Source organism: Lonchura striata, chromosome 1 (assembly GCF_046129695.1).
Source record: "Lonchura striata isolate bLonStr1 chromosome 1, bLonStr1.mat, whole genome shotgun sequence".
Taxonomy (NCBI): Eukaryota; Metazoa; Chordata; class Aves; order Passeriformes; family Estrildidae; genus Lonchura; species Lonchura striata.
The window spans coordinates 39,764,384-40,047,657 of record NC_134603.1 but is presented as its reverse complement, the minus strand read 5'-3'; the positions used below and the strand labels follow the sequence as shown (position 1 = coordinate 40,047,657).

Genomic DNA, 283,274 nt, shown 5'->3' with positions numbered 1-283,274 from the left:
CTCCAGTTGCCAAGGAAACAAAGTTCTCTTGTCTCTCTGCATCCACAAATGTTAGCTCTCTGTGTGAACACAGCTTCTGGGAGATGGTGTGTTCTATGGTCTTCAAAAGACCTGCAAGAGAGGGGAACAGGCAAAAGAGAGATGAGAAAGTATATGCAATGCTACTCAAACAGCTTTTGTACACATTTTTTGCTCACAGCAGACTAAACATTCATCATGAAATTTGTGCTTTGCTTTTACTTGTCAATAACAGAAGTTCATGTTACATATAGAAATAAATTACTGGTACAGACCTCCACTGTGACCTTCAGACACCAGCCCAATAAAGTGCTGAGCACTGGGATAGCTTCTGTCCCAAGGCAAGTCCTCCTTCCACAGAAAAGTCCCTGGGTGGTCATGGAGAGACCAGCCATGCTCAAACCGCCAGCTGCAGGGAGGGACTGGAGCAGGTGTTGAAAGGTTTCTGACTCTAGGACTTTAAAAACAAGGGGAGTTACACATAGAAGAGCTAATTGACAGAGCAGAGCTCAGTGGCTGGGTTTAAGGAGTTCAGAAAACCCCAGCAGGAGATCATCTGCCTTGTTCTGCTGTCACCCTGCCTCCCCCCAGCAGCCCTTCTGTCCACAGCTGGCCATGGCACTCATGCCAGGTCCCTGGAGCAGAGGCAGAATTGTCAAAACAGGTCACCACTTTGCCATCTTCCCTGCATTTCATTTCATCAAGATCCTCAGCTGGAAGTTTTATAACTTCTCACTTTTATGTAACAGGCTAAAGCTCTGACTCCAGAGGAAACAGAAGGATGATTAAAGCCCATAAATTTGAGCTACAGAACAACTTTTAAGACTTCTCTTTAAAGAGAAAATTGTGGTATTCTTCAGATATCTATATAAAGATACATATATCTGATCTACAGGCCACCTCACCTGAGACAGATTTTTTAACAAAAAAAAAAAAAAAAAAAAAAAAAAAAAAAAATCACACAAACCAAGCAATGACAGAACAAAACAATTACATCTCTCTATTATTTACAACTACTTCTGTGGGCATTAACATTCAACCATCTTTCACAGCAAGTTGACTTCCCAACATGTGGAAGCACAGCTCTGCTGGTAAGTGGTTACACAGTTCCAGAGAGGGAAAGGGGATCAGCTAACAAAACCTGAACTTCCCTCCAACTTTGGTTCTGAGACAGGAGATGATAATGAGATTCAAAAATTTATGGGAATAAATAAAATCCACTTTAAGATTAGCCTGGTCGTTTCTTTTTAGGATGATCCCAGTGGATTGTGTGGAAAAAATACCGACTTTTCCCCAAAGAGCTCAAGATCCTGCAGAATCTTTACCTTTTTAACAAGAAAAGGAGGATGATTCATTTCCAGGAAGGGTAAGAACTCTGTTGATTATATGCCAATGATACCTAAATCTTAATCTTCTTTGTTTCATACTTAGAATGGTTTGTTGACTTATTCTAGTGCCTGCTAAAAGAGTGAAAAATGATGTATCTGAAAGAAGAGAAAAGTGAATTTTTCATACAGCCCCTAAACCTTGCCCGTCCCACCTCCTCTACCTCCTGTTTTTGGGACCTTCATTTGTACATAATTAATGGCTTAAAGACAAGTATTGTGATGGAAGATGGGTGAATTTAGCTCTCTGAGTAAGAATTGTGACTGCACCAGCTGACTAGTACATTCTCTGCTGTCTCGGAGACAGAGTGGCTGCTGACTCCAAGATGGAATGGAGAAGGCTAAACCCCACTTAGTCGTTCCCCCTTCCCTTTTTTCAGCTAATCAAGTCCTTTTAGTAACTCACTGAACATTACAGAGAACTTGGAACTGCAGAACAGTGCAGTAACAGTGATGCTAAGAGTGGGGAGTATCAAGTAAAAGATGGTGTGGATGCCACAGTTTTCCTCAGTACAGGAGGACTGATCTTACTTAAACATGTACCAGTAAAGCTTCCAAAAGATGCCCTCAAATTCTTAAATTTGTTTGGGTTTATTTAAGTCACACTGAACAAAGGACTAAAAACTGGCAAGCTCAAACTCTAAGTCAAGGGTTGGGGTGAAGGCCAAAATTTGTCAAACTGCCCAGAAAGCCCATTTAGCCACAGCACACCCACAAAGAATACATGTGGCCTGTACATGATGGGGGATGAGCCCCAGTGAGGCTCCCGGCAGTGGGACTGAGGTGGCTTTGCACAGCCAGCTTCCCCACTACTCTGCCTGGTTATTTTTCATAGAATATATTTCATAGAATTTCACAGAATTTGATTAAGGGTGGGAAAGACCTGTAAGATTATGCATTCCAACAGGTAACTGAGCTTTGCCAAGCCTATCATTAAACTATGTACCCGGGTGCCACATCTACATGCTTTTATAAATACTTCCAGGGATAGTGGCCCCACCACTTCTCTGTGAAGTCTGTTCCAGTGTCTGATAACCCTTTAGAAATTTTTCCTAATATCCAATCTAAACCTCCCCTTGTGCAGCTTGAGGACATTTCCTTGGGTTCTGCATTTGTTACCTGGGAGAAGATACTGACTCCCACCTGGCTACAGCCTTATTTTGGGTAGTAGTAGGGAATGATAAGGTCTCCTGTGAGCCTTCTTTTCTCCAGGCTTAACAACCCCTCAGCTACTTCATCACTTCCACTGCCCTTCTCTGGATATTCTCCAGCCACTCAGAGTCTTTATTTCAGCAAGGGGCCCAAAACTGCATGCAGGATTCCAAGTGTGGCCTTACCAGTGCCAAGTCCAGAGGACAATCCCTGCCCTCGTCCTGCTGGTTCCCATTGCTGATCCAAGCCAAGGATGCCATTGACCTTCTTTTCCACCTGGGCACAGTCTGGCTTGCATTCAGCCAGCTTTCAACCAGCATCCCCAGGTCATTTTCTGCTAGGCAGTTTCCTAGGCACTTGTCCCCAAGCCTTTAGCACTGCCTGAGGTTGTTGCGACTCGAATGCAGAATCCAGCACTTCACTTTTTTGAACCTCAGGCAATTGGCCTCAGCTCATGGATCCAGCCTGTCTGGATCCCTCTGCAGGGCATTCCTACCCTCCAGCAGACCAACCCTCCTGTCCACTTTGGTATCGGCTGCAAACTGACAGAGGGGACTCAATCCCCTCTTCCACATCACTGATAAAGGTATTGAACAGGAATGTTCCCAAAACTATGCCCTGGGGAACACCACTTGTGACTGGGGACCAGGTAGATGTAATTCACCACCACTCTCTGGGGCTGGCCAGATTTTACTTAGCAAGGAGTAGATTCATTCAAGATGAGCAGCCATGTTCACAACTACCTAGTAGGGTCAAGCAAGGTACATAATTTAAGCCTTTTGCAGTTATGCTTCAACATGTTTGATAAAGTAAAAAATAACATTTAAACTGATGTATATATGTCACAAAGAGAACAAATGGCCATTTTATGCTATCTTGTTTGATGTTAATAAACCGTAGATTACAAAGTGTGAAAATGAATCTGAAAACCCTTGCCAACATTGTCAGCATATGGAAGTGCTCCTTTTGAGACATTTGTTTAAATAAGTGATGCAAGCACAAAATCAGCCTGGGATCAATTTGTCAATTGTTTAAATCTGAACTGTGTGTAAAGCTGGAAAACTCAGGCTCCACTTGGAAAGGTACTTAGTGGGATGCATAAAATACTAAGTCAAATTTTATTGTCATTACTTGCTGTGTGTAGCACTATTAAATTCAGTGATACTGCTCATGGAATAAAAATACTAGGCTAAAAATTTAATTTCTAAAAGACAAGGAGGAGGGGAAGGAAAAGAAAATCAATAGAAGTATAAGAGAAAATTACAAAAGCAACACAGGCTGAACAAAACCTACAGGAGAAAGTGTTGACTAGTGCAACCAAGTGGCATCAAGAAGAAATATCAAGTGAGAAATAACAATTTGGAAGAATAAAGAAAATCATCAAAGACTTAATCATTACACTGAAGTATGACCTGTAGCTGGGTTGTCTTGACCTTTTTTGTGATTTCACCTCTTTTATTGATACAAGTGACTATTATTACAAATTTTCAATGTATCCATAAAGTAAATGGCACCGAGGCAGTCCCTTTTTATTTTAATAAACTAGAATCTCATACCAGCTAATTTTCCAAAGTACCGTTCAATTGTGGTGAAAGAGGATTACTAAATGCTTTAGGTTGGTAAATGCTCTATGTGCCAAAGGATATTTTTAGTACATTTTTAGTACAGAAACAAAAAAATTAGTACATCCTTTGAAGTCTCAAAAATAGAAAGTATTTTATTACCCAATGACTTTATTTTCACTGTTTTAATAGTATGACTTAAGTGAAGACACAAGTGTGTCTTAACTGCCTGAGAGTTCATACTTGCTCTGCTGCACAATGACAGAAACTGCTGCTTTCTACCAGTAGAGAGAGATGGGCAGTCAGGCATCGTACACAGATGGCTGTTAAAGAAAGCGAAATAATCTGAGGCTTGTCCATGAACACTATTGAAGGACAATGTATTAAACATACTTAATAAAAATGCTTAAGTCCTATGACAAAAAAGAAAAAAACAGTCACTGATGAGCTTTAGAAGACATGCATGTAGCTAGTCATGCTCCTGGCATGTAACCCATGGCTTTATTTTCATACTACAGACAGAAATGCTCCTAGAAAATACTCACCTTAGCAGAACTGAATCAGGCTGCCAGTTTCTTATGCAATTTTTAAGAAAATCTGCTTCATAATTAAAACCAATGTCATGCCTAAATTTTACCAGAATGTAAACACTTTTTAAAAGGTGCACCTCTCAGTAATTTTGCACAAAAAAAAAAACAGACAAATTCCCTAAGACTGTTCTGTGATCAGCTGGCAAAACTCTGTCTTGTACAGCAGGTTTTCATCAAGCCAGAAAAAACCAGGTTGCCCAGAGAGATGATAAATTCCCCATCCCTGAAAACATTCAAGTTCAGGATGGACAAGGTTCTGAGTACTCTGATCTAGTTCAGAATGTCCTTGCTTATTGCAGGGCTAGATGACCTTTAAAAGTCTCTTGAAATCAAAGTATTCTGTGGTTTTAAGATCTGCAAATAACTCATCCCTGAACAAAATAGCCATTTATTTCAATGGCACCTTTTTGCTACCAAAGATGGAAAATGGATGCATTCGCGTTTACAGGGAGATTGATGAAGAGGGAGCTCCAGCAGCTGAGGCTGGCAAATGGCATTTGTGGGCTTGAGCCTTTTCTCTTGGAGCCAGCCCATTCTAGAAAAGCAAGTATTCAGAGACAGACAGATTGCTGCTGTAGACTATTAAGCAAATCTCTTGCGATACAGGTGGAGAGCCCAGACTCACCTCCTTGCTCCAAACCAGATACTATTACTGCCTTGATCTCCCCCACACTGACCAAATGAGCCTGTTCCACTGTAATGTTTCTAATTTCATCCAGAATATTCATATATAAGTTTCCAATAGTATTTTAAGCTGCAAATTATAGTAATAAAACTTACATATTTCAATGTAAGTGATAAAATCATCTCATTGTATTTTTAGGTGTGAATCTGAGTGTCTTACTTAGCTCGTTCAAATCTGAACTTTCAACTGTTGATTTTGATTTATTTTTACCTTGATTTTACCAAGTGTTTATACAACACTGCATATTTTAAAGTGATGTGGTACTTGTAGAATGTTTGATACACCTCTTAAATTAATGAAGAGTTAGGAAAGTGTCAAAAACTATTCAGACAAGATTTATTTTTTCAGCAAGTCAGCAATAGAGTTAGACAAATGCTGAAACCTTCTCATGATGCCTATCAGTGACCCACAGAGTATTGTTTCATAAACCACAGGGTACATGTCATCTCAGAGGAGTGTTTCAAAGATCACCTTAGACATTTTCAGGGATGAATTCTCATTCCAAGAAATTGAGGCTCTGGCTTATATAGACAGGCCCACTGAGTGCAAAGAATCATGATGAGGTGTTCCTCTTTATATTCTTCATAACAATGAAGGATACCTCTGGCAATTAACTTTCCCTCCATTATCAGGAATGCTTCTAGGTACTGAAGAGAATAAAAGAGACAAAAGCTATTCTACAGGAGAAGCAACACTGAATTTTATATGTAGCCTGGACAACAGAAGAATGAAGCATTTGAGGCTACTGCTCTTGTACCTTTGTTGCCACTGAAACAAAAAATTGAATGATCCTAAGGCTGCTGCAAAGAGTCACATTCCTGGCTTTCTATAGGTGTCATGAGGGGAAAAAGCAGATAATCTCTCCCTATAATTAGATTTTCTCTTCCTTTAATGTCCATGGCAACAAAGTAATGATGTGTCTTTAGAGTTCACGGGCATCCCTGCTGCTGAGCCAAACCCCACAAAAAAAAAATCAGTCCCACTGCTCCTGGAAGCGCTTCATGCAGGCACACCAGGTTTTTATGTGAAGGTCCTCTTTCAGGGATGTTGCCATGGAACCTTCTTAGTAACTCGGCACTGATAAGCCTGTGCTGTGCAATTACCAGCTGGTGGCTTGGCTCAGAGAGCCTCCAGTCCCTTGGCACTGTGATTAATCTGAGACCTGTGATGTGTTTGAGCTGACACTCGTATTGTTAGACCTCCACTCAAACTGCTGGTTTTCCTGGTCACCCATTCTCCCTGCAATTCCTACTCCATAGCTGCTCATTTAATCCATGGTTTAGTATATTTTACCAAATATATATTAGGAAAAAAATCATAAAGAAATAGAGCAAATATTTAATGATCAACTTTTGCAACCCAATTACTATTAAGATGGTGTTAATCATGTGAAATAGTAACCTTGTCTAAATCCTGTGAGCTTTCTACAGGCATCATTTCTGCAGCAACTTATTTCAACAAATTGAACACCAGTTTTATTTATTATTTTGCAGACTATGCTCATGAATATTGTTCTTTTACAGAACACTTGAAAGGGTAAGTAAGACTTCACCATTTCCAGATTAATAATTTTTCCTGGAGAGAAAGTGCACCTGAAAAAGGATCCAGGTTCAACATTTTTGAACCCATGTACCATATATATTCACAGCTACTGCTTTCTTTTTCTCTCTGTGTTTGCCTCATGTTGCTTTAGAGTAATGTACAAATGGATTTTTGGGTACACTACACTTAAACAGTTTGAATTATAATTATGTATCCAGAAGGTAAATGAACTGCACATGATCTTATAATTTCAGTTAGCTTTGTACATCTCTGAGATTTGAAAAAGATCTCTTAAGAAGTATGAATTGATACATGGATCTTCAAAGTGGTGTAGCATTATGATCTTTTAAATACAAATGAGAAATAAGGAAAAGAAAAAATAAGAAAGTATAGAAAGTCATAGAACATAGTATCATTAAAGCTAGAAAAAACTTCTGAGAACTTTAAATCCAACCATTAGCCTAACACTAACCTAACACCAGATCAATCATTAAACCACATCCCTAAGAACCTGATCTACACATTTTTAAAACACTTCCCAAGCTGGTGATTCTACCACTTCCTTGGCAGCCTGTTCCAATGATTTATTTAATTCTGATGCAAATTTATCTATAGGTGCAGCCACCATAGATATGAAATATATCTGCCAAGTTATAATTTTCTCCTCTTGTGGAGGTTTCAATTTTGGGGGCTTTAAAATTCTACTACATTTCAGAAATAGCCCCAAAGTAATTTATTCCACTAAATACTTGACTCCACAGTATTTTTCTACCATAGAATATGAATGTATTTTTGCTTCTAAAATACTATACATGGACATTCGCCTAGAAAAATAATTAAGGTACTAAACCTTTCTCATTATTATTTTTAACAATATTTTTATTGTTATTTTTCAGAATTTTTTTCTTCAACAGGAAAGACATATTTCCTTTACAGTCAAATCTGCTGCAGCTACATTCTGAATACATAACTATTGATCTCTTCACTATGAGATCTAAACTTCATTTTCACTATATACCTATTTGCATTTTGAGACACAGACATATACATGTAAGATAATGCAATGTAAGATAAAATAAGACAGCTTCCCTCATTCAAATTTAGGCTTTTTTATCTTCTGAAGTATCAAATTTGTTCTATCCTGATGAGCTTAGTGATTCTTCCTCAATTTAAAAAAAAATTGTTCTACACCCATCAAGTATTTCATTTAAGCAGCATAAAGACAGTTATATGAAAAGAAAGAAAATCACAGATGGTATTGAACATCTTCTGAGAGTTGTACAGTTTTACCAATACTATCATTCCCCTTTTCATGTAAAGTCAAATTGCCAGTAGTCAAAAATCATCAGACTCTACAAAGACAGGTTATGCCTGACTAACAAGGAAAACAGTTCCAGAATGAATAATATTTGCAAAGCTTGCTTAACCTACCCTGTCCTAAATATATTACCACTGAAAACTGTAAAACCAGAATAAATATTAAGAAAATATGCTTCCTTTGAAAAATGTTCCTAATGGCTTAGATGGCTACAAGTAGTTGGGAGTAAGCCAGTTTGTCAAATCACCAAGTTCAGCAAGATAAGAAAAAGATTGTGGCCCCAACTGCCTTGCCCCACAGCAGCCAAACAGAAAAGCACCACCAGCAATCCCTGGAGAAAAATGAGTGACCTCCACCTACAATAAGCAAAGAAAGTCTTCCCCTGCCCCTTCTCATATTCTCAAGTGAAGGACTATCCCCAGAGGGTTTAAAATCAGCCTTTAAGTTACTGCTGCAGTAGGAGGATGCTCAAATGTTGTCCTCTCTGAGACACAATTTTTCAGTTTTTAGGCACACTTTTAATACTAGATCTGCTTGAATTTTTTTTCTTCATGTTAATTTTCAGCTTTTAGTTTATTGATTTTGAGACAAATTGGTAAAGAAGAAAAGAAAAGGATACACAGAGGGAAAGGACAAAGAAGAATATTATAAGGCTGGGAGGCCGGACAAAGAAAGAGGCAGAGACAAACAAAAGCAGATGGCTGTTTGCCTTCTGCCTTTAGACAAAAACATAATAACTGTAGAAACTACATAGAAAAAAAAAATCATAAGGTAGAGAGAGTCCAGTCTAAGAAAATAGTCTGTGATTATTTTTTAGCTTCTGAACTGAGACAGTAAACATAATTCTGAGCACTTGAATAGTTTTTTTCTACCTGTTCCACTTTAACATTTTTTTCCATAACATTTCCCATCAGCACACAAATCTTTGAATGACATAGAATAAAAGAAGCTGAAAATACAAAGGTTTGAGTGATATCTCTGCATGTTTTTCCACAATAGAGCTACAGAGCAGTAACATTCAGAAGCTTTGATTTTTCTGGCCTGCAGCAAACACAAAACTTAAGGCTCTCCAAGTCAGATTAAGGGGAATTACTAGTGCAGGGGGAATTACTACTGTTACCATTTTACAGTTTATTTTACTGCTCATCCTTTTCTTTGACAAGCCATGTTCAGCAGAGCATCTTCCAAGCTTCCAACATTCAGTCACTATGTTCATGCATTCCTCCATGTTGCCTTTTTACTCCAGAAGTCCCTAGGAAATACCATAAAATTACTTATTTTCCATGGAATTGAAAGGTGGATGTGAAAATTAACCTCCTTTGCAATCACATTCTTTAAGCTTGTTTTTTAAAAATGCTTTGAAGTTAATCACCCAAATAAATTGAAGCTAGACTTGGGAAAAAAAAAAAACAGATTGTCTGAAGTTCTATGATTTCACTGCTTGATGTCTGCAGGTACTCAGCACTGCAGGTGGTGAGGTCATTCTTTTTTAGACTCTTTTATTACCTGCTGTTCTGTAGTCTGATATAGAGAACCTTCTAGAGCCACGAGAGCAGACTCAGGCAGGCCCATCAGCTGATAAATATTTGTTGCCTTCACCTCCACCACTGTGAAATTAACTTCTATTTTTGGAATCCAAAAAACAAAAGATGTGTTCAAAACAGCAGGAAATCTACCCTGGGTTGAAGTCTTATTCCCCATTTCTCTGCCTTTGCATTCTAGTCTTTCCCCTTCAAAATCCTGTAGTCTTTGATCCAAGAATGTATTTACAGAAAAAAAGGAGACACTATCTCACAAACCACTTTGATACTTCCGATAGGACTAGTTGTAAATCTGAGGAAATAAAAGCTAAACTAAAAATAGAGGGAAAATCCTGAGCATTTTCCAGAATAATTACAGAATAACAATCACTGATTTCTTCATCATTATGACTGCATCTGACATTTACAGTGTTTATGGCTTTTAGAAAACATAGTAAAGTAAATTTTGGGTGCAGGAAAGATGGAATTTTTGTACACTGAATTCTTCCTAGCTGCAGATTTCTGTTTAGTTCTTATGTGGAAAACTTCGCATGTGCTTTTGTAAGAAAAATTTGTTGAGCTGCCTCTTTGCTGTTAAATAATTTAAAAAGCCTACTTGAAAGAACAGTTATGTTTTCATGTGAGTGCTTCTAATTAAACCTACATAAAACTACCACAAATAAGTGTCTAAGAAAAATAATAGTAATTTAGTATGAAAGCAGTTTTTCAAACTGGTTTTGATTATGAACATAATTAAATAAAGTATTTAATATTTGAAAGGGTCATGAAGGAGGGATATCAAGAGGCATATTTAATTTTAGAGAAAATATACAAGTAACAAATACTGGTTTTGCTATGACACCAACACAATCTTCATGGCTACTCTGGAATGCAAAGCTATAATCTAACATAATTGTCTACATAGTTTACATACAGTCTATCTAGTTTGTATACATTTTATCTAGTTTAAATATGTTTTGCAGAGATTACATTCTTTCAGTCTAGAGAAAAATGTAGAAGAATATGTTGTTTCTGAAGTTAATCAGTGTGCTATTCCCAGAGAACCACTCAATCCAGACTTAGAGACACTAAAAGATTGTCAAAAATGCACTGTTCCTAGTGGACAAGTGGTGCTCAAACTGGCATTTGGAAAACACAAATTTATGAAACACTTCATCGTATAGTACATTTCTAAGTGTACTTGGTTAGAAGAAATTATGTGTACATCAATTCTGTTGGTTTCTACTTTCCTGATATAAATAATAAAATAGTGCACTGTGCCCCAGTGCTAACCTAAAGCAAGCCAGGTCAGTGATCATCATGGAGACTTTTAAGAACCATAAATGCTTAAAAAATAAAGTCAGCTGTCCTAGAAGTACTTGAATAATTCCTGTGCTTTTTTAAACCCTCTTCTTTAGCCTCTGCCTCTTATGGGGCTCCTCATGTTCCCTCTCTTTGCCATCCAACCACTCAACTTTACCAAATGTAACTCATTAATTAAGTACTTTTGATAAATCCTTTAACAAACTGGGTTAAAATTGGTCAATAACTTTAAAAGCCATTAAAAGAAACAGAAAGAAAGATACAGGTGACATTTAGTTTTCTTAATTTTGTCAAAAAACTAGTGATGCAGTTTGATACCTACTGAACTGTAGGCACTCTGTACATAGCACAAGATCACTAAAACTGACCAGGTTCCTAAGGCTGGAAGATCAAAAGATAGGATTCTGAAAACATTGTTATCTCACCCTCCAGTCCCATGAAGCTGAGGTTTTTTATAAGTAGGGACCAGCCTCAGTGAAATTAAAGATGCATAGAAATTTCTCCTCTTTCAGGACAAAATTTTGTGCATAAAAATGAGTACCTATAGTGGAATGCATTGGAGATCTGGGTTGTAACAACAGCAGAAGGAAGGAATGATGTTCCATGAATGACTGTGTAGTCTATTTTACATATATAAATGTGAAAAAAAAATAAAAAAAATAAAACCAACAAACAGAATAAAAACTTTGAACTCCTTACAAGGAAAAATGCTGACAAAAAATAAGTCTATGTGACAACAAGTCCATAAAGAATTTTTTTGCAAGATATGTACCTGTTAGGGCAGGGTCAAAGGAGAATCAATAAAATTATCAGAGGACTGGAACATTGAATTTATGAAGAAAGTCTGAGAGGGTTGGAGTATTTCAGTCTGGAGAAGAAAAGGCTCTAAGGAGATTTCACTGTGGCATTTCCATGCTTGAAGGAGGCTTATAAGAAAGGCAGAGAAAGACTTTACAGCAGAGCCTATAAAGACAATATAAAGGCAAACAGTTTTAAACTGAGAGTAGGTTTAAACTGGAAGGAATTTCTTACGGTAGGAGTGGTAAGACCCTGGAACAAGTTGCCCAGAGAAGCTGTGGATGACCCATTGCTGGAAGTGTTCAAGGCCAGGTTGGACAGGGCTTTGAGCAATCTAGTCTAGCAAAGGGTGTCCCTGCCACACACAGTAAGAGGTTTTGACTAGGTGATCTTTAGAGATGCCTTCCAACACAAACCATTCTATAATTCTAAAATCCTATAATTGTTATCCTTTCTAAGTGTAGTTTAATAATGAAACCTAGTTGTTCAATAAAAATCAAAAATATTATCCAAGTTTTATAAGATTAAAACTTGTAATCAGGAAAGATCAGTGTAAAGAACAACTCATTTAGAAAAATCAATTTCCAGAAGAAAGGAAGAAAACCACAAGTATTATTCATAAAAATTGAAGTATTTATCAAGAAGAGAGGTGTTTCCGTACCCAAGCCCCATTTGTGGTTACTACAGAAAGAGCTCTTCTCCTCAGCTATTGCACCTACATTGAAATAAGGCAAGGGCATTGAAGAACAACCAATACACACTTCACGAAGAAACAGAGATGTTGACTCAGGGTAGAAAGGTCAACATTAGGCAGAAAACAAGCATTAAGTACAGAAAATACCAGAGGTTTAGAAATAAATGCATTATTTTCTTCCAGAAGAAGATTGCTTAACAGGAGCAGGAAGTACAGTGATAGTGATAAGAATACTTTTGGTCTCTGCAGTACAGGAATAAGTGATGGTTTAGGACACATAGCTGAGTGATTTGAAATAGATGAGAAAGCAGAATGAGAAGCCTTTCCTCCATTTTAAACACAGGAAATTATCACACAAACATTTCTAGGGACAAAACTTTCATTTAAGTAAAAGCAACTACTAGGATATATATCTGCTTGAACATCTATCAACTAATTTCCCTGTCAGTTTCTTATTTGGACTAACATTTAAGCTACCAATGAAAGAAGTTGAATTTGAAGAGGCTACCACCCTTCGAAAAGCATGTTGCATTACTAATTATCTACTAGCTGGATTAACACTTACAAAGTTCGTGGTTTGCTTAAAAGCTGCATGTGGAAACCAAGGAGGTAGATTAAAAAATTTATTTTGGCTACAGATTAAAATTACTTACATTGACAAAGCCTGAATAAATGAGTCAAAAGTGTCACTGCTCACGTACAAGGATACATTGTCCATTTGTGACACTCAACAATTCACAGAGAAACAAAATATGTGAAATGCTGCTCCATTTATTGATGGAGCAGAAAATGTGGTTTTTTACTAACAAGCTAACACGGCACAATTTTGGGGAGGGTCAGGAAGTATCTCCTGTTCTTCACCTGGACTTACTGCTTTAGGAAGAGCAAATTTTCTGCAATTTGGTCATACACATGTCTGGACCAAAAAAACCCAAGAGGCTCCTGCACCTTCTTTACCTTATTGCTTGTTCCCTCTCTGCATCCACTGGGATTATAGTGTTTGGGATGGGGATGAGAAGACAATGACTGAGAGAAGTGTGAATTCATTTTTTCATGTAGCTTTTTGCCATCAGTGTTGGAGGATTGTGCTGTTGCACTGGAATCCCAGAGGATGCAAAGTTGTTTCATCCTAAGTAAAGGCTGATGAGGAAGGGTTAAAGCAGGTAGCCATTCTGCTGTCATGAAAGTAGCTGAAATTCATAACCAAAATATGATATGTCTTTGGCACCCACTTAGCATACAGCAACCATTTGCATTTGCATCCATTTTATCCAGTCACAGCCCATTTAAAATCCCAATTTTGGCTATGTTAAAAATTATGCAGTTATCACACCATTTGCTTTACCTGGATTTGAAACTAAAATTTTAAAAGGGGTGTAAACTATTGGAAACATTACCCATCCTAAGGAGAGGACATGCCTTTGTCATATTTTCATAAACCAGCATGATATTGATGGTTTTCAATTCCACAATTATTTTTTATTTGCCTCCTCTTTTATACTTTAAGTAATCAACATCATGGATTTGTTTTCTAAAATGTAAGTTGAAGTTCTTTCCTTCCTACTAAATTTGTTTTGCATCTTTGTACTTCTACAATCAATAGGATTGGAAGTACTTGGACTAAGCTTACATATTACTTTTTACTTTAGGTATATTTATCATACATTATATTTACTAGATCTCTGAAAATCTTCCAAAAGATTCTTTATAACAAATAATAAATATTTTCTTTGTAAAATTAATATTTGTTTCAAGATCAATAGGAAACTGGAAGTGAGGATTTGAAACAGAAATAATTTTGGCAAAAGAAGATTACTGTTTTTTCCTTGTCCAGCACTGATAAAAATGTAATTAGTAACATAATAGATTAGCTAGAGAATTTTCCTAGTTATGGAAATGAGCATAAATTGGAGGTTTTTTATAAAACTCATTTCAAAAGCCAGCAGAAATCTTGGCGTATTCTTGAATCACAGGGGAAAGGGAATAATCCTCAACAATGATGACTGATTTGCACCCCTTTTTTTGTAAAGGGTAATGCATGCAAAAGAAAACAGAGTAAATAAAACTTATGCAATATTCTGAAAAATAAATTATCAGACATATCCTATCCTGAAGCAAAAAATCTACTTGGTTCCAGGCAGCTGGATTGAAATAGCCAAGTAGTTGGATTGAAGAGCCTGTAAATTTCTCACAGCTCTAGCAGATGTAGTCACCTGGGGCTCCCAGGAAGCTGGGGACCCCAGAGAGAGCCCTTTGCTGTGACCAGTGCTGGTCAGGATCCTGCCCACTTGCCCACAGGTGGAGCAGGAGTACAGTTCAGGAGATTCCAAACAGGGATTCCCATGCAATACCAATGAGTTGGGTGGCAGGAAAGTTCAGTCCAGTCTAGCAGCCTAAAGATAGCTCTGGTGTGGGGAATAATGCTTACTTAAAGCAGGTAGAACAAAACTGATAGTAAGATGTGCAGATGTGACCTTTTGGCATCTGATACACCATGGCCCTAATTACTGGATCAGAAACAGGAAAATGAAGAATACCCATCTCTACCCACAAATTCCTTTTGCTGCACTTAGTGGTAGCAAACACACTAGAGCCAAGCAGATAAATGACAGGAGCATTCATTCTGCCTTACCCACCTTTCCACTATATCATTTCCAGCTAGTGTGAATTCATCCTACTGTTTGTTTTTTTATTATTTTTTTTAATCAAGGTCTCTCTGATGCTTGAAATCTTTTTGCTAACGTTTATGTGACAGAAACATCCAAAATTACTTTTTGCTAACCTGTCATCCATATTGTAAATTTTTGATTAAAACAGAAATGCAATGAGAAACATTTAATATTTACAGTCCATATTGCTGCCCTTACACAAACAGCAAGGAAACTCATTATGTTATCTCACCATACTCTGTTTCTGTACAGCATAGAATCACAAAGTTACTGAGACAGTGCCTCCCAGACATAGGGGAATTAAGTCATGAGGAATTTTAGCTCTAAATTTTAGCTCCAAATGAGTCATAAATGCTGATACCTGTCTCCTAAAAGGCAGGAGTGCCATAGGAGTCTCAGGACAGGTAGCAGCTCATGGTCATTCCTGTTTTCAGCACCCACAGCTGTGACAGCCACTGCAGTGAGTGACCAGTTGCATTCATGGGAGCATTCTGAGCATCACCAGGTTCCCATTCCATATCCATTGCATCCATTAGTGCTTGTTAGCAGCATGCTTAGCACAACCCAGAATTAAGATCCTTTGTACAGTGGTAGGCCATGTCTGCTGCAAATTTCTTATTCTCCAAAGAGAGAATAAGAGAATTTCTTGTTCTCCAAAGGCAGCCCATCTACAGGGCTGGGGCTCTTCCAGGTCACTGGGCACTTGCTGTCCACTCCGAGTTAGTTCTCCAACTTCCCCCTGTAGTCTGAGAGACTCACCACCTCAGGTGTGGGCACCAAGAAGGCTGGGCTGGCCTCTTGCTGAGAGTGGCCACTAGATCAGGGGGTTATTTTACTTCAATCTGAAACAGCAAACTACGAGTGTCTCCAATCATGCAGTTCACCTTGAGGACAGTCTTTAGAGATTAATTCAGTCCAAACTCTAAATCTCTTTGGAGAAAAGCACAAATCATACTCATGGCTATAAACAGAGAAAGTGACATAAACTCATCTAAGAGAATGTATTTTTGCTAAATCCAAATGTCCAGTACACTGTTCTCCGAAGAATGTTTGACTAACCCACACTTCACTAGCTTGGAGGTCAATAATACTCTCCATAACTATTGGGACTGCTATTAGGTCTTGCTAAATAAATTAGTCTGGGGCCATGTTAGCATGCTTTATTTCTTGTTTCCTTTAAAATGTTAATAGCCAATTTTAACAACCACAGGGTTCAAGTGGTTTGTGCCATTAGACAAGTACCTCATGCCTGCAGACTCTCCTAATGCCATTCTTTAGAATTATATTCAAGTTATTCTTAAATACAATGGAGAAAATTATTAAAATTATTGAAACCTGAAATCTTCCCCCTGAGAAATCCATCATCGATTCCGTATATGTTAAACTCCAGTATTACATACAAAAGGCTCAGAACATTTTCACTGCTCTAAGGAGATTATAGTCCTACTGAGATATAAAAAATTTATTGGAGTTTCACATGCAGCTATTTTTTATCCTGTTCTGATTGGATTATATTCTGTCTGGAGAGAATTGAGAAAGGTCTCTTTGCCTTCTAGAGGTAACTGAGATTACTGGGTTAAATTCCACTCTTATGCTTATTCAACAGCATGGAGTTTTCTTTCTTGTTTCATTTTCCCTAAAATTTCATCTTTATATCTAAAATTTACTTTTAAATTGTTGTAACACTTTACATGTCTATTGTGTCAGTGCATAGCTCCACTCCCATGTAAAAAAAGCTAAAATTTTAATGAAAATTATTTTTGTCCCTAGAAGATAACAAATATAAAATATCTCCATAGTTGTTTACTTTCACTGTATTTGAAATATTCCTGTAATTCACAGGGTACTGCAACGGTGGCATCATTTATTTTCATGTTTACTATATCTCAACAGAGTACACATTAATTTCAAAATAAAAAGGCAGTTTTCTAACCACCTGCACCTTGAACACTCAACACCACCTATAATAATAAGAGGGTTTTATGGGGGTTTTAAATTTTTTTTTTCCATTCTGATTAGAAATAAACATTTTGTTAGGCGAAATCTTAGCCCTGACTGTATTTCAGTAATTCTAAAGTCTTTGCCACCTGCTTTTGGAGACAGCTGCAACACCATCATACTTTGTACAGTGAGATTCATCAGCCCGTGATTTCCTTCAGCAGTGGGTACACATAATTTCTTCAGTTTAGCCAGTTTTTCTTTGATGGGACACTAACTGTGGCTTTGTTGAATCAGAACAGTCATGCTTTCAAACATCATAAAAAGGTTATTTCATCAATCAAGATTTATCCTACAAGCTCCTGGGTTTTCTACCACAGTAAATTTCTGAGGAAAACAAAAGGGATAATTATAAACAGTTAATTTGTTTCCATACCACTGCCATTATCTAGGGCAAAGACAAGGCACTTTTTAATATGCTTAAATAAAATGTTTTATCTAACTGATGTTGTCTTCCTTTTAAGAAGGAAGAGATCCTGGCCTCACTAAATTCAATCTGATTGTATCCAAAATTGTCAGTCATAGCCTGCCACTTCTGTGACTCCCTCAGCATGTTAAGAATGAAAGGGCCAGGCTGTGGTTTCTCAAGCAGCCACAAGAGCTTCAGGGAAGTGTTCTTTGGAGAGACTTCATAAATGTTTTCCCTTTGATATTCCCCATCTGTGTTTTTTAACCTTGTAAGCAACATGTCTGCAGCACTAACAAGCCTCATGTTGTTCTTCAGCACTGAGCTGGTTGTACACCTGCCTCAAAATAAAGGTTTTGCACTTGCATTGAAAAAGTAATGGATAGATGCATTCAGACACACAAGGGCTGTAAAATCCTGACCACTTTACTGTGCAGTGCCAACAAGAGCTTTCATTCCCCTGCAGTCAGTGTGCTGAGACATTCATGTGCTGGAGCAGGTTTTCCCTTACTGTGGTCAGCAAGAGCCGGGCCAGCACAGACCAGGATTAGGCACTGCCTCCACCCTGTGCTACTTCAGGGAACACAAGTGTGCCTTTTGCTTTCATTTGCCACACCGACCAAGATACAGAAACCACCAGAGTGGCAAAGCTTGGCAGACATCAAAAAAGAAAATCCATAGAGTGAGGACAAGACTTTTAAAAGAGTTTAGATATTTTTTCAATGCTTTTACACCTTACCACCCATGATGCCAGTTATGATCTTCTGATTTACAATAAAAAACCAGAACTCCATCAACCACAACTTCTTCACATAAAACAGGTATGACATAGGTCCAGTACTGGTCCAATTTATGCCAGTGTATTTTCATTATATAGATGTTTGCATTTTGTTTATTCTTGAAATTTCAAAAATAAAGCCCAGATTTAATATTAACTTGTCCTTTAAACTGTATAAAAATTTCCACTTTGTATAGTATTTGTATACTATACAAATCAGTTTCAGTTTGAACAAATGCCTGATGTTACATTTGTCACAGAACCTTACCACAGGACTCATTCAACCCAAATAGCAGAAAAAAACCCCATAGATCATGAAGGACATCATACATATTGTAAAGTCCATCCATATTTGTAATGAAAACAAAAAAAAGTTTTATCTCAGAGATCCTTAATTCTCATTTAATTATTATGAATTTTTTATAGAGATTTTAATCTTGATTCTGGTATCAAAATGCTATTTTAAATGTTATCAGTGAACAGATACTATTTTTAGAATGTATTTATTGAAAGACAAACATTTGATAAAGTATTTTTTTATCTGAAATAGTCTCACATAACTTCTAAAAACACATAATATTTTCTATGTATATACGTGTGCATGTCTGTGTCTATGTATATATAAACATAAACAGAAATATGCAAATGTAAACCTATAATAATTGATTAAAAATTTTTAAAGCTATTTTGAAAAGCTATTTTGTGCTGTGTTTAATTCCAGCAGCGTTTTTCAAATAACTGAGGAGCTATTATTTATCTTTAATTACCATGGTTGAAATTCACTTTTTTAAATGCAAAATTTTCAATGTGGGAAGATCCCCAGGCTAGACACAGAAGAACCAAAAAAGACAGAGGGAAGATTGCTTGGTTTTGACTTGGCTTTATCTGTGCAACTCTGTGCATATGCATTACCATGGAGATTTTGAAGGTGATTAACTGTTTTGTTATTACCTTCAGGATTTCTGCTTCATGCAGGGAACACATTCAGGAGAGAGACCTAGTAAAAATATCAGTATAGCTTTATTCATTATGATTGACGTGAGCTGGTGCCAAGAGCAGCCCAACATCATCATTGCATCTGTGGGATCCTGCAGAGGTTTAATCCTTCTCCAGTTTAATCTCAGAGACAAATTTCTTTGTAATGTTAAACAAGTCCTGCAGGGCATCACATTTGCTAAGGGGAAGGCAGCAATATTCTGCAACCTCACAATGACAGGTAAAGGTTGAATTAAATAACTTCTTGCTACAGACATGCATTTGCTCACAACTGGACAATTGTAAAATAAATCCAGGTCTTAATTCAGTGCTGAGTGAAAACAAATTGCATGGGCTGTGTTTCAACACCTCTCTTTGCTCTGATCTTGGGGTACTTCTAAACCTACAAAGCCTGTGGCCTCTCATTGCAGGCTCTAATTCACCAACTATCACAACTTCCTATTTCCACAGTTAGGAAGAAAGGTGTACAAATCATAATTAGGTTCATCATCTATACAACATCCACTCTGGCTCAGATCAGGAATTCCTCATTTCAGAACCCTGTTAAAATTAGGTTTATTATCTAAATATTTTGCCTATTCTTTACCCAACTGATTGATAAACAGCATCTTTATATCATGTATCTCTGTGGCGGGTTGATCTTCACTGAATGCCAGGTCCTCACCCAGCTGCTCTCTCACTCCCCATCCTCAACAGCACAGGGGGAGAAAATAACATGGAAAAGCTAGTGGGTTGAGGTAAGAGCAAGGAGATTGCTTATGAAGTGGTCCCAACTGCAGTTACTGCCAGAAAACCTGCTCCTGTGTGGAGCTGCAGTTCCTACAAGGAGCCTGGTTCTGCATGGGTTCTCCATGGTCTGCAGGGGACACATCCACCTGCTGCAGTACAGGATCCTCCACAGACTGCAGTGAGGACATCTGCTCTGCTGTTCTCCTCCATGGGCTGCAGGGGGACATCCTGCCTCACTGTGGTCTTCACCATGGGCTGCAGGGGAATGTCTGCTCCAGCACCCGCAGCATCTCCTATTCCCCCCTACCCTGGCCTCGGTGTCTGCAGAGCTCCATCTCGCACATTCTTTCACTTCTCTCTCAGTTGCTGCACAACATTTTGTACCCTTACTTCGATATCTTTTTCAATAACAGCAGTAGCTGATGGTTGCAGCTCTAGGTGGTGATGGATCCATGGTGGATCTCACTGGAACTGGCTTTTATTGACATGGGAGCAGCTCCTGAGCTCTTCTCAGAGACACTATCCCTGCTGCCCCCACTCTATTTGAATATCAGTTCACATTAGGCCCAAACTATGGGACACATCAGACTCAAGTGCGTACATGAGAAACACGAGAAAAGAAGATGAAGATTCATTAAAAGGTACTGAAGAATTCTTTTTATATTTTGTAGAAAAGAGAGAAACATTTCATCAATCTTCTTGCAAAGTATTTGCCTCAGTATCTTTGACATTTACTAAAGGCAATATTTTTCATTTTCCTCCATAACACTTTGTCGCTCTCCCTCAGTACCTCTTGAATGACAAGACACTTTTTATAAACCCACTGTGAAGTCTGTAAATCAGTTTAGTGCTTAGAACACATGAAATTCATTATTCAAGCACCAGTGCTATTGACAGTATATCAAAAAGGTTAAATGAGTAGATTAAAACCTTGCAGTATGAATTAAACATATCAGTTGATCTTTATGGCATCGAATACATTTCACACAGTCAAAAAAGAATCATACATTTCCAGTTAACAAATTTGGGCACATTTTTTGCACTTGCTGCATGAGAAAATGCGAAATATGTTTGGAGAAAGCCAGATGACAGGGAGGCAATAAGAATGTAAAATTTTTCCCGTCATTTTAAAGGGAAATGTCAACTGAGAGTTGTAATAAAAAGAGCATAAATGTTAATCCTCCTAAACCAAGGGAAAAAAAAAAATCTGACAAAAGAGATGGTGCAACTTTTACGTATGTGAATACCATATGTACAAAAAATTTCTTTTTTTTAAAGCATCCTATAAATGGTTTACAAAAGTCAGATTTGTTTTGTAGGCTGTTTGCTAATCTTGGAAGCCTAATTCTGGACATAGCATGCAAATCAGAGTCCATTAGACTAGAAAACCCAGACATTGGAAAAAATATCCAGATGTACAGAGTAATGCATATGTCTAATAATTATCCTAAGGAATCCAGTTTGAGCAGCATTAAAAATAAATAAAATAAAATAAAATAAAATAAAATAAAATAAAATAAATAAAGGTGAACTGAAGTATATACAAATACTCTGTGTTGGGCTTTTCTCCCAGTCTCTGAAAGCAGAAAGCTCCCAAGAAAGTAGGTGTGACTTGTTTTTCTCACTGACATTTTTCACATAAGAGGTGCCATCTGCTCATCTGATGAGTGTGCAATCATCCTCCAGGTGAAAGATAAAGGTGTAAAGGTCTCAGGACAGGCCCCTCTGATGCTCTGCTTCTCACCAGCCTCCAGGTGGAATACATCCCATTAACCACCAACCTCTGAATCCAGCTATCCCACCAGTCTGTAAGGTTTGGCAGTGCCAGAGAAACTGCCTGATAAACAACGAATTAGCACAGGGCTGTTGTCCATCCTAGGCCTTTCCTGGGGGAGAGATTTTTCCTAACTGAGTTTGCTCATCTGAGTATCTACACTACCCAGATGTCATGAAAAGAGAAAAATCAAACTAAACAGGCTTGTATTTTCACATGAGACTATTTACATTGTGCCAGGCCACATAAGTTTCATGGCTCTAAAACAATAAAATGCACATTCAGACAAAAAAGAGAGACAAGTGACCAATAATCCATGGTAGACCACTATTAAAAATCAGCAGTCATAAAAGACTACTGAGAAACAGCATAGAAAGAAATATCACTCTGAACCCTATGGAGTAGTTGGGCTGTTTCTACTGCTGGTGTTTTAGTCTTTAAATTACCATTTTTCCACAGCAAATTAAAGGAAAAAGAAAATAGTTTTGGTCTGTGGAGTACAACAGCAGAACAAACAGCACTACAAGAATAAGAGTTATGTTTGGCCAAAAGGAATTCATCACAGGAAAAAACAGATCACTAGTTAAAGAGGGCAGTGACTGTTTCAGTCAATTGCTGTTGAAACACATGGCTACCTCCTGATTTCACAACAGAGCAGCCCCGACTTTCTGCTCCTAGTAAGTTTTGAAAGGACTTTACAGTGATGAGAGGTGTGCTCCCAAAATAGTGCATACATGTGGTTTATACATTCTATAATTTGAGCAAACGCTGTAAACATGAGCAATCAAAGTTTCTCTGTGTCAGTGGTGATTAGGCATCATTAGGTATTCCAGTCCTCCAAGCGAACACCTACCACAGATCTAGAGAATACTGCTGTTCATGTCCAGACCTTTTCTTCAGAAAAAGCCCTTAGGTCCATGATCTTATCAGTCCCCAAGCTTCAGAAATGAGAGTGCCACACCCACACCCCGTTTAAATGTCCCTGTCAACCTGGGGAGAAGAAACCTGATAAAACTGATACCTGGATACTGGACTAAAGCAGAGAAGCTATGCCCACACATAGCTTCAATTCCTCTTAAAATATGTATGCCAAATTCAGGGCTTTATAAATTAGTAGCTCTGGTTGTGCATGTCAAAATTTCATGTCAAGCAGAGTTCTCATTCCAAATACTCAGTCACTTTCCTTCTCTCAGGTAAAAGAGCAAATTGGTATTATGGTTCTATAAGCATGATGACTTCCTTGGGATATTCTATGCTACTGATCTCTCACTCAGCATCACTCTTGCTATGTAATTTGTATATCCAAGCATCTCAAATGACTTTCTCTTATAATAAAACTATGCAGTTTCTGATTTGGACTGGTTTATTTCAGTATCATTCAAGTTTTTCCTTTTTAGTGTAGAACCTGGATTTAATCTGAAAAATTACCCTTTTAGTTACAAAATTGATCAAGCAGTAATTCATCCACCCAACAAAGTTCTTCAGGCAGGAAAATTGTCTGTAATATTTCACCACTCTGATTTTAGAAGCCTGAACAGTGCAATTTCCACCATATGCAGCTCTGTTGAAATTGAACGTACATTTTTTCTTTTAGTGGTAGACAGTCTACCACTCTTATTTACACCCACATATAATAGTGAAACCAAAGGTTTTGAGTCTGGAACTGCTCTGTGGCTTTCCTTGGTGCTTGGAGAAATGTCCTCCCACAGACTCAAGACATCCCAAGGGCCAAACTGATGAGCATAGCATCTCTGGCCTAATTCCTGTTTACTGGAAATGTTGCTTCCCAAGAGCCAAAATATCAATTAACTGCTCTTTGCCCGGGCACCCCAGGTTGCTGAGACTCAGGAGAAAATATCTATAAAGACAGGATACATTCTTTCTGAAGCAGGCATTTCATATCTCCAATTGTACATCTGTGCTGCCATAACAGGCATCTGAGACTCAGGGAAAGCTAAAAACATGCTGTAGCCTAAATTAAAATAATCATCAAACGCTATTCCAAATAATGCAGTGCATAAGCAGCCAAGCTACAGTTGGCATTTGCATTTTTACCTTCAGAAGAATCAATCCAATTGTAACTGATATAAAGCTAATATCATACAGTTTTAGAATAATTGAATTATAGAATTTGGAGAGTTAGAAGGGACTTCTCAGGATCATTGAGCCCAACTGCTGGTCTAGCTGAACAAGTAATAATGCAGATGGTTTGTACTTGCAAATTACTCCTTTGTTCCTTCCTGTTTCCTAAAAGCATTCTTTTTAAACTATCAAGTATGATAGCATTTGAGCATCTGTCAAGTAGAAAAAAACACCTATGTCCTCTGATAGTATTTTACTGTACCTTTAGACCAGCAAAAATCTGTCTGGTTTTCCTCTGCATTTATATGATTTGTCATAATCAAATATCACAGGATTACAAAGGGTTAATATCACCATCCATAGTTAAACTGCTACCACTGTCACACTGAGATTTTTAGACATTATGTTTTTCAAGGTTTGTGCTTCATATGGAACTTTCCAACATCCCTTCCACTCCAATTTGCATTTTTTCAATTTAAATGCAATTTTAGAGTGTTTTGTCTCCAACTCTAATCTGTCTAGGTAGCACTGAGTTATTCTTCTGATTTAAACTTTTTTGCATATTGTCACTCCTGTGGACATTATTTTGCTAGCAGAGTATTTCCCAAATATCTGTATGTTCCAGCCCTGACTTAAGTTCATATAGAAATAGATATATAGATATATAGACACAGATAAAAATAAAAAAGGAAGCTTGGCTGGCTTTTTCCTGCACATTTTTTAAATTAGTAGACTCCACAATCTAGGACTGTCATTCTGTCATCTTCCATAAACCTTGAATGTAAAGTACTCCCATAACACATCTAATGCATCAGTTCAGATAGCAAAGGGGTTTTAAATTAACCATGTTTAGAGACTATGGAATTGTCATATAAACTGCAGGTGTCACTGCAGCTGTGTCACTTCAGCTCACAGTTACATAAAGTAGGTGCTTAGACCTTGTGTCAGTGTGAATTCATTTTTAATTTCTGCTGCATCTTTCTGCCTTCTCCTCAGAAACTAGATGAAGTTAATGCTTTTAACTGACCACAAAAACCAGATTTTCCCCATGTCCTGCACAGGGGCTTGTAGCAGAGTCCAATAGCCTGCACAGAGGTAAGACAGGCTGCAGGCAGCCACAGTGCCAATCCAGGTTCCTGAATCCAGAGCGAGTCCATCTGCAGGGGGACAAGCAGAGCTTTTTGCAGCATCAGCCCTTAACACCTTCAGATGGCACCTCTCAAACAGCACCCCCCTGAACAGCCTGATCACAGGGTATTGGGGCATCTTTTTGGGCTGTGACTATTTAAATGGGCTTCTGGAAGAGAAAGAAAATTAGATTAATTCATTTATACATGTCCAAGTTATTGCACCTCTGTCAATGTAAATTAAATAGTCTCATTCTGATAGGCAGAACATGCCACTTAGAACTCATTATGAATATTTGATAAGGTGTTGTTTATTTGTGGCAAGCTGATTGTTTATTTCTCACCCACAGATACAACTTCAAGCAGTTACACAACCAAGATATATTCACATATATCTATATATAAATACACAATTAGGTTCAGTCCGTGTTCTTAAGCCACAGAGTCAGATTTAAGTAACAGCAGAGTTCCTTGAGTGATAAGGAGGACACGTAGAAAGGGTTCTTGAAAACAAAATGTTTCAAAACTGTTCACCCACCTTCTTTATAAAGCATGCATTTTTGGAGTTCAGAGGTGCCTTTAACTAATAGGTGAAGAGCCTCCTGGACAGAAGTGCAGTAGAAAGGCTCAACAAAAAAAAGACTTTGGCTGAAAAGCTAAAAAAATATGTTCTGAATTTAATAGTCCTTGAGAGATTTTGATATCCAAAAACTGGAATAGAGGTGCAAACATAAATACCAAGTTTAAATTTCCCTTATCACATTGTAGTTTCAGCTGAAGCTCTTGAGTGAATAAAGAAGTGATAATGGATAACCTTCCAAACATTAAATATATTGGTCTATAAATTCCCAGGAGAAAGGTTCCTCTTGCTAAAATAGGTTTTATCTGTTTCTAAGAGTTTCCTTCTGAAACTCCACATCCACACACAGAGTAGAATTAATTATAATCCATTGCTTTCACCTTTATTATTACTGAACACCACATTCAATTTGAGACATAGGTCTATCACTTCTGCAGAATTATTTCTGCTTTCTTCTAGTCAGCAGAAATAATGTAATTAAAGAAAGGGGAGAAATAAGATAATTAAGATCATTCTCCTGGCTAATAAGAGCATGCACAACATTCAACTAAATTGATATAAATATCATTGAGATAGTAACTTGTAGCTTCTTAGGACAGTTTGAGAGTTGAGTGTAAATTGAAGTTGCTCATTTGAAGGAAAGTGAACCTTTAGCATAGGTAGCTCCTTAGAAGTGGCAGTGATTTATTCTATCTGAGAATCTAAGCTGAAATCTGGACAAATCAATGTTACTGTAAAAACATCACCTTATATAGAACTTGCTCAATAAATAAACTGCCTTTTTCTTAGGACAAACAATTTTTCAGTGCTTTTTTACAGAAATACCTATTCTGCACTGGGCAAAGCATCAAATTCTGAATATCAAATGATCAACGGGGCTTACTGCAGTCTTCTTCCTGTACAATGGTGTTCTTGCTCAGCCTCCACTTGGAGTGGAAGTGTCCTCTTGTCCTTGGCCAGCTCCAAGCCATTCTGCACTGCAGTGGCATTCTCTAAGGAGCACTGGGGCAACACTGAAGAAGCACAAGGATCAAATTTGCCACACAATGGGGCCCAGCTCTTGGCCATGCTGGGCATCAGCTTCCTGGTCAAGCACACAATCTGGTGTGTCACTAGAGGTTATCAGTGAGCTTGTCCCCTTTTACTGCTGTAAAAACATTCCCTTTAAGCTGTGGGAAAGCACAAAATGCCACCCAAATTTCATAAATGCATTATTCATCCCACATGCATGTTTTTCAGTCTCCTTCCTATGAAGGGACAGACTGCACAGGGGAGTTTGGAGTACACAAAGGGGATGTCTTTAGCCACACAAACAATTCTGTGACCTAATGCAAAAATGGCACATACAGCCATCAAAACACCAAGTGCAGTCACCAACATACCTGCTGGCACACAGCCACCACCTTTCCTGCCACCATCAGCTCCATGGGGCAGCTGGGACCTGGGAAGACCTGCTTGGGCCAACCACCCTGGTGGTGGCTGCAGAATGTACCCATGGCACTGATGGTGGATGACTGACTCAGGACAACTTTGCTTTTCAGGGTCAGTGTCTGCTGCTTCTCTCCCTTGGGCATGAAGGAACCTTCCCAGCATTGATCCACCACGACTTGGGCTTTTCTGGGTGATCACTGGTCTGGCATTTGGTTAATATTTCCTCAACCATCTTGTCATGATTTTATCTAATCATCACTGGTCTCCAGCAGACTTCATATCTAATGTTAGTTTGGAAAATGGCCATTTTAGGTCAACAGTTCCCTTGTGAGTAGTACTGAGTACAGCACACCAGTTAGTCTTGTAGCTGTCTGGCAGGCCCCGGGTTTCAAGGGAAGGCTGAGTGGTCTTCTCCACACAGGCCAGCTTCTTAAACAGCAATCCTCTTCTGGAGGAAGCTCAATATTTGCATTTTCTTCCATATTTTATCATAAATCTGTTCTTTCCCATCTTGAATAAGACTATACAAAAGCCGCATGAAATTGAAAGCAGCACTGAGAGAGATTGAAGAGGATCTTTCTTTGAAGGCCTTCCCCCACCCCCCCACCCAAGGATGAGTACATATTTATAGGTTTTAGGTAATTAGCTTAATTGATAAAAAGCACCAATTAGGAGGACAAGCACTGATGCAATTCCCCCCCAGGTCAAGCCTCTTCTCTGGAGCCCCTCGTTCAGCACTAGCTGTACTTTGTCCATGAGAAGGTATCTCCAAGACTTGTTCTCAGCCTTGCTTCCCAGGAAGAACCAAGATAGCACAGAGCCTTGAACCTCCTGAGGCTTGGAGTTCTGGAGTTTGTTTTGTCTTTCAGCCTAGGGAAAGCCATGGAAAAGTACTGGGGAAAAAATTCACTAATACAATAGGCTAGTCATTTTCCCCAAACAAAATTTTTCTCAAATAAGATCAAATATAGTGAATCAATTCTTTAGCCCAGATGGGGTTAGTGGCTTCCAGAGAAACCTTTCTGGAGGAAGGTACACATTTCCTATAAATACAATTGGCATTTCAAGATACTATAGTTAAAGGCAGATGTAGCTCTGTTTAATTTAATTTTAATTTTGTTAACATGGTTTGGGAGAGGGGGAAGGAGAAGAAGGGGAAGAGGAAAGGGAAGGAAATGCTTTCAGTCCTGACATGCTAGAACACAGACTAGGCTGGAAAATGCTGCTGTTTCCCTAGAATTATTGTATCTGTGGGTACAATAAACCCAGGAGGTTAGTGAGCAATAAACAGAAGTATGTTTGTTATTCGCTTGTGTTCTTGCTTTTATCGAGTCTCATGTTTCTTTGCCAGAAGGAATATCATTAGCTTTCCTGCTTTACCTCCAAAATTTATTCAAGCTGTAGGAACTGAGGAGGTTACTCCTCAATTACACTTTCATGCATTTAAATAGAAAAACATGTGTATACAGAGACACACAGAGTGTGATATAATTTTGATATAAGTAATATGTGTAAACAATATATTAATAATAGTTTATTGTCTATTTAGGGGGTTTATAGATAAGTACATATGTACATCTACAAACTTTTCTTCTGTAGAAAGATGCATGGGATCAGCATTTAAAGTTGCTGCATATCTTAAAGTTTCACTGTAATCAAATAACTTTTTACTGAGTTCACTCTTTCATTTGCCTTCACTTCCAATGCTATGTGTAAGTAAAACTATAGCAATTTCCCGTGTAAAATTTTTCCAGAGGTCTCCAGTATAGTAACACAGTACAAGTGCTCACTCATTAGTATTATGGGTATACAAGTCCCCTCCAGGTTTTGTTATATGGAACTGGTGAAGATTTCCTGGCCAGAGAAAGAACAAATTTCTTATAAACTGCCACTTTATGGACTCCTCCCTACAAACAGTTAATTCAAAGAGCTCAGTTCATCAAGAAATTTTATTTTTCATTATTATGTGTTATCTGTTCTTCTCCTTATCCACCTGCTCTTCTGCTGACCACTCACATTCATCTTTGCAAACAAGGTTTTACACAGGAATTTTAAAATTTGAGCCTCTATGTAAATAGGTCCTCTGAAATTCATTCTCAGCATGCCACTCACATACAGTTTTAATGGTATAAAATACACATATTTGAAAAAATAGCAATGAACTTTTTCAATCTATTTAGCTCATTTTATTAAATGTGGGAAGCAGCAGTGTAGCAGCCTCTAGCAAATAAAAAGGAGCAGATGTTGCACTGAGGAAGGGAGATTATTTTCCTTTTTATATTCAGCATCTGCTTTACTCTCCTTTGACCTGTTGAAAGATTAAGCTTCAGTGAGACTGTTTGCACTTAGATCTTCCTGAAGCCTCCTCTTACCAGGAAGGATTCTGCGACTATTAAGAAGGATTTGATGACCTACCTATTCAATATTAAAAAAATATAATAGATAATTCTGCTGCTTCTTTGTTTCAAAAATAGCATGTTCCCTTCCAGTCACCTGGTCACTGCTATGTGTAGAAAAAGCACTGCACTGAGCATTAAGACATTTTCCCTTTGTATAGCTTTTGCATGTAAACGTGGGTCAATAATAAAAGCAGTCATAAATATACAAGGCAAAGTACAAAGACTAGATAATGTGTCTGTTACTACTGTGCAGGAAAAGTTTGTCATCTTGAAAATGCTAATATTTGAATACTAATGGCAGAAAAGTGACCTCCTGTGAACTCTTCTGGTTGCCTGCATCAGTTTTGTCCAGACTGTGCTTCGACTGCAAATGCTAGAAGTAATTATTGATGGATGCAGGTTTTAATGACTGAAATAGAGACATACAGAAGATTTAGCTAAACCCTTGGCACAGAAAGCATATTAATGACATATTAAACATAGCCAAGCAAATCATTTTTTCAGTGCATCTTATTTCATTTGCAAGTATATGGAACATTTCCTTCCAATAAATTTATAAAAAGACAGAATATAAAACTATTCTTTATAGCTGCTTCTCTGATGCTACAAACAGACGAGCTGACTATTTCTAGTTCAACAATTTCACAGAAACATCCTCTATGTCACAAATTCATCATTTTAAAAGTATGGACTTTTTGGTACCATTTAGATGACTCTAGGTTAATGGTGTGAAAGGAGGAACTGAAGGGAAACCATCCCCTCTAGTGCTGAATATCATCCATTTCCACCAAGCTTTACCACCTTTACTGGGGTAACAGTCTAGATCCTTGAAAACATCAATGTTAATAGAAGACTGCTACAAATCCTATGTTACAGTGGAAATCTTACATTTTAATTTGAAGAAATTTATATGCTACTCTTCTTTCTGTCCCATAAGAAAACATCAAATTTATATATTTTGTAAAAACAATGACAACAAAGCAAAGAAAAACTGGAAAGACAGACTCCATACTCAAGAACCTTGACTCTCGCCAGAAATATTTTGGGGTTTTTTGTGATGAAAGGAAAATATATTGTCATGCTCTCACAGACCTCATTCATTATTTCTGTGATAACTCTTGAACTAATAGGGTCCTATCTGTTTAAGAGAACCTGAGCAGGCAGATGAGTAAAGACAGACCAGAGGAAGAATACCCAGCAAAACATCTCTCTCGGGATCATTTTTACACTGCTCTCTTATTTTAAATATCTTTTCCTGATCCTCTCTAATTTTCTGATAAACATCAGAATTTTCTAATAAGCATCAGAATTTCTGTAATTCCACACCTGCCAGTTTGATGAGCTCCTTGGAAGAGGAGACAATAGGGTGTATTACAGCACTACCCAGATATGGGCTGGCAGCTCCTATTCACAGCCATTCAGCACCAAGCTGAACAGCTCTGTGCATCAGAATAGGACTCAAGGCAGCCACATGATGCAGCAATTGTTGTTAGGAATTCTCATTTTAATTACCATCCTAGTGGCCTTCCAGAATTCACTTCCCTTACACTTGTTTGGAACAGTAGTCCTCGCACAATTACTGTGTGATAGTAATGATTATGAAAATAATGATAATTATTATAATAATGATTATTATAATAATAATTTCATCTGGTCATTGCAAGGACTGAGTGTTCTTGTATGACTGGAACACATTACAAATCCCAAAGATACAGGCTTTCCCAACAGACTACTCTGTATTTAAGTGTATAAGTAGCATGTACTACCATAAGGCCTTAATACAAAAAAGCTGTAATTAGGAGCAAGATGCTTGTGCTGTTGATATCTGAAATTAAATTAGATATTGCTTTCATATTCACACATGTATGGACTTCATTTCTATTGCATTTTTTCAAGAGGGCAACTATAACTTTTCCCTAAAAATATCACATTATTTCCTTAAGTTTCAATCACTCAGCAATTTCAGCCCTCTAAAATAACAGACAGAAGTTGTCTTGAGTACCTTACAGTGTCAGAATATTATTTAAGTTTTAAGAATTCAATAATTATGCCCTCCTAAAACAACAGTTGGAGGAATTTTCACTTAGTTACTATGAGAGACTGAGCATGTAGCTTTCATTAAACCTCAGTTTCAATGATGAAAAAACGTGTTACAACAAATTTTCAGACTGTACACCTGAACGCTGAGAGAATCCACACTTTGAGAGACTTTGCTCTCCTTTGAAAATGGGAAAAACTGCCTTGTGCATCATCAGTTATCATCCGAGAAATTAGATCAGAGCAACCAGCTTACTATAAATTATTACAGTCTTGCTAAATGCAAAATAACTTTCTCCAGGAAACAAGAGCTCTGAGAAAAAAACATACCTGGTTGTGGAGAGTTGCTCCCTTTACATAACACTGTTGGAGAGGTACCATCACAGATTTTAAAAATAGATTTCAATTATTTTTTCTGAGGACTGCAGCCAGAGGTGAGAAATTTATCCTGAAATTTAAGGCCTCACATAAATGTTTTTAAATATATGACAAAAGACATATTGATGGCAAAAGAATTTTTGGAACAATTCTTGATATGTAGAGCAAGCTAAAGATTCTGAATACAAAGACTTCAGTAGCTAGTAAAAATTAATTACTCCTGCTTCAGCATCCACCTCAACTGAACCTGGAGGACAGGGAGTGTCTTCACAAGTGGATTCAGTATCTGGTGTGCCTCTTGCCAGTGAAGTTCTATTATACAGAGAAAATGTGGCTTTCTAAATAGGAAAGGAAACATTGTTAAACATTTGTTTCTCCCTGGATTAATTATTTATACTGTGCCACCTCGTCTAGAAAATTTAACAGATGCATTACAGACTTTATGAGGATTGCACTGGAACGTCATGCACAAAAGAGGAAGGAAAGATTATTGCTAATCTTAGAAACAGCTGTCAGAACTGCAATTATAAACCCCTTGAAATACCACTCAATAAAAGCTGTATGAAGAATTTTGCATTTTAGCTGTTTCCAATATCACTTTTAGAGCCTCTACCAAGCAGTTTAGTCATAGTGTGTGTTGCAACCCTTAGAAATAATTTGATTGGGATTTTAGATCACACCAAGATCTCCCAATGCATTGGTTATCCTTAGCACATACAAGAGAAAATTAATTTGGATCATGTCAATGACAAAACCCCTCAGGCTGCAGCCACTGTCCAGAAAGACAACAAACAGGAAAGCACAGCCAAAGCCTGCATGAGTTATAGTGGTCAGTGGGAATTATCCAACTATAGTGCAGATTCAGGAATTCACATGATTGGCCATTTTATTTAACAGGTACGTTCATAGAAAAGATATCCAACCCCTACCAATGTCTGTAGGATGAAAACAATAACCATGCTTGGGTGCTTTCCGGTATTAGTCTTAGGCACTCTGAATGTCTTTGAAAATTTAATAATCTCCAGTATAATTTTTGGTGAAAGTCTCTGTTTTCAAGCTTGATGTCTGCTTAACATAAAGAAAATAAGATAGATTTTATAGATGCATATATGTGTCTGTGTGTGCTTGTGTATGTGTACACTTAAATTTATATATCTATAATTGGGAATCACTCTGGCAATAAGGAAGATAAAATCTAAATTAAAATCTGCAACTCCAAGACCGCTCTCTCAACCCTCCTTTATTCAAGATGGGAGGGATTGGGAATGGGGATACGGCCAGATAAGCCCCAGCAAGCTGGGAGCTCAGCTTCTGAATTAGATCCTCATCAGTCCTGTGGAGCTGCAGCACAGGGAGCAGAGAGGCTCTAGACAGTGCACAGCTGCAGGATGGTTCCCTGTCTGTCAAATTCAAGCCCCAGCTTGATCAGCTGAAGCTGGTGTTAATAAGCCAGGTGTGAAACATGGCAAATGCCTGACTGGTACAAGACCCACCCCTCTCCTACACCTCTTTATGGGTCTGGTAGGCACAATGGTCTCTCACAGAGCTGACAAACTGGGATAGCAATCTTGCTGTCAGATTAAGAGTTTGAAACAAATAGGCAAAATAAACCATAATTTCAAGTATCTTAGTGAAATTTCTGCTTTCTTTGATTGCTTCTAGGTGGACAAGGAGGTCATTCCCCAAGGTGGAGTTTGGCTGTGGGACAGGAAACCAGCAACACAAACTCCATATTCCTCCAGAAAATATAGTCTGCTGTAACAGCCCTTCACACACCCATCTCCTGGGTGAAGCTACCAATCTTCTGTCCATGAAAGGTGAGCAGAAACCCAAAAAAAGGGATAAAAACCCATACTCTGTGTGTGTGTAAAATAAATAAATTCTTGGCTTACTTTTACATAGATGCCATCCTTCTTTGCCAGCAGTCAGGATTTTGAGCATGGCAGCACCAAAATGTGAGACATGCCACTTCAATACAGCCTTCAAAGCACTATGACAGGCTGCCAATGCTTCCCAGCTGAGTTCCTCCTGCTTGAATGCTAAGCAGAGAGATGGTGGGAATGGTCTGATGGTGGAAACCTTTCCTCTGGAAAACATAAAGCAGCATGTCTTCCAGATTTAGGTTATAGAGAGAAGTAGGATTTTAAATATCTCTCTACACTCAAAACTACCCTGTGTAGGAAAGCCACTAGTTAGTTTCTGGTTATAAGCTTTGCAGTTCCTGTCCATGTACAATTCATTTTCTCAGTTGGATACCTGTTCAGCACCAGACAGTTCTGGGCTAAGAAATTCCTTTATTAATGTGGTATTATGTAATTTTCCTTCATTAACTTCACTTAACTCACTTGCAATTTTCAGATGAAGGCCACATAATTTTTTATTCAAGCTAACAGTAAAGTAACTCCCTTATTCATATGATCATTATTAGAATTTACAAGGGCATGAGTGTATGTACAAAGACAATACAAAAAATTGACAGAAAGAGAAGAGAAAACATGAATAAGCTTAACTTTTCATCAAGATGCATTTTTTTCCATGTCTTTCAAATAAAAATGAAAAATGTTAATAACACCATATTTAGAGTAAGGTATTATTAGATTCTTGGTAAATCACATGCATCTATCTTAAGCCTTAATCAGAGCCTTCCCTGCCTGCTAGCCAAAATTGCACATATCAGATCCATCTTTTGACTGCTGTCCATCTCATCAATGTAAATCACTGCCAAATCCCAGTAATTCATAAGCTGGTAAATTTAACAAGAAAAAAATGAAGACTGATGCAATGCATGAAATCTCTTGCTATAGGATTGTATGTAAAGGAGGATAGATTCTACTGTTGAGATTCAAGGCCATGCCAAAGTTTAGGATCCAAAAACCAAGACTAGATAAAATCCTATAAACCACCTTCAGGGTATTCAAAGAGAGTTCAATACCTAAAACCCATGCCAACAGATACCAATGCCATTTTTAATGGAAAACCAGATATAAAAGATGGGATAGGGACAACAAAGAGTGGAGATGAAAATCCTGCTCTGATTCTTCATTTCTTGTTACCTTGTTCAAGACTGGGTTTGTCAGTTTATATTGATGTTTTTACATTAATATGAGCTATAATTAAGGAAAACTAAGTCCTAGGAAAATTCTCTGCATGGTCCAAATCTAATTTTGTACCCTATTTCTGCACCAAACCAGCAGCTTGGAGTGTACTGAGATGTTATCCCTGCCTATTGCATAGACACCACAATGTTATCCTGCAGTTGTAGGTATTCTGACACAATTGAAAATCAGCACTGGGAGGGAATGCTGGTGCATAACAGAATTAAGTGGGCTGAGAAAACAAGAGGAAATCAATAACACATCTTTAATTTCAGATTTTTTTGGTCTAAAAATCAAGCTAAGTTCAGCTGATAGAACAAATTCACAAAATTTGAGATGCTCTAATGTAGCCTAATGATTTTACACACATTTTGTTTGAAGAGGCTCCAAGCCACCAGAGAATGTGACCCTGTACCACACTATAGCAGTGTAACAGGGAGGGAAGGCATATGCAGATAAATCCTTTGCTGTTTGTTTAAATTCAAGAACTTTTTTTGGACTAAGTTTTATATCACCCAAAGAGCAAAGATTTATTCCATTATAAAATCACTTACCAATAACAAACTACTTACCCTTCGACCACATTGACTTGATGGTTTCCTGGTGCAAACAGCTCCATTCTCAAGCAAGTTTTACCTTGGAGGCTCTAGAGCTACTGAAGGCAACAACATCACTCACCACAGGGGCCAGGGACAGAGCCTGGAGTCCTTCACAGCCTGCAGATCTCCTCCTGTTGTGCCCAAAAAAGTACCCAGCTCTTTTTGGACACCTGCCTGCAACATCAGGCAGCTCATTTAAAGTAGCCTTTTAGGTTAATGTAACAAAATAGATCAACTTGACAGCATGCTGCCAACAGATTGATTTTCTCTGCTACTCAAAACACAGATCCCAAAATGCAAACGGTTTGTAAATCAATTAATAAAATAATTGCTATGCAGGAGCACTCTTAGAAGTAATAGGAGTACCAGACACACAGGCTGATCTTGCACATTATTACAAATTCACACAGTCAGTGTTTAGAGGAAGGGAAAAACTCTCACGTCATCCTAACTTCCAAAATCTTTCTAGAAGAAGGTCAAAGATTATTCTGCCTCCCATTCCTGGAGACACTCAAGGCCAGGCTGGATGGACCTCTGAGTGACAAAACTAGTATGGTGGAAGGTGTTCTTGCCCATGTCAGGTGTTTGGGAACAGATGATCATTGCCTTTAAGGTCCCTGACAACTCGAACTATTGTATGATTCTAATAGGGAATTTTGGTTGTTTAAGCTACATTTGTCACACAAACAAATCAAGTCTGATACCTTTTTTCAAAACCTGTTTCAACATTTTGAATTAAAACAATTATCCTGGAAGACTTTAAACACTGATTTTGGCCTGAATTCATTCACATTACTTGGCTTTTTCTACCAGCAAGAAAAAGGCCAATTTGGTAAGAAAATATAATTGAGCCAGTCTGAATTCCTCAAGAAGGATGTGTGTTTTCCATCAGTTGTATGGAGAACACAAAATTAAACTAACATTTACTTTTGCTTTGGGTTGATTTGTCTTTAGTTAAAGTGCCCAAGGTTTCCCTAGAGTTTTGAAAAAAGTTTTTCCCCACAAAATAAATGCTGGGAAAATAGAGGATTTTTGTCTATTTTATTTCCATTGTCATATAAGAAAGAGTAGGAGAAAAAGCACATCTTTCTTGTTTTCAAACAACTAGAACTATAAACAGAGTTGTCCAGAATGCCAAGCACCTGCACAGCTACAGCTGTGATATACCTAAGTCAGGAGTCATTTTCTGTGCATGTGATTCTCAGCCTGATGGAGAAGAGTGGTGGAAACCAAATCCTTCAGTGGATACACTTCAGTATCCAGTTTCCTCAGTTGAAGATATCAGATGGAGAAGAAATTTTGTCAGCTTGCCCCTACTTGAAAGCCTTGGAAAATGTCAGAGTAGTCCCTCTGTCATCCCTATCACATTTTGACACTTACTTGAGAGCCAGAGTTATTTGACAGAACAGAGGAACAAGCTAACCTTGGGGGAGTTTGAATGAAAATTAAAGATAATAAAAGCAACAGTAACCACTCCACACAAAGTAGTTCAGACAAAAATATTCTGGTTTTCAGATCCAATAATTCAACGTCAAAAATGCCAAAACTGAGATGATCTACATAGTCTCCAGGCAGGTCTTCTGGGAACCATAATTATGTGTTTCAGTAAAATGATACAGTTCTCCTGAGGATGCCTGCTTTATTTGTTGAACAGGATGACAAAATCATTTTGAGGGCAGGAAATGTGCTACAGAAGTTTGGCTGGCTGAAACTAAGCTGCAGATATATTTTCACATAGGTAGTATTTTTACCACAAGGTCTGTTGTGCAAAGTTTGTGTAGAAAAGGTTTTATTTATCTTTAAAATAAGCAAAGTCAGATACAAGTGCTCTAACTAAACAGTCTAATTTAACTTCCAGACAGAGAGATAAATTTCTTCTGAAACAATCTATTCAAGACTACACAAACCAAACCCCCAACTCTGCAGTTGTTTGTAAGTTCCTATAAATGTTTTTAGAAAAATGAATAGTAATAATAACTTGGAAGACAGATCACTATCATTTTTCTTGCCAGAAGGTCTGCTCACTTCCTTTAAGTTAAAAAAAAAAAAAAAATTATTTGGTCCTTCAATATCCCTGTACACCTGTATGCAATGATACCAATCAAAGTTCAGAACCATATCTAGGTCAGTGTTATTCTTAAAAGTGATGAGAAAACTTCTACTAAAATATGAAGAATAAGACCTAATCAAAGCAGTAAAAAACAATCCAGTTGAAAAATATTTTATGAGCAATTTGTACTTTGCAATCTGAAGGACTAACATTCTTTTTTATAAAAGTTGGACATTCGGGTAGAGTGGTGTACTTTGCACATGAACAGCCAATGCTTTATCTGCAGACAGGAAAACACATTAGTGAAAAAAATATTTCAATTGACTAAAAGCATTATTTGCATAAACTGTTCTTGCCACATTCTAAAGGCAATGAACAGAAAGTTGACATAATTTCTGCAAGTTGTCCCCTACTGCACAGGAGCTTAAGTGTAACTTATGGCTTGGCTGTTGAAGTAATTCAGCCCCAGATCCTTTTGGCCATAAAGTGCAACCAATATAGTGAAATGAAAAGCAAAAGGAAAGGGAAAAGCATGATTAACAGGAACATCAAAAACACAGGAATATCCATTCTTATTGCCTCCTCACATGTAGATTCTTTACAGAACACCATTTAATGCTTTCTGATACTTCAGGTTTTCAATTTTTTAATAAACAAAATATTTCCCTTGCTATTAAATTAAACTTCTGATTATGTAGGTGTTTTTTAATGTTATATTCCCTTTAATTATAACTGCATGAAATTTCTTTTACCCTTCTCTTTGAGCACTCATTAATTAAGAACTGCCTCGGATAATTAAAACAGAATTTTTCTGTGTTCTGAGACACACTGCAACCTCTCATTACTGTCTGAGGCATGTCTTTAAAAACATACTTAAGTAAACAGCAAAGTTTTCTAAGGACACAGTTTTAGTGGTATTTGTTCTATGAAGTTTTGCCTGTGTGTTGTAAGAGAGAGGCAGAGGATCAACAGTAAATTTTAGATGGGCTTGTAGCATTTCAAAGAACCACAGAATTGTCTGGGTTGGAAGGAAACTTAGGGATCCTCTTGTTCCACCCTACCTGCCATGGGCTGGGACACTTTCTATTAGACCCTGTTGCTCAAAGCCCCATCCAACCTGGCCTTGAACATTTCCAGGAATGGGGAAATGCCCACTTTCACTGGGCAACCTGTTTCAGTGTCTTACCACACTCATAGTGCTTCATGTCTTATCTAAACCCACCCTCTTTTAGTAAGTATCTATTGTCCTTTGTATTTCAAGTATGGCATTCTGTGCATCCCAAGCTTCCAAAAGTGTAATGGTGTTCAATTCTGGATTTATTAAAATCTTATTCTTTACATGGGTTTTCTGTTGTCTTCCTTCAAAGAAATAAAAACAATAAACCAGTTTCTAAAAATTGCACATGGCAGTCCTAACCAGCAGGTCTTTACACCCATGGCATTCAAGAGAAACTGAAAGGAAAAAGGATGCAGAAATAAAAGATGTCTTTTGCACCAGTCCAGGGAGATGTTTCAACACTTTGAGCTATACATTGGCTGCTCTCAGTTCAGCAGAGAAAGCAACCCCACTGTAGAGTGACTGCTCAGTATTAGGGAGGTTTCAACACTTCATTTCTGAGCTGCATTCCTGCTGCACTTCCCTCCAGCCTTTCTTCCATGTGAGTGCAGTCACAAACATGATTCACCCCCAATGGGAAAAGCTTCTCCCCAGCCACTGCCCCTCAGTGTGTGCAAGTAACCAGCACCACCCCAACATCAGCCTGACAATTGTTTACCAATGGGGAGAAAAGAAAATAAATTAGGCAGTGAAACATCTGAAACACTTGAATGGGAAATTGTTGACTGAGGAAATAAGCAGAGAGAATTTTGCCAAAATGGAATCGACTTCATTCATACCATGGAACTGAATGATTTGGGGCAGCTCTGTGGGATCTAGGAGTCTTATTACTGAGCTTGCAACTGGCACAAAACAGCATAAATGCACCTGCAGCAAGGCCTGACCTCTGCAAGGTGTGCAGACTACTGACATGTGTCACTTTGCAACTGTAGGGATGGACAGGCCACCTGCCTGGGGGTATTCTCCTCATGCAGTGCCACAGCTGCTTCTCAGGTTGATGCACTCAACCTGAGACTGTAAAGGCTGGTGTTGTCATGGAGCCAGAATTATCTCTCTGAATGTCGTTGTCATGGTTTATCCCCAGCTGGCAGCTAAATACCATGCAGCCACTCATTCTCTCTCCACCCCAGCCCTGGTGGGATGGGGAGGAGAACTGGAAAGAGGAAGAAACCATGGGCCAAGATAAGAGTGGTTTAGTGGAGGAGAAAAAGACAGAGACAGAGACAGAGACAGAGAAGGAGGAGGAGGAGGAGGAAGAGGAAGAGGAGGAGGATAATAATGAAAAGGGTGACTACAAGGAGAGACAGCAGGATAAAGCCTAAGATAGACAAGTGATCCCCAAAACCATCACTCAGCATCCTGAGCAGGGATTGTCTTCTCCTGGTCAATTCTCCCCAGTTTATACACTGAGCATGACTCTCTGGTATGGAATACCCATCTGGCCAGTTCAGGTTATCTGTCCAAGCCATTCTGCTTCCTGGATTTCTGTGCACTTGCTTACCAGCAGAGTGTGGGAAACTGGAAAGTGCTTGACTTGTGGTAAGCTTTGCTTAGCAACCATTAAACCATCAGTGTTATCAGCATATTCTCTTACAAAATCCAAAACATAGCAGTGTATCAGCTGCTAGGAAGAAAACTAACTCTATCCCAGCTGAAAACAAGATACTAATATATCAAAAGCCTAGAGAAACTCTCAACTTTACACTGTAGGGAGGGATGGAACTCAGTATGACTTAGGAGAATATTGTTAAAATGAGATTTTGTTTAGAGTGTGACTAAAGGAATGGGTGAGAAGGGGAAGCACCACACTGCTGTATGAGAACAGACCCACAGCAGACATCCAGGCAGGAAATCAAAAGTGACTAAGAGTCACTTACCTGTATTAGGAAGTGCTAAAAGCATCACCCCAGATCAGAGCAGGTTGGGTCCATGTACTGCCTTTCGGAGCAAACAGGCATCATCAGCCCAAGTGGACAGTCCTGAAACAGGATCTAACCCAGCATTGCCTCCATCAGCATTGCAAGTTGAAAATAAAATATCCAGGTCAAAATAATACCCACACCCAGCCCTCTCTTCTGCCCCAAAAGCTCAAGGCACTGGCTGCCAGTACAGCAAATGCACCAACTCAGTCTTATTTGTTATTCTGGGGTAAGTACATTTTCTTATGAATTTAACTATGATTTCAAGGTTGAACTTTAGAGGCCTTTAGAGGCAAGTGTAATAAATATTATTCTATTCTACAGAGACATGGACACAAGCCCTTTGAAAGACATTTTCTGACAAAACTGAGGGGGAAAAAAGGTTCAAAAAATCTTAAGTTCAGTTTCCTCTAAAAATTAAAACCTTCGTAAACTTTTGTTAACATTAAACAGCCAGTCATGTCAGGATCAAGGGTGTACTGATGAAACTTTAGGACTGCCTCCCTCAGTGTGCTTGAACACTTTTTTGGAGCAAGGAAAGAAGGCTTTATGATTTACTTTTTTTAGACTTTGATATAGAAGACTGGAGAGTTGCCTTTACAGCCTGTCAATATAGAGACAAAACAGGAATTTTAATGAAAGCTTTCAAAGCAAGCCCCTTCACAATTTTGAGATGAAAGATCATTTCTATCTTTTATTCCAGATTCATTTTAGAGGAACAAGTTGGGGGTTTTGTTGGTGTTGTGAGGACAGAGGATGTGATAGGGAAAAAACAGAACTTTATTAATCAGTTGCCTTGTTGTCCTGCATGGCTCAAAGACTTTAAAAACAAGCTTTCTTCTGCTTTCAGGCCCTTGTAGAGTTTGTGACTGTACTGAGAACCTGGACTATGCTTTTATGTTAAGATGATCACAGTGCAATTCAGGGAAGCTCAGTTTGCTACAAGATTGCAATGACTTTCTTTGGAAGACACAAAATTGAAGTCAGAGGCTCGTCAGGAGATCTGAGTACAACCGGATTTTCAGTTACTGTTTCACATCTCGTTTTTCAGCAACAATAAAATAGCTGCAAAAGAAAGGGACTGTAATGATACTAATGATGGTCAAGATAGAAGAGCTTCAGTCAATACACAACATGGTGATATCCATTAGGATAAGATGCACCAGTCACAAGGTAAGGCAGAAGTACTTCTGACAATGAACAGAAAGTACAAAATCTCACCTACTTGAAGTGAAACACAAGCATTTTTCACCCTCAAAAAATAAAAAAAAAAAATCCAATAAGATGAAAGGATGGAAGAGTTCCCACAGCAGGCCCAGGAGAGAGGAATTTCTGGGTTCAGCGTTATGTCAGAGTCTTGGGAAGAAGGGAAGAATGGGAAGAGGCAAAGTTTGCAGGCACAGAAAACACTTTTCAGAGACAGTTGAAATACTCAAAAAATTTAACACCCATGCAGAAGAAGCTCTTTATTATTTCCATTCCCAGTTCTCATCAGTAAGATGAGTCCAGACCTCCTAAAGATGCTCAGGCCAGCCACATCTGTGGCAGGGAATGAGGGCTTGCCTACCCAGGAAAGCCATTGTTATAAGGGAAGACAAACCCCTCAGGGAGGAAAAATAAGTGCTTTAAGCAATCAGTACCAGCCCCCCTGCCCATGCTCCATCTTTGAAACACTAATGGCTCCTTTGTTCAATTTCATTGAAGAAGGTCAACTCATCAAAAGTTATTGACAAGAATGACTGCAGACCATTGCCATGCAGTCACATCCTTCCATAGCAACCAGACAATGACTTACAGAAGGAAATCCTGCAGTCATGCATGGCCTAGCACATCTGGCAAAGTTTCTGCTTTCCAGCTGTCATCAAGGACATGGAAAAAGTGTGCCCAAAACCCACCATTTCTCTGTTTTCTGAAAGCTGAAGAGCCATCTGATTTCTCTAAGAAATAACCCAGCTGCTGTCCCATGCTCTGATACCATAATGGAGAAAAAGAAAACAAGGATGAATTTTGAACCTTCATTAGGATTAACCTTATATGTTTATTTTCTCTACTTACCCATTCAGGTATATCTACATGAGACTACCAGGATGCTTCAGCTTTTTAGGTTGGGGTTGGTTTTTTTAAAGTTTTGCAGTCTTTTCAGAGGAATTTTCCAAGTTGTCTGGACTTGTAGCCTCAGGCTATAAGAAATCACTATTCTAAAATTCACTCTGGCTACAAGGGCCTGAGCAGAAAACCATGCTTAACTGCCAACCCCTGATGCAACTGAGACTGAAATAGATTGCAAGTATTTTGGCAGAAGATTGCTGACTCTTATTCTTAAACCTGAAAAGCTTTAACAGACTACCTGCCACAAAAAAATTTGAACACTCTTGAAAAATGAGAATTCTCCCAGTATGTTTTTAATGCTCACTAGTATGTCCACAAGCTGCTTAAGGGTGATTCCTCATACAAAAGAATGCTTTAAGCAAGAAACAGCATGGCAGAAGTAGATGCAAAATGAAACTGAACAAACCAAGGATGCATGGAAGTGTTACCCATTAAAATGCAGAAATTAGATCTCTTCTCCTTCAAAAAAATCTTTATAGTTTGTTAGTCCTTTGGAAATTTATCAGTGTTTTAGCTTTGCAAAAGATAAACTTGTTCTGGGCTCATTCATTTTCCAGTTTCACACTTAAAGGCAACTGAAAATATTATTTTCAATACCACAGTGGCTGCTTTATTTATTGTAGTGAAATTAATGTTTGATCAACTTTCTGAAGGAAGAATAAACTGAGAAATGCAGGAGTATGTTAATTCATGATGCTCTAAGAAAGCATTTTTCATTTCATAGTAAAGAACACTTAGAGGTTTCAGGAAACTGAGCTATCAGTGCTAGGAGTGGGATCAAGTCGTGTTAGTTCCAATATTATGTTTGTTTTTCAGAAACAAGAATATCCTCAGAGCTTCTTAGTTAAACACTTACACTCTGGTGCTTGGCTCTCACCACCTGGGTCACTCACATTTTGGAGATTTTCCTTGGCCATGACACACTTTGTAAGCACAATCCCTTCAGGAAAGATTTTAACAGTACAGAATAACAGCTCACACACAGTCTTGAATATTTCACCAAGTTCTGGATATCTCAGGATGCAATTGCATACTCTGAGAAAAATATTTTGACTCTTTGGAATGTCTGCTTGATGAAGAATTCTATACCACAAAAGGAGATCTCAAGAACCAGCACAAAGAGCAAGGCCAGCAAAACAAAGCACTTCATATAAGGTCAAATAAAAGGTGTTATTCTACCAAAAATAGAAAATTCTGGGGGAAAGGATGAAGGTGGACAATAAAGAGCAAGCAATCAAGTTTTCCACAATGTTCTCTTTGATACCATCAAAGTCTGATTGGCAGGCTGCTTACTTCTCAGGCTGGAAAAGTTAGAGAATGTTCAAAAAGGAAAACACCTGATGTCAGCATGGTGTCAAGTGGCAACCACAAGGCAGCTGCTCTGAGGCAGAATCCTAGCTGTAAACAGACTTGGAAAATTGAGCAAGCCAAATGCTATCATTTGCACCATTAGAATTGCAGGCTAAACATGCATGTTCTTTGTGAAGCCATGCAAAATGTCTCTGCAATTTTTTCTCCCCGCACAGCTAATCCATCTGGTGCCCAGCAAACCCCAAAAGTTGCAATAACATTAACTTGGTGCCTTTGCTCTGAGCCAGTAGAGCAGAAAGAATTATAGTAGGTGAATATTAGATTATAAAATAGAGGGAAGGCTTAAAACAAAAACACCGTGCTGCTCTTCCCTAGAGGATTTTGCAGCAGGCTCCAGTTTACTGCAAACTCAATAGAAAATAACCTGAAAAGTTGCATATAGCTCTTCTGCTTGAAATGGCTGCCCAGAGCAAATCCCAGGCCAAAGAAAATCACAGCCAAAACATTAAGTTTTGATAAAACAATCCCATTTTAAATAGCAATATTTATTTTGTATTTAAAAGCACTATAAATACGAGGCATGTGGCAAAGCATTTTCACACAGATGACTTTGTATTACATTCCTCTACCTTAAGTATTCTAGTGTGACAAAAATCATCTTGTGAATAATTAAATTTTAGGCATAGCTTGCAAGAAGTTTTATGAATCTATAAATGCCTGAGAAATTTAAAATTATATTTCCCTTACTGCTCTGAAACAGCAACCATTTAAAAAGCTGCAACCTTTTCCCACATCATACCTTAAAGTATGTAACAGACTCTTGCATTTTCCCACCGGTGCCTGCGTGATTCAGGGGACAAACAGCTGAGGGTACCTTTAAAAACAATTCAGGATGTAGAAGTCATGAACAAGAAGAAGAAAAATGTGGAAAGAACATTTCAAATAGCCTCTGAATTCCTTGTTACCCTCTTTTGATTTAGTCTTTTCATAGAGGGAAAAAGAAAGGATCATCAGCTACAAGAGAGGGTCATCAGCTACAAGAGAAAATCACTGATCACATCTGGATGCAAGTTCACTGTGCCACTTCTCTTGAGCCTGCTAGAGTTTGTTCCCTCATGACACTGAAATCAGAAGCCATTTACTCATGGATAATAAATTAGTAGAAGGGGGGGGGGGGGGGGGGGGGGTTGAAGTTTCTTGGGGGGTGGGTCATTTCCAAGTTTTCTGAAAAAGTATAGAATCCAAAAATTCAGCAGTAATATAAAACCAAAGACCTGATTTTTATGGAATTTATTCCAGGCCCTAAGTACTATCAAAATTTCTAGTATTTTCACTAAAGGAATTCAGAAAAAGTACAAGAAAAATTGCCCACTCTTCATGCAAGATAAGCACAGAGCATCTGCAATAAAGACAAGAAATACATCAACACAAATAATTCCAAACAGCAGCTTCCAATTAATGCAAGGAAATTAAGATACCAAAGAGAAGTCATAAATCCACTTTCCAGTTAAATTTCTAACAAAAATAGTTTTTCAGGCAAAAAAAGGAGGTTCAGTGTAGTGAAACTGTCATATGGCATTATCTTCTTTATGGGATCTCCTGTATGAAACAAGTACAGAGAGGTACTGAGTATTCCTCATTCTACCTCTTGCATTAGAAGTCCCATTTTCTCTGTCTTTTTGTCTGCCTTAGGGTTACACTTTTAGAAATCCAAGATGTCCTTCACATACAGAAGCTCTAGCTCTTGTACAAGAGCACCCAGAGGAGGTCCTGGAGTTCAGAGTGAATTGAGCATCGCAGTAAGTGGCAGGGCAGGAAGCACACTCCAAGCACATCCAACAGGCACGATCTGTGGCAAAGTCTCACAGCTGCAAGACAAAGGAAATTGTCAAACCTACATATTCTCTCAACTCTTCTGCCTCATATGAGTGCAGCTTGGAATAGCCAGGGTGAAATTCAATAACCTCCTTACAGATCTCATTCCACTGTATAATGAACCTGCTGGCATGAGTAAGAAACAGACTCATGAGGAAAGTTTATGTGCTTTCAAGAGGCCAAGGGAACACAGGCATATTGGATTTTTCCAAACTTAGGAAGCAGAACTATACAAGACTTGGGTACTAAAACATTTGCTGTGAATATCAAGCAAGGTTTTCTTGAAGCACAAAATTGGCTGATTCATATCTGGCATAATGCAAAAATTCAAAACACTTTCACTTTATACTAGACAATAAAGCTGTCACTTCCATGAGGAAAAGGTACTATCCGTATAGAAAATCCAGCATCTATTCTTGATGAAGAGGAGAATAAAAATATGTATATATGTATATATTTGCCTCATGGCCTCTGTTCTTCACCAGCAGACTTTAGTCTGTGTCTGCAACTAGCAGAATGGATATCATCAATCTCTTTGGTAAAAAAAGGCTGTTGTGAAGAAACCATTTCATATGACTGATGGCACTTCCTCTAATGGGGGTACCATTTTCCAGCAGGCTTTTTGTAGGCCATTCAACACCAAAATCCACATCTGGTTATATTTGTTCATCTCCAGGCTCATGCTCTTCAGTTTGTTTCCCCTTTGATCTCCTCTTTGAGTTCCAACAAGATGCTATTTGCAAGCCTTGATTTTAAGGGGTTGGTGCCACCACTTTTGGCAAGATATTTGCTGAGATCACATAATCTTTTCCTACTTGAGCAGGCTATTTACTCATAGTTTTAGACATATTTGTTTCTCCTTCCTGTTGGTTTTTTTTTCAGGGACTGAAGTACAGTGATTCAGTAATCTCAAACTCAAGCTTACATTTCCCTCAATGATTCTTCTCTAACAATATAGTTCCATATGTTTTGGTTTCCTGATTTTCTTTATCTCATATAAAGATATTTTTATCTGCATTATCATCTATGTTAGTTATACTGAAGTTTATAATTTGCAGTAAGGGCTTCAAAAGCTTCTATGTCTGTAACTATCAGAGTTTCTAGCTCCTGAATTCTACCACAATAAAAGCATACACACTTTATGACAAGACTTTATCTCTTGAGCTTACCTTCATTTACATCATAAATAGGCTAAAAATTATTTATTAGTACACAAGAAAGATCTCAGGTTTTGTACAGCAAAACCAGACTCGATCACTCCAGTATTGCCAGTTGCCAATCGCTTTTAAAGCTATTCCTTCCCACTCTTCCCCACCTTTGAATTTCTATCCAGCAGTTTAAACCTATTTAGAACTCTGTGGAAGAAGGTTTTTTGAGAAATCTTCCTAAGAATGGTTGACGTGCTGTCAAAATAAAATGTTTGCAAGCCAGCTTTCCAGATAGATCTCCAAAATGATAGCCAGACATCAGACAGAACCACCTTGATGGAGGGAAGAAACAAGCTCTAATGAGAATGGCTGCATGGCTTCAGAGCTGGGCAGCTCTCACATCACTTAATTTTGATTAACTAACCCTTCAGCAGAACAGCTAAATTAATTGTATTTCTAATTCCTCTCAGAATGCTAACAAAATTTATAAAACACCACTGAAATATTAACTACTGTCAAATTTCCTCAGCAGTCATTAATTTGTATGCAAGAGATGTTCACAAGCATAACTCCCTGTGGTCATTGGACTTGCTGAACTCTGAATGCTTCAGTCGGTATGAAAAACATTTAGAAGCCTTTTCTGCTTATTAACAAAGTAAACATCTGAAAAGCCATTGAGTTTGGCTTCCTCTAACTTAGAAACCCACAATGTAATTTAGAATTACATTTTTAATTCTACTTTGTTGTCTACAAAATATTATCTTTTCAATATTCCATGGAAGTGGTCAATAGTTCAGAACATACAGAGCTATTATTGGAATATTCAAATACTGTAATATTAATTCTTCTCATTTTAATCCAGAAGCTATTAAAGACAAGACAAATATTTCATATTTCATATTAAATATCCCCTCGTCTTTTATAAATTAGAGCATCTCTTCCCCTGTTGCCATGAAATATTTCAAGGATGAAAATGATCCGCTCAAAAGCCTGACGCACTCACCTTGGAAGAGGCAGATTTGTGTTCACATCCCTGTTGCAGTGTGTGGGGCTGCTGCAGAAGACACTGAGGCTCATTGCAGCATACTCAGGAGTTTTGTGGTTGGCACATTTCCATAAGAGACAGATCTGAAATCAGTTCCTTGCTCAAAATCAAGCAGGAGAAAGGTTTTCCTTCAGTCTAAGAAGAAGCTTATCCATTGGTTTGGGTAACTAAACAGTGCATGCAATCTTTTAGTCCTGGAAGTACATTCTAGAATGACTTTTTGCAAGTGGAAACGTAATGTATTCTTTGCTTCTTTTCTGCCAAGGTTAGGATTAAATCACCAGAGGGTATTTCTTGTTCGGAATCAGATGTTTATTAGTTCTTATATTACAGTCTCAAAGGCTGTGAGTTGTACAGTACTCTAACAAGAAAAAAATGGAGATGTATCTCTCTCTCTCTACAAGGTCTGTTATGGATAAGCTGTCCAATTGAGAAATGACACCTAAATTATTTTTTACTTTTAACACAATAACCAACCACCCGTGCCCCCAATGCAGACTTTTTATCCAATTACACAATACCACCCAAACCCATGAAGAAGAAGGTGAAAAAGAAGTTAAAGAAGAAGAACCAACCTCCACTCTAAAACCTCCATCTTGCCTCATATATATTACTATATTCTAAAACCTTAAACTCTTAAGTTTTCCACCATGTTGTATTACACACTTCTATTCAAACTACACGCCCATAATCCCAGTTCCATCATTCAATTTTGTAAGCCTTTTCCATGGCCTCAGGTCAAATGCAGTGTTCTCCTGGGAGTTAGTGTCTGACAACACAGAAAGTCTAAAATTCTCAGCATCCAGGGTTCCAACAAAAAAGAACATTTGCTTTTACATGAAATTGGGCTGCACAAGCAAAGCAGACCTGGTTTAACAATCACACTGGCTGTGCCTTGACTGGTCTGCAGTCACAGCACAAATGCAAGAGCAGCATCTAAATGTTGGCCACAAGGCCCCTGCTACTACAGCTACATCTGTTAAATCCCCTTTTGGACTTGGGTAACTGTTCCCAAATGAGGTGAAGGTAGGGAGAGGAAAAATACAACAGTGCTATAGAAGTAAGGACAAAACTTCTCTGTTTTCTGCAGAAAAGTTCTGCATTGCTCCCCAGGTAATTTCTGCACAGGGTAAAACAACGAGTAGGGTCCAAACCTGGGAAATCAGCAACCTGAGCTGATTATCAGGGAGCTGACCAAAATTGTGCTCCTGTTGCTTGAACAAGATCTGGAGAAAGACCCCATGATTAAAGCATTAACCAGGGCTGTGAAAAATATTTTACATACCTGATTTATAGGAATGCCTTTAACAGATATCCACACCCCAAGCAAGCTCTGGGTTACCACCCCCACCATTTTTTTAGGAGGGGGAAGCAGTCATTCCTGTGAAGAATGAGAACAGATTCCATTTCTAGAAAGTAAAGAAGCTTTTTTACACAACAGTATAAATGGAATCAGTCAGTGATATGGAATGGTGTGTACATACACATAAGTGTTCATGGTGAGTGGTCATTCTGACAGCACACAGATCATATCTAACGTTTTATTAACACTGGAAACAACCTAAAACAGGTGTCAAAAAGTTCATAATCATGTAAATATATTAAGAAAATTATAGGTACAATTATAAACTTATCTATCTTATTAGTTTTACAGACACTTTAGAATAATCTTAAAATTATCCTGAAATCCTGTTTAACTTAGAATTAATAATTTATCTATAAATTGCTTATTGTCAAATCATTGAATACAGTTTTAAATGCATGTAAGTAACTTTAAAGCCTATGTACCACTGATTTTCAGTGAAACCTCACCTTTTTTTTAGGATCTAGAGAATTATTCATAGGAGGAACAGCTGAGGGAACTGGGCTTGTTTAGCCTGGGGAAGAGGAGGCTCAAGGGAGACCTTATCACTCTCTACAACCACCTAAAAGGAGGTTTTAGCAAGGTGAGGATTGGCCTCTTCTCCCAAGCAATCAGCACCAGGGGGTGTTCAGGTAGGAAATCAGGAGGAATTTACTCACGGAAAGGGTTGTTAAGGATTAGAATGGACTGCCCAGGGAGGTGGTGGAATTACCAGATGTGCTCAAGGAACAACTGGATGTGGCACTGAGTGTCGTGGCTTAGTTGACAATGTGGTGTTTGCTCAAATGTTGGACTGGATGATTTTGGAGGTACTTTCCAAGCCTAATGATTCTATCATTCTAATACTTAAGTCACTAGAGAAGTAAATTTAGATCCAAAAATCACTTAGGCTTTTTTTTTTTTAAAAACAAAACCTATCCATCATAACTCACACACATGTGATTAAATGATTACACTCTTTTCTACTCCCAAAACTCTTGCAATATGCCAGGAAAATATAGTGATGCTTCTATACAATACATAGGCATTATAGCTTGTTCTGTTAACAAAATAACATTTATTTTGACAGAAGCTGCTGTGAGCCTTGTGAATACCCTAATCTTACTCCTACCCATTCCTCTGCTGGAGATCTTAGCAAGTGTGACAAAACATGCAGCTCCAAGAACACTGAGGTGTTTTCAAAGATCAGTAAAATCCCTTTCCTGCAATTTAAACCTGTGTTTATCTATTTATCCTCCTCCATGAGAGAAGGCTTGAGAGGTGTGGTCTGTGGGTTCTTGGGTGCATGTCAGGTGAGGACTTCTCCATGTCACAATTTTAACATTGGAGACTGGATGTTAAAAAGGTGAACATCACACTCTCCTGTGCAGGGTTAACTTCTGCTTCTCCCTGCCTCTGCCCTGGGGTCTCTGGGGAGGCAGGCTGAGTGCCCAGCCCACACCAGCACCCTGGCAGCTGGATGAGGTCAGAAACATGTGGGTGAGCACAGGCACAGCACACCCAGCTGAGCTGTGCTGAGGGGCAGGACCTGCACCTTGTTCAACCAGAAATGGCTCCTGAGGGATTAAGGCACATCCCAACTCCCCTCCCAGTGCTCCTCTTTAGGCATGGTGCCAAGGAGATAAAATATCATCAAGGCTAATCAAGACTGTGGTGTGTGTGTGCATTATCTCCTGAGAAGGAGGGTATACCACAGCCTTAATAAAGGTCTCCAAATTGTCTGCTAACATTCTGCAATTGCATTACTCCCCTTTCACCATCAGCACCACCCCATTTACTCTTCTCTCCAAGCTATAATCATGAATAAAATGCTACATGAAGCCCTCATTTTTCTAAAACCTCCTATGCTTCCTTCACAAAAGAAGTGCTTTGGCTTCATCCACAGCAGCTGTGGTTTGCACTATTCAGCTTTTCAGGATGGTTTGGCTCAGCAAAACCTACTCTGAAAAAGAAAGCAAGAAATAACTTCCTCATTTAACTAATATATGTTCATAGCAAAAGGCAAGATGTTCCCCTGCCACCAAGAGAAACCACGTGCTCTCAGCAACACTCTAATAGTACACACAAATTTTCATCTGGAGCTAACTGAATTGAAATATTTTGCATGGTGCAAATCACCCCATATGTTTTCGCAGTGAATGGGTTTAAAATGTCTATTCATTACCCTGAGATTCTGTTACAGAGCCACTGGGCATGAGGAGAGTCCAGACCCCACCACACTGCCCTGCACTGCAGGGTTCAGTTCCTTTACAATACCTCAAGGAAAACTGCTAATCCACAGTCACACACCACAAGGTCTGGTTTTCAGATGACCTCCCCCTTTCACTGCTTACAGCAGAGCAATTGTGCAGAAACCAGGGCAGGGGGAAAGGTATTTCACATGGCTCATTTTGCTGCCCCATCAAACACAAGGTGGTCAGCAGCAAGAGGCTGTGGATCTCCACTCACATATTTTGGTGGAGAATTGTTGCACTTTGGGCAATCCTTTTGACTTTATGTAACTTTAAGTTATTGCATAAAACATATTTGGGGGGAGGTTCAGTCACAGTGGACATTCACAGGAGCTGGAGGGTCTCAGCCACTAGGAGAAGAGAATAAAAATGCAAAAACATTGGCAAACCAGAGGCTCGGTTTTTCCCGTCTGATTACATCACAGAAATGCTAATTACAATAATTTGATGTTTTCCCGATTGAAACACTCCACCAAGTTAATGAATTTTAGCATGGTGACAAATGGCTTTTGTTTCTAAGTCTGCTGTACAATATTCTCCTTTAAGTGAAATTATTTAAATCATTAAAATGTCAATAAATTTCAGAAAGAATTTTGCATGTAAAGCATATGAGTATTTTGCAAAAGCTTTCCCAAAGTTTCAGCTCTCTATTTAAAAACACATGCAGTTAATTTCTGTTAACTGCTCCTGCCATTCACAGTTACATTAAAAACATGCAAATCACATGTCATTCTACATCCATACATCATCCATAGCATCAGCTTGTGCAGAACACTCTGTTTAAGAGTCAGAGAGGCACTCAGATTTAAAAGCAATCATTTTTGTGTTTTCAGAGAATGAAAATGTGCTGATGACTGAGCAACCTCACAGCTGCAGAAACAAATGGTATTTTTACTTCTGACTGCCTCCACCAGCATCCTCACAGATGACTTTTGCATCCTTTTTCCTCAGTTACTGAAACACTCTTCATGTAAAGCCATGTGCATATTGATGTTCTGCTATTAACAAAGGCTTGCACTGCAGAACAGACTTGGGCCCTTGTCTAGATAGTAGTCTGTCAAATTAATAAACTATAACTCTGTCATTTATGGTACCACCTGTGTGTGGCTTACACATGGGGCTTTTTTTTATTATTTTGATCAAGAGCATAAGGGTGTTGTGGACATAGATGCAAAAAGTAATATGGGTTCAGAAAAAGACTTATGGGATGGCATAGTCAGGGGCTAATATAAAAACATGTGCCTTCTTTTAGGTATGGGTCAAGATTTGTTCTTCTATATCATATAAACCTCATGTCTGCTTCAAGTAGAGATAACCAATACAAAGAAGGCAAATGAGTAAATGACTTGTGAGGTGGAGATCCAAGCCCTTAATTATAAACTATTTGATCAAGGTCCATCAGGTGCTGAGCTCTTCTTGCAATGGGAGTGAAGAAGAAAGAGAGGACATCTGGCACTTTCCAGGACTCAACTCTGATGTACAGTTTGTGTTAAACTGAGTAACCTTTGAGAGGGAATGATGCTATACCACAGTAGGCTGAATTCAGCCTTCTAAGAAAAAAAATTAATGCTTTTCAAATCTTAATCTACATTGAATTGCATTTTTTTGTCCTTTTTTGTTGTTGTTATTGTAATGTAAACTTATGCAAATTAGAATCATCCTCTCCCTCCTGAGTACAGGAAAGATTAGATCTTTAATTTCATCCGCAGCAGTTGAAAAAATTAATAAGTGCTTCTTATGAAATTAAGTTTTAAAATAATTACCTTGACAGAAATAATTACACCATCACCTCTGCCTTATATTAGCAAATAAGACAAAAGAAGAAGAAAAAAAATTCCATGTGATATAATGTGCACAGAATGGATGAATGGAGGAAATCAGTCTTAAAATTAATGAGGGAGAAGATAACAGACATTGAATAGAATAAATAATCATTCCTGTTTCTTATGTGATGAACTATGAACTGTGGTGAACCTATGAACCAAAACTCTAAGGACTCCTGGACTCCAGCAGGGAGAAGTAGCTTCAATGCCTCCATGCTGAAAGGCTGAATGCCTGTCTAAGCAGCCGAGATAAAGCTTTAACTTCTCTGGTCCTCTCTCAGGCTTTGTGTCTGTCACCTGGAGCAGCAATACTTAGGACACTTGCACCTCTGATGTTATTACTGAGTCATTTTTTACTTTTGAGTGTGCAATTCTCTATCCTGAATGCACAAGAACAAGGTATATCCAAAAGCACCTGTGCCAAATCCCATGCAATTCTACTGGCTTGCTGTTACTTAGAACTTTTGTAAATATTCCAAACATTTACACCTACAACCAGAAGAGAAACTATGGCCAGGCATCCAGATATAACTAAAACAGAATAATCCTAGTAAAGTATCATAAAATATCACAGAATATCATAGAATATTCTGATTTGGAAAGGACTCACAAGGTTCATCACAGTCCAATTCCCAGATAATAAAGCATGTCTGCAGAACATTCCTCCTTGTCTAACATGGTATGTTTAGTAAGCTTTACTGCTGTAGCAGGCAGAGTATTTCTTTTTGAGCCTCATGAGCAGCAATCCCTCAGCTGTGTCGGCAGCAGCTGCGTCATTCAGCTCTGGTTGCAGAATTGCAGTTCCCAAACCTCATCTTTCATTTAAACCACTGAAGCACTTGACCCAGACATACTCCTGGAACCTCGGAGTGATGAAGAAAATACTGAAAAATGTGAATTATTAATTGTCTTGGACTTTCCGTAAGGAAATATTGTTAAAATTTTTCAAGTTTTCTTCTTAATCATCTATGAATTGTAAATAGAAGATGCAGACATCATCACACTTATTAATTCCTGTAAGACAAAATTATAGTTTTCCTTACAAATTTTACACGCAGCATTGTGTATACACTGCAAGATTCCATTTAAATTTACCAAAAAAAAAAAAAAAAGAAGAAAAAAAAAAAGATAAAAAAGCAGTTAAAAGAGGTGTATGCATTGTGTATTTTGCTTCAGTAACTCTGACCTTTAGAAATTATCAAGCTGCTGTTTGATTTAACATTTCATCAGCAAATACATTGTAATGCACAGAGGACTATTCTCAAAGTTCACAAAACTGTTTTCATAGATGAAAAAAAGACTAAAAGGTTGCAACAGGAAAAAAAATAACTGTAGGTTCCTTCCAAGTGTAGAACAATCTGATACCAACAGGCTTGCTTATACACAGGCTGGCATCACAGACTTCTAATCACTCCCAGCTTCAGAGCAGCATTTCACAAACAGCTTGGTTCAAAGTTGACCAGGAAAATTTCCGCTATATCAGGAGATTATTTCTCTGGATTAAATCCTTTGTGCTTTATTAGGCATTTTCCTGCAACAATGTCACCAAGCAGAATCAAAAATTATGCTGATAGGACATAATTTCTACATAATTTCTGATTCTGCTGTGTAATAGAGTATGAGGAGAGAAGACACCAGAACAGAGTGAGGTTACATCATCATCACCCCCCGGCTCCTGTCCTGGTTAGGGATCACACACCAGTCCACTTGTTTGGCATAGCAAGATCCCCAAGGCAGATCACTCTCACTTCAGCCAAACTGGCTTTTTTGTTCCCTTTTCCTAGGTTTAGTGGCATAATACAACTTTAACCCCTCCAACTGGGTAACTGCTCTTTTTATGGCCATTGCTTTTCTTTTTCTCTATTGCATTATTTAAACATTCTTTCACAGAGAGTGGCATTCAGGCTAAATATTTTCAAAATCAGTTTAAAAAACCCCTTCAAAGTATTACTTGTGTGGAGATAAATTTTAGCATGACTGTACTGGTTTTCATTTTTATAGGGGTCAGTGTTACTCTGTTCATGCTTGTAGATATTTGCAGCTAAAAATTAGCTCCAGAAAAAATACGAAGGAAATACTGCCAAGTATACTGAAAATTATGCATTGAATTATTCATCACATTATTCAGCTCATGACCCTTCCGAAAACATATTTTGTAAAATCCAGGAGTAACAACACAGTGTAAGAATAAAATGACGCCAAGAATCCAACTCATCCTTGGACTTATGCTTTGTTATCCTGTTCTCTAAGAGGACAGAGAGTTCAAGACCATGTTTTGTTGAAGAGCCCAAAAAAGCTTTCCTTGACTTCAATAGATAAAACTCTGCCTTTACTGAGGATGAATTTGAGTTACTACTTTACCTCAAAACCTTCACAGCTGAAAAGAGACACCAGAAATATCTTTGCATTGCTGCACTTGCTCCCAAAAAGGGCAGCAAGAGTAAGTGTGCAATTGCTTTCTGACTAGATCCTAACAGGCTGAAGGTAAAGCAGAGAAAACAGACCTCTAGCAAATTAATTTGAATGTCTGTAGAGCTTCTTGCTCCCAAGAATAATTTTGTCTCCTTGACATGCTTTACTGGGTTGCGTGGAGGCAACCTGCCTGTGTCCCTCCCACACACTGATGTAGAGATGGCTCCAGGAAGTCTGAACATACAGGGATTGGGAGGAAACTAAACAGAGTTTTTTCACCCAAGAGGTTGTTATACTGCAGGACTTCATCATAGAACTTTGTGATTATGAAGACTTGTGTTTCAAAATGGCTCTGGGCAAATTTATGCAAAACCAATTTAAACCTGAAGATAATTAAAACCAGATTTTGGTGCAAACAGAAATAAACCCCCTCCAGAAGTTCCTGAATGCAGGGATGCTGGACTCCAGGATGGTTTGGATGAATGGAGACGAGAGCTCTCTGAAGGCTGCTCTCAGGATATAAGGTTTATTAGGGATGGTGAAAGGTCTTGTTTGAGCTGCCAGACACAGCACGTGGCAAGGCCTGAGGGGAGAGACAAGGGGTAGAGGGAGACAAGAGGGTGCTCCAGGAGAGGGTGGAAGTTCCTAGAGGGGGGGACTTCCAAGAGAGTGTCTGGATCCTCAGGGACTCCTTATCAGGGGGCTTCAAGGTGGGCTGGAACAAGACTTGGGCCAATGGGGTCACAGACACCTGATGTTTCAGGGGAGGGTTACAGGTGTGGGATGAACCATACATTTTGGGGGGTGAGATAGAACAGTCCATTTGACTTTTGGACCTATCTGTAGGTAAGGGCATTGTCCAACCAGTAGGGGGGATTGTTTTCATCCTGGCTGTGCTATTGTGAGTCTTTTGCCAGGCAATTATATTTATTCATCCTCCCCAACACCTGAACTTTACTGGATACTGGCAAAGTGCTCCAGGATATTAGCAAGTTTACCCTTCTTCCCTGGCTTTCTGAGATTGCCTGGTTGTCCAAATGGACCTTAAGGTTCATCAAGAACAGCCTTCCTCACAGTCCCATGCTCTTCCTCTCTGCACTACTCCTGCAGCCAGCCAGGAATGTGCTGGAAAGGCATCCCAGCCTGATGGGAATAAAACAAGTCACTAAAGGAGCCGTAAAGTCACATTTTACTTATGACACCAGAACTTCTCCAAGCAGGCTGATCCTACAAGAGATTAAAATTCACTGACAAAAATATTTGCTTCCCAGAAAAAAAAAACACAAGACAACTCTCACAACATAAGATTCTAAGTCCTGCCAGGAGCCCTTAGATAAATAATGTCCCAAGTCAGTTATAGCACAGTCATCTTCCCAGAGCAATTTATCTGAAGAACAGGCTTAAAGTACCCACAGAGCTGTTCAGTGTTTGGGCAGTGAGTTACAAATATTTATTGATTTAGCTTTCCAACAGACTCAAGTGTTCAGCCTGCTATCTAGCATGAAGGTATGTATTTCCCTCTTGAGTCCTTCCAGGAAAGCAGAGGATTTCTGCCAAACTAGTTTATTGCTCTTCTCCTTCTCCCATGGCTGTTAATACCACCGAGACCTTTATGCCAACCTTCTACACAAGGATTAATTTTACCCTCTGGCTACAAACACGGTGAGGTTGGCTGGTGCCTTCCTAATGGACCTGCTTATTCCTCAGAGTAGCACTAAGACAGGAGCACCCTCCCTACCATAACCCAACTAAATATTTATAACCAATATCCTTCCTGAAAACTGCACACATACATATTTTATGTGACAGAAGAACCATGACAGGGAGAGATTCAATCCAGCCACCACATGATTTCCCATATAGTTTGTTTTATTAACTCCAGCTTTGTTCTATGCCACACATGAGACCTTGAGAACTGGTTTCCTAAATACCCACTTTACTTTACAAAACCAGACTCAAAAATCTCAAAGATGGTAATTTTTTTTCCTCATTTTAAAAACAGGTCTAAGATGAACAAATTATCAGAAATCTTCCTTTGAAACAATTGTGTTTTCTCTGATTCAGTCTCACAAGCTCCCTGTTCATTGTACCCTGGCAGACACTCTGCACAGTGCATGCTTGTAAAGCTATTATCTAAATCTGATGGTTTACAATCCCTGAGGATTTGTCCACATAAATTTGGCATAATGCTGTAAGTGCCATAGGGATAGGTGTTTTAAATTACTCCCAGCCACCTGTAACTAAATTTCTAAGCCTTTATGTTCATCATACCCAAAATTTTAGTGCTGTTATCTGCAAAAAGGATCTGAGGCTGCTTTGCTTGCATCCACTTATTAAGCAAAAGAACCATGATCCTGTTGTTCCTGCACCTGTATCAGCGTACAAAGCCCAACCAATCAGCAATACGTTATTGAACAGAGAAAGCCAAAATCTCTTTAAATCTCAATTCCCCTGTTGTCTTTTTTCCAAGTTTCAGTTTTATTAATATGCCTGCTTTTCATCTTTTAAATAATTGGCAGTTGCCCAATTGCAAACACACCTTTCATAATTTAAAAAGCCCATTATGCCGTCTCCTCCTGCATCCATGGAGAGCAACCCAGTAGGCATTTGTTAAGCCCCTCCTTTGAAGTACTATTGTTTGTATGTCATGGATGTTTCTTCCAACCTGAGCTTATGAAAGAGACAATACACTTTCCACTCTCTCATTTAGAGACCATGTAAGGCAAGGAAATGAGGAATTATGCCTCTGAATAAATTTGAAAAAAAAAAAAAAAAACCACAGATCTGGATTGTGATCCCATCTGTGATACCAGCTTCTTCTGTCCCTGCTTCTCACAGCGCTCAGGGAACCCTGGAGTTCAGCCTCCAGGCAGAGAATAGCCCAGGGAACCTGGATTTATCCCCTCAGAGACACTGACCCCAGAGGCAGGCACAGGCAGCACAGAGCTGTGACACTTGTGCAGCTGCCTGGCACCTGCATCTGCTCTGCTGCAGCTGGGAGACAACAACACTCACCCTCCAGCACTCCTTTGCCACAGCCTCCCTCCAAACACACAGGCAGCAAACACAGCTTCCAGCACCCACAGGCTCTGGTACAGAGGCAAAAAAAGACCCAAATAATTGATGTGTCACTAAATGATACATTGCAAATTCACACACATTATGCATCTAGCACCAGCCCTGTGCACACACAGCTGTGTCAGGGGCTTCTCCTGGAGAGGAACCACACCCCCTGATCCACTTCAGCAGGCAGCTCCACGAGCAGGTGGGGATGTGCTCTGCAAAGACTTTTGGCACCCTCGTTTGTCAGTTCAGCCACAAAAGCCACATCCACATGTTCCCAGCAGGCTCACCCTTGGCCATGGCCCAAGGTCTAAAGGCTGGCCATGCCACCAGCCACAGCTTCCTATGCTTGCACAGGAAGAGCTTGAATTGTAAATACAACATCTCCCAGGCACTATAAAAGGGTTGCAGCTTCCTACAGTATCCTGTCTGTACCCTTTTGGAGTTCTGTATTCCTGGATTTTTGCTGTGCCTTATTTGTTACAGCCTTTATGCTCATGTCTCATTTATTTGGTTTTATACCAACAAAATTCTTTTGTTTGCTTCAGTCTCCATGGTCATTTGTTCAGTGCCAAAGTACATCTGAATATATATGTATATATTTGTATGCACCCATATATATGTATCTATCAAAAACACATGAGCCTTTCATACAGAGCAGTCAGCTAGAAAGTGAAGAATATCTTCTCTCAGGTATTTGGAGCAGAGAAACTGTTGAGGGAACATTAGAGACATGTTTTGGGGAACTGCATTTTAAAGAGAAGTTTGAAGACAGAAACGAAGACCTAACAAAGAAGTGATAACCCTTGCTCTAGTGTTAAATAGGCTGTAAATACCACTGGAAAAGTATGGCATAAAACAGAGGAAACAGAATTTTTATTTTCCAAACAATGATCAAACATAACAAGATCCTTTAGCTTGAATTCCATGGTCCATGTTGCTTATTTCACTCTGAAATTTAGATCATAAATTATCTTTCAAAATGTATATGGTGAGCATATGTTTAAATGTTCCATTAAATAGTTCTTTTAGGTTTTTTTCCTCTCCTTTTTTCCTACCATTCAATAGGAAAAAAACCCCAAACTAACTTCTTTACATAAACTTATTATTCTAAATTTTCAGGTGGTCCATTAATCACTGTTCTGCATTTTCAGAAGAATTAAATTAAGAAAAAATAAATTACTTTTTATTCTTCTTCTCTCATTCAACTGAACAGAGTATATGAGACCTGACCAGGTAAAATACATGTGCCAGCATGTTTTTCCTCTGTATTTGAAAATGAGTAACAAAGTGGTAGTGTTTCAGTAAACCTTGGCCAGCTAGATTTTTCAGAGCACTTTCAGCTTTCAGAGAACAAAGTTGAAGCTTTAGAGTGTTCATTTGTAATAGCAAGTGATCATAAAAAAACCCAAAATATAAATCACAAAAGCACTAGAAACTCAGCAAAATAAATATTATTCTGTAACACTGGACTCCCCATCATACAAAACATAAGGAAATGTAATTCTGTTAAGAGCTATATGGAACTTTGAAATTTTTTCATTACAAACATCTCAATTTAATAGGTGGATGAATAAACTGAAGAACCAGAACTTTCTTTTTTAGAACAGAAAATCAGTGATGAATTTTGGAGACTAAATAAGAATCATATTGCTCACACTCCATGGAAAGCCATTCAGTTCACCTTTGCTATTAGTGATTTTCTATATGTCAAGAGATATTCAGAATGAATATAGCTTCAGCCTTAAAAAAAAAAAAAAAAAAAAAAAATCCCAAACTGAAATTGAAACCATTCCCCAGTAAAAAGCAGATTATCCAGCCCATTGTACAAATGCAAATTAATCCACCACTAAAGAGCTGTGCAGAGAATTCAATTCTCCTTCTGACCTTAGCTCTTATGCAATTACCTGCCTTGTTTTAAATAGTTGTTCCCCAGCCTGTGAAAAAACACCTGCTGTTTCCATAGATGTTAATCTCTCTGCAGCTGAACCAGAGTTCTGCCTCAACTGCCCTTTCAGAGAACACAAGGATTTAGGATGCTGCAGACACCCATTTTCTTGGGCAGCCAGAGCTTACTCCCTTCCTAAATCATATATCATATATCATATAGATATACCCCCAGAAGGTTGGGATAAGCCAGACATGGCAAAGACACTGCAGAACCCTGGCAAAACCCTTATTCCCCTACTTTGTACAGTTCAAGTCACTAAATATGACAGAAATTCTGAAATCAAAAACGCCAAAGGCTCCAGGGAGAATTTACTGACATTCTGTAATTATTTGTGGACATTTTACAGACATTTTACAGACATTTTAAAGGGGTTTTCTGTATACTAAGGGACTGATATCTGTGTGCTGTAGCAAGGATGGGAAGGGATGGTGGTGGTAATGAGGATGTATTAGCTTAGTGGGGCACCTGAATGGGATGTTTGCCAGAGAAGTTGTGAATGCCCCATATTTGGAAGTATTCACAATATTTTGAGAACCTGATCTAATGGAAAGCGTCCCTGCTATCCATAGCAGGGGCTTCAACCAGATGATCTTTTGGAGGTCCCTTCCAACCCAAACCATTCTGTGATTCACTCTGTTTGCTTTGCTCAGTTCATGAAGGCTCACAATAAAACTCAGGAACTGAACATCCAAGTCCATCTGTTAGGACTCAAATCACAGTGAAGTACCACAAAATAAAGGAGAAACTGCTGCTTTGCATTCTAAAAGGTAAAACAGCTTGCAAATTTGCAAGAAAGCACAGAGAGGATTTCTGCTTATGAATTATTGTAACCTTGTGGCCGTAAATGCAGAGCTCATGCCTTTGCCACATATAAGGAAAAGTATGCAGTAACCAAAAATTATCTGAATGGGTCTTTTCCCCTTCTAACTCTGAGATCTTTCCCCCACCAAACTAATTCAACAAATTAACATTTACCACTGTCCATGACCACTGGTAATCCATCCTCTGCTGTATTCTATGCACCTAAAGAAAGAGGCTGAGTAGTAAACTACTGTCTTAAATGTTATCACAATTTTTTTATGGCTAAACAGCCCACTGCACATGCTCAAGTTCTAATTATAAATAATAGTGCTCAACTTCTAAACACCCAGGTGCTGCAGCTAGTACAGCACATGAGGGATGAGGGGCCCTGCCCCAGGCAAACACAGGAGATGCTGTCAGAGAGCTCAAGGCCAAGGAAAAAGGGCAACAGCCCCATTGGGGCAGGGAGAAACTGCTGCAATATAAGTCATTTGCAAAAGGAGATTTCATTTCACACCTGAACTCACAACAGATATAAAACCAGGTTATTGTGTCTGGGACTGGCATTTTAGGTACCACTTAGGTCAAGAAAAGTTTCCTGATCCTGTTCATTTACTGTTGCTTCCTAAACATAAAATCCTTCTTCTTATCCCATGGCCTCTACTTTTTCTCTTAATAACAAAGCTCTTCTCCTGCAGTCAAGATATATAAAGTGATAGATTTTGAGTTATGTAATTACAGCAGCTCATTTAGATCAAACTGATTGCATCAGTTAATCACTTAACTGCTGGCAACAATAACAAAATTCAGTTCTAAACAGAAAATTGAGTCAAATAAATTAAAGAACAAATCACCCTGATGGAATAACAACCTGCTCATAAGGCATTTTATGAGAAAACTTCATCTAAATAAATCAAATAAATTCAGTAGTTATCCACTCAATACAGCTTTTATCCAAGTGGATGATATTTTACATTGAGTTTTAGAGAGAAACAATAAACTGCTACATTAAAAATCAAGACAGTATTATATCAGCTCCTCTGAGTTCATGAAAGCCATTTTCAATCCAGGTGTTAAGTAGGTTAACTTATATTGCCATATAAGAAGAAATCAAGTTTATCTGGCTGGATTTAATTTCCATTCCATTTAGGGAGACTTCCCATTAAATCAGAAAAGAATTTAAGCTATTTATGAGCTCAAATTTAAATGAAAAAATCTCCAAGCCTCAAAACAGTGGTTTGACTTATTCAGGCTGCAAATGCCCACATTCAAATACCTCATCTGCCTAATTTGAACTATCAGTTTTAAACCAGGTAACTCTCTCCAGCTGGGTGTTATGACCACCAGTATGGAGTTCTTTGGAAAGTGTCTACATTTGCTCTGCTGGAGCAGATCCATTCTGTGTAGTTGATTCACTGACTCAGATTTGACTATTTCCTGTGTCTAAGGCAAGTGCTCAGACTATTTTGTCCCATTCTTTGTCCCAGTATTTAATTTCCAATGTGAGACACCATCACGCATCAAGAGACAGCCTGTTTGCAGCATCAGCTCCACTGTCCACTTGGAGCTGGATACAAAGATATTGATTTCAAACTGGGGACCCTCCAGTCTCCATTCTCATGGAGAGCCTTATGTTTGCAACATTTATTCAACAGCTAATCATTATCTCTTTTTGAGGTAAATGTGCAGGATGGATGGTAACATGGTCAGAGTAGTTATTAACACAATTATTAAAAAATTTCTTTTAGGTGAACAAATCACTAACGGCTCATCACCTAAACAAAAATTTTAAAGACTACAAAAATAAGAAAAAATCCTGCTACATTAACAATCACCCTGTTAAACTTCAGAAACACCTCAAAGTAAATCAACCCAGATTATGTAGATACACACACATGCAAAACCAGTCCTGCATTCCAGGAAAACATGTTAGAAGACTTCTAAGTTTTGCAAGCAAAGCCAGGAGTTAACTTCTCCTTAGCTCCACAGGCTTTTGTAGAATCATACTAGTTACATTCCTCAGCAATGCAGATGGGCTCATTCAGAGCAGCCAATATTTAGGTTATGTTGGTGATATTTTGGGTTATCAGCCAGTGAACGATGAAGAGAATGAGTGACACAAATAGGGGAGGACAGGTAGACCCAAAATACTGATGTGAAATGGGTCAGCACAGGAAAGGCAGTAACTCTTTCTTCAAGAACCATCAGATGAATAAAGTATAACAGAGTTATCTCTGATTGAATACCTACTTAATGCTACATCTCTTCCCCTCAGATCTTCGTCTTGCTATGCATGAAATAAATTATGAGGTCACTGTGATGACACTGATGAAACAAGAGCATCTGTGTGATGTGAACAGAACATCCTTGCACTTAAATCAAAAAGAAACTGTTCAAAGAGAGAAAACAGCTTTAGGGGAATGGAGTTTGAGACAACAGAAGTGACTTCCCTATTATCTTCAAAAGAACATTGCTGTGGGAATGGGCTATAGCAATAGTATGTAATACCCAAATGATTCAGGATGGTTAAGAGGGAAGTGAAGATTGACATATTTGACCACTGAGTTCTTCAGATGCAAGAGTAAAAAAAACAAATTCAGGTAATGGTACTCAAGTGTATTGTAATATGACAGGATGGTTCTTTTTTTATGAAATAAAGACAAGCCAGCAGACTCAGTCACTAGATAATGAAGTACCACATTAACAAAAGCCGCTACAGAAGTAAACAAAAAATAGTTGTGTGAGTAAACAACTTAAAAAATTAAGGCAGTTTTAAATGTAGATCTAATACTGCAACCTTTCCCAGACAGCCATGAGTCTGACCTGGCAAAGACAATAAAAACACAGCATACCCATGTGCTAATTGAGGCTCCACACCACCTTATGAGTTCTGCCTGTGCCCCCACACTTAAGATTTTTATTTTTGGTAGGAGGCATCAGCTCCATTTTAGATAACAGACATACAGTCTTGTCTCATAAGCTAGTTCTTTCTAACATGGATGTGAGGTTTGTGTCAGGACTTTCTGACACCTCTAGCACATCAAATCAATGGTGCTCTTCATTTTTGCATTCTGGCTCTAGGAGGAAAGCAGAGTTTGTAATATTATCAGGACCCATCAGAAACAGAGGTAACATTGTTTCTAAGTGATTTCCTCTCTAATTTACTAGAGGAAGTATCTAGGGGAGAGCTCCTGTCACCAGTTTTCAGCAGCTGTAGGACAATACCAGCACAAGAATGAGTAACTAAAAATACACAGGATGAGGGCACAAACTGAAATGCAGAAAGTTTCATTTGAATATGAGGAAAAGCTTCCTTGTGTGGAGTGGGACAGAGCTGCCCAGAGAAGTTTTGGAGACTCCTCTGGTGATACTCAAAAGCCACTTGGATGTGTTCCTGTGTACCATGCTGGGGGAGAACCTGCTTTAGCAGGGGACTTGGACTTCATGGTTTTCAGAGGTCCCTTCCAACGTCTGCCAACCTGTGATCCTTACCACAGCTTCAGTAGACCTGGAAGCAGGAAGGTTTAAAGCCACCTGAGGAATGGATTTCTAGTCCCATCTCCCAACAGGAAAAACAGGAGAAAGCATCAACACTTAAACCAAAGGCAGTTGATATTGCATTCTCAAGGAGTGGGGACCCAGAACCAACAAGTCAGACCTTTGCTATCTTTCATTAACCTCTCTTACAATCACAAGACAATGCTCTGCTTCCACATATTCCAGGATCCAGTCCTTCAGGGATAGTTGTTAAGATCTAGGAAATACTGGCAGGGAAGCAGGGGAGTGCTTTTGCTTCAGAGCCCTCCCATCTCCCAGTGCAAACCTTCCTCATTCCCTGCTGCACAGACACTTGAACATGCCTGAATCCTCTGGTTCAGGAGAGAGAGGCCTCTGCAAGGATCTGTCCAGGGAAATCTGATCACTGAATTAGCCTTTAAAAGGGATGAAATCAGGAATCACTTGTACAGTAGGGCAGTGCACCAGAGCAGCTAAACAGAGCAGATTCCTCACTGGTGCCCTTCTCAAGCTGCCACAGTGGTCTGGGGGGAATGGGGTGACCAAGCAATGCCCTGCACTGCTCATGATGTCTGCCAAAAGAGCTGGGTTCTTCTCCTGAAAACCTTATTGTTTTGTACAAACCAGTGACCTCCTGATGCCATGCCTGGGGAGGGAGGCTGCGCAGCAAGTTAGCTGTGGAGCCTGCTCATTTTCTCTGGCATAAACCCAGATGTTTTCATAAAAAATTGCATCGAGAAACAGATTGCTTTGGTTTAACTTCTTTGGCTTATTACACATCCCAGGCTAAAACAGTGATGATTAAACAGTATTCCCAAGCACCGCTTTAATTAAGCAGCATCACTGTTATTTATGCTACACAGGAGCTCCTGATAATGTTCAACCTTTATTTTAATTCCTTTAATTCAAAGTTGTGCTGAAAATGGCACTTTCCTCTACTTTGGTCACCACTTTAATGACTCAGCAGATACTCATTTTCAAAAATGCTAAGAAAAGGGCTAAAGTAATGTTTATTGGAAGCATTTCAGCTAAAGTAATGTTTATTAGAAGCAAATTCCCAAACATTTAGAGAAGCTTCATAGAGACCCCATTGTAAGGGCCTTTCATGGCAATTATTGCATTCAAAAGACAATAGCCAAAAGGTACTTTAAATGGACATGTGACCTGATCTGGCAGTAGAGGTTCTTAAAGCTCAGAAAAGTCAATAAAACCATTTAGGGTCTTTGCCTTTTGTCATCACTGAGGAGGCTCTCCAAAAGCAAACCAGAAATTATTACATACTTCAGGAATATAAGGCATCACTTTAATTTGTCCAAGTCCAATACCAGGAATAAAACCAGGATGTTGGTACATGGGAAAAGTGAACTTATCAAAACAAGAATCCAGGTAAAACCTAGAGGAAGCTGCCCATTTCCCCCTAGTACCTCCTCAGAGAGCCCAAACCTCCCCATCACCTGGACCTGGGTTATTACTAAGGATCCTCCAGGCCATCTCCCTGTCACAACGCCCCAGCCGGCTACAGAGACACAACAGAATCCTTTAGCTGCACAGACTCATTGCTGCCAAGTATTTTTAGCTGCACAACCCACCCAGCTCCTCCCATCTGGCAAATGATGACCTCTCAGGCATGGCACACACATCAACCTAAAGGCAGAAAGCCACTATGATTGGCCCTTTGAGTAAGTCTCAGAAGCATCATCTGATCAGGTCTGACTCTATTTCCCTCACTTCACAGGCATTTCACTAGGTAATAGTTTACCTGCCACTTCACAAAATGATGAGTTTTATCTGCTATTTATAACAGTGTCACATAATAGAAAAAGAATATCATCAAGATTGAAAAATAGTAGCTTTAAAGGAAGTACTAACAATTCTCACCCCTGGAAAAGCTGCGTGGAGCTTTTTAGCCATAATTGCACCAGGAAAAAAATACCACCTCTCCTGGCTTACTTGCTGTTTGTTCCCAGGGGGATCATGTTTTCCTGAAGCCTCAGAACACTGTCCTCTAGGGCTTGAGATTGTTGGATTGTTTCCTTAAGGCAAGCCAGGTGGTAGCTGTCTGTCTACAGAGAGAGGGGAGAAAAGTCAACAGCATCAATTATTGTACACCTCTTGCAAGGCCATACCAGCTTTTGACAGCTGAAGGGCAGCCTGAGATCCTCCACTCTTTTGACATCCCTTTACCTGACAAAAATCCTCAGTTGGGGACAAGGGAAAAGCAAACAGCTAGAGATGTTGCATCACAGATATTTCAAATTAAATATGGCTCGACACACTTACCAGTGGGAGAGTTAGATGGCACGGAGCAGTCTACCTTGACAAAGACTAAGATTTTACTTCCTTTTGAGGAAGTCATTAGCATAGTCTACACAAACTGCAATGTAGTTCCTTTCAGTGTTTCTCAAAATGTGGTTTACACTTCCCTGCTAATAATTTATGGTAATTAGGAAACTAATTAGAAAAAAGTTTTTTAAAAGTTATTTTTGTTACTATTTATTTATTTCAGAATTTTATTTTATATTGGTAATACATTACCTGATTCTGTCAGGCTACTGAGTTCAGGGCACGCAGATTAAATTTCAAGTATCATGCTGCTGATATTGCAGAGACTGAATCTTGTGAGGTATGACCAGAATGAAAGCAAAATACATCTATTACAAGCACAGCATGAAAATGGCCTTTATGAACTGGCTTTTAAAACGTTTTTTAAAACTGTGATTTGCCATATCTGACAACAAAAGTTTAAACAGTAGTCTCATGGCCAGCAAGAGATATGTGTTTGCATCCCCATTGCTCCAGAAAGAAACATCGCTGTCTCCTCAAAATACAAACTTAGAATCCAAAATTTTCATAAAACATGCCAGAGATTATGTAGCAGAAAGGAAGGCCAGAGTAGACCAGGGATCATCCCAGTACAAGAGATGAAAGTCCTCAGTTGTGTACAGTTGTTTTCATGCAATGAACCAGCTATCAGGAAATTCAGACTGTGCATTGAGAGCAGGGACACAGGATGGAGAACAGAAGATGAAAAAATATGCCCGTGGTTTGATGGAATGATGGACAACATCACCTCTTCTCCATGCTGACTTACCACAAGAGTCCATGGAAATTATCAATTACTACAATGCCCTTTTTTCTCCAGAAAGGGCATAGAGGCATGACAGAACAAACAGACTAAAAGAAGTTACAGAGCCTAGTCCCTGCAGGGCAGTCAAAGTCATGAAATTTGGTGCAGGTTAAAGCCTATTTAGATAAGAAAGCTGGAACTTCAATAGCCACAAAATCTAAGAGGCTTAATGTATTCTCTTTAAGCAAAAATTTCATCCCATTCCAGATTTCTTAGAAGACAAAAATCAGCACTGTGCATATGAAGTCAGAGGTGATAGAATTCAGAACATTCAATGTCTCTAAGTGAGAAACATACAAAGAAAGCCTGCCAGATAAAGACTAAAATTATAAAAACCTTGACTATTTCTTTAGAAATAGTGTTTGATAGAGTGAACTAGAATATATAAGAAAAACAGGTAAAATAAAACAAGATAGAAGAGGCATAAATAGTCTTTTCTTATCAGAGGAAAGCAACTATTTTTTCTAAAACATTTCCCTTACTTTAGGTCTCATCCATCATCTGCCTGACATAGCAATAAAATATATTTAAATTGTGAAATTCTACCAATTCTAAGATAAATTAGAATATAATGAAGAAAGAACTAGATGACACCTAAGAACTGAAATTTTGAGGTGTGACATTCAGGCACACAACAGAAGGAACAATTTATGCACTTCCTGTAAAAGGACCTCACCAAAGACATGCCAGATGGATTTGAGTATTTCATCAGTGCTCTCTTGCCCAGACAGTTGGACAGGAAAGGACCAGCTCCTTTCAAGTGCACCAGCTGGGGAAGCCAGATAAAGTGATTCTTTGTAAATGCATTGTAATCTTTGCAAATCTCCAAAGATGGAGATAGCCTGTGATCTTCTAGCAGAAAAAAAAAGAAAAAAACAAAAAAGCTGTTGCCATGATCCCCACACTGACAGACTCATAATCTGAAGCTGCATTTTAGCCACCTACACTTGACAGAACAGACTTGTTTTGCACCCTTCTTTACCACATGAAAATTGCCTAGAGAATGATGACCTTTAAGTCCACAATTTATCACGATTTCTTCCTATTAAATAATCTGATATTGTAGCAGTTCTGTGATTTCCAAATCAATAGGTTTTAACTGCCATTGCTGCAACCAGCTGTCCAGTTTCTTTGCCCATTCTTGGCAGAGCTGGATACATGCAGTCTTTTTAAATTCTTAATGAATGACTCTGAAAAAGTTATTTTCACCTTGACAGTTTGTCTCTGCACAGAATACAGACATGACAAACTGAACAGCCTTGGAAAAATTATGTTATGAGTATGCTCAGAAAGGCATCAAAGATGGCTCTTGAAAATCTTAATTTTTCCCTTTTGTAGATTTAGTTTTCACACAGAGGGAAAAATTTGTGCTCCTTTGGGAAAATCTGTGATATTATCAAGTATGTATATATATATAGCCTTTCTGTCTACTTTTATATGAAGAGGGATTATTTTTTTTTCTTTTTCCAGTTTTGCCTCAAATTAAAATTACTTTCCCATAGTACAGAAATTATCTTGGACATAACCAAGAAAGATAAAGAAAACACTGCAAAACAATCAGTTATTATTCCTTTTTTATTATTATTGATTACTCTCCTTACTATACAGTAATTTAGATTAAAAGCAGCAGTTAGGCCAAGGGGCAGGCCATGAAAAATATTCTTAAACAAAGGATACTGGCAGTTTTTAGCACAACTTACATTCAGCAATGTCTCATGCATCTCAGAACCAGTTGTGCCAATGAAATGTGCACACCACAAGGTAAAGAGTTGTGGGAACTCAAAATGTCTCTCAGACATTTTTAGAGGTTCCAGGCCTTGGTCAGAAGCATTCTAGACCCTGGCAGACAGCTGAAAAACAGCTGTCATTTTGAGTTTGAGCCATGGAATGAATTGCCAACTTTGGAGGTGGAACAAGCAATCACAAAAGGTTAGATAGTATAGTAAAAGTAATTACAAAGTAGAGGGGAAATTTTTTTAGTATTGTACAGGGGGGTTTTAGCACATGTACAGGGGGGTTTTCACTTTGTACATGGGGGTCAGAAGTTCTAAGATGGAGGAAAGTGGGCTGATCCTGTTCTTCCTCCTTCTTCTTCCTTACCTCCATGTTCTTGGTGATGTTGGCACTCACAGATTGGTTTAGAGTAGAAAAACACTTGGCAACGTAGGTAGTAGGTATTGGGGAATAATTGTAAACATGTTATATGTAATATATCTTATAAAAGATAGCAGCAGCCCAGGGCGGGGAGAGACTAAGAAGACAGCAGATAGAGAGGATGTCAGGGGGTGTGTGTGCCTCTACCCAGGCCACTGATCAAATAGCTGCAGTCCAAGAACATAATCTGTTAGATAACTAGCAATAAACTGCCTTGAGACTGAACAGCTAAAGCCTGCGGAGTTTTTCTTTGGAAGCATGGGTTGGAGGAGGAATTTCACCACCATATGAGACCCCAGAGCAAGGCTGGGGTTCTCACAAAGAGTTCTGAGGTAACTCCCTAAATACAGCACCTAACATTTCCAAGACAGTTTGTTGCTTTCTGTGGTGTACAAACAATGATCCCCTTGGCCATTTGTAAATCTTAACAGCAGTTCAGACTTTTTTAATAATCATTTTGGAGTCTAAGGAGGAAGTAAATACAATTAATAACATACCTGGCCATCACAAGCTTTCTCAGCTCTGACAACAAGTGGTTCTAAGAAGACAACTCCCAACTATTCTGCAGAAGCTGCCAAAGGGAGAAGCAAAAACTTTTGTATAGAGATGTGTCAACTAATTTCCCTCTGAATCCTTGTCACTTACTGCATAAAACCAGCGTGTCATATTCCTGAAAAGGTATAGACCCAGCAGCTCCGAGTGTTAGAAATTAGTGACCTTCTTCATTTGTTTGTTCCCACAGGTGCACAAAGGTATTTTTGAAGCTCAGATGAGATACTGAAAAGAAGTGTGAGGTAGCATGGTACACCCAGGGCCTGGGAAATCTTGCTCAGCCCTGATTTGTTTCCAGCAGAGTTTCTCACTTGCCAAGACCAAAATCTGACCTCCTCTTCACCTGACTGCAGGCCTTAAGATCTCAACCAGCTTGTGGGAATAATAAACATTCAGTAAGCACATGATTAAAGGCATTTTCCTGCCTTAGTTCTAGGTGTCAGTACTTCATCATGCATCCCTCCTACATAGAATTGTTACAGGTTTAAATTCTTTTCACAGTTGCTGTGTCTTGAAAACTTACTCAAATTTATTTCCCCCTCAGATTTCAGACCAAAACCAAAGTTCAAAGAAAATCATTTAACCATAAAAGTAAAAGAAATCTCAAATGCAAAACTTAAAAGTCAGTTTATCTAAAGATTTCAAAGGTTCTGTTACTTTAATTAAATTCCAGGAAAATTAAAGGAAAATTAAACTCAATTTTGTTGGATGACATATAAGAGTGAAATCAAAAATTAAGAAAACAGAGAATTTCACCCAGAGAAAATGGATTACCTTAATTTGGAGGATGATGAGTTCTTTTCCTTGCTTTAGGAGCAAGTTAGTCATCTGGTCCATGGCAGTTCATCTCCAGCCATCTCTAAATCTTCATGTCACCAGAGGGAACAAAGGAAGCTGCTGGCACACATTTCTCTGGCATCACACAGCCTTGAAGCACCCAACACATCACCATGGCATCTGCCTGCCTGCACTATGCCAGATTTCAGGAGAAAGAGGCTGAGCAAGTAAAGTGAATAATGCAAACAGGTGAATGGTAAAAACTCAGTAGCAAAAGCTAGCACTAGGCTTGTGAAACAAAAAGACAGACTAAGTAGAAAGTTTTATTAATTACTTAAAATTCAACAAAAACTTTTGGTTGATTTTCATGATTCCAAAGGTTAAAAGCTCAACAGCTCTGTCCTTCTTTCTCTCTTGGGACTACAGATGAAGGCCTTTCACTGCCAACAAGTGGGATGGGAGATGAAGAACCCACACTCAGAAATTGCTCTGCAGCTCCCTGCTCTGCTAAGATTCCCCTGGACCTGTAGGACACCATGAGCAGTCTGACTCCTGCAGACATCTCAGCTCTGGCAACTTCAGTCCAAATAACTGGCTGCACAACAAAGTCCTCTGTAACACCCTCCCCTGCAGGTTTTCAGGCTTCTTAAGGTACAACTATTGGCAGGAACTCACTCAGATCCAACCTTTGAGCCACCTGAATGTTACCACTGGCAGCTGGAAAACTCAGAGCTTGCAGGCTTTTAGGGTTCACAGGCACCAGGACATCAATAGCATACAGGGATATAAGGGAAACTTCAGAACCATTGCTTTAATTAGAGAGCTGTTGGACACAAGGTGGTAACTAAATGCCAGAGAATGCCAGGTATCACACAGCTTACAAACACACCACATGATGAAGAATTAAATTATGCACAAGATAATACTAGCAAAGCAGGAGAAGAGAATTTATATGTATAATACATGAAAAAAGTAGTCAGATGTTTAGGTCAACCTCTGTAAGCAATTTTGTTCACATTATTAATAACTTGGTTATTTCTAGCTCCTCCAGAAAGTGAAGAGGTTTCCAGTGGTAGTATTCATCATGTTTACTTCTATGATTCAATCCCAGATCTCCTTACCCAGCAGTGCTTTAGTGTTCCCTTTGGAAAAGGAAACAACATACTTGGTTTTGAAGGTGGGGAGATATTCCTTTTTCATTAATGCCACGTCACAGTTCTTGGACTCAACATCTGTAACCATAGGACCAATCTTTTATAGCAGTCTTAGGCCTTGCTTACATTGACAAGTGTTACATGAAAAGCTGATTTGTAGAGCAAGACACTTGGTGCTAATTCAGCATTCACCCCACATGCATTTCTATAGGCCATGCTTCAAACAAAATTCTATATGGTCCAGTAGACTGAACATTCGCCACATAGCCAAGACACACAGGATGCACAGCGTGACATACATCAAGTAAGTTGTACATCCTGAGACTCAGCTTGGTTGGAGAAGAACCCCATTCATGGGCTGACACCACCAGGCAATGGTAACTGAAGTGTGAAATGCAGGAAGGACTCAGAGATTCATTTCAAGAGCATTCAAATGACTCAAGGTAAGAATGGCAGTGTAGGTGCACCCTTGCTCTCCCAACTGCTTCCCACACCACCTGTATCCCCCACCACTGCGGGAATACGCAGTGCTAAGATTTATTCACATAAACTGACTGTAGTTGGAGTGAGGGTTAGCTTTTTCCAGGCTTTAGCATGTATCATTGTGATACTGACTGCAATATCAAAGCCTTTGCCTTCTATATGCAAAAGTAAGGAACAGTCATTAAGATACACAATCTAATTTTAATTAAGCAGACTAAGACATCATCAACCCATAGTCCTCTAACTCTCTTCTCTCTCCATTGCAACAGTGGTCAAATTTTAATTATATATTATGAAAATCCAGGCTAGATAAGGAAAGTTTTCACAATTAGGCTTTCACTTGATGATAAAGTACCCTGAGCTTCCTCAGAGACTTGTACTTCAAATGACTACTGACAAGATTAAGAATTATGTTCACTTTTTTTTTTTTTATTCTAATAATGAATCACAAGAATATTAACTGCTTGGTGTTGCAAGTGCCTGGAGCCAGGCTTCTATCTATGCAACAAAACTGTTCTCATGTGCCAAGCCAAGATCAGCTTAAATTTATTGATTACATATTTTATACTGTCAGAAGCTACAAAACACAGAAAATATTGATAGCCAAATTATATGGCTTAATATAAAATAAATACAATGGATTTTGGAATGAAACCAGAACCCTAACATATACAAGTATTTTCAATTACCAAAAACTCCATGAAACTACAATTTCAGCAGTTAGTAGTGCACATTTGAAAAAAAAAAAAAATAAAGACACCCTCAACTTGATCTCTGATCTACAGCCTTAACCACTGGTGTTATACCGCTGGTATGTTTTCACTGATGGAGGAATGCTCATTTTCTTTTCCTCTTCTCATTTCCAGATTTTTTAATGTAGTTTCTAACAAGAGAACTATCCCACCCCCCCAAAAAACTCCACCCGTACATTTGCTTTTATATACAATTAACACTCTTTTGAGACTTGGTATATATTTTAGTATTGATAATCTTTCTTAGTGTTTTATAGAAAGTGCAATATCCTAAGTCAAAGCTTTATTAATTCGTCTGAGACATAGGGGGACAACTTACTTTTCTTGGAAAGTGACAACACTGCTAACCCACTAAAAGAAGAGAACAATTTTTCTAGGCTAATTATAATATCCATTATGGAATGGATATCTTTTAATAATAGTCTTTATTATGAGAATAAATACATAAAACAAATTGAATATATTAGCCACATTTCTTCATATACATTCAGAATAGAACAAGAAGCTAATAGGCATAATCAGCAGAACTAGTTGAACAAACAAATTTTTAGGAAGCCAACAACACTAGAGGAAAGCTGGAATGTTTATGCACCCATAGCAGACAAAGAGCGTGTGATTTCAGAATTTCTTTTGTATTCATTTCAAGACAAACACACTGTAATTGTAAGCATGAACTGCATGAACTGATGGAAGTGTTTAGCTCCGTGCTGTGGCCGTCTGAGGTTGTTCTGACTGCAACTGCTTCCCAAGGTATTCCCTGAAATACAATAAAAAATTAGATTGAGAAATGTTCTGGAGAGTGGGGAGTGCAACAGTGGTGAGAATTACAAAGTGGATAAAGAAGAAAAAGCTTTAATTTCAGAATTCATCCCTCAAATAATGTAAACTGGAGCAACAATGAGAGCATCCAAGTTTTAGATATCCATCATCTGCCCTATGAAAATAAAATACAAATCAAACATCAACAAAGCTGTCTAGAAAAGGAAGGAACCCAATGGGAACACTTAGAAGCCCTGAAAACTGACACAGAACACCCATGAGGCAGATATATTTTGCTTGTTGAATACATATTTTAGAAGCTGTGGCAAAACATTTAAAATTATCTCTTTCCACAACCCAGCTGCAGGTGCATGAGTAACACAAAGGACATACTGGCAATACAATAGGCAAGCAAAACAGACAGACTCAATAATTACATATTCAAGTTGAGAAAAATAAAAGACAACCAATCCAGGCCCACTGTATACCAACATCTTCTTTAAAGTGTTTTCCTCACCTGCACTTTGACATGCACTAAGCCACTTACTTTCTATTTGTCCTCTCAACACTGGAACATCTCCCAGATTACCGGCACTTGCCCTGAGCAACAGTGTCTAAATCCCATGGAAAAACACTGCACAGTTCTGAATGCTACAATCCTTCACTCTCTCTTGTGAAAGCAGATCAACACTTCACAAAAAAGAACAAAAAAGCTGAAAGGGGTCTTTAATAATAGTACCTGGGTTGCTGCTTGTCACAGAAAATACAGTAATTGTACCACTGTATCAAGTGGAAGAGAGGTTTCAGGACTCGTGAAATGTAGGCGTTCTTTTTCTACTGCTGATCATACACTTAGTACTGTGCTTTCTCACTACACAGATATTTCAGCCTACACAGGTTAAGCACTAGAAGCATATCAGAGGGATAATGTTCAGAAAGAAGTCTAAAGAAAACCCCACATAACTCAAGAGTATGTGCTTTTGCTTTATTAAAAAATTAATTTAAAAGATCAGGTTTTATGCACATTTCAAAAACTAGTTTTCTGCTTAGTGTCCTGTTGAACAGTTATTCCTTATGGATTAAACTTCCTATTGCACAATGAAGTTCAGCACCTCAACTGCTGAACCCAACACCACTTTTCATAGTTTTAACATTAAGCATCCAGAAAAGCAAAAGTTCAAACATCTCTAGCAAAGAAAATAACACACAATTCGTATGCTGAAGCATATGTTATGGTTTAGCATCTTCATTTAGAGCTTCATCATGTGTTGCTGTAAAACCATAGTATTTTAATGCTTGGGCTCCACTTAACAGATACAACTCCTGCTCATAACAGACAGTTATCACCCTCAAAGTAGAGGCTCCTGCTGGCAAAGAAGGAAATGAGCTGCTGTCTTGTGCTTTTTCAGGACTTAAAACTGTACCAGCATAACAAAATTTGACAGTCTTCCAAAAACACAGACAGCAACAATGGAAGAGCTTCCACACTCACCAAACCCCTTTCTGCTCCCTCTGCTTTTTGTTGTCTTTTTTTTTTCCATTTGTTTCATGCCTATATGCATGTACTGATTCTAGTATTTCTTCTCTGACATCCAGCCTTAAAAGCAACTGACACTTGCTGCATACAGGGCTCTGCTCATCATATTACAAGCTCACAACATTATTTATTCTTAAAGCACAGATGAACCATATTGAATGTAAAATTCCCACACTATTACTTTGAAGTAGGAAAATCAATCAAGTTAATAATCCATACCACCACAACTATTACAGAGCTTACACTGTTTCAGATGCACGGCCACAGCCAAGGCTTTCTAAAAACCCCACTAGAGTGCAGTGCAGTCAGCAAAAATCTCCAAGACAGCAGAGCAGTAGCATATTGTGTAGGTATTTAGTGCCTTCACAGACATATTCAACTTCTACAGCAAGTAGAACAGTATCTTCTCTACAAAATCTTTTGTAGGTGTATGGTTTAAATCTAGGGTCAAGGAAAAGCTCTCATCCCATTTCCCCATACAGAATGAGTACCTGCAGTTACAGTTCTACATAGTCATGCTGCAAACCCAAGTAAAAATCCCATAGTGTTTCTACCCCATCACCTCTTTAGCTACCACCAATGGGCACTGAAATGCAAAAACCTTGCATTACAAGCTGTTAGAAGGATCACTTAATTTTCTGTTTGGTTATCACTTCCATTTGAGGTGTCTGGTTAAGCCAGGACACAAATTATTGCACAGTCTAGATTAGATGAACATGGAATCATAGAATGGTTTGGGTTGGAACCTTAAAGATCATCTGATTCCAAAGCCTCTGCCATGGGCAGGGACACCTTCCACTATACCAGGTTGCTGAGAGACCACTCCAACCTGGCCTTGAATACTCCACAGGATGGGGCATCCACTGATTCTGCAGGAAACCTCTTCCAGTGTCTCACCACCCTCACAGGAAATAATTCTTTCTGATATCTAATCTAAATCAGCCCTGTTTTATTTCACAGCCATCACCCCTTGGCCTTATGAGAAGGCCCTCTTCAGCCTTCCTGTAGGGCTCCTTCAGGTACTGTAAAGGTGCTCTAACATCTCCCCAGAGCCTTCTCTTGTCCAGGCTTAACAACCCCAACTCAGAGCTTTTCCTCACAGGACAGGTGTTCCATGCCTCTAAATCATCTTCATGGCTCACCTTTGGACCTGCTCCAAAATGTTAAGTAGGACCCTGTTCTGCCTCTGCTAAAACATATATTAGAAGACTAAGAAGATTTAAATATACTTTATAAATACTGGTATTTTATCCCATTAGGAGGTTAAGAAGCACTGTAAGCTCCAAACTTCACTCATAAATTGGACATAAGTGTCCATCCCCACGGTATTGCAAATTAAGGGTCTAAGAGTTTATCCTGCACTGATACTTCATTAAATCTTAAGAGAAAAACTGGGATTTTAAAATTACTATTTACCTCACAAAATTAAAGTCACCTGTAAGAATGCAAGCCTTCAATGCATTGAACTATAAGAACATGTATGATAAAAGGATGGATCTTGTCACATGATAACAGATCAGTTAATAAAATATTTAAAATAGCATCTGAGATTTGTGATGCACACTACAACAGACAGTAATGACATAGGTATTAGACTGACTTTTTTTTTAATTGCAAGCTATAAACCCAAGAACTGGACCACTACAAGATATTTTAAACCATTCTCCTCACATTCTAACAGAAAGGCCTTTATAAAAAGGGCAGGTTTAGCCATCTTCTCACTTCCTTCAACATAAACCCATCCTTATAAAAAGCAGACAAAGCCAGTGCAAACAAATTTGCATTTACAGATAACAGCATTCAAACATTAAACAACTGATTTAGTATAAATTTACAAGAACAAAAAATATTACCTCTGCACTGCAAAAAAGCTTCAAACGTGTAACTGTAGCACATCACTTTTGAGGCTAACTATAAAATCTTCCATTTCTCAGTTAAAGCTCAGATCAACAACCACACACTTTCACTTCCCTGGTCACCCCAAGGTCTAAAGTAAGCATAAGTAATTTCCACTTGCAAGTTAATCTTTTCATTCTTACTAGAACAACCAAGAGAAATTACTTTCACTCTAGAAATTCCCCCTTTTTTGGGCCTCTTGTTTACACACATTTTCTGCTGTTTCCAAAGTGTTTTTTCCAAAGAGAAAAGGAAGCTTAGAGGTGAATACATTAATTCATTTTACCTCAAATTGTTATTCTAATTTGTTTCTTCCTTTTGTTTAATCAATTTTTGCTTCTCATGTGAGCCACTGACACCTTGAAGTAGAGATATACTTAAATGTCATAATTGAAATAAATGCTTAAAGTTTATTTAGGAAAAGGCACACAGAACTGATCCAACATGTAAACTCAGTGAATATGGAATTAGAAGATAATTGCAAACTGGCACAAGATCCCACCTAGAAATTTTATACTAATATATCCCATATATTAAAAGATCACTCTCAACAAACAATCTATGAGAGAAGGAAAAGTTATAAGATACATATAACAGATCCCTAGGGATCATGTGTTTAAAAAAATAAACCTTGAAGTTTAAGTAGTACTACCTGTCCTTTAAAGGATGCTGAAAATTAATGGGCAAAGGAAGAAAAGTAGATGAAGCACAGAATAAAGGATGAAATTTTCATATTTTTCTATTCTTACATTTAACTCTTGCATCCTGATTATTAAAGATACCAAAAAATATTTGCTAGTCCTGAATATCTGCAATCTCTAACTTGGTTTAGCAGACTGAGGTTCCCAAGAGACAGAATGCCTTTCTTTGACAAAAACGAAAAATGAAAATATTGATTTTTTTCTCTATCTAAACATAAGCCTAGAGCCCCATGCTTTTTAAAATTAAATTGAAAATCTAGTTTTAAAGAAATCCTTCCAAAAGTCTGCCACTTGACTCAATACACTCAAAAGACAGTGCCAACATACACTGTTTACAGACAAATCATGAAGATATGGCAACAGTTAAATAAATTCACAGGACAGGTAGCAGATAGAATAGTCTGAACAAACTGAACAGTTTTGCCAGCCTTATGTTGCATTTCTGCTAGGTCTAGCAACCTGGAGAGAAGTTATTAGACTAGAAAGAGTTGGACCAGTTCTACTAATTTATTGTGGTATTACAAGTAGGTATTTGGATTACACAATTGATGTACTCCCAGTTCTAGGCACACTAAACTAAACCCTTGAAAACATTGTCTTGTAACTGTTACACTCCACAAATTAACCATCCCTGGAACCTCTGAGCAGTACACATGAAGTGGCAACACCACACAAGGTTGCAACCATCTGTCTAGTCTCCCTCTAATCCAACGTGAGACAAAACTGTAACACCCACCCTTTAACCCATTCCAGCTGTGTACGCCTGGCTCTCTCACAAGGCATCCAGGGTATTCTGGTGAGACAGCACTTTTTGTTCATGTAACTCTCAAGTGAATTGTAGTGCATTGCTTTCTACAGATAAGCTCCCTTGAAGGTGGCTACTGCAGTGTCACATTAACACTGGTGGTGGCTGGGAAAAGGCAAGTGGGGCTCCACAGGGGCCAGCACAGGTGCATTTGCCTCCCCACAGAGCCACAGTCACAGAAGCCAGGAAAGAAAAATAAAACTAGGCTCAAATCAAACCTGGAGTGATGTTAATATTTGGTTCCTGAAATGCAATATTAACATGTCTTACTGCTGATCCAAAGTTATAATGCTGCACATTTTTATACATCTTTTCTGCATATAGTATAGAAAAATACATATATACATTGCATGCTCCTCATTATTATGTTCTTTACAGAAGTAAACAGGAAGAGAACAGTTATGAAAGTAGTAAAGCAAAAAACAGTGACATCTTCCTAGAGAGCTGGACTGGGAAGACTGCCAAAGCTGGAGTGCTACCACTGGAAAACTGATGCTCTCTTTTGTCATTTGTTTACTGAAAACAACTTTCTTCTTTGACTCAGTGTATTTATGCAATATGAAATATTCCAATTTAAAATTCTAAGAAAGAATATAAAATATGTGTCTATTATACCACTGCCTACCATGAGTAGATTTGAAGGTAAGGAATCACAAACCAACAACAAAAACAAAGAAACAAACCTACACAGCAGAATCAAAGCCACTTTGACCAAGTGGGCCTCCAACACATCAAACTGAAGATTTTTATAAATTATCTTTTTCAGTGAAACCATGGTGATTTTCACCATGTATCTCCTTGACTTATAAATGTAGCTGTGGATATCAAGAGAGAAAAGATACTGCAAACATCTCTGCAATTTTCAATACTTAGTTTAACATATTCCACTTCATACAAAGAAATAAAACAAAAGTCAACTGTTAAGATAAACAATATCTAGGGCATTGTTTCTGTTTAATTATTCACAGTAAAGAGATGCTCAACATTCTGATGTGCACATAAAACTAAACAGTCTGAATGGTTGCACAGAAGGATTATGAACATTATATGAGAAGTGCTTTGTGTTTCCAAATGGAGCCCTTTCTTCAGCTAAATGCAGCAGTATTAAATAGACAATCTACAGATTGCAGTAATATTAATAGACTATCTACAGATTATCATGATTATTGAAAACATTACTCATGGCATGGTTCAAAGGCCTCCTTGTGACATGAAATGCAGCATTAATATGAGTCTTCGAAGTGATTCACTACAAGAAACTCCTCTCCTCTCAGCAGTTTCCCTGGTTTTGTACAATCTTTGAAAGAGTTATTCTAGACTTCCAGTTCACAACTTCACATACAAGCTAAGAAGAAACAGTAGATCAATGAGCTCTTATAACAAAGCTTTAAGTTAAGCATTTGATTTTGAAAGAAAATAAATTGAAATCCAATTTAATATGTGTCTTTATATTAGGGAGACAAAGCATGCGCTATTTTTTCCTTACAAGACATGCTATGAACTAACACACAGAGCCATTTTGTGAATTCAAAAAACCCACCTGACTAAACCTTGCAATGTGGTTTGAAAACAGTTTTATATTTAAACAGAAGATTTAGTTACCACAATGAATGTTTTTGCTTACAACACTTAAGAGCTTTTTATGTAAGAATGACCAACATCAATAGTGTGTAACTAAATTTTCCAATCAGGAAATCAAATTTTTAAAGAACAATAATCAGAAGTTCTTTGGTGATTTGTTGTGATTTGTTTTTCAGCATAGTTCATGAAAACTTGCAATTTCTTTGAAAAAAAGAAAATGCAAACTGAGCAGAATGTCTCGTATCTTCCACACTAACATGAGCTCTAGAAATATTAAAAAGTGTTTCTGCAAAGAGTAGAGATCTCATGACAGAAAGCACAAACCTAGTGTGAATCCCAGAGAGCATATGCCAAATAAAAAACACAGCCTCTACACCTACATGGAATGAAGTTTTACAAGAATACACATTTTTGTGCAAATAAAAAGATGGAACACTTCAAGAGATATCAAGTGTGCCTGTAATTGATTGGATTTTTGCCTAACTTGTCTCATTCTAGCTAGGAACTGTTCTCTTAAAAAAGATTAATTTTTATCAGCGACACTATCTTCTCAAACTTTTCGTTTAGTTAACTTCTGTTAACTACTGAAAGGGAATTGTAGCGATAATGAAGGCTAAGAACCAGGAGAAATATAGTGGAAGTTATTTTCCTGTAAATTTAAGCCTACTATTCTATTAAGCATTCCACACCTCAGTGTTGGGATGAGGGAACAATAAGGGGTGAGGGTGGTTGCAAACTTTGTGGCTGCCAGTTAACAATCACTACACCCTGCACTTCTCATTCCCAAATGTAGTCATTGTACACAAGCTATCTGCAGAGTAACAGCTTCTAAATATAGCATCTTTCAGATTTTTTACTGTCTCCCCGCAGAATTCCTCATTTTAAAAGACAGAGAGCAAGTAATTTTGTCCGGGCTGTGCATTTAGAAAATCATATATGAACCTGTTGCGTATTCAAAGCTTGTCCAATTTGTTGCTTCATTCAGAATGCCCTTTACAAATTCCACTTCCATACCATACTTGATCATGCTGAAGTGACACATCCTAACTCCCACGGTTTAGCACCTGCCAGCACACTCATACTCTTCATGTCAGTATCAAGGAGAAGGTCAGGAGCCCCATGCCCAAGCAGGTAAATGTCTGAGAGGAGCCTGTGCTGGAGCAGGGTCCTGACAAGGATCTGCAGATCCCTGGAGAAAGAAGCCCCTGCTGAAGCAGGTTTCCTGGTAGGACTTGTGACCCTGTGGAGGGACACATGCTGGAGCACCCTGTTCTTGAAGGACTGCACCCTGCAGAAGAGTGACCCACGCTGCAGTAGTTTAGGGAGGGCTGTTGCTCATGGGATGGACTCATGTTGGAGAAATACATGGAGAACTATCTCCCATGGCCAGGACCCCATAATGGAGCAGGGACAGTATTTCTCTCCCTAACTAGTGGGAGAAAATGTGTGATGAACTGGCCATTACCCCCATTCCAACTACCTGCAGCCCTATGGGAGGAGGTAGAACTTGGAAGGAGGGAAGGGTGGAGAGAAGGTGCTTTTAAGGTCATATTTACTTCTCACTATCTTGCTCTGGTTTTGTTAGTAATCAATTCAATTAATTATCTCTAATTTGAGGCTGTTTTGCCTGTGACAGTACTTTGAGTGATATCTCTTGGTCCTTATCTCACCTCAGGAATCCTTCATTGTATTTTCTCGCCCCTATCCAGCCATGGAGGAGAGCGATACAGCAGCTTTGGTGGGTGCAGGATCAACCCACTGCACAGGTTCATACTATCAGCATGGGGTGCCATGACTAACACAATTCAAGGCAGATTGAAACTCAGGATTAATTCTCATGTATAGGCAGAAAGTGATGCTAAAAAGATAATTTTGCTCCTTGCTTCATCAAGTGCATGATCATTTAACATGCAAATGTAACTGGAATATTTCACTTGAACTTCTCATCTGAAAAGATGACAGCAGTTACTGCTTTTGCCAACATAGCTTCACCATTTAAGAAAATGCCTGACAGTCTGATTTCCCCCCATTAATCCCTGACTTAAAAACCCCTACGGGAAAGCCAGTTGAGCAGCCTGTAATGAACTATTCAAATTACTTTGGAGTTAATTATCTCTAAGTTGAGCTAACAGTCAAATGATACTGTGTTTTAGGCAGAATGCTACTTCAGCTGCCCCATGACACTCCCTCAATTCAAGCATCCCAAGTTTTCCTTACTCTGCTGGCTCCAGGCACAGCACTTGCCTCATTGTGGCAGAGCAAATCTTTGTCTCAGTTAACCTTCAGGAAAAGACTGACTACCTCTGTCACACGTGTCACAGACAGTAATGCCAAATTGTTCTGTGTGGGAACCCAGTACATCCCTCTGGCTGCCCTGGCTGTCTTGGGACCCTGGCAGGGGGCTCAGAGACCTTGGCACAAAGTCAAAAACACCTGTAGCTTCAATTTTAGCCCGTGGAAAAAACTGACAACTTTGTGTGAAGGTCACAAGATGTCACAAGAGTTTGAGTTAATGTAACAAAGGGTGAAAATGTAGAATTGTTGGGTTTTTTAGAATGGGGTTCAGGAGGCAAGATGGAGGAATTTGGGCATGTCTCGTCCTTCTTCTTGTCCTCCATCTTTCACTGTGATGGTGACACTTTTTCTTGGTTTAGAGTAGAGACACGCTGTCTAACATAAGTGATAGGTATTGGGAATTACTCATAAATAAAGAACATGTAGTTCATACTGTAAAATGTAAACACTGCCCTAGAGGGCAGACAGAATGCCACGATACAACTTGCTAGACAGAGCTTAGCAGGTCAAGGAAAGAATGATATAGGTAAGAGAAAATAAGTGACCTTGAGAAGCAAAACTGATGCATCTGGACTTCTTTGGCTACAGGGCTGGGAGAAAAAGACTTTACAATCTCGGGGTCGTCTTGACCACAGAACCCTGAGAGTTCTGTGCCAGTTAAACTTGAGGGGAAAAAACACAATTGCTTTGAGTGAAATAGCTGTAATTCTAGAATAAGTGGAAGCAAGAGAAAATATGTTTATTGTTTCCCCAGCTCTGAAGAGCAAGAGAAACAAAACCTTGAAGTTGCTGAATAACATATCTTATGACAATGCAAAGCTTAGTAAGTAGGCACTTAAATCACAGTGTGTGGCAGTCAGGGGACTCAGCTTATGTGGTGAGAAGAGACTGCAATGAAACAGAAGAGCTCCCAACACTTATCAAAAGCCAGATCTACACAAAGACAGATCTAGCTTCCCACATACAAACAGTGTGTCATTTCCTTCACTTAAGCTATAAGTCCATGCCAGGGGGAACACTACTTTGGCAAATAAGAGCCAAGGACAATGTGTCCCAGAGGCTTGTTCTGCTATGAATTAAACAAGAAAACATTCCCTACAGAGATGATGATGTGAATCTGGAAGGGACACTTAACTCACACAGATTATTTTTACTGACACCTCTGAAGAGCTGAAACTAGGTACTTTTGCCATCTCCCCCTCAGTCTCAAATCTAAAGGTTCACAGACTGTGAAAAGCAGGCACAGAAATGTTCATACCATTAAAAAACTAAAACAAATCTAGAAGACCAGACATGATGTTTTTACAAGTAGTCGTCTCTCATTGAAAGTAAGAAAAAGCCAGGCTTGGCATTCAGGAAAACTTTTCCTACCAGTGAGGTTTGTGCTGGAGAAAGACCAAAGGTCTTCCTACCAGATTTTCGAGACATCAGAACACACATGAAATAAACCCCATCCCTACTGCAGAGGACAGTATCAGTAACTAAACTTTCCATGCTGTAATCTCTATTTAATAGCAGCTGGTTTGTAATACTCAGAATGTTTCAAATGTATAAGAACAGCATAGTGAGAAAAGAAATGTATTAAATTGAGAAGCAGGGTAGAGCATAATATACAATAATGACCAAAAATTAGATTGAACAGGACCATGTGTTCAGACTCCATCTCCACACTCAAGAATTCCATGTGATCTTCAAAGTACCCCTTACAGGTGGAGTGTATTACCTGGAATTTTCATAGTAGGGTATTTAAACACGTTTCTCTTTTATAGAAGGTTCCCACAATATGTAAGAGAGGGAGTAGGATAAAACGTATATAACATGCATGAGAGTTAAAACCTTAAAACCTATATTCTTCAGAAGGAAAGGGAGAAAATTAACTTTATTTTACCAATGATACACTGCAGAGAGAGACAATGGGAGCTTTTTGTCAACTTAGCCAACCTGTCACAGCAAGGAGGTGACTTAACCTGTCAGAAGGTGTTTAGTAGTCCACATTCCCCTACCACTTTCACACTCCTAGCATCAGCCCTACTCTGCCTTTCAAAAAGTTCACATTCTGTCATAGGGGAGAAAACTGGCAGATGTTATAGATATGTCCAAGCACTAAGCCTTTCAGAAATAAAAGGTTGTTTAAATCCATAATTAAATTAGTTTTTTGTATCTCAACACTTATGTTCCAATATACTCAGATGTATTGCTGTATTTTATCTAGCTTTAAGGCAATTCCAGACTGAAAATATGAGCTCTGGTGCACTCATAATTAATAACCAGATTAAAAACTTCTAATTAGTGTTTTTAACTCTCCATGCTTTATGCTTAGCATACATTATTAGTTTGGCAACTTATACAAAGTTGCTTCATGAACACTGTTTTTCAGAGCTTCAGCCCTTCAGTGCTTCCCTATAAAGGTCCTGTGTGCTGCCGGAAAGGCAGCATCACATACCAGCAAGTTCTGTGACAGAACTTGCCAAGACCTCAGCATTATTAGAGACTACTCAATCAGCCCATAAACCTCTTCTATTCCACAAGGAGTTCAAATAAATTTATAGATTCATTACAGAATATCCTGAGTTGGAAAGGAACCACAAGAACCATCGAGTCCAGCTCCTGACCCTGCACAGGGCCAGCCCAAGAGTCACACTGTGTGTCTGAGAGTATTGTCCAAATACTCTTTGAACTCTGTCAGACTGGCACCGTGACCACTTCCCTTGTGAGCCTGTTCCAGTGCCCAATCACCCTCTGGATGAAGAGTCTTTTCCCAATACCCAACCTAAGCTAAAATATACTGTTCAAGAGAATTACATGTGACATTCAACCATGTAAGGAAGCTACTAAAATCAACTGCTTCCAAAATACACAGAACTAAGTAATGTTATAAGCATAACATTAATCTGCTGTTTAAAAACTGCTGTCTTAACACATAAAAATGTTGTTTCTCCCCTAAAAGAAATCTACTGTCCTGAATCCTCTCTCCACAACAACGATTTCTCATGGTTAGTAGTATGTTAATAATCTTCACATACCAATTGTGAACCATCAGCTTCTGCACAGCCAGTAGTGCATTATAACGAACTTGCTGGTCTTCGTGATGCATGTGGTTCATGACCAGCTGTTTACCACCAAGCTGTTCAATCACTCTGAAAAACAGGACAGAAAGTTTTTTGACATTACTTTCAATTCTGGGTAGCTATCCTATCCAACCACTTTACATTCAAGGCATTAAGAGGTTATGTTTAAATTATGTAATATTTATTTATTTGCCAAGATAAATATCTCACCTCACATGTTACAGATGCAGAATATTTTCTGTAATAACTACTGATTTTTTTTTAATCATTTTTAAGAATTCACAACAGAGTGTTTCTATTGGACTCCTGTTTGCTACTTTGGAATAAATAATCAAGAAAAGAACCCTTTTCAGAAAGGGTTATTTACTTTACAGAGCCTTCTAAAAGGGTTTGCAGGGTAAAGCATTATCAATTATTAGGTAGGAGATATCAATTATTAGGTAGGAGAGGTAGTGCCCTCCACCCCATAAATGGATGACAACCAGGTCACTCCATTTTTTGCAAGAATAAAACCTCAATCTCTTCTGGCACTGTCTAATACAGAAGAATGCTTGTAATCACACCAATACCTATTAAATCCTTTTTGAGATTCAAACTGTACTAGAGCTACAGCAACTCCTGCACAAGATGCAGAACTGGCTGTTAAGGTACCATTCCCAGAAAAAGGGCTTCAGCTGCATCCTTCACTACAAACATCACCACCACAGTCAGCCTTAGCTTTTTAACAGCTATACCAAATCCCTTATGAAATACTGATGGAACCTTGTACCACATGCCATGAATATATTATTTCTTAATAAAACCAGTGGAAGGCAGCAATTTTAAAACCTGAAACAGTATCACTATCCAGATGACTTCACATGCAGCATTTCAGTCTGTCATAACAAGAAGTTTGGAGAGAATTGGCAAGGAATATATAAGTGGATTTACTCACTGACTTTCAAGGTTTTTTACATCAGTTCTCCCATAGGTCACTTAGTAGTTAAACGTGCTATCCTGTGAAGACACTATCATTTGCTTTAGAGGCTTAACCTGATGTTGTCCTGCTATTCTAAGCTGGCATTAGCTATCTGCATGTCGTACTGCTCTTCTGATGGCCAGATTAATGCATTACTGCTGCACAACACAATGTATTTTTGCAAACTACAGACCAGGTATGAAGACAGCATGGAGATGAAAAAGAGAATTTTCAATTTCATTTTATAACTCAGTCAAAACTATCCTTAAGACCACAGGGAATATTATTTCCCAATAATATTCAAACACTTGTTTTATAAAGCAGGAGTGGATTCAGAAAAGTGCAATTGTTTCAAGCTGAAAAATCCTTGCCAAGAATTCAAGAAGTTATTAGCAATATAACAGATTCAAAAAAACCTTTATGCCTCCCTTATGCAGCCTCACCTTTTTAATGAGTTAAATATAAAACCATTGCACACAAAGGCAAGAGTATAAAACACAAATAATATTTTTTTTTTATTAAAGGACTGACTTAAGCCATTGGATTTTCAGGAAGTGAAAGGATGTGAAAAAGGCATTAAACTCAAAAGCTCCCTTATACTAGAAGAATTCAAGAACCAAAATTAAAGGTTAAAAGCCTATAATCACAAATGGTAATAGGCTCTTTCAGATGACAATACATCACCGAAATTATGGCTGAGAACATGAGGAGTTGAAGAATAGTATTATCATTCTTGCATAATGCTGCCTACAGGTACAAATCACTTACCAGCCATAGGTTTAACCCAAAGGTCTAAACAGTGAAGAAGGTTCACAGAGAATCATGTTCCTTCAAGGTCCAAACTTGTCCAAAACACTATATTTAGTTTCCCCTCTCCTCAATTGCTGCTTATTTTACAGAAGTAATAGAGCCCAGTGGAACAGTTATATGTGCACATCTTTTGCAATGACTGCTCCCCATAATATCACTGTACTAAGCCAAAATAGTGTCATTTCAAAAAAGTCTCTGGATGCCGAAGATTCAGGTTTTAATGTGACCCATTTAGAGGGAGGAAGAAGACACAACAAGTAAAGACAAATGAATACAATTTAGAGTGTTACAGAAGAAAACAAACATAAAATCCACACTACTTATCTGAAAGCCAGGATGAAAACAGGAATGCAAGTTTTTTTCTGAGTCCTGAGCTAAGGAAGAGAAGGGCTCTAGGTGTCCATCTGATACATGTAAAACACAAAGCCCTCGTTCATGGAATTCAAGAAATTCTACATGTTGATCATACATAACAATAAACCGTGGGCCATATAGAAGCTGTGCTGGTGGAAGCACCAGTGCTGTACTTCAGGTCTGCTGTTACAATCTCAGAAAATGCATCTTTTGTGAGCCTTGTGAGAAGCCCACAGTGCTACTGTCACTACAATTTCATCCACAGTGTGTAATTTTAAAAGTAACTTAAAATTATTTATGCATTGGAGAACAGCCATGGAGAAACACAGTATTTTGTTAACAAACATTTCTTTTGTCAGACAAAGGGAAAGGTTAGCCAGTAATGTAGCTTAGGTCTCCACTGTGCCCAGCAGGTGAAGTCAAGCAGTTTAGCATCCAATTCATCCCTGCAACCTTCAATGGCTAAAGTCTGATCCAGTTAGGAGTTCACAATAAACACTTAACAGAAACAAAAGTATTTAGGACACCTGAATTCTTCTGTTCTTCTAAACCAAGGATGTACTCTTCTAAACTTCAAGAATGTATCCATTCTTGAAGAGAGTCATGCAATGATCGTGAAATACCAATCACACATGGGAGCAGTACACAACTATGTATCAAAAAACCATAAGAAATAGATTATTATGCTGGAATAAACATATAATCCAAAGGTATTTTAGGCTTTTAGTTAGTTCCAAAACTGCTGAAGTCATATTTGGTAAGACTACATCCTTTTGACAGTTGGCACACTGCTGAATAGGCTTAACAGCCTGGGAGTTAAGTGGAGCTGTAGTCCTAACAGCTATACATTTTCCCAACTACAGGCAGAAGGATACAGGTCCTGTTTATCCACTCTAATTTCATAGCTTTGGTCCAGCAACTGCATGGCCATACTAGCCCACACATTCAGGTAAATGCACGCAAACTGTTTAAAGATTGTGGCAAACATGTAATAAAATAGGTTCATACAAAAGCAGCTCAAAGCAAGAACAACCAGCATTAGCCAGTCCTACAGCTTTGCCACTTGCAGCATTATTAGTTTCCACCTTACTGAAGGATATCTTACCTCTCTTTCAAATACCATTTCAGTTCTTACAAGACTACAAGGGTTGGAGTTGACAAATCTTCCTAGCATACATATAGCCTGAAAGTTCAGTCTGTTGTCCATGATTCTACTTCTATTCAAGAGAGCAGTGCACAAGAAGTGTTCATGAAATTCCCAACAAGGCTAGAAGGCAGTTCTCCTCTTACCTATTGAGCTGGTTTTAGCTGAGGTGGGTAATTTTCCTTTGTACTAAAAGCAGTGTTGATTTCATTATTGCTGAGCAGCATTTGCACTGCATCAAGGCCTTCTCTGCTCCTCACCCCACCAGCAAGGGGAGCTGGCGGCGCACAAGATCTTGGGACAGGACACAGCCATAGTAGCTAACTCCAAGAGACCAAAGGGATATTCTATATGATATAGCAACACACTCAGCACATCAAACTGGGAGGAGGAGGAGGAGGAAGAGGGAAACCATTCAAAGTCATGGCGTTTGTCTTTCCAAGTACTCGTTAGGCATGATGAAGACCTACCAAAAATTCCCTGTTTTGCTTTACCCATTAAATTGTCTTTATCTCAACCCATTATTTTTCTCACTTTTACTTTTGTTTCTCTTCCCAATCCTGCTGTAGAGAGAGAGCAAGTGGCTGTATGCACCCCAAGTTGCCAGCTGGGGTTAAACAATGACATCCATTAAACCCTGTGCAGAAACCAGGTACAGACCACTTCTTTGCTACAAAAATTAAGTCATATGTCCCTCTGTGTGAGTGATGAGCCAGATTCCTGCAAAAATCAAAGTCCCTTTTGGTTCTTTCTGCTTCAATAGTCTCTACCTTAGAGGAGCAATTACTCAGTAAACATCTTTGCTCACAGGTTTTTAAAGCAGGAAAATATAGCAATGTCCATGTGTACTTCAAGAGGAATTTGAGTTTATAATGAACTTGAAGCTTTCACAAAAATGAGTATTTGTCTAGCTAAAACATGCTTAAATGGAAGAGTGATAACTGAATCTGTGCATCACTGAAATTACACTAGCAATTTCGTGTGGAAAAATCTTCTCTGTAGTCTTAAGTCACAAAACAGTCTTTAGCATTGTTGGAACAGTCCATGTCTACTCCAAGTCCAATACTTATAGTCCAATTAGTCATAGAGAGGAAAAACTATATGTTGAGTAAACTCTTGATAGTTCTTCCAATTTCTTCTAGTGCCTGAATTCTGCTTTAGTCTAAACATTGTATTCAATACTTACTTTAATCATTGGTTCCCTTCACGGTTAAGAGACATTTAAATCTATTAAGTCAAAGATCCAGTTTGCAGTTTCTCATCTGATCTAGTTTGTGCTTCCTCATCTTCCCAATAAATAAAACTTAAGCATAACCTGCAATCCCTCTGTAGCACATTTTAATATAAATAAGCAGAAAATGCCACAGGCACAATACACACTCCAGCTATTTTCTAGGATAACAACATATTGGCATTTTCCTACCGTTTCCCACGGGGATAGTGTCGTACATATTCTCCCACGTCATGAGCAGCTACAGCCAGCACCTGTGGATCATCAGAAACCTCCAGAAGTTTTGTCAGGATTCTAGGAAAGAATTTGGAACAATGAAGTCCCAGGTTTTGGGTTGGTTTTTGGTTTTTTTTGTTTGTTTGTTTGCTTTGGTTTTGTTATTTGTTGACGGGTTTTTAATCAGTGATAACTTAAAATAACAAAGCCCATATACATGAAAATGTTTTACAAGTCACCCAAACAGTAAAAGTAGAACTTTTTCCAAACATGCAGTTGTACTTAACAAAACTGGGAACCTGCCCTAATTAACAGAATTATACAAAGTCTTCACTAGAGTCAGTTTAGTGAGCTACATATACAAATACCTATAACCAAAGATTACAAAATCTCTCCTTTTTTTATACTTTGGCTTCAAGACCAACAGTTCTGAGTTCTAGATAAGCTTCATTAAAAAGCAGTTCTGTCCTAACTCAAAGACTGAGTTGAAAGGTATACTTGTAAATTGCTCCCAGTGCCGCATTATTTTCGTAGCATGCATAGAAACACAGAGCTGCAAGCAGCACAAAAAAGCTTATAGACTCTTAACACTGTCTGAATTTGTTAATTAAGTAGTTCAACCACCTTTAGTGGAAAATATCTATAAATAACACTGTTTTCTAGGCAGTAATGAGAAGGCGGGTAAATTACACAGATTATGAAGGTTAGGCACAGCTGAAAAGGTTACACATACAGATCACTGGAAAATTAGAGTGTTCTAAGCTTAGTGAGATGACAAATGTGTTCTAATCAGAGAAAGAAACAAGCTGAAATAGGCAGGTTAAAAATTCAACCAGAATTTAAAAAAAAAAAAGGAATATCCTGGTAAAATTAAATTACCACAGCCACTGCCTCCTTAGAGGCCAGAAAGTGACAGAAAAACAACTTCTCAAATGAAAAGAACTCCTACTTTTGACAAGAAGAGGAAGCAGAACCTTGAAGCATAACACTAAGCACAACACACCAAAGATCCATATAATGATGTTGAACAAAACACAAGTCCAACATCAAAGTAGACAGCAAGGGCAGAAGGTATGAAAATAATTATGTTTAACAGTAGTGTGAGAATATTTGATTTTAAAAACTAATAAGCAGGCAGATGAAGAAAAATAAAATTATATGGCTCAAAGTAAATAAGGATTGTCTATCAAATGCCTTACAAGGCAAAAAATGAAGTTCTGAGGTGCAAGTTGTGGCAGAGGGTGGGTGGCTGGGTTTTTTGTGGATTGGTTTGTTTGGTTTGGTGTTGTGGCATTGAGTTTTTGGGGGATTTTTTTGAGAGTTGGGGGTGTGTTAAAGGAACTACTGAAGATCGGTGTCTTTGTAGCAGCAGAAGTACAAGAAATTAAGTCCTAGAATCAGGAGAAATAAATACAACAAAACATTGTAATCACTACAGGAAATACTAAGCCTCAACACCAACTTCATGCTGCAGTTGTCAGCATCTAAAATTTTTAAGTCTATAAAACGACATATTCAACTTCAATCCTACAATATGCACTCAGGGAAGAATTTATCAGAATTTTTCTAAGGTGTCAGGCCAGCCAAAATACACAAAGTTCAGGATCACCTTGCTCTTGCCATGTCTTCTAACATCTCACATGCTCCATTTGACCTCCTGATTTCTGTTAGATCTGGCACTTATTAGCAAGCCCTGAACTGAAAGAACACCATGTGCTATCAGTTAATGGCAAGAGCCAGGCATCATTTCAGGACACAGTTTCATATGCCAGACAGCCAGTCCTTGACTGCAAATAAATACGAGTTCAGGTTCAGTTTATCTAATAATCTACATACTCCAAACACAGTCCCAACAGAAAATAAGACACACTGCAACATAATGCAGAGTCAAATTTTTCATGGAACAGTACCACAACTTTCAGCTCCCAAATATCCAAGACAGGAGTTCATTACTCAGATCAACATCACCACACAACACAAATCTAAGATTAAGATACAGTAAAAACATTTTTTAATCAAATCAAACCTGCATGCAAGTTAAAGATATTCCCTCTATCATAAATACATTTTAACAAGTAAAAGCAAATACACAGTTCTGGTTTTGAACACAGCAAAATATACATTCTAAAATAAGCAGGATTTTTTTACTTGGTTTCATTATTGACTTTGTGTTAAAATGTAAAACTTTTATTAGATTATGGTTCATTTAAACACAGAAAATACTACAGGATCACATTATTCAAGACTTGAAAACTTACTTGAGTAGTTCATAATTCTTCTCATTTAGTCTTACAGCATTCTCCCGCCAAAACTTCTCAGATTTGTGCACAGGACTCCATTCCAGTCTTCCTGACTTGAGCTCAGAGCTGTATTCATCAAAGGAGCTGCAACACGAGACCTAAATGAGATATTGGCCAAGCTTCTACAAACACTTTGAACCATATGCCCAAGCCTGTCCCTAACAAAATTGGAGCTGAAATTGCCATGACAAATTTGGAAGTCAGTGGTCTGCAGCATATGAGAATTGTTCACTGTCTCACCCCAAAACACTATTCCCAGGACATAAATAAAAAAATAATAATAAAAAACCACCAAGCCACGCAAATGCAACATTTTGGAATTTAATTCTGTTTTTCTGTGATTTTATGCTTTAACTTCCCCAATCAAGGATATCAGTCTACCTTCCATCCACTTAAACCTTTGACATTACCTACAATACACACTTCAATTTAGGTACAAGACCAAGAACTAGGTAAACACCAGCAAAAACCTGAGTTAATCTGGACAGTAGAAATTATTCTAATCAAGCAGACTTCAGTTTTGACTGGAAATAATTTAAGATCACTTTTGAGTCCTTTAACAATTTCTCAGTTACAAAGATAACATATACAAGTGAAGATTTATTTTATATTCAACCTCTAAATACTGACATACAATAGGAAACTAACAACCAACATATCTCTGTATGCTCTTACTAAATAGCATTTACATATCATAATTTTGTAGATATTTTAGTCTTACAAAATAAAGATTCTACCAGCATTCACATAACTGCATTTCTTAAAGTGCACACTACAAAGCATACCTAAGGTCCTGCACGCTCTCACCAAGCTTGTCCAGTAGAAATTTGATATCTTCACTTATGTCTTCATCATCATATTTCTGCTGATCCAAATTCTCTAGCTGCTTTAAAACCTTGCACTGAATCATGGCAAGAGCATATTCTTGGCGAGTTTCTCTCTCAGTAGACTTCTCTAACAAATTCTAGGGAAGTAAAAATGTATTTATTTTGTTTAAGAACAGACTACTTTTAAACAAAGCAGTATTTTACAGAAATACTCTTACTGGGATTTTTAAAATTTCTAAATCACAAAATTGACCACTCCCTGAAATAGTGTCTTTCTTCAATAAAAGAAAGTACTAATTCACCTGTTTTGAATATTTTCCACATGAAACTGAGGTGACACAAATACTGTTCAGAGAAAAAGGGCAGGCTTATATCCCAAATACCAGAATCTCCACCATAAATAACCACTTTTATCTTGGATTACCATTTTAGTTTTCTGTGCAGCAATAGCATAAGGCTAAGAGCCTTTAAAAAAATAACATGAAGTCTTATTTCCAATTCAAAGTTAGCATCTGGCTCTTTTCAAGTTTGGGAATATTCTAATTAGACATTTTTATTTAAACAGAAGCTTGTTGGTAAGATTGCAAGTATAAGCACAGAAGCAGTAGTCAATTTCCAATATCATCGAGTCATTCCATTTCTACTCAATTTAATAAGCTCTCAATTATATTTTTCAATCAGAGCTGGGCACCTGCACTTTTTGATAAAGCTGAAAACATGAATTTCATATAAAAGACAAAGTCCTTAATAAACAGGTGTTCATATAAATAGAATTTAGCATCTGCTAGAAATAAGCAGCAAAACTATATAGAAGGAATTCTACTGAATCACTCTTGTCACGGAACTATTACACTTGAGGTTTCTTTTACATCAGACATCCTATTAGTTACTGAGGCAGAACACTGCAAGTCAATTTTAAAACTTGCAAACTAAATATAAGTCATATTACTGCTTTTTAATGGCCATATACAATTAGTTTTAATGGGCAAAAAAAGGCAACCCAGTTTCTACTTCAAGTAAGAGAACTAAAAGGTAATTCACAGAAGTAATGCTAATTTACTTAGAGTTAAAAGTGCTAATGAGAGCAAATGAAAAATTAATGAACCTCAAATAAGACAATTCAACAGGTTCAAAGAGCAGGTGGATAAAAGTTCCAAAGAACTCCTAGTTAAGATAATTGCAAGCAGATGTGGAAGCTATTCTAAATATTATTACCTATCTCATACCATAGTAACATACTCAAGCTTTTCATAGTGAATTTGAAAGGATATGCTAACAAAGTAAAAACACAAACATATGACTATACAGAATGCATCAGTAAACTACTCAGTAATAAAACCCAAAATCTTAAGGTATAAGACTAGTTATAGGCAGGAAAGAGATGCAGAAGGGAATAAAAGTATGAAAAATTAGGGGATAAAATAATAGGTAGAGAAAACAGTAGATTCAAAGAGAGAGGATTGCCCAATACTTGTTGCTTTATAGAAAAAAATTATTACATTTGCAGTTATATACTTCAGGCAATAAACTTGACAAAAAAGTGAAATATCTCAAATTAGGAGTAGTAGAAAGGACATCCAAGTTGCCAGGATTCATGAAGCACTTTCCATAATGCACACACAGGGTAATCACCAAGCCTAGTCTTTTATTCACTTCCCTCCCCCCTCGTAACTGTGGCATCTCATATAGGAAAAGGACTACTTTTCCTCTTCTACCTATAGTAATTTTGCTTCAGAACTCACAGCTCTGATGTCTAATTTCTAATCTATTATGTTCCTAGCTGCCAGTTAACAACTCATCTTCACGCCAACACGAGTCCTTAATGCTGGAGAAAGGAAACAGATAAGTTACACTCCCCCAAGCCTGTAACAGAAACAACTTATTCTTTCTTAGCCTTTATTTTTAAAAAATGTAGCTTCATTTTTGTCTCCTCTTGCAAAACACAGTAGATCTAAGAACTAGTGATTTCTCCTACTTCTTATGACCTCAGAATAGGAAGAAACTGGATATTAACTGCTGAACTTCTCAGCTTCTTTTTCTCTTTTAATTTTTTTTCCAATTTGTCTTGCTATATGTTCCCACTTAACCATCACATTAAGATCTTTAAGAACATTACAACATCTAGAGAGTAAGAATAGTAAGAATATATAGTAAGAATAGCTTCTACTGAACACCTAATACCACTGTACTCCTTCAACAAGACAAACAGCAGACTCTTATGATCTGCCTTAACCAGAAATATTTCAGTGGCAAATGCTTTCAGATAGAGAGACAGTAAGCATTTTCACACAGCTTATCATTGCTAATCAGCAAGTCAGTAAGCAATAACTTCCCTCTCCCCAGTCTAATGCACTTGCCACACTTACTATTGGAACACAATCCACATCCAGGACAACAAACAGCTTCCAAAACCTACATTTCCTACTCAGGATACCAAGTGCTGCTTGAAAACAGCGTTACAAGTTGTTTCAGCTTTCCTGTATTACTCACGAGACACTTGGCAAGCACGCACATAAAACTAGTAGCATCCATAAACATAAAATGGCACTCTCACAGTAAAAACATCAAGCCTAGGTACTCAGTTCTTCCTAATTATCTTAAATAGCACCAGGAATTTTCAGGTAATGCAGACACAGTAAGTCAACTAATCAGTCTTGAGATGGTCATTCTCCTCTGCTTTCACAGAGCCACCAAGAAAAGACTTTTGGACTAGTTAATAAATTATCAGTTGGACAAAGATATGCATTCAAAATAATACTTTGTTAATTAAAGCTTCATACGATAAAATTTATCAGCTGTTAAGAACTGCAGGGTTTTACAGTAGTACCAGAAAAAACTAGAAGTACTAAAAAAAAATCCTTGAATTAAAAAAAGAAAAATGTGTTAACACTGGTCTTTTTAGTCAATCTTATTTTAAGAAGCCATTGAATAGCAGATATCTATTACTAGTAATAGCCTGTATATTACCTCTAGCAAAAACTCAAATTCACAAAAAAGAAAAAAAATACCAAAAAAACCCAAACAAAAAATTCCAGAAAGTTAAGCTTTCAATCAGCTTATTGATATGGTCCAGCAGAAAAAACTGTCCATCAGCAGCACTTGAGACCCAGGAATTTGTGAGAGAAGCACAGCACAACTGCAGTTGACAGATACTCACCCGAAACGCTGCGAGGATGATCCTGGTTACTTTCTCTTTGACAGATTCCTGAAGAATATCCGACAGCACGGGGACAATATTGTACCGACGAAGATATTCACACATTTGAGGGCTAAATGCCAGCAGCCACACACAGAAAATCATCTGATACTGGAGCTGAAAACCGCACTTGTTGCTCAAGACACCCATGATGCTAAAAAATTGACATAGCACACATTTAGTTTTTTAATAATGACAACATAGGTTGCATTGCTCCAATCTGAAATGTTAAAAGAAACAGCAACATAAACTTATTGGAAAGAGCTGCTGAGGATGAGCATACAGCACACACTTCACAGTAACCTGCATCATTATTAATCATTGTATAACCAGCTTGTTCAGAAAGCCATCTTTTAAAGAGATTGTTTTCTTCACATTAGCCTTAGAGCCATAAAGCAGCTTTTCCCATTTGAACTGATGTGGTACTGTATTCATCTTCTGGTTCACAAAACCAGTTTTTTTACTGCTATGTTTAAAGCATTATTTGTCATTCTGGAAGAAACAGAGAAATCTCAGCTACTCCTTCAGACTTAAGAAGAAATAAACAGATCAAAATCTACACAAACTGAACTTCGTTCCTTAATTGTACTTGTCCACAGGAGTGTCTGAAATGAGCTGAAGTATTCATTATTTAACAGCAAGTTCTCAGAAAATGGCTCATAGATACAAATATACAAAATACTGCTAGAAAAATAATAGCACCACAAGATCTTCAATAAGACATCATGCAGAAGATTTTCTCAGATAAAGTTTTGAAAATTTAATAAGTAATTTTGAAATAGATATCTCAATTTAAATTTTAAAAAAGAATCTACATTCATTCTTATCAAGTTTAAGACAAGTTCAAACATGGTGAAACACAGGCTTATTGTAATACTTTAATACTTGATTAAAAAGCTTTGGTTTCAGTAGTGTCATCTTGACACACAGGAACATCACTTGAAATTTTACTTCACTAGGAATTTTGACTTTTCTCTATTTCAGTGTAAAGGGATATTTTTCATTAAAGTTCAAATTATGTACCAACCATTCCCAGTAGAGGCCTAGATGGCAGAAAAAGAATTTATAGGCAAGTATTTTTAAAATAAGATTAGTGCTGAAATGCTAGCCTAATGCAAAGCTATTTATTAGGAGAATTGGATAAAAGAGTGACCTATTTGAAGCCATATGTAGAAAAAAAAATGGTCTTAGCTCTAGAAAATGTTTCTCCTTTCACTAATAAATTCAGACAGAACAATTCCAAACTCAAAGACTAGGATGATTAGCAGAAACTCATTTCATTAGTCCTTGTTCTACTAAAAAATAAACAGAACATCTTCAGCTGAAGACAAATGGTTATATTCCTGTTCAGATACATACTTAAGCAGTTCTTCTTGAAAAGGGAAGTTGCATCAAAGCTTCAACAGTGCAAACTTCATTTGTCTATTTGACTCCGTTAATGTTTAAAAACAAATCTCTTTTGTAGGCAAATAGGACAGCTGTCTATTACAAGAGAATTCTATTCCAATCAACGGTCACTGGGGAATGTACTACTGTAAATGCATCTATATCCATATAAATTGAATAGGTGCTCACCAATTTACTCCATCTGCTTCTACCCACGCAAAGCGGTATTCATTGACCCTGAGCATCAGCTGCAGACATCCAGCAACACATTGCACATACTGGGAACTCTGGGTGAAAAGAAGAACACATCACTTCTTACCAGAACAGTCAGGTAGTGAGTGCTGAAGTACATTTTCCCTAATTAGGCTTTACTGGAATAAAAGGAGAGAGTTCTGAATATTAAAGAAGTGTTATGCAAGTGATACTAATTTACATTATTAGAACATTTGAACATGCCTTCCTTCAGTATCTATGAATGAATGCTGTCTTCTGATTGAATAAAATTGCCAGAGCATGTTTTTCTCTCTTTTTACTCAATTGTCAGCATTGCCTTCACTAATACTAACCATACATTAATCAGATATGCTGCTGATAAAATGTTGTTTGCTTTTTTCCTCCCTATAAGCCTTTTCCTTGAAAGTCTCATGGTACCTCACTCACATAATATAAGATCAAACCTTTCAAACATTTAATGAAGTAAAGAAGTTAGGCAATCCCATATGAAAAGAAGGGAGGCAATAAACAGAATTGAAAATAAAGAGTAACTCATTCTGTGTCTCTCACGAGAGATTTAAGTCCTTTATGTAAAAACTAAGTCTGTGCATCTGGGCTCAAATCATCTAGACCATCAATTTCCCTGTCAAAGTATTCGTTTTCACACCCCATGCAAATAAAACAGCTATAAACACACAGATGGCTCTCCCATTCCAAATACTGCATTAATCTATCTGGATCACCAACCCACTGGACTTGGAGTTTTCTTTTTAAAAGAGTCTGTCATGAAAGCATTGTCTTCCAACACCATTACACTTGAAATTTCATAATAGATTCCAGCTCTCATTTCCTGTATAAAATGCTACAACTGCATCTCTAATTAACTCTGAAATTAGCTAGGACCTGCTTGAAAATCCTGCATAAGCTAGATCTGAAATCTGAACACTAACGAAGTTAAGACAATACTTACCCACTGTAATTATCCTAAAACATATTTGCACTCTGCTGTTCTGGGACCCTGCCATGGCACAGTATATCCATGCAGCGCCACAGCGTAATGAATCCCAATTCCTGAGCAAGTCAGGAGTTCATGGCTTCATAATAAGTGATGCTGTGTGCTGTAGAACTATTTACTCTTTTATGGCTGTATGACAGAGGGCTGTCAGTCTAACAAAATCTAACACTATGGAACACAGATCTGCACATGTAATATTGAAATACTTCAATTTTTATGCTCAGGCCATTGTTCTATGTCCTACCCATAGTCATGAACAACAGTCTTGCATCTTTTCTACTTTAAACCCCAGACAAGGTAATTTAAGAGTTTTCTCCTCTAGAGGAAGCTGTAGAAGCTAACACTTTAAAGCCATGACTACACTTTGAAGAGCAGCAAATCCCAAGTCTTCTGAGAAATGGTGACCACTTTCAGGCTGCAAAACGAACAAAAGACCAAACTGAATTCTACTCCACATTCAAGAACTACAATAAACTGCCTCATCATGCCACAACACCACAGAAAATCCAGTCAAGATGATCATTTGCATTTGTTATACTGCCACAGTTCATCTCCAAGCTCAGCAGCTTTTACAGCTACATGAAATTCAGTATTTAAAAAAATGTTGATGCAAAAAGGACAATCTGTTTTCCTCTGAATTCAAGCTATTCAGATATGAAAAGCTGACATCTTTGAAAGCACTCCTGCAATTTCATGCCACAGTAGTTTATGTGCAATATCAGCTTTAATATCTGATGTGCCCTTTTCTGAGTTCTGCACAGCACAACACCCAAAAGCTTCTAGGTTTCAGGTTTCTTCTACAAGTCCAACAGCTCAATGGTAAACAGACAGTACTGAATCACAGAATCATTTGAGCTGGAAAAGACCTCTAAGATCACCAAGTCAGGGACTTAAAATGGTTTGAATATTAATTTTGCATAATTTTTTCAAGTTTTAACAAAGAGAATCCTAGATACATCAACAGCTTTAACAAGACAAACTAACTTGTAAAATGTACACTTCCACTGCCAATATTCTATGTGAAATTAGTGTTTAAAAATACTTTTGTTTCTTGGCGCCATCACCTGGCACTCTGCTGTACAGTTCTGGTTCCAAGTACTTCTTATCACTGGCACCAGAAGAGATCTGCACCTTAATCCAAGGAGTGAATATCACCTGCCCAAAATAGCAGATTGACAGATTTCAAAGATATACTCACATCACTTGTGGAGACTGCTCCTGTATCCACAGAACCCCCTGTACCACGTAGCTTCTAGGAAAAGAAAAAATAAATATTTAAAATCAGAGTTGTTCTTCACCCTTAAGGAACAGCTGTTACCAAGTTTCTTTCAGTTCTCCAACCTTTCTAGTCATAAAAAAAACCCAGAAACTATTAAATATTTTTCCTGCTTAATATATTACCATAATATATTGTACTTATTTCCCACACACACTTCATGTCTAGAAGAATGTGCTTGGAACTGATCTAGTACATCAACATTTTTAACTATTTTAAGTGTGGATTTATTCAAGACATTTATTTATCTTAGAATTTGCAAGCTGTACTCTTGCATCTTTCCAAAGGAAATTCCAATTTTAAGATTCTCCTCCCAGAGGAAAAAAACAAAATTCCTTTTTAATAAGCCCAGTTTAGAAAACCATGAAAAATATACCATTAATAAATCTAATGAATGTTTCTCGCCTCTCCAGAATCCACTTCTACTACAACACTAAGAATCCACTTCTACTACAACACTCTGTTATGAAGGAAAAATGTTCAAAAACGAATACAAAAAAGAATGATTCATCTTTGAAGGACAAGCCAGAAGTTAGCAGTTCAAACAGAACTAATACCATAAAAACACTGTCCAAATAAGTCAGAATTTATTCAGTTTCACAACACAGGACTAAAAGTAAAGGCTTTGTACTACAGTAAACTGGAAAAAAGTTTTTATATTCTGCCATGTTACTTTTCTTCCGAGCAAAAAACTCTGATAATCCAAATAACAGAAGCAAGACATAAAAATAAACCTTCACCTCATATTTTTTCAGTGTCCAAAAGAAAAAAACAGTGTTAACCAACAGAAAAGGCAAAAAGCTTTATCATTAATTTACATTTCAAGACTGGAGCATAATACTTAAAATACTAAGTAAAAAATTAAGTGCTTGAATTAAGAACATTTAGCTTTAAAAACTACGAAGTAAAATTTCATGCTTTAAAAAAAAAAACAAAACTAAAAATATACCTCTTGTTTGCACGTTTATACATTCATATTCTTGAAAAGTTTCCAAAGTTACTGTAAAGTTTAAACAAAAGTAGCTTTTTACCTGTGAACTAAGCTGAGTTTTAATCCAGTTGAAATAGTAATTCAAATCACTGCCTTCCATAAGCTCCCTCCCCCAAGCAGCCAGTTTGGCAATAATTCTTGCTGCCTGAAAAAGAATGCAATAAACAGATTTTTCAAACACAGCAATTTCGGAATTCAGTGACAAGTTCTGTAAACTTCGGAAACCAATTTTAGATAAAAGATAGTCCATTACAGAAATCTACCAGTTTTCTATGTAGGGACTCTTCCTGTCTGTTATCAGTTACCTGTAGCTGATGAAGTTCACAAGGCACCAATAAAGAAGGAGTTAGAGGGAAGCTGTCAGTGGGATACTGCTGTAGGATACCATTAAAGTCAAAAATCAATCAAAAGCAAGACACTTGATGGCCCAACACATGCAAATTTGATTTAAGCAACTATGGCATATGCCAATACAAATAGTAACATAGTATTGAAGTTTTTTGTATTTAAACTGAAGGAAGTCATCTTCAAAAAAGGAGAAGTTTCAAGCCCAGAAAAAGAAGAGTAGAAAAGTAAAATGGAAGGTACAATTTAAGAATGAAGTTGGGGAGTAAAAATGTTGTCAGTTTAAGAATTTTCATGGTGCCTATGGCTTTAAGAATACTTAAACAAGAGTATATTTCTACATCAGACTTTCCAAATTATATTTGAAGTAAATCTACACTGCAGCCTGCAGTTATTTGCAAAAGCATTTGAGCCAGCTTACATATAAAGAGGCAGTGTAACCAAGAAATTGCTGAAGCAGGGGTTCATTTCCATGCACACAGTTCCATGATGCAGTGAGGACACTATTCCAGCCACCTTTCCACCTTACTGCATTCACTTGTGCAGCAGCACCACCACTGATTCTAAAGGGATTGCAGGTGTGAGTCTGGAACAATAATCGCTACACTGTGTGTAAAATGTGTCAAATCTCCTTCTAAATGTAAGTAAGTCACCGTAAAAAAATCCCTCCAGCTTTAAAACACTACATTAGCTCTCTAGTCAACAATTCTTCTGAATTAAAACTGCTACCTGGCCCCTGAATGAGAGACCATTTACACTTAGCAGAATTTGAGCCTACACAGAGGATGAGTATTTTTATCTGCCTCATCAGATGTAACAATGTGACATCAAAAATCTTCCAGTGTGCATGGTAAGGAGAAAAATAAAATAAACCCAACAAAAATCACACAATCCCAAAACTTGGGTTTGAAAACATTCATATGCTTTAAAAAAAACATGCACTGTACTAAAAGGTATAACAAAGCAGTAAACTTAGTGGATCCACTTTAAGTGGATTCACTTCATGTATGATTCTGTGTTGTGTTAAATTATTTAAATTATTAAAGAAAACATTATCTGAGTAACACAAATCTGAGTAGAGAAATGCTGACCATCAAAATTTCTATACCATATGTTTAAAAAACATCATTCCATGGAGACAAAATAGTTTGCACTAGAAGAGTCTAAAAATTATGCTTTACCTGCATATTTGGGCAGTCAGCATTGTCTGACTGCTCAAACTGCAGTTTTGCAGGATGGGTCTTCAGTAGCACTACCACCAAAAAAAAAAAAAAAATCACAAAACTAATTGCATTGGCCAATAAAAACCCCAGCCACCTCCTACCTCAGCTACATCAAGAAAACTGATTCACATCCATGCAGTCAACCAGATTAAATAAATAAATAAATAAAGCCAAATACTTTTCTTGAGAACATGCCAGCTAACTGTTGAAGTTGCAGTACAGCCCCAAACACAGTTGCACTGGCCACACCCCAGGCAAACAGTATGGCTTGCTCGGCACCCTGGAATGCTTGTACCAGCTCTGCACCCACAAAGTGATGCAGACCAGGTAGTGGGTTTATAGTTTGAGTCTTTGATTGGACTCTACCGTATCATTCCAGCACAAATATATTAATTCAGAAAAATTCATAGCTGTGCAGTTTTCTCTTCCTCAAGCCATAATACAAGTTTCACTTTTGGAAACTGTGGTCTCCACTAGGAATTTACAGTAATGCAAACATATTTTTGCCCCACAAGAAAAAAAACCTGCTGAGATGAAATGTTCAGTTTTCACCACTGACAACAGAAGAATATTAAGATTCCAGAAAAGCTACTCCATATACAGGAGCAGCAAACAGTAGTCAAAGCATAGCAGAAACCATACACTGCACACAGCTGTACTGGGTTTGGCTGAGATGGACCTAATTCTCTTCACAGCAGTCTATATGATGCTTTGGTTTAGACTGGTGTCCAAAACAGTGCTGGTAATGTATCACTGTTTTAGCTGCTGCTGAGCAGCACTTGAACAACATCAAGCACTTCTCTGTTTCTCACTCTACACTTCCAGTGAGTCAGCTGATAAACTGAGCATATGAGAAAATCAGGTTCATCGAGGTAAAGATATTTCCTTTGCACAAGATGAGAACTTAAATTCTAGTATTTGTACAGCATTGACTGGCAGTTGTGATAAGAGATTTTCAGGTATGTTTTACTGTACTTGTTCTAAAATCCCTGCTTTTCTGAATTTTTAAAACCTACCCTAATCTCCGGGAAATAAACCAATGCCAATTAACAATGTAACTTTGCTTTTTAAAATGTGGTTAGGTGAAGTTTGTATTAAGAATGACTTGTCTAGACTGCAAGAAGAAAACTTTCCAGTCCAGGCAGAAGTTTAGTTTCAAATTCCAAAATCTCCTGAGGAAAAATAGAACCAGGATTTTTCTCTACCATATTCAGAGACAGGTTCATTTAAAACTTACCATATGCACAGTGAAGAGATCTTGTCGATTCAACATTGGCAGAAAATAGGACCATGCAGTGTTTTTGCCACGTTTTGCATAATCAAAGAAGATGCAAACACGCTGATGATTTTCCTGTAAAAATTGAGAGAGAGGAAAAGATGACTTGTAAAACCATTCAACATAAAGCAGTTATTTGCTCCTCAGTATGTTGGCATAGATTATCAGAGTGTATCTTGGCTTGTAAGAGCCCACAGAAATTTTTCAGTTAGACTGAAAAATTACTTGTGGATACAGCTCATTTCAACACTCTAACATTAAGACTGGAGATTTGGGGTGGAAGAAACAAACCTTGAAGCCTTAGCTGTATCCCAGTACTGCAACACCTGCTTGAGCAAAAACACATATATTCTTCTGAACATGCAAGTGGAGTAAGGCAAATGAGAAACAAGGTAAATACTGTTATTTTTTTAAGAATGACACTACTGTTCATCTAACCAATTCTGCTTGATTAAAGTCCATACAAAGTTTGCAATGTACTGCTACTTCCAAGAGTCTGTTGTACAACTTCTTCTCCAAGTGAGGTATAAACAAGCCTTTCCATGCCCCCTCAATTGGAAATGAGCTCTTCTCTCCTGATTCAGCAGTTATCTCAGGCAACCTGTCTGTTCTCCAGGGCTCCTACCCTGAGCCATAAGAGACCACAACTACCTGAACCTGGGCACTGGGGACAGCCTCTTTAAGTATTTCCCCTAATAATCACTATGCAAAGCAGCTATTATAGTTCTCTTTACAGCAGGCCAGAGAACAGATTATACAATCATGAAGGAGGAAGAAAAGCTCTGCTCTTTCCTAATAGTCTAGAATATAGACAGACAGTCCCAAAAAAATCTCACACTTAGAATTCTTGCTTTTCCTCAAGCATTTCCATATGCTTTCCAGCCAGGCTTCCTGGTGGATTGGAAGCTGTCCTTCTGAAGAGATGTCTCCCCACTGAAGTCAAACTACCACCATCAAGTACACAACTCCTATCAGGGAAGGCAAATGAGAAACTCACAAAAGGACAGTATCTCCGTCTCCACTATTCCAACATTTTAATTTTCAAACTCCCTTAGCTAGAAAGGCTTTTCTCTGTCAATTCTGCACCCTGTTGTTAACTCTAGGGACAAAGAACCAGCTAGGCAAGCCTCCTTTTTGGAACATGATCCATTATGCACAAGATGACCTGAATGTATCCATGATTCAAATAGTGGCATCTTGCAGCCCTAGAGCTGCAACCAACCCTTCCTTGAAAGCAACAATCCTTACCTGAAAACACAAGCTTTCTCACTTCTACTCTTCCAATTCTCTTCCCCATCCCCCTGCTGCAGAAGTGAGTGAGTAGCTGTGTGGTACTTAGCTGCTAGCTGGGGTTGAACCACAACAGTATTGCACCACATGGGATGCAAACTATTGCCCTGATCACAGACTGGGGAAGCTCAGATGTCCCCAGTTATAATCCTGACAGTGATCCATTCTCTACATAGCATGCATAAAAAAGCACCCAGAAATGTTCTCCAATTTGTTGTACAAACTATGAAATAAATAAAAGTAAGATGTCAGGAACACAGCGCCTTTGGTGGAGAGTTTTTACTCTGTTTGGGCTTGCTTGATGAGAAATGGCAATTCAATCAAATAAATCACTGTTACCATCTGAATGTGCTAAACAGGCTAGCTAAGACAGACCAAAACTTAGCAGATCAGTGAGTTCAGCTTACAACATAAGGAGGAGACAGACAAGTCTGGAAACAGAAATGCTGAAATAATTTCAATATGCTGTCAGTCAGAAGATTTGTCTCGTTTGCTATTAAGGTGCAGGATCAAGATGGAAGAGAAGGAGTGGAAAACTCCCTGCAGCCCTGAAATATGTAGTGTTGCACCTTCCTAGGAAGCTACTGACTACACTGATGAAAAGAAAATTCTGAAGCTCTCACATTAACAGCTGAATAATTTAGTAGCTGTCATTTCTGAAGAAGCATAATGAAGTTTGGGTAATACTGTTACCTGCACCAACTAGAGTGTAGGTTCTTAAAGATTTCATAAGTAACAGACTGTGCGGTGTGACGAGGTCACTAATGCAAAGAATTTTCAGGAATTTATCAGATGAAGACAGTAAGAAATGTTTCCTCAAGGATGGCAGTATGCTAACACTCTCCACCTTCAGAAGTAAGCAGAATGGAGATAATCTTACATGGTAAACACCTCACTAAATTCACATTTGCCAGTGTTCAAAAGAAATCTTTCTTAGAAAGGTCATCAAATCAGTAACAATTGTGCTGGAACAATCCTAGACACCCAAGTAAGCTTTTGGTGAGCTCAAAACACTGTTGAAATAATTTTTACCACTTCACAAGCAAAGCATGGAAAGATAATAGAAGAACCACAGTCAGTCATTATCATACAAAAGCTGGATACTGTGATAGTTTCTAAAACTCCAGCTGTCAAAAGCAGCTCAAAATATTATTTGTTCATCTCATGATACTACAGCAAACATACTTTCTCAAGGCAAATTTTACTCAGAGTCAATGGCACCATGACAGGCCATGTCCTTGGATAATTTCTTGCTTAAAATCTTTGCATGTACTGAATTAAGATGAGTCCACAAAGACTGGAAACTTCATATCCACAAGAAAAATGTGGCAAGACTATTTACATGAGCATGTACTGACAGGACAAGGTGGAATGGCTTCAAACTGGGAGTAGGTTTAGTTATTAGGGAAAGATTGTGAGGCATTGGAACAGGTTGCAGAGGGAAGCTGGGTTTTAAGCAACCTGGTCTAGCTGAAGGTGCCCCTACCCATAGCAAGGGGGCTGGAACTAGGTATCTTCAAGGTACCCTTCTAACCCAAACCATTCTATGATTCTATGATACTGTGGGTTCTTGTGTCTAGACAGTCTGCAGAGACCCTGCCCTAAACTCACAGTCACACCCTTATTGGCCAATATGCTGCTTTCTGACAAGAGTCCTACACCTTGAAAACATGCCATAAAGTACCACAGGCTGTATGTTCCAGCCCTGAACATGACCAAAGAAAAACAGAAGTCCTGTTTCACCCTTGCAGAGTGGAGATGTCATAGGTTAGGAAACTCTGAGACAACTCCATGTGGATACCTTCACACAAGCCTTCTATGCCATCATCCCTGAATCCCTGAATAATGCAAAAGCAAAAGTCAGAATTGCAAAAGTCAGTACAGCCTTTTGGATACTGAAGCAGAATTTATGAATTGAAAAAGGCATTCAATTCCAAAAAAAAAGCAAAAATGTAGTGTGCACCAATATCTCTATTCTGCTCTATCACTATAAAGCCTGAATAATTTAAAGCCATTACATTTAACATTAAGAATTTTATACATGCCACTTCTGGGATGGGTAAGACCCAAAATACAGCCATGTCATAAGGTCAAGAAAACACATACATCCAACCACTCATGCCAGAAACAATAGAGCAAAAGAGAGATTAGTCAAAACTACTTTCTGTGACTACCCAGAACTATTCCATCTGTTCAAAAATGGGCCAGTAAAAGCATTACCTGTGAGGTATTAATTCCACAGCAGAGGAGCTATCATCAGCTATCATCTACTGTAGCTGCAGGCTATGTGCTAATGCCAAAGCACATTAGCAAAACAAGACCTACAAACACTCACAAGTTCTGGAAAAGGGCAAGTGAAATGATGATTTCTCTGCCCACTGATGCACAGAAAGCAAGACCCACTCCTCACAAAAATAGCCATAATAAACAGAGTTCTCACACACTGAGCCAAATTTTGTCAACTGATGGGTAAACCAAAACAAGGTATTCCCAACCCAGAGTCCTAATCAAAGAATGATACTGAGGACACATCTTCTCTGCTTCTCAATGTTTGTGTCACACTTGAATAAAAGTTAAACTTAATGAGAAAAAGTGACCAAGCTACAGATAAGTGAATTGCTGCCACTTAACCTATCAGCCCAGATGTCAGGCTACTCACTTAGGGCTCTATTGCACAGACAGACACATGAAAGAACACCATTGTCCCCATTTTATACAAACTATGGAAAGGTTCACGCTTTTCAACTTGCCTGTTGAAATACTGAATACTCACAGCAGGAACTAGAACTCACATGGTTCACTTCCTAGGGCAATACCCTAAACCAATAGCACTAAAGACATTTCACAGAGACCTGGGATCAAATATATCGAAAACAGTTTATGTGTATACTAGGAAAAAACCTCATGTAACTCAACCCATCTTGTTACATCACTCCAAATGCTTTCTCTTAGCTAACTTCAGAGCAAGGAAACATAAAAGCAGGATTATCTGACTGAGTAGTCTTTCTTGAGTTATCCCAGTCAGCTCAGCAGTCTGAGACCAAGTTTAATATCCTACTCTTATAAGGCGCTGTTGTCCACAGCTACAAAGAGCTGTATGTTACACTGAATTAAAAGTTCCTCATTTATAATTAAACCATGCAGAATTTCAGAACATGTTGTCCCAAACAACTTAACTTATGTTGGAAACCTGAAGCTGCAGAAACTACACCTACTTGCTGAGAGCAGCCATATTAACACCTTCAGAGGAAAAGCTTCAACAGCTTCATATCCTCCCTATACCACAGGAAAAGGCTGAGGTCACAAGTCACAGAATTTTTGAATTGTTTAGGCTGGGAAAGACCTTTAATGGTTGGATTTGTTGATCTCAATCTAACACTGTCAAGTCTACTACAACATAAGCCGATGTATCAAATATAAAAAGTATTTAGGATAAAATTCTGCAAATTAAGAGCACATAAAATGAAACTACTATACAACATTAGCCTTAACAACCAGGTTTTGAATTAAACATAGTTGAGAACCAACAGACAAGCATAAAAGTTTGTTTTATTTCCAGAATTTGAACATATTACAAGCTAAATTACCCTTGTAACATTAAGTCTAACATTTAATCTCTGAAGACAGGATCTGAAAATTTAACAGAATATTTTTAACACAGTATGACAAACATCTGAAAATACATTAATTACACTAAGGAAACATTCAAGCATGCATTTAAAGACTTAAAAATAATACAGATTATTGACCTACTTGCAGCATATCATCAACCATAGTCAGAATGTACTGAACAGTCTGTTCCTTGGAGATATGAGTCATCAAGTTTATAAATGTTTTAGCACACTAGAAAAATAAAAGAGACATTAAAATTAATATTAGCAATTGTCTTTGTTCCTTTTGATAATATAAAACAGGATCTTATTAATTCACAGTTAAGTCTTACATAAGCATTGAGCATCCCAACATCTTATTCAATTGCAGTAAGAGATGAATACATTTGACATTATTTCACAAAGAAAATTTTCTGTCATATTGGTTGTTATCCTTTACAAATTGTTTTATGGCTTTCAAATTAAATAAGTACTTGCTAATTAAAGTCACCAACATGCTTAGTTGCAAGTCAGATTAGAAAAGTCTCCCTCACTTTTTTTTGTGGTAGTGAGATCAAGTAGCAGTACAAAATAAGTTTCAGCACTTTGAATGAAGGGAGGAAGACAGGTAACTACTCTGTTCACCTACAATATACCTTGTAGAAAAATCTTTGTTCATCTTTGAAGAATGTTACAATTTCAGCAACAGGCTGAAATAGTTACAACATTACTTTTTACACTTCCTCCGCCCCCTTCACCAAATTCAGCTAAAAGAGAAAGAAAACTGAATGATGAACTGCTACATTGTAATTATGCAGTGACATATAAGTTACACCACATATGTTTTTGTTACTATGCAAACCATGATCCATTAGGTAACAGTAACACACTACAATTTGGAGACAAGAGAAACACAAAACCAAAACAAACTGCCTAAAACTAAAGTAGAAAAAACCGCCATAAATGTTTGCGTGTTGAAAGCATCAACTCTTCACCTTCCTCCCTGCCTCTCCCAATCCTTTGATGTCTGACATCTGTGCTAGAACCTCAGGCCAAGATTCTACTGATTCAAATGTTATTAAAGTGTCTTTGAGCATCCTGACTGGTCTCCATAAGGGCAAAGAGCCAATTCAGTCCTGAATCAGCTCTATCCAATGCAAAGTCCTCATATTTTACCATGTCTAAAAAGACATAAGACACCCATGTCTAACTGAATCCACCTTAGCAGTCAATGGACTTCATGCTGTAGCTAAATTATAATTGCTTAGCTAACTAAGCAGTAATCTAACTGGTAGCAGCTGTCATCAATAAACTATAAAGAAAAAAACTCAAGTGTACATGATTAAATAAACTGGGATGAGGGAAGACCTGAGGTAGTTTGTCCCACAACAAAGTCAAAGGCAGATGACATTTAACAATTACTTAGTAGGTTTTAAAAATAATTAAATAACATCCATCCCATATCTAAGGAAAAATAAAAGAATCATGATAGCAAGCTTTAGACTTATTCCAGAACATCTTAACTGTATGCATATTAACAATAATAAAATAAGAGTAGACAGGAAAATTTCATTCCTCCCCAAAAGAGACTTCATTAAAAGGAAGTTACTTGATTGCCTTCTGTTTGCAGTAACTCCTGTTTTTCTTCTGGATTTCTTTTCTGTTCAAATCTTTGAATAAATTCACAGTCTTCACCTGAAATCATCTGACCTCTGAAAAACAAAACATTAAACTGTAAGTAACATGAATAGTAAGTTGGAAATAACTGTACTGGGTTCACATGGCAAGGTTTTGTTAGTAGGGGACTGCTTGGGTGGCTCCTATGAGAAGACACCAGAAGTGGGCCCCATGTCAGAGAGCCAGTTCCAGCCAGCTCCAGGACAGACCCACCACAGCAGTACCTCTGTGATAACTTATTTAAGGAGTAAAAGCTGCTGTGCAACAGCAGCCATGAGACAGGACTGAGAACATGTAAAAGAAACAACTCTGTTGACTGTCAGATCACTGCACAAGGAGGGAGAGGAGGTGATCCACGTGCCAAAGCACAGATTCCCCCACAGCCTGTGGTGAAGACCATGGTGAGGCAGCTCTGCCCCTGCAGCCCATGGAGGTCCTAGGTGGAGCAAAGATCCACCTGCAGTCCATGGAGGACACCCATGCTGGAGCAGGCAGATGTGCCTAACAGGAAACTGCAGTCCACGCAGGACTGCATGGCCTCAAGGGCCTGGAGCAGTACAACCCTGGAAGACTGGAATCTGCAGAAAGGATCCGTGCTAGGTGAGTTTGTGAATGACCATAACCCATGAGTGGGACACCTCAGGATGGAGCAGGGGAAGAGTGTAAGAAGGAAGGAGCAGCACAGATTGTTACGAAATTACCACAGCCTCCATACCTCATTCCCCTACACCACTCAAAGCAAGAAGGCCGAGAAGCTGAAGCCAAGTTGATCCTGAGGAGAAGGGAGGGGGTAGGAGGTTGTTCTTAGATTTTTTCCTACTTTTCATTAACCTACTCCATTTAATCAGTAATTTCCCCAGGTAGAGCCTGTTTTGCCCATGACAGTAAGTGGTCAGTGATCTCCCTGTCCTCACACCTCAACCCCAGAATTTTTTGTCATTTTTTTTTCCCTTGTTATTTTGAAGGAGCAAGTGTATCCTGTCCTGATAGACACCTAGTGACCTGTCAATGTCAACCCACCATACAAACCTTGTTTCCTTCATCTTGAGCTATCATACAATCATAAAATAATTTGGTTTGGAAGTAACCTTGAAGAGCCAAATCCAACCTGGCCTTGAACACTTCTAAGGACAAAGCAGCCACAACTCTCTGGGGCAACCTGCTTCACTGCCTCACCAACCTTACAGTTAAGAATTTCTTCTTAACATCTACTCTAAATCTGCCTTGTTTCAGTTTAAAACCATTGCCCACTGTTCTGTACAGCCATACTATATGCCTGTACAAAAAGTCTCTCTCCTTCCTTTTCATAAGCCCTGTTAAGATACTGGAAGGTCTCCCCAAAGCCTTCTCTTCTCCAAGCTATCAGCCTGTTTTTGCAGTAGATGTGCTCCAGCTCTCTGACCGTCTTGGTGGTCCTGCTCCAACAGGTCCATGTCTTTGTTGTGCTGAAGACCCAGAGCTGTATGCAGCATTTCAGGCAGGGTCTGGCAAGGGCAGAGTAGAGGGCATACAGTATCAATCACATCACTTTACCAGCGCTGTAGCCCACAAAAAATGTAACGAGCTCCTTCCTGCAAAGGGTCTCATGTAAAACATTTAATGGTGCAATAATCTCTCAAAAGTTTTCCCTATGCATCACCTCTGAACAGCATTCTCTAAAAGATTTTTAAACTTCCAGGGGCTGAATTACATGTCAGTGATAAGAACTAAATTACACACAGCTAGCATGTTATGCCAAAATGATAATACATAACATGAATAACAGTCTAATCCAACCAAGAAATAAGTGCTGAAAAACAAAATTACTTGTTACTATAAGTTTGCTGTAAGCACTGAAGAAAACTGTAAGGAGAACAGAGATCATGGTTCCTAATTTATTTTTAGCTTTCACTGATCACATCTTGAGTTTTAAAACTGCATGCAAGTTCATCCAAACAAATAGCAAGAAGGCTTGATACATTGAACTATTGTGGACACCTATAAGAGAACAGATGTCTACTTAATCTTCTCTTCAACTTCATATTCAAGTGGTTACTGCCATCATCAGTGCTATTTCAGAAAGCTGTAGACTCGGCTGAAGAGTCAGACAGACTTGCAGAACACTAGTGAGTTTTTTTAGTAATACAAAACTTCACAAGAAATAAAAAAACTTGTCAAAATAGTACAGTCAGGTACTCTTCAGGTAAGAAAAGTAATTTTAAATCAAGTAATCCTAAAAATATTCAAGATTTTAATTGGTGACTAGCTTTAATAGGTAATACCAGGAGGGCATCAGGAAAAAAGAAAATCATGCACAGTCACAGGGGATGAAAGCATTAGACATTCCTGCTTCAGTTATTTCCAAGACTCGTCTCTTCTTAATATTTCCACTGAATTAAATGCCTCTTCCACTTTGCAAAACTATGTAGCATGACTCTTCACCCATCTTTTCCATATTCAAGGTCAGTTTCCAGATGTTCCATGACTAGAGATTACATCAAAATCATTGCAAACTTTGCAGAAGTGTTCACTTTTTTTTTTTCCCAACTGGCTCACCTGGATTTTTGAAATAGCAAAGTAAGACCTACAATGTGTTCTTTTCTTTCCTCTTACTTAAATGATTATGGCTTGAGTATGGCCTCATCACAGAGCCATCTTTTATCTATTTACTATTCAAGCAAAGAACATAAGTAGTCCAGTGCCATATGTGCTCCTCCTGTATTCCAGCTGCTTTGTTACAGATATCTTCATATGCACTGAGGAAGGGCAATCAAGATTTAGTAGAAGGAAGATTCCTAAAGCCAGTGGTAGGGTAGTCCTTGCCCAACTTCTGCAAAAACTTAAATAGATGATCAATTAATCATATGTGATTGGCCAATGATGACCATGATGCTACCATGCCTTTTAGACTGACCTACGTTCTTTCTTGCCTATTAAAGGTGGATTTAAATAGTTACAGAAAGAGGTGGACAATTAATCTGCCACAAATGCTGAATTTAAAGACCCATAACTAGAAGCCTCTTTTGTTTCAAATAATGCTGACCAAGCCAGGGATTCACGGATCATACTGATAAAAAAGTAACCAGATAAGCTGCTTGTTTACAAGAATATTGCCATTTACAAAACACTGAAAAAATGACCTAAGATGACCCTTAATTTTCAGCTTTAATGTTGGAAAAAGCCTCAGTCCATGAAGAGAGATACTTCTTTACAGTCAAGCTATTAGAAGAGGCCTGCCAACTGCAAAGGAAAAAAAAGCTTTCAAGCTTTTGCTTTCATCCTACATTAGACCACAGGAAAAAAAGAAAAAAAAAAGTGTGGGGATTGATATTGCTGTGAGGACAAAAAAGACATTAAGGTTTATTCTTTATCGCTTTGTTAGTACCATTCAAAAATGTATCTTCCAACCGATAGAAAACATTACAAGGGATCTGACAGCTTTTTAAACAAGCTGTTAATATTTTATCAAGGAACTCATACATCTGATAAATAGTTTTAGTAATTTCAAATGCATCTATTTCCATTCATCTAATTTTAAAACTGAAATTACTGATTAAACAGTGGAGGGAGGGGTAAGAAAAACTAACTAAAAATCATGAGAAAGTGCAGAACAGCCTCAGACAGCTGATACTGAGTCCCATGATGCTATTACACATTTTCCTCACCCCCTCTACAAAGCAACAGAAATGTCCCAGCACCTTTCAGCAAACAAGCAACCAAAACCTCCATCTCTCTTTTTAGCAGCCATTTAACTTGTTGTTTTCCAGGATGTGTCTACAGTCTTTTGCCAAGATAGAAGTCACTTTGAGCTTCTGTGTCCTGGTTTCAGCTGGGATAGTTAATATTCTTTCAAGTAGCTGATACAGTTCTGTGTTGCAGATCTAGTAAGAATTCTTTTTTTTTTTCTCTCTTCCTTTTCCATCCTATTAAAGTCTCTTTATCTCAACATGTGAATTTCCTCCCTTTTTCTCCCTCCGGCCAGAGTACATCGGGTTTAGGACAGGAGCCCTGTAAGCACCTTTCAAAGCTCTGTTCCCGGGATACCAAGAGCTGCCTTTGAGAGCACTTCCAAGAGGAGACAAAACTGAAACTCAAGGATTCAGAAAACATGAATTTGCAAGACCACCATTTTTAAATCCGCCTGATTGCTCAATATGACTCAGAAGCTTGTGATTCCTTCTTTGTGCATTTCCTCCATCAACTCTTGTTCCTTTTTTGTTTGTTTGAATGATTTAACAAAAGACACTCTGGAGGTTAGTGTATTTTTTTTGGTTTTTACTTTGTTTTGGGTTTTTAATATAAAAAATTTAACTATCTATGCAGCAAATATGAAGCTCATATAAAACTATCATATCAAGGCATAATTTATTTTATCCACATATCTGCAGTACTTTGTATGTACCTAAAGACACTAAATTTATCCAACTGCTCAACAGTTTTAACACTACAAAATTAAAACAGTAAAACAGAATGAATGTACTCTACAAGACTCAATCAGATTTGAGGAAAAAAACCCAAAACAAAACAGAAGAAAACCCCCACATACTACAAATTAGGAAACCTCTATATTTCCTCTAAGACAAGACTGACTTTTAAAGTCTGAGATATTTAACCTGCTTTAGAAGATTCTTCCACTACCAGGAAAATAGAACAGATGTTTTAGCATCAGAATTCACAAACACGCATGTGAAATATTTGAAAACACAAAGGAAACTATGTACAAATTAGCCATCAAGTATCTCATCTGATTAAATATACAGTATTGTCAAATGCCGTGTATCTAGAAACCTACAGTGCAGTAAGGTACAAGTTAAATGCTGAAGCAAGTTCAATTTCTCACAGAACTCATTTACAACCCAAAGAAAGCAAACCCAAACCTGCTTCAAGCAAGCCAACACACCCTCCCCTGGCATTCTGACACCCGGAGGCAAATGCTGAAAGCAACCACACAGAGCAAAACAGCAAATGCCTTTTTAACTCAAGGAGGGCACCCCCACCTCTGAACTGCAATAAGTCTCATGATCCAAAGGCATTAAAGTCCATACAGAACTAATGGCTTCCACAGACAGACCTACACATCACTTTCCACTGCTACAAGCTTTGTTACTTTCTTCTCCCTCAGACATGGACCTCAGCTGGAATCCAACACAAAGAAAGGATAAATTTTAGCACCAGGAAGCAAATAATCTTTTTCCACAGCCTGATTTGGTAAGGAGCAGTGAACACACAAGCAAGCTGGCAATACAGACAATTGTCATATCTAACAGTATATAGAAAAAACCATCAAAAGTCAGCAGTTATGTGTTAGTGTAGCTTGATACTTAGTTTACAGTTACAACCTTCAGAGATGGAATAAACACTGTGTCAGTTAATCTTTAGCTTGAACTGACTCTACAAGAAAAGTCAGGCTACTGAAGTCTGACCAGCTACAAGTAAGCCATTTTCCTTTTGCACTGAAGAACAGAGAGAGGAAAAAAGAACTTCAGAATGCCCTTAGGTGTGACCCGGAGCCCAATGCTGTTGCAAGTGATGCAATCTTTAAAGTACCTTTATACACATACAACTGCCACAGGCAGAGGAGAAAAACACTTCATCAGAATTTCTTATTAAGTTCTCCAACTTCAACTATCTAAGTATTACAGTTTCTTCAACTACACAAATACTGCCTCTAGTTGAAGAAGCATAAATCATGATAAGAAGCAAAAATCATGTCACACCTGAGTTGATGCGTTAAGTTAGGGAAAACAAAAATATTTCCTTTAATTTAAAAACATCTGATGAGCTGAAGCAATCCTTTCATATATATATATGCACAAGTTTACCACAGTAAGTGCACAGACAATCAGAATATGGAGCTCAAAAGAAAGAGAACTGTCCTTTCAAGCACCCCATTTTCCTTCTCCATAAACCAGACCAAAACAAACCACTCTGACCTGCCTCTAACAGGTGCATCAAAGAAAGTACTTTCCACTCATTTAATAATGTGCTTCATTCCAGAAATGAATCAGTATAACTGCACTGATTGACTTTCCAAGAAATCCCTTAAAGCTCAGCTTCAAAGACACCAACACATCCAAACCTGTCCATTATAAAAAATGACATGTCCAAATCAAGGTATGAATTTATTTCCTTTGGAAGCACCAAAAGTTCTGCTGATGTTTTCCAATAGCTCACTATAAGGAAACTCCTCAGCCAAAGAAGTAGTTATCTTCAAGAAGCTCCACAATCCCTCTGGCACCATTTAAGTCAATCCTTGAAGCCAGCTTAGCCAGATATCCAGGCTGTTATCAGTAAATATGAGATACAAAACTTGAATTTATTTCAGAGCAATAATAAAGAGGACACACTGTTATTGACACACAAAGGACACCGAGGATCAAAAAGCCTTACTCATCCTCTCATAGATCACAAACAATAGCCAGATGCACTACAATAGCCTCCAAAACCTAGCAAATTCCAAGAAAGGAAATGACTAGTTACTTGCTCCTTCATAGATTCCAGACCAAAACCAAGTCAAATTCTACAGGTAAAATCCAAAAAAGGGCCCTGCCCTCTGATCAAAAGAAGTTACATAAAAATTTGCTGCCAGATTTACAAACAAAACCCCCCATTTCATATACTGCACCAGAGAAAGAGAATCCCAAGAACTAATGAAAATTATTAACAGCAGACCACATAAAAAAAAAAAAAATACTACATAAATTCAACTCCATGTCAAACAGAACCATCCCCTATACCAACAAAAGTAATAGACTTTTCTCACCAGCCCTATAGAGACACCAGAGAAGCAGTGAAATAATCTCATATTCATTTCCATGAAAATTGAACAAGTGTACTCCCACTTTCATCCCAAGTAACTACAAACCAGCTATTCACTCCCACTAGGTCAGAAAAGGAACAGCTGTCCAGGTATCCTTGGGACACACATCCTACCTCACAGATAGAAAGGGCACACAGTTACAGCAAACACCACTTAAGATTGTTTGAGAAGTGCTTGGGAGCTGTCAATGTCAGTTTACCAACCCAACCTTTCTCTTTCACCTGCAAAGACACTGAGTGCCAAACCCAGCCAGGAATTCATCCAGTGTCAGAATCTATGGTATTGATGATTCCGAGATTGTAAAAAGTCTCTTTTTGCCCCGTTGCCAAAGAAGAAGTTATAATTCGTCTGTGCTGGTTTCAAGGTTGTTTATTCTTGCTTATCTCTAACATGTTCTGCTGCCCTTCTGCAGGTCTGTCCTGCAGGGCAGCGTGTGGGGCTCTGCCCTCAGTGGGATGTTACAAACATTATATACCAGAAACTACGTGTGCTATATTTACAATAATGTGCCAATATCTATCTCCTATGTTGAACAGTGTGTCCCCAGCCTAAACCAATAGAAAAATGCCAACACTACAGTGAAACATGGAGGGCATGAAGAAGGAGAAAAAGGACAAGACACACCCAATTTCCTCCATCTTGTCCCCTTTGAACCCCTAATCTAGAATCCTAAAATTTTACTTTTGCACCCATGCCACACCTAATTATTACTTATATCAAACACTCAGAGCTTGTAATTCATCCTGTAAGATTGAAAACTCTTTTCCATGGACAGAGATCAGGGACAGTGTCTCTCGGGGCTCTGTACAGGGGGGTTCCTGACACCCTGCCAGGATCCTAGGCCTTCCAGGGCAGCCAGAGAGAAGCTCTGGATTCTCACAATCCAGTTTAAGAATAGCCTAGCAAAAAAGTTTTCTCAGAAGATCAGTTCCTTCATGCAGATTTATCCTCCAGATATACAGTCATATTGAAAAGAATAATGGATTCTTGGGAATTTAATGAATGGAATAAGCAAGTCTGAAATACACAGGACAGGACAAAGCAGGTAGTCATTAGTAAGATTCCACCAGGTTAGCATTTCTCAGCTCACGAGTACAGTTTTGCAAGGTTATATAATATATGATATATAAATATGTACCACACCAATCAGAAAAAAACCCTATTTTTTATGACTTGGTTGATAATGTTATAATGTTATAACGTTGATAATCAGAAAGCATCATCAGTATGGTTTGTACCTCTACAATCATGAAGATTTCTGCCACTTTAGTTACAAAGCAATTAACTATAAAGTAATTTGCTGTTATAAATAGTAATTTACACTTTGTCAATGTTTCTTATACCTACCTGTCACAAGGAACAGGCTGCAAGAATGTTTCATTTCACTTCAGAGTACAAGTTTCTTCTCCCCATTTCCTACCTCACCCACAAAACTTTTCCTCAGGCTTGTCTCTACATCCTCTCAGGACAGTACTTCTCTTGCTTCTTCTAGTGCCATCACATCCATGCAAAAGGAAACACTAAACTTGCCTGGAACCACAGCACAGCTCTCCCCAGACTGAAGTATTTGTTTCAGCCTATTCCCTGATTTACTTGCTTAAGTTGTCCTCCAGAATTCATGTTCCTTTACTTAAGGTACAGCTTCTTCTCCTGGATTACCACTCCAGTTTTGCTAGTACAATTTGTATTCCCACAAAAAGCCCTTCAGGAAGAGACATACCATACCTACACATAAGACAATTATTACTGTAAACTCTTCTTAATTCAGCAGTCATTCCCTAAGGCTGAAATTGAGACTGGTGTTTGAATTATCAGGAAAAAAAAAACAAAACAGTTTTACCACACATTTGTGCAAACCTGTACTGTTTGGTATTACAGCATTCAGTTGACACAAGTAGAGTTCCCCTTCTGGTAATAAGTCACAAGGAAATTTTCCACAGCCACTTCCATTTAATGTAGACTTTTTCCAACTACTTCCATGCAGACAAAACACTTCACTGCAACATAATGCACCACTGTAGCCTAAAATCTCAAGAAGTCTAACACTTAGAAGAGAAAAAGCATGTGGAAATTTTTTACTTACTGGAGATATGACTGCCAGTTTACTTTGTTTGCCCGAACTTCAGCAGCTTTGGCAGCAATGATGTTTGTTGGGACAGCAGCATCTACAGCCCCTCGGATATCCATCTTGACTGATAATTAAAATGTACCTAGAAATGCAAATCAGATTTGAGACCTCTTATTAAACAGCAGAGTATATGTCCAATATATTAAAGAAATTAAAAGAAAAATCTGTTTCCAGGTTTCCCATTCCTTAACACTGTACTAGTTAGTTTCTGAAAAAATCCAAGTTTCATGAAGTATTTAAAAGGTGGCTTATTGGAAACAAAAATAAGCCATACCTATACACTCATCTGTAGCCAATAATAAGCTAAAAATAAGACACAGACCATTACTAAAAAACTCCCAGTCTTGTGAATCCTTAATGAAATTAAGTTACTTGAATTGAGGTGACTCTTCTGCATCATCCAAGTAGCCCTACAGATAAGAGAACCTGTCTTCTTTCCAGAGTTAAAATTCAGTGCATATCCTCCCCACCCAACATATTAGGACTGATTTACTTCAGGTCCAAGAATATTTAGACATTAGAAACATGCAAACTACAACTTCAGGGAGGAAAAAAAACCCATAAGTATATAAATGAAAACCATGCTACACAGACTTAACAAGAAAATGAAGATCATTAATGTACAGGAAGCAAACTGGAAAATAAATATGAACAGAAGCTCTTTATCAGGATATAGCACATTACCACAGATAGTGACCTTCACCACTTCTTTCCCATTCCTTTATGGTTTAAATCTCCACCTGACTTTGATGCCAAAACAAGAAGTGTGTTGCCAGAGACTCCAGATCCAGCTAGAGCTAGAATTCCTTACAACCTGAACTGTACCCAGCCTCTCCACATAGCCTGTTTCTGGACTGTTCTGGCCCCCTTACAGACCAAGCAAGAACAATCTGGCACATTCAGGCCAACTCCTCGCAAGCACACCCTGCTTTTATGACTGAATGAAAACGCAGTTCTAACAGAAGCAAGCCAAAATTAGGAACTATCCTGAGCAAACGGAGGAGGACAAATGCCCTCCCTCTGAAACCACTTCTATGGTCACACAGGGGGCACCACTACGTCCTTCAATGACCACTGAAGGTTCGCAGGCTCTGACCCACCCAGAGCCATTTAAACACCACCCGAGGGCAGAGTCGGTACCAGCGGTTTCAGGAGCCGCAGTTAAGCGGCAGAAGCAGAGAGGCGCCTGGGGCAGACCAGGCACGGCCCTGCCGTTCCCTGCATCGCTCGGGGCCCACAGAGCCCCCGCCGGAGCCGTGAGGCGGCAGGGCCCGGGGCAGCTCGCACTCACCGCAGGGACGTGCCGGCGGCGGAGGCCGCGCAGGGCTGAGGGAAGGAAGCAGAGGCAGCGATGGAGGGAGGAAGAGCGAGGGGAGCCGCGGGCGGCCCGGCCAGCACCGCCCGCCGCGCGCTGCCGCCGTCATGTGACGCCGCTCACGTGAGCGCGACGGCGGCCGGCGAGGGACACTCCGCGCCTGCGCGCAGCCAGCCGTCGGGCTGCGGAAACCTATTTAGGGCGCATAAACATTCACGTTTGTAGATACCTTCACGTGTCATAGAGACGTAGGATGGTTTGGGTTGGAAGGGACCTTCAAGATCATCTGATTCCAACGCCCCTGCCATGGATGCAGCCCAGGAAAGGGCTGGCATTCCGGGCTGAGGGTACATTGCCAGGTCATGGCGAGCTTCTTGTCGGCCAACACCCTCAAGTCTTCTCCTCAGAGCTGCTCTCAATCCATCCTCTGCCCAGCCCGTGTTTGTGTCTGGGGTTGCCCTGACCCACAGGCAAGTCCTGTGTGTACGTGTATGATTTTACACAGGAGATCTGATCCCGTAGATCTGGGCAGACAAAGCGTGTGCCCACAGGTGCCCGCCTGTGCTGCTCGCAGAAATGGCTCCGCTTTTCCACAGGGACAGCACAAGGCTGGCTGGGAAGGAAACTCGACACTAAAGGCCCAAGTGTTTCAGAAGCTATGGGCTTGAAGTTTTTACGTTTCTAAGAAAAAAAATCTCCGTGCATTCATTTGCTGAGTGAGATTTTCCAGTCATACCGTGCTGAAGCGCACAGACGTACCACTCCTCGTCAGAAATTATCCCGAAAAGAATTTCTGCTAACATATAAGGAGAAAACAAAAATAATCAGGGTTTTTCTGTGTGAGCAGATCAAGGCAGCCAATGCAGAGCTCCCTTAGAGCTGGTCTACTTCTAACTTAATTTTTCTAGGGTCTCTATATTTTCCATTTAGAGGATACACTGTTCTTTAAATTATGCCTGGCCAGTATCTCAACAGGTGGAGGAGTTTTTAACTCCAGGACAGTTGTCACTGTGCCACTGATTTATACTTCCTTCATAGAATTATAGAATTTTTCTTTTAGAATGGGTCTTCCTTCATACCACAAAAAAACCTGGTTGGTTTCTTCATAGCAGAAGTGTAAATCCCAGGTACAGTCCAAGTAACATTTGCATGTCTTTGTGCTTCATCAGAAGAAAGCTCCCTAAGCCCTGTGCACACTCTGTGTCATTTAGTCTGTAATAAATACATCCATGAATGTGATTCCATGGATTACCAAACGTGTGGGATTTGGAGGTTCAATCTAAAAATTTTGTGTTCTTGCACATTGCTACCTCACAGTGTTTAGAAATGCTGGCACAGCTCCCAATCTGTAGCATAGAAATCTCCAGACAATTTTGAAAAATCTGTTTCTTTGAAAGTTTATTTGAATCTGATTTTCACTTCCTAGATGAGAATTAGAATTTGGCCTTATTTTAACCAGTTCGTCTTTTAAAAGAGTGTTTGTAACTTCAGTCCTGTGGCATTCAGTATTTCCTGCGTCTGCTCTGCCTGTTTATGGCATGTCTCACTTGCCACTCCTTTTGTGTCTAGCATCGGGCCTCTGGAATAAATATTTACCTTTTCCACAGTCGTTTCAAATCACATTACCAATGATGGCTCTGCCCATTTTATAAAGAAACAGAAGCCAAAGGTCTTGCAAGATAAACAGAACAAGGCTTGAAACTTTTGAAATGCAACTTGCTAAATGAGGGCTTGTGCTGGTTTTGACTGGGATTGAATTAGTTTTCTTTATAGTGACTAGCACGAGGCTATGTTTTGATTTGTGCTGAAAACAGGGATGTTTTCATTACTGCTGTGCGGGGCTTGCACAGCACCAAGGCTTCTTCTGCTCCTCCCTCCATCCCACCAGTGAGAAGGCTGGGGGTGCACAAAGAGTCTGGACAAGACACAGCCAGGACAGGTGACCCCAACTGACCAAGGGGATGATCCCACACCATATGGCATCATGCTCAGCATATAGAGCTGGAGGGAGAAAATGAAATAAGGGGAGATATTTGGAATTATGCTATTTGTCTTCCCAAGAACCTGTTATGCATGATGGAGCCTGACTTTCCTGGCGATGGCTGAGCACCTGCGTGCCAAAGGGAAATGGTGAATTAATCCCTTGTTTTGCTTTGCTTGCATGAGTAGCTTTTGCTTTCCCTATTAAACTGTCTTTACCTCAAACAACAAGTTTTCTCACTTTTACTCTTCCATTTCTCTCCATTCCATGGGAGAAAGTGAGCGAGCAGCAGTGTGGTGCCTGTTTGCCAGCTGGGGTTAAACCACAAGGCTTCAGAGGCCTGCACAGTGATCCTAAAGCAGTCAGCACATCAGGCTCTGCTTCCATGAAACTTCCTCATTGTCCACAATGATGCTTCTGTCCAAACCCCAAACTGTCCTAGCACTGAAAACACTGATGACTGTGCATTCTCTTACCTAGGCCAAGTATGGTATTCTTCCCATCTTCACCCTTCCAAGCTCAGTTCAATAGTTTAAGTAAACCCTTGAAAGCTGGATCAGCACCTCTTAATGCGCATTTCCAGCTAGCAGTTTTAAGACACAGACAGAGTTGCTCCTCACCATGTGCCTCTATGTCTAGCAGGGTAATATCCTGAATTCTTGTTTAGAACATGCAAAGCCATTTCTTCTGCCAGAGATCACTTATTTCAAGGAAATAATCAAAATGCTGTGATCTTCTTTGCCCAGCATATTTCTCCCAGCCCTTTAGCACACTTCTGGCTCAACCCAAGAGTACTACAGTACATTGTCTGAACCTGAGTACAGGCATGCACAGGATCATGGTTCTCTCACTTCTAGTTCCTGCTTCCAATATTGTTTCAGTACCTTACTGTAAGCAGAAAATAATAATTCATGGCTTCAGTTTGGTGCCCAATGTGATCTCTTGTTCAGAATATGCATCAGGTAATCAGTGGCCTTTTTTTTAATAGCAGACTATTTTTTGCTGAATTCCACCACCTGCAAGAGTTTATCAACATCCATTCAGCCTGGAGTCTGGCTAAAATAAGATGGATTGCTATTTGAAGTCAAAATTTTGATACTACAGCAACATAGTCATTTGTCTGTAGAAAAGAAGTTTCAAAAGGTGTGATTTAGCATTTGACTTCATAAATTTCATACTCTGGCTTTACTTTTCATGTCCCAGGCTGTTTAGAGGCTACAGTAAAAAATATTTCCCTGTAACATTTCTGTAACCTTGGAGTAAGGCATGGTTGAAAGTATGCATCTATGCAGAATGCAAAGCAGAAATGCAAAGAGAGGAGAAATAATTGTAATAGTGGTTACTTTTTTTTTTTTTTTTTACAGATTCTAGGAGGTATTTAAGGAACTATGAGGGTAAGCATGACATCTGTACGAGGCAACGTAATAGAATATCTAGCAGAGGAATCAAAGTAGTGAACCCAATGTGCCAAGTTAAAGATTGCAAACAATTAATTGTTCCTGACTATACCTGCATTGAGATATATTTAATTTACATGCTCTTCTATGCCATGCAATGGAATAAAGGCAAAATATTAACACAAAGTTACTGCAGCTCTGTCATGTCTCACACCTCTGCAGGGTTCTTCATGCGTACAGACAAGGTGTGTAAGGTGTGGAACTCCATCCAGCTCTCCTAGGTTAAGAGGGAGAGTGCAGGCATTGATTCATAAATGAGAATTGTTTTGCACATTCTCTTGAATGAGACTCATACAGAAGAGGGTAGGAAGAAATTAGCAGGTTTCATACTACAGAAGAGTCTTCAACAGAGTGCAAAAAACATCTGATTAGAGTCTATTCTGTTCAGCACACTCAGAAGTGTTTGAGAAAGGACATATACAATAGTGTCATATACAATTATACATATACTACACAATAGTGTAGTGGAAACTTTGCTGGTGACAGTGTTACTCCTTTGACAAATGCACAGAGGAATTGTGGACCACCTTGTCAGAGGGTGGTGAGTAAGCTACCAAGATGTGCTCTTATCCTCCATTTTCAAATACTTGGGCACATCTGAAAATTTTCACCAGTGTGAGTCCCATCAGGCACTCTTTGTGTGAAGGAACTTCATTGCATTGCAAGGGAAAGCTTTGAGAAAGGAAAGAACTGTACAAATTTTACAGGAGCCTGTCTTGTGTGCCTGTCACCACTATGACAGCAAAAGGCAATTCTCAGCAACCAGTACAAACCCATCCTGTGTCATCAGCTTGGAGCATCCCATGGTGCCTTATTTATGCTGGTTGATACTCTGGATCTTGCTGAAGGTAATGACTGTAAAAGTGTCGTGTGTCTATATTTTGGCAAGCATCTATCCTTTAGGAGTCAGGTGTGCAAAACAATTCTCATTTAGCTATTTTTGGTCACATCACTGCTTGTCCATTAACTTCTGGCAATGCAGCTTCATTTGAAATTGCTATGTTTAGATAACTTTATTGATGTGTGAAACAGAGTGAAAAGTGAAAAACACATCAGCATGCAGGAATAAAAGTCATCAATTTCCTGGATCACAAAGAATAAGAATGCTCAGTAGTTTAATACTAGAAAATTAATGCAGATGAGTCATCCTCACACTAAAACTACAGACAGCTGGATTGTGAGACTGTTTTCTCTCTTCTCCTTTCTTTCTTGTAATAAGAGCAATGTATCGTCTGTCACTTATTTTCCAAATTACAGAAGTGTTGTGCACACCTGCCACTTAACCTTTCAGCATTCTGTACATCACCTGGCTCCTGCATATCTGCACAAGTATTTACCATGTGTAGAAGAAAATGCTTTGAAATTTTATCAAAGCAAAACATGCTTAGAAGGTTAGGAAAGTGAGCACACTTCTCTAATTCACAAAATGATCAAGTAAATTTTTTTTCCCTGTCTAATTGTGGAGGGTTGAAGGGGCCTCACTGAAGAGGCCTCCTTGCATGGAAACAGAAGTGTTTTTTCAATGTGAGATGTGGAGTACTTCATTAGATGTTTGTCCTAAGGAATTGGCAAGATTGTCCCATTGTGAACTGGATTTTTACTGCTTCCTGGGTTTTTTTACAGCCAGCAAGCTGTAAGGCTGGATTTTTACAGCCTTGTTTTCTCCTCTTTTTTTATCTTCATTTTATTTTGTGTGTCATGGTGGAAAAACATTATTTTGTGAGTATCCTTTTTAACAAGTAACACCTGCTTCCTGCAGCCTATATAGACTTATCTGACTTTTAGGTCATAGGTCATTTGATAGATCATGGATCACTTGGATCATTTTTCTTTTAAATTAATCAGATTCTGGCCCAAAGGATCTGGCAAAGCTAATATGCCACAGTTGTGCATATGTTATAACAGGCAACCTTCTGGTTGTTCCACCTTTGAAAATAGGTTTTACGAGCTCAGTGAAGGAAGCACACGTCACTTATATGCAATAGGAGTGGTCTTTTTTGGCAGAAATATAAACTAACATGTTATTGTAATAAATGCATCTTCTATTTTTTCCCCCTAGTATAATGGAACAATGCTGTAATGCCAGAAAATTGGAAGTGAAGTGCTATGCAAAAACAGGAACAGAAAGGCCAGTGCAGTACTGTTTGTAGCCTTGACAAATAATGCATCTGGAGTTAAAATAGTATTACTTTAGGGAGTAGGGACACATGTCTCTGTCTCATGTATATTCCATTCTCTGTTGAAAGCTGAAGAGTCTCTAGCCACTTTGAGCCTACAGCATCTCCTTCTTTCAACTCTTGCTCTGTGACAACAGGTTTTGTCTGTGCAAGGTCTATATACCTGGAAGTGTAGAAGGAGTGCTCTTCTCCTTCATCCTCTCAGAAAAAGGTAAAGTCAGAACAGTAGCTTTTTGGAGAAAAAAGGAAATGCTGAACTACCCAGTACTGCTGATGGTAAGCCTGGCTAGAGGACAGAAAAAAAAAAAAAAAAAAGTTGTTTTCCTAATTGTCAGCAGCAACTCTGACAAAGTCAACTTATTACTCGAGCTTATGCTGTAACAGAGTTTACTGTACAATGACTTCTAGTGCAATTTACCTTGTCAAGCCTCATTATTCTTAATTTTTCTCCTTAGCATTTACTGGATTTCTCTGAAAAGAGAATAGAAATGTGACCAAGGTAGCTCTTCTCACAAGAAATGCTATGTAGGCAGATGTGTTATATCTACCTTGTATCTACAATGCTGAATTGTCAAAATTTTAGACTCTTGGTGGAAAAAAAATTGTTGGGTTAGACATATTTTTTAGCTTGAAAAAAAGATGTAAACAATAACAAGTGAATGTTGGCAAAAACCTGGATGCCCTCTATACAGCTGGGAGAAATAACCTATTAATGATCTACCTGGAGCTATAGTCCTTATATTTAGTGTGTCTCTATCCTGAGACACGGCTGCAGCTCATGTGCTGTTTTCACTGGCACTGTAAGGATTAGCAGCAGGCCATCTGTTCAGCCAATGAGGAAAAACATGTGATTGGCAGGTACCACTGACCTAAGACAGACTTCTCCATTTGGTGCTGCCTGCAGAGTGTAACTGTGTGCTGAATTCCTTCTTCTTTCAAAATGTAAATGAAATACATTCACTCTGAGGTGATAAAAAGTGTTTCATGGTTGTTACAGCTTGATTCTCTTGCATGTTGAACCACTCTGTGCTTGTCTTTCTCCTTTGCAATTTACTAAAACCTACAAAGTTGTAAATCTAATCTCTAAGCTGGCACATGCTGAAGGGATGAGACACTGCAGATATCTGAGGGCAGATAATCCTGTTTGTCTCCAGAACTGCGGAGGCTGCAGGAAGAACTGGCAAGCTGTGAGAGGCCTGGACATTAGTCCATCAGTGGAAGGACAAGCAATCTTCATGTTGTCATTCAGCCCAATGCCTGGGATTTGGTTTAATTTCATCATTAAATATAAGTGGTGCTTTTCCAAGAAAGGTCATTGTACAATTTGATTCAGGATTAGCCTTTTTATTTCTTGATGTGGAGGCAAGTTGTGCTCTACTTCAGGACTCACAGCTACCATGCAGACAACTGTCAGGCAAAGGAGAACCTCCAAAATGAAGATGAAACAGATATTAAAGCTGCACAGAGGATTTTCAAGGTAAGAAAAAAATTTCAGGGTTAGTTATACAAATGTCCTGTAGGAGGGGGTAAAATGGTGTATCTGGAAAAGAGGAGAAAGAAAATATAAATGTCATGAATAACAGCCATAGGCTGTTTATCACCAAGACATCACTATTCATGCAGTTTACATTTTCCTGAGCCTCATCCCCTGTCCTCTGTTCCTCAGCATGTTGCAACCACAATGACAAAGGAGATGGTGATCCGCCTTCCCACTGTCTGCTTTCAAATAATATAACAAACATATCCATCTAACAAAAATTATTCATATTTTGTGAAGCTAATCTATTTTTAAAAGTGTGAGGGAAAATATGTTGCTTTATGGTGTTTAGGCACTGAAGAGTTCTGCAGTTTTTACTGATACTGTCAGATTATTTTTATTGGTAGTTGACAAAAGATGATATGCCAAAGAAATCAAACTGCATAATACCAATGTCTACTAGGGAGTTACAGTAAATCCTCTTTAGTAAACCTATAGAGTATTCCTTAATTAAAAACAACAATCATGTATCTTCTAGATTTTGTCAAAAGTCTGAAAGCTGCCTGAGGGATGAACTGATATTATTTATTTATGCATGCTCTTATGCAGCACAGGAAGAGAGACAAATGCAAAAAACTGTATCTTATTAAAGTTTTGGGGTGCACTGTTGTGCATGATAGGGGAAGAAATGTGATAGCAAAGTCCTGCACTCCTGGAACCACAAAGGTTGTCTTTTTTCAGACTTAAAGCCAGCACAGAGAGGGACTAAGGCATCCAGTTGAGTTTGTTGGCAGGGTTGGTGAAAGTGAAAACAGGGGAAGAAGCCATTCCCAATTCCACATCTTCCTTACAAATATTCAATTTAAAACTAGAATAGATCTCTCCATTCCACTTCCTTAGCCAAAGTATAACCATTTCTAAGAGACCATTTCATTTGAGTTATAGGAATGCACTTATCAGAAATCCTAAATTACTTTCATTTCTTTTGCTGAGAGAAAATGCTCAGCCTTGTTTGCTGATATCAGAAAACTGTTTCTGATAATGAACAAAGTACACTCTGTTCAGAATTTCATGTCATTCTGTCCTGTTTTCTGTCCATTTGGCACATGAGCCTGGGGACTTCTTGACCCTCTTGAAGGAAAAAGGGTTTTGTCATAGGCCAAATGGCTCCTGAAGTTAACCATTGACAGTCATGGTTTCTGAAATCCAGATACTGAGTTCTTCATAACTCATGTCCCCAGTCATTTCTCATTTAGCCATCCTTTAATTCACTGCAGGTGAATTGTTCCCTTCAGCTTGCTGATTGCTTTTGTGGATGTCGCCTGAATTTGTGGTTTGTTGCTGAGTCTCTTGAGAACATGGTGCACAGGACTGAGTCAGCGACCTTGCAGAGGATAACTTATTATTTCTCTATTCTGCAAAGGATTTATCTGTAAAGGGATATAAATGCCACTGGAATGATCAGAGCCAGCTACTGTCCACAATTCCTTTAACAGCATTGCTACCAGAACTTGGTATCTGTTCCATTTACTTTGTTTAGTGCTTTTGTTTCTAAATGCTGCAGCTCTACTGGTGTGGCTCTCATCCCTGGTAGCAGAGACAGCCTGCAGGGACTGCCCAGGAGATGCTCAGCTGAGTTGAAATTGCTGTGATGTGGAAGCTCAGGTATGAGGCTACATTCTCTGGGGCAACATGTCTCCAAAACTTCATAAACCATATCAGCAAATGATCCTTCCACATATGTAATGTAAGCAATGTTACTGGTAGCTAATGAGTCTACAAGGATTGTGTTAGTGATAGGAAGTTCAAAAACTTACCTGTGTGTACAGCCCTAAGGGCAGGGAACTAAAATGAACTGCAGGCTTTACTTCACATGGGTGGGAAATGCCTTTCTCTTTTACTGATAGAAAACAACTGCACAGAGGGTTTACATTATTTCCTAGTGGTATTTAGGAAAATAACGTCAGGTTTGTAAGGTTCAAGACCAGTTTGTCACTTACACTTTCCACATTAAAACTTTTTTTTTTTAATAACTCCTGGTGACATTGAAATGTACAGAAAGTTCAGATTCTTTTGGTAAAATGTTTCTATATGTGACAATAGTTGATATAGAGAGATTATGTTCTTAGACCTGTAATTTGTGTGACTGACAGGGTCCTTGATCAAACTGATTCCACAATCCTCATTAATTCCCATGTTCCCTTCTACTTTATATGAGATTTCAGATTTGATACTTCTCAATGTGACTGCTAGCTGCTTCTGAGAGCAAGCTGGCATCTAATTCAACATGCCAAAGAGTAAAAAAGCCAAAATATCAAATAAACTTTTCAATTAAAAACAAAAACAAAGCAAAAAACTCAACAACAACAAACCTAAATATTTTAATGGAACACTTGAATTAGGTTTATTTATTATTGAATATTCTTTCAAAGAGAAACTGAATTACAAGATAAATGTTTTTGAAAAGTGGCAGGCAGAGCTTAAAGGCCTTTTAAATTCTCTTCATGACATTTAAATTAAGTCAATGAGTTGCTTTTTTCTATCTCCATTTGCATTGCTTAAAAAGCCTTTCTCTCTGGCATGTTTGCATCTTGATTTATAAAAGTGTTAAAAAGCAAAAGTGAATAAACTGCTTTTTACCACTATCAACACAAAGATACAAGGACTTTCTTAATCCAGATCTAACACAGACACATTTATGTGTGCTCCCAAGGAGCTTTTTGCAAGTAAACAAAATAAAACACGCCTGAAACATTATGATGCCTTGCATCATATGATGCACTGCATAGGGAGATAGTGCAAGGTTTCAAATATATCACTGTTTCTTTCCCCTATGGACAAAATTTAGCTGAAGTCCTGTTCCATGGTCTCATTGCAATCCTCTCCTCAGAAGAGGGTGAGAATGCTCCCCAGAGAGCTGCAACAGTTTAGTTCATGTCGAGATTACACCTGGATAGACTCTGTTTCACTTCTATAACACAATTGTTGTTTCCAAGCATACAGTCTCCAGTCTACAGTCTACAGTCTACACCTACAGACAGCAAGAGACTGGGGAAGTGCAGATAGGAAAGCAGTGTGAGGGCTCTGAGGGCTTTAAAAAGTGTTCATGGACCTGACCAGCCTCTGGGACCTGACCAGCTGGGACCTCTACCCTCACCCATAGACCCAGCAGCTCTGTTTAAGTTGAACCCACAGAGCCTGTTTCCCTGAGCTGAGCCTGGAGGAGTGATGGTCTCCAGTCAAGTGACAGCCATGTGGTGGAACCTCCCACCCTGGGCTGACTTCCTAGCTTGACCTTGGCTGTCACCTGTCAGTGTGGGCTGGATGGCTGTGGGACCTGATTGTAAATCTGATCTGAGGAGTTGACTTCCACCTTGCTGTGATACTGTTTTATGATCTGGATCTTTCTTGAATTTGTCTCTATGTTCAGTTAGCCTTGATCAAGTAGTGGGAGTGGGATGTGGGATCCCTTTGCTTCCAGCTCTCCTCCTGTGAGGGGGCAGCCCTGTCCTTGCTAGGGATTGAAGCAGAATCCTTTGTAATTTCTGCTGACCTTTGCCTCACCTGTAAGTGTCGCTATAGGACACGAGAAAGCACAACACGAGCCACTACGATGGCAAGGTAAAAAAGAAGGTTTATTTTCTGACTCCAACTTTTATACTTTTCCAAAGGTGACAGTGGATTGGAGAGTGAATGGGCCACCTCTCCAAAGACATTGGACAAACCACCAGTACATCAACTTCCTCCACCCCCACGAAGGAATGCAAAACAATATGTTGTTTATAGAAAATGTGTGGGAAAGTTTTCTAACAGAATGTAAACTCAGAAGGCTTTAGAAAATCTTAAGAATCAGGGCAACATGTAAGGGCTTTCTTTCCTCCACAAGACAGGGAGCAGAGAGGTGAAGAAAAGCATAGTGTTAAGTGAGAAGGTACGTGCCAAGGAGATGCAGTGAGCAAGTATGAATCCTCCTTAAACAATAACCTGTAGGCTGAGGTACTGTGACACCTGGTTATACCAGCATGGCTTTTCTGCTTGCCAAGTCCTATCCATTTAAATTCTGTGTGTGGGACCAGGCAGAAATGGAAACAGCCTAGAGCATGCTGTCTGAAGGAGCAACCTCAGGGAAGTATGACATCCTTCATTCTTGATGTAGCTGATCTAGCTCTGCAGGAATCCTTTGGGCCTGGAGATGTCCAGCATTATTCTATGAACTGCTTGTAATGTGAAAGTCACTCATGACCATGCATAGCTCACCTAAATTATTTGGCAACTGCTCTGAATCATAACTTCATTGATAAAATATAAATCCATTCACAAACAATTCCAGAAAGGTCAAAAATCATAGAAGTTGTTATTTGTAAAACTTTGATGCCAGTTAAATAGTTGCACTGCTTTTATCCAAGTACTCCAGTGTCTTCAGCTGATGAGTGCTGGCAGTCATTAATTGTGTTACTCTTAACAGTCCCTCAGATGTTGTCTTTATCCGTTGTAAGAGTAGGAAAAGTCCTGGTGTTAGTAAATATACTCACCCTTTTCAGTCAATATAATCCCCACCAAGTATGTTTGCAGTATGTTTTTCATACTTAGTCACAGTAGTATTTGTGTGTCTGAAAGCCTGTGATTGTAAGAGGGTGTTGAGAACAAACCGAGAACACACTTCTGTTCTTCTGAACAGGTCTTGTACAGGTTTAACAGGCTGAAACATAATTTAAGTCACATATTATGTTTGAGATGGGCAGGGAATGTAAACTGTATGGCTAGGGATTGAACACCATTCAGATGCAGCCAGCATTCTTTGTCTATGCCAAAATAGTTATTCTTACACAGAAGATGTAAAATTTGATACATGTTTGATACTTTGTTTTATTCAGGAGCAAGGTTTCAAAGGGAGACAGAATTCTGGGAGAGGTACAGGAGTATTTTGGGGCATTTAGGACAACCAAGTTGTAAGCAGCTAGTCATACTGACAACTTCTTTGATGATACAGTATACTGTTTGATAGGGAAAAGAGTGGGTATTATGCCAAATAGTTATAGACTAAGATAATAAAATCATAAGCACTTAGTTTTAAAGGTAAGCAGAGTTATTTCTAGGATGTGCTGGAGATCATTATCTCTCTGTGATGTTCTCCGGTGGTTAATTTAGTTTGCTGGACATGTATCCTTTATAACAATAGTATATCTTGTCCCTGAAATGCTTTCACTAGTTAAGAAAGGACTACTCCTGCACATTTTTACAATCAACCTTTATAAGACCTGCAGTGTTGTCTTGGTTTCAGCTAGGATAAACTTAATTTCCTTCCAAGTAGCTGGTGCAGAGCTGGTGCTGTTTTGGATTCAGTGTGAGACTAACTTTACTAACAAAGTGAAGTTTTAGATGTTGCTAAACACTGTTTGCCCTAAGTCAAGGACTTTTCCATTTGCCATGTTCTGTTGGTGAGTGGGTGCACAAAAATTGGGAGGGAGCAGGGCCAGGAGAGCTGACCCAAACTGACCAAAGAAGCATTCTATATCTTAGGGTGTCATGCTCAGTATATAAACTGGGAACAGCTGGCCAGGAGAGCTTGATTCAACTCTATGGGTCCTGCTGGGGACAGTGGAGGAGCACAATGTGCTGTGAATGAGGCAGCCTTCAGCAGACCTAGCCTTGGAGGACATGCAGTGAGCCACTGGCTTAGCTTCTGTCAGTGCATGGGACTCATTTTCACCACTTGCTGGCTACCCCTGCACAGCCTCCCAGTGATCTTTCATGTTGGCTTTGGGTTCTTCCCACATTTCCTCCCGGTGTCCATAGTATACTAGTCTGCTCCCGGTAGCCCAAACCATTAAATATAACTTCTTTTAAAACCTTATCTTTTAATCTTTAGCATGAAAGTAAGAACAGATTAATGTGGCTTAAGCAAGAATTGTTCTATCAGACAGAAAAAGTTGTGGTCTTTTACTGTGGGGGTGTGGGACATGTTGTCTAGAGAGGTTTTGAAGTCTCTGTCCTCACAGGACTCCAAACCCTGCTCAGCACAGATCTGGGAAGCCTGAGGAACAAGAGGCAGAACTAGACAATATGCAGAGACTCCCTCCCAATCTCAGCTATTCTGTGAAACAAAGAGCTCTTCAAAGAGTCTTTCTTTTTAAACTGTTCTGTAATTACATGGCATAATAATATTTTTAATTCATTAATTCTTTTTTTTTCTTTTTGAATCCAGAAATATTTTTCAGAGAATAGCTGGCTGTATTGCTCTGCATTGTCTATGAGCCAATAATAGCTGCATAGACAGCAATCAGAGGGCATTCTTTTGTAAAAGTTGTCAAAATAATAATGTACTACACATTAATGAGTGGATTACTTGCATATTAATTATGTGCAAATTTTCTAGACCTCATAGGTAATTTGTACTAATTTGCAATAATGTGTTTTTCTAATTTAGTGATTTACATATTTTACTACTGAAATAGTCCTAAAGCTTCCTTTTGACATATGCACCTTTGAAATGGGAAAAATGCAGATTCCTGGGCTGATTAAGATATTGCTGTCAGAAAGAATATGAATATGAAAACCAGAAGGCAAAGTGCTGTTACACTAGTTCTGGAAATTTTTCAGCAAAACAATCCTAGACTGACCTGAACTACAGAGATTGTTTTTATTAATTTACAATTACCTTCTTTAATTGGAACAAAATGTCATGCTGATTAATAAATAACCTACTCAGCCTAAATCTAGATCAACTCATTTGAGATATGGGTAGCTTCAGGTTTACAAATACATTAATTTACTATATCCTTTCATCATCAACAATTAACAATTTAGATAAAGGACACTGGGAAAAGCAACATTTCTCTGGAAGATCACGGAGACCTTCTTAAAAAGGCATCTAGTTTGGGTGTCTGGGAGTCAGAAGGAATTTACCTTTGCTCCATGATATACCTCTCACACTCAAACTTGATGAAAGTAAATGACTTTTGGTAAAATACAAAATTAAAATTACATACCTTTGCTTCACCATCCCAGCATAATGCAATTGGTGTTGCTGTGACTTGCAGTTCAGCCTCAGTGCCATGATGTGTTAGAGATCACCCAAGCATATCATTCCCATTGTACTCTGATTTATTTCCAATACACCTTATTTCTAATCAAAAGAGGAACTGCTGTATGGGTTTTTTTCAGCTTATATTTGTCAGGGATTTCTGAATGCCAGAGGAATCCTGCAGTACCAGATTAGCAAATCCTTCCAGTGACCAGGAGAATGATGTGGGGTGCAGTATCATGGTAATCAGAGGGCTGGAACAGCTCTCCTATAAAGACAGGCTGAGAGAGTCTGGGGTTTTCCTGTCTGGAGAAAAGAAGGCTCTAGAGGGTTCTGACTGTGAGGGTGGTGAGGTACTGGAACAGGTTGCCTAGAGAGGTGTGGGTGCCCCATCCTTGGAAGTGTTCCAGGTTGAATGGAGCTCTAAGAAACTTGGTCTAGTGGCAGGTGTCCCTGTTCATAGGGTATGGGAGGTTGGAAATAGATTATTTTTAAGATCTCTTCCAACCCAACTCATTCTATGATCTAAGATTATCAGAGGCAGTTCTGTGTTGGAGTTTGAAAGTGTCATCTGACATTTGCTGCTAGGATCAGCCTAAATATCTCTGCTTGCTGTTTAAATTCATTACTCCTTGCTGTGTATACAATGAACATGAAGAGTAATTTACTTCTTCTCCTTGTAGAGAAGGAGTATACAATGCATGCTACCTGAGATACATTTCTCATGAGTGCAAAGACACAAAAATAATGATTTCCACACATGCTTTTTCACAGTAATTTCTTTCCACAAAAATTTTGAAGACTTCACAGAAAAATAAAAGTTTATTTCAAGCCTTTTAATACTTACTCAGTCCTACATTTGCTGGCCTCTTCTGTGCAATAAGGACAGTTTTTTACTGCCATTTATATGTGTCTTTTCGTAAAGCATATTCAACTGGTCAAAAAAGAGATGGAAAAGGAGATCAGAATCCTATCAAAAATACCTTACTTTCAAAGCCCAACTCCACGTTTCTAGCTGACAGCTAGGTGCATCCTTCTGAGAAGACCAAAGCCATAGCCATGCCAAGTCAAGAATTGCAGGGGAGAAACCATCACTTTTCTCCTAGAGACCACACAGGGGATGGAAACACCTTGTTTATGTACAATGTAAGTAATTGTATATTTCTTCACAAGCATTAAAATTTAAAGGTGAAACAGGCAGAACATTATTTTTCCATCAGACTCATCCAAAACATGGGCTAAAGGGTAATATCTGGGAAATGGCAAGAATCTGTGAGCAGGTGAAACCTGACTTGCAGCAGCCTGTGCCTGTTCACTGACAGTTCTGGATGTCTCGGAAGGCTTGGCCTTTCCCAAAGCCTCTCCCTGTCCTAGTGCTGATTCCAAAACCTTCAGGAAACTAGATGTTGACATCTTTAAACTAACAGATACTTATTCTACCACCTCATGTGGTTGGAAAGAGCTCAGGAGGCTAATTACCTTCAGTATTATGCATTTAGTGTCAATCTCAAAATAAATCCAATCTAAAATACCATATCAACTGTTAAAGGTAGGAGTGGGCTAAAATAAATCAGCAGCTGCCCAGTGATGCCTGCCAAGCAGCAGCTGATTGTCTCACAAAATGTCACACACTGTAGTAAGCACTTAATTACTCTCACAAGAAGGATGGAATTATTTTCAGGAGCCTGGAGATGTCAGGTCTATGATGAGGAACTCATACAGAAAAGGGGGAAAGGCTCAAATTTGTTTTGTTATTTTTTTTTGTTCCAATTGTAAACAGAGCTTAATTTCAGGAAGTAGCTGTGATTTTTCCTGTGACATTTTGTGTAATTTACTTTAGGACTAAATAAAGAAGAAAACAGTTCTCACTGTTCTGTTTACTTTACTGCTTCCTTTGAGAATAATTGAGTTAAGAGCAGAAACAGTGGGTCAGGCTTAGACCAAAATAGGATAAATTATTTGTTCTTCAACTGTAAAACAATTTATTATGAGAAACAGGTGGATTATAATATTTTAAAGTATTCATTTACTTGCATTGCAATGCTTCATTTTGTAAAATCTATACTCTTTTCTTTTTATTACCAAAACAATTTGTTCAAACACACAGATTCTTATGAAACAGTTGTATTTGGGGAAGAAAATCTCCTTTAAGGGATTCCTTGTTCATGCTGTCGTTTAGTATCCCAGATGAGCTGTGGCACTCACACCCTTTGTGACTTTTGGTACTTGGAACTCATGCTCATATTTGCAGAGGTGCTCAGACTGTGCTGGAGAATCTGCTGAATTGCTCCTCTCTGACCCCTTGTCCTGCTTTTTTCATTTGCAAATTGTTGCAAATTCTTGCTGCATTTACTGATTTACATTACCGAGAATTCTGCATGGTAATGCACAGGACATGTATAACATTTATATTTGAATATGGGCTCTCAGTAAGAGGGTTAAAGGATGTTTCTCAGTTTTTATCCAGATCTTCTGAATGGTTCAGCATGGAATAGTTTTCCAGTCATAAGACTGACAAAGTGAGTCACAGCCCTTAAAAGCCAAGGACATTTCTTCCAGCTAGCATAGCCTAATGTTCACTGAAGTGTTTGATTCTGATTTTGATGACAGACTAGTCTTTCTTATTGCACTGCATTTATTCTGTTCATACAGATTCTGTGCAGGTAAATGCATGCGCTTCATTTCAGTTCAAGAATAGTGTCTTACTGAATGATTTACCTGGCATGCTCTGGTTATAAAATTGATTCAGACTCACAAAAAAAACCTATGCTTTCTCATTTATCCCTCTGGGTTCTAAACAGGCACACTTTAAACAGGTTCTTACCAATATTTCCAAATCATCAGGAGAAATAAGTTATAGGTGTTAACAGAACACAGGAAGAGGTTGGGCTATTGTAGACAGGACAATTTCAGTCCCACTTTCTATTTCCTTTGTTTGGTCAGGAGGTATGTTTGAAATTAACTGCAGAAAGGAGGTTGGAAGAAACATTTTTTCTGCCCAGGAGGAGAACATGATCTTTCAAAACAGTAGTGTAGCAGAAGGAAACAAGCCTCAAGTGTAGTCTTGTCAGTGAGTTGATTTGAACAGTGAGGCACAAAGATGGGATACAAAAATAGGAATGTGCAAAATTCTCTCCATCTGGAGTGCTGTTCTCCCTCTCTCAGGACAATTTTAGGATCCAGAGCAAAGTGCAGTGCAGGGAAACATAATAGACAGCCCTGAGGTGGCCAGAGGAAAAGCCCGTCCTGCAGAATGGTGGGTCAGTCTCTCTGTACATCAAACAGGAGAAATGTGGTTTCACAGGAATGCATCAAGTGCCTCCCTCAAAAGCTCAGTAACTCTCAGTTGGTTTTTTGTTGTTGTTTTATTGGCTCATTTGTTGTGGTTGTGGTTTTTTGGAGTTTTTTGTTTGTTTCTTTATTTCTTTGTCTACTTGAGATCCTCTGTCTTTAACTTGTAACTCAGTATCTGTGCTGTTGAGGGAGACCTGGAAACTGATAGCATTTGTTATGCTGCTTCAAGCCTAAGGCAAGCACAACATTCAGCCAGTGACTTGGACTGTCTATAATTACAGTCTCTAATCTAGGCAGATACTCCTGTAGGGGCAAAATCACATAAGGCATCTCTGAAATAAATGTTAGTGAGAGATTGTTCAAGGAAACTCCAGTGCTTTCTATTCATTTCCACAGGCATAGCATACTCCCTTCTACATAACAGGGATAACCTGACCTCTTTAAGAGAGTATTTGTTTGGTACCACTGATAAAGCAGTACACTGGGATAGATAACACTTGAAGTCTTCCCTTTCTCAAAATATGTTCACAGCTTCTTCTCACTATTATTCTTATCAAATTACTTCCTTTTCCTCTCATTATCATTCATATGTCTTTTTATGATGCTAGATAAATACTCCTGGTCACCAGCTCAATCTAGTTTGCAGTGAGTCAAATACAGAGTTTTGTTTTCATGCAGCACCATCCTGCAACATTCTCATTGATACTGACCTTTAACCTCACTCTTCAGCAGTCTCTCATTGCCTGTTCTTTATTCTTTTGTTCTTCTTTTTCAAAGGAATTATAGTGTATTTCTCCTTTCATCCTCTCCACCACCAGTCCTACAAGTACATTATATTTTCTCCCATCAGTCTTTTAACATGGCTGCATAATTTTCCAATTGATCCATATTTTATAAAGTCCAAAACCTGATGAAAATTAATGGCAAAAAATCACAGTGTCTTCCTTAGAAATCTTGTCAAGCTGGAATGTTACTGTGAAGCCACCTTGTGCCACCAAGCTTTCAGACTCACTTTGAACTACTCAAAGACTCTGAAGCCTTGATCTGTTCAGGGACACTGGTTGCAAATTGCCCCGTTAATCTTCCTATCTGAATCGGCTCTGGAACGTAACTACAAACTGCTCTATAAGACCTAAAAATTGCATTTGCAATTTTTGAAAGCTTTGATTTCTTCTTTAATTTAACTATATTTACTACCTTGCAAGTAAGAATCCTGTGTAATAATTAGTTATGTGTGATCCAGAATATCAGAGATACTTCTGCAGGTCATGGGTGGATAGGTACCTCTTGACTGACAGTGATACTATAGAGATATTTTTACTTTTTCTATCATGAAAGAAGAGAAATATTGTTCTCCAATCGATCATTTAATTTCCATATGCGCAGAGAAGAGGAGCCCTAATAGCACAAGGAGGATTAGTGTTTTGGCACTAATCCTTAAATGTTGAAGTTTCCCATTCAAATTGTAGGTGCACAGTGACACCTTCTGGAAGCTTGTAATGAGCATCCCTGAGCCAATTCCTCCATCGTCCGGAAACTCACAATTTTTGCATGCAGAAGCAAATCTCTTTCTGATCAACATTTTGACCAGAGACTTCCTTACAGGGTCTATCATGTCGCTGGCACATACACTAACAGAACATGGTCGTGATGGAAGAGATTTTTATTTTTAAATCAAGCCTGATCTGTAAGGGTTTTCAGTTATTCCAAATAATTCAAAGGTTTATGGGGAAAAAAATAGAGAATAAGAATTAGATAGATATGTATGCTAACCTCATGGTTTACAACAAAATGTAGTTGGCATTATATTTTTCATTATTTAATGTCATACATCAAGTGAGAGGATTAGAGAATATTGTGAAGATTCAATTTGCCAAATTAATGTGACAAATTAAATGAATGACAGAGTTTCTTAATGCATTTGCACTTTAGCAAAAATATCATTTTTGTGTGTGTCACATTGCAGTTTCTAATTAGACCTTCTCTGCCCGAGCCACCACATTCCTGTGGAGTCTGTAAATCTGCCAGAAATTCTGCATCACCAAGGATTTGAAGCATGAGTTGGACCACAGAGCAGGCCAAGGGCTGTCCAAGGGCTCACAAACCCCACAGAGCCCACACCCATCAACTGGCTTGGACCAGAATGGGGATATAACCATCACTAAGCTGACTCTGATGCTCTGAAACAGGCATTCAGTGCCAAATCAGTATCACTGGAGAACATATCCTTAGCTGTAAGATTGAATTACATCGCAAATGTTATTTCTCTTTAAGTTTCCTCTGCCTTAGAAGTAATAAAGATGTGATATGTAGGAGTAGAAAAGAAACAGAGTTGTGAGTGGAGACAGCAGAGGCTTCCTGCAGCTTTGGAGCAGACACTGAATGATATAAATACTGAAGCTAAGGGTTTTGTCAGAACATACATATGGGACTGGACAACCCTGAGAAAATATATCACCCTAGAAAATGACCTTACAGTGATGAAATAATTATCAAAGCACTAAGCAGAGCCAGCAACTGCAAAAAATTCTGCCTGCACTGAGATCTGAATCATGTCTAACCATGCTGATAACATTTCAAGCCCTAATGTAATGCAATCACAGGTTTTAGCATCAGATCTTAAGGAAATCTAATCCTCCAGAAAAGGGCTAAGAGACGCTCTGTGACTGCATGGACATGACAGTGGGACTTGCACACTTTGGCTTGCACAAAATAAATTCTACTGATTAGTTAACACACCACTATCAATGTTGATGAAAAATTAATCTTAACAGGCATCCCTGCAAGTAGGATAATTTAGTTACTGCTCTGTGGGACCATACTACTCTATGGTTGGTCTTACATATTTGAAGATGCCAGTTTATTCTTCCTCCCATCAACTTTGAACCTATATTTCCTGCTTGAAACCAACTACTGATAAATCCAAAAAGAAATATGGCTTATGCCTATAAGAAATTGATGTTGAAAAAACACAAATATTTAAAAGTTCAACAAAGCTGCTTCTCATAATATCACTGGTATTATGTTCACTTCAAAATATGGTTATTTAAATGCATCTTTTATTTTATTTTTCTTTTTATATTTTTAGTTTTTATTAAGGGGTAAGGGAAAGCAAATAAGTTTAGCTGAAGTCCCTGGAAACTCCTTCTTCTTCTGAAAATATCTCCTTTCCCAGAAAAGCTTATCAGTCTTCAAAATGGTTTGTAACAAGTGCACTTTAATGTCAATGAAAGGGTAAAAAATGGCTTCTTACTCTCTGTTTGAATTGCTCCCTAATTCACTATGAATCAGCTCCATTCAATGGTCTAGAAACTCTCTTTTTAACAATTTAAGGGGGCAGGAAACACTGAAATAGACTAGAGCATAAAAGCTGACACAGAAATGTGTATGACCTGTCCTTGGGTAGGGAGCAAGTTCAGGTATGAGACCAGCAATCAGCCCTCACACCTTAAAGGCACACAGGCCCCCAAAAAAGCTGATATGTGCATTATGTCACCCATTAATGTGTGACTGCAAGAATGCTGGAATACAATGTTATTAAAATACAGATACACGTTCCATATTATTTTTCTTATCACCTCTCCTGAACAGTGAGAACAAATCAAAAAGGTGTCATACAAGTTCTCATTTAAAAAATAAAATAAAATAAAATAAAATAAAATAAAATAAAATAAAATAAAATAAAATAATAACAGATTTCTTCATTTCCCTAAAGGCAAAATTAGGAAAACATGCTAACTGGACAAGTTTGCAGAAAGAGGAGGGTGGAGTCTAAGAAACATCCAAAAGGACAATATTAAATAGCAAAGGTACCCTCATATAAAGCCATCCCTTTCTGATTTAGAATTTAAAAATCTACTGCATGCTGGATAGAATTTCCTCCTAAAAATTTATCAAGAGCTTATGAGTCTAATGTGAAATATTCAGAAAAGTCAAGTAAAGGGTGGAGGTGGGTTTTCTAATGCCTGATATACTGGTAGATAATACCAATATTGAAACCAGATCTCCTGATCTATTATTTACCATGTATATTACAGAAAAAACATGCCACTATAAAGAATAATTTTATTAAATGCACAGCTTACATGTAAGGTCTCAATTTTCCATATTTTATTTTTTGAAACAGAAATAAGTTCAAGGTCAAATACTCCCGAGCCTTGCTAGATTGACATTTTGCTTTCCCTCCATCCCAGTGAAGTTGAATTAATCTGAACAAAGTAGAGCAGTAGAGGGAACCAAGAGTAAGGTCACAGAGGTACATGCAGAGCAAGCTGCTCTGATGACTGAGGGAATTTTGTTTCATGCATGAGAAATGCACGCTCACATTCCTTTAGAGAGAGAGAAAGGGTCCCAGTCTGTGTCTCTCAGCTCTCTCAACTCTAAACCCCATTTCATCAAAGTCCAAGCCCTTGTTTATGCAGTTCTGTCTTATGCAGCTGGATATCAGCTTGCATCTGTCATTCTCTGGGAAAGAAGAAGATTATTACATTAACAATTTTGTGAGGACTTTATGCCTCCACACCATTCAGCTGTTTCAGGATGTAGATGTGTACACATGCAGTGATGCAGAGGTACCTGCCTACAGACCGAGTTGCCTACAAACCCTAATCACTGGAAGATAGTTAGCTTAGGTGGCTTTGTTTATATAACATCATTTATGCTAGGGAGCATAAATACAATCGTTTAATACAGTACTACCCACCATCACTGTGTGTCGTGAATTTTGAAAAAAAATATAGCGTTCTTTAATAAGGTGTTAGTTGGTTTGGGTTGGAAGGGACCCTAAAGATCACCTCATTCCAAACCCTCTGCTATCGGCAGGAACAACAGATCATGACTTTCCTAAGAGAGAGAATGGAATGAATGGTGGAACAAGAACATACCTTCCAAAGGGATTACATTCTGCCAGCATTTTAAACCTGAACTTGATCAAGCGTTCCTGCTAAGTTTAGGATGCCACCCAGGGCCATCATCTAGAGAAGTCTTAGAGGAGTCACATTTACTCACCAGTCTGAGAAATGACTGCCTGGCCTGGTAGAGTGACCAAGAGCTGAATTCGAAAGCCAATGGTGTTAACAGGTGCTTTGCTCTTGATCTCAAGCCACATAAACAACCACCTCAGTACACTTACTGAGTTTTTGTTCCCTTTTCTCTGCCAAGGAGTGAGGCAGTGTCATTTAATCCTACTTGTCAACTTATAATACCTCCATAGGTCCTGTCTGGGCCTTGGCAGTTGTAGTTTGGCACAGATTCAGCATCAGCTCTATGCTTTCTGCCACAACCAAAATGACAGAGATTTGCAGAAGGGTTCCTTGCCACTGGGCAGGAGGAATACTGAGTGGGGTTCTGGGGTGGGAATCAACCTTTCTATTTTTTCTGCTCTCCTGGGAACATTGTCCAGTTTCTGCAATAGTTCACTTCTCCAAACAGACCTAGGGGGACTCTCTGCTGCTAAGCAACAGTAAGCTCTCCTTCTGTGTAGGAATGGCAGCTTTCCCTGTGGTTTCAGCTCTAACGAGCACCTTCCCTGGCATCGATGGCACCACAGTCATGTTCTCCCATGGCTGTAGCAGTGCCTTTGGCCGTCAAGGGCAGCGCTGTCACTGTGGGAAGGGCTTTCTTCACACTATGTAGACTTCAGTTCCTCTCTGTCTCTTTGATGTCTGGTTATAGGCCAGAAACAGGGACAATGTTTTGGGATGTAGAGCTAAACCTTGATGAAATAATGAAACCCCCCCAAAAAAACAGAAATCATTGCTAGAGAAAAGGGAAGCAGAGGAAGAGGTTTTGCCCGTTCCTGCTCAGGGCCCGTGCTCCATAAAGGTGGCTTCTTCTCTGCAGGACAATGGCACTCAGCGAGGAAGGGCAAGGTCACTTTACCTTGACGCCCGCAGATCCGAGCAGGCCCGCCGAGCTCCCCGGCCGCGGCGGAGGCGGCGGGGCCGGTTCAGCACCCTGGACGGTTCCGGCGGCAATGGCTCCATTCCGCCCCGCCACGCCGCGGCTCTGCCCGTCGTCTGCGGCTGGCTTTTCGGGTGGGGAATTTTTGGGAGGTGTTCTTTGCGGGTAGGTTGTAAGTGGCCAAATTTGTTCCCGTGCTCCTCTGGCACTATGGCCAGCTCCGAATCCCAGTGGGCACAGGATGGGTAGGAGAGCTGTCCTCCGGCCCTCACCTGAAGGACCTGCTTAGGAAAGTTAAAAAGACTGAGTGTACAGGAGAGTAAGGAATGCGAGAGCAGCAGGGTGTGGGTTCGCGGCTGCGAGCATTCCAACCCTCATCTTAGCACTGTGTGCTGGGCCCCCGCCTGCCCCCTCGGTGTTGCTCACTTTGTGTTTCTCTTTCTTTCTCTCTCTCTCTTCCCGCCCCGTCCCTCCGCTCCCACACCTCCCCCGCTCGCCGCAGACTCCGAGGCCTGCCAGGTCCCTCGCCTCGCTGTCAGCTCTGCTCTCCAGCCCCTTCCTGCGGCCACAGCTCCCTGCCCGCCGGCCTTGCCCGCACTTCGTCTCGGCGCCCCGTCGAGACGCCCCGGAGTCCCGCTTCTGTCCCGCGGGCTTGGCGGCGCTGCTGGCCGGCAGCGGGGCGCCCGCCCGCTGCCCGCTCGCCGCCCTGCTGCGGAGCCGCTGGGCTGAGCCGCCGCCGGCCCCCGCCCCGGCCCCGCCGCCGCCCCGCCGCCGCCCCCCGGAGCGCCGGAGATGCCCGGCGTGCCACGGAGCCGCGCCGCCGCAGCCCCGCGCTGCCCCCGAGCCTCCTGGCGCCGTGAGTACCGCTCCTGGGGCCGCGTCCACCCCTTCCTCCTCCTCCTCCTCCTCCTCCTGCTCCCCACGCTAGGGAAGCCGCTGTCCGCCCACGTGCCCTCGGCCGGCAGCGGCGTGGGACTCTCGGGGGCGCAGGGCGAGCTCCCGCGGCAAAGCCCCCCGGCGCCACAGCCAAGCCCGCTGGTCACGTCTGCCATGCCCAGCGCCCCGGGCCCGCTGGCTCCAGCAGGGCGGCTTCTGCGGCCGCCCTGCTCCGCGCCCAGTGCGCGGGCGGGAAGGGAACAGCCCCGACGGCAGCCGGGTGCCTGGCTCCGGGAGCGTTCACGCACCGGATCAGTCTTGTTTTCACGAGAAGTCAGTGTCGCTCTGCCCGGGAACGGCGGAGGTACTAGCAAGCCGCAGTCGTCCCGTTAACCCTTATCCCGGCAGACGCCGGCCCGGGGGGCTGGAGGCGGCAGATCATTATCCCCGAAACGTGGCGATGTTCCCAAGGGCGCCTCCGAGGAGCAGGGTGAGCGCCCAGCCCGGCGGCCCCCGGCACACGCCCCGCACGGAGCGCGGCTGCCGCAGCCGTGTCACACCTGCCCCGCGGAACGGGAGAGCGAGCCCCGAGAGAGCCCGGCAGCGGCGAGCCCTGCGCCGCTGGGAAGAAGGATGCGGCTAGGGGAGGGAAGACCTGAATCTTAACACGCAATTACTTAAAATGCGAGCATGTTCCAGCGCCGGGTTGACAAACCCGGCTCTCCTCTAAGGCGTCTGTGAGCCCTGAAGCACCAGCACCGAGCCCCACGGCGGCACCGCCGCCTCTCCAAGCCCTTCCCACTCCCTCCCATCAGCGCTCACACACGCACACACACACACACACACATACATACACACGCACACACTCTCCGCTCACACGCTCTCACGCCGGTCTCTCCGGTGTTTCTCCCTGCAGCGTCTGTCCCATGGCTTCCCCTGCGCCCTCCCCAGTCCGCCGCCGCGGTGCGGGCGCTGCTGTGTTTAATCCCGTTGCAAACCGGCCCTGAGCCGTAGCAGCCCCCGGTGTTCGCCTCGCCAGGGGCGACCGGCGGCAGCCCACCCCGTCGGGCCGTGCCGGGGCGGGGAGCGCGGACTGCCGGCCTCGCTGCCTCCGGCTCCAGCCACGGCGAGCGGACCCACCCGCGGCCGCACCGAGACGAGCCCGCGGGGGCCGGGCGCATGCGTGGGTCTGGCGAGCCGCCGTTCCCGGTCGCCCAGCCCGCCGGGACCGGAGGGGAAGCGTGGGAGGACGCCCGGCCGGGCCCCGCTGCCGACACCGTAAGTAGCGCCGGGTCCCGCTCGGCGGCAGCCGGGCAGGGCATCCCGAGCTCCGGGCAGGCGCGGGCTCGTCGCCGGCAGCCGCGACCCCCGCGCCGCAGCTGGAGCCGCCCCAGGTGCAGCGGGACGGGCCGGGACGGGACGGGACGGGACGGGGCGGGACGGGACGAGCTGCTCTGCTGGCGGTGGCCCCCGCGGCCGGGGCAGGACAGCGGCTGTGGCCGCGCTCCCCGGGAGGAATGGCAGGGACTCGGCGCAAAAGGCGTTTCCCTCGGTCTCCCGGAGGGTCGGGAGCTGCAAGCCGGGAGCGCCCGGCGCTTGGGCTCTCACCGCCACGTCCTTTCCCAGGGGCTCCCAGCGCAGAGCTGGGGTACCCGAGCTCTGACCTCGGCTCCGGGAGCAGGGTCAGGATTCCTCCCTGGGGCAGGATCACACCCCGAGCCGCGCCACCTCCGTGGCCCAGCGCAGGTAACACCTCGGCTCGGCCCCCGCCACACGCTCGGAACCCCTCCGCCTCGTCTCACGAGGATGAGGCGGCATCCGTGCCCCCGCCCCAGCGTGAAGGGGGTCCCGTGGTGCGTCTGTTCGCGGAGCCCGGGGCTCCCCTGCCAAGTTAGAGAGATAAGCAGCAACAGGCGAGTATTTCCGTAGAGAGACTTCCAGTACCAGCCTGCCTCGTCAAGCATCGTTAGAGAGAAAGAGCTCTTCCTGAGCTCTGTCATTAGGTAATGTCAGCGGGTAAGAAAAGGCAGCTAACGAAAATTGGACACAAATACAGAAAGTGAAATAAGATTATCCTCGTATACTCCAGTAAGAACCTACAGTAATTTAATTGTGGTGTAATTTACTTTATTCAACCATTCCATTATTTCATTTTTTTCTGTAGAAAAATGTAAAATGAAAACTTTTCATGTGGCACTTGTCTCTATGATGTAATGGTAAGGAGTCTCCTTGTACTTCTGTTGCACAAACAGAATGTCAGCATCAAATCCAGTGCTCTGCAGAGCTGTGGGCTGTTCAGGTAGCTACATCACTGCTGTATTACAAGACCAGAAGCAATAAACACCAGTTCAACTAAAAAGAGCACCAGAATCATTATCCGCTAGGAGATTCCTACTTGCGGTTCCTAAAATTAGGAACACCATGTTAAAATTAGGATTGCCTCTGTAAACTCAGAGCCAACTGAATGTAAAACTAGCACTGTGTTTTATAAAATGCTCAAAGTTGAGAGAACAGTTACTTTATTTCCCCTTTAATTTTTTTGTCTACTTCTCAAGTCAATACTTACTTTGATATCTTTGGTCCCAAATACTTAATCATGGAAGCATCATCTACCTGTTGCTTAGAAGAGACTGGGTAGTGATGTCTGAGGACTGAGCTTAAAATACCAGGGAGGAGGTTTCAGATTGTAGGGTGCTTTTGTCTCTTAGAACTCAGGTCAAATGTTAATGAACTTGAAGCATTTAAGCAGCTATCTGTACTCAGTCACTTAGAGAAATTCATCCCATCTTCTTGTCACTAAGTGACAAAGGACACAGCAAGTCTTGGAAGTACTCTGGAGATCTCCTGGCATTCAGAAGTAAGAGGATTCTTAGCTAGAGGTTCATTACTCCTCACTTGCTGTTTTCAAAACGTCAAAACCAGGTGAAGAAAAGAAGCCCAGAAAGTCATGGGCAAAGTGAATGTGTGCTAAGCCAAATTCTGATCTCCCTTCAGCATTAAATTGACTCCTCCTGGCTGACACTGCAGGCTGGCACTACAGCCGTGCTCACCAGGCAGAGGGTTGCTATCACAGTGCCCGCCCTGCAGAGCAGCCAGGTGCCAGCGTAGTACAATCAGAAGTGAATCGCGACAATCGGAATCAATAGGAAACAGTGTGTGAATCACCGCTTAATGCACTCCAGGGTGAGTCATTCCGATTCAAACCAGCTTTCAGACCAGTACGATGTCAGTCAGCTTCTCACACAGTTCGACGTGAGTCAGATCTCAGCACCGAGTACAATGTGAAATGAGTCACTGACTAATACAGCGCCATGTGCCTCCAGTACCCGGTGCGAGTTGTCAGAGCTTCTGTGTGATGTGAGTCACTTCATAGTACAGTAAAACGGGCTTTTTGGAGGCCATTCATAATTAAGCACAATGCAACCAAGCACTCTGGAGGAGATAATGGGAGTGAGCAGAGTAAACTGCTGCAGGCATCAGATTCATTGCATAATAGAGAGGTTTGTAAAATGTCAGGAGGAATGATTTTTTTAAATGTTATTGTTTCTTAAAACAGGCTGCATAAAAATAACTAGGAGCAGGTACTTTCTCTGACATCATAGCCAGGAAAAGCAGGGTTGAAGCAGTCGTAAAAATCCCAGCACTGGAGAACTCTGTGGGGTTTTATGTTCTAGCTAAGAGAGTTGATCAGTCAGTGTGACTGACATGCATCCACTGAGGCTGACCCCAGCTGCCACGGAAGACAAGGCAAGGGATGCTGACAGCTTATGCTGTGCAGAGGAAAAGATTCTGACACTGATTTAACTTAATTGCAGTTTGCAGTGACCTAGTTTGTGAAGGACTCAGCATAGGATGAAGTTATATCCACATTTACATTCATACGGCTCCACTGTCATAGCATTCACTTAATCAGCTGGACAGAAACAACAGATTGCTTTTGTTGCTTTTTCTATGCAACTGGTAAAGAATTCTTTCATGCCTTTCCCTTATTACAAGAGAAATAATGACAGTGAGCCTGCTTATTACATGTTAGAGTAATATTTCCAATGAAGTCTCTTGTGATAAAACCCAAACTAAAGAAATTCTCTATCCAGAGCAGATATAGGGCATCTCTCTAAAAAAACCAACCAAGCAAAGACAAACAAACAAAACCCACACAAAAATCCCACTGAAGCCCCAGGTAACTAGGTTTCTAACAGGAAAGTCAGATTTTACTCAAAGAAAGACTTTAGTGCAGGAAGTTTTGCAGAGAGTGGCCTCGTGGTGGCCAACTGGGCAGAACCAAATACCAAAGAAAGAGGAGCAGAAGACATCCAAGGCATTGGTAGAAAAATACCTGTGACAGGTGATATGATCAAGGCATAATTATCCTCTTACTAGGTGGGTGTGATATTCTCTTAGCCATTCCTTTTGGAATGTAAAGCAATGCTTTAAGCTGGATAGATGAATTTGGCTCCTCTGAGCTGCTGCTCCTCTGGAAAAATAAATTAAGTAAAACAAGCAAAGGTGCTCAGTTTCTGGACATTCAACATGAAAGTGTCCCAGAGCTGTTAGTTACAGGATAACACTTCCACTTGTAACTTTATCCACTGAGCCTTTAACAGGCTTGGGCACAGCAGTGACATAAAAAGCTGGTTTATTCCATGTGCTGCCACTCTCTGTCTTGCAGTCACAGACTCTCAACCATTTCATCCACCTCACTACAATATGCCAAATGTCCAATAATACAAGATAACTTTCGAGGAGCTCTTACTCTTAACCTACTGAGTGGGCAATCTGACAACTATGCCTAAAGCATGTGCATATGTGTGGGTGAGTTCATTAACATATATTAGAATTCTTTTCTGTCTAAAATAGCACACTGCTTGATGCAGAAAGCCTGCCTGTCACATTTGTCAATGAAAAGGAAGAAGCACGAGCATCAAGTTTCCTGTTCATATTTCAGCTGACAGTGAACTGCCACAAGCTTCAGTGGGAGTTTGTTGCAGCCCCAAATATATCTGAATTGTTAAAAAATAGATTTAGAGATTTATTTGGAACTTGACCCCAGTTGCAAGCCTCTTATGACATTAGTAGATAAGAACAGAATCTCTTCCAACTTACTGGTTATCATTACTGGGAGGATTCAAAGTCAAAGCAGCAACTGTGAGAGCTATATAACCTCACCTAAAGCTTGCAGAAACCAAGAGGTGGCTTTCATTGCTTTACCAGGCCTGACTATGTACTGAAAAGTAACTGGACTATATGATCCATATCTGTGCCCTCACTCCAGTGGCTGTCAGCTAGTGTTCCAGCACAGGGCTTCCCAGGCTGTGGAGTTACTGGGAAAGCAGCATGCTGTGGCCATGCACATCAGCCCTGAGAACAAGCTAAAGGCTTGCACACCTGCCTGATTGTAATGTGCTGGTTTATTCCATGTGCTGCCGCAACCAAGGAGGAAATCTTACATCTCAGTAATTAAGTTTAAGTAATAGAATCTTTGCACTCTGAGCTGAAAAGATGTCATTGTGTTTTAGCATAAAGTGGGGATAAAAGTATAAAATTTTGTCTACGATCTTCTGCATATTCCTGGGCTTAGGGCTTTTTTTTTTTTTTTAAATTTGGTTGAGGTTTTATTTTGGTTTTCAAATTGACATTTGTGGCTTAGATTTTAAATATTCTTCCTTTGGCAATGCTATTTTCTTGGTAGCCCACCTTTATGCTAAGAAATTAGCAAATACTATAAATGTTACAACTAAACCAAATATCACCTGAGGTGTTTTTAACCAGGGAAATAATTTTCACTCCTGACCTTTACACTCCTTTGTGTTTATAAGGTCACATGGAAAACTGCTTCATAATCTGAATGTCAGATAGGTATGCTTTGGAGCGGAAAAGTTATGACAAACATTCTTATCTCACCACTTCAGCATTACTCTTAAGGCATACAGTGGTTTTGCCACTATTGTCAAAAGTAACATCTCTGATGCTTGCCTAAATCCTTGGACTATTTTTTTAAATTACTTATTAGCAGTCAGTAATATGAGCCCATACTTTTTTTTATATGATTCATAGATATTATCTATCAGGATAAGAAGCAAGAACATGTGCCATTAATTTTCCTCAATTTTTGTTTCATTGCTCTTTAGGGACAATTTTATAATGGACTAAATTTGTTGCTATTGTTTCCTAGAGAAGGACATCTCTTTCCTTGAGAGATCCAGAAACTCTGCACCTAGGCATCTGCAGAGATGAAACAATGAACCAACTGGAGACAAGCTGATCACCTCAACACCTACTCCCCATTCTCATTTAAGTTTTTTAGTACTTGGCACTCTCCAGGTGGAATTTGGATGGTTCTGTGGATTCCTCCAGGCAGGACCCTCTGCCTGGACAAGTTTCTTTATGTTCCAGTGTGCTCATTAATATCCAGGGTGGAGGATATTCAGAAACTCCAAAGCTACAAAATCAACCCAATTCTGCACAGACTGCAGGTAGTCAGAGGAGACTTGTAAGTGACCAGTTACTTGTCCATAGTCAGAATAAACTTCCTGCAGATGCAAAAATGGTCATGCAGGATAGATTCATATACACTGCTTAGGGAGGTAGAAGATATTTTGTAGCTCCAGACAATCACCAGAAATTGATTATGTGTGTGCTGGAGCAGTCACAAGGCACATGACAGCTACATGTAGGATCTGAGGAGTAAAGCAGGTTCCAGAGCCTCGTGAGATCCAGCCAACACCACACTATGAGGACCTGTGCAACAGAACCCCCTCTTGCCATCTAGACACTGACTGTCCCATTCAAGGATTTGATTCCTCACAGTGATTCAATATTAGCAAAATTGGACCCTACTGACTATTTGTGTTATACTCAGCAATTGGCTGAAACCATATCCAGTTTGAGTATAAACAGAGCATGAGAAGGCAGGGGTTGAAGTCCTTTGGTTAAAGGTGTCTTACATCATTCCATCAGTAGCCTAAAAGCATTTTTGGGTTCCTCAGAAAACATGTACAGGATAGCTGTCCATCTCCAGTTTTCTAATTCTCCGTGTTTTCTTCTCTAACCCATTTTCAAACAAGGTACATTGCTACTCCAGATGGTGGGGACAGAGAAGGCAGACTCCCGTTCTCAAAGTGCAGAGAACATCCAGTACAGAAGGTTCTCATACAATTTTTTAATTCCCATAGCACCTTCAGAGAGGTCTGAAATCTGCTGTCATGAAGTAACAACTGTAAAATTACATGAATAGAAGACCTATGAGGTCTAAAAAACATCTCCTTTTTGCCCTGAAGGAACCTGAAGTCTACAGAAGGCAAAATAATAACCACCTCGATTCCCATAGATCCACAAATCAATGAAGCAATTGCCTAAATTGTTGCTAATGAGGCTGTATTCTAAAAGAGCAAGGAATTTTGTTAATTCCTACAAATAATATTCACTGGTTTAATTAATAAATCTACTACCCATTCCTGCACACATGGGTAGCACAGCTCAAACCAGCAACTGCCTGACAGCATTCCACAGCTCTGGTGGTTGCAGCAAGAAGCAGCAAAGTGTGATGGAAAACTTCCATATCCTACAGTGAAATTCTGGATATATTAGAAGCAGCAGAAAGATACCTACATACATAAAATGAGCTCTTCTGAAGTTAGGTAAACAGTACTGAGATAGGTCACTCATTGCTTGTTCTGTGTACCTGACCAGCCTGACATGGTTTTGTCCTATGGGACTTAATACTATCTGCACCAAAGGAATTTCTACAACTCTGTAATAACCTGCACCACTGCTCAGCTCTCTACCTTGCCATCCTATAACATGGGCCCTGGATCATATTTAGCCCAGGGGAATTCATTATTAATATGAATTAGAGATATGAATCTGTGAACACAAATTATCTCAGAGTGGATATATCAGGCTATATAAACAGCACATGTCTGAATCCAAGTCACATTTTTCTAATCCATAATAACAGTTTACTGTCCAAAGCAGCCTGAAATGTTGTTAGATATATGATCCTTCCAAAAATGTTTTATATGCTATCACTCTCTAATTGAAATGTGAAAATGCTCCATTTAAAAAAGTATAGGTATCTGGAAGGAAATTAATACTTATTCATTCCATTCATGTGAATCTGAAGCTGACAGGAAGAAACAGGAATCTACAAATGCATTCTACATTTCAGTTATCCTTTCACATTTTGAAACAAGAAAGGTTGGGGAGGGGCAGTTGGAAGCTATGTTATTTTTTCTCATTTTCTATTTCTGGTCATTTAGGCATTGCTTGTCAGACTGGGCCTTCAGAGTTTTAAAATTAGTTGTAATTTCTATCTATATTGTTGTTCTTGTATTTTATTCCTCCTGCTACACAGGTGCATCTTATGCTACCGTGTCATGCATTTGTCTCTTGGGAGAGTGGGTGGTTCTCACAAATACAAAACCTATTAAGCTCTACAAGACAAAAATAAATTCAACATTGAAAAAAAACACTGTAGCCAAAGTGTCACAAAATGTAGTGCTGCACTCTGCTAAAACAACATTCTTTCTTTTCCTGAGACTTCTGTTGAGTCCATGACACCATCTGTATGTTCCCCCTCAAGTTAAAACAATAGCATTTCCTAAACATGGATGAACACTTTGGAAAGGAAAGCAACTTTTGACCCCCAAGTATTTATCTCATTAGATTCAAGTCTTATATTATAGATTAAAAAAACCCTTAAAATTGGTAGCAGCTAATTTTAATTCCCCTACAATTGTCATGGCCTCAAAAGAAGATTTAGCAACCTGAAACAAGCCTACACAAAGGGATCTCGTGACACAGGAGGATGATTAGCTATGTATCCAAAAATCAAATACAAATAAAATGAAGAAAGCTATACTCATCTTTGTACAAGCTAGCATTTCATCTCTCAAAGACATCTGTCACTTACATATGGCATAACTTTCAGCATAACGGAGAGAGCACTATTAAGTGCTGTAGAGCAAATGTGAAGCTCACAGATAGGTCAGAAATGAACAGGGACTTCAAGGGGACTTGTCATTTCATCAACACCACTTATCTGCACACTCTGCAAAATGCAGTCTCCAAAAAGGCTTTGTACAATTGTGCAACTCTGCAAAAAAACCAACCAGTGCATCCATCAAAATTTGTTTCATGCTGTCTTCAGTTGGGGGGGCTCAATGAAAACCATGTAATTGTTATCTAGTTTTGTGTTTCCTCCTCACCTTCACAGAAGCAAAGAGAAAACAGTTTTTAAAGACTCTGGCAGTCAGACCTTCAATGGAGAAATGAGCATTGGCCCTTCCCCCATTGCTACAAAGGGAACCAGCAGGTTTGAGACATCCTCAATACTCACCAAAAGCCAGATTTTCAGGAGAGCTCAGTGCCTCAATCAAGCATCCTGAAGCCTCTGCATTGGCTAATCAAGTGAAAGAAAGGAAAAAAGAAAAAAAATAGGCCCTAAATACTTATATTCTGTGCCATTTTCCTTAGGATAGCCTTGAAGTCAAAACCTCAGGAAACCCTTTTCAACTCCTAGGCTGATACACCTCCGTGCCAAGAGCTCTAGCTCTCCAAGATCCCTCACTTGTACCTTTTGTTCTCTGCCTCACCACTCCCTTGTCATCGTATTCCCATGCACGTGAAGAATTCATTATCCCTTTGCCTTCCATCCCAGCACTTAAATGAGTGTTTTCCGTAGAATTCAACACCTTAGAACTTCCATGGGGGAAAATCAGCGATTTAAGCTTTTCAGTTCCCTTGAGGCTGTGGCCTTTTGGGCAAGACTTTGAAAGCAAATAAAAAAGGAAAAAAGAGAGATGTTTCTTATTTCCCCCCTCCTTTGTTGCTTGCAGCCCATGGGATCGGAGAGGACGGAGATACGCAAACGGCAGATGGCTACGACCCCAGAGACCCCAGGTGCTGCACAGGCTCAGCTCAGCACAGGAAATCGAGGGTCCAATGCCTGCTGCTTTTGTTGGTGCTGTTGCTGCAGCTGCTCATGGTAACCCCTCTCATTCAAGCCTCTAGGGAACAGAATAGCAGGGAAGAGACACATAGCTTCTGCACAGGACAACATAAACTGAAGCAAATATTTGTATAATTCTGCAGATCTGGCACACAAAGAGATAGCTGTGCTCTACTACTAGACACAACCCTCTACTCTGTCCCCTGCCATTGAAACAATAGATTTTAGAAGAAATACCTGCATAGTATCTCTATTGCTCTTTTTTTGTCAATACTGTGTAATGTCTATTTTGTGCTGGAAGGGTCTTCTCAGCACTGAGCTTCACCAAGGCTCCCACTAAAAACTGAAAGCAATACCAGAATATGCCAGATCTTTATTTTTAGATTTAGGCCTTGACAAGCAGCACCAAAGGTGTTAAATGGAGTTAGGAGAAAGTGGAAGAATTTGTAGGTCAGAAAATGAATTAGCAGGTGCCCAGCACACTTCTTTTCCCCTGAAGGTAACTGGATCTGTTGTCACTAATTCGTATTGCAACTCATGGCACCTGCAACTCATATGAAGATAACCACTGGGACCAGAAACTTTAAACATTGTGGGTATTTGCTGAGGTGAGGACTGAAGCAGAAAAAAAATTCAGAAAAACTCCCTTTACAAAAGTCCCACTCACGTTAAGGAAGAAAATTTATCAGTCCAAGCAAAAGAGAAGGAATCACTTGATTCCTTAAATTAACAATGTGCTCACCTTCACTTTTGTACCAGCTCCTCCAGATCCAAGTGATTTCATTCTAAACTGAAATAAATGTTCCCATACTCAAAAGCCCTGTATCTGTTGAGGGCGAAGTGCTACTTAATGGGTGAGAGCAGAACTTGCATTCAAATAAACAAAAAATCTTAAACAGCCATAGAGTTCAGCCAAAACACTGGCAGCAAGTGGAATGCTTCTTAGAAATTCACTATCCACCACATAAACACTTCAGAGCAAGCAAACCTGGCACTAAGGTGATGGGAAGTGGTCATAAATAACCTTACAGCCTGGGCTAGGAATATATTCTACTAATGCTGTTTTCCAACAGCACCTTGTGGCAAATGCTTTGGAGAACACCATTAGAAGGCAAGGGAAGAGCAGACTGATCAGTTCCTTGCTATTGGTACTCAGCTCATCAGAAGCCAAGAAACACAAGATTCTGCCCTCCTTCATGCAAATAGTGAATATTTTGCAAGGACAAAATGCTGCTTGGAGGTTTGGTTTTTTTTGTAACATACCAAGAACTCTGGCTCTGATCCTACCAAGTTATTCAGCAGATGCTTAGAGGTAAACTAAGGTAGAATTTAGAGAGACATTAACACTCTGCCTGTACAGGGTCTATTTGCTACCTACTGCATCAATGTTAAAGTATGCCATACAAATTCTAATGCCATTTCAACAGCTGTCCAGTGCAATTGCAAGTGGCTCAGTCCAGAGCTGCATTACACAAAAATGGTTTTCCATTGAAGGAAAAAATAAGACACATTTATCTGACATAGTATGTCGTGGCATATAAAATTTGCATTTTACCTTTTAAATTGTTGATAAAGTGGGGTTTTTTTGTCATTTTACCTTTTTTTTCAGGATATTTTCCAGGATGCTCATTTTCTGTGTATCTCACTATTCAAACAATTCAAAGAAAGCAATTTACTCAATAGGGTTTGTGAAAATACCCAAATTTCATGATGCTTAAAATTCCTATTTGCATTTCAGAATCATCTGGGAAACCAATACAGTCTCAGAAACAGAGTAGGTTGTTTCGGCTTTAAAATATTTTCTGATTTTTTTTTTTAACAATTGTTTTCTAGTAGCAAGAAATGCAAAACAAACCAAAATTAAGCTATTTATGTTCCCCATTCATAGACCATTTCCTCAAAATAGCCTAAGCTCTTGGAACAGAAAGATTATGAATAGGAATAAAAATAACAGTCTCCATGAGTCATGCTGCTGAGCTGCTGAACATCCAATATTCAGCATATTCTTAATAGTAGATTTAGAATGAACTGAAATGAGTCTCCCAGCTGGATGCTCAGAGCCCGTGTTCATTCCTACAGTCAAATCCAGGCCTCCAGCCTGTTACTCTTCCAGATCCTGAGAGGATACAGTATTGCACTAGTCTCTTCATTGTTTACTTGTACATTTCTAGGGAAAGAGCCTGCCTGTAAGTAATTTTCTGAAGCATGTTCTCTTAGGGAAGCTTTTGTTATTTCTTTGGTCTTTTTCCTTTTCTGTGGATTATCCTTTGAAGACTATTCCCTTCTATTCTGTTGGATGTCCTCAATCCAAAAATAGCTCTAACAAGAGTATCACTTCTGTCTGTGTGTGAAGAATACATATAACTTTACATATTCTAAAAAGGCCAGAACCACTGGTAAAAAGGGTAGTAAAGGCTTTAGACCCATATAACCTAAGAGAAAAAAGAACGCGCATTACTACTTACTTATTTCTCTTTTTTTTTTCTGAAAAGGTAAGTTGAGAGAGTTCATTGGTTTGAACATACGGTTCAGATATTGCTGAAAAGAAAAGTGTTTGCAGTATCTGCTCTCCATCTTAGTTATACAAAAGCTTTCCTGTGTCTTCAACACATGGACTGCTGTGGCAAAAAGAAAAGCAAGTCTCTGCAGAATACGGACTAACAGTAGACAAAGATGAAGAAGGAGATGCCCAGTAAATAATATGGTAGCAAATAAGACCTGGCCAAGAGTATAGAATGCAAAACAGTCAGAAAAATCCACTGGTTTAACAAAAAACCTTCCTAGAGATAAATGAGATTCTTAGGCATTAAGGCAGCAAAACTTAGAATATTAGTATGAAAGAAAGGTAAGATACAAATGAAGAAATTAAGTTTGGTATTTCCTTAGAAGTTATAGCAACTGTGTTGCCTTGTTTAGGCTGGAGGGCCCGTTTCATATAAATAACAGTCAATATAAAATATTGCTTAAAATATGACATATTTTAAGCAGCTTTACAGATTATATGACAGCATGTGTGTATGCACATGCATTTCTCACTAAACTACTATAGCCTGGATGAACTGGAATGTAGTCCCCACTCCCAAAAAAAAGTATTTTTATTTTCAAATCCAGGTTAAAATGAAAATTAATCATCTACAACTACAAAAGAAGTTTTTTAAAACTAGAGCTATCTTAACATTTAATGAAAGAAGCAGGAGTTCACAGCTACCTTTCCATAGGACACAAAAAATTGTCTGTGATCCCTAGTGATTGCAGCAAATTTTGTTTTTGTAATGCTACTAACAGGTCTTACCATTCAGACAAACTCAAAATTATATTCAGCAATGATAGATCTGCTCTTTGTGCTCCAGACCTCACATTTTGATGCATATATTAGCAATTTTCTAAGATGTAATCAATCACCACACAATCTGGCTCCATCTACATCTGAACTCTGAAAGCTGCTTACCCTTCCAACAGCACATACAGTAGTCTTTAGCTCACTTAAATCTTATGTCCTGTTTCTGAACTCTGGCTTTCCTGTGACATGGTATCACCAGTCCAAACCAGCCCTCATCAGTCGAGAAAAAAAAATGCAAACAAATCCAAAGCCACCTGCCTTGAAACCTAACTCATATAAAACCAGTGCATCAGGTAAGTAAAAGCATTGCACTGAACATACACAGTACAAAAACCAATGAAGAATGAATTTGGTATGTGACAAAGGGTATGCATGTATACATATACATTCCATACACACTTATGTGTGTATATATGTAGAATTGGACCTGACGATTCTTACGGGTCCCTTCAGCTTGAGATATTTTATGGAACTATGCTCCTTCTGTAAAAAATCTTTATTATAGAATATTAAACAGCATTCAGCTACACTTAAGGTTTATACAGCTTTAAGATTTATACAAAAATAAGGTGAGAATGTAACTGTGGGTAATGTGTCTATCATTAGCTTCTGTCCTTTTAGAATTATTTTTTTAGTATAGAAGGAAAAGTATCTGATGCATGTTCAGCCTTTTTCTCTATAAAGTTTACTAAAACTTTGCTTGCTACTTTGCAGTCTTACTGTTAGAAATCAAGAAGAAGAGAGAGCAAGGAGAACATCTCATGAACTCCAAGCAGAGGGTATTCCAAACTGTGAGGAAAGGTATAATCTTCATTAAATGTTCTGTCAAGCTAAAATGAAACAAACCCAACAAACCGTACTAATTAATTACAATGGTTTACCTGAAATATGAAAATAACTATTATCTGCTTGTCATTTACACCCAATTTGCAAGTCACTTGTTTTTTTATCTTCTAATGAACCAAAGGTCTGATCTATAATATCTTCCTTCATTTGTATGCAGCACATAAGCACATCCCCACTCCCATCACAAATTAAAACCATCAATGTAAACTGTCTCCCTTTTTCCTGAAATAATTTAAAAATACACCCTGTTCCCATCCAGCAAGTATGCAATGAGCTTAACTGGCAGTGCTCAGCCTTACAAAAATAATAAACTGGAGCTTAAATCCTCCCAAAAGTCTGGCAATAGTTTCTTCAGAAATGCTCAGACAGGTAAAAGCACCTGCAAAATGGTAACATACAGGTGGGTACCTTTCAAAGGGTTTGAAGCATTGCTTTTTTATATGTATTTTTGTTCAATTTTTAACCATAATTTAACAAGGAATATTTGGGATAGAAAAAATGTCTAGCTGCTGCACGGGTACTTCTTTGTTGCAATTACTCTGAGCAGTAAACTGCAATTTCTGCATCAAAGCAGAGGCAATCACCTGCATCAGAGCTTTTGATAAGCACAATTTCAAAAAACATCTTATAAATATGTTTACACAAGTTTGCACTTGGGTAGTTCCAGTGAGGAATCAGAACCCCATGAACCTTACAATTTTGTTCCATTGTGATGGCAGATGCCTCCTGCCAGCTGCAAACAGCTCGAGTAACAATCACTCATTTCTCTCCTTTTACTCTTCTTCCTCGTTAAGCCCTGCTCCCACTCTCGAAGAAGTAAATGCCTGGGCTCAATCATTTGACAAGTTGATGCTTACTCCAGCTGGCAGAAATGCTTTTCGTGAATTTCTGCGAACAGAATTCAGCGAGGAAAACATGCTTTTCTGGATGGCCTGTGAGGAACTAAAACAAGAATCCAACAAAAGCGTCATTGAAGAAAAAGCAAGACTAATTTATGAAGATTATATTTCTATCCTTTCTCCAAAAGAGGTATATTGCTTTCCCTAATACATTCTTTGATGTTTCTTTGCACAGTTAGTTCTAACATGTGTTTAAAGCTACAGCAATACTCAGGGAGAACTTCACCCACCCCCCACATTCCACTGCCATCAAGTAGCTATTTAGGGGAAGAAAGCACCCACCATTGCGGTGAGATGGTCGAAACAACTTTCACTGGTTGTAAGGAAGCTCTTCCTGTGCTACCCTGGTGTGATGTGGAATTTTTAGTTTGAGGCACAAATATATGGCTGATCACATTATCCTTGCCCTACTCAATTTTTATTTGTTGGACAAATCAATTCCTTTTCTCGTTCCACTTGGAAGACAGTGTATACATTTCTCCAAAAGCACAGTAACCACAGATAAAGTGTTATTTTCAAAGTACAAATTTCTCAAATAGCAGCTGACAAAATATGGCATAGAACAAACACAATGACTTCCCCAAAAGTTTTGAAACTACTTGTCACTTTGCTGTTAGCAAATATGTCAAGTTTCAAAGACACCTCAGTACAGTTTGAATATAATCCTGCCAAGCAGGCTAGAATTTTAAACTTCAACATCCTTGCAAAATTGCAATTTAATTTTTTTTGGTGCCAGTTATAAGTATGTACTTTAAAAAAATGCTGCTTTTAATCTACCCAGTCTATTCCTGCAACACTACTATCTCTCTACAGGCACTAGACTTGCAGAAAAAAGAAAAAAATTACACTGTTGTATGGAATCATTACATAGCCCTACCTGTGGTTCACATAAACTCTGCTTTTTAACAGCAATTTGATTAAGAAACAGCTTCCCATGTTACATTGTCCACCTGCGTCATACTCTTACTCCAAACTCAGTCTCTTTACAGCAGCACTAACTCTCCAGGAAATGAACTGTCACAAAAAATTATAAATGCTCTCTACTACAGAGCAGGAAGTTGGTCTGGAAATAACCCATCGGTCTCAGTAATAATGGGATTGCAGACAGCCTAGTTCAAATAAGGTACCTCAGTGAGGACAATACCTATACTCAAGATATTACTCCAAATTTTGACAGAATCATTTTTTGCATAAGTTTATTTAGCAATTTTTACAGTCTTGGAGGACACCAGCTGGAATGCTTTAAAAAAATGGCATTTTCAACCAATGAAATAAAACTAAGACCCCACATGTACTATTCACCACTATTATTTACATGACTTTCTATTTTAATACGCAGGTCAGTCTGGACTCCAGAGTAAGAGAAGTTATTAACCGAAATATGCTGGAACCCTCACAACACACCTTTGATGATGCACAGCTTCAAATTTATACCTTAATGCACAGAGACTCTTACCCACGGTTTATGAACTCTGCTATTTATAAGGACTTGCTTCAGTCCTTGTCTGAAAAATCCATTGAAGCATAGAATTTTTTCTTAAGTGTATTTGTTTTAAAACAGACGGGACTCTACGCTACAAAAATCCACAGGGAAATTAGAATCAATCAGATATTTACCTGAAAATAACTCAGGCAAGTTTTACTACAGACTGGATAATTTAAATCTGCACAAAGCTCTGACCCAATCAGCTAAGTACAGTTTCTGATTAAGTTCAGTATTACTTTCTAAAAGGAAATGAAAAGAATGAAGAAGAAACGTTGTTCAAAAAATGTAGTATTTTTTCCAACACAGCAGACAATTCAGACACAAAGCTATCACAACTTATGTCTGAGGTACAAATACTAAGCATGAAATTAAAACTGATTTTTAAGTGGAGTGTTAGAATTTTTTTGAAAACCAAACCAGTTGCCCCATCCACACTGTGACCAAAGTAAAAATATTACTGTCAATACTGTGTTACTCTAGGCAGTGCCATCACAGCTGGCATAGGTACACTCCACTTGTTTTGGTATATTTAATGCATACATAGTGCACTAATGGAAATTGGCATGGCAATCTCAAGTTTATGAAAGTTACTGGTTGAAATAATGCTGCTTATTAAAAAAAAAAATCTTTTGCTGAAGAATTGTTATTTTAGTATTAGAATCTGCTGAAAGCATTACGTTCCCTTTGTTAATGTTCATAAAGTTAAATAATTTATTTCAGAGGAAGAAGTCTGGGCATTGAAATTCCAAAATAAAGCACAAGAATTCTCACATTCTCTTCCCTCAGTAGGTCTTTGTAAAACCCTTCACTATTTGCTCCCAAGAGGACGAGTTTCAACCAGCTTGGGTTTATAAATACAAAATTCTCCCATTCCCTGACAGATCTTGTAAGGTTTCCATTACAGATATACACACAATTTACTTAATAAAAACAGGAAGATGGAACTTGTGTTCTGATGCTATTTCAGACTGTCCAACAGCACCAGCTCTCTCCAGTTATAAACCACATTCATTTACAGTAATCATGGGAAATACCAGGAAAACATTAAGTCGAATCAACATAAACTATCTGTAGATCTGTTACTCTAATGTCTTCTTTCTTTTAAATTACAAGATTCACTACAATCCACTACATTAAACTCTGGAGTTTATAGTGGATTTCCACTGAATTGTATTTTTTTTTTCCTGTGTATTTATTTAAATGAGCCAAATGACACATATAGGTTGAAAAAAGACATATGAGAAAGACACAAAAAATACCCCTAGAAAGGAGAACCAGACAGACATAGTTCAGTGAGCGTACTCTAGCCTTTCCAAAACCTACTCTTTGCCTAATTCAAGCAGTATGGAAAATACAGAATGGGAAATTTCTCTAAAAAAAAATGAAATGGGAGGAACAAAACAGAATTTAAGGATCAATTTAATTGTTTCCTCAGTGCACTTGGCAGGAGATGTTGTGCCCTTACTGCATTTGCATTTTGAAGCACATAATTATTTGATTTTTTCAGTACATAGCATCAGAGGAGAAGAGCTGGTACATGGCAATTCATCAATGCTATGGGCTGGTTCAAGCCAGGCTGGATGGGGCACTGGGCAACCTGGTCTAATGGAATGTGTTCCTGCCAGAGGGATTTGGAGTAGATTAAGGTACTTCCAACCCAAATAATTTATGATTCCATGATCAGTCTTCATCATCTCCTTCCAACAACAAAACACTATTCAACATGTCAGCACAAAAAAGTAAACCAAAAAAAAATAGAGAGCAAAGCAAAGTGCTTTTGCCTGCTGTAGCACAGTGCTAGTGACCAAGTTAAGAGGAAACCCTTCCATATGCCACTAAAGACACAGTTCAGTTGGTGTTTGCCACTGCTTGCCCTATCAATGCTCCTCAACTCAACTGAATTTCTTTTTAACACACCCAAAGCACTACCAATACAATTTCAGTTTATGTGAAATATTACAATGTAAGTAGTAACTTTAACAAAACATACTAGGTATCTTCAAAAGACAGCACTCATGGGGAGCTTGCAGTCAAACAGACAATACTGTATTTGTTTTAATCAGAGTGGGCAGGAGTGCTCAAAACCTCTAAGTTGACAAAGTTTACCTAGGTCAATTCAGCTTTTTGGAAAGATTGTATGCACACATTAAAACAAAACTTCAAAGCATGTCACCTCACAAAATCGAGGATTTAATTTAATTTATCTCTCTTCCCTTCAAAGATACTTCACTAAAAACTGAAAGGCAGACTGAACGCTCATAGTCCATATCAAACAATATATTCTATTATTGTATATTCTATTATTATTAAGAAAAAAGATGCTTGAAGTTAGAGGGCAGAGAAAATCAAATTGGTTTGGGCAGTCTTATGGTTAACATTAAATTATAAAAAAAAGAAAGTAATAATTTCTAAGCATATTTTCTATGTGCCACAACTTCTAAGCAATTAAGATTCTCTAGGCAATTTTCATATTACTTCTGCATTACAATATGTTGATATTTGCAATGTGCATTCTTTCCTGAAATATTTTACTAAATCTTAATGCTGTGCTTTAGGCTTAAGTTTATACCCACCACCAGTGGCAGAATGCCGATCCCTAGATATCCGGAGAATATTTCCTAAAAACCCAAACAACCCACTCCCTTAAATATCTTGCTATTTTGAGATTGGTTAATGCTGGATTTAATTGATGGCATGGAGGTAAGGAGGTGGGGAGGGGGAAGATGAAAACAAAAACCCACCCACAGACAACAAACTTTTAATTATATTTCATTGTTATATACCTGCTCATGGTGCATAAACTTCTCAGGGCAAAAGAAAAGTGCACTGAAAAGGAAAAGTTTCCATAGACAAGCTGTTACATGAACAGCAAGAGAAAATAATCATATTGACATAAGACATTATTTAATCATGTAAGAAATTATCACAAAATCAATTTATCCTAGGTTGAAAATGAGCACGGTTGGTTTGCCTTGGCATTTATCAAACTGCAGGATATCATTAAGCTGTAACAACTTTCCAGTCCACTGGCATTCTTCCTTCAATGTCTACACTTCATAAAGCAGCAACTCCCACAGAACATGCATACTCTTAAAGACTGCTCTTTTCACCAGCCTGCTAAGCACTATTAAAATTGCATGGGCTCCTTCAGCCAACATATTGTGCTGTACAATGACCTTTAAATTCCAAAGTCATTAGCACAGTACAAATGGAGAAAAAAAAATATGTATTCTGAAGGGCTCTACCATATAAAGTTAGATTAAAATTTATCATACAAACATTATGTACTTATGCAGTTTCTGATTACAAAGGATATCAGAAAAAAGATAAAGTGATGAGAATGGCTATCATATCACAGCATTAAGTAATTTGTAAACAACTTTGCTTAAGCAGATCTTACAAACATGTGTCTTCTGCCATAAAAGATGAGTATTGTTTCAATTACATTATGAACAATTTTTATACTAATGTTGTAATTAAATTAATCCCAAACTCTTTGAAATGGTAAAAGAATTAAGAGTAGTGATGATCTAGTGAAACAGAAGCTAATATACAGCTGTATAAAACTGTGATTGAAGTAAAACTCCTCAGGTTTGTTTATATGAATGACTAATAGTTCAAGATCCATTTCCAGAGGCATTTGTTTGAAAGGTAATATAACCACACTGTACAGAGTGAAGACTTCATGTTGATGAATTAAGTCCTGTCTAGGCTGGTAAGGATTGTGAGTTTTAATTTAAAATTAATTTATGTGATCACAAGTGGAATCCTGAACTCTGGATAAAAACAAGCCTCTTCCTTGGATTCACAAAAGCCAAGATTACTGGGCAGATATTTTCCTTCTGCTTAGTGATAGTCAAAAAGAACCATTCAGTACAAGATACTTTAAAACTCCTACTTTCTCCTGAATGACATGACAATATGAGCAAATGTATTATATAATGAGAATATGTCTTCTAATGAAGGATCCAGAAGTTGTGTCTTCTGAGCAGAAGGATCCTCTAAGCCTTGTTTACAGAAGATTGGATCCTTAAAACACACACACACATACCTTTAAAAGGAATGTGGCCTTCTCTTTCTCTCTATTAGAATTTTGTGCAAGCTACCTTAAACTGTAGGACAACTCTGTTCCATCTGAGTGTTCATAAAGGTAGTAACCAAACCTGCTATTCCTAGATGGGAGAGATTCATCACCAGTTCTGCTGGCACATTTCAGTGCATGAAATACCCCAGTGTTCTGGGTCAGTCGTAGCACAACTGCAGCCCAGTAGACAAGTCAGCCAGCTGGAGAAATGAGACAGTCCCAGCCCCACCTTTGATACAGGAGGGCAACTTCAGACAGCTGGGAAAACTGCAGCAGCTTTTGAACAGAGGTCCATCCAGAGATCAGTACTGGAAAGTTTTTTTTTTTTATTTGGGTAACCAAAATAAAGCATGAATAGAACTGATGCATTTTTGGATCTAGTTGTTGCATTCCATCTCTCACTGGGCAAAAGAAACAGTTCTTTTTATCATGGGGGCAGAAGAGAGAAGGATGAGGGCTGATGCTCAGGAATCATCAGGTCCATCACATTTTATTTCAACTCCTACTTGGATACACCTGCGTCACAGAAAGTGCTACCACAGTTCTGGTTCTTTCAATAAAGTCCAGATATAATCTGGTGAGTACAGAAAGACAATTACTACATTTTCTCAAAAGGTATTTATTCTAAGTGTCACAATCAGACACAGAGATTAAAGGACACACAGTGTAAGGAAGATCATGCAAACCAACTACTGCCTCCCCTGTATATATATGCTGTGAACAGCTGTGGAAATTTAGGTCTACTTGGCATCCAATTCATTGTCATTTTTAACACTATTTTTTGGACTTGTTCTTTTAGAAAGGTCCCCAAACAAAACACTAATTGACAGTAAAGATCTGTAATTGGTTTCTTGTCCTCAGCAACTTGAAAAAAATTTTATACATCTTTTAGTAACTCTTAGGAAACAATCCTGCCAATGGACCTACACACAGGCTAAAAATTAACTCATGCTGCTAGTAGAAAAAAATGTTTTCTAAAGGGCATTAGTAGAAGTTGAGTTAAAATGTATATATATAAAAAGCTATGCAAGAAACTTTAAATGCTAAGCAATTTTCCTAAAAAAATAGTATGTAACAAAACTTCTTCTATTTTAATTTTTTTTTTCCTTCAGCAGAAAAGCCATGCTTCCTTGCATAAGCTGACTGGAAAAGCTTGCTCTATCAAGTATTAACCAAACAGTTCCTGTCTCCCAAAGTTCAAGTGCCATCATACTATTTCCAACTCATCTGTTATGGTTGCCACTATAACACAAAAAACATTCAACATGGAAAAACTTGGTTTTCCTTTACATTCAAGGAATTTATTTTCCAGGAGCTGTGTATACTCTTCCCATCCCCTTATGAATAATTTATACAGTGACAAAATAGACCTCCTCAGCCCCAAGCTCTAACAGAATCACAGAATAATGAGGTTGGAAGAGACCTCTAAGATCATCAAGTCCAACCTATGCTCTAACACCTCAACTAGACTATATTACCAAGTGCCATGTCCAGTCTTTTTTTAAACACATCCAGAGATGGTGATTCTACCACCTCTCTGGGAAGACAACTCCAGTACTTTATTATTCAATAACAAATTAAATAATATAAAATTAGATATAATGAAAGAATTTAATCTCTTCTAAAGATGTTGACATGTTTTTCCTTAAAAACACATTTGCAAATATTTCTAAACATGCACTGTTAAAAAGCAAACTTTTAAAAAGCAGCATTTATATAATTTCTCATATGGAAAAGATTGTAACTTTAATAATTTACTCCTACTTGCAGGTCTATGTTTGACACCAAATACTCTACATCTCAAAAATTGTTTCATTAACAAAATCAATGCAATTTAAATGAAGGGAGTATAGTATCACCTCTCCAGCCAGTTTAATGTAATGAACTGGTTAGCTGGTGTTATTGGGATAGCCTACAACACAATGCCTTTGCTTATTTACAAAGTCTAAACCCAAGTTGGCTGCCAAGCACATTAAGTAAGACTGAACACTCAAATCAGATTTAACCACTATTTAAGACATTCTTAGAAATAATGCCTGCTGACAGAAAGTAAAATACATGCTTTGGGCAATAAAATATATTGCATTGATCAAAGCTGGTTACATAAACAAGCTTAACCAACCATTGCAAAAGAGGTCATGATATCCAGTAATAAATATTCAAACCCCATGACTGCAAATTTAGTCCTAGTCCAGAAAGATCACATACAAACTAGAGAGTTAATTAAATTGTGTTTTAGTTAACAACTGAGTTTAATGTTATGAAGAACTTATATACTTTTTCTGCTTGCAAAGCAAAGTGAACAGACCAGAGAGAAACAAATTTCATTCTTACAACCAAGCAAATGTGGAGAGGCAATTTACACACAGGAGGAGCGCGTCTATTTCAGACCACAAAAAATACAGTACATTATTCACATTGTTAGAAAAAAACAAGACAATTACCAAAATGTTTAACTGGTAAAAGTTTAATGTCAACTTACTTATAAAAATGAAAAAATATTTTAAAATTCACCATACATTTGAGCAACCTGGCCCTACTGACTACCAGCTATAGGAAGGCATTTAAGGAAATGATGGTTGTGTCAAAACAAAGGCTAACTTGAGGCATGTATGCTGCTTTGAAATAAAAGAAAAGAAAAACCAAAAACCCCTCTCATTTGCAGGAAGCTAGATGCTTAGCCTAGTTTTTAAAGCTAATTACAAAATCCTCGTTCATACTGGTCCAGATGTCTTGACAATTTCTTCTTCTAACAGAACTGTCAAAAGAAAATAATGTTTTATGAGATCTTCATACATCTTAGCTCTAAATCTCTGCAAGAAGAAACAGAAATACAACACCATACTTAGGATATGGACATTACTAATTAAAGCACTTGCTTATATTTTAACCATTCCTTCAGGCAACTCTATACAGACACTTCTGTAACTGCTACCTTACAGAAGGTTTTAAGGACAAATATACTTTTTCAGGTACTGCAAACAATTCCATCAAACAATTTCTATGCTTTATATATTATTTAGATATCTTGGAGCCTGAATTTGAACAATATTTAGCAATAAGCCATGTAAACCAAGATGCATAAAATATTTTTTTATGTGACAGTCTTAATGTATATCGTGGCATGGCCCTGCAGAGCTGCAGCCTTCTTAACATAGGAAAAATATCAGAATGAGGTTATCATGCTTCCTATGGCATGTGATCTCACCTTAAACTGTAAATTTTACATGCCTTCATTTCAGTATTTCTCCGTTTTATTGAACTACCAGTGTTTCTCAGAAGCTTTATAAATTCGTTTCCCAAACTTAAAAAAAAGATTCAATCAAGTTATCACTGCCCTACACTTATCCTGGCACAGGAATACAGCATCAGCCATATCTTTTTTTTTATTGCTTCTTCTTTTCAGAATTGAAAAAAACCAGAAAAAACAGTAACAACAAAAGGTCTAAAAAAGGCCTGTTACACTCACCAAAGCAGAGATTAAAACCAGTCAAAAGAACTTTGGGTGAAGAAAAAGAAAACACAGTGACCAGCTTGTCACCACTTCGTATGGCAAAGCAGTATTGTAACTAAATGTCTCAAGGACTAAGTCCTGACTTCTCTCCCCCTTTGCCACCAACCTTCTTGAGAGATCTCACACCTTCAGTCAAAAACACATTTCTGATTTAAAGCTATTTTGCAATCTCAACATGTAATATCATTAATGGGTTAAGAAGTAACCCAAAAAGTCAACAGAAAGTGGTTTGTCACATTTACTGTAAACCCAAATTAACCACAGAGGCTGGCTGCCTGCTATCAAATATGCAGAGCAGTCTAACAGTCTTACCTTCCATCTGTTTCCACATTCATTACAGACAACAAACGTTGTCATGGGTTCATCAGCACTGCGGGTTTGAACCTTTGGCAAAGACAAGAGCCAGAGCAGAAAGGAAAATTAGTATCTTCAATTGTCGTTAGTGTGTGTTCAATGTAACTGTTTAAATCAAAGTTTAACATTAAGGAAAGAAATTTGCATAAAAATACAAGTTAACCTTATGTATCAACTGACACTAGGCTTTTTGCCTCACTATAAAGCCATGATAAACTTAGATTTTGAGAGATCTAGTAGCACTAAAATACCAACTTCTGCATTGAAACTGTGCACATATTTCTAGGAACAGATTCTACACTAAAAGTACAATGTCCAGTACAGCTTCACATACATTTACTGACACAAAGTCTTAAAAGTCTCACGACTGAAAAACAACTTGCTATTTAAAGCATCTGATAAACAATATAAAATATAAATGCAGCTGATCCTATGATGGAAATTACATTCCCTGAAACACTCTTTATCAAATTAAAGCACTCTTTCTGTGGCTGTAGGAATGACTGTAAATCAGGGTCTAGTGTGAGTCAAATGGTACATTAAATATACATAAAAATATACACATGTATATACGTATATATAATTTTCTAGTACTTAGTTCCTCTGTAAAAATAAGCTTACACACATTAAAAACAGTATCTCTCCTCCACAAAAAACCCTTATGAATATGATGTAATAAGAATTATCAAGAATTCAGCATCACAAAGAAACTTGTTTCAGTCTATATAGATACTCAGCTTGGATCTACATAAAATTTTTGGCAAATAAATACAAGAAACTTGCTTTACATAAGCACAACTAAGTAGATCCAGTATTCTTCACATTTTATAATTAGTCAGCATTTTGTTGGAAGTTCATTATGCAATTCCAAATTTTTTTTCTCTGACAATCTTTATATAGGACTTAAGGTTTGAAAAAGGAAAACAAAGAGTGAATAACCACACACCTGGGTGTATGTACAGTTCTTCTTTTTGCACTTGCCACATGTAAACAGATCAGTTTGGGTACCTCCTGTTTTAGCCATCTGGTGCTCTCTGATAGCTTCTTTGGTCAGATTTTTGCGCATTTCTTTCAGCTCATCACTTGCCATTTCCTACAAAGGACAAAGAGCAGACAGAGTTTACTAGAGAGTTTTAGTTTTAAAACAAGTTATCACTGTGTGAGCCAATTCAGTTTTTTACTTAGAATCCATGAGCAACAACTCTGTTGAAGGGCAACATAATTCTACACATTTTTAATTTTACAAGACTTAAGCTGGGCTATTTCACAGCACAGAAGCTACAAGAAGTTAAAAATGTTCTCTTTTTTAACACAGACAGGAAAAAAAATACAACGTCAAACATCTAGAAACATTTCTATGCAAATACACTTCTGAAGTTCAGAAATGTAAGCAAGGCAAGGTAGAGGACCTAGAAATCCTCCAAAGAGGCAAAAAAGATGCTCTCCCTACATTAGATCCTTGGATAATTATCTCATTGACCTACATAACATTTATTACCGGAAAAAATTTATATTGTTTTGACTTCCATATTTGTACTGATAAATACAGTACAGCCATAATTTATTATATGTCATCAAAAATCATAGAAACTTTGTTTCTAAGCACTAACCAAAGAGTTCAGAATCACCCCCTTTTCTTTTTCCTTTGAAATAGTTTTAGTGCACAAGATCTTCACAAGGTCTAGAAATCAAGTGTGCATAGCAAACCAAATTTGTTACATTTTTCTTCAATACAATTTTTTTCACTATCCCATGTAGATGTGGAATGAAAAACTTATATCAGTGCTTTTTCACTTCAGAAGTAATCTTAACACTATGGTGGTTTTAGCCATTTGACATTTTAATCCAAAACATTAACAAACAAACAATGTGCGCAGGAAAGGATGAAATATATGTTGGTGCATATGTACATAACTACGTAGAACAAAGAAAATCAAAATACATACTGAAGGTACAACTTGCTTTTTTTACATATCTTTCACCAGCCTGTTTGTCCTAACCTTTATGTAAAGCTATAGTAAAAAAAAAAAATCAACAAAAAAACCCCCACCACAACTTCAACTTTCTTTTGGAATAAAGTTAGTCACGATTTTCATTAGTTGACCGTAACTGATTTCTCACAGCCTCCAAGACACTCCTTTATATCTCGTTTGAGGGGGCAGAATCTAACACATAGGAGAACTACAGAACTGAAACAAGATGTTAACAAGATGCACTTTCATTTATCTCTCCCATAAAATCTCATTTTTCATTTAAATACCTACATCTATTTTCACTTGTAAAGACACTTCCATGGCCTCTACCCCTGTAATTCAGATTCTGCAAGCCACAAAAAAGCCACAGTCTTTCAGAAGTATGCCAGCTTACACAAGTTACTTTTATGGCTAATAAATACAGACCAGGATGTAAGTCCAAGAGGGAAATAGTTCAAGACCTGTGCTTTACTCACCTCTGCTGTCATTTTAGCAAACTTGTCAGGAGGAATGTTTCCACATAATACATTTTTCCTTAGGTTAGGGTTCTTTGCATCCTTGAGATTTGCTATCCTACTTCGTACCCTATTTTTGTATTTCATATCAGTGTTTTTTAACTCTTGAAAAATAGGTGCTTTGGATTTAAGGAACAAAACATGGATAAGTAAAATAGAGTAAAACATTAACAACTAAAAAAGAACCCTAGAAAGGATTAATTCTGGGGGGGCAAAATCTAAACCAAGGTACTTCTCCACTGTTTGTCAAGTCCTCCCCCCACCCCAACCAACAGCTACTTTCCTGTTCAACACAGCAGAATTCACAACTTTCTGAAGCCTAATCATAAGTTTAGTACAGGGTCAGCAAAACATGAATTTTTGGGTAGTAGGACCTCAACTGTAACTGTGAAAATTCATCCATAACTTTATGTCCAGTTTCTTGATCTCATCCTGAGAATTAATTCATTTCTGAATGAAATATTCAAACAATGACAACTCACTAACACATTTTTTTTTGGTTAAAAAAAGAAGCACAGACCTCTGTTCTGGAATGATTCAAACACTGGCACCAAAACCACCCTTTTGAGAACTGTGAATTCATTTAGAAACAAACTTATAGAAAATGAAATAAAGACACTAGAAAATTATTAAGACTGTTAACAAGAAAAGAATTTAAATAGCAAAGAAGAGCCCAACATTTTATGTCAGAATGCTTCAGTAAGAGATTAATATTGCTGCTACAAGGAAAACATACTGTGCAGAAAAGAACCCACACACACTCACCTACATGCATTCCTACATATTTTAAGGCAAACCATTTAGGTTGGTCTGGATTTCTAAACACTTCATTTACGTACTGATTTGTTGAACACAGTTGCCATTTTTGTTTTATATGAAATACAGAAACACTCAATATATAGAACAAGTTAATTAATTTGAAAATTACTGTGTTTTTCAAAAATACTTCTGCCCTAGAGCACACAGATATACAATAAAGGATATCTTCTTCAATCAGAGAACCCAGCTCTTCTTCATCAGCACCAATAGCAATGTAATCATCTGAGGAAAACAAATGATAAAATATTAGCAACCTGACACTCTGTGTTCTATATCCCTGAGATCCTTATAATTCCAGAATGCTGTAACTCAGCAAATTATAAAACACTTGCAGTGAGTCTTCTTTCTGTATATGTAATTTTAATTTACTGCGCACTTAACCTTTCAAAACTTATTACTTAGAACAACATAAATAAGTGAAAGAAGCAAAATAGAAGTTTAAAAGAATTAAAAACATTTAAAAACCAAAAAACTTCTGACACCTAGTTGTAAACATAAATAGAAACAAAAAACACTGTTACACAGAAAAATCTAAAATATTCCAATAGGCTTGGCATCCCTCCCATCTCCACAGCCTGTGCATAGAACAGCCTATTATAAAAGGGAAACATTTTATCTTGTTTAATCAATTGTTTTAGTCCATACAATACAAGAATAAGCAAATAAATGTTTTGCATGCATAGAAGAGAAAAATTTCATTAGAAACATGGTAATTGAATAACAAACAATCTTATTAGATTTTTTAAAATGCAAAGCAGAGATGTGTCATAAAACATGTAAACTAGAAGAAATAGACCACAGTAGTCTTGAAGGCAATAAAACACTTGAACAAAAATGTCTCAAGATAACTGTTTACTGTTTCTGACCAAAATGCTTCCTCACAAAGACATCTACCTTTCCAAGACAGCTTAAGAACAAATTATATATGTTTGCCTCCTCATTGCAACATGGGTATATTTCAGTGAGTAATCCAAACGTCATTTGTCCTTTGATCTCATACCAAAGGCCAAAAAACAAAAAAATAACCTTGTGTTTTCAACTTACAGATCATCAGTTTACATTTGCTGTAGAAAGCAACATAGCAAAAAAAGTTTTCAGAACACTATTTCAAATGAAGACTACATAGAATTATGAATGAAGATGCTGTATGTGACTGTCTGGTCCAAAAAATGTCTATGAACTACATATCCAGATGACCACTAATTCATTAGTGGTCTTTAGTCAGTTTTGCTTATTGCCTATACCTGAATTTATATGAATTAAAATAAAGAATAAGAGAGTAAACACAGATGATTCAGAAGTCTACTTACACAGGGCCAAGTTACATTAAGCTAAGAAAAGAAACAGGAGCTTGGTCATAATTTTGATAAAGAGTAGGATGCACCAGAAAAAAAATCAGATAATTCTGAAAAGCCCAGCTTTTAGTTTGCTCCTTATTCAGCAATTCATTCAATTTGTCAGTTTAAAGACACCCAAGTGTACATGAGAGATAAAAAGGAAAAAATCCCAGAACAGTAAAGGAATTTACAGATACCCAAAAGGCATGAGGTTAAGAGCAATGCAAGACTCTATTATTCCAAGTTATCTTAATGAAATGTCTAATGAATGAAAATAGAAGGGCAGCCTTCAAAAACTAAAATCTGAAGGTTTCCAGGACTTCTGGTGCAAGAAAGGCAGTCTTGCATATAGTCACACCCTCTAAGTCAAAAAGACTGAGACAAAAAAAAAAAAAATAGCAGCCTCTATAAAAAGATTTAAATGAAGAATTAAGGAACAATAACATTCCTGAGAAGAAGATCCCCTGTTGGTAAGGTATCAGATGAACTGAGCCACAAAATGTCCTAAATTAGCAACAACAAAAATGCATTTTCAAACATTCCTGTGCCATCAAGGTTACTCATGACGTGCACCTTGGGTAAACTGGTTTATGGTCTACACACACAAATAGATGCAAACAGGGTTTATTCTACCCCGCAGGGTAGGAGAAAAAGTAGAGTGGGAAAGACAGAAATAAAGAAGGAAATAGTTAAACTTGAAAATATAGTCTACAAAGCTCACCTCCTGTTCTGAGAGCTGCAGAGAGCATTTCTCTACATTTCACTCGTACAGAGTCTGAAGTGCTTGGAGCCCGGGGAAAAGAAGGGATGAAAGAATTTGAGGGAGCACTACCCTCCTCCTTCCTGCTGCTGGAATTGCTACTTGAACTGCTAAAAAAAGGCAAAATGAAAACCAATATTAACGTTTTTTCCCCCCTTCAAATAACTTTGTTTCTGGGCAAAATACGAGTCTTTTGCTACATCCATTTGATGGTATTCCAAAATAAGAACACAGGCCACCTTTTAAAAGTTATTTATAGCTCTAGAGTCAATACAATTTTTAAAGTGTCTTTAGACTATTCACTAGGGTATTCCACACAATAGAGACACAGCAGGTATTTCATTCCATTATATGGCACATAAGCTTTAATTCTCAGTTCTTTACATTAACATGAAATCTTTTTTCCTCCCACAGAACTTTACTTTAAGAAACAGTGATGATACATCACACCAACATTCATTCTGGAGCAACTCCCTTGCATTCAATCTGCTTACTGTACTGAAGGGGTGCCATGGTCACAAAAAAAAACCCCACAATTTATGTAGTTGTGCAAACTGTAAACCAAGTTTTCAGCTTCCATCTGGACATACAGTTAGAGGTTAAACTTCAATTTTAAAATGGCTGCTGAAAAGAGATCACTAAACTCAGAAATGTATAGAAGAAATGGGCTTGCAAATACTCTTTTGTAAATGTTCTTCAGCTCCTGCAGTGAGCTGAAGTTAATGTAGGCTTCTTTTTCTGTAACATACTTGGTGTTTACCAAAAAAAGTGCAAAATGTTTATTAAACATAAAAACTAACACACAAAAGAAGCATATGCAATTACCCCAAAGCAGAGACTGAGAGTTGTTTTACAGTTCTCAAAGCTTGGTGCTAGTACTGAGGACAGAGTATTTAACAGACCCAACAGATAGAACAAACAAAACTTGTCTGGCCATATCTTGACCTATGTACCTTTTTTTAAATCATGTCAACAGTAGCACAGTTTACTTCCCCAACTGTTTCTTGTACAACTCTGTCTTTCAGAAAAGAACACGGCAGCTGTCTCTCTCATTACAAATTCAGACCAAATAGTTTTATGTTAATCTATACTGAGTGAGACTATTTGCACAGCCATTAAGAATTAAGCACCTTTCTTCTCTGGCATCAGGGCTGTTTTGTGAGGAAGATGCAGGCTCCTTTTTCTTTTCTTCAGAATCTTTATCAGTGGAAGGTCCATCTGGAAATACAAAACATGAGAAACTCTCTTCTACCCAGAAATAGTAACCGATTTAAAGCAGTGATAAAATATCATGATTTCTCCTGAACCGGTTAGAAATGCTATCAGCTCCCACTCTCTGCTTTGACCTTCTCTTGCAGTACAGCCTTCCACTTCCCAACACCCTCCCAATGCAGGAAATGGAAAACATAACAACACCTCAGATCCTTCGAGTCAAGTCCAGCATCTGCTTAAACTGGCAGTGAAGACATGACAGAAACATATACTTTAATGATTTATTTTTTCCAACACTCCTGCATTACGTAAACAGTAACTTCCCAGGTATTGCATCAAGTCTCTGGAATTTGTCTTCCATTTTTTATATACTGATGTTCCTACTACATACATGCCATTCTTTTAAATTATAGTGTGGAAGATACCATAGTTGGCAAAATAAAAAGTAATTTTCATCTTTTTGAGGGACTTTTCCAGACACACAGTATTTTCTCTGATAGCTCTTAAATTATTTGCCTTAGTATTTAAATATATTTGAATCTGCCATTCCCATAAAGGTTAGGTTTCACTACAATTTCACAAAGAACAAAAACAGAAGTCTTTATGGAAAAGAGCAATCACAACATTTAACTCTAGCACAGCAAGAATGCATATGCCCTTCCATTGTAAAGAGGATTTCAGAGTGGCTAAACTGAGTGCCTATTTGGATTTGTTCTCTAGAAAGGATTGCTCTACTGCATACAGAGAAAACCTAGTGAGATTGGCACCACTGATTGACAGATTTTGTGAATTCTTCTTTCCAAGCCCTTATAAAGCTGCTATTACACATCTAAATTTTTAGACTGTATTACTGGAATAAGCATATATTACAAACTTTATAATTAATTAAAAACAGAACAAGAAAAGGAGGAAAGTCTGTTAAGGCTCAGTCTTGCCAAGAAAGATGTCCTGAACTAAGCATGTTAATCCTTGCTTAAGCATCTAAAAGTATCCTTATTTCCAGAGGAACCCCATCCCTGTGCTTCTCAGAGGAACTTGGTTGTATGTAATTCACAAATCTGGGTCTCTTCAAACATCGAGCTTTTTAATTTCAGAGAGTAGAAAATAACTGTACTGACTTTATTTTTATTGGAACAATAAACTTAACATGATTTTTTCTTGATTTTCCTTTCCTTAACCTGTGAGTTAAGGAATTTATCCAATCAAACACCATTTTATTAAAAGATCATCATAAAAGGAGAGCAGAGACAGCATTACTGGATCAGACTAGGCACCAATCTACCATCCTGTCTCCAGCTGCACCTATAAAGAGATGTACACAAAATAGTACAGGAACCAGAAAAGCACAAGATACTTCTCCAGAGTATTCCCCCAGCCTTCAAGAGCTCACCCATTGTTTGCAATGTTGCATTCAATCCTTGATAAATTTAGTTTAGGGGAAAAGAGATAATTAAACACAGATGATGCACTCAAGCTGACTGTCTTTAATAAGCTGAAGATGTTATTCAAAAAAAAATTCCTAATAAAGATACCAATTTAATGACTTCTGTTTATAAAAATAATTTTACTAAGAAAGCAAACAAGACTATAAACTGAATGGATCACATGAGTTCTCTGCTATGACAACTGAAGTGCACTAAGAGAAAGAAAACAACTCCCATTTTTAACATGCATACTCACTTTCTCTATGGCAACAACTGATTACATGATATAATCTTTAAAGATGTTCCAAATATGCATGCAATCTCATTTAACTTCATAATGTTTTAACTACATGCTCATTTTTGTCAGAGGCTTTAAGACAAACCAGTAGATCAAACCAGTATGTTGGGGTACAGCTCAAATCCTGCAAAGCAGGAGCTGGGCTTCAGCCCATCTACCTACACATTTTTTCCTGGCACACAGTCATCAAATTCAGGTCTGACCTGGGTATCATCTCCTGCCTATCAGGCATAACACCACAGTGGTATAGCTGGCAACCAGATCTCTTCTATCAAACACTTTCACTTAGCCCAGCACCATTTCACCAAGGGCAGGCACTTGCCAACACCTGCCAATACCCCAGTGGCTTCTCTCCCTTATGGAGGGCACCTCCTCCTACAGCTGCAGACCAGGCTATGCAAGGGTGTCTCAAACCAAGGTCAGACTTGAGCAGCTGAGACTGGACATCTTCAGCAAGTAAGTCCTCAAAACTACAGCTTCTTTAATCACTGAAGAGTTTTTGCTTAATCTAGTTTCAGAAAGCTGAAAATAAAGTTATTATTATCCTAAGTGTTTAAGTTGCTTTATGGGTCATAAATTGGAAAGCATTAAAAGAGATGCTTTCCATCCTTAAACTCACACAGTAATAAGGTTGTTTTATTGAAATACTATATTGACAAAAGAACAGAGTGTAATTAACAGCCTCCTATACAGCATTTCATCTATCCTCTGGGGAAAGAAAAATTATCCTTGACAAATTAAAAGCCCTTACTAATTAGCTTATTTTATATTCAATGACCAGACTCTTAATACAGAGGAAGAATGACATCTAATGAGAACTATGAACAACCACAGAAATTGTAACAAAGTAAGGTGGAAAAAAATTGCCCTTCTGTGAAATGGCTTTAAAAATTCCAATGTCATTCACCTCAGGAAGTCTACAGAACATTATAAATATTTATATACTACAAACTACAAGTTGTGCAGTTCCTTTTTTGCAACTCCATACAGCTATTCAAACTTACCAAATTTTTCTTCAAAACAAATGGAAACTGTCACCAATTTTAGGACTGAAAACTGTAACTTCGCAGTTTTAGCTATTGCATCTTCAGGCAGCCATAAAAAAAAAAACCTCAAAGCTTTGGTTTTTTATAAGAGAAGTTAATTTATATAATACTTCTTCTTTAAAATACAAGGAACATGGTAGTAATAAGAATTAGCCATTGGAAAAAGACATTTAAAGTTTAACAACTGCACTGCAGTTTCTACCTGGGTCTTGCTGTTAATTTGAAAGATACCTGAAGCTTCTTCAGTGAAAAATCCCTCCAGGGTCAAATAAGACATAACAGTGGTTTCTGTTATCAAATCAAAAATTTTAACGCAGTAAGATACAGCCAGATAACATAATTAATCTGAATGTTAGAAGCCATTAATAGCTGTCTGCTAGATTTTTCTATGTTACAAGGCAACACTAGACATTTGCTAGTAACGACAGAAAATTAGATAACATAAAGATGCAATGTTATTAATTTATAAATTTAACTTCAAAGTAGGAAAAATATTAAATAAAAATTTGTCCAGGAACATTAATGAAAGGTGGCTACTCATTACCTGAAAGCACATGAAAATTTAATTTAGCAGGATATCATGTGTTGCCTATTCAGGAATCACCACCAGAACTTGTAACGTTTTCTGAGTATTCAGTTTAAACAAGTTAAAGGAAAGAGATAAGAGAACAGGTACCAAATTACATAGTTATTAATTTAACAATGACCTTCATATGCAATAATTATTTAGGCTCCATTTACTAGATTGACCAAATAATCTTGAGATGCACAAGCAGCTGCACTGGTCAGCAATTCCTCTACAAGATATAGTAAGGCATGAAGGTAACATCAGTAAAGTTTCTTTGCAGTAGTAGCTCTGAGAGGAGGAATAGCTAAGAATCCATAAGTAAACAACAAAATTATGAACTGTTTGCTAAATATTTTTTTATCACCAGTGACAAAAGACCATGACACGTGGACTTATTCACTATACGTGTTTTTCTCTTAAACAGTATAATGCATTGTGTGTTATCTCTCCACTGATTAACAAATTACAGACTTACTAACAGTACATGAACAGCTCCAAATACACACTTTGCAAGAGGTGATTTCTATAGCTCATACTCGATATGAAAATGAAACTACTGAAATTGTTTTTGAACTTGATTCTGCTTGATGTCTTATAAAGATATGTACTCTTCTTTCCAAAAGTAAATAATATTCATAAATGCTATTAGACTAATTTAAGAACTTGCTTTACCAGGAACATTTTTTTTAGGAAAGCCAGTAGGCTTTGAGATGTCCTTGAACAACTTCACTTATGATACATTAACATACCTGTAAGAAAGTCCTAGACTGCACCTGCTGGCTCCAGGAGAATCAAATCCAGGTTTGAAATAACAAAGGATTTTGTGAGCAAAGTAATCTTAGTATAAAATACTTCCATTATGCCTGACTGGTGTTATTAACACTTAAACACTATTTTAAAATGAAATTACTCAGGCATGTCCTTCTTTGAAATAAGAATTTCAAAATGTTTGTGGCCTCACTTTTAGTTTTCAATACTGGCAACAATTAATCACTTAATGTTAAGATTATTGTGCCATGCTTCTGCATTTTGAGTTCAGTATACAATGTTACTGGAGGAAAGTGTACCTACAGATCTGGACATTCTTTTTCATTGTATACTCCTCAGTTCAGCAAGTAATTATTTATTATGAGGGTTATATTTCTTAAGGAATTTTTGTTGCTTTTCTAACATAAGAAAAATCTCTGACAACCTAAATTGGTGTATATAGATTCATTATCTGCACAGCATACTCTGTATATTCAGCTACTTGGCAAAACAATCATTATTGGTAAATCCCATGTTATATCTGAGCACCGTTTTACTCTGAGAGCTGAATTTAGCTCCTTATGCAAATTCTAACCATCTCTGCTGTGTAGTTTAACTTCCAGAAAGTATCTGAAAGGGACCTTGCACTGTGGCTCACCCAGTGAGTCACTTCAGATGGTCACAAGCCCTCTGCTGCACAGCTTCTGACCCGTCCAAAAAACATGTGGTAACCTGTGAAGGCTCAAGTCAAGCCACAAAGATCTGGTGATTCACAACTCAAAAACTTTGATTTGTTCTCATGTTTCCCATGCATTCCTAAAAACTAAATTCTGATAGCATTGAACTGAAACATTACATGCAGCCTGAACAATGAACAATTCTTGCCTAAATTCAAAATGTCATTTATAAAAATAACTCACAAAGACTTCAGAGCTCTGAGTACAATGCTTGGTACGATTAACAGCTGTCCGCTTCTGCTGCCATCTTTGCTCCATACCATTTTACATGCACTATAAACAGCATAATCGAAACTGATTTCTCAAGCAGCTCAACATACGGTATTTCGTATTCTTCCAAGAAAGTCAAAACTAATGACAAAACAGAATAAGAGCACTTTGTAAGATTCCCACCCATACTTATACCCTATCTTTCACAGAAACTTTTCACATGAAACTTTACGTTCTAATGAGTTATTGAGCAGTGATAAAAGAGCCAAAACATTTGTCTTACTATGCTTTATTATAAGATCTACATTACAACCAAGGAAAATTTAACTACCTAAGTTTTGAATGTAGGCAGTGCTGTATTTTTAGGATTAATTTGATTTTACGTAGTAAGGGCATTACCACAATTATATTAGAGCTGGCACAATAATGTACACACAATAATATGTGTTCTGTAACAAAATTAGCACATGAATGAAGGTCACATACCCACTGCCTCAAGAAGTATTCAGTTCTGATAAATGCCAAATATTTCTTATTTGCTTTCCTGCTCCTCACATGTCTGACTTCACCTCATGCAAAATGCCTTAGTTAGAGTCTCCCAACTGTGTTAAAACAATCTGAATCTAGCAAGGTACAAAAGGGGAAGGTCTGCCTTGCCCCAGCTGTTTGTTACTGCTACAATCCCTGTGCAGGAAGCAGTAACTGCAAACAGGCTGGACCAAAAAGTGATAGTTGAAATTCCAAGCCAGAAGAAATGAACAAAATTAGTTTCCAACCAGTCAGTTCCCATCTCTGGTCTTCTGTATATCCAGCACTAGTTGTAACACAGGAGGGAGCAAAGAGGCACCTGTGCAGAAGGGAAGTCAGGACCACTCCTTTACACAGCAGCCTACACCCAGATTGACCCGCAGTGACCTTCAGCACCACGTTCTTACCCAGAGTACTACAGCATGGAAAACCTTCAGGCAGGAGTGACACTCCCTGTTCACAATATTTGAATACTTAAACACCAGCAAACTTTAAGTAACAATGTATTAAGACAATTTTGACTGACTTAATGAACACAAGCATTAAAAAAATGAGACAATTATTTTTAGTGTCTCAACAAAAACATGGCAAATCCTTCAAAGGACAGCGATAAACAGGCAGATCTCCCCAAGGAGAGCAGCATTTGAGCACACTCCAGGTGAGAATTCTGTTGGAAATGAGAGTATCTCCTCTACTATGTTGTCTAAGCTAAGTGGCAGTATTAAAAATTTGAAGAAGGAAAATTAACTGTCACCAGGTATTGATAAGGTTTTGTTTTTAAAACTTAGACTAATAACTTTTAGTAACTTGAGAGCTAAATCACTCAATCCAGCAGCTACTTTTAGAAGTCTTTAGAGTAACTGACGCTAATATGCAAGTCAATTTTTCCACTTATGTTCCTTACCACTTTTATATACTGATATAATAAAGTTGATCTACATTTATGTTTAAAAATAAAAAGTATATTACTTTCACTATTTACCAGTTAACTCTGATCAGACCCTACACTAAGATCCTGTATATTTCCCGCATTTACTTTTATTATTAAGGTCATTATGAATTTTAAGGTGTTTTATCAGCATGTCTAGTATTATCCAATTTTGAGATTTAAGCATTTTCAGATATATTAAGTAGTACCAAATACACTTGAATAAAACATTAACAGAAAGGTTTTAAGCTTATTAATTGCTTTAAGGGAAATTAAATAAAAAGTATTAAGTCGCTAATTAGTAAGCTGTTTAAAATTATGAAGGTTTTAGAAAGTGCAGCTCTGTTTCTCACTACCTCCAAGTTCTAACAGATTTTAACATAATTTTTACTGTTTTTTTCTCTTCACAAATCACTTCATAACCAAACATCAAAGCCTCCACACTCTCACATGAGATTTTGCAACAATTCCTCAGAGTACTTGTTATATTTGACAAAGAAAATAGTCAAGAAGTTTGTTAGTGCTTAGTGCTGCAGTACAGTCACTCCAGCTCAACTGCAGACAATGAGACTTCAGAAATGAATCACATCAGAGAAGCTGATTTCCTGCTGCCTGCCAGCCCCAATAAAATACATTAACTGCTTCTCTGCACACACTCTCACAGTAATAGCCCGGTGAGAGTCAAAGAGTAAAAAACCAAATGCACCCGCGCAGGAAGTTTCAATATTCACACAAAAGCACAAATATGTCTAAAGCAAGGCAGTGTCGATGATGAGCACCAAGGCTAGACAGAGTTAAAACATGCAAGAGCAGGAACATTCCTGTTGCCATACCTAACAGCTTTTTCCAAGACTTGATAAGAGATTTTGCTAAAGATGTAACCTCTTCATCTGTGCTCTGCTTGCGTATTGCATTCACTGACATTCCAATTCTGGTAGACTGCAAAGGAAATAGAAATGTACATTATCACAAGTGACATGAAGGCAACTTAACAAATAAACATATATAAATTTGTACTTTGACATTAATTTTTACAGTATCTTTTTTCTTTTGTGGTGGGTTTGTTTCCTTTTGTCTTGTGATTTTCAGGACAAAATACTGCAAGCCTTTAACTTTAAAACATGGACATTTTAAAAAGAAATACCACAGTATTACCATCTATCATCATCATAAAAGTTTGGGGAGGGGTGGGCAGTGGTGGTGGGCACAAGGTTTAAGGACTATATTTCTATTTCAGCACTATAAGAAGCTTGCTAACTTCTTCACTGACATCATACTCTTAGAATTACCATTTAGAGCCTGTGGAAAAAGCTGTAATAACCAGCTGGGAGCAAGTATGTTTTCGGTACGTAAAAATTTTGCTGATACTGAGATTCTTTAGAATCGTTAGCACAGAGAGTTCTGACTTTAGAGAGACGCAGAACTCTCTGTGTTTAAGATTTAAAAGAATGAGCTACCCTATTTTTCTGAAGAGGCCAAGACGGTGACAAGCTTTAAGCCTTTGCCACTACTGCCACCTACAGAGTGAATATGAGAGTAAGTTACAAATCACGCCTTTCAAGACTCAGAAGATGAGGACATCAATATAGCTCAACAGTAACATTTTAGAAGATTTATGGCTAATACATACATGTAACAAGGAGAAAATTTCCACCCTTTTAGCTTCACAAGAGAAGAAAAGCATTTAACAATATAAATAAGAATTTTATTATCCTTTTTTATTCTGACTGATGACTAAATTTTTTTATCTGATGCTAAGATGATCAGTTTTGTTGCATTACCATTTACAGGACTCACTAAATATAAATTACTCTACTTATTTTTGCAATAGATCATCATAAATTTCCTTATTCTTAGAAGGAAAATTTTAATTTTTGTGGCTTGCTAAAAATGGAAATGGTTTTTCCTGTAAATTGCTTCTTACAACCCAAACAACACTTTCTGAGGCACCACAGATGTGCTAAGTGACTGGAAACATGCTGAAATAATCCTTAGCTATTTCAGCCAAGGAAACACATTAAATAACCTCAGGTCTGAGCATCAGCTCTAAACATGTATTTAAAGAAAACAGATGGTTACTCACCTGTAACTAAAATGTTCCAAGATGGACTCTGCTCACCCACACACCCACATTAATGGTATTGGCCATTTCTCTTGTTATTTTGAACACTTAAATCTCAACATTATGTTCAGATAGTAAAAAATAACATGTCCTTGAAAATACGTAAAATACCACATCTGGATGAGAAAAATGTATCTACCAAAAAACCCAACCCTCCATTAATAGCTGGGCACAACAACAGCCTGTGCTTATCAGCAAAGGGAAAACACACCAACTTACAGACTTACTTAACTAAGTAAAATCCAAAAACTCAAGTAAAACTCAAAATTAACCAGAAAAATTTCTTCTTCTGATCACACAATTGAGACAGTTTATGGGAACTTTCTGAACTGCCAGCTTTCTTAGAGCAGTACATAAAAAGAACTCACCTATTTGATTTTAGAGAGCACTGGATCAGGTCTACCTGAAGAGAGGAAATAATGATCTACTAATTTATCTGCCTTCTAACTGGCACAGATAGTCACAAAAGATCAGTGTTATATTCTCAAAATTACTATATTTTAGTGACAAACCAGCTGACAGTATTTGAAATTTCCTTCGTTGTCCTGTCTGTAGAGCTGTTCTTGTGATTGCCTTTGTTAAGTGATAAACTCCAGTATTTTCATTCTTCCCCATTTTAAATTCTAGAGTACTTTACATCTGCTTTCAGAGTAAAGACAGTCAAAGACAGCATAAAAGCAGCTGTTTTCACCCTGAAGCACTGAAGCTTTGGCCAGCAGCCCTCAGTAGGTATGAGCAGCAGTGACCATAAGTAACCTATGAGAACACAAAGCACAGCACATGGTGGCAGCAGATGCTCTCTAAACCAGAACAAATGCAAAAATGTAAGGAACACAGCCAGGGAGGAAGAGCAACTACCGAAGTAAGCAGACGTGCTTCCAACTTTAAATTATAAGTGTATGAGGATAAAGAATCAGTGAGCACTGGGACCAAAGCAGAGCCAAACCAACCACTGAAGAATAACCACCCCTGGGTTTCTACATCTTGCCAGTGAACTGGCCTGAAGCCATTAACAAGGGTTGCACATCACAACCTAGTTCTGCACATGTGTGTGTAATTTCCTGTAAAACCTGTTTGTGAAAATAAAGCCTGACTGTGTCACTCACTGTTTAGCTGTGCACTAACCACAATTAGCACCAGGGACATGATGCCTTTAATGCTGTGAAGCTGCTAAACAGATTTGCAAGTCAGACCACTGGATAAATTGTGTGAGGAAGCCTACTGGCTCCCTGCCTAGCTGAGCAAGGATCAGTTTGCTTACATAAAACTCATCAGATGTAATACAGTGGTATTACTGCCTGCAATCACTTCAGTTTTCTGTGAAAATAAATGTGGCAAGAAAGACACAAGACACCAACACAAGTCCAGACTACTAATATGCACCTTCCTGTTGCACATACCTGAGAAACTAGTCAGAGGACCTCATAATTTCAGGATTAAGTAGCAGTGGTATTACATGAAAAATCATAACTTCTCTTATTACACAGGAATAACAGACTTAGCAGAACTTTTCTCAATGTAGCCAGTTTTCAAAACTTCAGAAAAATGGGTATGGAAGTATGCTTTTTCACTTTTGTTCCACATTTCATCAATTTAAACATGTTTGTCAGAAGTCTTGATCTACACAGAGGAAAATTGTGCTTCTACTATCTCATGATCATCACCCTTCCTGACACTGGCACGCTAATGCTCCACCAGAGCATTGAGTACAATTACTTTGCATTTCAGCTCTTGCTCTGAGCTCACCATTGCTTAAGCAAATTTGGGAGGCCAACAAAGAAAGCTTATGTCAGACTTAATATATTATCAAACTCCCAAGAAAAAAAATAAATTTGAGTCCAAATATGTTGCTAAATGCAATCTTATGCAGTGGAACTGTTTTGAATACAGCAATAGATATTTATGAAAAGCTTCCTAACTAAGGTACAGACAATGCAGTATGCAAGAGTATCCCAAAGTACCTGAAATTACAGAGCACTTGCAGAGTGATTTTTAATTCCAAAGTCAAAATAATATTATTATACTTAATGCAAAATATAATTTGCATTAAGACCTGCACAAAGAAACTCCAAAAAATCAGGATAACCAGAGGGGTTTTCGGTTTTGTTTTTGTTTTGTGTGGGGTATTTTTTCTGGAGGGGATTAAGTTTGTTTTCTTTTTAAAGAAGAAGGCTGAATATAGGGGATAAAATATCAGAGGTGTACCAGCACTTATGCATAAAAGTGACACCTTATTTTGTCAGAAATAATATTAGTAATAACTTACTAAGTACATTCTGCAAGTATATAGGATGCATGAATCAAAAATGTTACTGCTTCTTTAAAATTTGAACTTTATGCTAATTCTTTATCTCTGACTATTCATTGCCCCTTAGAAAAAAGTTACTTTTCAGTCTTCTCCAATTTATCTGGCTACTACAGCAAATCAGGTCTCATATTTAACTCTGACATTTGAATATTTTCAGAGATAGGGAATATCTGGCTAATTTGGAATAAAAATTGCTCACTGATGAACTACGTGACAAGCTCTGAAACTTGACATGCAAGGAAAGTTTATTTTTTGAAAGAATTTGCAAATAATATATGACATATTGTTAAATATGTAAATCTAAGTAACATTAGTGAGAGTATCCATGCAGCTGGGAGAGATTGTATCCTCCATCCCTCCAGCCCAGAAGAGTAAAAGAGGAGAATATTTACCTTAAGAGATACATTATTCAGAATGAAGGGGCGGGGGGGGGGTGTGGAGTGTTTGTCAAACACAACTTGCCTAAAAGGTATCAACTATGTTTCTCCTCACAAGACAAAACCAGAACTAACTACATAAGAAAAGATGTGTCAGCTGTAATCAGGTGCATTCTCCTTCAAGAGGAAGGAAACACACCACATTTGTGTTGGAGTAAAAATGTGAGAGTCTATGTCCAGTAAATTTGTAAGCAGCTCTTCTCCCTTGTGCATGATCAAATTCACGACTGTCAACTTAATCAGAAAGACAAACTTTAAGAGTTTGCTACAGGAAGAAAATATTCAAGTGTGCTACATCAGGTCAAGTGAGACTAGACTACCACGTAACAAAACTGATGCTTCCAAGGACTTTGGATTTAGGAATCTATTTAAATAGCATAACCTTCTTTCAGATCTGCTGGCTCCACCTTCTTCATTAGGGAGTTAACATTTGCAACACAACAACAATAAGAAAATCATACCTGTAGTAACTCAAGGGTCATGGGAATATTCTTAAGCTCCTTCAACAAATCAAGAGCTCCTGCCTAAAAAAAGAAAAAAAAATTAAAAAGTCAAGTTAGCAGCAATCAGGAACTTCAAATAAAATATCAACAATATAAACTTATCTGCCTTCAGGGACACATACTGGGTTCAAACCACCAGTTCTCAATTTATCCACAGAACTAGAACAAAGAATGTTCCACTTCAGAAACTCTAAGCATGTGTAGGCCTCAATTTGGAAATCAAAGTATTCACTGAAAGACTAGGGGAGTTTTACCCCATGTAACTCAAATGACAGTCAAAGCATTCTGTCAATTACTACTTAATCAGCACACATCTTCAAGGGTGCTCGCATAACAGCATCAGAAACAATCCAGACAAGAGCAGCAATTTTCAGTTCATAACAACCACATCAGTTTTAGCACAAGAATGTGGAGTTGAGAAGCTTTGCACAGTCCATCAATAATGCACACATATATATAAAACACACACAGATTTCATTCTTAACTGGTTTTGTGATGATGTGGTAAAGCCACATACTGTGGGATTTTCTTCTTCCCCTGCTAAGACTGCTAGGAAAGGTACTAACTAATTCTGGCTAAGCAGCTTTCTAGAGAGATGATTCAAGTTCAGAGTTTGTACTATTAGATGTTAACAAAGTCTCTACCCAGCTACTTTAACAATTCATTCCTTAGCAATATAGGCCTTACTTTAAAAAAGTTTGCCTAAGTGTGAGCGCTATAATTCTCTTTAACCTCTCCAACCTTGATGATTTACCAACTCTACTTCAGCAAAGCTCTGCACCATCCACTTGTGACTGCGCACGTGGGCTGTCAGCCTACACAAACCTCCCAAAGGCTGAGATGATTTGGCTGTTATTCAAGTGCACGTGGTGCTGAACCTGGAAGCTGTGAACAGAAGGGAGGCAACAACTGCCCATGCATCCAAGAGGCCATTCAGTTCACTCACAGGCTCAGTTCATTACTTTTTCTTTTTTTTTTTTTTAATTCATAAGGTTTGGAAATAAATCCCACAAAATTTGCATTTGCAAATCTGTGGAATTTGATTAACTTTCCTTACCTCTCAACTTATCCTATTTTATTTTGCATCTTGCTTACTTTTCAAATTCTCCCTAAACAACTTCCATTATAATGCCTGTTGCAAGGAAACATAAATTATTCTGCTCCACCCGCATTCTTACACTTTAACTGCTAAAGATAAAATAACTACCAAGAGGCTGAGGAAGATGGAAGTGGAACTTTGGTGTCACATCTAAAAACCCTCAGCTCTGGACACCTTCAAATGTTGGCTACAACTTCTGTTTTTCAAACACTTCTGACCCAAAGAAACCTCCAAACCCAAACATTTCACCAAATTCAACCTTACACAAATTCAATTAACATATAAAGCTAAAGCCTCACTATTTTGCCATGATAGCAAAAGTTCCATTTAATTTTTATTCATATTATACAAAACTTCTCCAGTCTTAACCAAAGAATTTTAGCAGCAGTGATGCAGGACTGAGAAATGTCACAATGTTTTCAGGTGCTAAATTGAGTTGGCACACTAAACCATATCTTTCTCTCAACAGTCATAAGCGTGGTTTCTTCTGTGCAAACACAGATCCAAATAAAGCAAGTTAATTATCTTCACTGCTACAAAACATAATCAAATTCAAGAAAATTTTCTTAGCCAAAACAAAACTAATGACAGAAGTCAATGTGCCATTTAAAAAAATATAATCCAGTAATACTTACCTCCAAACCAATTAAGTTATTAGCACACTGCACACAGATTTTAATTTTAAAATTAACACAGCTGATTGTAGTCTGCAAATTCAATATGAAAGTAACACTGTAATGCAAAGTAGCACTCTCTTCATCTCATCTTAGATATACAGTCTAGTCAAAATTCCTTTGTCTGCTATATCCCTTCCCAACTGTACATATGAAAACAAAATTATTCCCAGAGTAATTGTTTTCCAATACTAGCAACTTGATACATAACAGGTTAATAAACCATGCAACAATTAAAAAGAAAAAAAAAACAGAAAACAATTTAAAAAAACAAACAAAAAACCCTACCAACAAGAACAAAAAAAAACCCAAAAAACAAACAAAAATACCCACCACCAACAACAACAACAAAAAAAACAACCGAAACCCCCATAAACAAAAATCAAAACCAAAAAACTAAAACCCAAACAAAAAACAACAGGCTAACAGCTGATGTCTATATTTTATGCTGGTTTCTGTATCAAATTACTAAAATTGATAATGCACTAATCCTTTCTAAGCCTTCACTTCTCTAATCAATTATACTGTGCACCAAGAATTAGATGCTTTCAAATTAAATTTATATTGGTTTTAAACTCATACCAACTAAATATTTTCATAATTGCTTTCCTTAGCATAAAGTCAAATGCTCTCTGTATCTTAAAACTAGTGTGGAAGTTGCACAGTATAATTTGTAACTACTTTTCTCCTAATCTAAGACTTCTGTGTTCAAAACCCCCCCCCAACCATTAAGACCACTGTTATAAACTCTCATTTAAAGGCATTTTTATAATTTTATACAAAAAGAAAGGCAATGTCCCATTCTCCTAGGCTGGCTGGCTTTCAATTTACCTTGTCACTTAAATTAACAGAAGTTAGCTTCATACAGACCCAGTAGATTATTCCTCCCAGCTTCTTTCAGTTGGTCAGATCACAACAGCACAGAATGGTATTTTAAACCTGAGCTTCAGGCAATAGAAAATGAAATACATTTTTGAAGACACCAGAGCTATCCAGCTATAATTCCCTTCTACTTAAAGGAATATACATTTAATAACACAGACAATTTTATTTTCTTCTCTAAGTTTACTCAGGTGTTCTTGATTTTTTTTAATCCATGGGTGCAGCCTTAGTTTTCATACTATTTATTACAACAGCTTAATGAAAGAAAGGTGTACTTACAACAGAAGCTCAAAGGAAAGCACTACAGGTTTTAATCCAATCACAGTTATGAAGGAGTAGTATCTATTTCAATTTGAAGCAACAGCAGAAATGCGTATCACACAGTGCATTAAATACTAAATCAGATTATTTCTTCCTTCAAAACAAAAGAACTGCATATATCACTTCACTAAAATAGTTATGAAATCTGCACAGCTACAATTAAATCCTTAGTCAGGGCAAATCATCAAAAGTCTGACTCAGAAAGAGTGTCTGCATGGCCTGCCCTTTTAACTCATCAAAAAACATGCCACACAGTGCTTTGCCACAACCCAGTCACCTTTTGTATGAGAGATCAAACAATTCTTGTCATCTGACTCTTGACAGCTTTAGAGAGAGCAAGTATCAAATCTTTTTTCTTTTATTATTAATGCATCTCATCAAATTATTCTCTTTCAAAGACACAGACCAAATACCTGATCTTGAAGAGTAAAAATGGAGAAAGGAACACAAGAGGTTCTCAAGAACAGCATTATTCAGTGGGTACTTGTGTAAGAATGCATTTATCAATTCTTCTTCACACCGTTGTGAGACAATAAAGCACCTTTTCATAGAGACTACCTTAATAATTTTGCTAAAGTTAGCATTTTAACTGCAGGACAGAATTAGGTAGGAAATCACTTTGTACAATACAGAAATACCTTGTAAATGACAAAGGCTTAGTAAGAAAAACACTGAGACACCTCCTGGTTTGAATACTAACATACATCCTCTCCTTTGATGCCACTAAGGGTTTTTATCATGCTACACACATGTGCTTTGGACAAACTGTCAGATCTCCACTCTTGGCCACAGTGGCAGCTAACAAAGGAGCCACCTGTGTGTATCAAGGAGCCTGACTGAAGCAGCTCTGTTTCCACAGAGTACAAAAGCCCAACGCCTCTGGTACTCCCATGCTCTCACTGCTGGGACAGAGGTGAGCATGAAGGTCCAGCTCTGGCTCCAGCCAGGCACAGCCTGGCCCAGCTGTGCCTGCTGTGTTCAGCCACGTCACACCTACGCTGGCCCCAGGGAAGTCACCGCAGCACTCCCCGGAGTTCTGAAAGTTAATTATGTTACACATGTCTGAATACATGTTCCCAGCTGCTGTTAGGAATTTTATCCAAATTCCTAAGCCTCTCAAATCACAGAGAAATACCCTGTCATCACCTGCAGCATTCCTGGTATGGCTACTCCCCAGGATTGTCCTCATGCTACCTGAGAGCTGTCATTTTCTTTCTGTTATCAGAAGTTTTACAAATAAAATTGAGCTGGCTGCCCTTTATCAGTCTCATGACCGTGATATTTAAGCGTCTCAGTCAGTAAGTCTTCACCCTTTCAACACCTTGTAGGAAAGACCCATGACTTCAGTTTTACAGAACGTGAGACAGCAAATGCTTTTGTGTTTAAATGCATGGAGACTAGAAATAAAAACAAAGAGGGAAAAACAATGGAGTTAATAAATACCAGTCATAAAATATTATTTCCTCTAGACAAGGCTCCTGCTGCCACAATATATCATTTAAGAGTTTAAATATATCACAGCTAAGCCAAGCCATATTATGGAACCTCAGGGATTGAAGCATGTCTTGTATGTACTTACAATGAATTTGTTTGCATTCTGAACTACACAAATCTCCTTGGTTTAATAGTCAGTATTTCTAAAAATATGCAAATATTATTAATCATGCTCTTTATACTCTCCAGTATTAAGCAATAACAAAACTACTTCTAGACAGTGGAATTGCACAGTGTTGAGTTCTAACTATTACTGGTAATAAGCTTTTAATACATTATCATAACATATAGGAAAAAACCCCTAAACTTTATGTATATAATAGTACCTTGCAGGAGGAACAATAATCACATATACATACACAAATTTCCAGAAAATAACAATGTGCCCACCTGATAAAGAAAAAGTAAACAGAGCTGACAATTTACTTGCATGCTATTTTATGTATAACCAGAATCAGTTATCTGGTTGTTGCTCTACACTCTGATTTTACTTACTTTGATGTGTTTGCAGGTACCATATAAAAACCATATGTTACCTCAGCTCTGTAAGAAGAGCATACATGACAATAACACTTGAGCTAAGCCAATTGAATCCTACCAAACTATATTCTTCCCCTGTCCTGAGGCATGAGTTATTCCTCAGATTAATAAAAGCAATTAGAAGTGTTGCAGGTTAGAGAAAAAAGAAAAAAAAAAAAAGAAAGAAAGGAAGGAAAAAGGCTCACATTCCTCATCTGCGAAGTTCACCCATTCAACTCTGGCCCTGCCGCAGCTGGGTTTGGGCTCTTTACTCCTATCTTAGTTTTCACATCCCCCTAAAACTCCAGCTTTCACACCAAAAGCGACAACACCCATGTAGGGGCCCATGTCCGCAGGTTTCTCCTGGGGCTGGCAGGCTTTCCCTCCCCGCGCAAGGCCAGCCCCGCGGTCCCACGAGCAGGAAGCGGCGGCGCAGCCGCTCCCGGCCAGGGCCGGTGCCCGGGCGGGAACCTCCTCCCGGCCGAAGGCGCTGGAGCGGGGCCGGCGGGGCCGCGCCGCCGGGGACAGAACCGGCTGCCGTCCCCCTCCTGTGGCGGGGCCGGCGCCGCCGAGGGAAGCGCCGAGGGAAGCGCCGAGGGAAGCGCCGAGGGAAGCGCCGAGGGAAGCGCCGAGGGAAGCGCCGAGGGAAGCGCCGAGGCCGCCGGGCGGCGCGGGGGGACAGGCCCCGCGCCCGCGGGAAGGAGGCAGCGCGGGGCCGGCCGGGGCCGCGCCGGGGCCCGCGGCGCCGCCGCCGATCCGCCTCCCGCCCCGTCCCGGCGCTCACCGCGTTCTTCTTCTGCACCATCTTGTCCATCTTCTTGGCGATGCGGATGATCTCGTCCTCCGTGGCCATGGCGGCGGCGGCCCGGGCGGCGCCAGGCAGCGCGCGTCGAGCGCCGGCCGCGGGAGCCAGGCTGCGCTGCCGCTCGCCGAGAGCAGGGGCGGGGCTGCGGAAAGCCCCGAGCGCAGCAAAAGTGCAGCGAGGCGTCCGACCTCCAACAACCTTCACTGGGCACTGCACCAAACCCGACCGAGCTCTAGAAGCGTTTGGACAACGCTCTTCAGGCCCATGGTGTCATTCTTGGTGTCCTGTGCGCGGCCAGGTCCTGTGCGACTCCGTGATCCTAGTGGATCCTTTGCAAATCAGGACGGTCTATGGTTCTGTGACCCTCTTACCGCTCCATCTCCCAGCAGTGCTGGTAACGCTGCCTCTGTTCGGAGCCGCTGACAGGGCGAACCACGCCGCCCGGAACCCCCTTCCTACGACCGAGCTTCCCTTCGGCTGGCAGGGGACTCAGAATAGCAGCAGACGCTTGATTTTTACTAGCGTCAAAGGGATGGGGAAAAGCCCCTGTCCCCTCTGACAGAAAAGGGTTTTATACATACATCTTTTTAATAGTTACTTTTATATAAAATGAAGTGAGGGTTTCAAATTGCAGCTTCGGAGTGAAGTTTGGAAGATACTGTCTGTTCCAAGGCAGTACAACAGAGCTGGAGATAAACTTTGGCATTGGCCAAGCATCACACTGTGAGGTGCTACCGTGCTTCTGAGTCTTAGATCTAGTTTAATCTTGTGCGTGTTCCAGTGGGAAGTTTGACATATCAACATTACACATCATTACTAATGGAATTCTGCTCATCAGCTGAGCTAGATGCCTTGTTACTGTGATTTTTTGATTGTGAACAGTATCATGAAACTGTTTTTGCTGTAAAACAGGAGTATTTACTTCACAAAAACAGTAGGCACATCTGAAGGTTACAGGAAGATTATCCCTCCCTAAGATCCAGGAGGGTGCTTACACAGCCACTCAAACCCATTATTAGTAAGCAGTCGAATGCTGTGGATGCCCCAGTTGAGAACCAAGGGCTGTAAAATATGGACATTTTGGAGAAAAGGCAAGGCAGACCTTTTCCTCCAACAGCACTCAAGGAAGCCATTATGGCAAGAACCATCAACACATTTGTCTGTCATGCATTGAACAGCAAGACTGTCCTGTGTTTTGAAGCCAAATAGAGACAGGTGGGTTTTGGGCACTTCTACATCCTGCTCAATGAACACAATGGTCAGCACATATTAGAAGCATTTAATATTATTTGGGATCTATACAGGATCTTCCTCCAGTTTAGATCTGGGCCATGAACTAGCAAGCTTACAGAAACTTTGCTGCTTTTTTGTTTATTCTGCCCAACAAGGGCTAAAAAACCCCACAAGAACCAAGAAAATATTTTTTAAGGGAAATAATACCTTTTCATTTGGGAGCAGATTTTGGGGAGACCAAAATAAAATAATGCTGCTTCTCACAACATTTAAGGGATCATGCCATTTCAGGTTTAATTCCATTTTGTCTAGATTTAGTTACCTAGTACCTGTAATAATCAAACAATGGTATTTAACCTGATGCTAACCTCAAATGAACTCTAGCATCATTGTTCCCCACAATCACATAAATGATAAAAACAACACACAGGGTGTTGGCAGCTCAGAGCTATTGCTACACTACAGGATAAACATGCTTGTATATGTTCTACAGTAAGTGCAAGTTACGTCAGGGAAAACACAATCACAAAATCAAAATTCTCCAATCACTCACTTTGGTTAGTTTAAATGTATTTAAACTCTGGAATAAAGTAATCCAGAATTTTCTAAAATTTCTTTTAAAAATACAATTCAATACCTACTTCACTGGAAATGCATGGAAAGAGTTCAAATGCAGATGAAATCTATTGACATCCAAAATGTATCAATTACAAATTAAATCACATGAAAGCACTTATAAAAGGCAAAGCACATCATACTTGTGTAACATCTAATCTCTAAAAAGTAGCATCAGAGAAATATCTCAGTAGGGAAATCAAATAATCACGTGGCAATGCATACCCTTTTTTATGTCTTGCAAGTAGATGCATTAAAAGGAAACATAATACAGCTCACATTATTTATATTGTATGCTACAATACCAGAATGGTATCAGTTAACTGAACCAATACTAACCAAATTCTTTATATCAGCTGCTCCATCAACCTTGGGACAGCAAGTCTATCAAAAAGGAACATACAGCACTCATGCTTGTCCTCTTTTAGCTGGTTCTAAAGCAAGCAACTTTGTATAGCACCAGTCTCTTCTATAACATGTCACTCCAAGTCCAAAGAAGAGTAGGAGAGGGAAAAACAATCTGACTGACCTTTTACTTCCTGTTTAGCACCTTTCTCCTAAATTAACACATTAGAAACAAGAAATAACACACCGTTTATTCACTGCACTTACCTGTTATGGCACACCTTCACCATTCTCTTGCAACATTTTCTAAGGTGTTTTGCACACCTGCTCATGCAGAAAGCCTGAGACCAAATCTCATTTGCTGGACATTGGGGCCTTCTGCAATACTAAGGGTTAGCAGGCAGAGATGACTCTTCCAAAAGAGTGCACTTATGAAATAATGTTGATTTTTACTGACTAGTCTCATTTGCTATGAGACAGCACCTTCAGAAATTTGAGGCAGGAGGGGCAACACAGTAGCACATTCACTGCTACAGAATTTGAAGTAAAAAATCTCTGAACTGCTATCAAGGCACTTAAAATCCTACATTTTCAGGACTGATATTCTGTATCAGAAAAGCTCTTCTAATCGGGTAGTAACAAAAAAGTGCAAAACATAACATTCCCAGCATTGGAAAAGGTTTTATATGGGTGTGTTATGGCTATTAACCCTTTCATCTTTATTTGAGCCCTGAGTGCAATATCTTAGATCTTCCAAAGCAGAATCTCAGCTGGTCTGAATCAGCCAAGGGGTCCATAACTTTTGCAGAGGAAGAGATTAATCCAATCACAGACATATAAGAGGAGCTATAGCAAATGGAAGTTCCAATTTCTCATAACAAGGTTTTGTTCAAAGACTTCTGAAATATCAGTAAACATCTTGATTAGTTTTTCTATAGCTATACAACAGATGGGTTGGGTTTTTTATTTACTTTTTATTTACTTTCTTCAAAATTTTATTTACATTTTCAAAATGTCTTCACTTTTTTCAACTTAGAAGCAGTAATGGTAGGCATTCAAATATTTAAATAATAAGCTAATGTTTTGGGGTTTTTTACTTCTATTTTAGTTTCTAGAGTTTAAGTTCATTAGACTTATCTATTCTGTGGCAACTTTATCTATTTTCTCAATACAGACTTAAAATATTTAAGCCTTTTAAAGATCCCCTCTGATAATTCCAAATACTGCAACACAGCTAGCAAATGATTTCAAACATAAACTACTTTGTTTGCTTGCGTTCACAACTCAGGAACATTCAGACTCCATCTGCTCCATCTGTTAATACAGAGAAGTAGCTCTTTAAAACAAATCTTAGATGAGGAAAGTCTATTTTCTCCTTACAAGCTAAACCTCCCACTTAGATGCCTGAAGCAAGTTCACTACACTTCAGCAAACTGTCTGGGAGTTTTAAGTTTTACTAGTTTTGCAGATAAAAAAGGAGGCAATAGGTTGCTCTTTCCTTGTAATTGGTTCTAAAAGAAAAACATTATCCACTGGTTTACTTTGTGGACAATCCATTAAATTATACAAGTACTTTGTTTAAATCAACTTTAATCAGCTACATCAAAGGTACCTGTTCAACTCAAAGAGAATTAATAAAATCTGTTATCCCAAAGGCAAATGTGGTAAAATGAGAATGGCAAGCAATGAAAAGGAAGAAAAAAAAAAAAAGGGGGGGGGTGGGGTGCAGGGCAGGAAGTGGGGATCTGTTCTACATCTATTCATCTTCAAAGAATCACATTTTCAATTTAACCAACAGACATTCTGAAAACTTCTTGAGTCACTTTCTTCACTTACACTACTGCTCTCATACTATATTTGATAAAGTTTAATACAATGCATTGTCTTATTTTGGGGGTTTTTACTATGCTAGTTTTAGGCAATTTTTCTCCTCACAATTACCTTATCAGGGATGCCAGGCTGAAAGTAAATAGAGACTGAAAATTACTTAAAATGTTTTTCAACAAATATAAACTGGCAGATTACTATGTGTAATATTTCATCTTTATTGTTACTAACTATTCTTAGACTCTTGATTTGCCACACTGTATTCACATAGAGCACTGCATCTACCACACATTCCCATACATTTATGAAATTCCTCATTGTACTCCAACACTGACTTTTGCACATTGCAATCTGTGGAGACAAGTGGCCTTTAAGTTTCTTTAAGCTGCTTGAAGGGGGAAGTCTGCCTTTACCACACGTATACTCCATTCCCTCTCTTCCCAGATAATCCCACTTTTTTTCTAGAGTGCCCTGTACTATGTATAGCATTGATCACCCTCAAATATTAAACTAAATAGCACATGTAACCCCTGACCTGAAAATTACCTCTTCAAAAAAATCTGTTAAGAGGTGTGTATGCCAAGCCTTAATCAACTTCAAAGCCTCTCCAACAGCAGAGAACACCCAGAGAACAGTGCAGCAATCCAGAGTGAGAAAACTTTGGCTCTTCATTGTCCTAGAATAACTTTACTCAAACATAATTTCTTTTATCTTTCAAAATTATTGCAAATTCCAAGAAAACAAGTTAAAATAAAATTAACCCAGAATATGAAAACCTCCAATCATACTTAGGATTTTTTCAACAAAGTAGCAAAACCTAACTTCATAAGTGATTTTCTTTTCAGTAACTACAAATCATTGTTATTCTTTATTATAATATGCATACATTACCATACAATATATTTTCAAGGAGCCTCTAGTGTCTGCTTCACAGTGCGTAAAACCTCAGCTTCCTTCAGGGAAGTATGGAAAAAATCTTTAGTACTTGCCCAAATACCAATTGAAATTTATTTCACAATGATTAAAAACTGAAAGTTTTTACATTTTCCCTAGTACAGAAATAATTTCAAAAGATAAGATTTCTTATCATAAATAAAAATAGTAAAATAAATTACATTTTAGATGTTTATAGTAAATATAAATGGCTTGTATTTCTTAAAACAAGGAGTTAGTGGTCAGTATTTGATTATAAAATTTAAGAGACAGGCCTTTTACATACAGCTTCATTAACATCTTACAGTTTGCCCTCAGTCATATCCATCAACCCAAATAGCACCTCTACATAAAAGCTGCATAAATGATTTCAATGAAGTGCAGTATACTCCATTAGAGAGAACATGTTTTAATTAACAGTTCTAATACCAGCGACAGTGTACAGTACTTTTACCAATCTACTGTGTTGTAATTATACAAGATAGGACAAAGAGACCAATTCAAAGAGCCCTCACCTCAGTACAGACCCCAGTAAAGTTTTACCTCAAGAATAGCTGGAAAATTTGGCTTATAATATGCAATTCAACATGTTTATTCAAAAGTGGGCAATATATTCCAACAAGAAGTCAGATTTCTGAGAGCACAAAACTGCAGTCCAATTTAAGTACCATTTTGAAATTAAGAATACATTAAGGAGTTAGATACCCATTGAAACAAACTGATCTGCAAGCAAGGTATTTTCTTATCACTGCTTTCACAGGTTTGATAGACATCATCTCCTTTGGTGGAAAGTCTAACATTAAAAAAAATAGACATTATTGGAAAGTTTCAAATTGTAGTTTAGGAAGACAGGACATTAATATTTAGAACATTGACAGTCCAACTTTTCCATTTTAAGAGAAAACTATGAAAACTCCCCCATCAGACTGAGCTATTATTCAGCCTCAAGTACATGCATTATAACAACCATATCACTTCAGGTTGTGAAGATGTTCAGCTGCAAGATCATACACAAAGCTTTCAAACCAGCTGGGAAGTTACAAAAGACAGGAGCTCAACATACACAGTCTAATATGGGAGGGCATACAGACTTGAAGTTTCCTCTAGCTTCTGGGCTCTTTAAGAATTCCCAACAACAATATAAACATACACTCCCGAATTAAAAAAAAAAAGCCACAAGAGGAGTATTCTTCCTAGAATACAGAAATTCAAAGTAAGTTAAAACATTTACTTATACCGACTTTGGTAACACAGCTGTTTGTAGATACAGCAAGCAGCAAAACAACAATATGAAAAAAAGTCTTGTTACAATAGCTGAACAAAACAAAAAGCATTTACAGAAAAAGATCTGAAAGCATCATGACAGTGACAGCTGAAACTGACTTGGATTAGAGTGTCTAAGTACTAGAATGTGACCACAAACTGTAAACACAGTTCACCAAGTTGAAGAAAGTGTTATGGAGCTAATATAGAAGGAAGCTAGAGCAAATCTCATTTTAACATCTCAGAAGTACTTTTAAAAGCTAATTATTGGAAAAGGAAAAATATGTGAAATGAGCACACAGTCAATTGGAAGTTAAGACAGATGAGTTATCAACAAATCTACAAACAGAACATGAAAATAATGATGAAGAAATCAGAACCTTATACATGAATTTTGGAGATACACCAGTGCTCAGGGAATTATTTAGGCAACAGGGGAATGAAAAGAAATCTAAAAACTAGGAGAAATAACATACAGTTTGTTTACCAAAACTGAAATTTAGTAGAATTGCAAGATCAGCTAATGCAATTTGGTAATGACTCCAAGCTAGGTCATAATGTTTTCTCAAGAGAACTTTGGCACAACTACAGTAAGAATATTATGGTTTCTTCTGTGAACTAAATTAACTGAAAGACAAATTGGCAGATCTATAGAAGAGAGTGACTGAGAGAAGTTACTAATTAAACTTCAAAGTTAATAAAAATGCCCTCTTAACTACACTGATGGAATATCTAAAACTGTTTCATTACCATTTAGGAAAAAAACTCTCTTTCAATTTTACTTATTAAGAGATGTTTAATAATCCAGAGAAACTGAATTAGAAAAGAAGCAGCTTCCTAAAAATGAAGTGCAACATTAAAAAAAAAACAACACTGAAAACTAGCTACTCAGACTAGGTAAACAGGTCAGATCTCTGGCAGCAGCAATATTAGAGGAGAGTTATAAAGGTGCAATTCCTCAAGTATGTATTTGTACTGGCAGATACCTGATGTAAATCCACATACACTGTAAGACAACCTCTGGGAGAGGAACAGTACCTCAAATTCAGATGTGAAGCACAGTGCTGACATGACAGATACATCCATAATAGAAATATACTTTGACTGAAAGCATATTACAGGATAGAAGATTGTTATGCCACAAATTATGCAGTAAAAGGCGTAGTGCATTGTTTTAAACATTCCTAGTGTGGTGACAGCCTCTGAATGCTACAGAACAGCTGTTCCCAGCAGTAAATTATGGCTCTGAACTGAAAAAAGCTATTGAGTGTGCATCAACTCCTGTAAAACAGTGCATTCTACAATTTTAAGGTTCTGAAAGTAGAACTATTCTGTATCTTGTAAATTTACTTTTTTTCCAGGATAGGTCTTCATATTCCTAGGCTATACTGATCTGGGGAAATGTAGGATAGATTTTAAAAGAAAATGCTTTGATCCTATGCAGAAAAAAAAAAAAAAATCAAGTCTCAACATGTAACAAGAGAAAGTATTATATGGTATTATCTAAAAGTATCACTTTAAAGTTTAGCTAAGTTATATACCAATTGCACTTATATTTCTACCAAGAAATAATTCAAATAAGTTTGTGTTACAGATGGGAGTTCAACAATTCACAGAACTACATAGCTGCACTATTTTCAGTTATTTTCTCCAAAGCACAAAGAAAAATTTCAAAACAATATTCTGTAGTTGTTCATGTGAAATACATAAACAAATTAAAACTATAACTAAAGCATCAGATGAATATTCAGTATGAAAACAATATTTTTTTTAACAAAAGTCGAATTAATTCTGTGCACTTTTTCAGAATTCTGTTCCAAGTCAACATTTCCAATGAGTTTAAAAGAAAAAAGACAAAAAGCAAACAACAGTCTAATAAGGAATGAATCCCTTTAGAATTTCCACAGTATTTATCTCTATGAACATTTTAAAATTGAGGTGGTTTAAATATAAGAAATACCTTTGCTGACTTCTAGCCATTATAGAACAACCCTCCTTATCTGTTAAACAATTAACATATAATCCTTAAGCTTTATCCCTGGTAGCATTAATTCTACCATCATATGCCCACTATGTCACATATTCTGTATTTTATGCCCACTGTGTTTTATGTTGTGTTCTTTATGCATTCATCACATAAAAGAAATGCCATATGTTTTCAATGAGTTTTAAGAACAAATCATATCTCAAGGAAAACTAAACTGGTCACATCTATGTTGCTCACTTAAATTTAGTTTTTTATTACTTGTACAAATAGTTTGAAATTCTGAAATCAAGAAAAAATAATAATCAGACATCTTAAAACAGTTATATTCTGTCATTGTTACCTATTTCCCTCATTCACATCCTTCCCAGCACTGGGTGAAAAATACTAAAAAGATTATAATTTCTTGTACATGTGCATTATTTAATCCTCATTGTAAGTATAAATTTGCAACACAGTAGTAACACTGCAGGTATAGAAATAATGTTTCCTATCAGGCATATGAAAAGATTTAACACTCTACCACAGTTGATGCTGGTGTATTTCTATAGAAGGCTCCTCACAGATCAGTTCAGTCTATGGGAGGTAGATGTTTGTCTATGAACTGCTTTACATCCATCATCTCCTGTTTAAAGATAAAACTATATATTAGTTGAAGTCCTGTACTACTACATAATCAGCTACACTAAATCATGCTTTAACATTTGAGTTGTAATGAGCAGCTGGGCTAAAAATATTAAGCAATCGGTTACTTAATTACCACTCTGCACACAAGTCAAGGCTGATAACTTCACAGTGCTGATATGCACTCAGCAGAGGCTAAAATACAAGAAAAAAAGCAAAGACTACTTTTTCTCTCCCTCTGAAGCTGAACAGGCAAGCTACATATTAAGTGATCTTGATAGTACCAGGCTGACTGTGTAGCTAAGGCCACAGCTTTCCATATACTTTAAATTTTTACAAGCTAGCAGCAGCATGAAAAGCCAGCAGCTCCTCCTCTTAACCATTCAGTTTCATTTTCAGCACACTTTCTTCCTTAAGGAAAAGAAATACAGCAAACAAGACTGAGGAACTAATCCATGGTAATCTTTTTTTAATTAAGTCACTGTTGTAAGAAAGAACACATTACTAATATATTTGTGTAACAGCTCAGCAATGTTACAGGCTAAATGCAATACTACTCTGTAAATGTTACAAAGAGGTTGTTCAAAGCTACAGTTCCCACAAGATACAGCAATACAAATTAACCATGTTACTGCTGCTGACAGATGTTCTTTCCTTCCTCCTCGATTTCTTGCTCCCATCATTTACTTTGTGTGAGTTCTGATGCTCCAGCTCCCTACAGCACCAAACACTGAAGGCTGCAGCTTTTGCCATTTTACCAAATTCAAATGATTCAAGGAAGTTTCTGATCAGCCCCAGAGCCGGTCCAAGGAGGAAGTGAGGGCCACAAGGTCACGAGCAGAAGGAGTCCACCCCTTTCTGGCAGCAGGAAGTTATTACATCAGCTCAGCTGTCTGCTGAGCTAGAGCCATAAACACAGGTTCCAAAGCTGCCTCTTCCATAGTGTCAGTCCTCCCTCCCTACTCCTTCAACGTCTCCCTCCACAGAATTACCAGGATTCTTCTCTCCAAAATACCATCTTGGATTTATGCTATGAGAATTTGTCCTTTAATTCTAATTAGTTCTTTTAACTAAGCAAATAATAATAACTTGGAGAAAAGAGCATTTTATAGACCAAGTTGCCTAATCCCCAAAATACAATCTTATGAGAAAGTTCTCACTAGTCATATAAACATTTGCTTTGGATGCTTTTTTAGCTCAGTATTCAGCAACTCACTAAAATAAGTACCATGAAACATGTATTAATTTAAAAAAAAAGCAAAAAACAACAAACAAACAAACAAACAAAAAACCTGAACAAAAACTACCAAAAAAAACCCCAAACTATAAATATTAGTTTTGAGGGAAAAATAATTAATTATACCCAGCTAAAACAGAGTGTATTTAGAACATTACCTCAAGAGATGAACTATGCATCATGCCAGAGTAGGTCTTGAAGGTTACATTGGCTGGATTTATCATAGTCTTCAGCTTCTCAACAGTGAGGGAGCCAAACATTACAGGAACCAGGGGGTCACAGTCCCCGTGGCACTGAAGAACAGCAATATCCTTGTTGACACCACTTATAGGGCCCTGCGAAGGGTGGAATTAGAAAGGAGAAGAGAAGAAAGAGACACAAAGTGGAAATAAGGCCTTTGAAATAAAATGACCCCATGGCATTATACCCTGTGACATGACAAGTAAATTGAATTCTAAGGGGAAACAGTACAATGTATAGTCTGCAAGCAGTTCCTTATGAAGTAAGCTCTGTATCTGACAACACATTAAGCTCAAAGATTCACAAAAAAAATTTTGACAAAAAGTTTTGTAGCAGAAAGTCATAATTTCTGGTCAAGTAAAAAACCTGAAACTTTGCTCAAACACCCAGTCTCTAATAAGACAGTGCCTTGGAGATGGAACAAATGGCAGACAGAAAATTAACCTTCAAGGAAAATTCGTTATATTCTTTACATTTTCTAGTAGTGTAATTTTAAGCAAAATTAGCTACTGAGTGTTTCTTCATTTTCCTTACTTAAAAAAAAATCTAAAATTTATTTTAGGCCCTATTTTAAAAACTTCCAAATTATCAAACAACAGTCATCATCCAGTAATAATTATGACCACTAATTCTGGCACAAGATTCAGTCTTCAGAGAGACTCACTCCCCAAGTGCAAATCATCTCAGGAAAGAAACAAATACCTGAGGAAAAGAAGCCCGTAGAGGAAGCCAACAGCTGAGGGCTATGACACCTGCTAATTTTTGATGTGTTGTAAGAGCTGTATACAATGATAAAGCACCTCCCTAAAACAAAGAGATATAAATATTATTAGAATAATGACAGCAATGTTTGCTTCACGATCTCTGATGACTCCTTCAAAAGTCTTTTCCTATTGCAATCTATTCTTCTTTAGAGCCAACAATTAAAACTGGTATTTATATACATTTGTTTTGCTTTTACTCCTCCCTTCCAAGTCCATGTGGTCAATTCAGAATTAAGCCAGAAAATTTGCTGCAACTAACAGTTGTCAAAAAAAAACCAAAACAACACTAAAGACTATTATTAATAACAGTATCATCACTGCTTTAATATTAAATTTATTTGCATGCAGACTGGGGGAGTTGATGTATGGACCAATTAATCTACTAACCTACCTACCACAAATGCCTTACATGTATGAATGAAAAAATTTCCCAAATAAATCCAGACCACCAAATATCTATAAAATTCAATTAAAACTACTAACAAAATCTTCAAGCAAAACTATGTATGTTAGGTGCATAAAGATTTTAAAAAGACTATTTATTTTAGTACATTTTACATATGCATGTTCGTTTTCCAGTGAACAGTAATTATTTGCATAAACCCAAAAAAACTGCATTTGTTAAAGCAAAGGAAAATTGATACCTTAAAATTTTAGAGGCTGATTTGAATTTAAGTGTCTGGGCTTCTGAAGTTAATAAATCTAAGTTACTTCCCTAGAAAAAAGACAATGATTCTTTCCAATCATGCCTTACCTGAGAAAAGCCTCCCAGAATAATTCTATTAGAAGGAATTCCATTTTTTACTTCTTGATCTATCAGTGCTTTAACTGCAACATAAATAAAGGCCAGTTATTAAAATCCACTCCATTCTCTAGAAAGTCCAGAAGAGGAAAAATGCCCTCTTCCTGGCATCAAGAGAAAACTAGTGAAAGGAAAATCTAGACTGCTATACATTAAAAGTACCAGAAGATCTAGAGCACAGTCAGAAATTTCAGTGCCACTGTATCATTTCCAAGGAGAAAAACATGCAAACAGGTCATGCAAAAGTGCCAATGCTGGGAAGATGGCATACTAGCATGCTAGATGGCAACTAGATGCTAATACTGCTCTGACCTGCTTCATTGCCCAAAAGCTCTTTAAAAAAGCCTACACTTTTTTCCATATTTCAGAGTATGAAGTGTTTATATTGGTGAATTACTCTACTTACTAATAAAGTTAAAAAACAAACAATAAACAATTAATCTAGCTAAACTTTGGTCAGTGATAATACCATATACACATATTCTTTTCCCTAAAAATATTTGCTTTAGAAAACAGATGTTCGAAACAGATTGATAGTTCATTTTCAAGAATACCTGGAAGTACTTTTAAGACATAAAAAATGCTCCTAAGCATACCATTCTCCGCCGCCTGCTTGATGCCAGCTTCATCTTCCTGTGAATCTGGAGAAAGTCCAATGATATCAAACCTTACAAAAACATCAACAAGAGCATTACTCATTAGAGCATCCAATCCACTTCCTTAATACACAAATAATAAAATCTGGATGTTTTCCAGACAAAAATGTCATCTGTCATATTGTTTAGTACCAACTACCGATAGTTCACAAGAAACATTGCACAATCTGTGAATGTGGCTTAAAAGACTAGATCTAGTCAACAAGGCTTTTCTGAGTTTTGACATCTTCTGTAATTTACTGCAGACTAAGCAGCACAGTTTTGATATTTGCTCAAAAATATTAGCAGGAATTTTGCTGCACGTAGAAATTAAAATATGATTTCAAGAAATAGAAAAAAAGCAAACACAAGATACTTTGGGGGGTAGGGGGGAAGCCCAAAATCCAATAAAACTGAAGACTGTTTTAAGATCATTAAAATCTACCATGTTCTTCTTGTTCTCTATTCAGAATGGATGTTCTAAAGAAGTTTCTACATATCCTACTGACCCACCAAATATTGCTCACACAAGTAGCAATAATATTTCCACTCCAAGTCTCTACTTCTACTGACTAGCAATTCAGACACAATGCATACTACAGACCATACCTGTAGAATAAAATGGGGTTTTGTTCTAAGATACATATTGGTCCTGAGGAATAATCACTACCACAGATACAAAATGATAATTAGAGTGTACCCATGACAGGCCTTTTGGTATAAGAAGAGAACTAAAGTAAAAAAGTTTACACTTTTATGTGACAAAAACCAGATACTCAGGTTGTTCATAATTTTAAATTAAGAACAATGAGTTCATTGCCCCAGATATAATTTGATTAGAACCATCTGCATTTGAACAAATACTTACCATGATGGCATAGACATGTTCATGTTCAAAGAAACAGGCATAACTGGCCTAGAAATGACAATGAACAGTCCTGACATAAGATATATACTGAAATTCAACAATGCACATGCAGTAACATAATGAAATTGCATATTCTCTAACTCTGTCTTAATTTTAAGCAGTAATTAACATTAGCTGTTTCGCAGCATCTGTTGAAGAACTCTCTTGAACCCTGTCAGCCCAAACACATTTAATATTCACGGTTGAATTACCACTCTATGGAGAACAAAACATTAATGGGCTGCTTTAAATGTGCATGTGTGTGAGTGCATAGATCTCATATACATATTTTTTAATATACATATTTTATTTCCTTATTTGTAATTAGGAATTATTTATCACAGTTCCATTCACAAGTTCAGTGGATTAAAGCACCTTATACAGCAGCATCACCAGGAAGCAACCAAAAGCAGCACATGGTGGAGCCTGGCCATGCATGCTTCTGTCAACAGCTGAATCTGCTTAGGCAGTGCCTGCCTTCACTGCTGGACTCCTTCCCAGCCCTGTGCTGCTGTGTGCCTTCTCTTCAGCCACAGCAAGAGAGCTTCAATGGATCATGCCATGGATCAAAGCTGGCTTTAGTTTTAATCTATAGGAAATGAGCAGCTTAAATTCTGTGGGGAAGGACTGAAAGAAGACAAAGGGCAAGCAAAGAAAACAGCAGATATTGGTAAGCTCCTTTTGAACGGTTCAGCAAAGCCGGGCCATGTGGTAAAATAAATGAATAAACCACAGCTCAGTAATACACCAAAACATTGCTTCCTTCTCTCCCTATCATCTCTTCTCCATGTCTGCCAAGACCACTGGTGCAAGAGATAATCTGAACTTTGTGTTAAAATAAATTAAGATTATACCTTATTAGTTTTTTTTACCACCAAGTCAATAGTAGATAGATCTTGCTGCCTTATTTACTGGTGCCTAGCCATGCTTAGAAGTATTTCACTTCTCAAATTGCACACAAAGACAGCTCAAATTGCATTATTTGCTGAAAATATCACTCACTATCCTGTCACTCTTTAAATTTCTTTGTTATCTACAGCAAGTTTCAATCTACTATATACACACCCAAGTTTAAGTGCAGCAGGCTAACGCAAATTATGTGTAATGATAAGTAAAATACAAAAAAAATATACCTTGATAAAACTGTTTTTGACAAAAGATTTGACAACTCAATCCACATGGAAAAAAGTCAAAATAATATAACTTTGTACCTAAAACTTTACATATATGTTTTCAGTCTGAATACCAGAACTGAAGTAGAAATAAAAATGCAATTTTACCCCAAAGTAAATCACACAGAATTTCCTAAAAACAAAAAACATTTAATAGCATCAACACTATTTTAGAATTGGCTTTTATATAAAAAACCAAAATGCAGGGATAGCCAGATACCATCTCACTTCTGAGGTGTCTCTCTGACATCTGCACAAGTGTTTTAACAGGTGCTGCCTCTACAGAAAAAGATAGAAACAAAAAAGTTACAAACGACAAGAAAGTTACAAACTTACGCGTGTGGGCAAATATATTTCACATGGGGGCTTTTGATACCGGCAAGTGCTTCTGACCATCCGTGCCTGTTAACAAAAACACATTCAACTGGTTTTAAGTTTTGGCTTAGCTCTATTTCTGAGATGGTGCATCAGCACAGACCAAATATGAAACATGCTGAATTAGATGAATATGAACACATTTTTGGAAAATGTTTGTATCAACCACAGTATACTATGAATGTAGTACTAAACTTGGAAGGTATGTTCAGCCCTTGAATGCTTGTGGCATATGTAGAGTCAGGAAGACTTGATCTAATTTGGCTGCCATAGTTGTGGTGCAGCTACAGAAATATCACTTTAGCTCCAGGCAAAGCCCACTCTGTACCTGTCTGGCTTTATTAATTTGTGTGCCACAACAGATGCACACAGGTATCCTGCTTCCAGGCAGTGCAGAGGCTGCTTTGCTGCTCCTGCAGAGTTAAGACAGCTTCTCTAATAGCCAACTTGGCATTCTGTGAACCACATTTCTTGATGTGGGATAGTAGCAAACTGACTCCTAAGCTAACTCCACATGGATCCAACCCAATCAATCAGCCCTATTAACTTCAGCTCAGTTTGAATGGTCTTGGATTTGGACAGCCCTAAACAACACCCCAGATTGCAGTAGCTTTCTAATCTCAAGCAGATACTGTATATGAATGTCCATAACAAAACAAGATCTGCACAGCAGGTGAGTTAATGAGCTTCCTTCAAACCAGAGCACTGGAGAGTGTAAGGACAAGACTCACTCCAGGCCTCATCTAGACAGAAACTGACCTTGACCCAGATCTGAACCCATGCACAACCACTGCACATGCCTGCACTTGGCTTTCCAGAACTCTCAATAGCACCTATATTGCCTGATTTTTCTCATCATTTAGTATTCTTAACTCACCCACTAAATTAGATCCTGGAAATTTGATTCTAAGCAGGAAACACCTTTAACAAATTTGTCAGTAATACAGTTGAACAGCAGACCAGCCATAAAAGCATGCTTGGTTTAGTTTTAATATCATTCTGAGAAGTTAATTAATGTATGCTACCTATGCCTATGAAGGCATATCCAACACACTGACATCATAGACATTTGAAGCACTGACTGCATCTCAGCCTAGTTTCTATCAGTACTTTTAGATATATTATTAACAAATAACAGGAAATGTGACTTGCACAGTGTTTGCAGTATCACAGAAGGTCAAATAAGAATCTAAAGAAGAAATATTACTGAGAAAAAATAGTTACACAAGAATTCAGGGATGTTTTTTGGCCAATTATGAAGACTAATTTGACTAATTTGAAAAGCAACATTGTGTACGTACTAATACAGACTCCTTAGAACAATTCTCTATATGGCATCTTTTGTTCAGATTTTGACAAGTATGTACCAGTCTTTAAGTGCCATTTATATAGGAACTAAGACAAAAAAGCATGTAACCTCTGTTATACATTTCCCAGAGTAAGAAAAATACAGCTGGTAAATGTAAGTGATCAGTTTAGAAATTTATGTGAAATGGAACACGTCAGTTTAAACTGGGGGAAGTTATAAAATTCTTAATAGGTTTGCTTCAGACAATTTTGGGGTCACTCCTACAGCTTTTACTTAAAACCCCTAACAGCAGTATGTCAGAGGCAGTCAATGTAATCTGCAGCAGACTAGAAGAAGAAATACACCTAAATACACTCACTGTATTTCCACAGAGATGTCATGTCTTGCAAAATACAGACATTCCAGTATGCTCAGTGCATTTGCAAGATTGAGGTTGTGCATTAACTCTGACTCTGAAATGGAAATGCCACCTTTCCTAGGGTGACACCTTTTCTAACTAAACTTAGGTTAAAGAGAAAGTGTCCTTTTTCTGCACCCTGCCAAAACAAATACTAAGCCAATTTGCAAGGACTCAAATTCCAAAAGCTCCAAAGATTCTGCAATCACTTGCTGAACATTTGGTGCCAAGATGAAGGCAGCACTGCTGCCTCAGCTGTGTCCTACCAGCAGAAAGGAAGAGGAGTAATGAAAACAAGGTGTTGTGTCACCACAACAAATCAGAGCAAAAACCTCCACTTGTAGAGGTTATGCAAGTTTTAATTCTGACAGCTAATTTTAGTTAGTACTTTGGAAAAAATAACATAGCAAGCTTTAACCTAGAGGCAACATTCAAATTCCAGGTAACAAAATAAAATTTCTTAAAAAAATATTATGTAATTTTGGCCACAAGGGAGCACAATAGACAAAACATTCGTGCTATTTATTTTCAGTATCTAAGTGCCAAGTCCTTTAAAGTCTTCCACTAAAAAGGCTTCAGCACTCTCTTAACTTGTTAATTCAATGGCTTTAATGAATGCATGCTTATTTCTGGGCACACACAAGCTTCAAAAGGAAACATTACACCAGAGCTAGAATGCCTCCCAGAAATTCCCTACTCTTTCCATTTCTACTCACACATGGAAATAAGAGGAACAAGGCATTACACACTTTATTTGGGGGGCGTTTTTTTGAAGTCTGAAGACCAAGTATTTCAGAGACAAAACTCTGTAGACATTAGGTGACCAGTTTGGCGTTTGCTTATATAGATCAAAAAGGTCTGGATTTTACTGTAAGTATGACATGTTGATAAAGAAACCACGGACTAACTGCAGCTATTGGCAAACCAACAATTCACAAGTCTGGAATAAAAAAGAGCTCTAAATTTAGACAAAAACAGGAATAACCAGAAGCCCACTCTCAGGAAAGCAAATAATCAGAAAACCACAGACTTCTTTTTCTACAAAGTTTGTCTCAGGAACAAAAGAGAGATCCCATTCAGACCAAATTAGATAAGTAAGTAAAGTTTTCAAGGACTTGGTGGAAAATTTTAATTAACTAGTTGTCACCATCATTGCAACGTGAAGTGTTAACTGTTGTTGGCCACTGCATTCAGTAAAGGGCAAAATAAGAAGCTTAAGTAAATTTTAACTGCTCAATTGTTTAAAATATGCAGGTTATATTTGAAACTATAATAGCTACTGAGTATGCCATAGATTAGAATACACACCCGGTATCTCCTAATCCGTGAAGAAAAATGACCTGAGGGAAATAAAACATCAAGAACACACACACACAAAAAAAAAAAAAAAAAAAAAAAAAGATAACAAAGGGAGAGGTTTAGTATCACTGAGCAACCAAACGCACTTCGCCCACGAGCCCCAGGCGCCCAACCCAAGGTCAGGCACAGTTCGGAGCACGGCACCACTTTCTCCCAAGAAAACTCCGCTTCGCTCACTTCCCCTCCCCGGCCCCGCCGCCATCAGCGGCCGCTCCCCGCGGGCAGCGCTGACCTTCCAGGTGCCGAGCCCGGCCCGCCTGTGCCAGGGAAGGACCGGGAGAGGCCCGCCCGGGCCGTGCCGTGCCGTGCCTCCCGCCGTCCCCCTCCGCCGGCGGCGCGGCCGCGCCTCGCCCCCCGCCCGCCCGCGGCCGCCGCGCCAACAAAGCGGGGCGGCGGCGCTGCCGCCCGCGCTGCCCGCCCGCACTCACGGCGGCCGTCGCCTTCCTGGCGGCCGGGACGATGGCGGGCAGAGGAGCCGACATGTTGTTGCCGCACATGCACCGGGCTGCGGGGCGGCCGGCGGGACACGGGCCAGCGGCGGGGAGGCGACGCGGGAGGGCGGCGGGAGCCGGGTGGGAGGGGCGCGGGCGGGCGGGCGCCTTGTGTTCTGCTATAAGGCCCGGGGGGAAAAAGGAAATTACGGTATTCTTAAATGGGTAAAATATAAAAGGCTAAGTCACGGGATGGCAGGAAAAGCAGCACGAATATAGCAAGCAGCACGTTAGACGGGGCTCATCTGTACTCATGGGGTCAGATGCCTTCACCGCCGAATTAAATCTCTCGGTTTACGGCTCCCAAGGCACTGATTCTTACTCATCTGGAAATGTGTTAGGCTATTCAGGCACTCTGGTTGAAGTTCCTGGATCATTCCAGTCCATTCCAAATACTTAGACCAACTCTGAATATGTATTGCAAACACATTTCTATCAAAACGGAATACTTTGTTCTTTGTCTTGTGTTCCATACATCTTTGTCAGATATTTACTCCCAGAAAATCAATATGCTCATTGTATTTGCCGGGTGGTAAGTGGCTGCCATGGATGCTTGCTTGGCAGCTCCACAGCAGCTGAACACACACTATACCTCTTTCACATCCTTCCCACTGCTGTGTTCCATACCAAACAGGGACAATTTCTCACAAAGCTTTCGCTCTTCAACATCACCAGCACTGACTGCGTAAAATTTCTTGGATGAGCCTTTATGCCAGCTGTGTCACATTGAATATACATCCTCTTTTGCCGTGACTGTTAGGCTGCTTTGATACATAGTACTGATGCCAGGGCATGCCTGTTATTGCTAACATTTGATTATTTACACGGGTAACTTTTTTTGGTTTGATTTGTCTCTAATTTAGCGTGTGCTCCTGCCTCATGTACTGTACCTAATTCAAGTCAGTTAAGAAAATACAGTTTATGCATTAAAAATTATTCAAAGATTAGGAGCTGCACATTCTGTCAGGTGCTTATTAAGTATGCCAAACCTGACTTTTGCTCTAGATCATCTTTTTGGGACATGAGCAAAATTTTGCTTTCCCACTCTGCTATTTACCATGTAAATGTCACTTCCATAAAGTGAGCTGCCTCTGAACCTCCAGCCTAAGAAGTAATAGTCTGCCAATAAACAGAACAAGATTTTAGTATTTTAGTCAGTAGAGCTGGAGTGATCTTACTTGAACTTCCCATTTCTGGCCCCAGGGACACTGGGGAAATGTGAGTTCTGCATGGATTGGGCATGGGGCAGTCTGCTGGGTACAGACAAGTGTTCAAGAAATTGACCTTCAGGTATGCCAAAGGAATTGCTGGAGACATCTGAGCTGCGAACCTTTCAAAAACTGGTACATTGCCTGTCCCTTCAGAGTGAGATCTCTTAGGTAGGATACTTTTCTATCTCATTTGAAATATCTGTTTAGCATAGTGAGGTTTTTTACAAGGCAAAACATGCTTTAAATTATGTCGTTTTCCCTGCCCTAGAGGCTAAAATGGGCTTAGATAAGACGGTTGTCCATACTAGCACGTTGTGTATTGTTACAATGTATTTTTTCTTAATTTTTTTGAATGGGCTAAGAAGCTGCATAGATTTCATACTAAAACTCACAGATGTCTGCAGCCTGATTTCCATTTTACCTCCATTTATTCTCAGGGCTGGCAGAGCTGCTGCCTGATCCCTTCTCCAATCTGAAGCAGACATTCAGCATGGAAGAAGGTACTGTCAAACAGAAGTTTCAGGATGCAAAGCAGGATATTACACTGAGGAGTATCAGCTTTCACAATGGAAACTCCTCTCTGCTCTGTAACTCCACAATGGCAGCTTCTTCAATTCAGTTCTTCACTGCACTGAGCCTGCAACCTGCACACCCTTCCCACCGGACCAATAGACCAATGGAAGCTGCTGTATGGTTTTCTAGTAGGTACACATTTAAATTTAAGAGACTGAAATAATACATGTGATCAAGTACTGCAGCAGTACTAGGAATGTCTCTACCTCGGTCCCGACTATGGTAATTTTCTTCCCAACGCTGAGTGAGGGGCTCTGTTTTGGATTTGTGCTGAACACAGGAAGGGTAATTGGAGATGTCTTTGTTGTTGCTCAGCAGGGCTTACAGAGAGCCAAGGTCTTGTCTGCTTTTCAGGTTGCCATGCTCAAGAGAAGACTGGGAATGCATGGGAGGATGGGAGGAGACACAGCCAGGACAGGTGAACTCAATCACCAAAGGGATATTCCAGACCTTATGACACCATGTTCAGTATATAAAGTGGGAAGGAAAAGGAGGAGATGGTGGGCTGGTTTAGGTGATGGTGTTTGTCTTCCCAAGTAACCATTACACGTGGTAAGGCCCTGCTCTCCTGGAGATGGCTGAACACCTGCCTACCCATGGTAAAGTGAATTAATTACTTGTTTTGCTTTGCTTGGATGCGCAGCTTTTCCTATCCCTAGTAATGTCTTTATCTCAACCCAGGAGTTGTCTACCTTTTATCCTTCCAATTCGATCACTGGTGGGGGGTGAGGCTGCGTGAGGCTCGGTTGATGTCTGGGGATAAGCCACGGGAGTCTCCCACCGTAATGGCTATTTCCAGCAGCTGCAAGGCTCTGTGCACCACTGGCCAGCCGCGTTTCGATGCAGCTGGTGGTTTAAAGGCTCGGCCGCGGTCTCAGTACAGGAGAGCAGGGAAGGCGCTGCAAAGCCAAGGCCGGCAGCGCTCCGCCTCGGCCCAGCCGGGGAGCCCCGAGCGCGGCCCCGCCGCGGCGCGACACCGCCGCGAGCGCGGCCGGCGCGGTTTGCGGCGCTGCCGTAAAGCGCGCGGCCCCGCGGCGCCCTTGGCGGGAGCGGCCATGAGCGGGAGCGGCGTGCCGCGGGGCCTGGAGCTGCTGCGCTCCCTGCCCAGGGTCTGCCTGGCCAACCTCAGGCCCAACCCCGGCTCCAAAAAGCGGGTGAGTGCCTGCAGCCTGCCGGGTGGGCCCTGGCGGTTTGCCCCCGGGGCTGTCAGAAGGACATCATCCTGGCACGGCCGGGAGCGCGGCCTGGCCAGGAGAGGCGTGGCAGGGCCGATGGCACTGCTCTGCGTGTGTGTGCGTGTGTTGGCTCGCTGCTTGCCCTTCGCGTGCCCGGTGACCGATGCGTGTGGCCATCCCCACAGAGCTGGCTGATGAACGGTGCTGGCTGAACCTCAGGGCATTGCTGGGGCTGGAGGGGAATAGTAAAAGGCTTCTTCCTCCAGATGTTTGTGGGATAGAGTAATGTGTTTGGTGTTGGAAATGGAAGGTTAGAAGGCATACAGAGAAAAGGAATGTGATGCCAACTAACATTCTTGTTGCTATTTCTCGAAAACAAACCCGTCATCTGTCTCCTTATAAAGTAGAGAAATTACAAAAAGAAATCAGGGAAAAATCCTTGTGTTTTGGGGGGAATATTAGTGAACATGGAAATGAAGTTCAAAGGCTGAAACCACAGGAAGAGAGATGGGAACAGCAAGCAGCACTCTCCTAAAAGTGCTGAAGACTCCCTGAAACTACTAAATAGTACAGAATTCAAGTGCACTTTTGTGCTAGACTCGAATATCCCTGCCACCAAAGGAAGCTGACTTGTCCCCAGACTTGTGATGTTAGCCTAAAGCTATACTCTGCAAAAATCACATTAACTGCTTTGCTATTTTTCCACTTAGAAAAGATCTATAACTTAATTTTCCTTCAAGAATCAGCATTTTGCTCAGTTGTTTATGTCTCTGAAATCTAATGTTTTATGGTCCCTGCAATAGTTGTCTAAATGTATGACTGACTGTTTTGAAGGAGAGAAGACGTGGCCGTGGAAGGTACGGAGGGAGGAAGTGTGGCCGGGGTCACAAAGGAGAAAGACAAAGAGGGAATCGCCCCCGACTGGGCTTTGAGGGTGGCCAAACTCCGTTTTACTTGGCCATTCCAAAATACGGATTTAATGAGGGACATAGGTAAGTTTCTAAATGTTTACTTGCAATTAATCATTGTCTGCATTTCTTGATCCTACTCCTGAAGCAAGAATCTAGGATGCCAAAACAGGCCTATCTGAAAAAGTTTGGCTTCCCAGATTCCTCTCAGGTTGTTAGCTACTTTACCAGAAGAATCTCCCATTTCTTCAGAAATTATTCTTCTAGTTTATTATTTCCTGTTTTACACATCTGCTTATTTACTTTCTTGTTCTCTTAATCCGTCATATGTAACAGCTGACCTTTTCTCTTCCAGCTGAGTGAATTTCTTCTCTGAAACTATTTCTTCATTCCTGCTTGTTTTTCTTTTTGCCTTATAACCCAGTGAACTGACTGGGAGCAGTCCCAGTGACTGGAGTGAGGATGTTGGGCATGTAGTGTAATCCAAAGCCTTGCTTTGTTCTTTCTCCTCACTTTATTCACCAGAAGCTCTGATCTACTGCCAGCCAGACAATTCTGCTTCTCTTCATGGTTCTACCTTTTCAGCCCTCTGACACTGTGGTGTTTGTCTGTCTGTGCCCTGCCTGTTACATCTAGGATCCTAACAAGCTCTTTAATACCAAATCTTTTGGATGAGGCATTAAATCACTTTTCACCATTGTTCTCCTTGAGCATTTTGCCTCGTTTAATACTTCTGTTATTTTTCACATTGTACTTGTTTGTGTTGAGTCCTTATTCCACATTTTTAATGTTTAAGGTTATTCTTCTAACACATCTTTTCTCCAGTCACTGTTCTTGCCTAGAGAGGTGTGTGTCAGCATTTTCCAAATTTCCTTCACTTATATTGATAATCTAAAAAAACTTTGATTAAAATTAATCAAATTTTTTTGAAAGCTGGGTTTATTTCATCAGATAGCATTGTGTTTCCTGTTTTGTTGCTTTTTGATCTGGTCTTGCAAACTTCTGTGTCCATTCAATGCTATTGCAGTCAGTAGTAACAAAAGCCTGCTACAGCAAGCAGACATTTCAAATATGAAAAGGCTAATGTGTATTTGTGAGTTGTTAGACTTGATTTCATGTTCCATTTCCTTATACCACTTCATCAAATAGCTGAGCACTTTTATATTTCCATTCTTAATGCATGCAGTAGAACTTCAGACTTGTCCCAGTTGTTAAAAGGTTTCCTCTGAATCTCACTAGTTTTGAAATGTGACTCAAATTCTACTTCCAGGTACTATTATTTCCTCCTCTTTGCTGAATTATTATGAGAATAAACAAGAAGCACTTTCAATAGCTGAAGGCAGAGTGCAAATCCACAGTCCTGCAAAGGAAATGCTGCAGAACGCAGACACTCAGCTTATGTTAATATTGGTATTAATATTAAAAGTTCATGAATAACCAACAACAAAAATCCAGCCTCCTGCAGTGACTTGAAATTTTTAGGATCTTGTAGTTTTTAACAACATCTGACAGCACGTGACAGCAAAAAAAAGTACTCTGTAGTTTCAATGTTGTTTGCAAGAATTCATTGTCAGGCTGCTGTAAATGTTCCTGTGGTGGTCACTAAGTGCACACAAGTGACACTGTTGGGGCAGGATGGAGCATGCTGAACAACATCTCTGCCTGTTTATCTTCACCTCACTCCTCCTTCTGCCTCCACTTTTGAATTTTTTCTCTGTTAGGGGCTGTATGACATCACAAATTCTTATTGCTTGTCCTTTGTACGTGGCTTGCCAGTAATGGAGATCAGCTGCTTCCCAGTTTTTGAGCTGCCTGCCACTCAGAGCCTTCCAATAGCAGCCATCACATGGATTGTAGGAGGAAGTTTTGGGTATCAGCGTAAGTGGTGTGCACAGACAGGAATAGGCTCTGGCATTGGAAAACTGTAGGGTTCAGTTTATACAGTAAAGTTATAACTTGAGAAAAAACAAAAGTAGGTTCTGCTGAGGCCAATGGCTGTTGCCAAGAGAGTCCAGCTCCCTTTGGGGTATGTGGGTTAATGCGTATTTTCTCAATATTTCTCTTCCTTGATGGTGTTTTGAGGGAGATTGCTTTCAATGCTTTCTGAGATGTTGAGTACAGCAGTGATGGATCAGAAAATCTTGTATGTAAGCTCTGCATATACAGAATTTTGCTGATAGTCATTGGCTGTGTTTGTATAGGAGGAGATGTTTGGTTCTTTGACAGTTTATCAGCGAAGCACCGAAGGTGGATTCACTTTGAAAGTGTTAGTTATTTACAGGCTTGTTGGTTTGCCAAGAAGTGTTAACACTGTAATGTCTTAGTATTTTTTTTGTTTAGGAGTAGATAAAAACCAGAATATCTCAGTTGAGCAGTTGCTATTAAAACTTAAGTTTTGTAAATTTCTCATTGTTTTGTTTGGGTTCTTTGATTTTTTTTTTTTTAATCTTTCTCTCCCCAGCCTCAGACGTCAGTACCAACCTCTGAGTCTTCAGAGGCTGCAGTACCTGATTGATTTGGGCAGAGTTGACCCCACACAGCCAATTGACTTAACTCAGCTCACTAATGCCAGAGGTGTGACAGTGCAGCCTCTCAAGAGGGATTACGGTATCCAGCTGGTGGAGGAGGTATGCAGACAGCACACTTGGTACTTAGGCTTTCAGGTTGTCGTTCCCATAGTTTGGAATTCTAATTCTCCAGATTAGTTTGCTGTGGGGCTTTTGTTGATCATAAATCCACTAGAGGGCACTGTGTGTCAGCAAAAAATGAAATAATCGGGAGGATGTCTTCATACCCAAGGGACTGCAGAAGTCAGAGTTAAGGAGTATATAACAAAAGGCTGAAGAAATTTTTTTCAACAGAAAAAAAAATGTATGAATATTTTGGAAATGGAAAGGTTTTTTTTATTCAACTGAAGTGACTGAGCAATTTGTTTACCTAACTTCATGCAGGAACAGACAATTTGTAATATTTTTGCAGTATTTAATGTTCCTTACAAGTTTTCAGAGAAGAATAAATGTGTGTCTTAAAATACTTATTTTAATGTTACTCTAATATGTGTTGAAATTTACAGGGTGCTGATATTTTTGCAGCAAAAGTAAATATTGAAGTGCAGAGGGCATCTGAATTAGCAATTGCAGCCATAGAAAAAAATGGAGGCGTAGTAACAACATCATTCTATGACCCAAGGAGCTTGGGTAAGAAATTCTTTTAATTTCTGGCTTATTTTTTTCTTTGAATGTGCAAAGATTAAATGATCCAAATCAAAGTTTCAAACACAGTTCTTAGTAGAAAGTCATCAACTTCTAAAAGCTTAAAAAACAGCTACATGTATATTTATAGAATCATAGAATATTTTGGATTGGGAGGGACCTTAAAAATCATGTAGTTCCAGCCCCTAATGAGGAATGATAATGCATCTCAATTTTACCTTTTTTAACTGTTCACCTGTTTAGTCCTTTTTTAACCATTCACCTGTTGGTAGTTGTATACCAATCAACCAGTTAAGGAAATCTGAATAGCTTTGTAAATAGTGGAACTAAAAATACTGTTTTTCTGGATTTTTGTCTTCTGTTTCCTATGTTTAATAGCACTAAGAAAACTCAGGAAAAAATAGATTTAAAAAACACTGTGGATGTTTATATTTTTAATTTAAAGTGCTTTTCCACTTAGTGTGAGGAAGTAAGTTACAGAAGCTCAGAATCATTCTAGTTAAAATGGCTATTGTTTTCAGAACACTTTCACTGAAGAATGAGGCTTTGCCTTGCTTGAGGCTGCATCCTGCCTAACATTCATTCATGCAGATTTTATTGACAATAACACAGCTTTCATGTGTGACTGAGGCTGAGAAGAAGAGCGATATAGACATTTTTAGTGTACAAAATATGTTACCCTGGAGTGATACAAGTTCTGGGATTTTTTTCATTTCACAAAATAATTAAAATAATAAGGTTAAAAGGTTCTGGAATATAATTTGCCAAAATCAGTAAAACTTGAGGAAGAGGGGTTTATCCCACAAAGGACTAAATAGGTGCATGTGCCATTGATACTTCATTTAAAATACTTGTAGAAGCACTCAATTTGATATTAGTTGGTACACTGTGTGAATAGCCCTGCAAATGCATTGCTTCAAACCTGGAAATAATCATTTAAATAAGTTTAGCTATGGTTATCTTCCCCAAGTAGTCATTTTAAATGTATAGGATGTAGCAACTCCTCCAGATTGGCATTATAAATATCAGTTGCAACAGAGTTTTTTGTGTAGTTAAGCGAAACTTGTAAACCACTATCTCATTCTGAATAAGAATGTTCTTGAGATTCAATTCAATTCGGTCCTTTTTGATATGAATGTAGTAACTAATTTAGTACAAAATAAGAAGATGTCATTTAATGTCTTTAAATCTGTGTTGTATAGTCACTAATCTTCTCTCATGTTTGCCCACAGAAATTTTATGCAAGCCAGTAGTATTTTTCCTGCGTGGCAAACCAATCCCAAAGCGAATGCTCCCACCTGAAGACCTCGTCCGTTACTACACAGATCCCAGGAATCGGGGCTACTTGGCAGATCCATCTAAGGTTGCAGAAGCCAGGCTGGAACTTGCCAAGAAATATGGCTATGTCTTACCAGACATAACTAAGGATGAACTTTTTAAGATGTTATGTGCACGCAAGGATCCTAGACAGATATTTTTTGGTCTTGCTCCAGGATGGATCATAAACCTGGCAGACAAGAAAATTCTAAAACCAACTGATGAGAGTCTGTTGAAATACTACAGCTCATGAATTCAGGACTGGACACAATTGCAGGTGCACAGGAAACATCTGGGTATGAAATAATGGGTAGAAGTGGTGTTTGTTTGTTTTTAAGACTCCTATTATACTAGAAAAAACATTTTTTTCTTCATGTAATCTTCTGGTGTAGGTCTCAACTTTTTTATTGTCATAATAGAGTGTATCAGAAGTCTTAACATTTGAAAACAATGTGGAGTCTGACATAAAGTGTGGGTCTGGGCACTTTCTCTTCCAATGGTTTGGCAGTTATTTTTCTCAGACAAAAGGTTTCAGTGTTGCATTTGTTTCAGAGGATAATTCCAGAGAGTCATTTGACCTAATAATTAGTTTATATTTCCCCCTCTCAGTTTAAAATCGGAAACATGACTGTACAAAACTAAAATTACTTTTACAGTCGTATTGCATAAAATTACAAGTTCTAGAAAATGTATTTTGAATAGCTCTAAGAGGTATTTTTGGTTGGGGAAAAATAAAAAGAACCAGAAATAAAAAAGTATTAAAGATTGCATTAGCCTCTTCAATTCCATAGCTATGTTTTGGATTTTGCCATTGCCATCAATACCACTAGAAGTTTGAGAGATCTTGATTTTTCTTGTATTTCTTCATATGCAATTGAGGAGGACGGAGTATGCAGTTTAACATAACTTTCTATCTCAATCTGGGGCTATGGGGGGAAGATAGCTGTCCTAATTCATTGGCTTTTATTGTTCAAAGTTTAAAACTTGTCCTGACACAAAGGTAATCTTATTAATATAGCAGAATTCAGAGTCAATGACAGAGACAGCAGATTATGAAGGATGGGGATGTGATGAATGAAGTACACAGATAGAATTCAGTTTTCAGCTTGATCACGGATTGCATGTTTGACAGTGGACAAATTAATTTAAATGTTGTTAGAAGTTATGACCAAGTTATGTTTCTGGGAGACAGCATTTTAATCACACCAACTTAAGTCTTTAAAAATATTTCCAAAGGTTTGTTTTATCGGTCTCTCCAGAATACTGCACTATTACTATGCAAGAGTATGTTAGGTTTTGTGTGGAAGCTTAGGACTGGGCATTTGAGACAGTGAACCAGACAGAAAAGAAGGATGAGTGAGGAGACCAAGATAATGTATCAGAATTTGCTCTCACTGCTCAGAATTAATGAGCTGCTTAATAATTATGTGGTTTAATGGAAGCTGAATTTGGCTTTTAAGTAGTCATAATTTGAATATAAGAATGCAGAAAACAGTTCAGGAGACCAGAACAGAAGAAGTCATCTTGCTTTCCAATTTTGATGTGCCTTTGGAAATGCTATTTAGAGTTTCCTGTAGCTGCCAAGCTATCCCATCTCATAGGGAAATTCCTCTGTGTGTTAGAATCACTTCTTTTTCCTGTGTAACATCTGTATTTTGCTGATATACCTCAGTGAGGGAGGATTTAAGGAAAATCTTCTTTCTTTCAGACAATAAAATAAAACTGATGAATTTTTGTTGGCGTTTGTCAACCAGCCCAGATTTTTCCTTTGCTCAGCAACCTACCTTATCAATTGACATGACCATATGTAATCACAGCACAAAATAGAGCAAATCTTCTCATTCTGATTAAATAATCTGAAATCAAGAGATTAAGAATAGAAAATCACTAAATGTTGACAACTTACTCTTCAACTACTATTGTTCCTTGTTAATGTGTGTTAAATGCTATCAGTAGTGGTCATTCCCCTGACTTGGGGTTTAAGTATAGGTGAAACATGGCAAAACAACAGCAATATAAAATTGTACTATGAATAGCAGGAATTTTGTTTTAATGGCATTAATGTTCATATTTTATAAGCTGTCCAACACTTTTTGGCACGTTAAGAATAATATTGTGTGCCAAAAAAAGTACAGTTGGTGTTAACTTGAATGTGAAGTAAATAACTTTCTCACTTTAGATGTATCCTGTTCTGCATCCTGATGATTGTTGGTTTGGAACCTTAAATGACAAGCAATACTTTTTTCTTTTTCTTTTTTTTCAAGTTTTGTTATTACAATAACTCTACAATAACAATATTACTACTGCCTCCATTTGGGAAGGAGTTAGAGAGGGGGAAGAGTATTTATTGCCTTCCCTTATTTGTGCCATAATGTTTCTGTTTTTATGAATCAATTCACAATTGTATTTTGTGGAGGTAGTGGTACTCAACAGGAAAGCTACTTAACTGGAAGTGAAGAAGGAAGTTAGTCATATTAGTGAAGACCAGAAGACAAAAGTGTTTATGTATCATTGTGTATTTTGGGGAGGAGAAGATGGGGGAAAGGCAAGTTTGTTTCCATTTCTGTTCTTTGTATTAAAATGAACAAATTGCTCTCAGCAAGTTTTTTTCTGAATCAACTTCTTTGATACACGCATGCACATGCTGATTTCTCTAGGTTTCTAAATGGTTTTCAGGTGAAAGGGTAACTTGGATAAAATGATAACAGTGAAAGAAAGAATGAAAACAGGAAACAGATGTCTGGTGACGTCGAGGGATTGGATAGCACTTATTCAGTGAACGATGTCTTAGTCACAAGGCAGCTGTATCCTGGCTCTGATACTACAACGCTACAAATATCTTGGAGCCAAAACAGCCACGTTCCACAAAATCCGGTCATTCTACTTTATAAAGGTGATCTTTTATCATCTTATAGTTGGAGAGGGCAAAAAAGGGCTGTATGTTCCTTTATTTAAAATATGCAATGCTTGTCTTTTTCACTTCTGTTAACAGTAGCCAGTATTTTGTATCAGTTGTTTGCATTTTTATTTACTAATGCAAAAAGTCACAAAGCTATAGAGGATTTCCTGTTCATTTTATCTCATCAGGAACACAAGTCTCCTAGCAACCAAATACAGAATTATCAAAAGCACAAGTAAGTTATTGACAAGGTTTCTAATAAATCCATAATAAAGTGTCCCAAAGGACTGTTGTTTATATGTCAGGCTTACTGGTGCAAGACTAAGCCAATGCTGGCATCTGAAGCCGTTCTCGTTACTTAGGTATATGGACCATGTTTTCATGTTCATAAGATAAAGGATTGTCTTGGATATCCTGTTTTGACAGGGCTTTTTCATGTGCCACAAGATGTGGCACAGCAAGAAGTACCTAATCTGCTGTAGGTGGAAAAGTATTACAGGCTAGCTGAGGAAAAGGAACTTTTATTTGTGTCACAAAATGCTGAAAGCCATGTCATTTTTTATCAGCAGCATCATATTTCTGAATGACTACTTGTTTAAACTGATTACAAATGTGAGACTGCAATCTTAATAAAGGTCTGTAAACATGTACATACCTTGTTTTATACTATGATAATTAGAAATCGTGTTTCTTGGGAACAGGTTCTACTGACTGCAGCCAGTCAGTGCTATACTTAGAGGTGGCTGACTGCAGACTCAAAATGAAGTGGGATTAAAATACATGGTTTTTCTTCTCTCATATATACGGCAGTGATAAACCTGGCTTCATTATACTTCATATAAAATCTGTGTTTCTAACAGTCAAAAGTTGGCTGTACAATCCACTGATTTCCAAAAAGAAATAAATTGAATCAGTAGCCCTGATCTGAATCTTTGCTGGCAGTGTGCCAGCATTGTTTTGACATAGAAGCATAATTGATGTTAGTCCTCCAGGAAGTCATATAAAAGTGATCGATTATGAAGATAGCTTCTCATTACTATTTTATTATTTTCTACTTTTTCTATTTTCTATTATTTTCTATATAAAAACCTTAAAACTAATTTAGCACTATTTAACACTCACAAGTTCTGCAAGCAACTTGAAATTGTTGCACAAGTCCCATATTTTAAATACTTTACCATTATGTATATCTAAAACATGAAAGATGCTCTGTATGTCCAATGTAATATACTATATGCAGCTTTTGGTTTTATAATTTTCTAAAAATGTGATCAGACAGGAATAATTTTATGTATCTTGAAATCCACACTTTAACTTAAGGTTATGGTTTAGTCTATGAAAAGAAAGGTCGCAAGTGTGACGAGGTTCTTGCCCATTAGAGGAAAATTACGAACATTTTAAGCTCCTGTATCTCCCACCCAGGTGGCTCATCTTGGTCTTTTGTAGCTGAAATATACATTGGCTAAAGAAGGATAATTTCTCAGTGGAAGCAAACTACCCTCAGATGTATTCTGTCTCCTGTGCTTAATATTCCCTCTGAAGCATCTGCATCTTCCCATGGTCTCTTCTCACCTTTCCCGCTGCAGTGGTGGGAACTACAGGGCTCAATCATTCTCACAGTGTCATCCTGTCTGGCCCACTCTGGGTTTGAAAATCTGGTTGTTTTATGTGCCTCTGGAGCAGGAAAAGTGTTGATCATTCCTGCATCTGTTTATATGGGGGGGTTGGGGGGGATTGACTTGAGTTTCCTGGACTGGTGTTGCTTTTGTTGTTAAAAATGTCAACTGCAATGTTGTTTATTTGTTAACCTTGTAGATTCCAAGCCACATGCCAAGCAACTTGGAGGGCCCTTTGAGCAATGGATTTAGTGTTTATCAGTCAATGAACACTCCTAGAAGAGTGCCTGTGCACTTAAATCTGAATTGCACACACTAGGTACCAATATAAAGGGCTAGACAATTCTGCATTCAGTGGACCAGTGCCCAAATCTGTCTCTCCTTGCACTTTTCTTCAGCCTCTGCAAGATTCATTCAGTCTCATGGTAGCATTGTCCTGTCTGGGTTCTAGTCTATAAATATGAGCAGATTAGTCCATATTTAGCCTGAAAATCTGTCATTTTTTTTTATTCCTTGGGCAGGTAATGAGAGCTAGACATTTGTGGACATAGAGCAGCCTATGAAAAATAAGTTGATGTGTTAATTTATGGTAAACTAGTTCTCTAGGGGTTTCTGTGATGCTGGTGTAGTTTGCTCTCTGTGTGGAGTACCTGAAATTAAGAAAATAAATCCACTTGATCTCTGACAAGGGAGATACATTTTTTTTAGTTGAACGTAACTGTGGTTCAGTGCTTCAAAAATTGGAATCCAAGTTCCTTATGCAGTTATTGTAGTGAGGTATTGTGTTAATTTCAAAATAAATGCATGTCTAAATTTACATTGCTCACATGTTAGCAGTACTTCAAACTTCTCTCATTGGAATCTCGTGGCTTTTGTAGTAATGTGATTGATACAGTCATTATCTAGAGCCTAGAAGAATAAACATGTTCAGTTTGGAGCAGACATCCAAGCAATTCAGTGACACTAGACTCCACTGACTGTGACAGGAGTTGTAACATAACCCTCTTCTATGCACCCAAAACTTCAGCATCTAGAGCTGAATCCCACTCTTTGTTTTCAGTGACCCAAGATGTTTGAAGTTAATGGTCAGAATTTCTCCACAGGATCAGTGTATTGCCAGTGTGTGTTGCTGAGCTTGCCATTGGGAACTTGTGAAACCTGATGTACTAGGTTGTATTTATCTTTGAAAAAAGCATGCTTTTAAAATTACTTAGTGAAAAAAAGCAATTTAGAGGATCTATTGGTGCCACAAGAGGTGAGATGCTGGCAATCAGACAGTGCTATTTTAAAACTTTGAGACAGCAGCTTCTCCAGGATACAGAATTTGGTGATATCCCCACCTGGCAGCCTCTGGCTTTCAAGGTGGATGGCTCTCAGTTCCCAGCCCTGTACTCATATTTCCACTTAAAATTTGCCTGCCTGCCTTTGACCCTTGTGTAATACATACTGATGTTTGTGCTAGTTCTAATGTGTATGTTTACTCTATAAGCAAAGAACAGAAATTAAACTCACCTCTATTTGCAAAATAAAAAATGGGAGAGCAGGATGGTGCCTCTCTTGAGGTGTCTGCTTCACAAGTGCTGCTTGTAATGGCTAGAGAAGGTGACTGAGATGCTTAAACACAGATGTCTCACTGCTATCTGAGAAGATGCATCTGTTATATCTCATAGGGTACCCCCTATAGCTACTGTAACAGCTTGTGATGTTCATATAAGAGATGGATTTGGTAGTGATGTGCTTGGGTTTTGTGCATAGGCAATCATTTATCCCTTCTTTTTATTGTTTTTTCTGCTTTTTTTTTTTCTTGTCAAGGCCATTGCGCTTATTGCAGCAAGCAGTCTGAATATGGGCCATGTAGTAGGCTTGAAAACATTCAGAAAAAATAGTTCTACTGGTTTTATGCTGGACTTGGGTGATGTGGTGTTGCTGCTGCCCTGACTTCTATGTAAAATGTCTGAGCTAAATGTGACTTTGCTGTTGGGCTTTGTTGTTTTTGGAAGACTCCAGCCCCCATGTTAATCATTAAAGACAGGTATATACTGTAGGATGATCATGAAATGAATTACCATAGTGACAGTGTAATTGTATAGTAAAATCTGGGTCAGTTTTTCTGCATGCATTTGTATGTCTCTGAGGGGCCTGAAGCACTGAGATGCTCAGATTTTGTTTGATGTGGGAAAGCTTATCTGTCCATTAAGAGAACCTAAAAAGAAAATGGGAGGTAAAAACCTATCAAGTAATTTTTGCTGCACCTTGTGAAAACTGCATGTTGTTCCAATTCCAATTGTTTTTGACTGAACTGGATGGCTATGCTGATAACATATTGGGAAGCTGCAATGGCAGCAGACCACCATGGCTATTGAAATGCACCTATGGTACTATATCAGGCTGGAGCCAAAGAAGAAATAATTTTGGAGACTTGGGAATGTGAGAATTCAAGATATGAAAATCTACCTGAAGAGATTCCAAAGTCAGAAATGTGTATTCTTCAACACCATTGAAACTCTGCTGCACGTTTAACTACTCTTTGTTTTTGCTGACTATACTGTTAGGAACTGTAAGTAGTCAAGAAATTATTTCAAGAATATACATTTTATGTTTTCTTTGTTGTCCTTAGAGTTTTCAGCTCTGCAGGAATCTTGTTTCCAAGTATTGTTCCTGTATCCAGCAAGACTAGAAGAAAATTTAAGAAGTGGGAGCCAGCATTTTCATGTGATGGCAATATTCCAGAAACTGGTGCTCTAGGATAAACAGTAAATAATGTGAGGCTTACAAAACACTTACTCATTCATTGCTAATACCCTGCTGATATTTTCATTGTTAGCATAATTTCTCTGCTGTCTCTGCAGGTGACATCCAGTCACATCTCCTCAGCCTGAAACCAAGCATCCAAACCTGAGGGTAACAAATACGATATTACCAGGTACACAAGCACCCCGCAGAAACATCCTTCTCCATCTGCTCCTCTCCCCTAATTACGAGACTGCTGCAGTCATTTGCAGTGCTGAGAGCTGCATCTGCTTAGTGGGGACAGGGAGAAGAAGGTCCGGTGTCCTGCTAGAGGCAAGGCTGACACCTAGTGACCAGACTATTTATTCCTATGGGAATTCACTGTGTTCTGGTTCAGTCGCTATTCACCCTTATGTAGGTCTGGAAGATTTAAACTTCAAAGTGAATAGTTGCTTTATTTCATCGTCATTTTTGGCCTTTGTTTTCACTGCTTCTAGTATGCTCTTCTAAAGATGGAGTGTGGGAACTCAAAATGTCTCTCTGTCATTTTTAGAGGTTCCAGGCCTTGGTCAGAAGCATTCTAGACCCTGGCAGACAGCTGAAAAACAGCTGTGATTTTGAGTTTGAGCCATGGAATGAATTACCAACTTTGGAGGTGGAACAAGCAATCACAAAAGGTTAGATAGTATAGTAAAATTAGTTACAAAGTAGAGGGGAAATTTTTTAGTATTGTACAGGGGGGTTTTAACACATGTACAGGGGGGTTTTCACTTTGTACATGGGGGTCAGAAGTTCTAAGATGGAGGAAAGTGGGCTGATCCTGTTCTTCCTCCTTCTTTTTCCTTACCTGCATGTTCTTGGTGATGTTGGCACTCACAGATTGATTTAGAATAGAAAAACACTTGGCAACGTAGGTAGTAGGTATTGGGGAATAATTGTAAACATGTTATACGTAATATATCTTATAAAAGATAGCAGCAACCCTGGGCAGAGAGAGAGACGAAGAAGACAGCAGATAGAGAGGAGGTCAGGGTGTGTGTGTGCCTCTACCCAGGCCACTGATCAAATAGCCGCAGTCCAAGAACATAATCTGTTAGATAACTAGCAATAAACTGCCTTGAGACTGAACAGCTAAAGCCTGTGGAGTTTTTCTTTGGAAGCACGGGTTGGAGGAGGAATTTCACCACCATATGAGACCCCAGAGCAAGGCTGGGGTTCTCACAATGGAGTTCAGCTAGCTTGCAGGCTTAAAACCTGATTTTGTAGAGGATTTTGCATGTAGTCTCCTGGGAGCTGTTCATGCCAGCTGTGCTGAGCAAACTGAGGTGGCTGATTGCAATCAACAGTAGCCTTAGAACATCATGCTTTTTGATTTTTCCTTAATAAAATCATGACTGACTGCAATATTTGTATTGTTTTTGCTCATCCTGTGTTAAAGAATCCAAAATCAAATGTATTGGGATATTCTCTGAGTTGCAGAATTTTCTTCCTGAAGATGTCTACTGACCAGAGACATCTTACAAGTAGTCTGCCACCTGGAAAGCACTACCTGTTCCATCATCATTGCAGATCCTGCTGGAAAGGCTCAGAGTTCTGGGCCTTAGCAAACTGCTTATTAAAGGGGAAGAGTAAAATCTAGCTAAAAAACTTTCATAGAATGCTTTCTTTGGTCATGTAGATTAGCATTTCAAGAGTATAACATATTGATGAGATTTGCTTTTTGCATTTACCAAAAGAAGTAGACATATCAATTTAGGAAAACAGCTCTTCAGATGGAATCAAAGGAGTCAACTCCCGTGTTGACTCCAAAAGTAGACTGGAGAGGGTCTCAGTGGTTGCCCATGCTAAAGGATTTCGCACTGATCCCTGTACTGAAGCCTTAAAAAAACCTTCTTGGAGCAGTCCTTGGGATTGGAGGAATATTTTGTCTTTTAAATGTCTCTTGTCATTTAAATGAAGTATTGGAAATAAGGTTGATAGCACATGGCATGTTTGAAACTAACACTGTGTTTGACTACACAAAGAGTCAGAGCTCAATGTTTTTCTGTGCCTGAAAGGAAACTTTGATTCTTCCTGAATGAAATAACTAGGAACTTGCACAAGCCTCCTGTTGTTGAACAGAAAGACAAGCCTTTTTTCCTTCAGATAATCTTTTATATCTCACTCAGAACTTTATGTATGGCCCTGATTCTGTATCTGTGGCATGTTTCTAATTAGCCCATGAAAGAATAAAAGTTCTGTGTTTTAAAATCTACTGATTTTTCCTCTGCTAATTATTGTTGATAGGATGAGCCTCTGGAGAGAAGGCTAGCATGTTCCCAAGGCAAATTCCCCTTCACAGTGCTGTGACACTAGGAATGAGATTGGCAAACCTGCTAGAATGCATACATACACTGAAGATTTTTTCCCTCTCTAAAAACTGGTGGTTCAATTCCACATCTCAAAATCATCACCCAGTACTGTTTGCCTGAGATGAAAATTGTGTTTTCTTACTTGTGCTTGCAGCCATCTTTGGTGTCTCTAACAAACAGATTTATAGGGTTGTTCATTTGCATACTTACTTTGAATAATTATTTTTAAGGTTCACAAAACCTGATTTCTCAACTAATTAATTAACCTGAACAAGTGCCACAGAACAGGTAAACATGGCTTTGACCAGGGGTAAGTAAGACTTCAAATTATTCATGTTCAAAGAGAAATATTGAGGACTCTGAAGACCTGAAGGCCTTAATGTGATCCTTAAGTATATAAGGAATTCTTTATATAATAACCCTTTTTTTTTTTTTTTTGGTAGGTAATGGAAGTTTTGTTAATTGGTCAGACTAAGCCAATTGTTTTCATTATTTCAGACCCCAAGTGCAGGATTCCTGCCTTTGTTCAGAGCAAAAGGGAAAAATAAACTTCTCTAGTATCAAATAAGTAGGCACAAAAAAGCAGGGCATCTGTTAGAGCTCCATCTTTATGTACTGGTAGACATCACCTTTGGAAAACCTACTCTGAGTCTCAGTCTTTGTCAGTTGTGTGCTCTTGCACTGGTAGCAGTAGTACCAGAGTAGCAGATGCCCAAGGGGTACATCCAGATACATCCAGGGATACAGCCAGGTCCATATGTCTGCTCCAAAATAACATTTGGTGTGGGGCTGCAGCAATGCAGACATGGGAACATGTGCAGGCAGAGCCAAGATGTGCTAGTTTTGGTTGGGATAGAGTTAATTTTCTTCCCAGTGGCTGGGATGAGGCTCTGTTTTGGCTTTGTGCTGAACACAGTGATAATAATACAGAGATGTTTTTGTGCCATTTCTGCTTTTTGTGCTGCCACGCTGGTGAGGGGGCTGGGGGTGCATGGGAGGGTGGGAGGAGACACAGCCAGGACAGGTGACCCCAACTGACCAAAGGGATATTCCAGACCATGTGGCATCATGTTCAGTATAGAAAGTGGGGGAAGAAGGAGGAAGTGAGGAGGCATTTGAAGTGATGTCATTTGTCTTCCCAAGTCCCTGTTATTTGTGATGGGGCCCTGCTCCCCTGGAGATGACTGAACACCTGCCTGCCCATGGGAAGCACTGAATCAATTTCTTGTTTTGCTTTGCTTCTGCATATGACTTTTGCTTTCCCTATTTATGTCTTTATCTCAACCAGCAAGTTCTTTTTTTACCCTTCCAAATCTTTCCCCAATCCCAGTGGTTGGGGCATGAGTGAGTGGGTGTGTGGAGCTTGGCTGCTGGTTGAGCCATGACACAAGGGAAATCACTCAGAGCATTCCCCTGTGCTCAAAACTCCCCCTGAAACCTATTTCATGTGGTAACCACAGTCCTACAGCACTATACCAGCCTGGAGATGGTGGCACACAGAGAGCCCTGTGAACCAGGAAAGTGCTCCCATGTTCTCTCCACTTCTGTGACCTGGATGGAGAGCAGCTTGTGTCCTCCCCGCCCTGGAACTTTGGGTTGAATGCTTTGTTGGCTGGATTGGGAGCTGAAGGGTTAACCTGCCTCCTGGCCTAACACAGGGTTTTGGAAGAGTTCTCCTCTGACAGAACTCACCTGCAAGACCCCACTATCATCTGCCACGCGGCAATGGGGGAAGAATTGACTTTTCTTTCTTTGTGCAGTGTCAAACCCAGTCAGGACAGTCACTGGCCCAGTTCTGCATGCTCGTAAGACCAGCTACTATCATACTAAAGCAGAGAATGACCTTTCAGACTCACATGCCTTTGTCTGATGTCTGCATGCAGCCATGTAGGAACCAATAAGTAAGGCAGGTAGCTCTGTGGCTCTTCTGACTGTATTGTATCCAAAATTGCCAGAGCTTTAGTGCTACTTCTGACTATCCAAGGAGTCAGGCCACTTATATTTCCTTTTCATATAATAAGCTTTACCACCACCTCACTTGGATTTTACCTGTATTTTATTGGTAATGCTATTGAATTCATCATACACTTGCAAATATGAAGTATAATAGCATTTCCTAATTTCATTCACAGTTGAAGTTGCAGTTAAATGAAAGTTAAAGCTCAGTGTACCTATTTGATCTTAGTTTTTCTTCTATGACTCAGGATATGTCCCCCACTGCACATTCCCTTGTGTTTTACACAGCTGTGTTCTAAGAATACCAATTCATGAAACCTTAGGTGAAGAATTTATGGCATTGAGATTGTTTGTTGGGTTGTTTGTTTGTTTGTTTGTTTTTGTTTGGTTGGTTTTTTGTTTTGTAAAAACCACCAGGAAATACATAATATTACACTGAAAATCTGTATCTCTGTCCACTAATACTCTTTATCAGAAGTAGTCAGCTGTTTGTGATCATTTCTGCCTAGAGTGTTACTGACTCCTTTTTGAAACAGGAATTTTTGAAAATGCCTAGTTCCACTTTCCTATAAAAGCATATCAACTTGTCCAAATAAAGACATCATGTGAATTTTTGTGGTCATTGGAGAATGAATGAATTTCTTTTTGTATGTCTGATCAACTTACTCAAATTATTAACATGAACAGAAAATGGTCACTAAAATAAATAGGTCACAGGTCTATGAAAGAAAAAGTTGTTATGACATAGAGAGAAATGAGAGAAATGACTGAGTCTCGTAGGACATAGGTCATCCTGACTCATGGCACGTTCTATTCTGATTAACCTATCTGTACGAATTTGTTCAGATCAATTAGATTACATATCTTTGTGGTTCTTTCACATCCAATCTGAAAACAAATGTGTCCCTTATTTGCTATGAAAATACTGTCGTTTGTTGCCCCTTGACTGATTATCAAAATCCAATTAGCAATCTACTCCCTCGCTACAACTTTGTTCTGGTAGGAATCATAGTGTACATAAATCACTGATTTAATCAAACTGCAGCCTGGTGGCCAAAAATACATCAACCTTTTATATAATCTTAAAGAGTTTTCAAGTGAAACTTTGACCTGGATGCCTGTCAATCTACAGAATTTCTGGGAAGTTGGTAACTAGTAGTCCATTGCTCACAAAGTTTGGAAGGCACAGACAGAGCAAGAGCTGGCCACGTTGGCTTTGCCACTACTTCACTAGGTAGCAGAGCTCTCAGCTGCAGGCCTGCCTGGGAAGGAGGGGAAATATGCTTTGGGAGCTAACAATAATGCCAGCTGACATTCCTAGAATATGACAGCTTCTCATAATAGGGGTGCAGGCTCATAATATCCACTTACAGTCAGAAGCTGATTCCCTTAATTGGATTAATGGAATGATACGGTCAAGTTTTCCTGTGTTTTAAAAATGTTGTGCAGCAGCACACACTTGCCTGTTTGTGTATGCATTTGGCTTCCTCAACCTTTCTTCTGAAACCTTTTGAACTGTTTCAGCTCTGCTTTATGGAGGAGTAGAAGTGTTAAAGAGGGAAAGGCCCCACGAAGACAAGTGGAAGACTGGGAGCAGAATCTCACATGTCCCCCACAGACTGGGACTTAAAAGTGAGTTATTTTCCTCTCACCAGACACCATTTCACCAGACAGCAAACACGGGTTCCCAGAGTTCAGCTGGATAATCCAGGCTTTAGTAGGGGTGCTGCTCCTAAGCCACAGGTGAGTGCACTTGTCTGCTGCCCTTTGTGTTTTTGGAAGGATACACACACAAAGGTGCTGACTGGAGAGGGGGAGGGTGAAACCAGAGCTGCACAAAACCCATCAAAAGTAAAACAGAAGCATTTTCCCTCTGAGTATTTTACAATCACAGAAGTCAAAATACTGCTTGTAACATTAGTAAGGATTACTCTTTCAGCTGTGCTGATTTATACAGACTTAACAAACACCATATAATATGGGAAAATTTAGAACTGTAACCTTCACCTTTCATATCAACAGTCCTAATTTTTTTTAAATTTTACAAGTGTATTTAACACAAATTTAGCTCTGTAAGTTGAATTTTCACATGCTCCCTTTTTCCAGTTTTGCCTCGACTTACATGCTGCTATGTGTTTTTTTTTTTTTACTTGCCACTTCTAAACAAGAGAGATAGTGTCAGAACATATAGACATAAAGCACAAATCCATACAGAGAATAAAATCTCTAATTGGTAGCTGCTGTCGGCCTAGAAGATTCTCCTTAACAAGGTAATTTCCTAAATTTCTGTGAAAGGAACATTTATCCTTCTTCTTCTTAACTTATACCATGCAAGACTTGGTGGTTACTTTTACTGATCACTCAGACAATCATAAAGAATAATGTTTTGCTTAAACTGATGCTGCAGATGTAGACCAATTTCAAATTGCCTAAAAAATATTTCTTTTGATGCCAATAGTCTACTTTATGAGAGGAGCCAGCTTCTTTTCCTCTCTGGCTGGAACTGGGAGAATGCACCTGCCTGGGTGACTCGGTGGGAAGCAAGAAGGGAGCTAAGTGAGCTGTGCATGGGGCTAGCAGGGTCAACATGTTCCGCTGCTTGAGAAAGAGTAATTCCTGGCATCTGCCAAGGGGGTCTAGCCACCAAAATATGTTTATTGCAAAACACCAGCACCAATGATGTGGAGCAGGCAGCTGCCCTGTGAGGGCTGGGGCTGAGCTGGCTGAGCCACAAGGGCCAGGAGTGGGGGAGGCTGCAGCAGCGGGCTCCAGTTCGCAAACATGTTGTTCACTATAGGGTTTGTGCCATCGGGGGATAACGTGGTCAAGCGTGTTTCTTTCTGACACTGATTAACAAAACCTGTTGCTCTTGTTTGGAAATGGCAAGTGAGAAATGTGCAGAGTGGAGACAGATACAAAGCAGCGTGAATAGATTCAATTCACGGGACTGAATTTGAGTTTAATTCACTGGGAGCAGCTCTGCCGGCCGCGGTGGCGGTCTGCAGGGCTTTGCGAGTAGAGCAGCACCGGCGGCTGTCGGCAGGGAGATGCAGAGAGTCATACAGCGAGAGGTACACCCATCACCTCCACTGCCTTACGAGAAGTCATAATTAAGGCTGAAGCGTGTTAATGTGGGTTCCTTTGCTCCCCAGAATGAGCGCGGGAGCCCTCGGGGGAGGAGAGCGGCGCGGCGGCCGCTGGGGGGCGATGTTCCCCCGGGCACCCCGGCCGGCCGCGGCCTCCGCGTCCGGCTCAGCCCCCGCCGCTGGAAGCTCTGGTTCCAGGCGAGACGTCTCGGCGGCTCCGAAGCAGGAATACTTCAAGATGTGTTTCGCGCCACAGCAGAGCGAGCTCTTTAAAATGGTGGGAAATGTCCCCCAGAAGTCTTTTTTTGGTAACGAATTACCCGTGAAAGCTTTTAACGCTTTCAGTCACGCGTGGAGATTAATGAAGCAACGGCTTTGGGGGGAAGGAAAGGAGAGTTTTGAAAGATAGTGGTTAGTAAATGGGAAAGATGCCATTATATTACCTTTACATTTCCTGGTGTTTAAAGCTGCAATCCTTGCGGATAAGTCAGCAAGGGTAAGATGAATACTCGTATTACACTGAAATAATGAAGTGGTGGTGAATCCTTTAAGATTGCCAGGAAAAGAAGTATTACAATACAAAAATGCAAAGGTCTCATGTAAAGATACATTTTCTTGCTCTTAATAGAATTAAAGTGGGATGGAAAGTATTCATTAAGCATGATGTGTTTGGAACAGATTTCAAAAGGCTTAGAATTACATTAAGCTACCTCACTCTCCAAACAGCCCCACTGATCTGCTTGTGAAATTACTGTTTGGAGGGAGTAAATTTATTCCTCTTGCTTGCAAATTAAAAAATTGAAGGTATACTGAGACTTAATCTTCAGGGTGAGAAAACAGCACCAAGCAGTCAAATATAGGAACAAATGGCCAGGTACAATACAAATACAGAGCGTTTTCATGTTCATTTCCATAACCAAAGTGTGGAAAACATGTTCTGTGATGTGCAGTCCCTGTTTATAGCATGATATTCTAAATATCCTAGAGAAAAGGATAATTTTCACCCTAAAATCAGGCAGTGTGTTATTCTGTGGATCCAAGCACAAAATGGCCAGTTTGAGGATGACAAAAAGAAGAAGCAGTGTATTTCTGCTGCTGATATATGTCTGATATATCAAGACCCCTCTCCAGTCTAATAGACTGGGTAGCCATAGGAAATATGATTACTCTGCATATATAAGATAAATGATGCCTAAGAGTTTTGCTGTAGAGTTCAGTAAATGCAGATTATTGTTTCAGAAGGCAGAAGTGATTCCTGAAATTCTTGTCATCATATCTTTGAAAAGATCTATCAGAATAAAATGCTGAGCAGGCTAATAAAGGACTTCTTAAGCTCTCCAACTATCTGATTAATTTCTTATGATTTTGAGGTAAAACTATGGATCAGCACATGAAATATGGCCCAGGTTAGAAGATGAGTTCCCAGATATAATGAACCTGGTTTATGAACTAAGCTGAGATCTTACTGTTCAATTGCTTTGTTCAAGTGTAGACCAGAAAATAAAATCCTGCTTTTTTCAGAACTGTCTTTGGTGTTTCCACAGGTTTTGTGATACTTTTACAGTGGATGGAGACTTGGAACAAAAGCATAAAGGCAGATTCAACTCCTTCTGAATCTAAATCTTCCTCTATGAAGAGTTTCTTGTAATATATAGAAATTCACTACTGAGGCAATCTTCTCCTTATTTATTTCAGGATCACATGAACTGGTAGAGAATGTCCTAAACTTTCTTCCTAATTCCCTGTTAGACAAACTGTCTAGAGTCAGAACAACCCTGGCCTCAAACTTCTTCCTACAGTCTCCTGCTGAGTGTAAAATATGGCTGTCTTGTGGTTTGAATAAGGCTTTTAATGTCCCATGGGATGTCACGGTCCACAGAAATGGAATACAGTGTTCTACTTGCTGAGAAACAGAAAAAAAGCTAACCAAACTGGTTTCTTCCTCCTGAGTACATAGTGACTGGCTGGAAATCCAATCACTGAGACTAAAAATATCAGCCTTGATCACAAAAAAAAAAAAAAAAAAAAAAAAAAAAAAAAAAAAAAAAGCACCTGACAGATGGATTTAGTCTTCCTTCAGCACAAACATCTATTTTCTACTGAAAGTTTGGTGAGTTCACTGATCTTGTCTCCCAGCACATTTTTGACAGACTCTAGGATAAGATGGATGTTATTCCTTCACATTAATCCCCTCAAGAGCTCTCATGGGAATCATACTGGTTTATAGTTTGTACATGGCTGGGGGAAAAAGAAAGCTTACCCGATTATATAGAAGAAACAACTCTTAAAATAGTGCTTGGTCCCTCCCCACTGCAATGCTTAAAAGAGCTGAGGTGCTGACCCCATAGTCCTCACATATCTACCTACAGGCACAGACTGCTCTGACCAGGCTGGGCAGCGATTTCTGTGAAATGCCAATGAATATAGAAGCACTTCAGGAACAGCACACAAGGAGTGCAGCATCAAACAACTCCAGTGATGCTGAACATTCCTATAGATTTCTTACTGCCTCTTTTCTCTTCCATCTTCCTGATGCAAAAGTTGCAGGGCCAAGTGTGATGTGAGATGGGATGCTCTATCCAGCCCTTATGAAGACTCACGTGTGAAAATGGCCACCAGTTGACGATGAGATTTCAGAAGCAAAATAAATCAGCATTGCTTTGAGTCAGCTTTTGTCCAGGGGACTGGAAAACTCAGAAAGTGTGTCATGAAGACCATGGGCACAGGCTTTGTACTTAAGTGCTTGAGCATGTAGAGAAGTTGGTGAGACAGCTTAGAGAAACATTCGGAAAATCTTTGCTCTGTCTCACTCCTCTACAAAGGTGGACCCTTGCATAGTCCCGATTCTGAGGATAATATTACTTTACAGCACTTTCTTATTTCCAAGCCATCACTGAGATGAATTTTCTTCTAGGCTTTACAGCACACTTTTTTACTGTGTTGGACTCAACCAAGGCTAGTCTCCATTTTAATAGATGTATTTTCCACAGGAAATTAATGTATTGTTTCCCCAAAGCTATTTCAGTTTCCAAACTGCACTGCAGTCTGCCCAGTTGCACGATATTTCAGCCAAACAAACAAATCTAGTGCCCCTGACAGTCCTTTTAGTAGTGCTAGCCAAGAGAATTGTGTCAGGCTTGGATTTACTACTTGGATCCTCCAAATGACAGTGCCCTGCAAATGATCTGGTGGATTAATATCCCTGTAATTTTTCCCCCAGTAACCCTGTATGGAGGGATAACTGTGTTTTCCTAATTGTTGTGTTAGTCTTCTGACCACATGTGTGCCATGGTACCTACAAGTACCAGGATATATAGTATATATGGACAGTATGTGTATCATGGTACCTGCAGACACCAAGATATATGGTATTTATGGACTGTACATTTATATAGATACCAGTGTATTCTGTCTCCAACTGTGGATTTGTATATTTGTAAGAGTCTTTTCATTCCATATTTAAAATTAGCATGGGTAGTTTGGTTTCTCCCTTTTCTCAGGAGGCATTAATAAAATGGCAGTGGGGGTGCAGCTTCACTTTTACAGTGTCAAATGCCTGCCAACAGCGACGAGCCCTTCCCTGAGCCATTCTCTGTGGGGATGACAAGTCACTGGCGGCTGTCAGGTCTGCGTAGGAAATCTCCACAGCAGTGCTGAGAATGTTTATTGTAGGGAGAGAACTTTTGCCCTGTGAAGTCACCTCCTACTAGTCACCAGTAGGTTTCTGATATTCTATCACAGGAAATTCCTGGTGGACCACAAAAGCAATCCCCTGAGTCCAGCTGCTGGTGGGGAGCAGTGGTGCACCACACCACCCGGCTGAGCCTCAGCCTCCAGTGTGGGGCAGAGCACCTGTGCCCTGCAAAATGCAAACTCTGTGCTCCTCAAACAATGTTAAAATGAACTATACAAAGGGGCAAAGGTCAAGTGAACCATTATTGTGCTGCATTTTATGCAAACAAAAAAAATGTATTAGAGGATGTGCTTTGTATTGTAACAAGGTACTGTAAGATTATATTTAGGCTTCGTGTCTTTGAAGCCCTTGGTAACACAACTGTATAATCGCAGCTCTTGATGTTAATGAGGAAGTTATATTATAAGGTACCCCATCTAACTGGGAACAGTGTAGGAAGAATTAATAACCTCTAGGAAAGCATATAAAACCAGCTCTCAAGACCTCCAATGCTATCAGGTGAATATATACACATTTCTACAAAGGAGAAAAGAAAAGGGAAAAAAAAGCAATAGATAATTAGTTTTGTCACCTTTGAATACAAAGGTATTGCTTGGCAGGTGCCAGTGCTTTTTCTTGCACAGTTTGGAGGGCAATACCCTCATTAACACTCCATTTTCCTCTGCTCTTTTGTCAGGGTTTCAAGCATTCAGTCACAGTAGCAAGCAAGATTGATGATGATGATGATGAACCTTTAGCTGTGTGAGATAGTGCACAGCAGGGAAGCAGTCTTGGAAAAGGTGAACACCATGTATGTGGCTGACTGCTGTGGGGCTGCTTGTGCTGTAACTAAAAGACATCAGATTCTTTCTTTCTTTATGAAGATAAGGATACTGTGAAAGCAAAATAGTGACCCCTGCTAAAAATGGATGACACACCTCCAAAGAGCTGCAATTAACCTCTAATCAGTGTCTAATTTCATCTGTCTGCAACCTCAGGATGTGTAAGCCCTCTGAAAAAGGCCATCTCTGGAGTGTTTAGGATTTGGATGCCACACTCCTTGTTTGGTTCTTCTGAAGTTCTTCCCCGTTCATTGACTTTTGCATCACCACACCATGGCTGAGCAGCCTCATCAGGGCAATCTGTGCCAGTGTGTGCAGGTGCAAGCAGCAAGGAGCCAACACTTGAGGCATTGGCTCCTTTAATCAGAGCAGTGCAGCAGAACAAAATAATGCTTTAAGATGTTGTGTAGTTTGTGATTTAGATGGTGGTGCATTTGTTTGAGTTAATGAATATGGCTGCTTGATCTGGTTTTTGCAAAGAACACTTCTGGGAGGGGAAAACTATTTATGTCTGATAATGAGCACAGTGGTAACCTGCAGCAGCTGCACCAGGTCCTTATAATCCCAGAGCATCATATTTCCAGACCTAGGAGAAAGGCATTATAAAGATGTTATCCAGACTCCCATGTGGTTTAGAGGCACATGCACCATTTTTAAAAACTGACTTACTGAGAACTGATGGGCAAGGTAGGGCCTGTAGAGAAGTCAGATGGGCATTTTTGAAAACTGTACCCCTTATTTTAAAAGAAAGGAAAACGTGAGGCAATCACAGCTGATTCAGCATCCGGCAGCCTCAGCCAAGTCATATTTTACCTCTTCCCTTCCCTCCCCGCACAAAACTTCCAGGAAAACCTGCAAAGAAAAGGCATATGTGGGTAGGAGGAGACCTGCTTTTAATTTCTGTACCTCCTATTCAACACAATGCCACACAATGCACAGGATGCGAATATCCCAAGGCACCTTATACAATACAAGTAACAAAAGCACACACACATGCACCAGAAAAGGGGGAGCAGCAAGCATGACATGGTTCTACAGCAAAATGCAGGTAAAGCTGTCTGTAAAATGCTTATGTAAAGGGTATATAAGAAAAACATCATCTTGCAAAGGGAGAAGGTGGATGCTGAAGAAATGTTCAGGTGATCACAAGAATTTGATTTCCATTTCAGAACAGGGTTTATCTGTTTTTCCCTCCTGTGTTGAAAGTAGTGGTCAGATTTTCATTATCAACAGTGCAATCAGTGCCTCCCTAGTGAAACACCCCCTGATGCTTCTGTGATCCCATCTATGGAGCAACCTGGTATCAGCACTGAGTCATAGCATGGCTGTTCCTTGTTTCCCAGTCTTTTAACTTTGGAGAGAAAGTGTGTGTAGGAGCTGCTCAATCCCACAGGCCGAACACCATCTGTTTAAGAGAGGTTGTTCATGGGACCATATTCTGGTCAAGTGATGGAAAGTATTTAGAGAAACACCCAGCATTAAAGCTACTGTCAACACTAAATGAGTGCATCAGAGCCTCAACAAAGAAATCTAAGTTTTCTTCAGCTCTCTTGCTGATGCATTGCTCCACATTTCCATTTGAAAGACAGTGTTGTGGATGAAACAGCTGGAACCTTGCCTGACCTGCTCCTGCTTGCAAGCTCATGAAAAAGTTAGCAATGAAGGAGCTCACAAAATCTGCAAACCTACAATCTACAAAAAAACCCTACAATCTACCAAAAACCCCCATGTAGTTTTGAGATATTTGCAGCAAAAATGTCTTCTATGTTTTTGAACAGGAATAAAAGCAAAACACTAAATAAAAAAGTAAGAGGCAAGGTCTTAGTCTTTCCTTATTAAATGTACTGTGTTTTAATGTAAAGGGGTTTGTACTTAGATAGAAAAAAACTACATGATTTTTAGTTAAAATAGTGTTAGCTAGGACTCAAAATGTGAACATACAGAGGCATAAAGGATAAACTGCAAGAAATTTAAGTGGTATGTAACCATGAAAAATCCCTTCTCCCTATTGTACATGGTCTCTAGAGGAACTTAAAATACATTACTTCTGTGTTTAAGAAAAAATGGAGTTGGCATTTTTTTTATATTTGCATGTTGATGGGCAGTTGCTATCAGTATAATGTAATTTTAGTGGCCGCACAGAATTGTTTGCAACAGCTTAGCTGCCAAATTCTGAATCCAAATAAAATGAACAATACAAATTTTTTCTTTTATAGAGGTATGGTTACCACATCAAATCCATACTTGGTGTAACATTACTAGGAAATTTACTAGGAAAGAGGGTGAAAATAGTAAAAATACTAGAGAAGTCTTTTTTTCTTTACACAGTGAGACAAGGCAGAGTTTTTATATATTGACTCTTGAAATTATGACTGGAAAAACCAAATGGCCCAAACCCACCTGCAGCCATGGTATGGCAACCGTGCCTTCTGTGGGGTGTAAAGCTGTAATTGCTGTGCTTTTAAAAGCCACTTCCAAGTTTCTGTAAAGTATGTGTGCTTACTTTATAGTATTGTATACCACTACTCCTTACATTGCACTCGCACGTTGATTTTGCTTTCCTAAAAGAAAAGGGAAAAAAAACCACAAAAATGAACAAAGTTTTTTTTTTTTTTATTCTAGGTAAGTAAATGTTACTTAAAAAATGAGTTTATCTTTGGTGTGTGTTTGTACATTGTATCCAAAGTTTTGTATTTTGATAAGAGATTAGATAAGTAAAGAGCCTCTCATTCAGAGCCTCTCAGTCCAGCCCCACTTCCCAGTGAGCTCCTCACCTAGGGATTGTAGGCTGCAGGCTTCCCCTTCCCACACAGCTCTGCAGAATCTGGCTTTGTCTGGCATCTCATACTCCTGACAAGCTCAGGAAAAGGAGTAATTTGTGCCTGGACATTGGACTGAGTGGTGAAAGTGACCAAAAATGAATCAGTAGGTTCGTTCCAGTAAGTGATTTCATTTTTTCTTGAGTTGAAAAAAATTTACTTGGCTGAAAGCCAGTGATTTGCCTAGAAAGACTCTGAACACAAACGATCTCTGCTCTGTGAAAATTAGCTTGCATTATGCATCAATATCCTTTTACATGTGCTTGTGCCTGTAAGTGTGCACTTATAAATCTATGTTTTTATAGTAAAATAGTTTCCCAAGCTTATCCCATGGATACTCTGCTTATAGTTTCTTGCAGAAGGTAGAACTCTTATCTCTGCATAACATCTATTGATGTATTTCCAGTCATACAGAATCCAAATTATTTTGTAGACATGTGGTTGTAGGCAGAGTCAATTTCTGAAGACTCTTGTCCCTTCTACATGAATTGGATAAACTGAATGAAAAATTTAGTGGTCTGATTACCAGTAAACTTTTCTGCAGTTTCAAATTACTCTTATTTTGCACTGTAAAAACCAAGACCTTGTGGAGAGACTGAAGTGGTTAGATTTTGAGTGTGTAAAATCAGAAAGACTGAATCAACATAAAGGAGCCCTGAGACACGAGTCCATGAATTTAGGGAATATTTCAAGAGTGTGTCATGATCAACAGAGCTTGTCTGTTCCACAAAGGAGTAGCTCTGTAGAGAAGCCAGAATTTCTCACTCATGGGCTACAGTATCACTAAACTGCCTTAAGAAAAAATTACTTTTTTTAAACAATTGATTCTGTTGTTTTCCATAAGTCTACTTTTGAGGGGCAAGATAACCTTTCTCTGTACAGAGTACAAGCTACATTGGTTCTGCTATGCTGCCATTCCAAATTTCCTCCATCATATTCCAGGGCAAAGAAAAATTATCAAGTTTTCAAAAACTGAATAAAATATGTAAACCTCACATAATGAAAAACTGATACTTTTAGTTAATCTTGAGAGAAGAAAGGGTTTTCTGTTGGGGCAATCTGCACAGAAAGAAATAAGCTTCATGTGAGCAAAGGCACAAGTAGAATCTTTCTGAGATCTTTGGAGTGTAATAAAGCATAACCTAATCAGGGGTGACAACTTCACACAATGAAACAGGTCTGACAGCCCAGTGTTTCTTTGGTGCATGCAGAGCCCTGATGCTGTCCCTGATGAAAAACAGTCTCAGAACACAGATGGATATTAATCACTGATACCAACAACCTCAGCCTGGCAAGGCAGTGGGAATTTTGTCCAGCCTCCAAACCCTAATTTTGCAGTTAAGACTTCTCTTTCATTTTGGTTTGCTCTGGAACCACAAACATAAACATCTCTTATTTTTGTGGGCTGTTAACACACAGAACCTGAACTGAAGATCAGAGCCATCTCCTTCCTCTACTTGTCTGCACTGGATTCCACCTGAACCTCACCTAAGAGTGATAACAGTGATAACAGTGAAATTTGCTTTTAACTAGCCATACTAATGTCTTCAGATCAGAAACTGTACTTTGGCAGTTTGTGACCCATATTCAGTTTTGACTCATGCTTGTATTTCCAACAAATAACCTAAAAAAGCCCCAAAACAACCACAAACCTTTCTGTTTCCACCTCATCCCTGCAGCACAAACATGTCAGAGAAAATGTCACATTATTCTAAAGCTGCTGGTAAAGTGCTATGGCTTTAGATAAAGCACCTGGCTTATGCTTAGGTACAATACACACCACCACAGACTTTAGTGCTTGTGCCAGTTACTATTAGAGTAAATGAGCAGTTGACCATATTACTGACTCCTGCATCTCCCAGGAGTAAAATTTATTTGAATAGCTATGTGTGAATTTGAATTCCCTTCCCAGTCTTGAATAATTAATCTTGGGAAGGCAGGATAAGAATACCCTAAATATGTTGCTTAACTGTAGGTGGTGAGCATGGGATATTCTGTTTTTAATACAGGTTTTGGCCAGGAAACTTCATATCCAATGGACATTCTCATATTTATATAATTAGAAAAAAAATCACAGTGTCTATCTAGGATTGTTTGGACAAGAATTGTATGTTATTGTTTCAGTGCAGCAGGAATGTCAGCTATGAAGAGAGGAATTCTTCACATCCCACCCATGGGAGCAAGAGGGAATCTCTGGCACATCCCTGTGTCCAGTCCAGCAGTGAGACAGCTTTCAATTGTTGGACACAGCACAATTTAAAAGTGAACTGCAAAGTAGGGGGGAGCATGGGTGTGTTTTGCTTTGACTGCACTGCAGTGCATAAAGGACACATTTTCCTCCTGTTTCTTTCCCCCTCTGTGTTTCTTTCATTTGTTTGTTTTTTAACATGAGGAATTTGGGTTTGTTTGTCCCTGGAAGACTCTGTGACTAAGCTGAACTAATTATGCTACTGTAGTGAATACTGAGAAATCAAAAGGAAAGGATTTAGTGGTATATGTGATAGCATTAGCTAAATGGTTTCACTCAATCATTAGGGCCTTCCAACCTAAGTGATCGTATGATTTCTGCAACCAGGACAGTGTCAGTACATTATGAGCTGCCTCTGCATTTTCTAACATTGCACTGACAACTGGAATACTAAATTTCTTGGCCATGTACCTGTGGAGCTCTGGGGTGGCCAGTTCTGAATACTAGCAGCATTAGGTATCCTATGATGGAATGTAAGCCATTTTTTTATTCAAATATTCTGATGCTGGCCAAGAGAGTTGAGCTCTTTGATGAGCTGTGAAAGCATCTACTTTCACCTTTAAAATTCTCACAGTCTTGTACTTGATTTTTCCCTCTCTGCTGCTTGTCCTGTGCTACAAGTGCTGGATCACATTCCAGGACACTGAGGAGACCACTACATGCAGAGTATTTCTTCTGCATGGAGGCTGCCACCACAATGCTCAAATCTTCTGTGTGGCACATCACTGCTTTATGGGGTTAGACACCATCTTAAATTTTCTCTGTATTTTTCCAGCTCCAGAAAAAACATTGCCCCAAGTACCACATCCAACTACAGGTCCTTATTAGAGAAATAGAAGCCAGGAGTGCTGGCACCTGTAGCGCCCCTCTAACACCTGCAGTGCTGAGCACAGGGCTGTGTAAATGGGCCCAGCACAAGGGAAAGGCTGAAAGGAGCTGTGCACTCAAACCCCAAAACAGCTGCCCCCCAGCCCAGACAGGTCACAGCTACAGAGTGCAGCATGCATCCAGCCACACACTCTCCTTGTTGGCTCTCTGTGGAGATGCTGGTGGGTATGTCTGTTCCCTAGAACCCTGGCTGTTTCCATGAGGAGGAGGTGTGGAAGATATGTGTGATCTGATGAGCAGTGGCCACCAGCTCCAGGTTTCCAGAGGGAAGAAAGTCCAGATGAGTGACTTTGGTGAGGAAACTCTTCCAGTATTTTCCTTCTTGCAGCTGAGGGCTGCTGAGTGCCATCAGATGAGTGATCATGGACTTCTGCAGGTCAGTGCATTGCTCTTGCTGGGAGAGATTTAAAATATTGGATGGGTAAAGTGTGTGTGCCAGAGCAACAGAAGCAAGGAATCCTATTTTGGGTGCTGGGAACTTTCATACAAAGAACAGATTCCTTGGGCAGACCCTGGGGCAGCTGATATAGGTGGGTCACAGCCTGGAGTAAGCACCAGAGTCTGTAGCACCAAGCAAGGCAACAGAGCATCAGCATTGAGGTAGGGCCATGGATTTAGCTCATATGTGGGTGTTGGAGCTAGGGTGAGTGCCTCTGCCATGGGTGTGTCTTCTGACATTTTTCTGTTCCTCCTTTAGGGCTTTCATGATTGCTTCACCCTTCGAATTGTACACTAAGTGGCAGGGGTCTTTGCAGTATTGCCTGGCAAGGACATGGAAGATAAGAACAGCAACATGCAAACACAGATTCAGAACATCTTCGGTCTTCATTTCAGGCTCCTGGTTTCCCTGGTATTGGTGTTGTAAAACCCCTTTCCAGCTGAAGTCTGTTTCTCCAGGGGAGCTTTGAAGACATAATGAAAATAGATGCATTTTTTTCCCATTTGATCAAATTTGTACATCAAAATAGATAAATAGGTGATGCAAGCTCACTTCAAGTAAAAAAAAAAAAAAAAAAACCAACAAAAAACAACCCAAGAGGGCTAATAAAGTTATGTAGGTTTAGAAGTAATTATTAGACATAATAATTTATTTTCTGTTTCTGTACCTGTGTCTTTGATTGTAGGTCACAGCAGTACCTGTAAGGAAAAATCCTTCTGGGGAATCCTGAAAAACATCTCACAGGCAGGATTGGCAGACATAGGAATCCATGGGTGAACAGTGGCTAAGCTGGCTCAGCAATCTAATGAGCTAAGATTGATTAATATTTCTTTCTAATGCTACATGTATGAAACATATAAGTCTTTGCCATTTAATTTGATATCCATTCATTTGCCATTAGTTTGGTAGCAAATTTAAGCTTTTCTATGCCCCAGTACTGCCTTTATATTCTGTTATTTTTCTGCCTATTGTTTTTATTTGCTTTTAAGTAGAATGCATCCTATATGAATTATTTTATTGAATAGTATTCTGAGGAAACTCACGAATTACTGAAAGGTGAGGTCTATCATGGAACCCTCCAACTTGTAAGCTTCCAGTACCTAAAGGAAACCTACAAGGAAGATATAAAGAGAAAGGCTTTTTACAACAGCATGTAGTGACAGGGCACTGTCACTACGGTGACAATGTTTTCAAACAATGGGGCAACGTTTTCAAACTGAAAGAGCATAGGTGTAAATTATATTGGAAAGAAATTCTTTACTGTGAGTGTGCTGAGGCACTGGGACAGACTGCCCAGAGAAGCTGTGGGTGCCCTATTCCTGGAAGTATTCAAGGCCAGGTCGGATGGAGCTCTGAGTGATCTGGTTTAGTGGAAGATGTCCATGGCAGATGGGGTGGAAAGAGGTGATCTTTAGGGTCTCTTCCAACCCAAATCATTCTGTGGTTCTGTGATTTCATAATCCTTATATTTAACCTCTCTTTGAGCTTTCTGTGACATTATTTCAGTTTTAACCATGATACTTTTCAGAATTTAGAATACAGAAATTCAGTAGTTCTTTCTGAATCTACTTGTTAGTTTCACCTACCTGAAATGAGCTGATTTGGGATCTTGATTGCTCTATACATCTTCCTTATCCTGACTTTTCCTTTGCTAACCTAATGCCTTGTGTAATTTAAGGCCCTGAATACCAATGGTATCTCATTAATAGATTTTTTTCTTGTACGTTGTTTTGACCTTAGATCTGGTAACTGTGTGTCACTAGCTGTCATGAATAAATTGGAAGTCCAGAATGCTGGCTGGAAGATGCAACTAAAAAGCTAGGGCTAGAGTGATGAAGTAAAGGACACACTGCCTAGTGTCCTCTTGTTTTTCAGTGCTTAAAGTTTTCAATAGGTGTACCAAATTATTTCCTTCAGGTACAGCATTATGCAGTTGAATACATATCTTATGGGGCTACTAATTTAATAAAAAAGTAATTATTAGCAGCATCCAAAAAGAAGTTATTCAATGGATGGGTGTCTGTTCTACACAGTCACTGGATGAAAATGATCTTTATCTGTTGAAAACCAAAGTATGTCAGTCTGCCATATCTCTTTAAATTCAACTTAATGGTTTCTGCCTTTATTTAGTTTGCAGCCATATTACCTCATCCCAAGCTGGCAGGGCTGGGCCACCTGGGATCTTGTGGGTGCTTTGGGAAGTGTTGGTGATTCAGCACAGCAGCTGGCACGCTGCCCTCTGAGTCTCCGTGGAAAAACCCTTCACCACTGCACCTGGGCACCATCTGTTGAAGGAGGTGGCATCCGTCAGATGAGGTATAAAACTGACCCTTGGAAACTCCAGTGTTTTCTCTAGGTTGTTGCACAGACAGTGTTTACCTAAGTAATAATTTTTTGACATTTCTCTTGAACTGCCAAAATATAGACAAGCATGCACATCAGCAACTTCAGTACCTTCCCTGTTCAGGAGATTAATAAATTAATAACAGTCCCATAGATGCATTAACTTGTAACACATTTGAGGGTTTAGCACTATTCCAGTAAGTATTGTTTAAATTGGGAGGATATAGAAGGCAATTTTTTTCCTGTATAACAAAAAGTGATTGAGCTGGGTTTAACTAATATGCTAGTATGCTAGTAAGCCCCAGCCAAAATTCCTCTTGTTTAATCAAGACGATATCTAAGCACTCAGACTTTAAAATGTGACTCCTAACTGGACTGCAAATGGCATTAACAGGCAAAGGGGCTTATTTTTGGCTATATTTTGTAGTGACTGTGTGTTAAAAATGAGAATGGCCACAACATATCCTCCAGTAACTGTCACATCTTATTCTCCAGCTGACTTTTGCAAATTCTGGGGGTTTTAGGAAGCACTTTTTGCTTGTTTTGCTAGCAAAGATTTTGATTTCTTCGTCAAAAGGAGAGGACATCCCTGTTCTAGCCCCAGATTCATGGACCTCCTGCTGCACTCCTCTGTCTTCCTTTCCCTATGTGTGGGTGGTGTGGGGCATGGTGGCTGCAAGGAAATGGTAGGCAGGAGGTCACAGGCAGTGCAAAAGAGAGGCAGTCCCTACAGCCACCCAGATCTTTCCCTTCTCTGGGAAGTGCTGCAGTTAGGAGCTGGGGAGACAAGAAGGGCAGAAGTGAGCTGGGGGAATGGCTGAGGTTTGTTTGGCCTCCCTGGCTCAGCTCCCTCTCTGATGGTGACTTCATACGTGGGCTTGGAAAAGCTTTGCACAGTGATAGGCACAGAACCACGGAGTGGGCAGCTACAGTGGCAGCCTCTCTGGAAGAGAGCAGTATTCTCTGCAAGAGCCAACAGAGAACAGAAGAAAGGTCCTCACTCCTCCATACCTTGTCCATTTTTCAGTATGTTTCTGAAGTCTACACATCCAAGAAGTGGCATATTTTAGCTCAAAATCTACAATAGGGACACAGAGTTAGGCAAGTAAAATAAAATCACATGGCAAAGGTGTTTCTGGTTTTAATTCATTTTTTTTAAGGATGGTCAGTTCGGCTGTGCAAATACAATGAGCTGAGAGATGTAAAATACCCAAATGGGCAAAATCTGTGTGATTGTGTAGGGCAAAATCTGTGTGATTGTGTATTTGAGGCAGATTCATCTCACTTTTATTTGCTTATCTGAACCTGATAACTCCAGTGGAAATAATGCTCTGGACATCAATCCAAAGTTTCTCCTGATGCCTTTGTGACACTGATAGATTCTAGCACGGTTTCCAAACTGTAGTCTGATGGTCATATTGTGCATAATACACCTTTAACCCTACCTCTGCAGAAGGGGGTTGCATTATTCATTATTACTTGTGTCTATCCAGTCCGAGTTCACGGTGATAAATCTAGCTTATAAGGCACTTACAAAGTTGGGTGTGGTGTGCTGATAGCATTCATGATTAAGTGCTTTCCTGTGTCAAATATAGCCTGTAATATACTACAAACAGGCAGTCGATTTTTTATACAAACTGATCTGGCTGCTATCAGACTCTGACATTTTATACTAATACTTAAAATAAATCTAGAAACAGGAAAGAAAGTACAGAATTATTGTTTTAAGCTAACTGTGAGGGCTTATCTTCAAAGTGACAGAGTTTCTATTGTATTTAAAGAAACTGGTCAGTATACTGGCATAAAGGTTAGAAGTACGCATGAAGCTGGAGCTAAGTTCCAGCCTCAGTTTTCACTTTTGATATAAACTCTTTAAGATGCCTTTTTGTGTTGTTCTAATATGAAGATTTAAAAATACTTTTGCTTTATTTTTTTCCAAGCTTGCCAACTTTGCGTTAAAGCCTACTCCTATTGAAATCACTGGGAGTTTTGCCATGCATTGTGAAAGGTCTGGGATGTGGCAGCATGTACTAAAATCTTTGTGATTTGTTGGACTACTTGGACAAGAGTGAGGAATGTGTGAGCTACCATCATCAGTCTTTTCTTTCTACATCTTATCTCAGGTAATTTCTGCATGTCTTTTGAGATCCCTGGTTTAATGGCTAAAAACATCCTGGAAGTTGGGTCCCCTTGAAAATGAAGAAGACAATTTTCTATCTGAAAGTGCTCACCTTAGTGTATTTTAAAGAGTTGGCATTTCACTATATATAAGGGCTAGTTAGACACATGACCCAAAATCAAGCTGAAAACAAAACTGATTGAGTATAAAATATTTTAATGAAGGTCATAAAATGGTCATCTGCTAAACAGAGGGCACATTTCACAATTATTTGTGAGATTTGGACCATCTTGAGGCTACTTTCACTGCCAGGCTCTTTCCATGAGCCTGACTGAGACTGAATTTGTCAGTCATCTGTGCAGCACACACCCATGGTCACACTCGGCTTGGCTCCAGATGTGATGTGCTAGGGGAAAGGTGGATCACACCCTGTGATGTGATCTGAGCTTCCCTTCCCATAGGCTGGACAGATCAGGTGTGATATGACAGACCCTGAGAGATTTCTTGAGTCTGGCTCATCATAAGCCCAATATGGGGGTTTGGAGTTGGAGCTCCATCTGGGCAAAAAGGCAGTGGTATGGAATTCTAAATGAGGACCAGGAGAATGGAGTTTCCCATCATGAGCCTGTTGTCAGGCCTGATGGCAACTTCATTGCATAGATGTTTCTTTTTTTATTTTGCCTAGAAGTGAAAATTACTTTGACATGACAATGTCAAATTCTGAATATAAGGAAATGTGACAATAACACAAAATGATTGAGAGATAAAAATCAAGAGCTTCTTTGAAATGTGAAAATTTGTGGCCTTGAAAGAATGGAGTGACACATTGCTCCTCAAACGTAGGATCCTAAAAAGCCCTAAAAAGCCTATTGAATTTATGCATAATAACTTTTTCTTATTACTGTTACCATATGTTGTAACTTCTCATAGACCCCAAACCTATGAAACATCAACAGAGAACAACTTAAACACAAGAGAAATCACATTATTAGAATTGCTTGCATTTGCAAGGTTGCTGACTGGTTTACATGTCCTTGCTTACAGCAAGAAAATCCAAACTCCAACACTTTTTTGGCAGCTTGATTAGTGTTTTGGGCAGGTATTATCATAAGAAAATTATTTTTGTCTCCAACTGACTAGTCTGAAAATCAAACACTTTTTTTAAAATTAGTATAAAACTTTTTGAGTCAATAGGCCTATGTGGGGTTGTATGTGTGGGGTGAGTGGCTGATGAAGGAATAAAGCTTTTCTAAGACATGTGTGAGAACATTTTTTTAATTAGAAATTAAAGCATATCTTCAGTTTAATTACCCAACATATAAAATACTGGTATTATAACCTTTGATTTTCTGAAGTCATCTGAATAATTAATAGCATTCTTAGCTAATAGAAAGAGAGGAAAATACTTTTAGTGCAAGTCCATTTGTTTCTTCTTCCTGACCAGTGTTTTAATTGAGGTTAGAAGTGGGATTTATTTGTTATTGGTCATTTTACTAGGGCAAGACTTCTTTCCTCAAAGTTAGAAATTATTTCCTGAGAAATTATATTAAACAATATTAAAATTATTGTAAAAATCACATTCCTGTTCCTGGAGCATGGAAGTTTAGTAAGTCCTTTTAACAGACTCTGTTTAACACACTGTGATGGCAAGGGGTGAGGCAAAATTGAAGGAAAAAATGCCTGACTGACAGCACCCCACCCAGATAAGGCCACTGCTTAGAGAAACTTGGGAATGTCTCAATGCAAGTGCTGTGCCAGGAACACACGCTCCACTGCATCCAGGAGCGATTTTCAATCACCCAGCTCTTAAAGAGGTCAGCAGTAGCAACAGCCTGCAGGCTTGTTCTCTCCTCTCAACACAGGAAAGGCTCATGCCCCTCCTCAATCTGATTTAGCTCCTTTTTCTTGCAACCTCTACCTTATTTATAGATCACAGAATAATTTAGATTGGAAAGAACCCCTGAAGGTCATCCAGTCCCACCCTTTGCTCCTGACAAGGATGATTTAAAAGCCAGATGAGGTTATTCATGGCCTTGCCTCATCAGGTTTTGAAAGCATCTGAGGGTGGAGATCCCCCACCTCTCTAGCTGTGTTTAGCCACTCTTACCACAATTCTTTTTCTTCTTATCCATGCTGAAAATTTCCCTGGATGCAAATTGTGGGCATTGCCTATTGCCTGCTGTTTCTTCTATGGAAATGTCAGTGCCCCATCCCTGGAAGGGCTCAAGGCCAGATTGGATGGGACTTTGTCTCTGAGACAAGTCTGACTCCCTCTTGTCCTTTAAGCAGCTGAAGATCTGAGTCATATTCCTCTCCATCCCCAGCCTCCAGACTGGCAGCCTCAGTTTCCTCAGTCCTCCTTGCACATCGTGGCCCACAGCCTTGGTGCTCCTCCACTGGACTTGGTGTAACACCTTAATGCCTTTTGCTGGGAAAACCAAGAGTGGACATGACAGAGCACCCCAAAGGAGGCCTCACTGGAAGGGAGCAGCTGTTGGCTGCTCTCTGCTGAGCAGCCTGGTGTGTTTTAGCTTTCATTGCCTCAAGGGCGCACTGCTGACCCATCTTCAGCAAGTCCTCCACCTCGGGTCCTGCTCTGCAGAGCTGCTTGCCCTCCCAGGCAATCTCCAGTTTGCACTGCTGCAGGGACTTCTGTCCCATGTGAAGGACCTTGCATCTGTTCTGCGGAACTTTATGAATTTTCTGTCAGCCAGAAAGAATATATGATGTATATCAGCAAATCCATCATCCTTTCCTTCACAAGAAGATCTTATCTGTCTTTGAGCATTTATTTTCTGACTTTTGTCAGAAGCTCACGGACAAGTAACTAGCTTGCCTCCCTTAAATTTGGCTCTGCACCACCAAATCTTTGTGTTTTAAAACACTTATTACTGCCTATACATAATCTGAGAGAGGGTTTATTAGGTCCTTCACAGATAAGGGTAGGCCTAACTCCCTCAGAGGAACACACTACCCTGTGTTAGGCCTAAAAGCAGCAGAGGAGATTGTCTCACTGGCCAAAATGAAGAAAAAAAAAAAGAACAGAAAGGACACAAACGTAATTAAGCTATTTTCAAGCATCTGGTAAAAGTATTCACTAGTTAGGGGAAATTTATAAAATAAATACAAAAAAAGAAAAACCCAACCGAAACCTGAGGAATATCATATAATAATTGGCGCACAAGAAAATCAGTATATGAGACATTGCCACCAGAAGGTGTCAGTTAGTTCACCCTGCTCTTTCTTCATGGAAATGTCAGTGCCCCATCCCTGGAAGGGCTCAAGGCCAGATTGGATGGGACTTTGAGCAATCTGGTCTAGTGGAAAGTGTCCCTGCCCATGGCAGGAAGAGCTGGGACTAGGAGATATTGCAGGTGCCTTTCAATCCAAACCATTCTATGATTCTGTGATGGTATGTCATGTCATAAACAGGACCCCATTTCTGCTCTTGAAAGTGAGAAGGAGTGCAATAGCAGCTTTTTCTCCTACTGGAAAGCAAGAGAAATTTCTGAACACACACACGTAAGAAATTTAGAAACATTCATTATCTGGGAGTATGGGTTTTTTATCACAAGTGGCAGAAAAAGAACCTCAGAGGACTGAATTTTATACTGAATTCCATGTCTCCTGTTCTGGTGATAATATTCAGGAGAACGCTAAAGGAGTCTATTAAGAAGGCAGGACTTTGAGGAAAACCAGGATATTTGCACACCTGATGGCAATTCAGCCAGGCTTGTCCCTGGCCAATAGTTAGTAGTTAGCCACAAACTGTGTATCAAACAGCTGAATATATATATAGTCCACAATCTCTTAAAAACTTAATTTAGGTCCTAAACTTTTAAGCAAATCTTGTATAATTTGTGTTAAACTCTCAACTTTTCTCCTGAAATCCCAAATTGCTGCCTCTTCATATGTGATTATGTATATTTTCTATGCAGTATTCTTAAAAAATATTTGAGATTTTTTGAAGACTTTAAAAAAAGCTAGACTGTCATCTCTTATATCAGCAATACATGATCACTATCCTAATTAGAAAAAGACTGATGATCATACTAATATCTGGGAGAGCTCTGCTCTAGAATTCACCTGGGGCAGATTCAGTGTCTAAATTATAACTAAATTTTTGCATGGTCAAATAAGAGAGATTAGCAAAGATGCAATAGTTCCCTCCATCATAATTATTTGAATGACCATGCGTTCATCCTGCAAAATGGAAATACCTTGGAGCAGGAGATAAATGTGGGAAGGGCATGAAATGCAGATGTCCTTCTATTATGACACTGTGAAGAGGAAACTCTGGAAACCCTCAGTGCCTGACTCATGGCAGACCACCATGGCATCGACTTTGGAGTGAAATTGAAAATGCAGCTTCTGACAGCAGCAAAGATGGCCAAAGGCACTGACAAGGCTCAGGGGTCAGACTCAGAGGTGACAGACAGATCTAATTTCTGGGATTTAACAGAAACAACACATCTGGTTTAAAAAGCAAAAAAACCCAAAAACTTATGTGAGGAAAAAAAGACTGCTTGGAGTGTCTGCAAGGCCTTTGCCAGACGCTCTCACTCAGCAGTGCAGTTCTCACTGTTCTGGATCACTTCTTTGCTGTTTATCTTGAGTAAAGTCCTTTGTAATTAAGTTAATACTGATTTAATCATGACAATCGTAGCTGGTAGATATCCAAGGAAATGATAACAAAAATTAAGCAGTGTGCAGATTGCATCTATGACAAGAGATTGAAGAATAAAAGAATACTGCAGGGGCAGGCCATACTGCAGTTTTCCTTTTGAAACTGCTGTTGAAAACAAAACCAAACAAATGGGAAAGCTAAGGCTGCTTCTTCTGCAAGATTACACATGATTTGTGTAATATACTTGGACTAGTTTGCTAACAAAATCCCATGAAGAGGTGAGGGTTTGACAGCCACATTATTACATCCCAACTCGGCTGAGAGGTTGTGGGAGACAAACTCATTGTGTTTTAGGTCATTTGTGTTCATTAGCAAGTGCAAAGCCATCAAAGCCATGTTTGCCTTCTGCTAAGTGGAGCTGCAGCTCTCTCACCTGGACTCAGCATCATTCAGATATGCAGCAAGGTTGTCCCATCTAACACCTCATCTTTTAAAGAAAATTAGTTGGGATCATGAGACATTAGGCACAGCTCCACTGTTTCTTCAGCTTTTCTAATTACCTGGCGAGCTGTCTGCCCAACAGTAGCAGTGGATTGGAGGAGTCTTTGGGGCAGGTGGTGGAGCCGCTACCTGCAGTGCCAGTACAATACTTCATCAGGCTTAGGCCTCCATCCTTAGACTGGAGCTTGCTTAGATAAGGTAGCCAGTGCTAGCAGAGGAAAACCCTTTAGCATGATTCATGTGTTACCTGAAACAATGTCACAGCACAGTTTCAGATTAGAAAATGTAATTACCCTGATCAGTTGTTTACAAAGAAATTGTTTGAAGCTTTCCAAAGACATTGTTTGCCATCAGGCCAGTATCACTTCCATTGTGTGTTTTGTGTACTGGACTGATAGATAATGATGGGAGCTCTCAGAAAATTACTCTCCCTCAAAGCATCAGAGTTTTTGTAGTATTTGTAACCCAGCTACAGAATCTCGTGCAAGATGCATGCAACAGTCTTTAAATCTGTGACTATTAAGCTCATTATGTTTTAATTTCAAAATTAGACAGTCAGTTTTCAAAGATTTAGGGTCCTATCCTGGACACACTGAAGTCAATGGAAGTTTTGTCCTTGGCTTAATTTGGAACAGGATAGAGTTCTTGTGATGTTTGATCTCTAAGCAATGGATTCAAGAAATAACTAGATCTGAGTAGTTATTGAGACCACTTAGAGCTAATCAGTTAAAAACTCTACAATGAGAGAAAGAATGAGAGTACCAGAAATTCAGGGCCACTGAATGCAGCAGGAAGACGTAGTGGAGAGCATTTCTATGCTGACAAAATTTAAATCACAGTCAGAACCATTCTAATCTGACTCAAGCTGGAAAACCCATGGCTGACTTGCAGAGCTGAGCAGCTCTGAAGGACTGCCATTTAATTTTAAATTGCAGTTCAAAACTGGTCCTGAGCTTAAATGCTACTTCACCAACATACAAGGTCAATATACAAGACAAATCTCTCACCAGTTTTAATCTGTAAGTAAAATCTGTTTGGAAACCTTTGAATGCTGGGGATTGCTATGTTTGGACACAGATAAGTTAATGTTTTTTTCTTTTTTTCCTTCTTCACATTAATGTAAGGTTGCTTGGTGTGGGGATAAGAGGAATTGACAGTTAACTCTGCTACATTGGTTTTCTAGAATGCAAAATTTTCCTAAATGGGAGGAGCTTTGTAAATTAATTAACCAAAAAAAGTGACAAAAGCAGTAGAACACAAATGTGAAGAAAACATCCTTAACCTTAATTGTGTTTTAACATGGCTGATTTCACAACTTGTTGGACACATTCTGCACTGACTTAAGTGCTTTACAGATGTACTTTTGAACTTCAACTTATCCTTGTGTAGACCAGACCCTGGCTGCCCTTAGCCTCCGAAGATGCTTGAAAACAGCCAGTCTAACACATGCAAGATTTTGCAATATTTAATTCACTAATTTTTAGCTATTCTAGAGGAGCATCAGGTGTGTGTAAAATGTATAGGCTTTGATTGAAGGGATAACTTTATTGTGAAATGTATACTGAATGCAGCATGTGCTGCTCAGAAACCCAGCTGAGCTGAGCGAGCTCAAACTGCCAGCAAGCTGGTTTGATATCCAGTGACAAAACTGGGTTGCATTGTTTCCTCTTGCTATGGTGCTTGTGGCTAATTGCATGCCCTGCATTAGTATGATGTGACAAAAAGATGGAGCAGGGATTCATATTTGTAAAATCTGGGATTCAAACCTGCAAACAGTTATTCTGGGAGACAAGCCCAGAGTAATCTTTCTGTATGGCATTTATTAACTATTATTTTTCAAGGGTAAGTGAGGGACATTTATAGTACTCTTTCACCTTTGCCAGCTAAAGAAGGAGTAGTTTCAGTTATCTTTGAAACCCAGCAGACTCCCTGTTCCTGTGCAGAGGTCTAGAGAGCTCCTAGAGCCAAAAAGGCATGCCACTGACATCTGTAAGCAGTGGTTTCAAAGATCTCCTCCCCTTACACACACCCTTTCCCTCCCTTCACTTTGCCTTCCTCCTCCTCCTCCAGCCTGCCCTCAGTGGGTTCCTTGCTGGAGGCTGTGTCAGAAAGAAAATGCAGATCCTGGTTTCAAACACCATTAATGGCTGGGAGAGCTACCCACACCCTACCATTACCACTTGTGTCAGAGATCTGCCCCATGAACTGTTGGAATTATCGGCAATTAAATATTGGCTGGAATTCATGAGGCTGGCTTTACAAATCCAGAGCTAGGTCTCACCTTCTCCGCAGTAGGGGTGTGCAGATCTCTCAGCCAGCACTCCTGCACCATGGTGCCACTCCGCTGTTGACTGCCATCAGCCTTTCACTCATTTTTGGTGATCAGATCACAGTATTTTCACATGCTTAGGTTGTCAGTAGGGAAACATTTCTTGTCCCCCTGTGCTCCTGACAGCATTGCATAAAGCCACTTCCTACACACAGCATAATGAACCGGAATTTCTCCTCCTGCAGAAGGCCATATCCTCCCTCCAGCAGCACACACAGAGTAAGAGCTTGTAAATGCATGCTAGCCCATGGCCTTACACAGTGATATTACTCCTGGTCTCTGTTGGAAACAGCCATCCAGATGGACCCATTCGTGAAATCCAGAGTTCGTTTTTCATGTGTGCAGTAGTTTTCCAGTATTCCAAAAAGAGGATTTCTTTGGAAGGGGGCAGGATAAAATTCTTGAAGAATTGAACCCATTGATCTGAGCCATTTCTCCCATTCCCAGAACAGCACCGAGACAGCCAATAGAACACATACAGGTATGAGTGTAGCAGGAATATCCCAAGTGGTTGAAGCACTGGAAGACACTGAAAATGTGAAGGGGTCTGGAAAACTGGTATTTAATGCACTGATCTTTGGAGCCTTCACAATGAGCATTGTTAGATATAGGATCTGCTAAACAATGAGTCCTTGATAGGACATAATACCTATTCAGAAGCTCAGCTTTGCACACTTGCTCTTAAAACATCCTTAGCTCAACTTAAATTTACCTTTGTTACACACAATGCACATGTGACAGACGGTTGCATTCATTCATCTACTTTATTTGGATCTTTGACAGGCTTACCTACTCTCTGCTGTAAAGCTGGGATTCTTATGGGTTCCTGAATCAATGTTATTGCTAATTAGTACCTTTTGAAATTGTCAGTGTCAGATGCTTCAGGTGACAGTGAAATAACATTGAGGAAAAGTTAGAAACCTGGAGGTCTGTGAGTGAAACCTGATTCTGCCTAATTGCCTTCTGTGCTTACCTTATATTCCCTGCTTGGACAGTTTCTCCTTTTGAATAAGAAATGTAATTTCCAGGACATACCGTCCTTCATCTACCAGCCAGTAAAGACCCAAAAGTACTTCTTGTTGTTAGCAATTGGTTGAGCACCTCCTATTACCTCAGGCTGGCAGCCAAGCTGGCAGGTCTGGGAAAGGTATGACAATCCAGGATGCAGTATCCTGACTGTACATAATGCACTCTGCCAGCCAAGCAGAGGCTTTCCACAGTGAGAAGCATTTCTCTAGTATGACAGTAAATGACAGGGACAAAAGAAATGGCAAAGATTTTCCCCAGAAATACTGTTCCACTTTAATTTCTTAAATGGAAACTGACTTGTAACAGTTGCTTTTATAAGCTTGCCTGCTCTTTCAAATTTTGCCAATGACTCCTACAACCACCTGAACAAAAGTGACAATTTGAAAATATGTTAACGTTTAAAATATCATAAATTGACAAAAATGAAATTTCAGGGCTTCAAAATCTATAAAAATATGCTTCTGCATTTGTTCAGCTGATTTTAGAAGAGTTATTAACTATTTCCAAGATCTAAAGAAAAATTCGAAAATAGTGGTGATGTTTGTATAAAATGTAGCTGTTAAATTATAGCTGTTATGGCAGTTTCTGGAGACTCTCATCTGGAAAAATATTTTCTGGAAGGATTGCTGACATGCTGCAGTTTCAAAGAGCAAATCCATAGTGTGGCAAGACAGTCCCTTGTAGTAGTTAAGGTTTTAGAGGTACATACTACTTAGCTCATCTGATACTGACTCTTCCGAGGAGCTAAGCAGTTCACAATTCAGATTTCTGTCTTCCACTATAAAGTGCAGCATCAATAGGGGAAAGAAGGCGGAGAAGAAAGAAAAGGCTGCTAAACATAGGAGGTCATTCTTGTCCGTTGGACAAGCCTCTTCTTGCTTTGCTAAGAAGAGAGTTTGCATATTAGTTGAAGCAGAAATGCCAAGCTAACCTTTCAAGGAGGGGAACTTACAAAATAGAAGTAATTGCTGGTGTGATTGGCCAAGTTAGAATGATCCGAAAAGCTCTTCAGGGTGATTGTGATTTTGATCAGGTACAAGAGTGATGAGGAATAATGCATTTGCCTATGTTCCTTATTTAACAGTCAAAAGAATAGATGAAAATTAAAAGTAGAAGCTGTGGAACCTCCTGGAAGCAAATGTATTACCTTTAAGACATGCAGAAATGAGAATCTTAGCTCAAAATTTGAGCAGAAGAGAGTTCACTCACAGCACTTGGCAGCCCACTCATTGCTCAAATTCACTACTAATTTAGGTGCTGTGGTAGAGAGACAGACTTGCCCAAATCTTACAGCTATTGCTAGTCCCTTCATAACTCCCACTTACCCCTCCCCTTCTACAGTGCTTTAAAATTACATTAGATATTTTGGTGTTGATAGTGAAAAATATAGGCCTGCCTTTTAAATAGCCATCACTTTTTGTCACCAGGCAGCCTAATTATCTGTGATTGAAGAGGGTGAAAATCACCGGCATGTAAATCAGGGGCTTGGCGAGGTGGCAGACGAAGAGGCTGTGGATTGACACGCACAGCCACCAAGGGGGAGCCAGCGTCAGACACCCTGGCTTGTCGGCTTCGCTTGGAAGGCTCAAAATCAACGATTCATAGAATTATAGAATCTTGTAGGTCCTCTTGTAAACCTCACAGGCAAGTCCATCACTAAACCACGCCCCTAAGTGCCATATTCGCACATCTCTAAAGCACGTCTAGGGATGGTACCTCAACCACTCCCCTGGGCAGCCTGTTCCAGTGTTTGACAACCCCTTCTGGGAAGAAATGTTTCCTAATGTCCTATCTAAACCTCCCCTGGTGCAGCCTGGGGCCATTTCCTCTTGGCCTGTCTCTTGCTACTTGGGATAAGAAACGTAAACCCTCTTCTCTACAACTTCCTTTCAGATCATGGTCCTTCCCCCCACCTCCAACATCCCCCCCAGCCTCCTTTTCTCCAGGCTAAATAATCCCAGCTCCCTCAGGCTCTCCCCATTGGACATTTTTCTCCAGACCTGTGGTGAGCATTATTACAAAGGGCTTCTTTCTCTTTGGACTCTGGCCACTTCTTTGTCCAAATCTAGGAGATTATTCTAGAAAATTAGAACATCTTTTTAGCCAAATACTCGTGTATCTTGTCATTCTTATCTAGTTGTAGAAAGAATACTATTTCATCTAATTAAGGATGAGGCCAAGTGCTAATGTCTGTTTATTTTTAGAGACTAAGTTAGCTGCATTAGAATTTGTCTTTTGTTTGGTTTGTTTACACAGTGTTTTCAGACCTGGTTTTCTAAAGGTTAGAGAGGAGAGTTACTGAGGCTTTGAGCATAAATCTCAGCTGGTCTCTGTGCTGGGCTTTACCAGCTCTGTGGCACACTCACAAGGATGCCTTTATTATCACTTCACCCATCTTTGCCTTCCAGTTTCCTGGTGCAAACTGGAGAAGAGGGAGCCAGAACTCACTGTGCCTGGATTTTACAATGCTTTCATCCTGCACTGGATATTAAAGACAACTAGAAAAAAGTCTGTTTGAATTATCAGAGCACAAGTTCACATAAACAACAACTTATCAGATATCTGTATTGTAAAAGAATCACTTGTAGTACTGAGGACTATCACTACTAGAGACACATATTTCATGTGCTTTATGATTCATTGTTTTTCAGCTGTCAATTAGAAATGAAACCTTAAGTATTTTGAATCATTTCGTCACCTAAGCTGCAAAGCTTTGGGGAATTCTTTGGTTGAAAATTCTGATGCAGGTGTATATTATTTTTTAGGGATAGTTAAATAATATTCTCATACACTGGCTGGCTGATTCATGGCCACAGAATCCCCTGCAATTCTATCTGAGTACCTTGCAGTGTTCTGTTAATTATCTCACCACTCATTAGAAAATCAAGGTTGTTCTCCTGTATCACTTAAGGTTGCTGCTGTGTGGTGCAGGGAAACCTGTCCATAGTTGCTCAAGATGTCTGGATCAGAAACCCCAATATCAGTCACTTATGTTCTTGATTACCCCTCTAATCAAGTTTTCCTAGCAAGGAAATACAAAATTTCCAGACTAAGTCCTCCTGTCTGTTCTATAGTTTGACACACTCCCTCACATTATCCAGCCGTGTGACTGCTTGTGGATCCTGCTCCTGCACTTCCAGCCTGTCTTGTACCCAGCACTGCCTTCCACTGCCAAGAAATGCTTGGGTCTTCAGCAACTTTGCACCCTCTTCCCAAAGATCCTCAGTGCAGCATGCTGGGGATGTGCAGACTTAGATAACCACTTCTATGTTTTCCTAGGGGTCAGATTTGCTTAGAGTACCCAGGGCTGCCAGAATTGGCTCCAGGCTCCCCTGGTCACTGAGCCTCTTCCTTCAGACAAAGAGATTACAAGGAGCCATCATTCCCACAGAAATGTGACTCTAAGGGTGTATTTTGATGTTCTGACTGTCCTGGCCAGCCTGAACACCTCCTGGACAAATTGCTGGTCCCATGTGGATGGGGCAGCTGCTGGTCTGTGGTTTCACAACACTCAGAAAGAAGTGGGGAAAGGGAAGAAAGAAGTGAAGCGAGGAGCAAATCAGCTGCTGCCAGACCCATGTGGTAAAGCATCCTGTGGCCTAACTCACCTGGCTACTCCACCATGCACACTGCATCAACACTGCGTGATGAGATTGCTGCAGAGAAGAGGAGAGCACTGGTGGGCCAGAGGGGAGGGGAAGAGAAACAGGAAAGTAAGACTGGAAATTAGAGGAGAGGCAAAATCAAGGTGGAAATGTTTCACTGCTGCGATCCATGGTCTTATTCAGTCCTCCTCATAAAAAACCCTATCCCAATTTGAGAACTCTTTCTGCATTAGGGAATGAAGAGCAAGACTGGCACCATGAGGATAAGGACCAGAGCAGGCAGAGGCAACTGGGCTCTCATTAGTGAATCACTGTTGTACAGGCAAGGCCAGTATCTGGGGAAAGAATTTTCCTTCAGAGTAGGGGGCAAAGAAGAGCTGACTTTGTTGCTGGATCTTGCAAAACATGCAAGCTAGGAAAACAGTTATAGAGACCAGCATTAATTACTCACACTGGGTTCTGTTATTGCTAAAATCTCTATGGCACAATGAAGTATTAGAGTGAGGGGTAGGGCTCAGGATGCTGTGGCTAAAAATAAGCCTTTTACTAATTGGCTCTGGCTTTGGACTTTTTTTTTTTTTTGTTTGTTTGTTTTGCTGGATCCTATAAAAGCTGCACAGATTCTAGTTAGAAATTTAGACAGTAAATTGTGGAAATGTATGTGGGTCAATAGGCAATCTGCTGTCTCAGTCCTAACAGTAAATATATCCTGGGTAGTTTTATATTTGTATCTAAGGTGATCGTAGGCTGTCTCTGTAGGATCCTGCAACCTCTTTATATTTTTAATTCCTACTATCCTGGATTTAGAGTTCCTTTTTCAATGCTATGCTTAACTTAGGCTTGTGACATTATTGATACCACCCACATTAAGAAATTCAGAGCCATTTGCTACTGCTTTCAGCCTTTGCTGGGCTCTGCATACCACCTTCTTCTTCAACCAGTTCTAGCCCCACTTTTATAGCTCATTGAGCCTAACCCTGTCAGTGCTGGTTGTTTCAACACCAGTCTGCATCTTATCCATTTCAGGCATCTCTCTGGGTGCCTGCCTTCATCACAGACCTCCAGGTATTGTAAAATTCAGTGATAAAGCAATCTTTTAATCTCTTGTTGTGCCCAGCTCTAACTGTACGGTAAGGTACAGCACAGCAAACTTGTTTCTGCGAGAACTCAGCACTTGTTCACCATTTTTTGGCTTAGTCTTCATCCTGCTGTAACTCTGCATGTCTGGTAATAAAATCAGGTCTGTCCTGGACACAAACTCTAACCTCAAGGTATAACTGTAGTCTGATTATAAGGAGGATGGCAGAGTTAGCAGAGCTATATGCTTTGAAGTATGCATTTTGTATCGTTTGTGCTGCAAGCCACACAGAGACATTCTGCTATGATTATGCTTTAACCCTGTGCCACAAAGGTGAAGGCAGTTTACTGCGGGATCCTACAAGCCCTGCAGTGCTAAGATGAAAGTTCAGTCTGACAAGTGAGAATAACTTAAGGCATCTTTTAAAATATAACAATTAAAAATCTTAGGTTCAAGATAGGGCTTGGTAAAGTTTCTCATGAAGATGTGTGTTTGTACTAGGTCTTCTTAGAGTCACAGCTCCTCTAGGTACTGACAGGGGAAGTTTTCTTGTGGATAAATGCTGTAGGGCCATGATTAAATTATGGTTACTTTATATTGTCTGTAAAAGAAGGCTGAAGAACTGAGATTGTTACTGAATGCTGTGTTACTCTTGTAGGAAGAATTGGAGTGGACATCAACTTGAAGCATTTTGTGACAAACAGGAGTTACATGGGCTTTGAGTTGGGTCTGGGCTTAGGTTTAGGATGACTCCAACAGTGGCAGCTTTATAGTTAGATTAAGCTCTTGGAGATAAATTGAAGAGCAGAACCATTAACATTTAAAGAACAAATATGTGCTGGTTTTACTTCTGCTGTGGGAAGGATTTCTGAGATGCAAGGAGTCTTTACTGGGGATTAGGATAGGGATTTTGGACAACCAGAGCTAGATATATTTCTGAATCATTCAAATTACTGCAAGGATGTGGGCTTTTGCTAGTCATGAGAAAAGTCTTCTGATTAGTGCTGGCGCAGGTATAAGTCACTGGGATAAGGTTCAAGGTTAGTGTATGCCTAAACACAGCTTTATTCTCCCTTCATTTGCCTGTGGACAACGGCACATAGACTTCCTGTTTGTGACTTTTCTAAAAATGAGTCTGAGCGGGAACAGTTCAGGTTTGAAGGGTCTTCAGGTTCTGAGGAAACTGGGGTCTCTCTTTGAACTATGTGGTTCCGCTCCTGTTCATCTGGAATTTGGAAATGTTAATTAAGGAATGGGAAAATATCTAGAATGCAGTGTCCTGCTTAAATACTTGGTTTTGACTTTTTAAGCGTTACAGCAGAGCTGTATCTGTCTTTCCTGGTGCCTGTTTAAGCTGTGCTTATTTAGTTAGAAAACAGTTTAATTACTCAGGGTGAAGAGTTAAAGTTTATTTTTATGCTGCTCTGTTTTTAGCTGCAGATTGACATAGCTGGCTAGTAGTGGAAGCCCCTTTGTATGAAACATCCCTTATCGTATTTGTCCCTCGAGCATATTCTGTGCCAAATTATCACTCCTAATAGGCTGGTTGACTTTCTGGACAGAGGAAACATCTTGATAAGTTTGCTAAATATGTTATGTCAGAGAAAGTGCATTGCAGATATTTTATCATCTGCATAAGGACACACTTGGTTCAGCTCTGAAGTGCCTAATTCCCTAAGCTCACCTGTTGAGCTGACTGTTATTCACAGCATCTGATTATCCAACTGTGTGCACTTGGCTGCCATTTTTTTCAGACACACTTACGCAGTGGCGTTTTGCAATGACGTCAATTCTTTTCCTGTCTGACCTAGAAGACTTCGGTGACTCAATGTTGGCTAAACAGCCCTAAAGATTAAATCGAGGACACTAGCTTAATTACTTTAACAGTTCTTTTAAAGGATTTCCCAAGAATGAGAATCATGACAAATTGTAGCTTAGGGGATTTTAGTAATTCCTGAAACTGAAGCTAATGATGCAACCCAAGATATGCCCTGCGTTCCTGTTGATATGTTGAGGATTTTTAAAAGAATAAACAGCATTGGGAAGACTTTTGTGATACAAATCCTAAATGCATGAATTTGTGAAATAAATACTACTAGCCCAGACCCTGCCTAAGTAAGACTGCAGGATTTGTACATAGTCGAGTGTCTTTCTTATGTATAGTTATAGCAATTTGTGAAAAAAGAAAAATAATTGTCACTGTTAAATGTTCCTACTTGTCATTTTAAATTATCTTCAGATCTTATTTTCATCTGCTTGGCCATGCAAATTCGGAGAATTGTATTTGCAGTTGTTACTAAAGTGAGTGCCTCTGCTTCTCCCCTTGCTAATAAGCACAACAAGCCAGATTCTGATTTCTACTACTCCTGCTTAAATGAGAAGTAAAGCCTGTGACTTTCACCTTAGTTCTCAAGTATTTTACTGCTTTTTAAAAATACTTTGCATTTATTATACCTGAGCAAAAATACTCTGAGGTTTTTAGATTCTCACACTAAGACATTGTCTATTGGTGTTATGTCATCAAGAAATCAAGAAAAAAAAGAGTCAAAACTTTGTCTCATGTACAGTGATGTATTTCCAAAATAGCTTTACTACAGTTGGCGAATTTACTCTATATTCATACTGGAGCAAATTTGTGTGCTCATTAGCAACTTGTTTATCATTATGATTGGAAACTGTAATCTATCACAAGTTTGATGTTTGCTAATTCTGCATAGTTTCTCACTTTTTACAAGTTGCTCCAACTTGCAGCATCAAAACTGCAGGAGGAAGAACATCTACTTTTGGAGATATGGAGAGAAAGGAGGCTGACTAATATGAAGGAATTTGGGGGACTTCTATGCAACACTTGACACTTGTTGCTCATCACCTCAGAAAAATCTTCTCCTTCCATAGTGAAGTTCTCCTAACTGCAACTGATTTGTTCTTCCCGTAGAACTGCTTTGGGGGAAAAGCTAAGGTAATTTCCTTAAAATACTTTTCCAAAGGTAAATTAGGATTGAGAATAATTAATGGTCGCTAAAATATAGTGTTGCTGAAGGTAGTAAGTCCTCAAATCCAGGGAACTCAGAGTACAATAAACTGAAAAAGGATACCACATCCTTGAAGCTGAGGTAGCAAGATCCTCATTCACAAACTGGGGGTAGAGGAGATATCTTTGAAAGGTTTTTAGATTTCTGTGGTTCCTTTTAAAGTAAAACTTTTACGGCGTTTGGCCTTTCATTATTTATAGGTATTATCTGTGCTATTTAAGGTATGGTTTCCTAAGACATAGAGTGACAAACAGAAAGTAGGACACTGGATGGGAATGCCTAGCCATTAGCTGCATGGCATGCCCATAAAAAGGCAAAGGAAAACCAGTAGGTTTGGACTCTTTTGCTAAATGTAGTAATTTGAAAGTATTCAATATTCAATTTACGATAATAAATTAGATACCCAAATTATTTACAATGGTTATAAAACCTAGATAGGTATGTTTTATCTTGGTATCAACCTACCTCTCAAAACTGTCCAAAGAAAAAATATCTTCTACAATGTCTTAGTTTCAAAAGTAGGCCCCCAAACCTATAAAGAGAATGGCCTCTCCTCCCTTAGATGTGGTCCTCTGGCTTGACCAGGTATTTTAAGAATATCCTCAGAAAACCCCAGAGTACTACAAAATACCCAGCCTATTTACCTTTGATAAGAGGAACAAAAATGCAAAGAGAATTGTTTGCTCTAGGGGTGAAACAGAGCTGAATGATCTGAAGAGTTTTATAGCCAGCTGTGTGTACGGAGCATCCTGAATTCCACAGTAGCCCCATTTGACAAGGACAGAGATTTCTTCTTTCCCAGCACTGAACCTATACTCCTGCTGCTTGTAGCTTCTTTCATCCACAGCAACCACACTTGACCCCTTCAGTAACATTTTTGGGAAGTGTATTATTAAAAGAGTGGGGTGATCGCATTAATTCCGTTACATCCAGGCATCTTGGATTTTTTTATTGTTGGGTGGCTTTTTTTTTTTGTAGTTAAATGACTTACTTTGAAAGAAATGAGTATGTTAGGATACAAAATAAGTACTAAACTCAGGTTTAACCTGCTTATGTTCAAAGTAATGGTGGGGGCGGAATTTCAAAGATGATGTCCTGAGACTCAAAGGAGCTGCCTTGGACTTCTGTGGGAACAGACGCAGAGGAAAAGAGCACTTTTGAATGGTTTGGTATCCCGGGAGCACACTAAAGTATCAAAACAAGCTCTGAGGAAATTGCTGTGTCCTGAAACACAGTCATTATTTCAAAGCAAGAAACATGAAAGAGTCACAAGATGGCTGAGTGCTAAGTCATGAAGGTAACATGCACATGTCATCTTGGGGGAAAACAGATTCTGTCAGAAAAGATCTTTGCCTTTCTTTCTGACTTGTCATGCAGATGTGAGGTATAAACAAAGAGTAATCAAAAGGGACTTAAATCAGGAATAAACTGATATATGACTCTTCATGAAATATTCCTATCTTCACAGCTATTGTGCTCTTTATCTAATTTCCCTGGCTATCTGATCAGAGCTGTTTATTTCACTGTTGAATTATTGCTGAAGTCTGAGAGGGTGCTGCTTTAAACAATGGAGCTGGTCAACAGTGTTAGCAATTCATTTCCATAGTATCTAGTTCTGTTTGGGGCTGCAAAGGCTGGGTTTGCCCTTGTAGCTTTCTCTCATCCCAGAAAACTTTTGTGGATATGGCCAGAAGAGCTCCAGAGTTTAATGAAGGCAAGACATATACATTAGGGTTTTTTTTTGTGAAAGTGCACTTGATATTGCTTTAGAATATGCATTTGCTGCTGGTGGCTGTTAAATTTGAATTATAAGGCTACTTAGGTCCTGATATAGTTGAAGGTGTCCCTGCCCATGGCAAAGGGATTTGACAGGTTTTCTCCAAAGGTCCCTTCTAACCCAAACTGTGAATTCACTGTTCTGTGATTGTGTGAATAAAAAGGAGAAACTTCCAACATCAGACTGCCTTATTTGATATTCTGGCATTTTATTTAATGGTCGTCTCCTGGTTTTAGCAACAAGGAGATGGCAATAGGGAGTTCTTGTCTGAAGTTTCCTTTGTTACTGAGTTGGCTTCCCAAACTCCATTTCCAAAGCCTGTATTTACTTAAAGTTTTAAAGCAGTATTGCCACAGTGACTGGGGAAGGGAGGTGCAGATGGAGCTCCCCCTTCTTGACTTTGCAAAGAAATGACTAAGCAATGTCACTCTTGCATCATTTAAATCCTGGATTGACTGAGATCTAGGAAATTACTGAAAACATAGCTGTGTTTTCACTTGCCACGTGTCACCAGTGCATGTCTGATGGTAAAGCAGCTGCATGCAAAAGGTTATGACAGGGCTAAGACTGCATCTGCTTTTTTTGCCTAGTTGCAGTTATTACATGGTATGAGGCTTAGGCTATTTTTTAAGAACTTGGCAGTTCTGTACAATATTTCTAGTAATAACTAGTTGGCTTCCCATCATTACCACTCTGAAACAATACAAGCACTACTAGTATGCGATCTGAGAATTTAATCTGCTGCAGATGAGGCACACAGCAGACAGCACCAGGGATTGCAGAATGATTGAATGGTTTGGAGAAGAGACCTCCAAGTTCCAACCCACCTGCCATGGGCGGGGACACCTTGCACTAGGCCAGGATATAGTTCTGCCAGAACAGGCTGTTCCCAGTGCTGATCTGCCAAGCCAGGAGATATTGTAAGCAGTTCTTCAGTTTTCTGTAAGTTTGAAACAGGCTATAACAGAATAGAAGATCCTTGAAAGCCTCTGTGTATGTAGGGCTATATAGGGTTCTGCTATTTTTTCAAAGGCAAGCCCACTGTGGTTTTCATGAGAACTTTAAGTGCAGATGGGCCAAAACAATCACTGAATACACAGTCACTATATACAGTGGAGCAAGTGACAGCTGCTCAGGCCTCTGGAAGCACATTATGGGAATGCTATTGGCCTTTTCTTACATTCCTAGACAGTAGAGCAGGCTCTTAATCTGCTGTCCCTGCTGAGGGGATGTATGCCACCAGCAGGGAGGTTTCCTCCAAAGGGAGCAGCAAACAATCTCCCAGAGAGAGGCTGAGCCCTGCCGGCAAGCTCAGCTCCCTGCCTGCCGTGCCTGGGGAGCCCCACTGGGACCTCGTTTGTTGTTTTATCTCTGTTGATCTGACACCAGAGGCGGGCTGGGAGGTCCTGTTTCTCAGTTATTCTTAGGGATTTTGACACCTGCTATAATTACCCCAGCAGTCATTTGCAGGGGGTCTAAATTCAGCATCCTTGTTCATTGTTCTAGAAGGCAGTTTCATCTGCTTCCCTGGACACATCCAGATTTAGTGAAAATAGAGGGAAATTTCCATTAATGCTATGAGGCTGCATCCTGGTTAAGCTTGGTCTGTTTTTCACACCAATTCTTTCTGGAGGAAACTATCAGTGATAATCAGTGCTGATTTGTAATCAACCTCACACACTACCTACCCTGTGCTGTGCTCCACCTTTTCTAGTTTTGCACAAAAATAAGGTTTTAAATACTAATAGTAAAGGAAGTATAACTGTTTTTTTTTGAAGATGGAGAGCTCTAAATCAGCTTATAATATTTTAATTTCTAAATCTTATTCCTCAAAGAAGCAAAAATTCCTGAAGTTTGCATCAAGGATATTTCAGTTTGCTCAAAATAAAACAAAATTGGTAGCTCCTGCCTCTTGTTTGCATGGAAGCAGAGTTATTTCTACACACTGTGAGCTAAGAGAGATGGCACAGTACATATAAAATTACATCTTTGGGAATTACCAAGTAATATCACTTGTTTTTCATCCTGAACATTATACAGTACAAATAGGAAATAAAGTATTATTATTGGCAGTGAGAGAAGACGAGCCTTGGTTTTTTGCTTGTACACAAATTGTTTCCATGTTTCATTAGCCCCTGGAGGTATTCTGCTTCTTTCCTCTCCTTTGGGACAAAAAGAGGAACTTGAGCACAAAGTGTAACCCCTTCCACACCATCCTCTCTTTGACTGCAGAAACTCTTGCAGAAATTTAAAGAACTATCGTGATTTATCAGACTTTTGCTTTACTTTATATTCATGGAGAATTTAAAAAAACATCAGACAGGATGGAGATAATTGCAAGTGAATTATTACAAAGAATAGAAAGGGATAGATGGGTAATTACAAAGCTTCTCTTAGGGACAATATTGCTTGTCATTAAATTTGATGGACTTATTTTCTTTAGCATAAACAGGCGAACCTGCCTTCCTAAACACTTAAAGTTGCTTCCTAAGAAACATACATTTTGTTTAGGCATAATTAACTCATCCTGAAAAGAATAAACATCTGGTAGGAATAAAACCCTTGGTCAAATTTGTAAGAGTTACAAGTGGATTACAGAAAGTCAACCACATAAAATTTTCATTCTCTCTGAGAAACAAGAAAAAAAAAGCATTTGTTATTTTGATTTCAGAGGCGTATGTTAACTTTCTTTTTTTTTCAGTAATACTATTTGTTCTGTGATGATTCCTAAGATGGGCTGACCCCAGGTTCTTATAACTGAGCAGTCAAAAGCATTTGAGGAATCTGAACCCAGGTGTAGATCAGTGTTTTAAGTCTGGCTCCTTTGGACTGAAACCAAATCCAATTTACTTTCAAGACATTTCAGCTGCAGTGAGTACAGCATAACAGCAAAGAAATGTATCACTTCCAAGGTGCTTGTGTTTATGTTTGTGCTTATACTTGTGGTTCAATCAATTCTCTGTTCTCTGCCTCTGAAACTGATAAAAATTTTGCCCTAGGCAATTCAGGAAATACCTGCCCCAGGGCAAGATTTGCTTGTATTTCTTGGTCTCAGTATTTAATCCGTGCTCTTCACTGCATCCCTACTTGGTTTCCCATACAGTCTCACTAGGGCACTGGGCACTGGGTGCATTGCAGCCCAGCTCAGTGGGGTTGCTGCGCCGTGCTGCTGCCCCTCAAGGGACCGGGGGCTGCCTTGGAGTGGTGTGGGACACCCTGCATTTGAGGCCCTCACAAGGCCCACATAATACAGACTCAGTGTGGATCAGCACCATGAGTAGGTGACTTCAACAGTAGTGTCCTAAAGCAAGAAGACTTTCACATTGTCTTGATAGCAGAATCCTTGTGGTAGATGTCCTCATTCACATAAATGTTCAGTCCTTGTAAATCCTGGTAATAGGAAAAGAAAGCATTCTCGCACTGGTCATTTACAATAACCAAAGACAGAAGTTAAAAAAATCCCACAACAAGATAAAAATATGCCACAGGGCAAGTCTGTTGCCATGATGCCGTTGCATGCTGGAGTTTCCATCGACGTTCCCTTGGCAGTGCTGACTTGTGAATAACATACACATCCCCAGTGCCTGGCAGCACCGCTGCAAGGGCAGTATATGTGCGTGCACCGCCTCACACCACTGCAGCCTGTGCACAGAGATAATTTTTTCCCCCTTCAGGGTCGCAAAGAGCAACTGTACAAAAGACTTTTTTTAATAGAACATGTTCTTATCTTTCGTAAAACATGGACCCACCCGACACTTGGACTGGTCTGAGGGCCCCACCCTTGCCCTTTTGTTTGGAGCCTGGGATCATACGATGAACTGGATTAGTACATTGCTGTTTATGTTCTTCAGACCTCATCTATTTTGTTTTACCAGAATACATCACACTGCTCCTGACTTACTTGTGTCGTAGTAGGAGGATCAGTGGGTAGCAGGGAATGGGGTCCAGAAAGGGGAAGGAGGATGTAACACATCTGTCATGAACTGCCAGTGTTTCCAGGCTTGGAGTTGGTGACAGCACAATATTGGCATTTTAAAAATTAAATGGCTGGAGCCTGACCTTACAGTTTTGAAAATCAAGATCGATTGCACTGAAATCAGCGGCTCCTCAGAAACACTAAAATCATGTACATGAAATCAGATTCGTGCCTTTGAACTCTCAGGTTTTCAAAGAGTCTTTCAAAGGGTGTTACAATCAGGTGGCTTATGACATTTCAGCAGGCACCTGGAGCAGGCAAAGTGTGTGTCCTTGGCCTATTTCTGATGCTTCTTCCTTTGATCCATTCAATTCAGCAGGCAGTGCCCAATTCACAGTGGTGTTGCTTGTGGTGTTTCTGGAGCCCAAGGCCTGGCATTGCAGCTCAAACACAGACTCTGGATGCTGCACTATTGATCATGTTCTGGTATTTACCACTGTTACAGAATTTCTGGGAGACAGAGGTCATGATTTATGTTTGGAATGAGATTTGAGCTACTCCAGCCTCAGATTTGGGCCTTGTGAGGCCTTCCAGCCTCTGACGCAGTTAAAAATTAAGAGCTTGTGGCGCAGCTAGAAATTGTATTAAGGTGTGATGGGAAGCATGGGCTGTCTGGGTGTGAAGTAATATAGGTTTATAGTGTAAGGTTTAGGCCACCTTAAGGCAAAGGTAAACAATGTTAGTGTGCCAATCAGAGTGCCTTTGAAACCTGTAAACTATGTAGAAGTGTATAAAAACTGCCATCTTCTCTCGAGTAAACGGAGAACGTTGCATTAATCATATTGACTGGATGTGTGTTCTGTCCGGCCAGCTTTCCTGTTTTATGAGGCCCCTGGCTTTTTACCACTAAGCACACAGGACAATGGACTGCTAAATCAATGCAGTCAGACTCAGTTCCAGACACATGGGGATTGATGCAGTGGAGCCAGGCTGTCACAGAGGAAGACCTGGGAGGAACCTTGTCTCCATAGGACCCATCTGTCACAGAGGGCAAATCAGCTAACCCTACACCCTGATGGAGAAGGGCTTTGTGCTTTGGCACAGAAAACTGAGGAAGGCAATGGGGTAAGGGATGGCCTTTCTCACCCTCTGGCCTCTCTTGTGTGAAGAGGAGTGAGGAAGGTAAAGCTTTTGCCCAGCTCTGGGAGCAGGCTCCAGCATTACCCTGCCATTGCTGTGTCACAGCACAGAAGTTGCAGCAGGTCCTGCACTGGGCAAAGGGATCCAGGAGAGGGACAGATGGCACTGGAAAGGAAGCAAGGAAGCTGTTGAATCAAAACTGATGTTCACCTTGGGCTGATTTTTTCTGCTGGTTTGCGAGTCTTTGCTGTGATTGCCATCCAGGTCATGTTTCAAACATAACAGCACAGTGTGTTTACTGGGATGACATCTTGGCATGAAAACTCTCCTTAATTCCTCTCCTGCCACTCAGCTTTGACACTGAGCATCACACAGCTTTCCTAAGGGTACATGGGATCCTGGGGAAAGAGGGTGGCTTTAAGGAAGGTGGGACACCCAGAAACTATTGGCCTGGATGCAGATCTATAAGACCAAAGGTAGTTGATGGGGAAACTGTAATCTCAGCCTCTTCACTCCATGGTACAGGACCAGAAAGCCTTGAAGAGTGGTTTTGGAGTCAGGAATTTTAGAGGTTCCTCTGGCATAAATGAGGAGTTGGTACTGTTGAAGGTGCTGTACTCAAACCTTGGATATCAGAAGTAGAGAGTCTTATGCTGCAGCATATTGGAGCTAGAGCCAAGGACCCAAGAGAGCACTAGCATCCCTGGTTCTAAATTAGTGTGTAGAAGGGGCTGGAGTTTCACTGGGTGCCTGCCTTGGGCTTGGTGAAAGCTTTTTGAAGTACATACAATGTACACCAAGCATTTTATGCTCTACAAAATCCCCAGTCACTTCTGGCTCTGACACACAAAGAAAATACTTTCTATTTTTTAGCCAGATACGGGGCAACACAGCTGATACTAGATCATCCTGCAAAATCCTACCTCCTAAACTTGACCAATTCCTATGTTTTGTCAAAATATCATATTGGTTTAGAAAATAGCAAGAAGAAGTACATTAAAAACAGACATCAACATTTTCTTGCAATGTGTCTGTTCCTATCACAAAAGGATTTGTGGAGTAAAATGAAATTATTTACCAGAGAGGTGTAAAACTGTAAACAAAGTATTTCTTTGTCAGTCCTATGGTTACCTGTTTCAGAGGGCATCCTTTCAACATTTGTTCCACACTTGATTTTGGTCTGGCAGGATAGCCGTATTAACAGTGTGCTTCCAGGTATTCATCTGGGTGGGGTGTAGAGCTGGAGACTTTCCAAAATTCTGCTCCGTGTTCTATTAACACCCTGAAATCCAACTTGTGAATGCTATAAAATGGGGTAAATAAGGACTGGAAGGGTGGGAAGAGAGAGAGAGAAACCCTTCCCCTACAGCATCTGACTCTTTTAACTATAATAAAATTCCAAGTGAGGTTTCTGTATCTTGTGTAAACCCAGACTTCATATAATCTTATTACTTAGTTGGCTGAAGCTCAGGTGAATAGGGCTCATGCAAGAGGATGTGATACTTGCAGTGTAAAACGTCTTCAGGCATAAGTAAAATAAAAGATGATGAAACAAACATAACTTTGAGAATATGGGGGCTGTCATATACATGTCTTAGCATATTAATTTATTTATTAATTAATTCCCTTTTGATTCTTTCATGTTACCATAAAGAAACCATCTACATCTGTTTATTATATTGAAGATACAGCTCTTTCATCCCAGTACCTCTATCCTTAAAAGGACTATGTAAAAAGCACACTGTGGCTGGAGCAGAAAGACTGGGATTTATTTTATTAAGGGGAAATTCTTGTGTATGTCTCCTTATTCACATTTTCTTTCTTGCAAGAGATGGCAGTGAGAAACGAGAAGCATGCCAAAAATTAAACCATCCATTTAGAAAAGAACCAGCTGTTTGAAGAGTTGAAGAATCAAATCCCAAACTCTGCCTATTTAGTATCTTGTGGACCAGTGGAACAGTTTCTAGGCGGAAGACATAAACACTCTAACAAGCGTGTGCCCTTGGCCTGTGTACATCAGCATGTCTACAGGACCTAGTTTAGTTGCAAAGTGCAGAAGTAACTTCTTTTCCAGTGGAAGGAACTGGACTTGTTGGCCTACCTGGCAAGAAACATGCATTGAGTCACAGAGCAGAAGAGAGGACAATGTAAGCAGGTAAAATTCAGGGATTTTCTCTGAGGCAGATTGTGACTCCTCTGCTGATAGTATGTTATAAATGCACTCTCTGTTTAGGATCTGTCCAAATATTCTGAAGAGTAATTTCATTTTTAATAACTTAACCACAAGCATTTCTTTCTTGCTTTTTTTTTTTTCCAGGCAGGTTTATGTGTGTCAAAGTATTCAGAAACGAGTGCCAGAGGAAGAAGCTCCAAACTTGCTCATGAGCAACACAGATATGTCTTACATAAAGGCTTGCTTCTGCAATTTCTTTTCTTATTCAGTTCTGCTCATGTTTTCATAATGCTGTGGGAAGTTGCACGTGGAATATATTTCAAAAATAAAAAAATAAGGAAGGTTCAATATTTTCATGAGTACAGCAATTTGATTATCTTTTCCTTTTGACACTGGAGTTCTTGTCTCACAGAGCTGTCCTTTTTAGCTATATTAACTCTATCCTGGTACAATACCATGTACTGATTAAGTCTATCACTAGTCACAGACTGAATACCAATTTATATTTTGTAACTAAAAAATTTGTGGACAAATTGTAATGGTTCAGAAGCTGCCTTGGAGGGAGCTTAGCAGTTTGGTCAGAGACAATTGCCCCATGAGACGGAGGTTAGTCTCATCCACTAGGAGCATGAGCCAAAGACTTGAACCAGGAGAAAGACTGGGGTAAGATTTCAGGGGAGCAGAGCTGGGTAAATACCAGTTGCTTCTCAGGTAGCACCTTCTGGTGAGTTGCTCACAGACATGGGTATGTGATTGAAAATGAATGAGTTAATACATCCCGAGGAGTCACCATCCCTCAGCAGGAAGTTATTATCCTTCAGCTGAGGAACAGTAGCTCTGTGTGTTCTGCTCTATTGTGGCGTTAAGGACAATGGGCTGGTTTAAATCATCTTAAAGCATGCTATTTTGATAACTTGCTTCTGCAGGAGCAAGCCTAGCTTTTGCACCATTTTTTTTTCAAGGAAACCTAGATTTTATCAAGTTTTACCAGGCCTCTTTTGACATATCTCACTGGTTATCAAAGGAAATTTGTCTGGGTGGTCTCATTTGGAGGACTACACCCCAAATTTGAGGATTTCAAATGCAGGGCATTTTGAATTAAGCTCGCAGGCCTAGACAGATAGACAGAATTTTTTCTTTGAATGAAATTTTTTATTCTTACATGACTCTAACATAATTAATTTCCTAATAAGCAAAAACATCAATGAAGAAATTCACTTGTCAACAGAATGCAAAAATTATCCTGAAAATGCCTTCTAGTGAGAAGCATGCAAACCCAGAGATTTTGAATAGAGTTTTGCAGAGTTATCACTACCTGTAGCAATAATTGCTAACATTTACAGTATGAATTATTTTTTCCCATTCTGAGATTTTGTAGTTTTAAATATATTTTTCTTCTTTATCTCAGATCAGCTAGTTAATTTGCCTGTGGCAAAAGTCATATCCCTTTTCAATTCTTTTGCTCATTTATTGACCTATACAATGACTTAAGATTTTCTCTTTTCTAAACATGAATTGTTGGCTTTCTAAAATGGCTTTCTAAAATTAATATCTTCCAGGAGGCCTAACTATATTACCAAAACAGCCTCTTCCAGGGCTGCTCTACTGAATCTAGCATCTGTAGGTATGAAGGGAAGAGAAAAAAAACCTTTAAAGTGTAAAAACAGACATGAGATCATCAAATGAACCACATCCATCCATCCATCCATCCATCCATCCATCCAACTTCTGTTTGTGTTGTCCACAAAAAGAGAGATTACAAACATCTCACATGCTGCAGAAAATGAAGGTTATAAATCTGTTCTCTGTGGCTCCAACTGAGAATCATAGAATGAAGGGTTCATGTGAAAATTAAAAATAAAAGAGGCACTCTTCTGGGTAGAAATGAGATCTTGTTAGCATGCATAGATTTCTCTTCAGATAATAGGATCTCTGGTCCTGATTTTAAGAGATAAAATAAGACAACAAATTACATAGGCCAGCAGGTAACAATTTCAGGCTAGATCATTGAGGCCAGTTAATACAGAGTGGAATTTTATATTTGTTTTTTCCATCTTAAAATGAAAATATTAATTGTTGAGAAAGATTTTTGTAGAAATCATCATTTGGGAGGACCCACTTGCATGACAGGTCAGACATGATTTTACTAGTCTTTAAAAGATGGCAGAATCAGTCATATAACTCAGATTGAAAGGAGAGGATTGAACAATACTGTTTTTTTATTTTTCAGTAAATCAAATACAAGCATTTTTATGTCTATCTCAGTTACTGCCATGCCCAGAGAATTCTATATTGCTGCCTTCTCCCTGTCCTTGTGCGGCACTGAGTTTGACTAAAAGAGATGTGCTGACCTTTGGAAAGAACCCTTCTCCCATCCTGACTTCAATCTTTCCCTTCCTTGCTGAGACGATGAAGGGAGAAAGTGGTAGTAGTTCTCTCCAGTCTGCAGCTGGGGGAGCAGCACTAATCCAGTATCAGTCCCATACAAGTATTGTTATTTTTCCTGTCATGTTTGTTGGGGCACAGCTTTTGGTTTATTTTTCTTGCAGAAAGGCAGGAAAGTCAATCTGGAAAAATACTGCTCACTTGTCATCAGTAATTACTTGGCCGTTGTGCCAGGCATTGGCTTGCTGACAGTTTCAAGACAGAGAGTGGGTGAGACCCAGCTGCAGCCAACAAGAAGGAGGGAAAAAGATCTTAATCTGACATGGGCTTTACTTGCCCTTCCTTCTTTTCCCCTCCATCTCTCACTCTCCTTTGGGAGTCACAGCTATTACTTCACACAATTAGCTCTCCCCATTCTTCGGGTGCAGCTTTCTGTCCAGTTTCTTCCACCCATTAAATGGAACATCTAAAGAAATAACTTAGCCTTGGGAGGGAAGTGCCTTTTGGGAATAGATGTCTTGCTCCACCTCCAGGAAACAGATAAGTAATTTAATCTGTAGAGTTTGTGAGATTAACAACACCGTTTATAATTCTGCAGATGGTTTTCAGCATCTATTTTTAAACTTTGGCAGTTTCTGAAATGACATCTGTAATTTACCTGATATCTTAAAAACCATTTAGGTCATGGCCTGGAAGGCATGAACTGTGTTCAATAGAACAGCTCAATATGCCAACTTCAAACAAGATATTGGATAGAGAAACTTAGAATGCCTAATATTGCTTAGGTGGGAGATATGAGAGGAATGAATGTGATGCATGGAGAGACACCAGACAGGACTCTTCTCTCCCAGACAACACTGGAGAAATTCTGAACAAAGGTTTGCAAAGCAATCACCAGATGTGTAAATAGAGAGACTGTGCTGTACACGACAGGCTTGCAAATTGGCTTTATACTATTGCCTCAGGTAACTGATGTCCCTTAACACAGTCAGCCTGTGAGACCTTAAAGATTTTCAATATCTTTGTTTTTTAATGGTCACACTCACAGTTAAGCTAGAACCTAAGTGTCTATAATTGTAGTATTGGTCAACTGCTGTATTTGCTGTGGTTCTTAAGTTGTTCTGCCATGGTGCTGAATTCTGCTTGCAAAATGTGAACATGTAGGTGTTGGAGTAAACTTGCATGTGGCAGAAACTAATGTCATACCTGTGGTCTCAAAACTGTGAGAGGGCAGTAAAGCCAATGTAGTCAGCACATCTAAATATTCACTACAGTCTGTAAGGCTGCAAATTCTTACTCTTCCCCTTCTCAAATGATTTTCCAGCAAACCTATTCCAGAAAGCTGTACAGTACACCAAGAGAAGAAGCTTCACCCCAAATGCCCCTTATGAATGCAGGCTAAGACCTGGGAAAAATTTTTAGGCATCTTCCCCTCCTTACCTTGGTTGGCACACTGTTTAAAGATACACTGATGTACTGCTGAATAGCCATTGCCACCCTTTTCTTTCTCTTCATTCAAATCCTTCACTCCCACAGACTTCTGCACAGCAGAAATCTTCTCCCATACCTGAAATCAATGACAACCTTCTCACTGGCTATTACAGAGCATGCACTTAGAGAACAACTTGAAAAATTTCCAAGAACCTGATTGTAATGCACAGATTACAGCTTCACTTCTTCAGTCAGCTGGATGGCATCTTGCTGATTGGAGTCCTTCTGCAAATACAGAGGTTATGTTCAAACAGGGTCCTCTGAAATCTGTTACAGCAATGGCATTTTTCTCTTTATCATACACTGAGATTTTCCTGAAATTTGTGGCTTATTGATGGGAGCTTTGTTGGTGTTGTTATTGTTTTCAATTTTAAAAAGAGTCACTTCTGTTTTTAGGAAAAATCAAAATAATTCAGATGATTTTTACAATAGAACTTCAGACAGCATCAACTCATTGGTCCTCTTTTGTGACAGAAACAAGAGCATTCAAGTTTCTTTGTGGTGTGTGCTGAAAACTGAGCTCATGCTGAGAAACCTTTTTCTCTCTGGCTAAACCAGCACCAAATTTTCTAGTACTTGCCAACACAGATTTAGAATGTATTGACTGGCTTAAAGATCAAGAATGTGATAGGGAGATACTCTTCACTCTGTGCAAGCTGTGTTAAATTTCAGCAAAGAAGGTATCTGGGGAGCCAGGACAGTTAACCTGTGAATTAAACCTGTGCAGACATAATCAATAAAGCTAAGAGTTAGGTACTTCACTATTGATCAGCAGTGCTTTGGTTTAAGAATCCTGTATTAACCAGTGATAAAAATGCTGCACCGCTTGGTTTTTTAATGGCTAAGTTTCTAAAATGCACTTCAAAAAAAGATACATTTTGTGGGTTGACAGATCTTCATGTGCTCTGTTTCAGCCACGTAGGAAAAAATACAAGGCTGAGTGAATATTAACATGGTAAAGACCTTTAAGGCTTAAAGAAAAGAAACTGCAAATTTGCAGCAAGAGGGACTCAGAAAATCTCTGTTAGCTTTTAGGCAAGTGCTACAGTTGATAATGTAGATCTGTTACTATCAAACTGCTATCAGTATCATGTCAGTAGGTATCTGTCTCAGTATTTATAACCTGCTAACAACAGGGAAGTGATGTGGTCTAATGACCTGAGGACAGGACTAGAAGCCAAGAGGAAGTGGGGAAAGGAAGCTGCACAGAAGAACAACTTCTCTGAACAGGATGTCTGGTCCTGCTGCAGCCCAAATTTTCTTGTATTTTTCTTTGGATTTCAGTACATCTTGGATGGTCATTCTCCTGATTCATTAGGCATGTTTGCAAACTACAAAATTACATGACTAACCATGGTATTAGTTGGTCATTTCTGGTCCTTCCTCATGTCATCTGGAGTAAGGCTAAGTGCCTCAACTTGACAGAGCACTGAGGTCACAAATTCACTTCCATTGCAACTCTTCAAATCTTCAGTGTTTGAGATGTTTAAAGTTTTGAGAAATTTAATAAAGCAACATTCTAAAAAGGTCCCTTTGGCCAGGGTGTGTGTCAGGTAAAGGTGAAACTGAACAAATAGATTATAAATGGTCATTCCTATCTGCAAGAAAGAGCAGCGTGGAAGAAGGTACGGATATGTTTGTGAGATAAGAATGAGAAAAAAGCATTATGTGAAGGAAAGATTGATGTCACAATGAAAACATTTGCAGTGATGTTGTTAACAGATGTAGGAAGATGTGAATAATTTTTTT

The 283,274-nt window shown here is 39.0% G+C and overlaps 5 protein-coding genes and 2 long non-coding RNA genes across 12 annotated transcripts; 3 read left to right on the top strand and 4 right to left on the bottom strand.

The window, feature by feature from the left end:
* Window positions 1-48,205: 48,205 nt before the first annotated feature.
* LOC110484795 (uncharacterized) lies at window positions 48,206-67,295 on the bottom strand. The gene is made up of 3 exons (XR_002467818.2): window positions 67,278-67,295; window positions 49,525-49,620; window positions 48,206-48,322 (listed from the first exon to the last, which is right to left on the bottom strand). It is a non-coding gene; the product is annotated as an uncharacterized LOC110484795 (long non-coding RNA).
* Window positions 67,296-75,009: 7,714 nt separating this feature from the next.
* ATP6V1H (ATPase H+ transporting V1 subunit H) lies at window positions 75,010-122,689 on the bottom strand. Its single transcript, XM_021555697.3, has 14 exons — window positions 122,577-122,689; window positions 121,241-121,367; window positions 112,291-112,393; window positions 110,845-110,934; window positions 105,763-105,876; window positions 102,998-103,102; window positions 101,889-101,942; window positions 99,652-99,749; window positions 98,038-98,230; window positions 94,839-95,017; window positions 94,012-94,137; window positions 91,730-91,831; window positions 86,996-87,109; window positions 75,010-75,155 (listed from the first exon to the last, which is right to left on the bottom strand). Exons 2-14 carry the CDS (start codon window positions 121,342-121,344, stop codon window positions 75,095-75,097), a joined length of 1,443 nt encoding a protein of 480 aa, XP_021411372.1. The 5' UTR covers window positions 121,345-121,367; window positions 122,577-122,689; the 3' UTR covers window positions 75,010-75,094.
* Window positions 122,690-129,569: 6,880 nt separating this feature from the next.
* RGS20 (regulator of G protein signaling 20) lies at window positions 129,570-167,755 on the top strand. 3 transcript variants are annotated; one of them, XM_077783612.1, is made up of 5 exons: window positions 129,570-129,692; window positions 156,624-156,772; window positions 160,791-160,877; window positions 161,717-161,951; window positions 163,161-167,755. In XM_077783612.1, exons 1-5 carry the CDS (start codon window positions 129,570-129,572, stop codon window positions 163,347-163,349), a joined length of 783 nt encoding a protein of 260 aa, XP_077639738.1. In that variant the 3' UTR covers window positions 163,350-167,755. The 3 variants fall into 3 exon arrangements, with proteins under 3 accessions (XP_077639738.1, XP_021411371.1, XP_021411370.1); XM_021555696.3 differs by lacking the exon at window positions 129,570-129,692 and adding an exon at window positions 146,679-146,767; XM_021555695.3 differs by lacking the exon at window positions 129,570-129,692 and adding an exon at window positions 147,941-148,065.
* Window positions 167,756-167,865: 110 nt separating this feature from the next.
* On the bottom strand, window positions 167,866-195,621 carry TCEA1 (transcription elongation factor A1). 3 transcript variants are annotated; one of them, XM_021555692.3, is made up of 10 exons: window positions 195,505-195,621; window positions 189,690-189,752; window positions 185,195-185,300; window positions 177,794-177,881; window positions 176,625-176,773; window positions 174,732-174,788; window positions 173,709-173,863; window positions 172,206-172,352; window positions 171,218-171,289; window positions 167,866-170,149 (listed from the first exon to the last, which is right to left on the bottom strand). In XM_021555692.3, exons 1-10 carry the CDS (start codon window positions 195,571-195,573, stop codon window positions 170,141-170,143), a joined length of 915 nt encoding a protein of 304 aa, XP_021411367.1. In that variant the 5' UTR covers window positions 195,574-195,621; the 3' UTR covers window positions 167,866-170,140. The 3 variants fall into 3 exon arrangements, with proteins under 3 accessions (XP_021411367.1, XP_021411368.1, XP_031359891.1); XM_021555693.3 differs by having other exon boundaries at window positions 176,625-176,770; XM_031504031.2 differs by lacking the exons at window positions 189,690-189,752; window positions 195,505-195,621 and adding an exon at window positions 186,852-187,546.
* A 5,250-nt stretch (window positions 195,622-200,871) lies between these two features.
* Window positions 200,872-214,120, bottom strand: LYPLA1 (lysophospholipase 1). Of its 2 annotated transcripts, none has more exons than XM_021555689.2 (9): window positions 213,975-214,120; window positions 213,496-213,527; window positions 210,443-210,508; window positions 208,896-208,943; window positions 207,989-208,059; window positions 207,345-207,418; window positions 206,529-206,630; window positions 205,745-205,921; window positions 200,872-204,350 (listed from the first exon to the last, which is right to left on the bottom strand). In XM_021555689.2, exons 1-9 carry the CDS (start codon window positions 214,041-214,043, stop codon window positions 204,297-204,299), a joined length of 693 nt encoding a protein of 230 aa, XP_021411364.1. In that variant the 5' UTR covers window positions 214,044-214,120; the 3' UTR covers window positions 200,872-204,296. The 2 variants fall into 2 exon arrangements, with proteins under 2 accessions (XP_021411364.1, XP_021411365.1); XM_021555690.2 differs by lacking the exon at window positions 213,975-214,120 and adding an exon at window positions 213,779-213,870.
* Window positions 214,121-216,854: 2,734 nt separating this feature from the next.
* MRPL15 (mitochondrial ribosomal protein L15) lies at window positions 216,855-225,982 on the top strand. The gene is made up of 5 exons (XM_021555688.2): window positions 216,855-216,975; window positions 217,831-217,988; window positions 220,366-220,531; window positions 220,978-221,101; window positions 222,349-225,982. Exons 1-5 carry the CDS (start codon window positions 216,877-216,879, stop codon window positions 222,684-222,686), a joined length of 885 nt encoding a protein of 294 aa, XP_021411363.1. The 5' UTR covers window positions 216,855-216,876; the 3' UTR covers window positions 222,687-225,982.
* Window positions 225,983-228,904: 2,922 nt separating this feature from the next.
* On the top strand, window positions 228,905-230,510 carry LOC110484794 (uncharacterized). The gene is made up of 3 exons (XR_002467817.2): window positions 228,905-229,710; window positions 229,798-229,871; window positions 230,232-230,510. It is a non-coding gene; the product is annotated as an uncharacterized LOC110484794 (long non-coding RNA).
* Window positions 230,511-283,274: the final 52,764 nt, after the last annotated feature.

Coding starts and splice junctions, on each gene's coding strand:
- ATP6V1H (XM_021555697.3), bottom strand. CDS start 121,344: ATGGATATCCGAGGGGCTGTAGATGCTGCTGTCCCAACAAACATCATT. Junction 103,103..105,762: donor ATCTCTTCACTGTGCATATG/GTAAGTTTTAAA, acceptor ATTCTTTTTCAG/GCAGCAAGAATTATTGCCAA. Junction 101,943..102,997: donor AAACTCAGCTTAGTTCACAG/GTAAAAAGCTAC, acceptor TTCTTTTCCTAG/AAGCTACGTGGTACAGGGGG.
- RGS20 (XM_077783612.1), top strand. CDS start 129,570: ATGTGGAGGCAAGTTGTGCTCTACTTCAGGACTCACAGCTACCATGCA. Junction 160,878..161,716: donor ATTCCAAACTGTGAGGAAAG/GTATAATCTTCA, acceptor TTCCTCGTTAAG/CCCTGCTCCCACTCTCGAAG. Junction 161,952..163,160: donor CTATCCTTTCTCCAAAAGAG/GTATATTGCTTT, acceptor TTTAATACGCAG/GTCAGTCTGGACTCCAGAGT.
- TCEA1 (XM_021555692.3), bottom strand. CDS start 195,573: ATGGCCACGGAGGACGAGATCATCCGCATCGCCAAGAAGATGGACAAG. Junction 177,882..185,194: donor GTCTTGGAAAAAGCTGTTAG/GTATGGCAACAG, acceptor TTGTATTTCCAG/ATGGACCTTCCACTGATAAA. Junction 172,353..173,708: donor TTGCTAAAATGACAGCAGAG/GTGAGTAAAGCA, acceptor TGTCCTTTGTAG/GAAATGGCAAGTGATGAGCT.
- LYPLA1 (XM_021555689.2), bottom strand. CDS start 214,043: ATGTGCGGCAACAACATGTCGGCTCCTCTGCCCGCCATCGTCCCGGCC. Junction 207,419..207,988: donor CAAGCAGGCGGCGGAGAATG/GTATGCTTAGGA, acceptor TTTATGTTGCAG/TTAAAGCACTGATAGATCAA. Junction 206,631..207,344: donor TTCTGGGAGGCTTTTCTCAG/GTAAGGCATGAT, acceptor TCTTTGTTTTAG/GGAGGTGCTTTATCATTGTA.
- MRPL15 (XM_021555688.2), top strand. CDS start 216,877: ATGAGCGGGAGCGGCGTGCCGCGGGGCCTGGAGCTGCTGCGCTCCCTG. Junction 216,976..217,830: donor ACCCCGGCTCCAAAAAGCGG/GTGAGTGCCTGC, acceptor ACTGTTTTGAAG/GAGAGAAGACGTGGCCGTGG. Junction 221,102..222,348: donor CTATGACCCAAGGAGCTTGG/GTAAGAAATTCT, acceptor GTTTGCCCACAG/AAATTTTATGCAAGCCAGTA.